The sequence below is a fragment of the Paramisgurnus dabryanus genome, chromosome 11 (genome assembly GCF_030506205.2).
Source record: "Paramisgurnus dabryanus chromosome 11, PD_genome_1.1, whole genome shotgun sequence".
Classification (NCBI taxonomy): Eukaryota; Metazoa; Chordata; class Actinopteri; order Cypriniformes; family Cobitidae; genus Paramisgurnus; species Paramisgurnus dabryanus.
Window position 1 is genome coordinate 14,303,836 of NC_133347.1, and position 275,254 is coordinate 14,579,089.

General features: G+C 37.6%; 21 protein-coding genes and 4 non-coding genes across 39 annotated transcripts in view; 17 read left to right on the forward strand and 8 right to left on the reverse strand.

Annotated features, from left to right (window-relative positions):
• Positions 1-6,123, forward strand: part of foxp3b (forkhead box P3b) — a 14,294-nt gene extending 8,171 nt beyond the window's left edge. For both annotated transcript variants that reach the window (XM_065247921.1, XM_065247920.2), the window contains 4 exons: positions 2,881-3,019; positions 3,761-3,837; positions 4,145-4,246; positions 4,536-6,123. In XM_065247921.1, coding sequence (XP_065103993.1) covers positions 2,881-3,019; positions 3,761-3,837; positions 4,145-4,246; positions 4,536-4,706 — 489 coding nt within the window. In that variant the 3' untranslated portion in view covers positions 4,707-6,123. The remainder of the gene's footprint in view (positions 1-2,880; positions 3,020-3,760; positions 3,838-4,144; positions 4,247-4,535) is intronic.
• A 15,030-nt stretch (positions 6,124-21,153) lies between these two features.
• sema3gb (sema domain, immunoglobulin domain (Ig), short basic domain, secreted, (semaphorin) 3Gb) lies at positions 21,154-62,364 on the forward strand. 2 transcript variants are annotated; one of them, XM_065246954.2, is made up of 18 exons: positions 21,154-21,533; positions 40,363-40,491; positions 51,686-51,846; positions 52,381-52,443; positions 52,544-52,663; positions 52,841-52,934; positions 53,846-53,965; positions 54,048-54,193; positions 54,328-54,442; positions 54,520-54,589; positions 54,920-55,064; positions 55,157-55,379; positions 55,501-55,589; positions 55,687-55,728; positions 56,752-56,909; positions 57,439-57,506; positions 57,603-57,730; positions 58,308-62,364. In XM_065246954.2, the coding sequence occupies exons 2-18, from the start codon at positions 40,389-40,391 to the stop codon at positions 58,722-58,724; spliced, it is 2,262 nt and encodes a 753-aa protein (XP_065103026.1). In that variant the 5' UTR covers positions 21,154-21,533; positions 40,363-40,388; the 3' UTR covers positions 58,725-62,364. The 2 variants fall into 2 exon arrangements, with proteins under 2 accessions (XP_065103026.1, XP_073672324.1); XM_073816223.1 differs by having other exon boundaries at positions 57,606-57,730.
• A 152-nt stretch (positions 62,365-62,516) lies between these two features.
• On the reverse strand, positions 62,517-68,427 carry wasb (WASP actin nucleation promoting factor b). The gene is made up of 12 exons (XM_065246958.2): positions 68,156-68,427; positions 67,427-67,567; positions 66,853-66,939; positions 66,548-66,644; positions 66,433-66,459; positions 66,026-66,061; positions 65,682-65,871; positions 65,504-65,546; positions 64,259-64,412; positions 63,640-63,998; positions 63,402-63,513; positions 62,517-63,319 (listed from the first exon to the last, which is right to left on the reverse strand). The coding sequence occupies exons 1-12, from the start codon at positions 68,255-68,257 to the stop codon at positions 63,264-63,266; spliced, it is 1,404 nt and encodes a 467-aa protein (XP_065103030.1). The 5' UTR covers positions 68,258-68,427; the 3' UTR covers positions 62,517-63,263.
• A 1,225-nt stretch (positions 68,428-69,652) lies between these two features.
• slc38a5b (solute carrier family 38 member 5b) lies at positions 69,653-87,266 on the reverse strand. 2 transcript variants are annotated; one of them, XM_065246959.2, is made up of 16 exons: positions 87,080-87,266; positions 80,041-80,185; positions 79,510-79,579; positions 79,312-79,427; positions 77,541-77,614; positions 77,301-77,393; positions 76,237-76,318; positions 75,819-75,901; positions 74,928-74,986; positions 73,805-73,921; positions 73,460-73,539; positions 73,237-73,337; positions 72,791-72,915; positions 72,538-72,682; positions 71,698-71,801; positions 69,653-71,590 (listed from the first exon to the last, which is right to left on the reverse strand). In XM_065246959.2, exons 2-16 carry the CDS (start codon positions 80,097-80,099, stop codon positions 71,486-71,488), a joined length of 1,413 nt encoding a protein of 470 aa, XP_065103031.1. In that variant the 5' UTR covers positions 80,100-80,185; positions 87,080-87,266; the 3' UTR covers positions 69,653-71,485. The 2 variants fall into 2 exon arrangements, with proteins under 2 accessions (XP_065103031.1, XP_065103032.1); XM_065246960.1 differs by lacking the exon at positions 87,080-87,266 and adding an exon at positions 84,197-84,353.
• Positions 87,267-88,359: 1,093 nt separating this feature from the next.
• ccdc22 (CCC complex scaffolding subunit CCDC22) lies at positions 88,360-103,770 on the forward strand. The gene is made up of 16 exons (XM_065246963.2): positions 88,360-88,726; positions 89,055-89,232; positions 89,404-89,536; positions 90,677-90,783; positions 95,599-95,683; positions 95,894-96,063; positions 97,166-97,378; positions 97,704-97,895; positions 98,056-98,175; positions 98,458-98,574; positions 100,286-100,387; positions 100,546-100,653; positions 100,807-100,902; positions 101,621-101,680; positions 102,664-102,738; positions 102,880-103,770. The coding sequence occupies exons 1-16, from the start codon at positions 88,677-88,679 to the stop codon at positions 102,991-102,993; spliced, it is 1,920 nt and encodes a 639-aa protein (XP_065103035.1). The 5' UTR covers positions 88,360-88,676; the 3' UTR covers positions 102,994-103,770.
• Positions 103,771-105,477: 1,707 nt separating this feature from the next.
• Positions 105,478-115,969, forward strand: nt5dc2 (5'-nucleotidase domain containing 2). Its single transcript, XM_065246964.1, has 14 exons — positions 105,478-105,938; positions 106,247-106,431; positions 106,746-106,820; positions 106,908-106,963; positions 107,052-107,145; positions 108,033-108,161; positions 109,137-109,197; positions 109,711-109,813; positions 110,058-110,159; positions 110,340-110,421; positions 112,624-112,710; positions 112,953-113,093; positions 114,683-114,747; positions 114,826-115,969. Exons 1-14 carry the CDS (start codon positions 105,596-105,598, stop codon positions 115,085-115,087), a joined length of 1,785 nt encoding a protein of 594 aa, XP_065103036.1. The 5' UTR covers positions 105,478-105,595; the 3' UTR covers positions 115,088-115,969.
• A 145-nt stretch (positions 115,970-116,114) lies between these two features.
• On the forward strand, positions 116,115-116,186 carry trnah-gug (transfer RNA histidin (anticodon GUG)). The gene has a single exon. It is a non-coding gene; the product is annotated as a tRNA-His (tRNA).
• Positions 116,187-116,570: 384 nt separating this feature from the next.
• On the forward strand, positions 116,571-124,515 carry tbc1d25 (TBC1 domain family, member 25). Of its 2 annotated transcripts, XM_065246967.2 has the most exons (8): positions 116,571-116,941; positions 117,406-117,457; positions 118,042-118,151; positions 118,347-118,501; positions 120,385-120,509; positions 120,700-120,888; positions 121,186-121,461; positions 121,541-124,515. In XM_065246967.2, the coding sequence occupies exons 2-8, from the start codon at positions 117,437-117,439 to the stop codon at positions 123,209-123,211; spliced, it is 2,547 nt and encodes an 848-aa protein (XP_065103039.1). In that variant the 5' UTR covers positions 116,571-116,941; positions 117,406-117,436; the 3' UTR covers positions 123,212-124,515. The 2 variants fall into 2 exon arrangements, with proteins under 2 accessions (XP_065103039.1, XP_065103038.1); XM_065246966.2 differs by lacking the exon at positions 117,406-117,457.
• Positions 124,516-125,620: 1,105 nt separating this feature from the next.
• On the reverse strand, positions 125,621-125,693 carry trnar-acg (transfer RNA arginine (anticodon ACG)). Its single transcript has one exon. It is a non-coding gene; the product is annotated as a tRNA-Arg (tRNA).
• A 334-nt stretch (positions 125,694-126,027) lies between these two features.
• Positions 126,028-126,100, forward strand: trnaf-gaa (transfer RNA phenylalanine (anticodon GAA)). The gene has a single exon. It is a non-coding gene; the product is annotated as a tRNA-Phe (tRNA).
• Positions 126,101-126,613: 513 nt separating this feature from the next.
• On the reverse strand, positions 126,614-131,008 carry LOC135729364 (properdin-like). Its single transcript, XM_065246969.2, has 11 exons — positions 130,952-131,008; positions 130,645-130,729; positions 130,161-130,299; positions 129,521-129,687; positions 129,278-129,448; positions 128,225-128,419; positions 127,944-128,117; positions 127,668-127,859; positions 127,379-127,490; positions 126,969-127,077; positions 126,614-126,882 (listed from the first exon to the last, which is right to left on the reverse strand). Exons 2-10 carry the CDS (start codon positions 130,697-130,699, stop codon positions 126,975-126,977), a joined length of 1,308 nt encoding a protein of 435 aa, XP_065103041.1. The 5' UTR covers positions 130,700-130,729; positions 130,952-131,008; the 3' UTR covers positions 126,614-126,882; positions 126,969-126,974.
• Positions 131,009-132,372: 1,364 nt separating this feature from the next.
• On the forward strand, positions 132,373-145,650 carry ppardb (peroxisome proliferator-activated receptor delta b). Its single transcript, XM_065246968.2, has 8 exons — positions 132,373-133,072; positions 138,956-139,396; positions 140,842-140,993; positions 141,270-141,408; positions 141,597-141,796; positions 141,952-142,155; positions 143,511-143,754; positions 143,958-145,650. Exons 2-8 carry the CDS (start codon positions 139,015-139,017, stop codon positions 144,203-144,205), a joined length of 1,569 nt encoding a protein of 522 aa, XP_065103040.1. The 5' UTR covers positions 132,373-133,072; positions 138,956-139,014; the 3' UTR covers positions 144,206-145,650.
• A 660-nt stretch (positions 145,651-146,310) lies between these two features.
• mkrn4 (makorin, ring finger protein, 4) lies at positions 146,311-149,774 on the forward strand. Of its 2 annotated transcripts, none has more exons than XM_065246971.1 (8): positions 146,311-146,466; positions 147,334-147,465; positions 147,552-147,832; positions 147,906-148,000; positions 148,129-148,370; positions 148,446-148,556; positions 148,641-148,758; positions 148,904-149,774. In XM_065246971.1, the coding sequence occupies exons 1-8, from the start codon at positions 146,411-146,413 to the stop codon at positions 149,021-149,023; spliced, it is 1,155 nt and encodes a 384-aa protein (XP_065103043.1). In that variant the 5' UTR covers positions 146,311-146,410; the 3' UTR covers positions 149,024-149,774. The 2 variants fall into 2 exon arrangements, with proteins under 2 accessions (XP_065103043.1, XP_065103042.1); XM_065246970.1 differs by lacking the exon at positions 146,311-146,466 and adding an exon at positions 146,663-146,809.
• A 273-nt stretch (positions 149,775-150,047) lies between these two features.
• fance (FA complementation group E) lies at positions 150,048-151,831 on the forward strand. Its single transcript, XM_073816225.1, has 4 exons — positions 150,048-150,465; positions 150,545-151,100; positions 151,466-151,642; positions 151,740-151,831. Exons 1-3 carry the CDS (start codon positions 150,272-150,274, stop codon positions 151,523-151,525), a joined length of 810 nt encoding a protein of 269 aa, XP_073672326.1. The 5' UTR covers positions 150,048-150,271; the 3' UTR covers positions 151,526-151,642; positions 151,740-151,831.
• Positions 151,832-154,510: 2,679 nt separating this feature from the next.
• On the forward strand, positions 154,511-156,322 carry rpl10a (ribosomal protein L10a). Of its 2 annotated transcripts, XM_065246976.1 has the most exons (5): positions 154,511-154,664; positions 155,032-155,112; positions 155,523-155,671; positions 155,853-156,025; positions 156,104-156,322. In XM_065246976.1, the coding sequence occupies exons 3-5, from the start codon at positions 155,614-155,616 to the stop codon at positions 156,272-156,274; spliced, it is 402 nt and encodes a 133-aa protein (XP_065103048.1). In that variant the 5' UTR covers positions 154,511-154,664; positions 155,032-155,112; positions 155,523-155,613; the 3' UTR covers positions 156,275-156,322. The 2 variants fall into 2 exon arrangements, with proteins under 2 accessions (XP_065103048.1, XP_065103049.1); XM_065246977.2 differs by lacking the exons at positions 154,511-154,664; positions 155,032-155,112 and adding an exon at positions 155,162-155,436.
• A 678-nt stretch (positions 156,323-157,000) lies between these two features.
• LOC135729369 (uncharacterized) lies at positions 157,001-163,608 on the forward strand. 4 transcript variants are annotated; one of them, XM_065246978.2, is made up of 12 exons: positions 157,001-157,805; positions 158,258-158,324; positions 158,551-158,578; positions 158,738-158,878; positions 158,995-159,126; positions 159,313-159,457; positions 159,547-159,596; positions 159,669-159,746; positions 159,833-159,951; positions 162,678-162,809; positions 163,246-163,338; positions 163,468-163,608. In XM_065246978.2, exons 1-12 carry the CDS (start codon positions 157,730-157,732, stop codon positions 163,601-163,603), a joined length of 1,197 nt encoding a protein of 398 aa, XP_065103050.1. In that variant the 5' UTR covers positions 157,001-157,729; the 3' UTR covers positions 163,604-163,608. The 4 variants fall into 4 exon arrangements, with proteins under 4 accessions (XP_065103050.1, XP_065103052.1, XP_065103051.1 ...); XM_065246980.2 differs by having other exon boundaries at positions 159,696-159,746; XM_065246979.2 differs by having other exon boundaries at positions 159,547-159,581.
• Positions 163,609-163,633: 25 nt separating this feature from the next.
• On the reverse strand, positions 163,634-173,234 carry inavaa (innate immunity activator a). Of its 3 annotated transcripts, none has more exons than XM_065246972.2 (10): positions 173,061-173,234; positions 169,129-169,235; positions 168,646-168,779; positions 168,066-168,188; positions 167,602-167,833; positions 167,447-167,500; positions 166,438-166,663; positions 166,093-166,248; positions 164,662-165,358; positions 163,634-164,566 (listed from the first exon to the last, which is right to left on the reverse strand). In XM_065246972.2, the coding sequence occupies exons 1-10, from the start codon at positions 173,213-173,215 to the stop codon at positions 164,474-164,476; spliced, it is 1,977 nt and encodes a 658-aa protein (XP_065103044.1). In that variant the 5' UTR covers positions 173,216-173,234; the 3' UTR covers positions 163,634-164,473. The 3 variants fall into 3 exon arrangements, with proteins under 3 accessions (XP_065103044.1, XP_065103045.1, XP_065103046.1); XM_065246973.2 differs by having other exon boundaries at positions 166,093-166,245; positions 173,061-173,230; XM_065246974.2 differs by having other exon boundaries at positions 168,646-168,769; positions 173,061-173,089.
• A 922-nt stretch (positions 173,235-174,156) lies between these two features.
• On the reverse strand, positions 174,157-177,903 carry LOC135730026 (protein FAM107B). Of its 2 annotated transcripts, none has more exons than XM_065247923.2 (5): positions 177,747-177,903; positions 176,550-176,577; positions 176,224-176,368; positions 175,883-176,027; positions 174,157-174,432 (listed from the first exon to the last, which is right to left on the reverse strand). In XM_065247923.2, the coding sequence occupies exons 1-5, from the start codon at positions 177,792-177,794 to the stop codon at positions 174,334-174,336; spliced, it is 465 nt and encodes a 154-aa protein (XP_065103995.1). In that variant the 5' UTR covers positions 177,795-177,903; the 3' UTR covers positions 174,157-174,333. The 2 variants fall into 2 exon arrangements, with proteins under 2 accessions (XP_065103995.1, XP_065103997.1); XM_065247925.1 differs by lacking the exon at positions 177,747-177,903 and adding an exon at positions 176,868-176,915.
• Positions 177,904-178,157: 254 nt separating this feature from the next.
• LOC135730542 (small Cajal body-specific RNA 2) lies at positions 178,158-178,546 on the forward strand. Its single transcript, XR_010526014.1, has one exon.
• Positions 178,278-179,869, reverse strand: cfap276 (cilia and flagella associated protein 276). The gene is made up of 5 exons (XM_065247922.2): positions 179,715-179,869; positions 179,435-179,551; positions 179,190-179,305; positions 178,959-179,059; positions 178,278-178,850 (listed from the first exon to the last, which is right to left on the reverse strand). The coding sequence occupies exons 1-5, from the start codon at positions 179,790-179,792 to the stop codon at positions 178,780-178,782; spliced, it is 483 nt and encodes a 160-aa protein (XP_065103994.1). The 5' UTR covers positions 179,793-179,869; the 3' UTR covers positions 178,278-178,779.
• A 465-nt stretch (positions 179,870-180,334) lies between these two features.
• On the forward strand, positions 180,335-193,203 carry elapor1 (endosome-lysosome associated apoptosis and autophagy regulator 1). Its single transcript, XM_065246982.1, has 22 exons — positions 180,335-180,468; positions 183,127-183,247; positions 183,343-183,523; positions 184,289-184,436; positions 184,654-184,734; positions 184,956-185,061; positions 185,157-185,306; positions 185,756-185,844; positions 186,066-186,243; positions 188,674-188,802; positions 189,229-189,319; positions 189,474-189,579; positions 189,844-189,981; positions 190,176-190,439; positions 190,632-190,805; positions 190,893-191,043; positions 191,142-191,235; positions 191,361-191,462; positions 191,724-191,850; positions 191,950-192,128; positions 192,212-192,377; positions 192,539-193,203. Exons 1-22 carry the CDS (start codon positions 180,394-180,396, stop codon positions 192,605-192,607), a joined length of 2,919 nt encoding a protein of 972 aa, XP_065103054.1. The 5' UTR covers positions 180,335-180,393; the 3' UTR covers positions 192,608-193,203.
• Positions 193,204-214,437: 21,234 nt separating this feature from the next.
• On the forward strand, positions 214,438-223,070 carry bbof1a (basal body orientation factor 1a). Its single transcript, XM_065246985.2, has 11 exons — positions 214,438-214,648; positions 218,661-218,726; positions 218,882-219,025; positions 219,116-219,196; positions 219,393-219,463; positions 219,579-219,723; positions 219,803-220,143; positions 220,230-220,370; positions 220,587-220,691; positions 221,101-221,169; positions 222,560-223,070. The coding sequence occupies exons 1-11, from the start codon at positions 214,448-214,450 to the stop codon at positions 222,648-222,650; spliced, it is 1,455 nt and encodes a 484-aa protein (XP_065103057.1). The 5' UTR covers positions 214,438-214,447; the 3' UTR covers positions 222,651-223,070.
• Positions 223,071-223,194: 124 nt separating this feature from the next.
• mapk14a (mitogen-activated protein kinase 14a) lies at positions 223,195-240,259 on the forward strand. Of its 2 annotated transcripts, none has more exons than XM_065246988.2 (12): positions 223,195-223,620; positions 226,089-226,218; positions 229,321-229,379; positions 230,960-231,071; positions 231,316-231,345; positions 231,655-231,702; positions 231,806-231,920; positions 234,836-234,907; positions 236,091-236,170; positions 237,818-237,896; positions 238,396-238,569; positions 239,308-240,259. In XM_065246988.2, exons 1-12 carry the CDS (start codon positions 223,502-223,504, stop codon positions 239,373-239,375), a joined length of 1,086 nt encoding a protein of 361 aa, XP_065103060.1. In that variant the 5' UTR covers positions 223,195-223,501; the 3' UTR covers positions 239,376-240,259. The 2 variants fall into 2 exon arrangements, with proteins under 2 accessions (XP_065103060.1, XP_065103059.1); XM_065246987.2 differs by lacking the exon at positions 236,091-236,170 and adding an exon at positions 236,967-237,046.
• A 405-nt stretch (positions 240,260-240,664) lies between these two features.
• On the forward strand, positions 240,665-252,372 carry srpk1a (SRSF protein kinase 1a). Of its 2 annotated transcripts, none has more exons than XM_065246984.1 (16): positions 240,665-240,762; positions 241,463-241,517; positions 242,440-242,567; positions 242,794-242,902; positions 243,038-243,125; positions 243,232-243,319; positions 243,578-243,684; positions 243,967-244,132; positions 245,008-245,033; positions 245,295-245,505; positions 245,843-246,139; positions 247,930-248,030; positions 248,370-248,477; positions 248,608-248,677; positions 250,181-250,273; positions 251,285-252,372. In XM_065246984.1, the coding sequence occupies exons 1-16, from the start codon at positions 240,750-240,752 to the stop codon at positions 251,467-251,469; spliced, it is 1,845 nt and encodes a 614-aa protein (XP_065103056.1). In that variant the 5' UTR covers positions 240,665-240,749; the 3' UTR covers positions 251,470-252,372. The 2 variants fall into 2 exon arrangements, with proteins under 2 accessions (XP_065103056.1, XP_065103055.1); XM_065246983.1 differs by lacking the exon at positions 250,181-250,273 and adding an exon at positions 250,808-250,900.
• Positions 252,373-253,095: 723 nt separating this feature from the next.
• On the reverse strand, positions 253,096-255,279 carry lhfpl5b (LHFPL tetraspan subfamily member 5b). The gene is made up of 2 exons (XM_065246989.1): positions 254,862-255,279; positions 253,096-253,369 (listed from the first exon to the last, which is right to left on the reverse strand). The coding sequence occupies exons 1-2, from the start codon at positions 255,277-255,279 to the stop codon at positions 253,119-253,121; spliced, it is 669 nt and encodes a 222-aa protein (XP_065103061.1). The 3' UTR covers positions 253,096-253,118.
• Positions 255,280-275,254: the final 19,975 nt, after the last annotated feature.

Consider the following 275,254-nt stretch of genomic DNA (forward strand, 5'->3'; position numbering starts at 1 on the left):
TATGGGCTACAATATTATACCCTAAGGACCAATTGTGTCCCTTAAAGAACAATTTTGTACCAGTTAATTTTTAGGGGTACAAAACCGTTAACTGTACCTCTAAAGGTACACAATTGATCCTTAAGGAACAGTAATATACCTCAAAAGGTACAACATTGTATTATGTTTATATACCTGTAAAGGTACAAAACGGTACCTTGGGGTACCACCTCAGGGATAAAAAAGGTAAAATTTTGTACCTATTTTCTGAAAGTTATTTGTTTTGCTGATGTACAGTACTGTGCAAAGTCTTAGGCCACCACTACCAGACTTGTTGTTTTAGATGTTTTAATGTCTATCTATATTTATTTTTCAATCTATTTTATTAAGATACAAACAGAAAACACAGGAACTATGTAAAAAAATTCAGGACTACATGTCTTCTATATTTAGTTTGATCTCTTGGCACTAAACACATCTTGGGCCCTATTTTAACGATCTGAAACGCAAGTGCGAAGCGCAAAGTGCAAGTGAGTTTGTGGGCGGATCTTGGGCGCTGTTGCTATTTTCCCGGCGGAAGAAATAACTCTTGCGCCAGGCGCAAATCAATAAGGGGTTGGTCTGAAGTAGGTTCATTATTCATAGGTGTGGTTTGGGCGTAACGTCAAATAAACCAATCAGAATGCTATCCAACATTCCCTTTAAACGCAAGGGCGCAAGTTCCATGGCGGGTTGCTATTATTATGACAGATTTACCAGGCGCACGCCAGGAGTGGTTTACAGCCGCGTTCTTGTAAGAGCAGTCAAAGACAGAGAAGTTGTTTTGTATGGGGATAGGAGAAACCCGCCCAAATCAGCATCGGTTAAACAGGCGTGAGAGGAAATAGCCACAATTGTCTCATCAGCTGGCATCCCCATCGTTGCACCAAGCGCTACAATGATGTCAGGAGACGGTGGAATCCCAAGCTTGCCAGCATAAATCGGGCACGCCGTGTAACGGGAGGTGGATCCGCCTCAGGACCTGACGCCAGCAGAGGACATCGCTGCGTCCACCCTCACCGCTGAAAGGGTTTGGGGGCTTTGAAATCGGACCCAAGAAACGCAAGCAAGGTCCAACCCCAAAGTACACTTACAAATCAAGATCATATACATTAAGGTTTCTTATGAAAATATTTTAATCGTTATTTGCATGAGAATTTTTTTACGCAGCCACACAATAAATAAAAACTATCACCACAATGCTCACCACAATGATTTCCCTTATCTCATGTGTTAATAATTTTTATTGTAACAATTTATGATTTGCAAAAATAACTGTTGCATCTGTGTAGATTAGATAAGCAAAGTGTGTGCGCGTTGTGCACGCTATACATTATGGTCAAGCATGCGCCCTTTAAATAGCATAATGAACCACGCGCAACGCGCCATTGACTTTAGACTAGTTTTTTTTGGGTCAGTGGCGCAATTGTTTTTTGAAACTGCAAAATAGCATCAGGGATGGTTTGCGCCGCAACACGCTTCCTTTTTTGCGCTGAACCGCCCAGGGAGCGCAAGTTCATTCCCTAGTTTGCCGACGTGCATTTGTATAGGGAAAAACCCGCTGTGCGCCGGTGCAAAATACGAATGATACATGTGTCACTGACAAAGTCAATTGCCCTGGGTGCAAGATAGGGCCCCTTGAGCGTTTTTGAGCAGAATAAAGTAAAATGACTAATTTCTTTAAAATTAGACATTTGGATTTAATTTAATTTAATTTATGCTTAAGAGATCCTGCAGTTTCCTGATATTGCTCAAGTGGAAGGGGAGTTTACCCTAAAAACTTGACACATCAGTTTACATTTTTATACAGTTTTTAATACTACAAACACATTTAATGTATTTTTTGGATGTATTTTAGTAAAGAGACTGAGAAACAAATATATACGATCATTATAACATTGCAAAAACAACAAATCTAATTCTGGCATGGTGGCCTAAGACTTTTGCACAGTAGGGGAGAGCAGGGCATAAGCTAACGCGTTTTGGTTTTGGCTCAATCATTCCAAAAATTTTTGAAATTGATGAATTATATTTTTACACAAGCAACACACACATCTTTGCTACACTTGAACATTTGAAGTTTGTTTCTAGTACTTACCATTCTTGGACAAATACACCAAACGTGACAGAAGTGCAAACGTTACAACTTACCCCGTAGGTGGGGTTAATTGTAACACTTGCTAAAAATTAAGTTTGCAGGCAAATATTTCAACACTATTTTGTCCTTATACTTGAAGTGGATATTGTTTATATATCTGTCTATAATAGAAAGGTATCTTCACTGTATTCATTTTCTAACAAAAGTTAAATTATAAATGGATACAAATGTCTAAATATGTGAGAAAAAGCAGCACAATTATGACAAAACATTTTTTTATATGTGACCCAGTCTGTAATAACTATACTACAGTTTGAAAATCAAATTCTGAGATAATGAGCATCAAAGTCTGATTTAAGTCATTCATTTCATTATGATTTCAATCTTTGACGTGACCTTATTCAATCAATATTAAAGATATGAACAAAAATACATTTGACACACCATTTTTGATAAGACAGGCACGTTTATTTTGTGGGTAGCCAGCAATCATTCGTGTGTAGCCTATTTAAAACAACGGCAAGAATTACGCTAACGTTAGCGGTTGTCATATCTAAAGTACTGAGGGGTTAGTTGTAACACAGCGTTACAATTAACCCCTCTGGGTCAAAATATTTTCAAGCCCACCAAAAAAGTTTCTAAGAGCTGCAGACATATTTCAAAACGATGCTATGTTTTAGTCAACAAGCCACTGATATGAATATGACATAGCATTGGAATGCACAATGCATAAATGTAAATGTTAAATGTGTGTTCTCGATCAGGTTGTAACTCCAGGCTGGTGGAGGCCACTGGCACTCAACATTCCCCCAATGGGTGAGGCAGATGGCAGGACAGAAAGAGCTAATGAAGCACCAGTAGCACAGGACTACTGGCACATACCCCCACCACACCTGCTGCCAGGTAAAACCAGCTAAAAGTCCAGTATACACAAAGTCCAGTATACACAACCCAACACAGTTTACAATGTGAAGGCCACTTTCATTTTCTGCTTATTTCCTTTCTTTTGTTGTTGTTGTTGACCAGACAGTAGAGAGTGGTCTACCACTATCGCTACAGATGAAGATGTGAGATTATATATTTCCTGCTATCAGATTTGCTATACCTGTAGACCGCAACGTCTGTGTAAATCTGCTCCAAAAGTAGTTCACATGATCTCTGTTGACCAGACAGTAAAATTTGGTGGTCTACCACTATCGCTACAGTTAAAGTCGTGATAATATATATATATTTCCTGTTGTTACATTTGCTATACCTGTAGACCACAAAGATTGTCTAGATCGGGTCCAAAAGTAGTTCACATCATCTCAGCTGGTGCTTTTGCTAAAAAAAAAAAACATTGATTCTGCATGCCTGTAAACCACAAACATTGCCTAGATCTGGACCAAAAGTAGTTCACATTGTCTCAGCTGGTGCGCTTGCTCATAAATCCTCTATTCTGCATATGCAGGTATTGCATAAGTAGTTTATCGAAAATGACTGACTCATATGTGTTGCCTAACTCGGCAATGCATTTCACACTCGCAGCAAAATACATATAGTGGCATACATAATCTGCAATGCACAAATGAGTGTTTGTGGTCAATTTCCAAGAATTATTGTGTAATGTTGTGCGACTAAACCATATACTTTTCTGCTTTGCAGAGTTCGTCAGCAGTGTTGAATACTACAAATATGCCAATATACGACCTCCATATACGTACGCTTTTCTAATCAGATGGGTAAGTACGTTTTCAATTTAAGTAAATATAATTTTAAATAGAGAGAGAGTTTTAGAATTTATGTGATTTTTAGCCACACCACATTATTCAAAAAATGCAATATACAATATATGGTTTATGCTTATTAAAAATATAAATTGTAAAATGTAAATGAAAACCAATCCAATTTTTTACTATTTATCATTAATTCCTAAACTTTATGTTCATCTGAACCGTGAATGTGGCTTTTTAAATTATGAATGTTACTTTCAAATATATTGAAATGTTAATATATCCCTCCTTCACTATTTATGATTGATTCCTACAGTCAATACTGGAAGCCCCAGATAAACAGAGGACGCTTAATGAGATATACAACTGGTTCACACGAATGTTCTTTTACTTTCGTTATAACGCTCCTACATGGAAGGTACTACACATGCAAATTGGTTTTTCAACCCACTAACCATCAGTTATACATCACAAATAAGTCTTTTTATAATTGGGGTATCATTACACTGCAATATTGAGCAGATTTTGATATAAAAGTTTTTACAAAAAAGTTTGACAAAACAGAAAACTTTGGGACATTTTATTGATCTCCACTTGGTGGCAGTGTTGATATAACCAGGTCATGCTGAATTCAGAAAATGTCAGAATTTCTTTGAATCCTGCATGTGAATAAAAATGATGCTTTCTGTTTTATTATAATTTATTAGAATGCTGTACGGCACAATCTCAGTCTTCATAAATGCTTTGTGCGGGTGGACGGGCGGACAGGGGCAGTTTGGACAGTGGATGAGGAAGAGTTTCAGAAGAGAAAAGGGCAGAAGATTAACACATCATCCTATGTTATTCCTTTATCTGTAAATCAACAAAGCACAAAATGAGATTCAATGTAATTGATTTAAGCATGTACAGTACAGTAATGTAAAATATAAAATATATATTTTTTCCCAATAATTCATTTTGGAGCATATATTGGATTAAGAACTGCAGAAAAATTATTTTGATCCCTGGTCTTTTAAAATGAGGGTTTCCTTGATGAATTTAAGCATCACTAAAACATTTTTAACAGTGGATGCAGTTGAATTTCTTTTATTCATATTTATTGATTGTTTCAAATGTAGACCTACTTGGACAAAATTAAAAGTTTCCTGAATGAAGTTTACTTTAAAATGGCAGACACCCTTCTTTCATTTTCAATCCCATGATGCCACAGATTTATAAGTGACAACACAGATTCTCAGTGACACCAACAGTGTTGGGGAAGTTACCGTTAAAAGTAATGCATTACAATATTAAGTTACTCACGAAAAAAGTAACTAATTGTGTTACTTAGTAATGCTTATATTACTTTTTAGTTACTTTTGCGTTACTTTGTCTTGGCTGAGGCTTGATTTTTTAAAGGCCTTGCAGGTGTTTTTTATGACTGAAAAGTTCTGCATTCATAAATTGCATATTTCTTCACAAAAATGTCGAGCTCTGGGCTGCCATCTCAGTTTCGGACTCAAACTGTTTCCACACAGGCGTGTTCGCATAGAGTGCATAATGTAACTATATTTAGTTTAATTCAGTATATTTTTTAAATCAAATTAATTAAACAAAAAATTAACTTTTTTAAAAAAGTAACTCAAATATAATGTGTACATTTAAAAAGTAATGCGTTACTTTACTTGTTACTTCAGAAAGGTAATATTATTACGTAATGCATGTTACTTGTACATGTTACTAGTTATATTAGGACATTTAAGTAGTTTTTACAAGCAAAAAACAATAAAGGTGTGCATCTTGAGATAAAACAACAGGACTGATATGTTAGGATATGTCAGTGCAAAGTGTTTTTAAATTGAGGCAGCTCAAACATGCATTTTAGTCTAGGACTAGGATGTCGGGGAAACCGCCCCCCTATCTTGTTAAAGGTGAAGTTAAGTTTGCTTTACAATGAATTATATGTTTATATATCAAATCATTTCTGTCTAACAATCCTAATATATTTATTTTATTCAGTGTCTTGCTTATGGCTAAACATTGCATTCTAGCTATTTATGTAGACTGATTTTATTACTATTATTTTTTAAGTGATTATAAATTACTTGAATGAATGCTAAAAATAAAGTACTATTTAATAGCAATGAGTACCTATTTAAACCAGAAGAGGGCATCTGTGTGTGTTATTGTTCATGGGTATATTTTTGGGTGTGGTAATTCAGTAACAGTGCGGGCGAGGACAAAAAGCATCACCGAAGCTATAAGAGAGAAACAAAGACACTTGATCACATAGGCATTCAACTTACTTGAACACATTGCACTGTTTATTGAATCCTACTTGCTCCACTTATTTCATCATCTTTTTGCTGATTTTCTTTTTTGCTTCTTGTTCCCAAGATGTGGACTCCTATTTTGTTCAGCTTTTTTACTCCATCACCCTGTAATGTGCTGCAGTTGAGAGGTGGAGAGTAAATAAATCTTGTCTTGCTCCCCATGTGCTTTTCAGTTTTGTCCTCCAGTTTGATGGGAACACATCCATCCCTCATGAAGTCTGTGCTTTTGTGTCCTCTGCTGTCCCAGGCTTTTGTTCAGCTTCACATATCAATGTCACTATACTCTTACCCACAATAGCAGTGATTGTGGCACTGCATCATAGAGAAAAACAAATATTTTCTCTTTACACCAATGAGGAAATCTTTTATACATTTTGCTTAAAAATTTGAAACATTTTAGTTAAGTCAGGGCTGCAAAATTATTCATGAACAACTTAAATTTCGTTTTGTTCCTTAAAGCTATCATATTGAATTTTTATTTAAGAATATAGTGCACAAGCTGTTCTTTACTTTATAGGTGCTTTTTGTTATTGTCATTGAGGGTGAAAGCTTCATTCACTTTCATTTCATCTTCCTTAATCTATCCTCTGTTGCATCATGACCAATACATGTTATAAAATTTACATTTTTAATAAACTAATTGTTTTAAGTTGTGATGCTCAGGTACCCTAATATGTATTTAGTTTAGCATATGTATTGTGCAAGAGTTATTGTGCTCAAATTTCCCAGCTGTTTAACACCTGCTAATCATTTTATTGGTTTAACATGGTCCCGACAAAGCATTTCAAATACTCTTTCTTTCTGTTTTCATGGCCTTGAGTCCTGCAGATATATGGTAAGCAGTTGACAGCCTCGGGGTACAGAGATAGCTGGACCCTAATTACACTTGGAGGATTTCCTCCAGACAACACATCTCATTATATCGACCTCTGGACAGCCTCAGAGATTCTGACAGCTGCCTCTCTATGTGTCAGGTGCTTATTATCTATCTGCTCTTCCTCCCCTGTTGACTTTCTGAGCCAAACAGGTGTCTTAGCCCCTGTATCCAGTGTGTTGTGACTGCTGTGTTTTCATTACCTGAACCTGTCATGCAGCAGAAATAAAAGATGGTATGTCCTGTGTTTTACTGCTGTGGAAATCATTGCACGGACAGCGTAGTTTCTTACATTTTCTAAAGAAGACCCTTTAGGTGCAATCATATCTCTTGCACTCAAAAGAAGTTTGCATTGAGTGTTATAGATGAGTGTGTTTTTGCAAGGAATTTGTTTGAACATAAGGAATATTGATTGCTTAATAATTTAGGTTTTGAGTTTTAAAAGCAGATCCCCCAAAAAAATGACACACAAACACATAAATTAAGTTTGTTATTTATTGCACCATGATTGGCTAAATAATAATAATGTTTTGTGGTTGAACATGCCTGTATGGAATGTGTTGCACAAATTATAGCATTATGATCGGATAAATAACAATTTGTTGTGGTTGACAATGGCATGTATGGAATGTGCTACACAAATCCCACCTCATCATCAAGACCAAAGGTGAATATTTCACTCCTCATTTATCGTTGCTCTTTGATAAAAAAGACAGACGAAACAGAGAACTAAGCCTTTAGATTTTTATTAATCTCTGCCTTGTCTCTCGCTGACAATTTCCTATCTTGGAGACATGCAAATGCTCAAAAGAGAGCCAGCGGGCTGGTATGTTTGACAGGCTGGAACAGAGATAAGAAATAGCATAAATGACACCCCTTCAATGTTACCACATCACAGAAATGAGCAGTAAATCAACCTGTACCTGCACCTCATGCAAGTAGCTGCACTATAAAATATAATTACTTGGGTTTGCTAGATCTTTTTGGAAATTAAAAGTATTTCCAGTAATTCATTTTTCAGTTATTTAATCATATTAATTCATGATTTTATACGTCTGTGTTCACAAGTGTTACTGTAACAATGTGCCAATGTTTCATCCATCACATGTCCATATTCTCATCAACTTGGTGGCAATGTTTGCAACCCTCTGCTTTTTTCAGTCACATAAGAAGTCCTTTCTTCTTGAATGGGGAAAGACAGATATCTCAGCATCACTGCAATCAAAATTAAACAACATATTTCTGATCACTTTGGTCCCTTAACCTCAAATTGCACTAAAAATTTCAAAAAAATTGGCTATTGCGCATCGATGGCAGTTTTTACCGATTGATGATTGGTTATTTTAACAGGAAGGTGGCTTTGCATAGCCAGAGCGGCCATATTGAGCATTGCACAGTCCCTTATTCATAGTTATAGGAATGCTCGATCTTGTTATATCCAATATCTTTGCAGGATTATGAGGACAAAAGGCAGAGCTTGACCCTTGGCCTGTCTGTCTCAAGTTCAACACACATAAATGTAAATGCACAAACATTCAGCTTTCCATTTTTTTTTAAACATTGAGTAGCTGTTATTCATACTTTTTACTTTATATTAGTACTTTTACTCTAGTACTTGTACTTTTATTTGTTTTTATTTAAAACTTCTTTCAACTTTATAGAGCTACAAAGTACTTTCCTACTGAACTAGTAAGTCAATCAGATTTTAATTATTATTTAAATAATAATAATATTTTTATTATTATTAAGAGACAACAAAACACAGTTTGAGTAATTCACATAACATTTTTCTTCTAAAGTGACATCACATTTTAATTATAACAATTTTGGAAGATGTGCAAACTTGAATGTGATTTCAGCTGTTTTTCTAACATAAGGAAAACAAATCTGAAAATTCTGTAAAAGGCTACAAAAAAGTTAAATCAAATGTGGCTTTTTTGGAAGTTTTATGCTTAGCAAGATATGAATACTGATTATGTGCTTAAGTTTTTGACATGGTGCCTATAACCAAGTTCACTGTCAAAATGGTCAAAATATGTACCCCAGCTGTCACTGGGGCTGTTCAAAAGGTACAGCTTTGCACACTCAAAAAAAAATATTTTTGCACTTCGTTTAATTTTCTAAGCGAATCTGCGAGACGTTAGTTATATTGTTGACGTTTGAAACTGTTTTCAAACAGACGGAGCGTAGCTAACTCCTCCCCCTCCCCCTCCCTTCCGTGCTTTCATGAACGCGCCCACCCCCACCCCCAAATCCTTTTTGTCGTTTATTGGCTGGAATACTTTGTTTTGTTTTGTGCTGCTAGGTGTGGCCATTTGTTGATATTGCCGTTTGTGAAGCCTGGGCTGTCTACAGAGATCGCGTTTTTTTACAGTTTGATCAGCGGACAGACAGCAAGCAGATAGTGAGGAGATGTTTCCGGTATGTAACAAAAAATGTTTTATGGTCTAAAACGCTTCAATTCGCTTAGAGCGCCTTTAAATGTAATACAACACAATTTGTAAATGTTTGTCTCAACTTAATTTTATCATGTTCAATCCACTTAAATTAAAAAACGTAATAATTTTATGTTGGGACCACATGAATGATTTTTGTTGATATTACTAACTGGGCCATGGATCTGTATTTCCCAGCATGCTTTGCATGCAACTCCCTTTGGAGAGTCATTTTTAAAAGTAAGTGTTATTTTATGCATTTTTAGGTAAAGAGAAAGACTTTATAGCGTTAAATGTTCGTTTATCTTATTGATTTAGAAGAGTTTGTGTTATTTTTTTAAATTGTTTGGTTACCAGTGTGCAGAAGAGTGGCGCTTGTGGTTAAGTTGTGGATGTGACATACTTCTGTCAGTGAGCACTTACTGTGTTAATGACTGTCTGGAGAGTCTCTTCTCAGATGCTCATCCAATCTATCATATGTTATTATTATTATTAGCAGCAGCATGCTAACATGTGCTTATGCAAATGAGTATGATATAGAAACTCACAGATGGTTTAACAAAAATTTTTTAATAATGTTTCTAAAATTATTTCAGTGATAGAACAACTTTTAACTGGACAAATTGTACTGTTGCTGCAACCTGAGGAGTCTCCTAGCTGCTACAAGCACACTCTGAAAGTGGTGGTGGAGGTTAGGAAACACAGCTCCGCCTCTCCCCCTGCCTGCAGAAGAGTGTCTGATACCAGGCCCTGTTGCGCTTTTCAACCACATGGGGGAGCTGTAAGTAATTTTTACATGGAAACTACATAGTGTTGCTTTAACTTGTTTTCTCCTTGTTGAACATGCATGAGTTGGTTAAAAAGGTTTTAATTTATTAACACTCAAAGCTATTCTTTGAATTAATTTAATTAAATCATTGAAAGGATTACCACGTGATTAAATGGTTTCCTTTAGCATTAAGCGCCTTTGTTAGGTTAACTTAAATTGCATATTGAATGCATATTAAGTAATGTAGTTGGTCCAAAACGTTGCAACACAGTTGGGCTGACACTATTAAATTAAGCTGTGCCCAACCATACACTCTAAAAAATATTGGGTTGTTTCTAACCCCGGACTGGGTAACTAGAACACATTTCTGGGTTAAAGTGACACAAATAATGAGTTGTTTTAACCCAACTGCTGGGTTGTTTCAACATGGTTGAATAACAATAACCCAGCAGTTGGGTTAAAACAACCCTTTATTTGGGTCATTTTAACCCAGAAATGTGTTCTGTCCTATAGTTATCCAGCCCTGGGTTAAACATTTTTTAGGGTGTAGTAAATAGGTTGAATCAACCTTAAAAAATTAAGTTGACCCAACATAAGTTAATCATGTGAAAATCCTTTCCATGATTTTTTTTATGTTCATTCAATGAACCATTTTTTTTTGAGTGCACCTAAAGAGGTTATACTAGTATGTCAGAGTAACATATTGGTACAAAATGTATACAAATCTGTACCTAATCGTACATATTAGGACCTTTTAATAAGGAACTGTATGTTTCTGGCAGGTTATAATTTCTTTGTACTTTTACACGCTTCACATGACCGTAATGTGACTAATAATTTTTTTTTGTGATCTCTTTATTATGGCTTTTAAAACAATGGCATTCTTCCCAAAACAAAACAACCAAAATGCAAGCAAAAACCAGACTAAAACATTCACTATTTATGTATAAGCTAGTTCAGTTCAAATTTTAAAATCCAAATCTTTAATTTCTTTTCTGTTTTTGTCTTCCACAGTAGACCTCATTTGTTCTTGTTTAAAGACGTGGAGAGTCGTTGATTTGTGGTCTGTGGAGTGTCTACACAATTAAAAAGCTTAATTACACGAGTACACCGTTATCTAAATTGCTGGTACTTTCATGACCTTGAAAGGAGAAAATTATATATTTAGCAAAGAGACATTTTTAATGGGCTCTGTTAGACCTCGTTAAATTCTCATCAGGAAATGTCCTGGTCACCAAATCATGTTTGTTCAATTTCAAGCTGCGCTATTCTTTCCAAACACACACAGGAATATAAATAAAATACACCAAGCCCCTCTTACATGTTCTCAAATATCTTTTTGTTCTTTGTAGCGTCCCTGTTGCAAAGCAGAAATCTGCGCACCGGGTCTGCAATATCTCTCACCTTGATGTGTAGACGTGTTGCCTTTGAGAGAATGAAACAGTGTCTTTCTGCAGGAGAGGATGAAAGGGCACTGGCCTCCATCTTTGCGGCGCAGAGAGACGATCTCACCGCAGGGCACCACGGCTTTCTGATGCCTTCTGACAGCTCAGGACTTTCCACAACTTTTAAGTCATGACACAACAGTCAAATAGCTTTAGGGGAGAAATGAACCGTAATGGGATTGAGAAAAGCAGGGGAGAATCTTATCTATCTTCTTTTTTCTTTTTAGCTTAACAAGAGCGCTGATCTGCTTTGTGGATAGAGACGTCTGGAGATGTGAGAAGATTGTGAGCCACGTATGGCGGGGACAGATTCACACTTTGAAATCGGTATGAAATAATCTTGTATGTTTGATTAAGATTTTATAATACCTGAATCAGACAGATCAAACAGATCCACTGATATTAATTGAATGCATACACACGTGCATGCAAATACAGAGACGGCAGACTGATGAGAAGATTGAACCTTGTTGGATAGACGGTGTGAACAACACAGGCACATACATGTCACGCTTAATTCTGGTCCAGGGATTTCCAATGGGGTTGACTCTGGAAGGCTGGTCCTCCTGTTGATGGGATTTTAAACGGGACAGTTTTGTAAAGCAGAGATCATGATACCAACAGCATTCTTATAAACGATCTTACATGCATGAGGACACGCATTCATTTGCAGCCACACACACACAACATATATGGACGTACAGCAAGGCGCGAAGAGAATGAGAGGGTGGAAAGCAGAGATTAGGATGAAGAGAGAGAGAAGATGAATAGCTGGATAATTAGCCTCATCTCCCAGGATCTGACAGAAATATGTGCTTCAGATGGATGAAGCCTATAGAAAAATAGACCCTGGTCCACCTCCTGCCCTTCTATTCACCCATCCCCCAATCCTCTAACATCCTACCATTCAAATGGGACGAGCCAGCAAGAGAGAAAGAGAAAGAGAGAGAGAGAAAGGGAGTTAGAGCATCCCTATTGGGTTGGTTATCAAAAGACCCTCGTTCCCCGAAATCCTCTGTGAGAAGTCAGCTAGTAGAGTTTGAAAGAGAGAGACACAATGTCTCAATGTGGATGACAAAGAAAGCCACAAAATCTTCAGGGAAAATGACTGGGGAGTCCCGAGGGAGCTTAATCCTATACTGTCAATCTAACACATATATTTTATTAATTTGAATTATTTTGTCTTTTCTTTTTTTAAGCTATAATACATGCAGGGTTCTCACGGGTCCTTGAAATCCTTGAAAGTTTGTGAATCTGGGGAAAATAATTCAAGGCCCTTGGACGTTTTTGAAAATATACATACATAGATACAGGGCATTAAAAGTGCTTGAATCTGTTTTGTGCAAGTTTTCTGGAAATCGATATTATTTCTTGTGTATTGTTGGATAATATCATAAAAATTCAAGACTTTTTAAGCACACATGCTAAACTGTTCGCTTGAAATGCTTATATCTTCTCTATGCGAATGTTGATCCATACCAAAATGCTTTTTTGCATAGTTGTGTTTGACACATGAAAACGTCTCGGGTTACGTATGTAACTGTTGTTCCCTGAGAAGGGAACGAGAAGCTGCGTCTCCCTTGCCATACTTACTGCGTCCCTGTAACGCCGTCTTTGGCAATATTTCAGATAGTGATATACTTCCTGGCTCCTGCGTCACCCTGTCTTTGTCATTATGCCTCACCATTGTGATATACACATTTAGGCGCACTTACTCCTGGAGGCGTCCCCAAAGTGTCACTGCAGTGACGCAGCGTGAGTTCCCTTGAAAGGGAACTGTAACAATGTATCTTAAAAGGTAAAACGATGTAACCTTGCTCTCACTTGAAATGTGTCCCCACATTTAGGCCCAATCCCATTTTTTCGTCTTACCCCTTTCTCTTACCCCTACCCCTTAGTTTTGCACGTTCACATGAGAGTAAGGGCTATAGTGAATGTCCAAAACTAAGGGGTAGGGGTAAGGAGTAAGACAGAGAAATGGGATTGGGCCTCAGTCCTTGAATTTTAGGGTATTGGACCTGGAAAGTCATTGAAAGGTCCTTGAATTTAAAGTTAACTAAGGTGTGGGAACCCTGTACATGAAATATACAAAATCACACTTAATCTCATCCGTACACTTTGTATCTCTAATACACTGTAAAAAAGTAATAAGTTGGATCAATTTAAAGGGACTCTTCTGTAGTTACATCATGTACTAAGACCGACGGAAAATTAAAAGTTGCGATTTTCTAGGCCGATATGGCTAGGAACTATACTCTCAAACTGGCGTAATAATCAAGGACTTTGCTGCTGTAACATGGCTGCAGCAGGCGTAGTGATATTACACACTAACCGAAAATAGTCCCCTTGGTTACTTTCAATAATTACAGAAGAGTCAAGTTTTGAATAGGAAAAATATAGAAACTCTTTGGTTATTTTTAGCACGACGCTAATGGTCTAATCAGATTCAATGGATTGTGCTAAGCTAAAAGTACTAGCACCAAACCCGGAGATCAACTGATTGGATTCCAAAACGGAATCAAATGTTTAACTCAAGGGAATTGGAAAATTTTTATATTTTCAAAAAAAGTGGAGTGTCCCTTTAAAAAAAGCACTTAAATTGGTAACATCTAAAAATGTTACTTTTTCAACTTAAAACGTTAAGTTGAAAAAGCTTACTATTTTTTTGGTGTTACCAACTGAAGTATTTTTTTAAGTTGATCCAACTTTTTACAGTGTAGGACAAGGGAAATAAATTATTAAATTATTAAATACATTATTTATTTTAATTTAAATTTTCAATGAATTCAGATAATAAAAAGTAAAATAAACTGAGGTCTTCAAAGCTGAAATTTATTAAGTACATAGTTCTCCTCAAATTGATGTCAGTATCATGATCCTGAATCTGGTGATTTCCATGTAAGGATGCTTGTAGAGATAAAATGTAAAAAACTTTGCTGGTCTTTCTGTCTGCTTTCCTTTTCCTTTCTTCCTTCCTTCCTTTATCAACACAGAATTCAGGTGTACATTTATTAAATCATTTGACACCATACTCAGACTTCCACTGTTCAACAGTGTACTCTGTGTCTGCCGCAACCCTGCTCTAAAAATGAGATTAGATATGAGGTAATAGTCATGAGTTTGGTTTTATTAGAAACAGAAAGTCCTATCTCTGTTACCTCAGGTCAAATATTTTTTAAATCATGTATTTACCTTTAAAGCTGTTTCAGAAAAAGTGGTTTTCACCAAGGACGGTAACTAAGTACAGGTGTTTGATTTGTTTTTATTTAAACTGTTGATTCATATGGCAGCTGCCTGAACACAGAGCTTCATTATTGAATTTCCCTTGTTTTCTGTCTCAAGAATCATAATCTTTATGCTTTTACTCTCAATAATTGCTTGGCACAGCTTTCTCTGATAAAATCTGCAGCTCTTATTGGTCGCAAAAAGAATGGAAAAAGGTTTCTTCTGGAAAAAAACTTACAGTTTCAGGTGGGTCTTGTTGACTCTCTGACCTTTTTTCTGTTCTGTTTTCCTGTTCTCTGAAATTAGGAAATTATTTGTTTCCGTTAAGGATAAATGACCTATAAAAATGTGAGTCACATAACTGCTTTGATACAGAGTGTACAATACTGAAGCTTTACTTTAAAGTTACATAGTCTTGTCTATGTATGTCATTTTTTTTAAAGGGGACATATCATGAAAATGTGACTTTTTCCATGTTTAAGTGCTTTAATTGGGTCCCCAGTGCATATATTAACTTTATTTTGGTAAACCATTCTCTGCAAGCCTGTGGAAAAAATAGGTAATTTAAAATTTGGCTCCCCTTGTGATGTCAGAATGGGATAAAACAACCACGACACTGCCATTTAGTGCAGAGATCAGCTCATTTGCATTTAAAAGGAAACACTGCAAAACAGTACATTTTTGCTCACACCTACAAAGTGGCGATGTAAACATGTTATAATAAATGATCTATGGGGTATATTAAGCTACAACTTCACATACGTACTCTGGGGACACCAAATATTTATTTTACATTGTAGAATAATGTAAATGTTGTGAAATGCCCCCTATAATCTGACATACATTGCATTTAAACGACCAGTGTGTAGGTTTTTAGCGGCATCTAGCAGTGAGACAACGCAGTGACAAAATTCACTCTATAGAACAGTTTGTCTGTTTAGGGCTACTTCTATGTAAGGGGACCCTAGTTGTACCAAGATAAAAACGGCTCATTCTAAGATAATAAAAACAATACAGTTCAATATGTTAGGTCTTTAAAAACAACAGATAATGTAGTTATGTATATTATATTGCATTTCTGTCAAAAGATCCTCCTAAACGTTACACAATGCACCTATACATTTTTTCTATGCCCTGATAATCAAACCCAACCCCTTGTTGCTATCCAATGTCTACCAGTAGAGCTACAGAAACACAATGATTCTGTTTGAGAGAAAACAATACATTGTGGAGCTCCCACATTTTCAATGGGACTGTATGTGTGGTTATGCTTTGGGTATTTCCAAAAAGCTTTTGCGAAATACCAAAAAATCCAACTTAGGTTTTACAACAATAAGTGCTAATCCGTAAAATATTTGTACGTTTCAGTATCCATCTGTTACAGTACACAAGGATAAGGATGACAGGAGGAAAAGACTTGTGTAAACATTGGATCCTGCCGTCCTCTTCCTTACAGCTTTTAGAAGCTGATAGATTTCCATGGTATAGTTGCCAAAGAAAAAGAAGTGATGTTGGAGAAACCATTGGAGACGATCCCAGACCTACAGATCAGAGTTTGGAAGTCTTATGACCAAACTGGGAACCAAATTAAACAAAGCCGTCTACATTGCAGGCATTATAAATTTACAGATTTATCTGGATAAAACCATTTCCTAACACTTGACTGGTCTCTTAAAATTCCTAAAGAGACCAAGGGCCTTTTAAATGTACACAGGATAGTTTGGGATGCAAAAAGTGATAAAAAATTTGGTGTGCATGTTGCACCCTTGATGCCATTTCCTTTTATGAGAAAGCTTATACAGTAGGTGTTCGACATACCAGATTGGGTGGTAAAGGATATCCTACAGACAGTACCATGGGTGAGGAAACTATTTGGTAAACCCACTGACTGCTGAGAATCTGTGTCACTAAAGCAAAAAAAGTGCCAAATAGAGTTCTGCCCATTTATCTGTAATGAGACCCGAGACCTCATCGCTTAAACATTTAGTCCGTTTAGTCCAAAACAAGCTGTTTGGACATGACAGATGTCCAGCTGGTTCTTGTGTACAGTCTTTAAAATTAAAGTCCTACATGATGCATTTTTTTGCGTGCACTGTTCCATATCTACACTCAAAAAAATTGTTTGTTCAATCAACATAATTGAATTAAGGAAAACTTTTCCACGAAATTAGATTAGGCTTGTACAACAAGAATATAATAAGTTAATTTAAACAAATAATCTTTTGTTGCACCAACTTAATAAATATATTTATATTGGTCATAATAATATCTTGTTCAATAAACTAAATTCAGTTAAGGAAAACTTTTCCACGCAATTATTTCTGGTCAGTTCAACAAAAACAAAACAAGTTCATTCAAGCAAAAAAGTCTAGTTAAACCAATTGTCAGTTTCTATATAGTACTAATTAGCATAAGCACACGTTAGCATGCTAATGACACATTGGATGAACATGTGAAAAGAGACTGATCTCCAAACAGTCATTAACACAGTTAGTGCTTTTTAAAATAAGTACGTATGTCACATCCACAACTTAACCATAAGCGCCACTCTTCTGTACGATGGTAACCAAACAATTTGTAAAAATATAACACAAAATCTTCTAAATCAATAAGATAAACCAACATTAAACACTATAAAGTGTTTCTCTTTACCTAAAAATGCATATAATAACACTTAATTAAAAAAATTACTCTCCAAAGGCAGTTGCATGCAAAGCATGCTGGGAAATACAGATTCACGGCCCAGTAAGTAATAGCAACAAAAATCATTAATGTGGTCCCAATATAAAATTATTGAGTTCATGTAATTTTTTTAAATTTAAGCAGATTGAACATTATAAAAATAGGTTGAGACAAAAAAAATAAAAAATTGTGTTGTATTAACTTGTTTCATTTAAGTAAATTAGACAAGGTGCAAAAAAATTTTTTTTGAGTGTAACCTTTAATATAGTTTGGATCTTTTGATCCAGTTTGGATCTTTTGATCCAGTTTGGATCTTTTGATCTAGTTTGTTATTAGTTTTAACATTTGGGTTATTTCTGGAACTGCAGGAATTTTCCTTATTGAAAGTTGCTGCACGTTCACAATGTTGTTTTCCTGTCAAAAAGTCTACAGAAACGCTAGGGGGTTTGTGTCATTGCCGACATGACCTACCAGTTCATTTCCACCGAGCTGTCTGCATTCTCCGAACCCCTTCACCCAGATAGCTGCATACCTCAGCCGTCCCGAATTATTTTCTCCTTATGAAAGCAAACAAGACCAATCGATTCATCCTCTCAGCAGGTAGAGGAGCCCTGCGGAAGGCCTGTCAGTAAAATCGTGAGCATCTGCAGGCATGAGAGATTGAATAGGCTGTTTGAGGAGTGCAGGGCAGGCTTATGACAGACTCAAGGAGGTAAAAGGTCTTGGGCTCCATCGGAGGGTGACCTCCACACAAAGGACCAAACCGAGACATGGGTTTTGTTTTGAAAGTACACAGGGTACACACACACTTACAGACATTAGACGTTGTATTAACAAGGACCGCTTTAGATAGATGCAAGGATTTCCATACCAACCGAAAAAATTGCTATACTCATACAGTAACCCTCATTTAAATGTTTATTAACATTTGTAGCTCAGTTGGTAGAGCATTGAATTACAAGTGTAAAAGGTCATGGGTTTGATCCAAAGGAACACACACACAGATACTGTAAAATGTAGACTTCATATGCAATGTACGCTGCTTTAAATCAAAGCAAATGCATAAATGCAAACACAAACCTATTAAAGGTGAATGTGTGAGTAGCCTAAACAGACAAATTATACTACAGAGTGCGTTTCGTCCCTACGTTGTCTCAAATGATAACATATTTGACATATCATGTGGCAGCTAACGTAGCTTGCGTTTCGAAATTGAGGTTGGTTGCAATTCGCCATTTCACCACTAGATGCCGCTAAAAACTCCACATTACACCTTTAATAGAAAAAAACCCAATCTGAACAATTTAAGAGCCTCACTTTAAAAACAAAGACACCCTGAAATACTTGTACGAGGTTTTAACATGTTTTACTATATTTGTGAGCACATTTTCAATCATTAGCCCATGAAGCATTGCCAAATCTGTATACGCACACAGTAGATGAATTCAAGCGTGCCCTGTTGTGAATGCTTTCTTTAATCCTTTTCCTAGTCATCCTGCTCCTTTCGTTGTGGGCCACTGAGGCTGCACTCCCAGGAATCCCAAGAATTCCCAGACTGCTTTTTACCCTGTTCCCGTATGGAAACACCGGGCACAATGACAGCATCGCCCTGAGAGCCTTTCTTCTTCGGTGACACCCTTTTTTGCTTTCTCTAGTACTCAACTGTGATTTGCCAAAAACCTGTTGGTTATTGTTATAGTGACATAGAGAGAGTAAAGCAGAATCCCTAAAATGGGACAGTGAAGACAAACAGAGACGGTTTTGTTTTCTCTTACGTCCTCAGTGTCCTCGGATAATCTATTGTACAGGTGCTTTCTGTTCATTCATAGATTAATCAAGAGACCTCCACCAGCAAAATCCACCTGATTGGTTCACTTATATTTCTGATTGTATAACGGACAAATCACACAGCGCAGCTACACGGTGAGGTGCACAGCTGCTATGTTTATGGTGTTTAGGTTTTCAGAACATTCTCTGTTCAGCCCATAAGGCAACCGTAAAGCTACATTAAACACAGATGTGTAATTATCTTCACACTGAGAGCTGGATTATAGATTTATATTCAGAACATAGAAACGCAAATTATATAGCTTTATTCTTGGGTCCCATTTTCTAAATTGTAAGGTTAGAAAAGTGCACATCTTAAATTCAGAGGATTAACCATTCCATAATTTTTGACTTAATCGACTTTTTCCATGTTCATATAAATCAATTTTAATATTTTCAGAATGAAATGTGTCTTTACTGACTATAATTTCAAAAAATTTTAATTCAATTTGAATCTTTTGAAAATGAAATTTAAATCTTTTATTGAAGGATTAATCCATTTTCTTAAAAAAAAAAAATCCAGATAATTTACTCACCACCATGTCATTCAAAATGTTGATGTCTCTCTTTGTTCAGTCAAGAAGAAATTATGTTTCTGAGGAAAACATTCTAGGATCATTAATGGACCCCAACACTTAATAGAGTGTAATGCAGTTTAAAATTGCAGTTTCAAAGGACTTTAAATGATCCCAACCGTCTTATCTAGCAAAACAATTGTCATTTTTGGCAAGAAAAATTTAAAATATGCACTTTTAAACCACAAATTCTTGTCTTCCTCCGGTCCTTTGACGTGCCAAGCCGACCTCACATAATTGAAAGGTCACATGTTACATATATGAAACGCACATTTGCCGACCATTTTAAACAATAAACTGACACAATTAGTATCATTCGACATCCAACAACATCAAACGGTCCTCCACACTTGTAAACACTGGGGTGTAGTTTCGCATACGTCCTGCATGACCTCTTGATGTGATGACGTATTATGTGAGGTCACGCTGGGGCGTCACAGGACCGGAGGAAAACATGAAGTTGTGGTTTAAAAGTTGTGGTTTTTATTTTTGTTGCCTAAAATGAGAATCGTTTCGCTAGATAAGACCCTTAATGCCACGTTTGAGATCGTTTAGAGTCCTTTGAAACTGCAATTTTAAACTGCATTAAAACTGTTAAGTGTTGGGGTCCATTAAAATGAGAAGAATGGAATGTTTTTTCTCAAAAAACATAATTTCTTTATTTTTAAAGAAAATCCTTTAACAAATCTAAATATTTTCAGAAAAAAATATGAATCTTTTCAGAATCAAAACTGAATCTTGTCAGAATAAAATGTAAATCTTTTTTTAAAATGTGAATCTTTTCATAATCTTTACCCATTCATTTTAAACATATCTGCAGTAGAAAATGAGATTATTTTCAGTAAAGATTGTTAAAGCATTTGACAGAGCTTCACTTTGATGCTCCGTTTCACATCAGAGAGAATTAAATATGAGGTCTTGATCACCCCTACTAGAAGGTTTATTATAAACCATGCAACCTGACACCAAGAGTATTAACTTAATAAGACTCAGTATTGGAAACTCCATGTATTGTCTTATAGCCTAACGAATGATTCCCTCTTTGTAAGATTAACTAAGAGGTCTGATTTATTAGCTGGATGACAATCACTCATTCAGTGCCTCAGTCAGGCAGTGGGTAGGGTTTTTTTCTCTCTCTGTACTGGCTGGCAGGGAGCTGGTTAACACTGACACGGCTGACTGGTTTTAATAGGGAGGTAGCGGAGAGAGGGCGAGGTACAGCACAACACATGCGACACCTGCAAGCACTTGACTGGACTACTAAAGAGACTGTGGACTACTAACGGATTAAGATAATATTCCCAAATGATGACGATGCGTAACGAAATGTGAAAGTTGTTTATTTTAAGTTATTTACAAAGGCTATCCGGTTCATGGACATTGTACTTCAACTACGACGTCTGGAAACTTTAGCAACTCGGAGAAAAACAAAAAGCGATACAAGCTTACAGACAAATGGACACTGACGCGTTTACTTGCGTTTTGCTACTGTTTTGTTAAAATCGGACAGCTGTGTGCCACGGAATGTAACATCTGCCCACCTTAAGTTACCTGGACTCAAGTAAGTACTTCGTTTATGAAAGTCACGATTTATAAGCTGAATATGTTTATATGTTTGAGCGAAATTAAGCAAATCAGTAGCCTATACATTGCTGTGTTGGCCTGATTGATACGCTTTATGAGTTATTTTGCGTTAACATTCATCTAAATGTTGTCACCTTAAACCAGTCAGTAACCACATAGATAGCATTTCGGACATCATTACGCCCCTATAGTAGTCTAAAACTGCAGCTGACGCGCTTTTGATGCCACTGTGGCAGACTCAATAATAATCCAGGGTCCGGTGTCTTGAGAGATGCCACGAGTTTCCCACATCAGCCCATCTCGTCCACTTAACAAACACACACCAAAGTCGCTCAGGAATTGTCAGTTTCCCGTTAAAACAAACCTAGCAGGCAACTTTCAAGAGCACGTGCACTTTGACCAAATATATATAGGCTATACTGTAGCATGTATTGTTCATTCACAGTCCTGACTGAAATGGTTATATTTTATGGATCTTAATATAAAAACATAAAAGCTTTTTCTAATTCCTAATAAGTTCAGATAAAGTTATACACTCTTAAAAGTAAATGTGTTAGAAGGTTTATTTCATTGATGCCACAGTTTTGGTTCCCCAAACAATCTTAAAAGGTGCTTTACAATGCCATAAGGCTAACCTAACATTTTTTTGCTAACCAGTTCTATAAAGAACCTTTAACATCCGAAGAATGTTATGTTGCATAAAATAGTTTTGTAGTGATAAAAGTTTTTTAGATTATGAAAGAAATCGTTCAGTAAAGACGGAATGGTTCTTTGAGGAACCAAAAAAATGGTTCTTCTATGGCATTGCTGTGAAAAACCTTTTAAGCATTTTAAGAGCGAAGAACTTTATGGAAACATACATGTAGTTCATTTTGGCTATTCATAAATTTCTAAGCCAAAATTTTGCGTAAAGAAAGAGATCTCTCATTTTTTTGGTACTCAAGTTAGTTGGTACGTAGTTTAAAGGAATAGTTCACTTTAAAATGAAAAATCTGTCATCATTTACTCATCCTCATGTTGTTCTTAACATGTATGAATTTCTTTTTTCTGATGACCACAAAAGAAGATATTTTGAGAAATGATGGTAAACACAAAGCAGTAAGTGACTAGACTTCCATAGTAGGAAAAAAATATTTTGGAAGTATTGTGATAAATGACTAAGAAAATATTTTGATAAATGATGGTAAGCACACAGTTGACGGTACCCATTCAATTCCATCATATTTTTTTATTCCTACTATGGAAGTGGTCACGTACTGCTGTGTGTTTACCATCTTTTCTCAAAATATCTTCTTTCCTGTTCATCAGAAAATAGAAATTCATACAGGTTTACAACAACATGAGGATGAGTAAATGATGACAGATTTTTCATTTTAAAGTGAACTATTCCTTTAAACTACGTACCAACTAACTTGAGTACCAAAAAAAATGAGAGATCTCTTTCTTTACGCAAAATTTTGGCTTAGAAATTTATGAATAGCCAAAATGAACTACATGTATGTTTCCATAAAGTTCTTCGCTCTTAAAATGCTTAAAAGGTTTTTCACAGCAATGCCATAGAAGAACCATTTTTTTGGTTCCTCAAAGAACCATTCTGTCTTTACTGAACGATTTCTTTCATAATCTAAAAAACTTTTATCACTACAAAACTATTTTATGCAACATAACATTCTTCGGATGTTAAAGGTTCTTTATAGAACTGGTTAGCCAAAAAATGTTAGGTTAGCCGTATGGCATTGTAAAGCACCTTTTAAGATTGTTTGGGGAAGCAAAACTGTGGCATCAATGAAATAAACCTTCTAACACATTTACTTTTAAGAGTGTATAACTTTATCTGAACTTATTAGGAATTAGAAAAAGCTTTTATGTTTTTATATTAAGATCCATAAAATATAACCATTTCAGTCAGTGTTAACTTGTTTATTTATTAATCTGTGTGATTTTTCATGTGCATGTAAACCTATTTTTGGTCTGTATCTAAAAAAAACATTTTTTTATTTCTGATAGTAAACCTTCCCTCTCTCCGATAAGTGGTAGACACTATATAATGCTCTCAAAATCCTGACCGCAACATGAAAAGGCTCTTAGTGGTTTGAATTTTGAAATTCATGTCCTATGAACCTGGTAAAAAATGTATTTCACTACATGTTTCTTGCTTTAGAAACATGAGGGTGGTGTTTGATGTCAGGTTTTAAAAAGATGTCCAATGGACTTGATTGGTAAATCAATTCATGTGCCTGTGTGTGTAAATAAGGTTCAGATTCCTTTGATGCATCTCATCAAATATAAAATATAAACTTTCGTGTTCATTACCTGAGAAACCTCGCGTTGGTGTTTTTCTGGTTTCTTTTAATTGCTTGCTTTAACTATAGGGTTCAAGTCATGTTATATTTGCACAACCTATTGAAGTTATTCATTAAAACCAACCTGATGCTTGAAAGCCTTGACCGTAGAATTCTGGAATCCTTGTGGATTGTTTCTCATCAATTATTGAACAGTTATTGAGGCAGAAGAGGAAAGAAAGTCTGAAATCGATTGAGAGGCATCTTGCCCTCAGGGGTTCACTGGATCTGCCTTTATTTTGGTATTGTTGACCGGGCTTGGTAAAAAATTATTCTTGCCGATCATAGATGCACACTGAATTATACAAGCTTTGCTGTCCATACTAAAATCAATATATAAAAGGGGCTTTTTATTCTGTTGACTATTTAGCTGTACGACATTTATTGATAGATTGTGATTTCAGCCTGATCTTACAGGCATTTATACTCATTTTTATGAGTTGGCTAATTTGTATGTATTGGTTAGAAGTGAATCATACAAAAAAATAAAACCTAACCCGCTCCTAACTCCGTCACCACAGCGAAAACAAATCGTACAAAAAAGTATGGTTGTACGAATTACTACAAATTAGCCAACTCGTAAAATATGAATGAATTGCGATGAGATTGTTTGTAATTAAGTTTTGCTTAAAAATAGTTCACCCAAAAATAAAAAAATCTGTCATCTGTGTAAATGTCTTTGTTCTGATGTACACAAAGGAAGATATGTTGAGGAATGTTTGTAACCAAACCAATCAGAGGCCCCATTGACTTCAATAGTATTCTTTTTTTTTACTATAGGAGTCAATAGGGCCTTTGATCAGTTTGGTTACAAACATTCATCAAAATATCGTCCTTTGTGTTCATCAGAACAAAGACGTTGCACTATGCAGATTTGTAGCAACATGAGAGTGAGTAAATGATGACAAAATTGTCATTTTGGGATAAACTATACTGTACATTCTGTTTCTAAATGGCCGGGATTACTTAGATTTAAAGTGCAAGTATTTGATGAACGTACAATACGTGTCGAGAGCATTCGGTGCATCTCATCTAATTTTTGACAGGGGTGGCGTTTAGAGGGTTTTGGATGATCAGAGCACATTTGTGTTTCCTAGAGAAATTTGTCCACACACAAAAACTGCATTGACATTATAGAAAACATAATATAAAACAAATAGCATCTGTAACAAATTAGGCTTGGCCACTTTTAACCGACTGGTCCCAAGTTTTAAGCAACTGTTATTGAATGTAGTCATTTCCCCAATTTAACAACACTGGTGTCCTAGTTTTATAATTCAAAACAAACTTCTTTTTGTAAAGAAATGTTGTTGTGTATTATTTAGAAAATATCACTAGGTTTAATTGTATGGACATACATGCATTTAAAGTGGGATTTCAAATAAAAAGATTTATTATCCACCATCTTTATCCTTATTAGATTTTTTACTCATTATTCGGATAAAGCTGATGAGAAAGACTAAAATAAGACATTGGAATCAGTCACTTTGTTCTGGTTATCAAACACTATGAGGTCATGTTTGGGAAGAGAATATGAGAGAACTGTAGGCTCATGTTTTATGATTAATGTACTTGGAAAGCTAAGAAGGAGAATCATGTTTCTATAAACAGCTCCTTAAAGACACATAAATACTTGCCAGGATACTTTTCCAAAGTTATTTCTAAGAGTCCAGATAATTATAATTAATACCTGTACAAACATGTTGACATAATGTTCTGAGATTAATGGGTCACATTTGTCAGGTGAACAGAAATTGTACTACTTTTTGTTTATTGGCTATAATTTGCGAATAATTATTTGGACATGCCTATCTGTTTTTAGACTCCTGCCTTTCTTTTTGATTTCAATTGCTCTTTTGTATTGTTAAAGTTTATGTACACAGAATCAGTTATTTTAACCCTTTTCGTATTGTTGATGAAATAACATACAGTATGGCTATTTTCATTTATTTTTATTTATCATAAAAATTAAAGCTTTTATCTCTGCAAATTCAGGACAAATTTTGAGCTTTTCTTACTGTTATTGAACTGCTTTGTTCACCACATAAATTATAACGAATTACCCCCCCCCCCCAAAAAAAAAAAAAAAACATAGAGAGGGATGCACTCGTGTACACTTCTCACCCTCCACAAATACAACAAGCCTCTTGAGACGGTTGTCATGACAGCGTCAGTGGTGCTGGGGGGTCAAAGTGGGGTCAAACCGGACTCTAGGGGTTGATGGAGGGGGATAATTTAGTGATGCTGTGTTTAAGATGGGAGTCTTTCACCTTATGAACAAGTGCATTCAGTGCAGAGTTTAGTGTGGAATGGATCTCTGTTGCCTTAAGGAAGTTATTCAATCAAACATGAGTTTCATCTGTTGATTTATAATTATTATTATTTTTTGTTTGCCCTTAAGTAAAGATTTTTTTAAATTCAAACTTTCATTATATATACCCGAATAATATGTAGACATGTAAGGATAATCCTGTGGGCATTTACATTCTATTATTAGTATCATACAAGCGATCATATATACTAAGACAAAAACACCTGACGTGACTTAATAACGCTGACCTCCGTTACCCCTCTCTGTCCCAGTCGTGGTGCCACAGGCACAGGGAAAGGCACAATACGTGGGCATGAATAACGGCAAACAGGAGTCTCTAATCCTTGCAGCTGTCAGCTCAGAGAGCATTAAGCCTCCATTCTGAAGATTCCTGGGTCTTGGCCAGCCAAAGTCCAACAGTGGTTCCTCTGATGACCTGTTGACCTGTTGTCTGAATGGAGAAGTAGAAAAAATAAAGTCATCATATTATAAGGCACAAATGGACAAAAAATGCAGGGCATGATCTGTGATGTCACCGTAGTTTTTGTGATGCTTGTGGTTTTGTTTGTGAAGACGAAGGGTATAATGAAGAATAAAAATATATATGATGTCAAGTGTCAAGACATGAAAAAAGTATACACAAAAAATGCAGGGTTGTTTCAAACCCTGGCTGGGTAAAATACGAAAAAACTATGCTAAATACAATCCAAATCTATGGGTTAAACAAGCGATTGACAATGTTAACAATGGAAGCATGTAAATCTAGTGATTTTAACCCTATCCATCTCATTTCTAAAACTGCTGGTTATATTACTGTATCTGCGTTGTCCTGAACAAATCAAAATGCCAACGAAACCAACCGCTAATGGATTGGATCTCTCTATTCTTTTGATGCAGTGCATAACAACATTGCACCCCATCATGAAGTCGCCTGATGCTGGAAAACAGCTGCCGACTATGAATAGCTGGGGCCATGCCGATGGGGTAATTGTAGAGGAATTCAGTGTTTATCATGTAAATAAAAGAAGACGGGCCATCGGAACAGGTGTCGGTATGCATGGTGAGGGCCGTGTGCTGTTTGGCCCTCCTTTGCGTAAAGACCCTTTAATGCTCCTGCTCTCGATTTGTATCATTACAACATGCAGGAACCACTATGAGGGATTCTGGTTTTGCCAGAGGGGAGGGAAGCCTTGTGGTGGGGATTAAAAAGAGAGACGGATATGAATGTGTGTGCGTATGTGTCCATGCATAGCGTGCATTAATATTGCATGATGCAAGCTTTTGTTATTTGTAAATTAGTGGCTCATTCTTTCCTGTGGAGAAAGATAAACCCGTAATACGTGCCGGGCTGCTGTTTATCCTCATGTAAGGAAATGGTTGTCGGTGTAGCCTGGCGACCACACAACATCGTCGCAGTGGACGCGTGAAGGTCAGATGTCGTCGTGGTAGCGGCCGGCGGTCACTTCAAAGAACTCCAGATAAGATGTTGGGAGCTTAGTGGCCTTTGAAGACAGGAGCTGAATCCGGTTCTTAAGGGTGGTGAAGCTTAGCCAATGACTCCAAAGCACTCTGCTCCTCCTGCTTTAAATGTTGAATCCAAGACCTGTGCGTAGGAAACGGCCAAGAGTAGAATTGGAGAAGGGCCATAATTCCCTCAACAGTGGCGTGCACTTAGCTCCCTGACACTAGAGAGCATACGTGCGTTTATGAAAACCTTCCCTCACATAAGCCCACAATGTGAACTTACTTTGGACCTGGCCTTGAGTAAGACAATCTGTTATACTTCAGTATTGGCCATCAGCCATGTTTGCAGGGTAACACCAAAAGCATACAGCAAAAACTATGAATGATGGAAAGCAAAAGCGCAGCTAAGGTTGAATCAAAACCTTCTGTTGAGATTTGATTCTGCTTGTGTAGCCACAATATTCCCACTTGCCATTGCATACATTTCTAATGTAACCTACAGATTGCAGGGCACACACAGAGGTCTTGAAGAAGCAATATAATGTTATTCAGCCAGATATGTATGATATTACTGTAAAAGTAATATATATCACTGTGGAAAAACACTTATATTTATTGTTTGTAAATTATCACATATGCACGGCCCGTGGTGACCAGTTTTTCATCACTCTACAATTATGTGGAAAACCAGACTAATACACATCATCATAAGAGTACAGAATTATTTTCAGTTTTAATGTATTTCCTTTGTTTTCCAGGGACTTTGAAATCATGGAAAAATTAAACGCAAGCGATAAATCATATGGAGGCGAGACATTAGCAGTGATGTAATAATACCACAGACTACAAAATGTGCAATGTGTATGTGCAAAACATTTAAAATGAGAAAAAAAGCTTTAGGTTCAATTATAACTGAGGATGAAAAAATTTTCAAGCTTTTGCAGATCAGCTGTACTCAGACATTTTAGACTGGTAAACCCCAAAAAGGAAACGTATAAAATAAATTAAATTAAATGCTTAAAACATACGTAAAAGGTACCTTAAGAAGCTGGTTGATAATGCTAAGAGTGGCTTTTTTTGAAATAATAATATATCCTGTAACCCAGTGGTTCTCAAACTGTGGGCCTTGTGATTGTGATTTTATAAAATGCATTAATTTATCATAAATTCTGTGTAATTATGTAAGTTTTATGTTATATATTTACTTTGGGGGGCCAAGAGAGGATGCACCGTACACAAGGGGGGGGGCACACGGCAAAAAAAGTGAGAACCACTGTTACATACAGTAGGGATGTAACGATTCAATCACGGTGCCCATTAAAAATGCCTGTCTGAAATCGATTCTGAATCGCAAGGCTGCGATTCTTGGTGTCAAGCACAGCTTCTGCTTGTACTACGGCATTTGGTCAGTAGGAAGTCCTTATCAGTCTAAAATCATTGAGTCGGAGTCATCTATAACGTGCATTTAAAAAAGCAACACTCGTTAAAAAAAATCATTCAAAATATTTTTTAATATCATGAAAATACCTGAAACAATTTGAAGAACAGCGTATAAATATTCCTGTAGATATTTCCTGGAATAGCATTTGTAATGCTACTACTTCTGTGGCACAAAGGGAGTAGCTGCATGAGAGCGCCCCCTGGCGTTCGGATGTGCCAGGATTTCACCGTAATTCATTCAGATTCATTAATTGAGAACGCGCGCATTTGCACGGTTAATTGTTACACCCCTCCAGAAAAACACGATTATGCGATCGCATGATTCAATGCATAATCAGCCAAAGTCTGCATATCAAAGTCAGCATTTTTTCGAATACACTGCAATTTCACCGCATAAATTGCAGATTTCTATGCGCAAAATATGTGGGGCTTGCAAGACTTTATAATCCCCGCATTTTTGTTGCAAAAATTCACATATATCTTAGTTAAAAAATGTTGCATTTACTTCACACAAGTGCAGCCATGTCCCTTGTTGCTATGGGAACGTTATGAAGTGTCGTAATTATGCAACGTAAACATCATTGAAAAGCTGCAAACCCCAACCGCAGTTTTGCAAGTTCACGGCGCTTTTGCAAGTTCCCGGCGCTTTTGCAAGTTCACACAATTTCATTGCATAAAATTGCATAAATATCCTGCATATTCCATTGCGTTTTTAAACTTAAGCTTCGCGTCCCGAAATTTTAATCTATCACTACAAACTATATATAGTTGGAATGGTTTTTGCAAGTTCTCGACGTTTTTGCAAGTTCACACAATTTCATTGAATAAAATTGCATAAATATCTTGCATATTCCATTGCGTATTTAAACTTAAGCATCGTGTCCCAAAATTTTTATTTATCATTACAAACTATATATTGTTGGAATGGGTTTTGCAAGTTCCCGACGTTTTTGCAAGTTCCCGACGTTTTTGCAAGTTCCCAACATTTTTGCAATTTCATTGCATAAAATTGCATAAATATCCTGCATATTCCATTGCGTTTTAAACTGTTAAGCGTCGTGTCCCCAAATTTTTATCTATCACTACAAACTATATATCGTTGGAAAGGTCTAAGCCTCTAGAATAGACATTTTCAACAGTGTTTTATAAAATAAATTATGTAGGGAGAGTAATTGATTCATTTATGAAGAGAGTGGTCCTCAAAACATTTATATCCTGCTAAATGTCACTGTCCCACCAGCAGGACGCCTACGTTTACTTCAGTGTTTTGCTTGTGAATTCTTATTTAATCATGACAAACTATACAAACTATATTGTTTGAAAGCTCCAAGAGTATAGATTTAACTCAATAGGGTGGGGAGACGCCTAAGGGGTTAAGAAAAAATTGCCACAAGATCAAGGATTTTTTCCCACAACAATCATAAAAAAACTCTGCATTTTCTGGAAGGGCTGAACATATAATGGATAGTGTTTCAATTGTAGATGTAACCCTGAATTATTAAAAAATACTGTATTAATTTATCTGATAAATATACCTCTGAAATAAGAATGGATGATATCTTTGAGAATTACCAAAGAAAAAGGTAAAACCTTACAGTTTCTAGTAAATGATTAGTGTGTTTCTTCAGTGGTGGTTGTTGAAACACGACCCTCTTGACCTCTTTTGCGCACTTGTTAGCCCCTGGGGGCTCTTTTCTAACTCAGTGGCAGCTCTATTGCTGAGCTAATGCTTCACGCTAATGAGCGTTAACATTGACAGCAGGCCACATTAGCCCCACCCAACTCGGAGAGCATTCAGAGAGGTGATAGGGTTGACTGCTTTACCTTTTCTTCTCCACCTCAGCGCTTTAATTGCTGAGGCTAAAGCTCATGTTACGGCTCTCTTCTACTTTTCTTTTTTACTTAGATTTTCTTCTAACTGAAAGTTGGTCACAAAATCTTCAGGAGCCTTGGGGCGATGCAAGTTAGCAGAGAAAATATGTATCTGGTTCTCACCCTCTTCCTGGAAAATTTAGAGATTTGGAGAGGATTTTCAGTTCCTTGCTTAGCTTTGGCATGGTGTCAAATCTGTGAATAAGTCTTTGAAGATACATGTATGTAGAATTGTTCATCTGCAGACGTTTTAAGATCTTTTATGTTGTCTTGTTTTACTTATCACCACTTATCTTATACATAATATATTAGTGGTCTCATTAGATCATTACAGATCAATGGATGAATTGATGGATAGATTCTTGGTAGCATTTTAAGTTAAACTAAAATAAAACAACTACGGCATATCGAAAACAAAATGATTAAAAGAGGGTCAGGCTTCGTGTTTGGATTACATTCTTTTATGATTTTGTCATTGGCCTATATTTTTAATGAATAGAGTAAAGTTTTGAGCCAAAGTTGAGTACGCACAACCACCTTAGCACCAGCCATGATTATGTGATTATTGTTTGCAGATGTACACTGTCAGAAAGTAACAGCTTTAAGCTGGAGTGAGATGGCAAAATGCAGAATGTCAACAGTATGGCAACAAGCTCCTACTGTACCCATCTGATTTAACTCTATAATACACAAATGTGCATCTGGGGATCGGGTGGCCTAGAAAAACCTATATCTGTCAAACTGCCCAGAAACGAGAAACAAAACAATCAAACTCCTGCAGATTTGCAACTTCTTTGTCAAGCTGCTCACCAGAAAAAAAGCAAATCCAAAAACAAAATGACAAGATGTTTTATGGATGTGCTGACGTCGTGTGTTGACATGGAAATCAAGACTCAAAGCAAATTAAGTCACATCGAATAAAAGTTCTTCTTAGTATACATATAGTATAACTCTTAATTTTTGAAGATCTCGTGTTTTAGGTTTTTTTGACATTCAGGGTTTAGCTATCATTAGTCATACTCTCATTTAATATTGTGTCTCTAGTTAAAGGTTCCTGGGCACTGCAGTTTAAACGGATAGTTTGAGTCTAAATAAAATTTTGGCCTGGTTTCAGTTAATTGTGACTGCGTTTCTGTTGTGAATATTAGGCTTTTGTTCCTCATCATATTTATTCAGTCTTCAGTCTTAGAAATTGTTTTCTTTGTTTTATCAGCCCAGTGACTTGCGTCTGGCGTATTGTTTTCAAGCGCCGCATTTTTCAAAAATGCCATTGCCGATGTCGAATTGCCGATATACTTAGCACACTCTCCGTGAAGCCTAATGTGCAAACAGACGTAGGTTCCGTTTGATGTCGCCTAATGCAATGTTGCCACAGATGTGAAAACAACAAAATACAGACCGTGGATATGAAGTCCTAACCCCCCATTGTTTACAATACAACACTGAGCTCGCTGCGCGCCACAGGTAACTTCTGCTTTCTTACGAGTTTACTGGTATATTGATACTGATGTGTGAATGATATCTTACTGTTAAAAAAACAAAACGTCAGTGCATGTGTGAACAGCACATTTTTGTATTTACTGGTAAATTCATGGTAATTTACCGATGTCACTTTTCACTCAGCCATCCAATCACAGCCAAACAGCTCACGGACAATGACTGTTATACAAAACAGAAGTATCATACAACCAAAATTCTTAGCTGCAGAAACCCTGGCAAGTTTTTTGTCCACCTGCCATTTTCAGCCGTGTTTAAACGCTTTGGTGTACACGCCTGCTTAGGGTAGGGACATGCCAAACAAACGGCAACAAAGTAGCGCAGACTGCAAGGTCGGCTGACGTTGCCTGCCTACAGACTGCGTCTGGATCCAAAGTTGCCCTGACACACCAAACGGATGGCGGCCACATAGCACGTCTGGTCTGCACTTGCATGATCCAAGATAACCTTTCCTACTAGTAGGTGGCAGTGGTTGCATTTATTACTCTAAACAGGAAAACTGAAGAGCTTGTGACTGCAGTGATACAAAACACAAACAAAGCGGCACTCGCTTACCAATTTTAAATCTCGCTCACCACAGATGGATTTGTAATATAGTCTTAAGAGCCATGTGTTTGAAAAATTCACATTTTGGAATAAGAGCTGAAAAAATGAGATGAGCATTCTGTGCGTGCCCTCTTTGCTTCCATAGTCACTTTCTTTTTTCTTCTGGCTGGCTATGCCGAACTGGCAATCGGAATAATCCGATTCATGCACCATCGTCGATTCGACCATGTAAATTGGCTAATAAAAGGTAACCGTGACTGACTTTAGTGTACAGTGTTGAACACACCGAAAAACTCACAAAGTCACACGATGCTCAAAACCTGCCCGACGCTGACTGTTAGCTGGTGTGTACGTAGATTTATTATTAAAAACCAGTAAACCAATAGAGCCATGTAATATTTTCATAATAAAGATGATTAGTTTTCTGTACCTACTTTTTTTGTTCATAATGCTGAAGATCACCAAAAAAAGGATTACTTTAAAGAGGAGACTGGACAGACATGTGAAGGCAAGTCGTCTGTCAGTAAGAGATTAATGTGGAGGACCAACCCCAGTCTTAGAAATGAGAAATGGCCTGTCTACTTTAAAGGAATGCGTGGCACAGGGTTATCAGCTCTAGACGAACCTTGAGAGCTCAGAAATGACCTGCTAACCAGTTATGATGTTTCTCAAAGTTTGTTTACTAACTGGATGAAACTAGGCAAGACACTCATGGAAATGCACTTTTGTGCTCTTCATATAGACCCTGGGGGCTTTCATGTTACAGGAGGTTTAAAACGCCTGGTTCAAAGAGTATTTGCATTCTTTTCAATAATGGGGGACACAGAGGGTGATGGTCATGTGATCAGTCATGGCTTTCTTTATTCCTTGGGGTTCCACTTGCGAAAAGGGAACCTTGCGAAAAGTCCTCCATTGTTGAAGGCCTAATGAATACTGTTTAATTTTTAATAATCCAGTGGTTGGAGTAAAGGTACTTTTCTTCTTCTTAAAATTGGACTAAACTTCTAATTGACCTTGACGTATAGCCAACAAGATGGGATTTCGTGAATCACACTTTCTTACTTGTCAATTAGAGCTACTTTAAAGGGTCCACCGAGTGAAAATGCAGACATCAGTTCAGCAGGAGGGAGCCACTGCTGTTGAATCATTGAGGGAAAGTCTCCCAGAATCCTTTGTGTTAAGTCGCCCCATGACCTACTGTTTCCACACACCCAGGCGTCTTAATGGTAAATGCGCTGCGCTATTGGTTTTCTGTATTCATGCCTGCTGCATGGAAACTAATTTCCATTCGAAGAGGAGCTCAGCTGGAGAGAATAAAAACAGAAAGTGTAAGAAGTGCATGAATGGAGAGATAGAGAGTCTTTGCCAACTAGTTGTTTTATTTTTATTTAGTCTTTACTGTTATAGTAAAGAAATAAACAGACTCAAAGTTATTATAAAAGAGTGACTTTATTGGGGTTGAGCATCCATAATGCCTTGCAGCTGACAGTTTACACCGTGTACATCAGTGTTTGTTTGTCGTTCTTAACACCAAACTTGAATTATTCTTTGTGACTCAAATCATACTAGATGTTGACTAATATTAACTCATTCCCCGCCAGCCTTCTTTTTAAGTTGTCTGCAAGCATTTTTTTTGTGATTTTCAGTTTTGCAAAATGCCTTCCAAGAAAATATTCTTAAAAAATAAGCAAAAATATATAAACATACAAATATATCACATGAAAAAACAGATCATCTGCTTTCAAACAAACAATAAACAAACAAACAAAATGAAAAAAAAAACGTTTCATTCAATCTATATTTTTTCTCTTCTTATAAACTCTTAAATATGGGTATTTTTCTTCAAAAGGTTTCTTTCTTTTGTTAGAAATCAGATTCAGAACAATTATCAAAACATACATGGAGAGTAAAATCTAAAATTAAATGATTTTTTGCTTCAGTTTTTTTATAAATTGGGTAAGTGCGATCCATCTAGTGGATAATCACTGTATTACAGATTACCATAAAAAGTCACCAGGGACACGTTTTTTTTTTCATGCAAATGTTTTCAAACTAAGATCACTTATGCATACAAAGTCATAATTTTTGTTAAATAGGTTCAATCGCACATTTTATATTATGGCACCAAGATGCTAAAAAAATTCAGGGTTATTTTTAACTCTGCGTTTGGTCAAAAAGGGTTGGGTTGTTATTAAACCTATATCCTGCATTGTTTCAACTCAAAATGCTGAGTTGTTTTAACCCATTGTTGGGTCAAATATTTAAATTTTCTGGGTTAATTTAACCCACACTGTAAAAAATAAATTGTTGGCTCAATGAATTATTTTTTAGTAACTAGTTCCACAGAAATTTTACGTTCACTCAATTTCTGTCTCCAAAGTGTTACCTGGATTGATGTTTTTTAGTTGGCCCAAATTTGACTCAAATATAAAAAAGTATGTTGGCTCAATTAGCTTTATAGTTCATTCAACTAAAATGTTTTAATCAGTTGAATCTTTAAAAAATTACAGCAAAGACTCTGTCAATTAAAATTTAAGTATACACTCAATGTTTTATGTGTTACTTCAATTAATATTTATTATTTGGGATTTTTTTAATAACATTTTAAAATTATTTATCAAATAATTTATGCTGGTGTTGTAAACAAAATAATTAACTTCAGTCACATAAAAACAAAAGCTTTTTATTCACTTATCATACAGACTGAACATACAGAATTAAGTCTTCTTTAAATAGAGGGCATAAAACAGTCCAAAAAGCCTCCAAAGTCAGTCAGAACATCTCCAGGGCCATTTAGGAGACTTTCCTCAGCCAGTCCAAGCGGAGACTGTCTCGCTATATGTATCCTTCTGGTCTGCCCCTCACATAATCTCCGCTCTGGTTTGATAAACAGAGGAATATAAACACACACACATACATAAATAACATGTTTAATATAATACATTTTGACGGTGAAAGACTTTATTCCCTAAATAACGTTAATGTTAGGCCAAATTTCCCTCAGACATCACACATAATTAAACACTATTGGGCGGTTTTCTCGGACAGGGCTTTTCACTGACTAAAATAACTTACTGACATCTCTAAACATATGAGTGCTATTGTTTTGTCTCAAAATGCACGCCAGTATTATATTATATAAGGTTTGTTTGTAAAAATGTCCCAATTATAATAAAGACCGAGTTCTAAACTTTGTCCGGTAAACCAACCCTATATCCAGGCTTTTTATCTTAACTAAAATAGCTCCACTTTACTTCGGTCACGTAACATAACACACTTCTAATGTATCTTTACAAAAATATAATTACAAAAACGTCGAGTATTTGCGTCTTTGCCAATTAATATATTCTAAAATTAACATTTAATTACAAACACTTACCTGACGTGAACTTGAGGAAACGGCTGACTTGTATCCTCCCTTGTGTGAATCAGTGAGTGATTCCAGCTGTTGCGTGCGGATTGATCTCAGATGAAATGACCTGTGATCCAGATCCTTCCGAGTTAAAACATTTTAAATTCAAAATACACAGACGCACGCGCATACATACATACATACATGCACACGCGCGAGCACGCGCGCGCGCACACACGCACGCACACGGGTACACACACGGGTATATTTAGAAGTTTTAAGATTGTTATGATATTGGGACTATTTCTCCACTCGCACCTTCAGCTCTGAAGTTCAAAATCGCAGGCAGTACGCAGCCCAGTTATAACAAATGTGAAAGATATGAAATATCATTCAACAGCGATATCATTTAAGTGCAATCCTAAAATATGATTTAAAACATACTGGTAAACCTTTTATTATTAAGTATAAGAAATTAAAATGAATTAAATCGCATGTTTAAACGCCACAGAGATATAGAGCCAGCAGTCGGTTTCTGATGGGCTTGCCGAGGCGAGGCTGCGCTGGGCGGGGTGTGAGCGGTTAAGTGTCTGTGATTTTCTGGAGCTCATCTGGAGCTCTTCTCCGTCCGAAAGTGTCCGAGCACATTTTTAAATAGACGCTATCTATATTAACCGACTGCATATTTAAACTTAAAGCACATACATTCACGCCTGAACAACTCTTAAAATTACATTTTGTTACCAAATAACAGTAATATTGTAAGCATTTTGTTGTCAGGAAACATAGCTGTCATAAGTCCACATATTGACCAGATTTGTCTTAATTAGTTCAGTCAACATAGCCATTCTGAATGTTGACTGAATTTGGAAATAACCATTCACTTAATGTTTTAAACACAGATTTATCTAGACTTAAAATAATATGTCTACTCAACTAAGCCCAAACAAGAAAATTGGTTTAACTTATATATTTTTGCCCTTCCAACATTTCATTAATTGGATTTTTTACAGTGCAACAGCTGCAGTTTTGTCCCTTTTTTGACCCAATACAGGGTTAAAAATAACCCAGCATTTTAAGAAGAGTGAGTATATTTATAATATCAAATAAGTTTATGTAACATTGGCTTTTTTATCACTGATTTTGCTGCCATTTTATTAAAATAACACGCCTTACTACCTCCTCACCTGTTTTTTGTCAATCTCACCCTTTTGCTATATTTCATCCTCCCTGCTGTTGATCTCATCCTTTCATGCTCATTTTTAATGTCTAACCCATCATCTTTGACCTCTATTTATTCTCCGTCTCATTGTGTGTCCTGTCCATTTATAAGAACCTCATCATTCTGCTGCTCTGCGTGCAGGTGTGGCTGACTCATGCACACACATATACACAAACACACAGTGATAATGACACCCCTGTAGTCACTTGAGGGATATAATTAGAGAGCAGAGATGTGCATGCTCTCAACGATAGGTACAGGGCTCACCCATGACTGCACCCTTACATTTACAGTGAATCTCAAAATAAAACACAGACATGAGATTTAGAAATACAGTAGTTGTGTGTTTTTTTTTTTTTTTTTGCACTGTACTGGCATAATTTTACTGTATGTAATGTTAGCCTCGTGCGAACTCCATATATTTTAAAATGTTGCTAGTTCTGTTGCATAAACAATATTGTTTAGTGTATGTTTTAATTATAATTTTATGTATAGATAAGTCAATATTTGGGGACACTCACCCAAGCACTGTCAGAAAAAAGGTTCAAAATGGTACCTTTTCTGTAACTGATGTGGTACCTTCAAATGTTCATTTTTGTACCTTTATGGGTATACAACACATTGAAATGTAGCTTTTGGGTGCAATATTATCCCCTAAGAAAATAGTGAACATTTTTAAGGACAAATTTTGTGCCATTTAAATGTTAGGGGTATAAAACAGTAAAATATTTAAAAACTGTGGTGTTTTCCTTTAAATATGTTCTTACCTCAACTTAGACAAATTAATACATACCCATCATTTTTCAATGCATGCACTTCATCTTTGTACAACACGTCATGAATGTGTTAGCATTCAGCCTAGCCCCATTCATTCAGGGATGAATTTAGAAGCCACCAAACACTTCCATGTTTTCCTTATTTAAAGACTGTATTCGACCTCGGCGGCAGTAATATTGAGGGAAGTTTGAGCGAGAGTGATGATGTTGCTGTGCGCCAATGTTGAAGTGTTGCAAACTTAGTTCTCTTCTGCCATACAATAAAGTTCTCATTTTTTATCCACTTAAAAATATTTTGTGCCACCATACTTACTTGTGTAATTACTCATGTAACAGTCTTTAAATAGGGAAAAAATAGAAGTGTTTGGTGGCTTCTAAATTCATCTCTGTTTGGATCCTAAGGAATGAATGGGACTAGGCTAAATGCTAACACATTCATGATGCACTGTTACAAAGATTAAGTGCACTCATTGATAAAAGATAGGTATGTACATGTATTAATTTGTTTAAGTTGAGGTACAGTAAGAACATAGTAAAATACTGAAAAACTGTGGTGTTTTCCTTTAACTATACATTTAAAGGTACACAAACATTATATTATGTTTTGTATACTGTTACTAAAGATACCAAACGAAACCTTAGGGTACCACCCCATTGACAAAAAAGGTACAGTTTTAAACTTTTTTTTTTTTGACGTGTGGGTTGAAACAACCTAGCTTTTTTCTAGTAACGTGTTAGCAATTAAAATTTTTCAACCACGCAACCTTTTTAAAATTTACATTTGATGTACAACCGAGTGTAATGTTGTTGCAGAGCAAAACATTAAAAATTTATTTAAAGCAATATTTACTACAGGCCTTAATTTACTCCATAAATCAAAAAACACTCTTCTAAACCCCATTATAAGTTCCAGAGGGACCCCGCGGCCAATTAACCTTCCAAGATGTTTAATAAATTGGCATCACGACTGAACAGCTATATTAAGTTAAAGTTATGCTGCCTTGTCATTGGCGTTCTATACATATAAAGCAGCATTGTTCTAGGATTAGTGTCCTTGTCAAACACCCGAACATTTTGATTATTAAACTTGCATTCATTTGTATGCATTGTTGTTACGGTTATCCCTCATTAAGTATGTAAATCTGTGAGCGCAGCGCGCACAGAAACGTGCCCACCATATTTAACACCTCAAAACAGGACGTTTTACTACAAATATAGAGGTACAAAGTCACTATCAGACCCCTGTCGGCTGAGGCTAAGAGTTTATGATTTAAAGTACGACAGTGTGACATGGATTTGCCGTAGCTGTGAGGATTTGGCAGGCCTATTTAAGAAACCATTGCTCTCTGACTACATACTTCTCTAATCTCCTTTGGGCGCATTTCTCTACCGCTGAAAGACTTACTGCCCTCTCCCACACAATCTAACACTCTATTTTGGTATAAAAAGGCAAATAGTCCAAATATTTATCTTTTTTTAAAATACAAATGGAATGGGGGAGATAACACAAGGGAAAAGCTTAAGGGAACAAAACTGGACCAAAATAATCAGAGTTGCTATGTTTAAATACCTCCACGCTTGCTTGTTTATAGCCCTCACTGTGGATGGCCCTAAATGCTTTTTTTGTTGAAAGAAACTTACAACACTGTGGAAACATTTCAGTAGTCAAATATTAAAAAGCAAACAGGCCACCTTTATTGCTTTGTTTCTTTACTCTGGAGCCTCTCTCTGCTGAAAGTTAGGACCTTTGTGATTGTCAGTGACGTGTGAACAGACCCTAATTTAGGTCAAGGCTTTTCAGGGTGGGTGCTCCTTTGCTAACAAGACAAGTCTGTATTATAGGACTGAAACATCCTTTTATGGGCTGTATGCTGATTTATGAACACGCATTAAATATTAAAATAATTTAAAAACAGTGAATAAAGTTCTTGTGGTTTTATGATGTGTTATCACAGCTTCATCTCTGTTTCTTTCCCGCTTACAGATCTCAGTGGGTTGACTGCTGTCATTATGATAACCGTGATGCAAACCCTGCTTCTCATCATGAGTTTGTGTGTATGGGGTTGTCATGGCAACACCCGCACTACACCCCGTGTGCACCTGTCATATAAAGGTGAGAAATTAAGCGTTTGTTTGTTTGTTGTTCATCTAACTGTATAAAAAAACATCACGTGTGTGAGTCTGGGATATTTAAAGGGGTCCTCGATTATGATTTTACTTTGTGTGTAATGTTGCTGTTTGAGTATAAACAACATCTGCAAAGTCAAACGCTCAAATTTCAGTACAAAGGGAGATAAACTACAAAATAATGTCTGTATGGACTACATTGAGCTTCTTCCTGGGTAAGTGAAATCACGAACCCCAAAATTGACACAAACATTGCCCACGGTAACATGCAACAAAGGGGGTGTGGCCATCTTGGGCTGCTTTTATGTTAGTGCAAGGATGTAAACTAAGGACAACGCTGTTTGGCTCTGTTAGCCAGTTAGCTAAATGATCAAAACAGCAAACTACAGATTTTGGTGTTTGCTGGCATTTGTGTGATAAGTGTAAATTTATTTGATTTCAGCTTTTGTGTAGTGTTTACTCACTTGCTCCTATAGCTACAGGTCATGCCAAACATGGTTATGTGTTTTGTTTGGCCACTATAGTGATGCCTTGGTTTGTTTTCGGAATGTCTTAAAATTGTCTTAAAAGGGACATATCATGAAAATCTGTGCTAAAATTGGGTTCCCAGTGCTTGTATCAACCTATAATATGTGAAAAAGATTAACCCAGTAACTTAGTTTTGGTAAACTATTCTCTGCAACCATTTGAAAAATAAGTCATTGAAATTTGGCTCCCCTTGTGATGTCAGAAGGGGATAATACCGCACCTTAATCTGCTCTATCCAACCACTGCACTCCTATTTAGTGTGCAGATCAGCTTATTTGCATTTTAAAGGATCACACCTACAAATTGGCAATTTTAACATGCTATAATAAATTATCTGTATGGTATTTTGAGCTAAATATTCACATACGTACTCTGGGGATTTATTTGACATCTTTAAAAAGTGTTGTGAAATGTCCCCTTTAAAAGATTATAAGCATTGAAAAGTTGAATTGCATCATTAAATTCATTTGTGGAATTGTTATTTTTTTGTATTTGCACTTCATTTCAAAGAAACTTTTAGAGACATTTCTTTGTGAGTTTCTAAGCCCTTTCTGTCCTCTTCAGTGGCATTTTAATGCATATGTTTTTACTGTTTCCCGTGTCACACATTTTCTCCCTCTCTCTCTCATTTTCTCTCTTCCTTTCTTTCTGTGTATATTTTGAATCTGGCACCAGCATGCCTCATCTCCCAATTAATGCCCCAGAGAGGGGACGACCCATCATCGCCTCTGCAGGGGGATGTGTCACGGCGGGGCACAAAGAGATGCAAGCCGAGTGAGGCAGATGTTTGAAGTTTAAAAGTCAAATCTCTCACACAAAAGCATTTGCATTTTTTTCCCATTAAACACACAAACGTCGGTCAAATACCGGGCTAGAAATGATACAGCGGAGTCTGATGAAAAGATATTGTTTTATATGATAAAAGACACTTGGCACAGTCACTTGCAGACACATTCATAAAACTGTTTTGCCCACCCGTCTGACAGAAGCAAAGTAGCGCGACATGAGTTTGCTCTCAGTTCTTAGAAACTGTCACACACAAAGCCCAGCAGGTGTCTCTGCAGTAGAGTTTCATTACTGTGTGTAATCTTTTCAAAAGTATATGCGCGCACACACACACACACACACACACACACCCATATATACGTACTGTCTTCTCCACTCTGTATTTTACTGTAGTACACAACCTGATGGCATTCCAAACTCACACTGATGTCAAGATGTTGGAGTTTCTTAAAGTTTGGCCAAGAACAGAGATGGATGTTTACTCAGATTTCTTGGTCAGTCACACAATCAGCCTATGAAGTGATTCACAACCCTGTATCACCAAAAATGTCTCTTGCTTTGAAACATAATTCATACGTGTCAGCATGTCAGGTTGGCCGTGACAATGACTTAGACAAGAGGTGAAACAGGGAGAGTCAAGGGGAACGGCCTTTGTATATGGAGTATAACACGCCTCATCATATAACTATTATCACTAATATTATAGAAGTTAATCATTTTGATTTCTACATTATTTGTATTACTACAAAGAAAAATATGTAAAAAAAAATGGGCAGTACATATTTAAAATGTCCTAATTTGTACGATTTAGGTACAGATATGTATACATTTGGTACCTCTGAGTTGCTAATATGAACTCTTTAGGTGCCAATGGGTACTTTTTGAAAGACTATACCACCCAGGGAATTTTTTTTTTTGATAATTTTTTCTAGCAGTGTATGGTTTTTATATTAAGTACAGTTTTGGCTACTTTAAATATTGTAGCTTTGAAGAAACACAGGTTGGTAACCAGCGGCGGCGCGTGACTGCTCTTTCGAGGGGCGCAATTCAAAATATGTTTTTGGAGTTTTGTGTGTGGTCGTGTTTTCAAAATGTGTGTTTGTTGCGTCATGTGAACCATGTGCATAACGTGTTTTGTCAAAATAAGTGCCTGCTGCACACGCGTCAAAACTGTTTATGATAAAAGAGACGCTCACCTTCACAAAATACACGCAAGACACTTTAATGGGAAACCATTAAACGCGTCTGCAGCAGGCACTTATTTTGACAAGACACGTGATGCACATAGATTAACTCGACGCGCACAACACACATTTTTTTAAATTACGAACCACACATATGACGGGCTACATACATGTTGTGACAAACTTCGCATTGTGCGCCCTCGAAAAAAGAAGTCATTGGCTGCCACTGTTGGTAACACTTTACAATAAGATTGGATTTGTTAAAGGTGCTGTGTGTTAATTTTAGCAGCATCTAGTGGTGAGATAGTGATATTGCAACCCCCTCAATTCTAAAACGCATATGGTAGCCGCCACAGGACAAACGTATCTTTGTTTGAGACGACGTAGGGACGAAACGCGAAACATGACGGCAACTTCATATAAACGGACCTGCGGTGTATGGAGATAAAAACTGCTAATTTTAAGGTAATAAAAACAATACAATTTATTATGTTTGGTCTTAAGACACCATTGATAATATAGTTATGTTATATTGCATTTCTGTAAAGAGATCTTCAAAGTTACACAATGCACCTTTAACGCATTAGCTAATATGAACTAATAATGAACAATACTTCTACAACATTTATTGATCTATACTAATACATACTAAGTCATTTTAAGATCAGAAGTTGAAACTGTTCACCTTAGTTAATGTACTATACTCTGAAATAACATGAACAATTTTCAGATTACTAAATGCTTAAAAACTATATTGCTCACTGTTAGCATTAGTAAACGCATAAGCTTACATGAACTAACAAATTCAGCCTATTGTAAGTGTTACTGACAGGTTTATATTTGTCTGTAAAATATATAAGGTGTGTGTTTCAGCATGTCTGTGCACTCAAGTGTTTGCAATGGTGATTATGACCCTGGGTTGTGTGGGGTTATTATGTGCGTAGGTGACAGTGAGATAGATCCCTTTTCTGAGAAACTGGATCGGCCTGTGGCTCTTGAGCTTTATTATTAGCCTGTGTGGTTGCTGTGTTTACTTCAGCCAAAGCACAGGGAAGCCCCCAAAGTATGACGGGGATCATTGCCATCAACCTGCTCCAAAATGCCACATAGACAATGTTTGGGGCTTCAGCCAGCATCATACCTGAAGCTACTGGCTTTTTAAAGACTGGTAGGATCTGAAATATAGGCCTAGTTTGCGATAAGGTTCAAGATCCAGTTTTGGTCTTGGAGATCCAGCTCCTGTTCTAGGGATCTAAACCAAAACAATAGGATCCACAAAGGTTTTGCTTTTGACATTTATGTCTTCCATATCATTCTTATGGCTTTTTTAAGTCCACGATTAATGATGTAAATTAAGGAAAAGAGCAACCTTCCATCTTGTGCTTTCTGTCTGGAACCAGGCCACTTTCCCAGAATGCCTTTTAGTTCAGAACTGACAGCAATGGTCATTTGTAAATGTGGGAAACGTCTAAGGAAAGGGCAAAGGGATACATTAATTATATAAATCACAAAACCAGTGGGACCAGAAATAGAAAGTATGAGGTGAATTCTCATGTAAAGTGCATCTTTATGCCTGAGATCTGCAGGATTGAGATTTTTCGGGCGATAGTTTAAAAATCACCCGATAGTAATGGCCGATATCCTGTCAATCAAAAGAGCACAAGAAACTGCAATGATTTGAGCTCTGTGTATAGACCGTTTCATCGGTCGCACGTGCGGTGATGCAATTACGCGCCTGTTCCAAACTTTATTTCCGGTTTCTGTTTGTTTAATGATCTGACTAATTGCTGAAATTGAATTCTTAAACAAATACCTCGTCGAAAATAACAAATGTTTTGGTTTCCTAGGTAATCTATGTGTTGTTTATTTTGCTTGTTATATATATATTACTTTAAAAGGACTTTGTTGTTGTTTATTCTTGCGGAGTTTCCCAGAAGTTATGTGTTGACCACAAAAGCCGCTTGTTTATGTTGTTACTGCTGAAACTGTCTATAGAAAATGTAAAGAAACATTATTGGTTTAATGTTCAATATGGTTATTATATGATACATTTTCTGAATGTTATTCAATCTTCAGAATTTAGTTCATTCAAGTTAATATAACCACCAAACTATCGACACTGGTATTGGCATATATCAGCCAGAATAATTGGCTATTGGTATCGATGGAAAAATGTGTCGGTGCATCTATACTCAATATTGAATACATCCTGGACTCTTGGGTGGTTGTTTATAAAATATTTTGGCTATATTGATAGATCAGTACAGTACTCTCGGCTACAAATACATGTCTTTATTTATTTTTTGGCAAATGCTTTCACCCAAAGTGACTTGCAGTGCATATTGTCAGTATGTGTGTTCCCTTGGGATCAAATACTTGATCTGTGCATCGCTACACAAAGCTTTACCAAATGAACAACAGGGGCACATTTGAAGTTTTGTGCGGTATTCTGCTGATTTACAGGCGGAGAAAATATTAAATAGTCAGCATATTCCATCTGGACTGGAACTGGGACATTTATACAGTTGGCTGACACTTTAATCTTGACTTAAGATCTGTTTTATTAGGATGCGCATTCCCTGGTAAACAAAGCCATGACCTTTGCTTTGCTGAAACGTAATGCTCTATAAAAAATTATTCCTGGTGCTCATTTAGTAATTATTACAAAATGTTAAAAAAATTCATACTGTATATAGCTGTTTTTTCTTACAGTACAAACACTCACACAAGATGGTCATATAGTCAGATACATTTATAATGAGGTCATGTAGAGTTTTTTGCTTTTCGTCTATAATCAACATTTCCTTCCCAGGAGAAACTTTTAAAGGAATTCCTCACCAGTGAGACACTTCAGTCTGACGTTATTTTCTGTGAAAAACGTTCTTGGTTTTTCTTTAACACTGGCCTGATCTTAGCCTTAAGATCTCGATTTAACAACATTATTAAAAATCACATAAGTGAGAATTCTCATGGCACTCTCTGTCCCCTGTCCCGGTCTACTGGCGTTCAGCCTGCTTTTTCTTTGGCTCACAGCCACAAATTAAAGCAATGTTTAACTACAATTAAACTAGTGTTTGAACACTGTCAGAAGGTGCACTGAGGAGTACATCACACTAGAAGTTCATATAGTAAATTATATAGTAAAAGGTTCTTTAAAGAACCATTTCTTTCATATATTTTTATGAAGAACCTTTTTTCACCTGTACTGGAGGTCTTAAGTCCTCCTCTCTATCTATTAAGAGGTCCTTGGCCTGAAACAGGTTGAAGACCTCTGGTGTAGTGTAATGGTTATGAAATCAAATAGATGGGCAAATAAATTGTCACTGGTTCAGGTTAACTGTAATACACTCACCTAAAGGATTATTAGAAACATCATACTAATACTGTGTTTGACCCCCTTTCGCCTTCAGAACTGCCTTAATTCTACATGGCATTGATTCAACACGTTACTGAAAGCATTCTTTAGAAATGTTGGCCCATATTGATAGGATAGCATCTTGCAGTTGATGGAGATTTGTGGGATGCACCTCCAGGACACAAAGCTCCCATTCCACCACATCCCAAAGATGCTCTATTGGGTTGAGATCTGGTGACTGCGGGGGCCATTTTAGTACAGTGAACTTATTGTCATGTTCAAGAAACCAATTTGAAATTGAATGATTCGAGCTTTGTAACATGGTGCATTATCCTGCTGGAAGTAGCCATCAGAGGATGGGTACATGGTTGTCATAAAGGGATGGACATGGTCAGAAACAATGCTCAGGTAGGCTGTGGCATTTAAACGATGCCCAATTGGCACTAAGGGGCCTAAAGTGTGCCAAGAAAACATCCCCCACACCATAACACCACCACCACCAGCCTGCACAGGTGTAAAAAGGCATGATGGATCCATGTTCCCATTCTGTTTACGCCAAATTCTGACTCTACCATCTGAATGTCTCAACAGAAATCGAGACTCATCAGACCAGGCAACATTTTTCCAGTCTTCAACGGTTCAATTTTGGTGAGCTTGTGCAAATTGTAGCCTCTTTTTCCTATTTGTAGTGGATTTGAAGTGGGTACCCGGTGGGGTCTTCTGCTGTTGTAGCCCATCCACCTCAAGGCTGTGCGTGTTGTGGGTTCACAAATGCTTTGCTGCATACCTCGGTTGTAACGAGTGGTTATTTCAGCCAAAGTTGCTCTTCTATCAGCTTGAATCAGTCGGCCCATTCTCCTCTGACCTCTAGCATCAACAAGGCATTTTCGCCCACAGGACTGCCACATACTGGACATTTTTTCCTTTTCACACCATCTTTGTACATCTTTGTAAACCCTAGAAATGGTTGTGCGTGAAAATCCCAGTAACTGGTCGGATTGTGAAATACTCAGACCGGCCCGTCTGGCACCAACAACATGCCACGCTCAAAATTGCTTATCACCTTTCTTTTCCATTCTGACATTTAGGAGATTGTCTTGACCAGGACCACACCCCTAAATGCATTGAAGCAACTGCCATGTGATTGGTTGATTAAATAATTGCATTAATGAGAAATTGAACAGGTGTTCTTAATCATCCTTTAGGTGAGTGTATATCTGATAAAGATATGTATACAGAACTTGCACAGTCAGAAGTTCACAACTTTTAAAGTGCTCAAATAATACTTTTTTTCTGAATTATACTGAAGAATAATAAAGTCCATTTCATAACAAAATACTTTCAAAAGCACAAAGAAAATTGTAATGAATGAAAATGACAAGTAAATATGTAAATGAAACGTGAAACTTGTGCATTTGTCATGACCTAACTATTTAGATTTCTGATCTCTTTTGCCAAACGGGTCATGAATTCATGGAGGCAGAGCAGCCGTGTGTTTAGGAAAGAAGCTGTCAGGATGAACTCACAGCAGGAGTTTAGACGAGGCTCAAACTATAAACCTCCAAAAGAAATATACAGACGTGGATAGTTCGCTGTATTTTTCATACAGTCTGTCTATTTTTCAGAGCAGACTGAACTAAAGTGCTGACAAAGCTACTAACTTGCCAGACTTTTCCAGACTTGTTTTAATGAGGCGTCCGTATTCACACAGGCAGTTTACCTGCCTCCAGCATTTCAATGCTTTGTAGATGCATTAATATTGCATTAAATCAGAGAGGTTGACTGTCATTTTTGGACTTGCCGTCTGAGTTTGGCTTTAAGATACCCAAAGTTTTGGGATGTGTCTGTGTGTGTTAAGGGATAAATCTAGATTTCCACAACGTGTTAATTGAGAGGTCTGGCATCTCATTCCTCCCTACAGAATTGCGCAAGATTATTTACAGGGTCTGTTAATCGGGGGCAAGTGTTTCCAACTCATTGTTTAACATGTTCTTTGGTTATCACCAGCTTGTCTCTGTTTATAAAACCAGAGATTATTATTATAACCACAAAATCTCCTCTGAGACCTGCTTAAGACTCACATGCACCTATAAGTTGTCATGACCTTCCACATTTATGTGTTTTGTGGCTGACTGTGGGTTTGGAGAGCAAACCGAAATAATTGAAAAAATATTCAAAATCCCATATTTTCTCATTAAACGCACTGCGAAAACAACCGTGGAAGGGTCTGTTTGGCTTTGGTTTTCTCAGAAGTGAATGATTTCATTTTGCTTTCACTATAATATAGCCCGAGTTATTCAAATCCCAATGCAGAACATTGGCACCGTCACAGTAGCTGGGTTTGGCAAACTAGAAATGTTTAGAGTTGGATGGTAGTGAGTGGAAATTTTTACTGCTTTTGTCGTCCATTAACGATGATGTTCTTGCATCTGACTCGTGGCACCACTGGCAAACTTTTACACTAAGACTCACTACTGTAACGGCCAGTTGGCAAACATCCGTACTTTATACCAACTTCTCAAACACACACCTACAGATACTTAAAAGACCATTTTATTTGTAACAGCTTTCCTGCGAGTGGCCGTGTTTTAAGGGCGGACTTTTAAGAACTTTTCTTCTTCGTAAATGACATCAGTTCCTCTCTCTCTGTATACCGCTTAAGTGACATTGTTCATACAGAGCTAAAGGTCAAGGTCTTAACTGACGCTTACAGGCCGTCAGGTGCTGCTTTCCTGAAAAAAGAGAGCTGGCGTCTCTTGCCAAAAGATAGTGGATTTTGTGGATGAAGCCTGTTGGACGGGGATGAGAGAGTTTGCTGAGAATAGATCTGTGGCCCCAGTGCACAGAAAGCGGTCTGGAATCCCAGTCTGCCCCTGTGGGTCGGGCCAGGAAGATTTTGTACATGACTGGAGGATCACCCACACAGCTGCCAGAATCACACATACACACACATACCCCAGGGTACTTCGCCACCTAGTTAGAACCCTAAGGTGAACACCTAACACACACTTGTGGACGTACACAGATATACGCATTAAGAATGTGTGGTATTTCTCCGGTCCTATATATGTGTCCATATGAGATCACATTTCGATCAGTCTATTTGCATATACATTTTGCATATGCATTTATGTACACTTTTATCCAGAGGGCCATACTTTCTTTGTGTGTTCCCTGGGGATCGAACCCATGACCAATGCATATCTATTGTAAGTTGAGTTACAGGAACACATAATCGAAATTATATTTAACCAAAATAGATAATGTATTTTATTTACATTCAAAACTATATTACATTCAAAAATAGTTTCTACAATATCAAAGCCCTCTTGACATATTTCAGACTGTCTAACTTTGACCTTCCTCTGACCGGCACCATGCTATTTCTGTTCATCTAACGCATAATGCCGGACATGCAGTGCAGCGTTCTGGTCAATAATACCTCTGAGATCAAAGTGGCGTTTGTGGTATGACGCTAACATGGAGTAATTTATAGATTTGGTCTGTGTCAGTTGTGCCGTTCCACTCCACTAAAATCACTTGTGCACTCCCAGAGGGCAACAATGTCAGCACGTCCTCATAGCCTTTATTTATGTTTAAAGTCAACTAGGTTTTTGTCATTTACCTGGCACACCTTTCAGAGAAATCACCTTATTATTGTATGATGTATGCAATAAAGCATTTGTCACTTAAACTATGTGGACATGGACGGAAATGGACTGGATATTTGGAGTAGAATGCATTCTTTTGATTGGTGATGTGTCTTTGGGGAAATTAGTGGCTGTATGTGGCAGAGACAGAGAATAGACCGTTAGTACACTGGAGCACGGTGTGCTTAGACAGCTGAAGCCATCTCTCATCTCTGCACCTGCTCTGTTCTCCCTAGTGTACTCCATCTGAGAGAGAGAGAGAGAGAGAGAGATAAACCACCACCGCCTGCTGTGTGAAAAATATGACAGATCCAGACAAAACTGATCTTAAATCTGTAACATTTCTATAAACATTTCTGTATATTTGTGGGTGATTTGTGTGCATGTGTTATATTCACACATTCATTTACACATGCAAATGTCCTCAAGTTTGGACTCTTAAGTTGCATCTTTTTAATATCTCATTTATTTCTCCTAGACATCAAAATATTAAATGGAGAACAAATGAAAAGTTATGCTTAAAGGGACACTCCACTTTTTTAAAAATAGGTTAATTTTCCAGCTCTCCTAGAGTTAAACATTTGATTTTTACCATTTTTGAATCCATTCAGCTGATCTCCGGGTCTGGCAGTACCACTTTTAGCATAGCTTAGCACAATCCATTGAATCTGATTAGACCATTAGCATCACGCTCAAAAATGACCAAAGAGTTTTGATATTACGCAGCGCCTGTAAATAGTCCCCTTGGTATCTTTCAATAGCAGGAGGCTATTTTCCGGCGCTGCGTAATATTACGTGTGCTGCAGCTATGGTACGGCAGCAAAGTCATTGATTATTACGCCAGAATGAGAGTATAGTTCCTAGCAAAATCGGCCTAAAAAAATCACAACTTTTAATTTTCCGTCAGTCTTAGTACACGATGTAACTACAGAAGAGTCAAGTTTTAATAGGAAAAATATCAAAACTCTTTGGTTATTTTTAAGTACAATGCTAATGGTCCAATCGGATTCAATGGATTATGCTAAGCTATGCTTAAAGTGGTAGCGCCAGACCGGCTGAATGGATTCCAAAATGGTAAAAATCAAATGATTAACTCTAGGAGAGCTGGAAAATGAGCCTATTTAAAAAAAAGTGGAGTGTCCCTTTTAAGTCTTCTGTGTGTCAGATGTTTTCCTCACAAATGTCTCGGAAGACATCTCAACAATGTCAAAAACTCAATGAAAAGTCAATATTATTGAAGATTTCAATATGAACTCAATACAATCTACATTTATTTCACATTTTTAAACTCAATGCATTTGAACAATTGTAAAATTTGTTTCTATTTGTATTTCTCCTAAGCACTTTTAGGAGAAACTTTTGAGACATAGTTAATATTTAAATTTAACAACTAAGAACTCCAACAAATTTCCTGCGCAAAAATGTTTTTTTTTCTGGGAAACCGGGATTGGTTACAGAAACAGCATGTCAAAGTCATATGAATAAATTCCACCAGCCTTGGTCATGTGGCATTACCTACAGATCATCCTGTGTGTAATGTCAGTGCTATAAATGTGCATGTGCAGTGGTTATATGGATGAAGGACTAAAACTTCCATCAGAATTTAACCGCTGCTCTTTTTGAAATGCATTTGTTGATGACCTGACCTGATGTTGTCTCTTTGTTTGTGTGTCTCAGAGTTACTAGAGACGAAAACCATACGGCCGTTCAGTTTTTCCTTCAACACCAGCGACTACCGAATCCTTCACATGGACCAAGACCAAGGCCGACTCTACCTGGGCAGCCGTGAATATGTGGTCTCACTGGACATGCAAAATGTTAACAAAGAACCCCTTATTGTAAGACAATAAACCATTTCTAAAAATATCTGTGAAATCATCATTCTACATGATGTAAAGGACATTCTGTGAAAATATAATATCCTTTTTTTTATATTGACTGAGGAAGGTCATGTCCTAAAAATATTGTCATTCGATGTGTGTTTTGCATTTAACAGACAAAGTCCTTGATTATTACGCCAGAATGAGAATATAGCTCCTAGCCTTATCGGCCTTGAAAATTGCTACTTTTAATTTTCCGTTGATCTTAGTACACGATGTAACTACAGAAGAGTCAAGTTTTAAATAGGAAAAACATCAAAACTCTTTGGTTATTTTTGAGCACAATGCTAATGGTCTAATCAGATTCTATGGATTATGCGAAGCCATGCTAAAAGTGGACTATGCACACCCAGAAATCGGCTGAATGGATTCCAAAATGCTAAAAATCAAATGTTTAACTCTGGGGAGCTGGAAAATAAGCCTATTTTCAAAAAAAGTGGAGTGTCCCTTTAACAATTACAGGGTATTTCACAAAAGTGTGTGTGTTTACAGATTCACTGGCCAGCGACAACACAGAGAAAGGGGGAGTGCAAATTAACTGGCAAAGGTGGACAGGTACACACTTACACTCTTCACATTATTGACACAGAAACTTCTTACCAAATCAATGAAAAGAAAACATTTGTGTCTTTTTTTCTTTCACTTGTGCTCTCAGGGTGAGTGTGCTAACTTTGTGCGTCTGATCGAGCCTTGGAACAGGACTCATCTGTACACGTGTGGCACAGGAGCTTATAAACCCATCTGTACCTTCGTCAACCGAGGTTGGAGAGCTGAGGTACACACACATACGCACACACATATATTGGCACCTTGGCTGATATACTGGTACTGGTACTGGTACAGCCCCAGTGACAGCTGGGGCACATATTTTGATTTTTTTTTTTCTAACAATGTATGATGTTTAGAGTACACTTAATGAATCACACTTAATACATTGTGGGTGTGTGTGTAGGAGTATCTCTTCCGGCTTGTTCCTGGATATGTTGACTCTGGAAAGGGAAAGTCTCCGTATGATCCCCGCCAGGAAAACGCAGCAGCTCTTATCAGTAAGATTACCATTACTGTACCTCCAGCTCTTTCTATTTTAATTTGTTTTTTGTTTTTTTTTAATTGTTGACCTTATTTCTTAAGTGAAACACAAAGGAAGTATTTTGCAAGATGTGTACTGTTTTGTTCTTAGGGTCACATAGTAACTTTATGGTTTCATTCTGTCTATAAAATCCAGACAAATGTGTCATCATCTGTTTTTGAGAATAGGCGCATCAAAGTTTGATTTTGCTTTTATTTCAATCTTTGACATGTCCTCAGTCAATATTAACTCATTCCTCTCCAGCCATTTTTTGAAAAGCAATTTTTTGTTATTTTACAAGTTTTACAAAATGCCTTCCAGGAAAATTTTCTTCTAAAAATATATAAACATACAAACATATCAAATGAAAGAACAGACCCTCTGCTTTCAAACAAAGAAACAATAAACAAAACAGGAAAAAAGTTTCATCCTATCTATATTTTTTCTCTGCTTATAAACTCTTAAATATGTGTATTTTTCTTTTAAAAAATAAAAAAATCTTTGCAAAAGCTGAAATAATTGCATTTTTGTGAAGGAATTTTGTTAGAGATCAGATTCAGAACGATTATCAAAGCATACACAGAATTTAAAATTAGTAAATCTTTTTTTTTTTTCTTCAGTTTTTTATAAATTGGCTTAGTGCGCCTCTTAGTGGATAATCGCGGTATTACAGATTAAGATAAAACCTCATCAATAACTTTTTTATGCAAATGTTTTCTCTTAATTGACAAGATAACTTGTCAGTGGCAGGGAAAGAGTTAATGATATCAAGGTTATATTTCTATAAATTTATATAGGATGATTTTATGTAGAAATCACAAAAAATGACTTTGTCTTGGTTTTCACAGGCAGGGTCACCTTACATTACTCTTATTCTGTCCTTTTCAGATGGAAATCTGTATGCTGGGGTACACGTGGATTTCATGGGTACAGATCCAGCCATCTTCAGAACTTTAGGGGACCGACCCGCTGTCAGAACAGAGCAGTATGACTCCCGGTGGCTTAACGGTATGTGTCCGGATAAGTCAAGTGGGATTTAAACTTGGAACAAAAATAATCTCTACTTTTAATCCTTTTATCTCTTTATCAGAGCCTGTGTTTATAAAAATCCAGAAGATTCCAGACAGTGCGGAGAAGAACGATGACAAGCTTTACTTTTTCTTTCGGGAAAAGAGCTTGGATGCATCGGGAGGCAGTGCACCGAGCGTTCTCGCTAGAGTGGGCAGAGTCTGTCTGGTGAGAAAATCCAGATATGTTCGTCCAGCTAGACTTCTTTAAAAATCTACTTTTGTTTCATTATGCAAATCAGTTATGATAATTAGATTTGTTTAAAGCCTATTGTTTCATCTATATGTGCGCTTTCCCTTCAGAATGATGACGGAGGTCAAAGGTCATTGGTGAATAAGTGGACAACGTTCCTCAAAGCACGACTCGTCTGTTCTGTCATTGGTGCCGATGGGGTTGAGACTTATTTTGATGAACTGAGTAAGAGATTTCTTCTTTCGTTGTGACATATATCTGCCTAATTCTGTCTCATTGACTGATGTGTGTTTGTTTCGCAGGAGATGTTTTTATACAGAGGACACACGATGAGCGTAACCCCATCGTGTATGCTGTGTTCTCCACAGCTGGGTGAGTAAATCTCCAGTCTGTACTAAGCCTCGTGTTATTTTAAAAACCATATGATTGTTTTTTGCGGTGGAACACAATAGGCAATAAGGCAAAGTATTTAATGCAATGTCCAGACTGCTTGGAGCTTGAAAGTCTGGATCAGTCGTTTCTTTTGTTTTATGGAAATAGTCAGCAGGGCTTTCTTAAATGTCTCAGTTTCACAGAAGGAAAAAAATCATACTGTTGCAGAGGAATGGTGACAGACGTTTTATATTTAGGCGGATGTTTCATATAATTCAGATTTCAGTGTTGATGTATGGATTATATTTCTCTCTCTCTTTCTTTCTCCAGCTCCGTTTTTAAAGGCTCGGCTGTGTGTGTGTACTCTATGGCTGACATCAGAAATGTCTTCAATGGGCCTTTCTCTCACAAACATGGTCACAACTACCAGTGGACTCCTTACACTGGTAAAATCCCCTACCCTCGACCAGGGACTGTAAGTTTCCTTTATAAATATCAGATATTTTTTTATCTCGTTGATATCACTTAAGTCATAGCTTGTTTTTCTACCATTGATTTTTTTCTCAGTGTCCCGGAGGAACCTTCACGCCTGATCTCCACACCACTAAAGCTTTCTCAGATGAAGCTGTAAATTTTGTCCGTGCCCATCCTCTGATGTATCAACCCATATACCCGATACACAAACGCCCCCTGGTGGTCAGGACCGGTGTTGACTATCGCTTTACCACAATTGCTGTGGACTTGGTGGATGCTGTGGACGGAAGATATGAGGTGCTTTTCCTGGGCACAGGTTAGAAATCTTTTACCCCGTCAGATTTTTAAATGCTATATTTAGGTTTATTATGCACTTTATTGGGCACTAATTATGAAACATTACAGAAATAATCCGATTTATTTCTGGTACTCTTTAGATCGGGGAACAGTACAGAAGGTGATAGTCTTACCAAAAGACATTAGCACAACAGAGGAGCTTGTTTTAGAAGAGGTCGAAGTTTTTAAGGTAGGTTTATTTTTTGTTTGCCTTTTTTCTGTTAAAAGGTTTGTGTAGATCTGACCCTAAACAGATCATAACCATGTTTCTTTCTCAAATGTTTTAGACGCCAGCAGCTGTCAAAACTCTGAAGATTTCTACTAAAAGGGTAAATTACCTAGGTGTATTAAAATATTATGTTTTTATTCTGTCAGAAACTGATTTTTTTTAACAAAGCAGACTGTCAAAAATATGTAAATATAAATATATATATATATATATATATATATATATATATATATATATATATATATATATATATATATATAATGTGTGTGTGTGTGTACTTTTAAAGGGCACCTATTATGTAAAATCCACTTTTCCAAGGTGTTTGGATGTAAATGTTTGTTGGCAATACAAAAAATCCATCCACTTCTCTTTTAACCTCAATTAAACCAAAGCAGTCTCATTAGGCATGCTGTTTTTATTTTCTTGTTAATGTGACATCATACTGACAAAGCCCAGCCCACAGCTACTGACTGACAGTTTTGCATTTCCTAGTTTCCACCCTCTGCTAATTGTACTGAGGTATTTTGAGCTGAAAATTCAGACACATGAGACCTATATGGCATCTTGTAAAAAGTGGCATAATATGTGCCCTTTAAGGTGCTTGTTCAGATTAGGTTGTGGCAGTCAAGTTAAAGGGATAGTTCACCCCAAAATAAAACAAATATGTAATTTGTTCTTAAAATGTATGAATTTCTTTTTTCTGATGAACACAAAAGAAGATATTTTGATAAATGATATTAAGCACACAGCTGATTGTAACCATTTACTTTCATAGTAGGAAAAACAAATTTTATGGAATTCAATGGGTACCATCAACCATCATTGATCAAAATATTTTCTTCATCATTTATCACAATACTTTTATAATACACAGTATTTGTCTTCTTAGTATGGAAGTCAGCTGTGTGCTTACTGTCATTTATCAAACTATCTTCTTTTGTGTTCATCAAAATAAAAAACCTCATATAGGTTTAGAACAACATGTTGGTGAGTAAATAATGACAATCTTTATTTTTGGGTGAACTATAACTGTAATGCTTTGTAATGTTAATATAAATACTGTTGATCACTGAAGAACTAAATGTGTTGTCTGTGTTATGTCTTTCTTCCTTGTGATTTACAGCAACAGTTGTACGTTTCATCAGAAAGGGGTCTTACCCAGGTGTCCCTGCACAGGTGTGCTGTTTATGGTAAGGCCTGTTCAGACTGCTGTCTGGCCAGAGATCCATATTGTGCCTGGGATGGAGAAACCTGCTCTGCTTTCACCCCAGCTACAAAGAGGTCAGAGTACATTCATTAACCCAGATCTGTGACCCTAACTGATCTGCTGCTTAATGACTAAATGTAAATGCATTGTTAACTACAATATAAATGATGACACTTTAATGTAACAGAACCACACTGTCTAAAAAATGGTCAAATAGTGCCCACTGGGGCAGTACCCTAATACACAGATATGTCTTCATTTTGTACCAGTATGTACCTTTGAAGTACTTAAAGGTAGATATTGGTACAAAAAACTCAATATAAATATGAGGTATTATTAATGAACTCTTTGGGTACAGAGATGTACTTTTTGAAAGGGTACCACCCCAGTGACGGCTAGGGACCATTTTTTGACCATTATTTCTGACATTAGACTATGTGATCTAGATAGTGTCTGCTTTTGTAGAAATTGGCATTCACTGTTTGACTCTTTTGTTCTGAATAAAATGGATAAATGAGATAGAAAAGAATATTTCACAGTGAAACCATATAATTGGCCAAAATTGGCTCTTATTTATTAAAATCTCTGTAATTGAATGTTTAGGAGAAGCAGGAGGCAAGATATCAAACATGGAGATCCATTACGACAGTGCCGGGGCTTTAACGCTAAAGGTTTGTAAACAAGCTTGTATTTAATAATGAAAAAAAAAACAGACTCTGTGAGAGATTTTCAGATGTTTGACCACAGCTCTTTCATCCCAATCTCAGTAGAGAAGCGTTTGAGGGAGACTGTGCAGTTTGGAGTCGAAGGCAGCAGCACATTTTTGGAGTGCCAGCCGAGGTCTCCTCAGGCCACAGTCAAATGGCTTTACCAGAAAGACGGCAAGCGGAAAGCAGTAAGGCGCCAGTTCTTGCGTTACCATCCCCAATAAAGCTGAAGCTATTTCACTTCTGTTTCTTCCACAAATGCATTGCTTAAATGCCTCTGAACTTGACAGCTAGTTAGTTTTTGAAAAATGATTTGGTTTGCTAACATAAAAATCTGGAGTCACATGAGGGTCACTTCAAAAAGTACATATTTTTACTTAAGAAAGTGCAAATACAGTACCTCAAAGGTACATATTAGGACCTTTTTAAATGGTACCATGTCACAAAACTGTTTCTTATTAGAATAAACAAATATTTGAATAAAGAACACAAAAATTATAATAATAAAGCCCTAAACTTAACATCACTGATACAAAAGCTGATCATACAAAATGTATAAATCAGATTTTACAAATTCATATGCCACCTTGTATAAATTGCCATGAGATTGTTTTAGAAGAAGCGGTATCTGTCACAGCATTTTATAAAATCACTTGAATGAATTACCAAACAAAATATTTTTTTTTAAGTCTATTTGGCATGAAGCTTCTGTGAATACCAGTAACATATTGTACATTCACATCATGTATTTCTTTTCCCCCTCAGCTTAATCGAGATAAAGAAATTTTGAAGACAGGTCACGGCATCCTGATGAAATCTCTCACCCAATCGGATGCCGGTCTCTACCAGTGCCTGGCAACCGAGAACAACTTCAAACACACCGTGGCCCGCATCTCTCTTCGGATCCTGGACCGAGAGATCGTCGATGCGCTAACTGAGACCGACATCCTCGTAGAACCAGATCGCCATCGCCATAATTCCCATCATCACCCTCCACCCCCACCCCCGCCTCTCCAGACCCTCCCACCCCCTCTCCAGTCCCACTCACAACCAGAGGTGCGTCTCATCAACCAGTACTGCCAGTCCTACAGGCAACAGATACAAAGCCAAGCTCACAAACCCAAGAGGAACAACCGCCGGCACACCGGTGAACAGGAAGAGGAGGAACCACAGGATCAGTGAGTGGAAAAGCATCTGGACACCACCAGTTCATCCTTTGACTTTGTCCCATTCACTGTGTGAACAATGTGTCTCATCACTCCATTTATTTGTTTGACTTTGTTCGTTCATTAGACTCTAAACAACGTTTTGAGGTACAGTACCTCTCCCAACCAGTTCCTGTCTGGATGTGACATGCATATCCACTCATTTGTACTATGTGGAGGTTTGAACAACACAGTGGTTAAAACAACTGCCAATAAATTCCTAAAATATCCAGCTAAACCAGCAAAACTACTGCCATATTATGTAAAATATAAGCTATTCCCACTTAAAGGCGGAGTGAACAATGTTTCAAAAACACTTTGGAAAAGTGAGTCAGGCCGACTACCAAAACACACTTGTAGCCAATCAGCAGTAAGGGGCGTGTCTACTAATCAACATCCTTGTTGGGGTTGCGCATGTGTGGGGTGGGTCTATCAAACAAAGGTCTAGATTCTATTGGGGTAGGTGTGTGTATGTTTAGGTGATTTCAAATATCAACATTGGCATTCAAACATTGTGCACTCCGCCTTTAAGGTTGCATAGATGACTTTAGTGTAAATACTGTTAGACATTAAATAATAATAATAATGTTGACATAGAAAAAAGTATTTAAGATAACACAGTATGGCTTATCTAAACCCCCAGACTATAAAATACAGCAGTGGAAATGCAGCAGAGGATCTTTTGAAAGCAGCGTTTGACCTGAGGATGCTAGGAATAACTTATATAATATAGACTGTTAGTATGTTTTATGACCATTGAAGTTGGTCAACTCTTCTTGAAATTTAAGATTTTGATATTGTTTGTAGAAGATCAAGTCTTGATCCATGACAGAAATGACAAACCTACAACTAAAATGAGCAACTTCCAAAAGGAGTGTGACATTTTAGTATCATTTGAAGTGTGTGTTGGTGCATTGGTTTCAAAACTTAAATTATAATTGGAAATTATCATTTAACTGTTGGTCAGTAGATTAAAAGGGAAAACAAATATTATTATCGTTTTTAACAACCAAGACTAATTTCACTAACTGCAATGTGATTTGATAATTGCCGGAAAAGGTAAAAGTTTTCTAAGAACATGACTGTGGACCAAAATAAAAGTCATGATGTCAAGTATTTGTAAAACAAAAAAAGTTTTAAATATTTCATAGGTATTATTGATTAAAAATTTTCTCTTCTGATAGTCAGACATGCTATTTTATAAGCTTTAGTGTGGAAAAGTCTTGAGTATAATTTGGGATACTTTGCCATTTTTTTTGCGATTTTGTTTATTCTCAAACCACTATAAGCAAGCTGATCTTTTCTTCTGTATACTGCTGTATATATAGGCATAAAACCAAGCGTTTCAGTCTGATCTCCACTGGCTTTGACTGTGGACTATTACGATAGTCGGACCACTAAGCACATTCTCACTAAGCATTGCTATAAACCATAATCGGCTTTGCTGTATTTTGTATTCCATGATTTGTTAATGGTAAAATGTGGTCATATTTTTGCTTGTGTATACACGGTATCTGTGCTTTTTGTTGTGTGGCAATGACACATGTAAATAGAAAATGGGTGTTCAGAGAGTCACTAGTCAGGATTAACTCCTATTCCTCATCTCTCCTGTGACCCCCCCCCCTTCTATTTCTCTTTCACCCACACCATACAACATATTTATTGCAAGAGTGTAAATATTCATGTAAGTTGTGCTCTTTGGTGATGGGACAGGGCATGTTTCGGTGGAAAATGTCTTTGTGTGTATTGTTAATTTTCTGGACCAGGGCACACAGAGAGATGCTGAGAGAAAAGAGGTAGATGTTTTTGGAACAGTGATTAGAGCAGATATAAGAGTTTGGATAACTGTGGCAAATGTTGTTTAACGCAATGTTGATAAAAGGATTATTTATACAAATTACATAATATTGATAATGGTTTAAATGAAAAACAAAGAAAAGTTTTAACTTTTAAAAATGTTTTACTAATTTTGGGACACTGTTCACATCTGCAGAGTATTTCAAAGCCAGAAATGTCTACCTTTTTCTAGCACTTTCCACACTCTAAAAGAATAATGTGTTAATTTTTTACACAGTTTGTGTCATGTCATGTAAAGCAACACTATGTAGTTTCCATGTAAAAATGACTTACAGCTCCCCCATGTGGTTGAAAAGCGCAACAGTGTCTGGTATCAGACTCTCTTCTGCAGGCAGGGGGAGGGGCGATGCTGTGTTTCCTACCCTCCACCGCCACTTTCAGAGTGTGCTTGTAGCAGCTAGGAGGCTGCTCAGGTTGCAGCAACAGTACAATTTGTCCAGTTAAAAGTTGTTCTATCACTGAAATAATTTTAGAGATATTATTTAAAGGTAAAAAAACTACATAGTGTTGCTTTAACACATTTATGTGTTATTCTGTGTTAAAGTAAATGAATGGGACAACACAAGTTGTGTAAAAAAGTAACACAAAATGTGTTGTTCCAATAATAACACAGAGATGTGTTAGTTAGGGACAACACATTTAATGTGTTGTCCCTAAACTAACACAGAATGTGTTGTTTTTAACACATCAGGGGCCTATACCATGAAGCTGGTTTAGTTGGTTAGCCAGCTTTGTTTAGGATTAGTTTGTGCAAATCCTGGGTTTTGGGTACCATGAAAATAGCTTTTACCAACAAGGCCTGCACATTGGCTTGGTTTTGTCAATCTGAAACTAATCCTGTAACCCTGAGTTTGTTTAACCATTTTCATGGTACGGGCCCCTGTTTTTAGAGTGCATAAAATATCACTAGCACTGAATAGATAGGACAGAGGCAAAGAAAATGATCTTCTGAAAACATAAGGGGCTTAGATGAAAAAGCCTCTAAACGCCACCTCTGTCAAAAATGAGATCATGATATTAACCAGTGGTGGCTCGTGACTGCGCAAATTTAAAATATGTGTTCGGAGTGTCATGTGTTGCTCTTGTTTCCAAAATATGTGTTTGTTGCGTCATGTGAACCATGTGCATCACGTGTTTTGTCAAAAAAGTGCCTTCTGCACACGCGTCAAAACCGTTTATGGTAAAAGAGACGTTCACAAAATACACGCAAGACACTCCCTTAACAGTAAACTTTGATTACACATGAGATTATGCGAGTATCTTGCAAACGTGAGCGTCTTGTTTATCATAAACCCTTTAGACGCCTCTGCAGCAGGCACTTATTTTGACAAGACACGTGATGCACATAGGATCACTCAACACGCAGAACACATATTTTGAAATACCACACACATGATGGGCTACATACATGTTGTGATGAACTTTGCATCATGCGCCCTTGAAAAAAGAAGTCACTTATATTAACCGAATGCTCTCAGCATGTATTATACGTTCATCAAATACTTTCGCTTCAAATGGGCTTCATTCCACCCTCGGGACATTCAGAAATGTTTGTTTATGTCAGAATCCATTAAAAATGCTCACTTACAGTACAAGAAAGATGTCAGCGAGGGTTTTGCATCTGAGCTCTTTATATACTTTGTCCACTGATTTCAACATCATGTATTTAAGAGCCTGTTTCTCTTTAGTATGCTAGAGGGATATTTATGACGACTATCTATATAAATAGTTCAATAAAACATTTGGTGATTTTTACCCTAGACATGCGGTGTGAACATTTTTAAATAAGTCAAAACCACATTTTTCCTATTCATGTAGATGTTATTGTGCAGAATGATACCCAGATAAAATTCAACACCACATAAACTTTATCGTCCTGTTGTGTTTTAATGGTGTTGGTTATCGAGCTAAACAGATTTGTCCTAACTACGTTTGCTTCCTGAATATTTCCTCTTTGTATTCACAGACATTTGTGTAGTTTTACGTTAATGTGATTATTTGTGATAAATATTATTTTATTATGGTATTCGAGTATGGTTGGGAGTTCTAATAGGTGTTTTTTAAAGCAATAAAAAATAAACTGCTGTTTTTGTTTTTAACCAGTTTTTTCTTGTTTCTTTCAACTTTACCACCTACACATTCATTGATAACAAAAGCCATGAGCATATTTTTTATATTTATAGGCACATTTGCTATATATATGTGGTTTATTGGATTACAATTTGATAATAAAATTACATAATCTGATGTTAAAACATCACATACCTACTGCTGTAAGGGATAGTTCACCCAAAAATGAAAATTTGGTCATTGTTTACTTACCATTATGTTGACACTGTATAAATGTCTTTGTTTTTTGTTGAAAACAGAGGAAGATATTTATGTAATCAAGCAGAAAACAGAAGCACCATTAACTTCCATATAGTAGGAAAAATACTACTATGGAAGTCAACGGTGCTCAAAATCAGTTTGGTTACAAACATTTCCCAAAATATCTTCCGTTTTGTTCAGCAGAACAAAAAAATGAATAAAGGTTTGTAACAAAATGAGGTTGAGTAAATTAATTTTTTGGGTGAACTGTCCCTTTAATGATTTCAGTTGAAGCATCAGGCTGCGGTTTTAATGACATGAGTTTGTGAACAGAGAGCAAAAAGAAACATTATTCGTCCCACTCCTCATCTTCTTCATCATCACCACCATCATCATCCTCATCTTCTAAAGAAAAAAATGAAACATGTTGGTATGGAAGCAGTCCAAGGTATTACCAAGATATAATAAAAAACGTTAGATGAATTACCTGAGGAATGGATAACTTTACTCCTTTTCTGCATGACCAACATCAGAGCTCCTACAATGCCCTCGGAGGACTCAGCTTGAGGTGAAGGACAAGAATCTGTATTTTCGGGCACCTGAGACAAACACCAGATATCAGCTTGGTTGGAAACAGCTAATGGTGTACTAAAGTCCCACACATGACTAATCTTTGACATTTACATTTATGCATTTAGCAGATGCTTTTATCCAAAGTGACATACATTCTTTAACATTCGTCCACGGCGAATTTCCTCCATTAAGGTTCCTCTTCCTCCGCCTCCAGATGGAGGAGCTGGAGCTGAGCTGGTAGGGCTGCTGGGGAAGCTGGGGGCTGAAGAAGGTGGAGGTGGAGGAGGTGGGGGAGGAGGGGGAGGTGGTGGACCTCCACCCATAGGTTTCTGACTTTGGTTGGGGGGTGGTGGGGGTGGAGGTCCAGGGCGACCTCCAGGTGGAGCAGGTGGGGGTGGGCAGCGATTTGGGGCTCCTGGACTGCGTACAGGTGGCGCTGGACGTTGAGGTGGGCCTCCACGGGGTGGAGGAGGTGCAGGTCCGGACCGAGGGCCTCCCAAAGCCATTGCATCTGTGAAGGAAACAGAGTCTCATTATGGTGAAATTCTCCCATTTAATGTCTAATAATTGCATACAGTGGTAAATGAAATCCAGGTTACTCTTATAATCGAACTATGAGATAAAGATCATTGATTCACTTTAATTTCACTCTTCGACATGGTCTTAATCAGTCAATATTAACGTCATAAAGGTAATGACTTTAGCTGGGTTTTAATCACATATTTGGAAATGAAAGGCCTAGTTCTAGGGTTTGATTTGTGATTAGCTCACCATTTCTCCTCATTTCCTCTTTTACTGCATCCAGTCCTCCAGATTGCTCAATGAATTCATAAATGATCTTAGATGTTTCTTTATCTGTCAGCTGTGCGTCACTGATTCCAGCAGAATTAAATAGCTTCTTAAGATCAGGGTCAAGATTGTTGGTCTGGAATGGTGAGAGTGAATTGATACTTTATTAGTTAATTAGTTTCTCTTGAGTAAAGCAAATGCTTTGACTATATTGTTTGTTGTCATTTTTACATAAATCAGAATAAGCATCAAATAGTTTGGGTGACTGAATTTGAAAAACTTGCTTTAAAGGGATAGTTTACCCAAAACTCATTTACTCATCCTCATGTTGTTCTAAACCTGTATGAATGTCTTTTTTCTGATGAACACAAAATAAGATATTTTGAGAAATGCTGGTAAGCACACAGTTCATTGTAACCATTGGCACCCATAGTCATAAAAATGAAAACGATGGAATTCAATACTGTCAACTGTGTGCTTATTATAATTTTTCAAAATATCTTCATTTGTGTTCAGAAAAAAGAAATTCATACAGGTTTAGAACAACATGAGGATAAGAAAATGACAGATTTTTCATTTCTGGGTGAACTATCCCTATTACTAGACTGTATATCTGTATATACCGTTTTGGAATCCATTCACCTGATGTCCGGGTCTGGCGGTATCACTTTTAGCATAGCTTAGCATAATCTATTGACATAGACCATTAGCATCATGCTCAAAAACTGGCAAAAAGTTTTGATATTTTTACTATTTTAAACTTGACTCTTCTCTAGTTACATTGTGTACTAAGACCGACGGTATTAGTTGCAATTTTCTAGACAGATATGGCTACACTCTCATTCTGCCGTAATAATCAAGGACTTTGCTGCCGTAACATGGCTGCAGCAGTAACAATGATATTATGAAGTGCCTGAAAGTAGTCCCCTTGGTAACTTTCAGTAGCAGGGGACCATTTTCAGGCACTGTGTAATATCATTGCGCCTCCGAGTCAAGTTTTAAATAAGAAAAATATCAAAACTCTATGGTTATTTTTGAGCGCGATGCTAATGGTCTAATCAGATTCAATGGATTATGCTAAGCTATGCTAAAAGTGGTACCGCCAGACCCGGAGATCAGCTGAATGGATTTCAAAACGGTAAAAATCAAATGTTTAACTCTAGGGGAGCTGTTAAATGAGCTTTTTTTTTTGTGGAGTGTCCCTTTAAAGGGAAAGAAAAAACTTACATCAAAACCAGAGTTTGGATCCCACCCAACATGAGTGATGTGTCTAATGAGAGAGGAGGGCACAGTCAACATCAACGTCAGACAAATAAGATAAAAATACAAGTTTCTAGAACCACCCAGGTAACAGTAGACTCTGAGACGAGTCCGCAACGGAGTCTGCTGCTGTATGGGATCTTACTTGAATCCACTTGGAGCACCGATATCTGCTTTTGTAAGCCTAGGGCCTTTCTTCTTTCCCTTTTTGTCCTTCTTGCCTATGGAGAATGAGGCTGCTGAGGGTGTGACCGGGGGCGATCGGTACCTTGAAGCCACTATGTCTGGGTTCTGGATGTCCACCGTTGGTATTATGCTTGGCTGTGAAACTGGACCTGATACATATATAACAAATAAAAATTACTCATCAAACCACTCTTTACTGCACATAGCATGTTCATGGATATGGCAGCACTTGAATTTTTTATATATGTTAGAACTGTTGTATATGTCATATAATATTGTTACATAATGGTGTATATGACTTACCATTTGTTGGAGAAACTTGATTCGGTATCTGTCTTTCTGTTAATCAAAACATTATGTGGTTATTTGGTAACCGTACAGTTGCTTAACATAAAAGATTCAATTTAAAGGGATAGTTCACCCAAAATTGAAAATTTTGTCATCATTTACTCACTCTCATGTTGTTGAAAACCTGTAAGTAAGATGATCAGATGTAACCAAACTGATAAGAGACCACATTTGATTACATTGTATTCTTTATCCTACTATAGAAGTTACAAACATTCCTCAAAATATCTTCCTTTGTGTTCATCAGAACAAAGTAAGTTATACAGGTTTTTAACAAATGATGACAGAATGATTTTTGGGTGAACTATCCCTTTAATATAGGTACATATATTGCAAATGTACTCCAAAATGCACGCACATACCTTCAACGGGAGCATGTTGTCTTTTATCTACAATAAACAATTCACAAAGACACATTGATAAAATACTCATAAAAGAATTTACAATGTACATTATATGTAAATGACAGTAAGTGACCTTGGCGGTTGGTTCCCCGATTAACCTTTTCTTGAACAATGCCTCTGAACAATTCAGCTTCTGTTTCACTGGCGAAGTTCAGACCTACTTGGCAGTCCTGTGACACAAGTGCATCTTAACTCTAGATTCAAATACATCCTTCAGATACAAAATAACATTCAAGTTAACCTTCTGTGAATATAAAATCCCCACAGCACACATCACTTCTTAAAAATAAAGGTCACATGTCTATGTCAAGCAATGAGAAATGAGATAAACTATATCTGACTATAAAGATTGAGACTCATGAGGAAGTCTGTACCCACATCTGCAGTAAAGCTGTGGAAGTACTGCGTCGGGCAGGAATATGTGAAGGGACTGTACATCTCCTGCTCCCAAATCATTTTACCGACCTGAAACACCCAAAGACACACAAACACAGTTGAGTTGCTTTGACCTACTGCTTGAAGCAGAAGTGTATCTATATTTAACTTCAGCTTGTTTGGTCATCTCTGGTCAAGTTAACAAAGTAAGTAGACAAAAAAGTGAAATCATTATTTTTGGTCAGCTTTCCCAGAATAGAAACACAAGTTGTCACTGGCATATTCAAAGTACAATGTCAGAAAAAAAAATGGTCCCAAGCTTTCAATAAGGCAGTAAGTACCCTTTAGGTCCTAATATGTATCATTTAGGTACAGATATTTATTTATTTGGTACCAATATGTAGCTCTGAGGTACTAATGTGAACTCTTTAGGTACAGAGGTGTACTTTTTGGGTACATCCACAGTGAAAGCTGTGACAGCTTTTTTCTGACAGTGTAACATGTGACAAACAATAAAACTGACACTAATGTTCATAAATAGATGTTAATACTGCAGCAGAGAGTAAAAATGTCCAACCTTGATGTCAAAAAGCCGGAAGAAATATGAACGTTTCGCATTGTCCTTAATAAAACACACGACTCCTGTATGTTGGAGGCTCCATTGGTTTGGACTGTGAGGAAGAGCCATACACAGCTGAATAACTGCTGTGGCCATGCTCTGCACACACACAAACACAACATACACAAACACAATGCATTGACACTTATATACGTACATTACAACAAAAAAAAAATTGGTACAGGTAAAAAGTCAATGCTCAGGCAGATGTATCAGCATCCTCTGCAGCAACAGGAAGTTGTGCTCAAACAATATTTCCTGTCACTTTCCAGTCAAACTTAAATCTCATATATACCAATCTCAGTGAAAATAGAGTCATGCCATTCTTCTGAAGATCTTTTTTCAAGATATATATATTTTTTTAACTAGTGGCACTAGTGGTTTTCCTCACCAAAAGGGTGGAACTGATAACAAAACTGAATCCGACTGTTAAAATCGGTTAAGATGTTAGGTCTCAGTGGTGTCACAAGTATTGTGGCCAACCTGTTCATTCTGTAAACAGAAAGTGAAATGACGTCTTAAGCTGCTTTAGATGTCAAACATATGCATTTACTTTGACCTTTAACTGACATCGTCGGCGTTCACCTCTTAGGCCTGTGCATCACCACATCCCACCTTGGAGAGCTTGTATGCACAGACAAACCTTCTCAGTCATTTAAGTTTTAAACACAACGGGTTTTCACCTACCATGCATCTTCTTCCCAGAAGCTCTACCAGACGGTCATTCTCCTGGTTGCTGAGGAGAGAACTGGGCACGTTATCTTGTCCTTTCATTTTTCCTTTGCTCATCTCTCTTTTAAACGGACCCTCGGATCCAGGGACTCCACACCGGGGCCCCGGGTCTGTTCAAAGCGTCCACAGAAGCAGTCTGAAGCCTTTCTTTCTTGAACAGACCTATGGTTGAAGGAACCGTCACTTCCGTGTTTTGTGATCTGATGTGAACGCAGCTCAGTAAAGAAGAACAGGAAGAGCAAAACCACTGAGCAGATCTTTTCTATGTGCTTTGAAGAGGCACGTGTTTCTTAGCTCATATGAAGGAGGGGCAACATAGGTTGACATTTCTAAATGAAGTCAACAAAGTGAAAAGTGTACATTTAGTTGATATATTAAGTTTATTTTACTAATAACCCTTAAGTTAAATAATAATACTCTTGTAACTCTTGTAATTACATAGTTATAATAAAGAAACATTTTGATTGGGTCATATTATTTTTGTATGTAAATGAAACCGGTTAATTCAGAGGTTACCATATAAAAATGTTTTAAGTTACCAAATATTTTTTTTACAGTAAGGCATACAGTATGCAAAAAGTCTTAGGCCACCACCATCAGACTTGTTGTTTTAGAAGTTGTAATGTCCATCCATATTTATTTTTCAATCAATTTAACTAAGATACAAACTTAAAATGCAGGAAATATGTACAAAAAATAATAAATTAAATTTTCAGCCTACATGTGTTCTTTAGGCATTGTCTGTGTTTAGTGTATGCTGGGCAAACAAAATAAAAGTGCAATTTTGGCTAATGTATGTGTGTGTACTGTATGTAATTATTATGTATATTTAAACACACACACACACACACACACACACACACACACACACACACACACACACACACACACACACATATTTACATTTCAGAATTATATATATATATATATATATTACATTATTATATTACATATATTACAATACATTTTTATTGTTAATATAAAATATATAAAAATATTAATAAATAAATATACACATGTTAATGTTTCTTAAATACATACATGAATGTGTGTGTATTTATAAATACATAACACACAGCACACATTTGGATATTATGCTAAAAAACTTTTATTTTGTATGTGATTAATCATTATTAATCTTTGCGCAGCACTTATTCAATAAATAAATAAATAAGTTGTTTCACGTTTGATTATTTATAGCATTGTGACACATTATGAAATTTTACCAGATCGTGTATTATAAATTATGCTTATGCAGTAATTACCCAACTATTTCTACCTTATATAATTCTTAAAAAATACATTACTGTTAATTCAGTAGAGTTAAATTATATTTTTGACTTTGATAAAAACATTACTTTAGGTGTTATCACGGCACACATTTAACATGTTAGCTGTTTAAAGGATTTAAAAAAAAGAGGAATAAAGAGAAAATGAACAGTAAGACGTCTGTTTGTTATAATGTCAGCTTCCTACAGTGTCTTTCTGACAGTTTCAAAAGGCTTTTATTGACAATACCAACACAGTGTTTCATGTGGAATAGCCTAAGCAAATTAAAATAAATAAATAAGTCCCCCATCTGTGAACTATCATAATTTAATTATGTTCACAAAAAGTTCACACAAAAAACCTTCAATTGGGTTTTCACAGACAGGGTCCCATAAATATGCATGTATTGTGCATAATATCTTATGGGTACACAAACAAATAAATACATACTGGGCATTTTTAATACTGACTGTACATCTTTATTGAAAACTGCAGGTATAACAAAGTCAAAGGTCAAGTAAACCAAAAGACAAATGTAAAAGCAGTAAAAAATGAGTTTATTCAACTGCTGTCTTTGGAGTTTTTGTCCCACACTGGGACGGTAAATCTTTGACCGCTTGAAATTTGGCACCTGTGTGTGTTTTTTACTACCAAACACAGAATAATTAAAATACTGTGTGTTTATTTTCATAAAACAGAATAAATATATATTGCAGGATTCTGGGAGAGGAGGGGAATTGCCATTCTGTATTGTTTTTAGCAATGGCCTGAGCTGCACACAGTGAGTAGATGTGCCTCGAAATGACTTTCAACAGACATTGCATTGTTTAACGGTCTACAACAGACCAAGAGGAAAAAACTGTCATTTTATGACATGCACAGTCATTGTTTTTCAAAGTTAAAAAAAAAGTCGATTTATGCATGGGACAAAACTTAAAATATATAATAGTAGAAAAAATAAAAAAACAAATATTTTCCTAAAATTCTCTCTTTCTCTATTAGATCTTAAGATATTTTTACGTTTCCGGGGACGTTTTACCTGTCATCAATTGATCAGAAAAAGTACAACTATTATTTAAGCCAATCATTTGTTGCTTACAGGAAACTGTGATGGAAAAAATCACATTAATGAATGAATTCACAGGTTAGGGTTTGTCAATCACAGCATTATAATGAAGCACCTCTTCGAATGGAGTTTATAGATATCCATCTGTTCCTCCATAGATGGCATTCCACCCCACTGCACCATAAAAATACAGCAACTCCACGTACCTCACATCTAACAAATAAATGTAACAAAATCTTAGGTATAAAGCTGATTGTCGGTTTTATCGATCAACAATTCGTTCAAGTGGCGATGTTGATATCACACAATAGTTTAGGATCAAGTTTTCCCATCAATTTCATAATTAAAATTGCAATATTTATTGCAAGATCCTTACAGATTCATATCAGGTTCTGCAGCATTTATCAAAGCAGCTCTGAGATGGTGTAGATTTTTCCTTACTGTATTATATTGTATTGTAGTGGACCAGAATTGTTTCAGGAAAACTGTAGCAGTTTTTTTCCCTCAGTATTGCACTCTGGGACCATGGCCTGTGTTTGATGGGGCAACAGAACAGATGATGTTTTGGAAGAGGCGTAGTGAGGAACTAGAATTTCCCCCATCAAAAAATAAGATAAACCTCTCTGTTCATTATTTTTGGATTCTGCTGTATGTTAAAGCCAGTTGTTCTGCATAATGCTAAAGCTTTTGGGGGGCTTCCACCGACATTGCAGTTATCGATAAGAAGCGCATTAGGAGAATCGACCGTGTGCGGGATCACAACCTCAAAATGATATGACACGTCCCCCGGAAATCCTCCGCCTAATCTTTCCTAACTCAGTGGGACAAAACATCTGAGGTGAGATGGGTCCAGCCTATCAGTGATGGCCTTCTCTCATGTTTAGGAGCGAAGGGGAGGTGGTGTTCTTCTAAGCAGGCTGTTTGGACCCTTACAGTTTTGTAGTTGAAGTTTAGTGGCCTCCTCCACTTCTGTTCTCCCCGTAGATCCAGTCCAGCGCGATGAACGTCAAGCTCATGCTCATGAAGATGAAGCCCAGGGCGGTGAAGCAAGCAGCCTGAAGCGGAAGACAACAACGTGTGTTTAATGTCTACATCTGACTCAGAGTTCAGTGAGGCAACTATTTGATTCAAAGTGTGGATTCAGAATGAGTCTGCGACTTACTTGAATCTTTGGCCTCGAGTTCATTGGCTCTTGCTCAGGGGAAATGATACGGATGTAAAACAGCCCTGGGAGGATGAAGATCAAGCTCGGAGCAGAGGTTGCACCTGTAAAATAGACAGATGAAGCTGTCATTCTTAAAGGAACAGTATGTAAGAAATGTATATCAATTAATCATAAAAATGGCCCTGATATGTCACTAGACATTAAGAAATAATTTTCATTTCAAATACTTATATCACTGACAACAGTGGTCTGGCCAGGATATTGTAATTTAAAAAGTGGAGTTGCAGCCCTCAACTGATGTTTATGTTGTCATTTTGTGTATTGGCCACCGGCTGTGTGATTGCAGTACCAGTTTTAGCCACATGTTTTGTGATTTCAATACCAGTTTTGGCCACAATCCTACATACTGTTTCTTTAATACTGATATGGCCGCTGTGGACATTGAATTAAACAAATAATTCACCCAAAAATGAAAGTTACCCAATAATTTACCCTGGGTCATACTAGGTGTATGTGACTTCCTTTCTTTCATAAAAACAAACAAACTGTGCAGCAGTTAGTTTTGATACATGTCAAAACCGGGACCTCATTGCTTTCACATGCGTCAAAAAGAAATCTAACCACAAAAGAACCCAAAAGTGAACCATATTCAGCCCACCTCCGGGTGTGGTCTAAAAAAAGTCAGGATATTTAATATAACCCCATATGTGTTTGGCTGAAAAAAGTAAGTCATATACACACAGAATGACATGAGGATGAGTAAATTATGGGGTAATTTAAATTTTGTGTGTGAACCATTCCTTTCACTGTACGTTATATTATATGTTATATCCTCACCAATGATCCCAAATATGTCACGAATGTTGGGCACGAAAATGACAAGCAGGTTGACAACGAAGAGCAGACATATGGCAATGAGGATGTGACGCACCCAGTTAAAGGGTTTATCAGGGAACAGAAGCTGAAGAAGAGCTCTACGAATCTGAAAGGGGAACAAGACCAAAATATCAACCAAAATTTTACCTCTTTGTGGTATTATCGTAACAAATAAACAAGCAAGCAGGCCAAATAAAAGTGTTTGTCTCATTACCGGGAAGAGAACAACTGGAACGGTTAAAGTGACGGCCACCAGCACAGCCACACGCACACATAGAATGAGAGTGTCCAAAGGATCCACCTTACTGTAGGTGTGCAGAAGTTCTGCCTCTGTGTTCACTAGTTTTTAAACAGAGAAATCAACATTTATTTGCTATTTACTATTATTTTACTTATGCAAACACCATGGCAGGATGTGGCATGTATGAGATTTAGCTAATAACCAGACTGCATCTATAAGGAATATATATAGGTGTGTGAGAGATATAGCTCATTGAGTCATATTATTATCAACAAATCAAAAAGTGTAAATCAATTCATAAAATAACATTCCCATGTCTTTCATTTAAGGAAATGGCTGGCTTTGCGGTAAGGGTATCAACTGAAATGGTACATTGATTTGTTGCGCTAGACTTTTAACTTAAAATCCAGAGTGCTTACAATAAAAGGTGAGGTAGCCAAAGATGGCAGTGAGCAGATACATGACAAACATCCCCAGGATGGACACGTTGGCAATGTCCTGCATGCGTCTCTTTGTGGGGCTAGAAGTGTCAAAACAACAACCGGAAAGGAGATTTACTTTTTGACTCATATTTCCCTTTTCCAGCAAAGAAACAGAGACACTTCCTCTGAAATGTTGTGTACCGATGTGTACTGAACGTACTTGCGCAGTTCGGTGTAGATCGGCAGCACCTCAGGGTGGCATACAAAGGCAAAAGCCAGAATTGGAACCGTGTAGGCCGTCTGCAAGGTAAACAGAACAACTGAAATTATACAAGGCACCTGTTGATCTCACATAGTGAGGTAACCAGTCAGAGGTTTTCACACTTGTATCATAATGAAACTACGTGATGCTTGGCAGCATTATTTTTAGCTGAACACAAAGAGTTTACTACTGTAAGGAGCTATAAAGGAAATAGCTCTTAGATCTGGGTTGCAAGTCTTAAGAGGTTAGAATTACAATTAAAAATTGACTTTCTAAATAGACTTAAAAAGGTTACTTTCTTACTTGCTGGTTAATAGTGAAGTATTTGGCTTCACATTGGCCATCAATAGTTATGTTGTTCACGGTTTGGTTACCGAAACTGTCAAATGGACAAGGGATGTTAAACTTCTTATAGATGACCTGTGAAACAGAGAAGTAAAAAATGTGAAAAAACTGTTTTTATCCTATTCCTACCCCCAAACCAAACATTACACAGGATTTAGGCCGTAACTGTATCATATCTAGTTAGAACCGGTGTTTTTTGTACCAATCCTACTCACAAACCTAACCCTAAACCCAACATGTCATGAGATTTTGCCATAGCTGTATTCCCTCTAGCCAGAACCGTGATTTATGTTAATAAAACAAACGACAAACAGGTTGGAAAACTAAGATAACAAAAAAAGATAGAGACACACCTTTCTGTAAATCTAATTGGTCAAAAGATGTCTATCAGAGTGCTTATTATTATATATTATTATGAAATCCATTATCACAAAATTATGTGACAATAGGTACGTAATTTCATGATAATGGTTTCGTGATAGTGTTTTCCGTGACACTGACACGTTTTTCTGCCTTATCTGTGAACATGTCACGTATTTCTGTTTACGTGTCACTGTCACGTATTTGTTACTCAACTGTTTTGTCTTACTTTCTTACCATTGTCGCTTCGGTTTAGGGTTAGATTTACATAAAATGACCCAAACCAACTTTAACCCTAATGCCAGGCAACAATGGTTTAAAAATCATAAAAAATTAATAATGGAAAAAAGGTATAAACCAATACTTAAAGTGACTTACTAATGCAAATCTAAACCGAAGCGTCAATGGTTTGAAAATAGGACAAAACAGTTGAGTAACAAATGTGACAAATAAACAGAAATATGTGACGTTCACGCAAAAAGGTGTAAAACGTATTATTGTCACGGAAAATACTCACAAAGTTACGTGAATGTAGGTACATAATTTCATGATACAGGGTTACATTATATTATATATAATTTATATAATATATTACTTATTATTTTTTATTGTAATCCACATTTTTATAACTTAAATAACTAATATAAAATGTATAGGACAAGCATACAGGCCACTGAATTAAGTCAACATCTTATTGGCCGACACCTCTCACATCACTTACTGAGCTCAGGAAGAAGACCATACAGGTCAGAGAGAAGCCACTAGTGTAGCCCAGGTACCCTGCAATAAACAACATCCATTACTCCAACATTAACACTGACACTGTCAATGATTACATTTGTTTAAAGTTACAAATGAGTGCACTGAAAACAGATCATTTAACACATTAACATGAGAGTTTGAATAAATATTAAACCACAGCACAATGCTAGAAATTAATATGGTCTAAATACTTGAAGACTATACAGATCTTCAAAATTAATCTTTAATCCCTGTTTAAAATGACTGTGAATAGAAAAATATTTGAAGAGTTCAAATGAAAAAAATCCTAAGTGTGTTTTTTTTTTTTTTGTAAATGAGCATTTTTAATCAGGTCTTTGTGGGTTCAGTAATTTCTCTTTAATGGCAAAAAAAAGGGAATTACTAGTCTGTAACTGAAATGACTTATTTTTTTAAAAAAATGTCAGTTTAGTCATTTCATTGGTATTTAAGAAATGTGACTGCAAAACTTTCCATTGCAAATAATGACGGTCAGAATGTAAAAATGAAGAAACTGAACCACACGTTAGGGGGCGCTGTAACCCATGTGATTTCCACATCACATTCATTCAAAGTATTCAAAAGGGACCCATATTTGAATGTGATTGACGGTCATTTCATATGCTGTCGTGACATCACTGGCATTAGTGGGTTCTGCCCAAAAAACAACGATATTTCTGAATGGCCTGAGTATGTTCATCAAAAACAATCCGCTTAATCCCATAATACATGCCGTTTTGCGGCTTGTGCATCTGAGCTCCTCATTTGTACCTCTACTGGAAAAAGGACAAGCCAATAGTAAACATGAGAAGAGAGTATGTAAGCACTGCAAACAAAGAACAGAATGGCTTACCAAGTTGTTTCATCAAGGCCAGAGGCAAAATGATACAAATGGACACAATGATGATCAGATAGTTGCCGTTCAGGAACCACTCACTTGTATAAACAGAAAAATGAATAGGGGTAAAAAAAAAGACAATTCATCCTGATCCATTACAAGTGTCGAACTGAATAGTTTTATTATGTACTGTATATAACAGATTTAGGATTTGGAATGCACTGGGATCTGGAGCATATCCAGATTAAATAAAAGGATAAGGTTTGTAAAAGAAGGATTAAATAAACAATGATACTGCAATACTGTCAGACTATTGCAGTGCCGCTTACATTGGTTTTGCAACAACAGTTAACTTGAATGACCTATCTAACTCTTGGGTACATTTAATTAGATTCATTAGAAGATTACGGGAAAGCAGATGATTTATGCTTACCCACTGCTGTGGTGAAGACCAAGGAAAGCCTGAATAACCAGAGGTAACTCATACTTCACAATGAAGAGGTAGCTAGACATAGCTGAAAGGAAAAGAGAGGCAGATGCATCAGTTTTGACATATCTTTAAGTTAAATTACAAAAGTATTGACTAACAGTTGACTTATTTGTCTTAAAATAGACGTATATATGGCTCAAGTATTATTATAAAAGATTTAAAAAAAAAGAGATTTGTTGGTTGCAGAACTCAAGTTGGGCAATAACATGGCATCTTCAAAAAGTATACACTCTTAAAGGTAAAGGTGCTTTACGATGTCATAGACAAACCATTTTTGGCCGAATGGAACCTTTAACATCCGAAGAACCTTTCTGTTTGGGTTCTTTGTAGAGAAAAAAGGATATTCATAGATATGGTATGATATGAAAAGAGTATGGTTCATCTAAGAACCTTTGACTAAATGGTTCTTTAAGGAACCAAAATGTTTTTATGGCATCACTGTGGAGAACCTTTTACCACCTTTATTTGTAAGAATATAGTGCCCTAAGGGTTTAAAGGACTTATAATCCATCCTTAGCCATGGTAGTAATAAATAGACAAGTATCTACAGTATGTGTCCTGTAGCCTTATGTGAACTATAAAACCATGTACTCCGTGGCAGTCTAATTTTAGGCTGGCCAGGACATTGCAAATATATTGCTATACCTCAGGCAGGACAATAAAACTTTTGTTACATGGTCTGAAAGAGAATGTTATGTAACATGACCCTGCTAATATTTCATGACCCTTAAGTGCCCATACTGAACAATCCTTGTGAAACTTAAAGATTGCTGAAAGCTGGCATTGCTTTGGCATCATAAAACTAGTAACTTAAGCACTTCTTGCATTATTGGGCCACTATGATAAATCCCTTAATTTTTATCCTAATTTTGTTATTTGCTTTGTATATAAGCATCTGCTAACAACTACATGTAAAGAATTGGAAAATGATCATGTATAATTATTGTAGCAGGGCCTGTTTATGTATTCAAATAGGATAAATAGGAACACAGAGCTGTCCAACTCACCACCAATGTTGTGCATGGTTATGACAACAGCTGCCAAAATTTTCCCTGGGTGTCCAAATGCTCGTTTACCAAGTTGTTCATAGGCACGAATGCCTGTACAGAAAACACATGTTACATGAATAATTCCTACTTAAATTATTAACAAAAAAACTAAATGACATAATATTTTGCCTATACACAACGATAAAAATTTATTTAAAAATCTTAATAACAGAGAGATTTTAAATCACATGAACATACCTACAACTCCTGCACTCTTGAGCAGAAGATGGATAGAGTATGATGACATGACAGCTATGCAAGTCAGCAAGATCCTATGGTGAGTAAGCAGAAAAAGTGTAATGTACTGAAAATATACAAGACAATGTCAATCATATCTTTGACTGATATATGCCATATTTCTTTGAAAATGAGATAAGGCATGCTGTCAATTACTTTAGAAAAAACATGTAATTTAAAGGGGACATATCATGAAAATCTGACTTTTTCATTTTTTAGTGCTATAGTTGGGTCCCTAGTGCTTCTATCAACATAGAAAATGTTAAAAAGAACAATCCCGTAACTAAAAAATAGGTCATTGAAATTTGGCTCCCCTTGTGAATTCAGAACATCATTATTAAACAGAAACGGTGATGTGTTGAACACCCTGTTGTGATGACGCAAGAGTTGCAACTACAGTAGCTGAGAGGCCATTCTTTGTTTTTTTTTTTAAATGTTTCTGGAGCCTGATGAAATAGTTATAAACCCTCGATGTTACAGTCACTGACCTTGCCATCCAGAATGAAAGACAACATTCCAACTTGAACCCATTGAGCGAGCTGTCTCTTTAGTACCGCGTGGTTTATATACATCTTGCTGCTGATTGGGCCAACATTTCTGACACACCAACCAAACAAGAAAAAACGCATCTAAAACCTGTTGCACACCGTTTCCAGGAAACATGTCGTTCAACTCGGAAACCGTAGCAAAACGTTACGCACCGGTGTGAGCTTGAACGTGCCCCAGCTCATTTGCATTTAAAAGGACACACCCAAAACGGCACATTTCGCTCACATCAACAAAGTGGCAATTTTAACTCTTTCACCGCCAGCGTTTTAAAAAAAAGTTGCCAGCCAGCGTTTTTTCATGATTTTCACCAAAGTTTAATGCCTTCCAGAAAATGTTCTTCTTTAAATATATAAACATACAAATGAACATACATATACGAAATGAAAGAACAGACCCTCTGCTTTCAAAAAAAAAAAACCGTTTCATCCTACCTTCAGTGGTTCTTTTGTAATCAGCTTTTGAATATGGGTAGGTTTCTGCAAAAACACCACATTTTGAGCAAAAAGCAGAGATAATTCCATTTTTGTGACGGATTTTTTATAGAGATCCCATTCAGAGCGATCTTTAAAACAGACACGGACATGCAGCTGCTTGCCATAGGGCAATACTTCCAGGTTTAAAAAGTTGCGGAAGGGCGCCACATGGTGGATAATAGCGGTATTGCGGAAAGACTGAAAATCTCGTCATTGGCGGGGAAGCGTTTTCTCTTAATTGACGAGATATCTCGTCAAAGGCGGTGAAAGAGTTAACATGCTGTAATAAATTATATATATGGTATTTTGAGCTAAAACTTCACATATGTACTCTGGCAACGTCAAAGATTTATTTTACAGTTTTTAAAAGTCTTGTGAAATGTCCCCTTTAAAATACTGTAAGTGTAAAATGGAGATTCAAGAGATATAATCTGATTTATCATCACATTCCCCAGTTCTCCTAAACCACAAACACCTGCAGCATTCCAAGGCTATGGAAAAATGTATGCAGTAAAGAAAATATGCCTTGCTTTATGTGTCATAAAACACCTGCAAAATCACATATTTATGGCGAACTACTTGGATTAAAACAGGTACTTCTCAACAGTTTCTATACAAGCAAAATTATTAACTTATCTATATTATTAACTGTGACATGGTAGCACAACAAATACACAGGGAGGATTTAAGAGAAATTTTGAGTCACTCACAGGAAAAGGATGATACCAGTGTTGGACATGGCATAGGACAATCCCAGAATCCCACTTCCCATGATGGCATTGCTGAGGTTAAAGACAGACATCCCAAATGAGGTCTTCCCCTCAAACTACCAAAAAAACAGAGACAAAATAGAAATCAGACAGAGAGCAAAAGAAGCCTCTCGAAAACAGCTTTATTTCTGCACTTACATCTGTAAACTGAGGGGGTTTTCCTCCATCACTCTTGTGTGGTAGAAACTCTTCTCGTTCAGCTGACTCTCTTTGTGTATCAGAAAACAGATCAAAATATTACTTGTTTTTTGCTTATCATTTACAATAGTTAAGAAATGATCAAACCATATCCTGCTCACTCTGTCTATAAAAAAAGTAAATATATGAATTTTCAATAACTTTCATTCACCCTCTCAGTTCTGACATTCACTGACTTTTGCCATCCTGAGAACATAGATAGCAGCATGTAATGGATTATATCAGAGCCACATTAAAAAATCTGAATTATTAGGGGTTGACAATTTGGTAATTTACTGTCCCTGTCAATGTTTACTATGGTTATGGCCCTAAGAACTTAAAGAAAGAAAGAGATTTTTTTGCTTGAGAGATTTTGGTTTGCATCTCCAGCTCAGTGAAAAATGAACAGGTAGTGTTAGCTTATTCTGATTGATAATGATAAAAACTTCATTAAGGTAACCATATAAAAAGAAACAATTGAATAAAACATACCCCTCATCAAGTTGTTGAAAGTCTTGGTGGTGACCATTTGTTAGTTTCTGGAGTTCCATTATGCTTTTATTTTTTTTTTCTTGTTGGATGTGAAAAAAAGGTTGTCTTGTTAAGAGCGGAGTGGAGAGTTGACTTTTATGTAGATCTGCAAGAATAAAAAAACAACATTCTTAATATGTCATTGTGTCAGTGTCATTTTCATCTGCATGATTTAGTCAATTTCAAATAACTACTTTTCAGAGAATTTAACTATCATCAATTAATAATTCACTAGCTATGTTGACTTATGCTGGGAAAACCCATGTAATGTTTTTTTTTCTGTTTTCTACATAATATTAACAACATTCTGTGAAAAATAGCAATTTTGAAGACAAAATAAAAAATAACATTTATAATAAAACTTTAATGCTCTAAATCTCACAATTAAATTATAAAACTTTAGCCTGGGTTTCACAGACAGGGTCTCATATAAGCACATTTTCACTAATCATTTACAAGTTATTCAGTGGGAAACCGTGAGAATTTAGCCAATTGTTCAGGAAACATGAGGTCCATGTGTCCATTTCCCACTACCTCTACTCTGATTGGCTCTTAGGGGTCATGTTTCAAGAGGTTAAAGAGCACAAGGGTCTCAGGCGATCTGTAGTTTTGGGTTTATTTCTTCATTTTAGATTTATACCTCATTTGCCTTTTTAACTATAGGCTACGCAGATGAATTCAAACAGAAACTGAATTTACAATATAATGTTTGAGACAGCATGGTTATATATATATATGGGTGTTGCATTATTTGCATTTCAAACACATGTCCAAGTCAAATAAATGTTTTGTACAGTATGCCATTCTCAATGTTGGCAAATTGGAACCTTGACTCATGTTTGACCAACAGAGTGACCGAAACGAAACTGTCTGGGGGGAAGATACCATTCAGCATTATTCTTTAGTAAAAGAGGTGGGCGTGTAGGGGTGGTAATTTGGGTATATTGGTTACAGTCTGCACAGTATTGATTAAAGACAGTGGCGTGCACAGACCTCCACATGGGCGGAAGGACAATTTGTTCCTTTGTAACTAACAGTGGTACGATGCTCTAATGCATAACATATCAGTCAATAAAAATCCCTAAATGTTTATATTACTAAATATTATTTACTTTAATGTTTTCTAAACAAAATACTGAGAATGAGGAAGGTAATTATGTGGATATTATGTTCAATATTGTTGATATTTAATACTTAGTTTTTATAGATAAAACATGTTTACTACGGTTTGCCACAAAATAACAGCTTTTTTCTACATTTACCATAGCTTAACCATGTTATTTATTAGTAAAAATGGCAATACAGTGATAACCAATGTCAATAAACATTTTGTTACACCTTTACTATAATAAAACCAGATGATTTTCATAAAGGAAAATATAGCCTACCACAAAACTTAAATGTGACAATAAATAAAAAACTAATACTAATGGGACTGGTAGTATTTAAACAAGCACATATGCTAAACCATATTGTTAAAATGACTTGAATCTTCCAAAAACAAATCAAATTTTATGCTAAAAAGCGAGTTAAACTTTTATTATAATTAATTAAGCTTAACTCGCTGCCACATTTATTTCATTTTTAATATACATTTACATGTTACTTATTACCCATCATGCAGCTCATGATGTACACATAATATAGAATTATAATATTTAAACATATAAATTATCATTTACTTTTACGATTATTTTCACTATGACCTGAGCGACAGTCTACAGTTGAGACCAAAGGGGCAGGGGCTTAAGCCCGCACGGCACCCCACACCCACCTGATAAAAACAAATATCAGATCAGGGTGAATGTAGGACCCTGCGAAACACTGAAAAGAAACCACAAGGGCGCGTATGAAATTCAGTCACATTTAGTGGTAACTTTGAATACGTGGCTCAGGCTTGAAGGAGGTTTGGAGAGCATCCAGAGTTCCCTGGCAGCTTTAGTTCCCAGGCTGCTGTTCGAGCACAACCTTGTACATTGGTGTGACCCAAAAGCCTGATAAGATTTGTTGTAATAACACATTGCCAGCACATGGTTATTCACATATTGGTCTTTCCTCACATGCAGCATAGAAATCTTGCAGTAAAAGTAGCTTTATAAAACTGAAAGTTCAAATCCCACGTGAATATGTGAGACTTCAAATAGTTTCTGGATATCCTAAGTGTGTGTGAAACTGCAGTGTATTTTTAAACAAAGTGACATTTAAACCCACACAGAAATCTGATCTATTAAAATGTATAAAACACACACACACACTTTTATGCATGGCAATAAATCCTGCTATTTCAGTATGGGACGGATGTCTAATGGGACAAAAATAAATTGCAAATCTTGGCTCTACATTATTTTGCAAAGCAATTAGCATGCGCATTTGAAAAGACATAAAAACAACACACCCCCTACTACTGGAACTCATTAGCCTAACCTGATGTATGGGTTATCGACACACAGTTTTGGAAAGTTAGTGTCCAGTTGCCAACCTAAGATGTTGACCTCGTACAGTGGTGTGGTAAAATTCCACAATGCATGGTAAAATCCATGTATGTCACCCATCAGGATGAAATGCAATTCTCTGACAGTCATCTGCGGCAGTAAACAATAGCATAATCCCATGCATATGACCACATTTAAACAAATAATAAAGCATGGAGTCAAGTTTTAGAAAGCGATTGTGGAGTATCATCAGGGTCATAACTAGGGATCGACCATTGAATATGGATTTTTCAGTGCCGATGCCGATTTTTGTTTCATCAGCCTTAGCCGATGACCGATACAGGCTTGAGCCGATATTTGGAGCCGATACTGCTTTTGCTCACTCAATTTACATAATAAAAATGACACAATGATGATGCCAAATGTTACAAGTCTCAATTTTAAAAAAGTAACATGTATAGAACTTAAAAAAAACTATATTTAACAAATGGTAAAAACAGGTGAGGGTGCTATGGAACTTTCTTTTGATATTGTCATGGAAAGGTTGGTTGTTTTTAGTCACATGATCTGCAATCACTTGCGGCTTCCAGCACTCAGTCTGTAAATAATCCCGGAAAAAAATCGGCAAACACGGCAGCCACATATCGGCCAATGCCGATACACATAAAACCCGCAAATATCGGGCGATATATCGGTATATCACTACTACCACTATTTTGTTAACTACTAAAAGTAAGCGTTTTGTATAATTATTATTATTTGTTTCGTGCAATAAATATGTTTGGTCAGGAGAGCAACTTTTGTAACTTTTTCGTACTTAAAATGTTTAATAAAAGTCTTTACAAATATGGCAGCCAGTATTTTACAAGTTGGTATAAAGTGAATCGTACAAACCCACACAATTATCATAAAAAACAATGAAACGTCTGCCCTTACGTCACGGGACGAATGCAAATCATTAATACGAATTAGCCACCAAGTAAAATACGTATGAATTGCGTCAAATATAGACACTTCCACACATTCAAAGGCATTAACAACTAAAAAAAATACAGTAGTATTAGGAAAAATAACAAATTGTGCAATAAACATGCAGTTATAAAAATAGCAGGCTACACATATATTGTTCAGTTTAAAAGACTGATGATAAACGTATGTAGCTTAACCTTATGAGATCGTACACAGATATAAAATAACACCAATTACACGTTAAACCAATAAGTATAACATGAGCTCCAGAAGCAATATGTCCTGTCACAATGCTGGCAACATGATTTATTGGAGTCATGTGTACACACCTAAAGGGAGGCATATGTTACACTCTACAAACTGTAGGCAAATGAAAACTTCATATATATCAGTGACATGAAAGACTCTAAATTCATTTTTACTTGCAAATGCCTGTGGAATAAGAACAGAACAAATTTGAGTTGAACGAAAGAGCTACTAACTGAACAGCAGAAAACCTTTCCAGCTTTAAATGGAAAAATAAGCTATAAATCGCACACCATGTCAGCTGCGTAATGTCACCCTCACTCATTTGCCAAGAAAAAAAGCAGTTTGTCTACAGTGAAAAGGAGAAAGAAAATATAACTTTGCCATTACAGGACCACCTCCTCAATAGGTGCCTTACGAAGTGTGAAAAACTAGTGTGACCGGATTGTCTATTACCTGGGGCAGCTTACCTTAGCATAGCACTAGATGACTGTGTTGTAATCCCACGTTCTGTGATTTTTAAATGCTACGTGGACAACCATTCAATCTGACTCTTAGGCAGTCAATGACTTATTTGTTTAACCTTTTTAGCACTCAGTTAAAACATTCAGGGTGGGTAGACAGGCCGAGAGAGAGAGAGAGAGAGAGAGAGAGAGAGAGAGAGAGAGAGAGAGAGAGAGAGAGAGAGAGAGAGAGAGAGAGAGAGAGAGAGAGAGAGAGAGAGAGAGAGAGAGAGAGAGAGAGAGAGAGAGAGAGAGAGAGATGGGGGAGGGTGGCTAAGAGAGAAGGGTGAGGACGGTATATGAGAACCATAACTATTTAACCCTTTCCTTTCCAAGGATTTAAACATATAAACAAAACAGGAATTTTGTGTATTTTGGTTTATTTATGTCTATTAGGTTTACAGCTATTTACCTAATAGTGTAAGTTGACAAAGTCAATTCTTAGCAAACATTTGTATGTACATTTAAATGTTTTCATATTGTTATTGCTTGTGATGAAAACAAAGGCTACTGAGAAACAAAAAGCCAGACCCCCAAAACAATGGGAAATACTTCATCAAAGGCAAGAAAACAGTGAAAACATACCTTTAAATTGTAATTGTAAAACCAAACTTTACAACAAGTTTGAAAACATTAAAAAGACAGAGAGTTTGTTGAAAAGATTTAGCAGGTTAACCAATTGCGTCATGGTCTGTTTAGTGGAAATAGTATGGACAACAAATCCTCATCTGCCACCATCTATACTTTCCAAGTCCTCTATGGTCCTCAACCACACGGAGTTAAAGCTAAACAACTCTCTCAACTCTCCCCCCATTGCACTCGCATTCTTGTCTTTGCCTTTCGTCCATTTTCTCTAGTCCCTCCTTCTTTCTCCACAGACTCTACCTTTCTCTACACGTCAACATTTCATACTATTGCCACCAATTTTACAGCCTTGACTAGAGGTGTTTTAAAACACACAAGTGCTCTTTTTATGGCAAACACATCACTGCAGCATACTTGCCTTAACTTTACTTTCCAGAGTATTTCCCAAGAGACAATATGATCCCCTAAACTCAGGGGCCGCACACATCTGTGCGCCAAAACCAAGACCAATGGAACGCATAGTGTTTCTAATATAAAATCGTCTTCTAGTCCCCTATATTGAAACAACAGGAGCCACAGTTAAAAGCCAGATCTGGTCATTGTTATAGATCACAAGGTGCATTGTTGCACTCACTGATCTCCCTCCAGACTCATTTCCCGTGGTTGTTGCCGTGTACATTGAATTTGATCAGGACATCCGTTTAAACTAAAAGAGGAAACCACTTGAGCTTAATCAATTGTGTGAGTCACAGCTTCTCTGTGTACATTGTGCTTTTAGCAGCCCCGTCCGAAAATCCGTTTGACATTCCTATTAGTTTTTTCACCTGATAATGATTTCCTCTAATTTTCCTATCTGATAACAGTGGTATGTCAACACATTTTGGAGGATAATTCAAAGCGTAATGTGTTTTTGCAAAGTTCTTAGCAACAAAATGCCTGGGCTTTAGACATTACGATACAAGAAATGTTTATTTAAAGTCACTGAGGTCCTTTAAAAACCTATAACTGGTAATATGACATTGCCATGAGGCCGTTAATCCAGTCTACACAAACCCAAAAAACAGCCTAGGGAGGCACTATGTTACTTTTTATGGGTAAATTTAACTTCCAAACAAGCAGTGGTTAAAAATAATGGGTCTTTAGTTTTAGCATTAAACTGCAGTTAGGTTTCTACTAATATGTTTTTAAACTAATATCTGACCAGATAAAATACTACACTGTATATACTACACCGTCTCTTTAAATCAACTTTGTTACAGAATTTCAGACATTCTATGCTTTCAAATGTTTGCAAATGTTTTCGTAAACTAAACACAACCAACAGTCAAACAAACTGAGGTTACTGAGTTCAATAAGATTTGGTGTCTCTTTTCCAAATGCTTTAAATATCCACAACACTTCCAACTATCTGCACTTAGAAAGTCGAGCAATAAAACTGGAAAATTATATATTTAAAAACAGACTGATGCATTGAGGTGTACTCTTACACATTGCTTGAAAACAAATATGGTTTCTTCTCGAGTATATCCGAGGCTGGGATCTATTCAGCTCTGTGAAGTTATAATTCGGTGTGTAATAGCAGTTTATTTCTGTGAAATGGCTAGATTGTTTTAAAAGAAGGTAAACACACTGTTTGGTTTATGTTGACAGTTTCCTTTAAACCCACAAGGCATATCAAGATAGTTTCCTTACATTTTCATGTAAGCTTATCTTCAGCAAAACATTTCACGCTTAGAAAAATCTTCTCCAAACTATAGTGATATAATTTTGTGTGTGCTTACACTGATCGCAATCAACAAAAAAACAGCTAACTCAAGAAAAGCATATATTTTTCCCAATAATTCATAGCTAGTTTGTGCACGTTCAAATCATAGACTAGTGGCCTTTTACGTTGTATATCTGGGACGAGTTAATTCTAGTCCTGTGATGTGACATGATACCACATAACGTCATCTACAGTTGGTTTAAAAATGATTTACTTCGCACCTCACACATACAATCATTCAAAGAGCTTTAACCATGTGATAGAGAAAAACCATAAATGTCACTGACCCAAACAAATCCTTTCAAAGTGACAAAAATGATCTTAACCAAAATTAGCAAGTTGTATGAAAGTGGATTGTTTGTTATGAAAAGTACATTATAAAGGTTATGACTCTGTTAACAAAATCTCCTAAGCTATAAAGCCTTTACTGTCAAAAGCAGCAGTGTGGTTTTACACCCCATGTGCTCAAACAATACACAGATCTCAGGAAAAAAACTCACTTTTTTAAAAGATAAATGCTGTTTTCTCAAAGGCAGCGCTGGTGAAGCATGCTCCAAAGGGTTTTCTTAGTTGCAGTGTTTCTTTTATCCCAGTTGTTATGAGGTTTAAGTGGACTCCAAGACAGATAAAGAGAGAATACAGTGTGGTCTTACTGAAGGGTGTTGGACAGAAGCAAGGGTGGGAAGCACATGGGAGGAAAAAAATCCTTGAAGGGGTGGGGGGAGGTTCTTCAGTGCAGTCTCAAATTTCAGTATCTGTCCCTCTCTCTCGTTTATGCAGGGAACAGCTCCCTTTTACTCAATGGTTTTTCCTGTTCTTCTCTTATTCACACTTTTGGTATGTGATACAAGCAGATTCATATTCAGAGAGAATAAAGCCAAATACACATCAGCTTAAAAAGTTAGCCGTTAAAAAGTAAAAAAGTTGCTCATCTGTGTTTTTGAATGTATAGTACCAAAACTTTATAACCCATTTTATAAATTGCTGATCAGTGTGACAACAGTCTTGCTTTAGTGTCATTTTGGTCAAAAAAACAAACAAAAAAAAACAAACGTGTGGCACGTTTTTTTCCTTTAACTTTCCTAATAATTTCCTGATAAAGGGTTTTAGTTAAAGCAACATTTTGTATATTTAAACACAAGTATAGGTCAGGAGCTTTGGACACAAACACCTATAACATCATATTATAGTACAAAAACAGCACAAAATAAATATATGAGGGTTACGAGCAATGCATTAAAATAAAAAATATATCCGATAGGATTGACAAACATTGGTCAACTGATCATGAAATATTTGTTTAAATTTAAATAGAAAAAAACATCGCGATAAATCGTGCGATCAAATCCTTACGTAGAAATCCAACTTAAAATAATTTATTTATATATCACTACTTAAATTATCACTATTAAAATGTTTTTTTTTAATTATCTATGCATTAGATAAGACATGGGTTGATTGTACACAAGGCAGGCACGTTAAAAATTATAATATAGTGTAATATTCGACAAAAAATATTACTATCATTTGTCTCTTTGGATATGAGTGTCTGCTGAATGAGCATTTCAAAATTTGTTGAAAATTAATTTTTGTCCTTTTTCCTTAACCTAACTAAAATATTTGAAAGATTTCAATTCACCAATTTCGCTCCTGGGCCGTGCACGTGATTACTCGCGTCACACACAGTCACGAGAAACGAGCGCCCAGTGCATGTCGGGAACTGTAGTTATTAACCATTCGTTCACTACAGGTTTGTCGGCTTCCTAAAACTTCATGTCCCATTGTACACTCCGTCGGGCACTCCTTGGTTATGACTTCCGCTCAAGCAAAAGGAGATTTTGAAGAGACTAGCAGAAAAATGCTGTTATTTTGACACGTTAATTCTTTTGTAGAATGTGGTAGTCGTTTGCAGCTGGTTTGAGGAAGCGTTTTGAAATGTTACTATGGCAACTGAAAGGTCCTCCGCTTTAGCAGCCCTGCTCAGGCGATGTGGGAGGCGATGCTGAGGGTTAGCTGAAACCTTATGATATTAATTTGCCACGGTTGGGGTTTATATTGTTACAGCAGACAGTTAAGTGTCCAATAACGTTTTCAGTGATGGAAGAAGTTGATAGGATTTTAATTCACTCTCTACGACAAGCTGGCACGTAAGTATTCAAGATCTAACAGGTCTTAGCAGTTCATCTGTTTAGGAGTGCTTTGCATCTTGAAAGTTTAATATATTTAGCTCGACATAGTTTTTCATGATATGTGCTAATAATCAGATTTGAATCAAGAGAGTGTCATTTATTTGCATTGTATACATATAGTTTGACAAAGTTGCACTTTGCAGTGGTACCCAATGGAACATTTCACCACTTCTGTATTTCCTCATGCATACTGTATGCAACAGTTTATGTCTTTTGAAGTCATCTCTGTATTTTCTTACCCAATATGTCCACATGATGTTGTATATCTATTTATTTTGCCTTACAGAGACATTGATGAGGATGTCCATAGTGTGAAGCAGTTCACCAGTGAGATGATTGTGGAGGCAGTGGTTAGATGCCTGCGTGTGATCGACCCTGTCATAGGCAATGGCTTATCTCACTTGCTGCCCCCAGGAATGTCCGCTCGCTTTAGACTGGGCATGAGTCTGGCACAAGCTTGTCAGGTGAGAGTCACAGTGCTGTGTGCTTGAGTTAACTTGACATCTCACTACCGGCCAAACTGAGTCAGATGATATTGCAGAAGTTAAACATTTCAGTCTTGTAGCTGTTATAGTGACTTTAGTGTATGCAGTGTGTTGGTGAGAATTGTAATTTTGGATTATTTGTATGTTTAGGATGTGGGCTTTAAAGGAGAGATCGGCTACCAGACTTTTCTGTACAGTAATGAACCAGAGATCCGCTCTCTGTTCATGTTTTTGGTGGAGAAGCTGCCCAGAGAAAGCGCAGAAGCTTCGGACCAACCTGCAGGTACTTTTGACTATTTGCGTTATGTTTGATACTGTGTTAAAGCTAGTTTATCATGTGAATTAGGACAGTAAAAAAAAAATTAGCATTATGTATCAGATGGTTTGGGAGTGTGCCGACTGAGACTGATAGGTATTTAACACATGTTAATACAATCTTCAGCCCACATGTATATAAAAATAATAAATATAGATCACCTGCCCTTAGGTAACACACACCTGCATTACAGGAATTAAAAAAGTGTATTTGTACACCTTCATTTATAATCTTGCCTTCAAAGCCTTATTAAGTTTAGTGGTTTGCCGTAGTTTCCTGGTGTTTATTTAGATGTGACATACTCATGTGTTCCATTCTGAAGGACTCTCTCCTATGCCAAAATACTTTGGAAAGGTTTACCCCCCAGAGTCCAGAATGAGAGATTCGAAGGGATGAAGTGCATCAAACAGCTGTTCCTTTTTGCACTTCTGCGTCATTTTGGCAAGCTAATTACAGAGGAACCGTTGCCCCACAAATATTTTTTTGCAAAGAATGATGGGAACGAAGTGTCTATCACTTGTACTCTTTAAAATCTCTCATTTGAAGTGGCCAGTTTTGAGCACTTAAGTTTGAAACAACCCTTAAATATGGTGGCCATGATTGTTTTCACTTCAATGTGCCCTTCGGAGCGCAATTTATGACACCTTTAAAGTCTCCAAAATCTGCCAGACTAGAATACAATAGTTATAATAATTTATGCCATTGTCAGTGTATTAGTGAAATGCTGTTGTTGGTTCTCCATGCTGGGACCAAAGAGTAATTTGAAATAGTTTGTCTGCAATGTAAGCAATTGCAATGCTGACTGTGACCAGCTTACCTAATAAAACAACAGGGTTTTCAGTTTTCATTGCTCCATAAACACTCTTGTCTGTATAAAATGATCTTGATTGTTCTGGAAAGCATCCAAAGTCAGCTGTCCTTAATAGTTTGTTGGATCAGGTGTTGTGCTGTATTTGGAAACAGTGGTTTTAATTTTAAGTTTGGCTGGACTTCCTTGGCACACACTGTAGATGTGTTTTACTTTATTCAGAATTGTTTGTGATCGCAAATGTCGGATCTTAAATTGATAAGATTTATTGATTGATCATGACTCCTCTCCTCTCATAGGAAAATCTGCAATGTTGCAGAGAGCGATTGCTGCTCAAATTAAAGCTCAGTTGTCAGTGCCTTGGCTCCCTCCATCCTGTAGACTCCCCATTCATCGTAAAACACAGGTACTACTACATGTCCATTTTTAGAGCCGATTCACACCGGCTGCATGGCGTGAGCGTCTCAGCTGCATGGCGTGTCTGTTTTTATGTAGGCTCCCATGTTAGCAGTTTTGACCGGGCACACCGCCGCGCCGGAAACGCGTGCATCCTAGGAATAGGACCGACGCCTATTTTTCACGCTACACACAAGCGTCTTGGAAGCGTCAGGTCAGTTTATCAATAGGAAATATACATAGGCTAGCAGCAGCAGCGCTGTGTCAGAAACGCTTCTGGTAAGCAAGGGCATAGAAAACGCCACGCAGCTGACATGCGGAAGACACGCAACAGACACGCCACGCAGCCGGTGTGAATCGGCCCTTATAATCAGGGCTTAGAAACACGTAGGTTTGGAATAGATTTAGTCTGGTAACTCTACAAATATTATATTTGATGTGGTTTGGTCACATAGTTAAATAAATTCCAGGTTAAATACAAGTTAACCTCTATCGTCAACATCTGTGGCATGCTGTCAGCTACCACAGAATGTCATTTTGACTTCCTGTCTGTAAAGTCAAGGCAGAAAGTAAGTTTTGTATATCCAAAAATACTTCAATGTTATATGTATATAATTTAAAATTGTTATAATCATATATAATCACTTAGTACTGTACATTAAGTTCATCCATCAGTTACAGGAATCCTTTCAGGAAACAATGAGTAATCCAAAATGTTAATGTCTTTCTTTGTTCAATAGAGAAGAAATTAAGTATTTTGAGAAAAACATTCCAAGATTTTTCCCAATTTAATATACTTTATTGGATCCCAACAGTTCAAAGTTTCATTGCAGTTTTAAACTGCAATTTCAACGCGGCTTCAAAGACCTCTAAATAACCCCAACCGAGGCATAAGGGTCTTATCTAGTGAAACGATCATCATTTTCTGCAATAAAAATAATGTACTTTTAAACCACAACTTTTAATCTTGCTCTAGCCGTGTGACATCCCAGTGTGACCTTACGTATTACATAATCACGTTGAAAGTTCACGCATGAAGTATGCAAAACTACCACTCCAGTGCTTACAAGTGTGGAGAAAGAGGATCCGACATTGTTGTGATACTTATTAATGTCTTTGTTATAAAGACGTAAGGTCTTTATAACAATTATACTTAAGGTCACGCTGGTGCGTCACACGGCTAGTGCAAGATGAGAAGTTGTGGTTTAAAAGTACATATTTTTTATTTTTCTTACCAAAAGTTTCACTAGATAAGACCCTTATGCCTTGGTTGGGATCATTTAGAGCTCTTTGAAACGGCATTTTTAAATTGCATTTAAACAGTAAACTGTTGGGGTAATCTTGGAATGTTTTTCTCAAAAAACTTAATTTCTTCTCAATTGAACAAAGAAAGACATAAACATGTTGGATTTCATAGGGGTGAGTAAATTATCAGGATTTTTTTTATGAAAGGGGAGTTGAAACTGCAATTTTAGTCTATTAAATTGAGAAAAATCCTGGAATGTTTTCTGAATTTTTTCTATACTAAACATAAATACACCGCATTCCAAATTATAATGCACTTGCCTTTTTTTCCCCCAATACAGTACAAATCTTATTTTACCCTTAACAGTTATATGACAGTGTGGATGTTATTTTATTTAAATGAAATAATTATTATGCAGAATGCACTTTAACCAAATTCATACTGATATAATGGATTAAAATAATCCAAACAGATATCTGTCAAATGTGCTGCATGGACAGATCCTTTAAAAAAACACAATATAAAATAAATAATGTATTTACACAAGTTACATAATAATATATGAGCATATCTTTGACATGACTTTAACTCTCTCATTCATTAAACTTGTAAGTATACAAGTATAGGTTTTGTCTTTATTTTACTTGAAGACGCTAGTATATTAGATCCCTAAGTTGATGTTTTGAATTATTGTGCTGTCCACCTCACAGATCTTTCATATAATGATGCTTCACACAAGCTCTTAATTAATCGGACTAAGGTCAGAGGATGATGGTGGTCACACCTTGATTTTTCTACTCATTTCATGCCCATATTTATTAAAATAGTCAGTGATGCTTTTTGCAGTATGGGATGATGTAATATCCTCCATGAAAGTAAATTTATTTCAGAAGACAAGATTCGTTTTGAATCCCATTGTGAAATAAACATCTTTTAGGAACTTTACATATCTTCTAGATGTCCTTTTTACCCCCTAAAGGGACCTACCATGTTACTTCCCAATATTCCAGTCCAAATCACCTCCTATTCGCCAACAATCCAGAATGACAATTATCTCTACTATGCAGTGTATTATGGCATGTCAACAAATAAAACTGTTTGAAAATAGTCTTTTTGTATTCTGAGCTCAAAGCAATTGTTTCAATTTTGCAAGTTTTGTTTGGGAGAGGGTAGATATACCGCTGTATGCACTGAAGGATCTCGTATTGGGGGGTTATTGGGATTCCAGAGATTCATGTTTGCCACTTAACTGTTGCTTTTTATTGCCGCCTTTTCCTAATATTTTCCTAAAAAATATATGTTAAAAAGCCTTTATGTAGTCAAATCTTTCTGTACTGTAAATCACTCATGAATCTTATAATAGTTCAATGATTTCTGTTTAGATCCACCAAATATAAATTGTTGTTGAAAATACATTGCTTTTTTAAGATAATGCACACTTTTTTTGTCTTTAAAAATATCTTTTTTCATACCCATATTGTATGAGAACTACAACTTGCGTAATAATTTGGAACAGCATATTTTGCATGTTTTTCAAAGTATTAAAGTATCTTTTGACATTTTTATTTCATTTAAATATAATAACATCCATACTGTCATATAACTGTTGAGGGTAAAATAAAATTTGCAAACTTACTGACTGTATTGGAAAAATAAACAAAAATGGCACTTGCATAATAATTTGGAATGCAGTGTACTTCTGTACGCGCATTTGTGACCTATGCGTACAATGTACGCAAGGTTTCAGAAATCTGGCGGTGCGCATACAGGTCGCACACACTTTTCTGATGACAAAATTGGACTATAGTATACTTCTGCCTAGACAACAGGTCAACACAAATCCAATTGTGTGAAAAAAGAATCAATAGGTGTTGTTAAATGCAAAAATGAATGTGAATGTGGCATTCCATAATAAGTGCTTCCTTTAAACACAGTTAGTATTTGTGTTTACATGTTTAAAAAAAATTCTGTGGTAATCTATGGCATCACAAAGATGTTATTAATAGTATAAGACACCAAAGAATCTGAAACATTCCTTTAACTTCTTACACCCTGAAGCTATTTTGGGGATTTTCGCCTGGATTTGGCCTACCCAATTTCAAAAGCATCCCATACCCACATGCAGAGGTTTACATACAAAAGTTTGGTATCATTTTACAGGTTACCCTTTGAAATTACATAAAACACTGTTAAAAGTGTTCAACATGGTTGTATGTGATATCAGTCCTCTAATAAACACAAAAATAAATAGGCGCTTTTTGATGTTTTTTTCTAAAGTTTTTATTTGAAAGTATATAACTCTGGTCCTGGGTATCTCAGGTCCCTGCAGACAGTTTTGTTTGATTCCAGCAATTGTCAGCTTACAGAGGAAAAAGGAATTTTTTCTCTATCATAATGTATGCAAAAGTTATTTTACTCCCACTGAAGGAAGGAATAATACGCTTTTTGTATACAATTTCTGCCTAAAAACATTTGAAGTGTCCCCATAACCACATACAGTGGAATAAATGCAATTTCTTTATATCATTTTAAAGAAAACCCTTTGAAGTTACATAAAAAGCTGCTGTTTGTGACAAATTTTGTTATTTATGTTGTTTTTCATATGATGAAACACCAAATTTTCTTTTTTATGTTGTAAACACTGTCTTTGATAGTGTATAACTCTGGTTCTGGGTACTCTAGCAGACTGCAGACAGTTCTGGTTGTTACCAGCAGCAGACAGTAAACACCCAAAAAAAGAATGAACTCTTTAGCATGTCGCATTCAAAAGTTATTCTCATTTTACTAAAGGGTGTGAAAATACATTTTTCATATAAATATTAATTTTTTGTTTTGCACATATAATAAATAGCAAGGGATTATATATGCACACAACCAAAGAAAATGCTGTGAATGGACTCATTGTTTAGAGTAGGACCTAAGATAAAAGATGGTGTATCATTTGTGGCTATATGTGCTATCTGAGGCAGTCCACACTCAAGTTTCACATATGTTTACAAAAGACCATTTTTTACCTTATTATTCATTCAGCGATTGTTGGATATGTGTTGATATTAGAACAAAAATAACGCTGCAGCCTTATTCCTGAGAGTGAGAGCTTTCATTTGATATAAGACTTGCCAACTTTTGTCATTTTTGAAAAATATGAAATATGTAAATATTAAATGATATAATAAAATATTGGGGGGGTGATAGTGTAAATTAAGTGTAAATAACTTTCTTACAGTAAAAGATGTGTCAAAGTGATGCATATCTGCAGAAAGTAGAGACTCTAAGCTTTCAAACAGTATCTCATATGTGTTACTGGGGTCCATGACGGAGCATCAAAGATTAAAAGAATATTTTATATTAAGTCAAAATACGAAATTCTGGACCTGGGACAGGGTCCTCAGGGTTGAAGAGGTTAATGCTAATCTATGCTTTATGCGTTACAATAATACTTTTCACATTTTGCTGGTAACATGAGAAATATTTAAATGATCATTTATGTCAATCAATTCATAAGCAGTTGCAAAGGTTATTGAATTATTCGGCCAAGCTACCTAACCAACTGGCAAATGTGTGTGAATTTGATTTCAGAGTTCCGGGCCGTCTCACCATTTTCACGCCCACCGGTTGAGTCTCCCATACTCAGTTAAAGTCTCTTCCAGGAAACAGCCAAAAGGTATGTTCATTTACATTAACCGAAAACAAGAAAGCTCCTTTAGGTACAGTGTGATTTGCCTGATACATTGTAGGTTTTGAGGTAGTTCCCACCTGCCCCTGAAGTGTGACTGGCTCACTGAGGAATTTTACGGAAACCTATTTTAGCTCAGATGATTCAGTCGGCAAACATGGGCATGTGTCTTTGATGTTTCTTCATGAATTCTCTCAGAGGTGCAAGAGTACTGGAAGAAATATTTGCTGCCTGTGACCTCCCAGCCTTCCCAGCATGCCTCAGTGCCAGCTTCCATCCTGGAGAACCACATCTCGGAACTTAGTGCCGCACAGGAGTGGGAGAGTGAATGGAACAGCCAAGGCCTCCTGTCGAGACTGACTCCTGAGGTGATTTTATTTACCATCTCACACTTGATTAACATGAAACCAACTGAATCCTGGTCCTCACCTAATGCAAGTGATTGGTCTAAATCTTTAAGGGATAGTTCAACCAAAAATGAAAATTCTGTCATCATTTACTCTCCGTTATGTTGTTCGAAACCTTTTTTGATTTCTTTTGGAAGTCAGTGGATGTCGTCAACTGCATTCACATAGAAGTATGTCACAATATGGAAGAAATGACAAACATTTCCCTCAAATGATCCTAAACCTTTAATAGTTAATTTGTGAATTGAGCCTTGTAATTTCTCATGCAACTGATGGTCTTATTTGGGATCCCAGTTTGCATCTCCACTATTAGCTGTGGGTTCTCTGAGCTGGTAATAAGAATAACACTGGAATGTAAATATTTTTGCTGCCGTCCTGCTTTCTTGATGGCGTCTTTGTGGTAAAGGCATGCTTCAACATGAGGTCGAACACAGAGATGTCTTTCACATTAGTGCGATTTTCGGCATGTATGTGTCTTGTGACTGTGCTGCTGACCTCTCACATCTCGGTTCCACATTCTCACCTCACCTGCCCTCCAGCTCAACACTGGCCTATTGTCTGACCTCAAGACATTTTCCAAGGGTCCAGCACCTATTTGTAAATCACAAGGCGGACTGTATCCGTGTTTGTTTTTCTATTCCTATTTACGGTTTCATGTTTTCAGAACAGAAATAACTACACTATAAAATACACAGTTTATTCAGCTAAATAAATAATAACTGATAATGGACCATCAGTAATGATGAAAGATTAAGACACCAAGCATCACCAAGTGGCTGTTCAGACGCAATTATTCTTCTTATACCACAGTTCCCATCATCTCAAAGCTCTTTCAGATTTCTGTCCCTTAAACTACTACTTATGTGTAGAACAGCTTTGTTTCACCACGAAGAGAGAGACCATGTGCGTCTGAGATGACCTGCATGTGCCCTGTCAGTCATAAGTGTTAGTCAGATGATTACATTTTAAAATACGGACAATCACTCAATTCAGCTTTCACCAAACTGTCTATAGGTTTTATAAGAGGTTTCATTCATTCACTCGTGTTGTCTTCCATCTACAGGATTACCGAGCCAGGAAGAAAGCCCGACTGCAGAAGCGCATTGAGGAGCAACTGAGAGCGGCAGCTCAGCCTCGACATGACACGCAAGGAACAACACGCTCGACCTCTGACCTCACTGAGCTGCTGCAGTCATTTGCTGGTGCCTCCACTGGGGGAGATGTGCTCACCAAGGGCACGCGCTTCACCCATACAGAGAAGTTCACATTTACACAGGTGGCTGTCTGCATTTCTTTATTATATATCGTTTTTAAACTGTGTTTTCTGTACGTATACCACTGATGTAATTTAAACAGATAAAATGTTGATTAATACATACATGTATATATGTATATATAAATGTATGTGTATATATATATGTGTATGTATATGTGTGTATATGTATGTATGTATATATATATGTATGTATTAATCAACATTTTATCTGTTTAAATTACATTCCCATATACCTACCTATACATCTGCATTGTCATATGGCTGTTTTGGCTCTTGAACTGCAAAATAAAATGATTAAGTATGAAATGGTTTTCATTATTTTTAGGAACCTGAAAAAGCAGCCCAGCAGATGGCGGCAGCAGCAAGTGTACTTCCCAGCTCTCACCAATCAGAGGAGGACCTGAAGGCCCTACAGGAAGCAGAAGTTACTGCTTTACAGCAACAGATGCAGCAACTGTCAGTCCAAATGGAAGAAGTGGGCGGAGACATTAAACAACTCACTGTGTCCATCCAGCAGGTATTGACCAATCAGATCACTGTAACGTTGCAAAACGTTTCAACTCTCCGCTTCCTCATTGAGTCAGGGACTAAATGCATCAGTTCCTTATATTCATTTTTAAATCTTTGTCATATTTATCTTTATTTTTAAATCTTTATGTTCCATTTTTTGACATTAGGTGTCAGATGAGCTGAATCAAAGGGAGGTGAGTAATGAAGAGAAGGAGAACTTGGTCAAGGTGAAGAGACAGACTGTTGACCTCCTACCTGATGCTGAAAACAACATGCTCAAATTACAGGTACACAAGTCATGCACACCTGTCTCACTCACTCCGTCCCTCCCCACTGCACCTGTTAATCCCACACAAACCTTGAAAAGAAAACATGTACTGTAGTCTTGTCATAAGGCAAGGGATTTTGTAAGATATTTTAAGCGATTATGTTAGAAAATATTGGGATAGGTCAAAGAAAACTAAATGCAAAGATCTGAAAATAAAGCAGAATGTAAGCAGCCTTTGCAAACCTGTGATTGTGTCTAATAACATGTTTATGTTTTTGTACATTGTGTGTTTATATTGTAGAGTCTGGTTGAGGCCAGCTCTAAGCGCGTGGTTCATTTGGCTTCTCAATGGGAGAAACACAGAGTTCCTTTGATAGATGAGCACCGCAGACTGAAGGAGCTGTGCAGCAACAGAGAGGTACAGTGTGTGTTACACTCATGCCTTATATAGCCCTGTAGCAACCACTAATGGCAGTCTCATGACGATCACTTTAGTATTTACATCTTTATTAGTAAATACTAAAATACTAGGGGTCTCGAATGATTAATTGTGATTATATTACTGTTGAATTACAGTTGAATTACATTGAATTACTGTTGAATGCTTGAATCTGATTGGCTGATGAACGCTCGAGGTGTGCAAACGCACGGTGAATGTAGTTCCAGATAGCTCTCTTGTCCCCATTATAGTTCCATATCACTTCACATCGTTAACTGTAATAACGGACTAACAAAAACCACATGACAGACGATTTTATGAGGCAATAACAGCACTGTTTAGAGACGCACAGAGGTAGCCTCATTCACACAATCTCTCTCTCGCTCGCTCGCCCTCTCTCTTTCTTTTTCTTTCTTTCTTTCTCTCTCTGTGTCTCTGTCGCTCTCTTTCCAATAACGTCATTAATAACAGCATTGGAATGCTATCAACGGCTCAAGCCTCCATTGCCAGCCTTAAAATGACGTTTTGGAACAAGCAGATGAGACGCGGAAGAAATAGTCCTACTCACAATAGCGATTCAAGTACAAAAATCGGACGAATCCCTTTAAATATATCATGTGATCGATGTTTTGAGGTATGGTAACCGTAGTATAAGCGGAATAATTGACCACCTCCTCGGGTATGCATTATTTTTCGAATAATTCAACGGCACAGGGTCAATTATTCCTTACTTAATTGCATACAAAATAAGTTTGTGTTTGCATAAATTATGTGTGTGTGTGTATGTATGCACATGTGTGTATAAATGTGTTATAGAAATTTAATTTGAATATACTTTTGTTTTATTTATGTATAAAAGTTTGTATGTGATTGATCACGATTAATTGTCTGCCAGCCATAGTAAATACATCTTACTAACATAAAATATGAGTAATATAGGTTGTCAATACTTATTAATCTTTGTTAATGTTAGTTTACTTTTGATATCAACTTTTGGTATCAAATATGTAGTAGTAAATGCTGAAATTAACATTAAATAAGATAAAAAACCTGGAGAAATATTGTTCATTGTTGCTTCATGCTGGTTAATACAGGTTAACTAATATTAACAAATACAACCTTACTGTCAAGTGTTACCACCAGTTCAAAAATATAAAAACTTTTAAAGGGTGTCTTTTGATTTTTTTGCATTACTTTGTCCTGAGATCCACTTCTGTTAGTCATGGTTGATTGCACAACAGTAGTCATATTTTTCTATGACATTTATTCATATTCTCTTTGACTTTTAGAATTAAATGGGCGTTTTTTAATTGAAATATATTTTATTTATTCATATTTTTATATTTATTTATATAGAAGATGTGCTTTAGTGGCTCCTTTAAATAATTATCTGTGCCTATGTTTATTTAGTACATCAAGCTTTTTTATTTCAGAAAATTTATGTAAATGAAAAGTTTCTATTATATCACCCCTTAAAAAAATAACTACAAAAGCACAACTGCAATATAACATGACTGTGTGAGCATGTTCATAACGTCTCCCTATTTATGTAAACTCCATAAAAGTTTGAGTCCATTAGAAAGCTGTCAGCGAAAACTAAAACTAAAAGCACAACTGCATTTATAATATAATAAAAAATATGTGCATGTTCATAAAATAATCATACTCTCTTACGTAAACTTTTTTTTAGTCTGAGTCGTCTAGGAAGCTGACAGAGATTAAAGATCTTCATGAAAAAATCAGACAGTCTGCCGAAGAAGCCAAAAAGAAGGAGAGTCTCTACAAGCAGCTGGTATTTATCTTTTATTTGTCACCTCTTTGTCATGCAAGAACACTTTTAATCACTTATATGTACAGTATGTGTTGACAACCTTCTGATTGTGTCATTTATTGTTTGTCGTTTTAAAAGTAAGTGTGTTTGTGTGTTCCCCTCCCAATGTTTTCCCACAGCTGACTGAGTATGAAACACTGTCTAAAGATGTGTCTCGCTCAGCATACACCATGAGGATCTTGGAGATCGTAGGCAACATAAAGAAACAAAAGGAAGAAATCACTAAGGTCTTTGTTTGAGTTCATCCTTTATCTAGTTCTCAATAAATGTACTTCATCTAGGTTCATGACCTGTGTCCACAGACGTTAGCTTTGCGTTTGAAGTTTGCAAGTCCTCGGAAGGCTTTTGACCTTTGACCCCATTAATCTGACCCCCTGCAGATTTTGTCAGACACTAAGGAGTTGCAGAAAGAGATCAATGGCCTGACTGGAAAACTGGACCGAACATTTGCTGTCACAGATGAGCTTGTGTTTAAGGTCTGTGAAAATGCTTTCTTGAGCATTTCTCTAATCAAATACAATTTGATTACAATTGATGTAAGATTGAAAGAGCTTCTTTTGTGCTTCAATGAAAGTACTAAAATGTGACCTCAGTGTCACAACTGCCTTTATTTAGCATCTTAGATATATAGCCCTTAGTGCTATAACTCCAAATAATTACTTTAAAGTCCCTGTGAACAGGATGTTGACTTTGTGTCCGTGTTGTGATGCATTTCCGAGTGAAACGGGATATCACACAGAGGAAAATAGCAGGTGTGGCTTGTGTTTTCCTCTGTGAATTGATTGGATATAGAAAATTAGGTGTTTCATATAGAAATGGAACTTGCAGCAGACTGACAGTTCGAGGGGGCGTGGTTAACTGATGATCCGCCCACGCCTTCTAGATGATGTCATCAGAGAAGAATCGACACAAGAGGATGGAAATAAATTTTTTTAGATTTTGATTAAAGTTTATGAAAGCACATGAATAAAAAATAACCCACAAGGACAAATTGTTTATAACAAACACTGCAATATTCCATTAAAAAATAAGAATTGTCAGTTTTGATTTCATAGGGACTTTTAATATTTTTAGCTTACTTAATAAAATTCCTTTAAACAAATGTGATTTCATTCCCAACTTTAAAATTGATCTTTGTTTTAGACTACAGAAGTGAACATTTTCAATGTTATAAATAATTCTTTTGAATTGTAGGATGCCAAAAAAGATGAATCGGTCCGCAAATCCTACAAATACTTGGCTGCCTTACACGAGGTACGTGTGTGCATTTCAAACAAATGTGTATAAAGAGATTTTGATGTTGCAACCTTTGATGGATATTAAAGGAATCAAGTGAGAGCAAGGTTACATCGTGTTACCTTTTAAGATACATTGTTACAGTTCCCTTTCAAGGGAACTTGCGCTGTGACACTTTGGGGACGCCTCTAGGGGTAAGTGCGTCTGAATGTGTATATCAAATTCAACCAATGGTGAGGCTTAACGAAAAAGACAGGGTGATGCAGGAGCCAAGAAGTATATCGCTATCTGAAATATTGCCAAAGATGGCATTACAGGGACGCAGGAAGTATGTCAAGGGAGACGCAGCGTCTAGTTCCCTTCTCAGGGAACAACAGTTACATACGTAACCCGAGACGTTTTCATGTGTCAAACACAACTATGCAAAAAAGCATTTTGGTTTGAATCAACATTCGCATACAGAAGATATAAGCATTTAAAGCAACAGTTTAGCACATGTTTTTTTGATATTATCCTACACTACATTTCCAGAAAACTTCTTGCATAAAATAGATTCAAGGTCTTTCAATGACCTGTATCTATGTATGTATATTTTCAAAAACATCCCAGGGCCTTGATTCCCCCCCCCAGATTCACAAACTTTTAAGGATTCCAAGGACCTGTGGGAACACTGATATTACAAATGATCAAATCAATATACATTAAGGTCTTGCGATGCAGGAATTCATGTTCTTGTCTAATGTACAAAGGACTGCAAATGGTGGACAGCTTGTGTTCCTGCTTAAACAATTCAGACAACAGTGCCACACAATAGTAGTGTCTTGTACTCCTTATGCTAAGGCAATTAGAAGCAATTCTGTCCATCTGTTCATCCTTTGAACTACGTAAATGAAATTTGAGTTAATGCCGTTGGTGACTTTAACAGGATTTCCACTGTTTTGTGTATATATAAGGAAAAAGTGCACTTGTATGAATATATCATTTAAACATAATTGTTTCAGAACTGCACTCAGCTGATTCAAACTATTGAGGACACGGGGACCATCATGAGAGAAATCAGAGATCTTGAGGAGCAGGTGAGAAATATACAAATTTTCACCTTCTTAAACTCATTTTCATCCATTTTGAATTACTATTTGTTTGTGAAAGATATGTTAACATTTTGTCATTGCCACTTTCAGCTATGTCATCAGTTTTTTCTCCTTTGCTTTTTATAGATAGAGACTGAGAATGGCAAAAGGACAGTTAGTAATCTAGAGAAGATCCTTGATGACTATAAGGCCATTCGTCAGGAAAATTCTGCCCTCGCTGCAAAGATCCGGGAAGGATGAGCTGTTGCTCGGTGTACGCTTTCTGGTACTGCAGAATAAAACCCGTGTGCTGAAATGAGTGCTGCTGTTAGAGACTCTGGTTTCACTTCTGCCTGCATTGCCCTCCATAAGTCCATCCAAAATAATCCTCATTACATCAGCAACTTTCAGCTCTCACTGGGGATTTGAACACATGACTGTTTTTTGCATCAAAATAATTCAAATTCTAAGAGACGTTCATTAAATCTAATTTTGATCATCGTGATGAATTTTTTTTTGTTTTGTTTTGTAAAACCAGAAGCTTGGACTGCGATCATTTGCAGTTATTCTTCTGGATAAAACATTGTCTTTGTTAAAACAGTGATTACATTTATAATGTATATGAAAGTGTCCGTTAACAATGACCTTTGATTGTTATTAATCACGAGTTCAATTCATTGAATTTAACATTTTCAGCAGATCGAGCTTGGAAAATAATGGGCTAAGTAACAAGTCTGAAACACTTTAAATAAAACGGTTTGCTTGTTTCATATTAAAACACAAATTTGACAACTACTTTGTTTGTTTGGCCCTGATATAAATGTAAAAAAACCTCACACAAAGTAATATTGTCATGATTGAATGGTTAGTCATTACCTCTGATTAGTAGCCTACTTAGTTTAGTTGACTAACACTGATTGTTCCAATCAAGCTCTTTTTCAATTTGAAATGTTTGATTTTAGAGATAATACTGAATTTGTTTTGTACTTCATGTATTGTATACATATCTGTTCAATCTCTAAACATGATGTTCTGATACCGTTTTGCCACTAGTTGTTATTGTTCTGGAGACATGCATTTTTGTTTTTAGGTTTTTTAATCGCACATTAATATGATTACATAGTTTTATAGGCCAGAGTCCGACCAGGCCCAATCTGTTGTAAACTTGTGATGGGTTTGTGGGTTCAGGCTTTTCCCGGGATATCCAACACCAAAGTATTTTCCAGCGCAACTGCCAGTCTGCCACACCCTGTGCCTCCGGACACCCAACACGTGCTTATAAGCAGTAAGCAAACCTAGTGTTTTCTGACCAAGAGGTCGCTGCACAGCCTTTTAATCAGTCGTAATTTATGGCTGTAACGTTACTGTTTAAAGACAAAGAGAGGGGACTTTGCCGTTATCGCTTTTTCACAACCTGTCAAGCTAATACGTGACTGCAATCGCTTAAGAAATGCACTCGCTGAGAAAAATGGCTGTGCATTCTGGTTGGGGCTCATAACTAGAAATCAATGTTGCGTATCTATTACGATAAGACTTAGATATGTAAAACAGGGTCGAGGGAGGACACGTAAGATAACTGTGTCCGTTTTTGCCACTGCATCAAACCTCGGTCAATTCATCATCACATCCGTATTGTTTTGATGCAGCACGTCTGTGCAGGCTCCTAAAATCGTACCCAAACAATGCGCAAAGCACAAAATGTTCACCGAGGCAAACAAGTCAGATTTTTTTTTCACAAAGTAGTCACATCTTGTACATACGTACGCAGGGCTCTCAACTCTCACACATTCACCGTGAGTCACACGCATTTCAGTCAGTTCACACGCTTCACACGTCACATCTTTTATTTCACACGCTGAAAAGAGACTGATAACTTTTCCTATTAATAGAGAAGTTATCTGCCGAGTTCATAACTGTGTCAAGTTTGTAAGGTAACTTTACCCAACGATGCAAGAACCGACATGCAAATGACATCAAAGTACAGCAAAAACAATTTAAGAAATCATACGGAGGACGAGTCTGATTTCAGATCGCTCTCGCGCTCCTCTGATGTCATTCACTTGGATGCCAGGCGCGTGCACTCGAGCAAGATCCGATGAATGCGGTAAATAATGCAGGATTTGCAATCCTACTGTATACAATACAGCTTTTATTTTAATTTTGATACATTCGTATATTTTTTAATAAATAGAGCATTTTTTTTTATTTTGATAAATGTGTCTGTCTTTTATCAAACTTACCAATTGTTATCATTTATATTTGTGCTGGTCAGTTATGAACAATAGGCCCCCTCCCCTAACAAATGTATCTCACTCCAAACTTTTGATAAAACTTGAGAGCCCTGCATACGCATGAGCACAATGTTCAACACATGCGAACAAAACAGATTTTTTTCTTGTGTGAACAATTTCCTTTTCAAAAGTGGTCACATCTTGTACATACATGCCTGTGCCTCAGGAACAAACCCTGCGTTAATCATATTCAGTCACGTAGCACATGTATGCAGTTGCCATGTCGACTGACCAATCATACAGCCCGAAATATTGCAAAATTTTTGTCTAGCCAACGTATTGGTTGGACTGGCATGTAAACACGTTCTCATTTTAAGCCAACCCCCTAAATAAGTGAAAAACAGCCGAGAGTTTTTATTGGCTCACACTTCATGTCATTCACGCGAGCTCTTAATTTGATTGGTTAAGACAGTTGCACGCACCCGCCTCGTGATGCCCTGCACAAAGCTGTATCAGTTCCCACAGGCACAGCAGACAGGGTTTTACTGAACACGCGGCGCATGCACGAATGAAAGGGGTAAACAACTTCAACAGAGACGTCTCCTTATAAAGAGGACTAGCGTAGTTTAGGCATGGCTTCCAAAAAATTAGCCAGTTTTGGCCATGCAGTTTGGCAAAGAAGCTCCAGGGTCGCGTTGTGTGCAGGGTTTAATATCCCCGCAGCTTCATGTGGAAGCTTCGGCCCGGGTGCTTCAACAACGAACGGACAGAAATGCTGCAAAGACGGACAAGGCTGTGGACCGACAAAAAATGTCGCACCCGCGGTTACGTCGCACAGACACCAAATCGTGGGGAAAACCAGGGGTGAAGACGCTCTGACCAAATCTGGCAGGGCTTTCTCATCCACGGCCCCGCAGATCAACAACAAAACGTACTTGTGGGCGAGATACAATGAGATGAAACGACTCGTCCACGGTATGTTTGTTTAAAATTTGTTTTCAAAATCAACGCATGGCACATATATGTGATGTTTTATACACACTGCACTCATGCCAAAAAGTTTTGATTCACTTTTACCCATCCCCGCCTCTGGCAATATTGTAAACAACTGTCCATTGTGTCCTGTGTACAATGCATGATTGGCTTTACTGTTGTTGTGTTTTTTTTTCAGGTGTGGCACTTCATGATTTTTGTGTGCCATTTTGCTGTTTTTATTTGTTATTTAGATCACCAAATTCGAGATTTTAAAAATAAAGCTAGCATTTTATTATTTTTCTCCACAGATTTGATTCCTCCTGGGGTGTGCAATCTGTTGAATCCTTCCACCATCTATGCCAACAATGAAGTGAATCTAGAAGAGGTGGACATCTATGGCTTTGACTATGATTATACCCTCGCACTTTATTCCAGCGCCCTGGATGAAATGATATACAACAAAGCAAGAGAGTTTCTTGTGCAGCACTACAAGGTCTGAGAAAAACATCCCATCCCCCACTTTTACAAAATTGTGTTTTTTACATATTTAATTTAACTACAAGAAACAGATCTACATTTAATTATCCTGATGTTATTATAAAATAAAAGATGCGTTGTTATTATAACATAAATACACAGTAACAAAAAACAAAGGAATTTACTCAGATTTAAGTCTGGTTTGAGTTTGTTTTCCTCAGTTGCTCTCCTGGTGGTAACCTGGCTGATGGGTTAAGCAGGTCGGGATATGAGGTTAAAGGTTGGCATGTTGGAGTGACGAAAGTTTGTTGTGTTTCTTTCTTTCACCAGTATCCTGAGGGAATCGGCAAGTACGACTACATTCCAAACTTTGCAACCCGTGGTCTTCATTACGACATCCAAAAGGTGCATTAAAATGGGTGTTTAATTGTTTTACACTTTTGTTTTATTGCAGCTGTAACATGAATTAACCGTTTTTATTGTACGCCACAGGGTCTTCTGATGAAAATCGACGCCTTCCATTATATCCAACTGGGCACCGTTTACAGGTCAATTAACCATAATTGTAATAATTCAGTTCAGTTTGTATAAAAAAGGTTTTAGGGTGATTAAAAAGGTTTATTTCTCCATGCACAGGGGTCTGAAACCCGTCCCTGATGAAGAGGTGATGCAGCTTTATGGGGGCTCAAGTCACGTCCCCCTCCACCAAGTCAGTGGATTCTATGGCAAGGTGATTATTTAAAGTCTATAACGTGTTCGGATTTTAGTTTCATCTGCCGTTTTTACAGATGTAAGGCTTGCATGCTTCCATGCTTGTTTCTCATTGCTAAGGGGTCAATAAGGGCAAAGTGGTACCACCCTGTCACCAGCCTATTAGATTGGATTTTATCCTCTCAGCTGTTATGAGTGAGACCGTCAGTATGCTGTATATGTCTGCTGTATCTAATAGTTATGGGACTGTCACACTATGAGCATACGAATATTTTTCGGGCGTTGCTGTGAATACGGGTGGAGGGTGCGCAGTTAAAGGTCACGCTGTGACGTACCAAAGTTTTACCAGTCACATGTCTTCACGTGGTACGAATTCGCAGGTCAGAGTTCACCAGAATTGAACTTTGGGACGTGGCAAAATATCGTTTCTAGCCTGATGCATTCGTATGCGCATGAATGGATGTCAATGGAACGCAAAGTGAAGTGTGACCGCCCTTTGTCCAGCATGTCAATCTCTGCTGAGTTTTTTGGGGTTCATGGAAAACCTATACCTTGCAGAGAACAGGAATATTGTGTTTTTCTGTAATAAATATATATTTTATTCTATATATTATAGAATTATTAGTACATTTCAAATAGGATATGATATAGAAAAAAAATTATAAGTCTGCTCTTACGTTGTAAAAACTGCATAAAATATGCTAAATGCCTATAATATAATTCATTCAATTTATTTGTGAATAATAAAACTTATGTGGCAAGTGATAAAGAACTAGTTAACATTTTAGTGTGAAAAAGTTTAAATTTGTACTAAACAAACCATTTGCAACATTTAATTAAAGTTGTTTACTAGATTCATCAAACTGCATCTAAAAAAATCTTAATTTGTATTATTTTTTGCATCAGGGTCCCATGATGAAGCAGTTCATGGATGTTTTCTCCATTCCTGAGATGACTCTCTTGGCATGTGCAAACGATTACTTCATCTCAAATGACATAGAGTACGACCCTGTCCATCTCTACAAAGATGTCTCGGTAAGTATAAAATAAGTCTTGCCTTTCTAAATCTTTATTTGCAAACCTCTTCATTAACTTTATTTTCTCTACAATCCAAAGATGGCTAGTGAATTCGCACAATAAAGCCAGTCTGTTTCTACAAACTGTGGGAATAGTTTACAAACTTCTTTTGTCATTTAAAACCGTGAGAGTTGTTTCTTGTCACACGTTTTGTAAAGTCTCCCGTCAAGCCGAGCCGGTTCATTATGCTGCCTGCGGTTAAGTGCTGCTGACTGATTTGTTTTTATTCAACATTGACCACGGTGGTCCTGAAATGTGTTGCGGGGCGACTTTTTGGCATGTTGCTTTAGCCAGTTTGCCAGGACAGAATGTTGGTCTTTTTTTTTAGTTCTGCTTTTTAGCCTCAACCTGTTTTTTTTCTGACTATCGCTGACTAACAAAATGGCTAAATGTTTATCCAACTTCGGCAAATGTCAACATAAATAAAATGAATTTTTGCCAAGTAGTTTCGCCTTTGAACAAGATGACGTGGCAAGTTTTTGGGGAGCTTTTTAGGGAAAAGGCTAGAACGCTGCACGTGTTTATCTTTCAAACGCAGCTTTGTGGCTTGATGTATGTCAGCACTGGTAGAACACACTGTACTCTACACGTAGAGGCGCATGGGTGTGCAAGCTGTCAGAGGAACCGGAAACCTGGCAGCAGATCAAAGTAAAGCTATTTTCTAGTGCAAAAAATGGAAATTTCTGGCTAACAAAAGAAAAGAATAACAGGGCTGACAGGAAAATAAGATGTAAAAAGAACAATAGGTCTGTTCTGTTTATGTATGAACGTCATGAATATGAATTGAAACACTGTTTCAAGCACTAGTTTAAAAAATGTCACGCTCCCTGATTATATGTTTGAATCAGGGCTGAATCAGCCTGTGTTGATGTTTTAACAAAATGGTTGAGAAACATAAGCACAAGAGATGACGCACAAAATCTTTCTTTGTAGGATGCAATAGGAATGGTGCATATCAAGGGTTACATGTACAAATGGATCATGCAAGATCTCGGTGAGTATGAACAAATATTTACTGTTTGCATTTCCCGAATATCAAATATTTCCTGTGCCTTGCACACGGTCCAAAAAGTCTTTTATTTGCCTGACACCAAGCCAAAAGCAAGACTGGTCTTGGTTATCTGTTCCTTAAGTAGCCGCTTATTGCTGTTAAAACAATAAAAACAAGAACATTTGTGTGGTCTGTGCCTAGTTGCTTTGTTTCCAGAAAAGGTTGTTGTGTAATCGTGAATAGGAGCGAGTCATTCTGTTGGGCTAGCCCAAACTAATCTTTGGTTTAAAATGGGTGTAAGCAGGGAACCTGCATATGTTTATCATAAGATAATCTACCGCAAGATAAATATTTTGTATGCAAGCAGGAAAACAAATCGTATCCAATTAATTATGGTGTGAATGATTTTAGTCCGTATGAAATAGACTGGCTTTTAAAGAAATCTTTGTTTTATTGCTTTTCTTTAATGCCTTCTGCCTCTTGTAACCCATTATCCTTTCTTATTCCTCTCCCCAGAGAAATACATTCTCAGAGGAGATGAGACGTACGCTGTATTACACCGACTGGCCAGCCAAGGAAAGAAACTTTTCCTCATTACCAACAGCCCCTTCAGCTTTGTGTGAGTTTTTAATATGGTTTTTAATATCTTTTTCAGCAGCCAAGTATATAGTATCTCAGTCTTGTTTTTGTGAATGTAAAAAAATATGCATTTGAATAATAATTTAGATTCACTTTAACCTCTTCACTTGAGAGACCATATTCACATTTTTATCAATCAATTTTGATTATAATTCATTTCATAAGAGTAGTTTTTATTAAATGTGCTTAAAAAATGATATGTATTTTGCTTTATATTCCTTTAGTGACAAAGGCATGAAGTATATGGTTGGAAAGGACTGGAGGGAATTCTTTGACGTTGTCATTGTTCAAGCTGATAAGCCACATTTTTTTAATGACTGTGTAAAGTAAGTCTGCTTTATTGAATAAAATATGTGTAATTTACCTCAAATTTTCAACTCTTACTACTTTCCTGCCTTTTATTTTCAAAGAAAAGAAAATTACCAATATTTCTTCCTAAATGCCTACAAACGTCTTTATTTTTCAATTAGCCTTTTAAAATATCTTTATATGTTTTTATTTTCAAGGCCATTTAGACGTTTGGACAGCAATGGAGACTTGCAGTGGGATAGGATCAAGAGTTTGGAAAAGGGACAGATCTATAAACAGGTAACACAAATACACCTTTCTTTCATTTTTATATAATCTTATTGAAAATGCTTTTCCAGGGTCCAACTCTCCAAAAAAACCAATGCATTTTAAATAAGTCTTAAAGGGATAGTTCACCTGAGAATGAAAATGTGGTCGTCATTTACTACCCTCATGTTGTTTGAGTGCCCGGTCTTTCTTTGTTCTGTGACTGACCTGTCGTTTAGGCAGTTTTAGGATGTTTACATTCAAATAATGTGTAACTGAAACAACAGCGATATCCACAATGAGAGTGTAGGGACAATGTCTTTTAAAATATATGACACAAGTCGGGTGGAGTTAAAATCGCTTAAACATAAATAAGGAGGAGTTAGTTGCGTATACACCAAACGCAAAGCATTGCTTTCCTCAATTTAAGGCCAATTCACGCTTATTCAACAACTGTTGAGTCAGTGTGAAACCCCTGTTGGCAATTGTTGGATCAAAGTAAATGAGACTTTAGAATGTTGGAGTTGGTTGTTGTTGGACCAGTGTGAATTGGCCTTTAGATAACTTGCACTGTTTTACTTTGTGTCTTGCGAATTATCAAATATATTCAACTGCGTGGAAGACGCGTTTGAGATGAATAGCGCATGTTGCACGGCAATCACATCTCACTTCGCATCATTTGCATCACCCTGTGCATTGTGTATATTCGCGTCTTTGCATGTAATCTAGTTGCGCAAATCGTTAAATTCGCAATTTGTTGAGTTTTGAGGAACCAGATGCTTTGCGTATGGTGTGAATGCAGCATACAGGGGCATACACACTATACGCGGGGCATCAAGTTCTTTGCTCTAGAATAGATTACTCTGAGGATTTAACTTCGTGTCATAATATAAATCTTTTCAATTTGCGCAAAGACGCATTTGAGGCAACGAATAGCGCACCAACCATGTTTGCGTCATTCGCATCGCTCTGTGTGAATTTGCGTCTATTCCCTTTGCATTTTTCTTTGTATATAATCTACTCGCGCAAATCGCTGAATTAGAGTTGAAAACAAATATGATCTGTAATATTCAACACAGACCTTACTTATACTGCATTTGTGAATGTCTATACTTATTTATACTGTTCTATTTAAGATGATTGTAAACATGCAGATATCTGGTTAGCTGGAAAGTTTAAGTTGCCCAGTTATAAGCAGACATCACGCTGACTCATCTCTGAATGTGGGTTAGGTCAGGAGATTAGTTGGGTCATTCGTTTAGAATTCCTCCAACATCTGACCTACATATTAAACCGTGACATATGAAATCATGATAGTTGAGATTGCGTGGTTAACTTTTTTTTTCTCAGAATAAGCCCCAGCTAAGCATTGGTGCTCTGTAAATTGTAGAATGAATTCACTTCATTTGGCCCGGTTTTAAATGGGGAAAAAAGCAACTTCTTTTTCTATGGAAAGTCAATTCAACACAGTTTAGTGGTGTCAGGCGTATACAAACAGACTCAGCTGGCCGGAAAAGAAGTCAATACAGAGAGACTTTATGAGAGCAGGATGAAGTTAAAGCAGCATTTGTTACCATTCTTAATTGGGGAAAGGCTAATGGGAAAGTTCCTGGCAGGAACCTAAGAACAGCAAGCTCGCACTGCTGTATAAAACATGAAGACCAGTAAAAGGTCTGTTGCCACGCAGCTTCCAGAAGTATAAATGAGTCATGGAAAAATAATTGCTGTGTCACGTAGCTGCTTTATTTTCACGTTTAGTTCCAGTCCATTTTTCGGTCAGTAGCTGTGAATATTTACGACAAAACACAGCTATGACCGCTGCACCTAAAGGTTTTGTGTATTACTACACAGCACCCTTACCAACGACCCTTAACAATGTAAACACGTGAAAACAGTTTATTGCTGTTCACAGTCAGACAGGGACTATTATTTTCAAGCAGAAGAAAGGCTTAGTGATTTTACTTCATGAAAGTTGCATTGATTATTATATATTTTTGGTTAAATATTTGTATTGTGTGGTAACTGTTTTATAAAAGCAATCAGGTACTCAAGGCTAGTGCTGTATTGTGACAGGACATGGGTGAAGGGCTTGCAGGAACTCTGCTCCATGCCATGCCTAACAACGCCCTTCAGCCGTGACTCATTACACGATACAGCACAGCCTCTCGTACCTTATTTCTTACTTGGTCAAAATGCTCAAATCTGACTAGAAGTCTTTATTTTTATTTTTTTTAGGGAAACCTTGTAGACTTTCTGAAGCTTACAGGATGGCGAGGATCCAAGGTTTTCTATTTTGGAGATCATCTCTACAGCGATCTGGCAGTGAGTCACAAACTATTGAATTTCACTGTGCTGGCTAGTATAGCAAGGCTTTCCCATCTTGCACATTTGTTGTGCATATGAAATTGTTTCGCAATGTCTTTTTGTCTGCTTCAGATGCTTAGTGATTGTGTCACAAATAGGACAAACTCTATAGCTTCCATAGTCAATATTTTCCAGTCCAATATTAACACTGATTGTAAAAAAGTTTCTAAACAAGATCCTGTTTTATCATGGTATTTTAGGACCTGATGCTACGACATGGGTGGAGAACTGGAGCCATTGTGCCTGAACTTGAGGTGGAGACCAAGGTGGTGAACACAGAGCAGTATGCTCAAAGTCTCACGTGGTTGCAGGCCCTCACTGGCCTGTTGGAGCGCATGCAGGTATGTTGCAATTACCTTAAAACGTAAAGATGAATGTTGAATAAGACAATTTCTTAAATTGTTCCTCCTTTGTAGGTTGCTTTGGATAAATAGTAAATGTAAATATTATTAATAACTACAAGAAAACAACCCTTGTATGTAGTATGTAAGCATACTTTGCAATAAAGTTCATTAGATTAATCTAGATAATGGGGTTTCTAAAGCAAGTGTTGACATTTAAAGGAAGTAGTTTACACTTTTTTTTGTGTGGCCTAAAATAAACTCTCAAGCGCGTTGCATGTGCTATCTTATGATAGGACTGACCTGGTTTGTCTGGCAGGGGTCCAGTCGCTTTGTATTGACTGGTCTGTGTTTGCAGTTTTTTGTATGCACAGTTAGATCATCTATGTCAAACAAGCTTTGTGTCTCTGTTAACATAACCCAGAATGCATGCAAATTATATTCAGTCAAGGTTTAAGAGAAAATTGTCAAAGATTTCAGCTTGTTTGCATATATTTCTTCAATTTTAAATTAAAGAGACACTTTTGTGGGGACACCATGATTATTGCCACACTTTAATCCCACATTAATATTTAAACTAAAATAAAAGTCTATGCTCTCCTTTTTTGGTCTTAAAGAATTAGTCAATTTTCTTTTAAAAAGTTCAGATAATTTACTCACCACCATGTTATTCAAAATGTTGATGTCTTTCTTTGTTCAGTTGAGAAGAAATTATGTCTTTTGAGGAAAACATTCCAGGATTTCTCTCATTTTAATGGACTTTAATGAACCCCAACAGTTAACTGTTTTAATGCAGTTTAAAATTGCAGTTTTAAAGGACTCTAAATAATCCCAAACAAGGCATAAGGGTCTTATCTAGCGAAACGATTGTCATTTTTGACAAGAAAAATAAAAAATATGCACTTTTAAACCACAACTTCTGGTCTATCTCCGGTCCTGTGACGTGACAGTGCGACCTCACGTAATTCCGTATTGAGGTAGAAAGGTCACGTGTTACATATATAAAACGCACATTTGCGGACCAATTTAAACAATAAAATGACACAAAGACATTAATTAGTATCATTTGACATACAACAACATCGGAACGGTCCTCTTTCTCCACACTTGTAAACACGTGGGCGTTGTTTCGCATACGTCATCTGTGATGTGATGACGTATTGCGTGAGGTCGCGCTGTTCATCACAGGACCGGAGATAGACAAGACGTTGTTGTTTAAAAGTGCATATTTTTATTTTTCTTGTCAAAAATGACAATTGTTTCGCTAGATAAGACCCTTATGTATCGTTTGGGATTATTTAGAGTCCTTTAAAACTCCGCTGAAAAAAAACTGTGAAGTGTTGGGGTCCATTAAAGTCCATTAAAATGAGAAAAATCCTGGAATTTTTTTTCCTCAAAAAACATAATTTCTCCTCGACTGAACAACAAAAGACATCAACATATTGGATGACATGGTGGTATGTAAATTATCTGGATTTTTTTTTAAGAAAATTGACTAATCCTTTAACTTTAAAAGGACCAGACCAATGTTATTTCAGATTGGGCCTTTAAACAAATGCATATTTAATTTTTATCACTTTGTTTTCCAGATGTATCGAGATCCTGAGTCCAAGAAGATTCTGCAGGAATGGCTGAAAGAGAGAGAAGAACTAAGGTGAGTAAACTGAGAAAAAATTCACAAACTCACTTGGATGAAAAGTGCAGCAATATAACACGTTTCGCTATTTTACAGGGCTGTCACCAAGAATCTCTTCAACCCTCACTTCGGCAGTATTTTCCGGACCTGCCACAACCCCACCTACTTTTCTCGCCGCCTGTGCCGTTTCTCTGACCTGTACATGGCCTCCATCAGCTGCCTGCTGAATTATGATCTTTCATACACGTTTTACCCTCGCCGTACGCCTTTGCAGCACGAAGCCCCTCTCTGGATGGACCAACTCTGCACCGGCTGCATGAAGACACCCTTCCTGGAGGAGATGGCCCATATTCGCTAAAAACTGTCAAGGGTGTTGGTGTGCAAATATATAAACTGATTTTCTTAAGTGGGGGGATGGATTCGAGTCTCAGTGGTATTTGAGACGTGGCAGTTTGTGCTGGTGCTCAACATGGATTGAAGCCACCTGCTGGAAGTTATGTTACGATGCATCTCAATCTTCTTAAGCTTTGCACAAAGACTGAAGAACTTGCTGATGATGACTCTCTCAATATGCTCTGACCTCTAACAGTTTTACAATTAATGCTATTGAAAGTTGTCTTGCAAAATAGTTCAATGTTAAGTGGTTTACTTTTTTATATAGATTCAACCTGTATTTCATCAGATTTGTTGTTACGGCAGAATAATGTTTGAATTCTGATGGATCACACGGATGGATGTATGAGACTACATATACTTGTGGTACCCAGACTTTTATTCTGGTGGGCCAAAGTATTGAGCCGCTGTCCAAAAATGCACAATATGAGTTACAAGTAGGTCTCGATTAGATGAATAGGTCTAATAGCTTCGGTGTTGTAATATGTTACTAACTTTTGTGAACACTACAGTGATCATGTAACCTACATTCGGAACTAAAACATGCACAGGTAATACAGCATTAACCACTGCAGCATTTTTATGACTAAAATGTTTTTTTAATGACAACTGTATTAAATAAATGGAAGCTCCTGGAGGGCCAAACCAAATGCTTTTGTTTATGATTTGCAGATCTTACTGTTCCTTGACTAAGCTTCTGTAAAATCAGAGCATTGTTTAATTACATTTGTCTGTGAATGGCTGTGCTGCTAAATTAATTTTTCCAGCAACAAGAACTGTGTTGTCATCTTTTTTTACCTACTTGTAGAATTTATAAAATCAAATAAAAAGGTTTTGTAAAACAAAATGTGTTGTATTACTATGCTAATTAAGAAAAACATGCAATTGACATAAAATTAAAGCAATGTGTATGTAAGTACAGTAATATAAATATGTCTGGATATCAGTATCATGTCTAAATTCAGTGCTCGTGCGCAGCTGCCCAATAGCTCGCCGTGATCGTATAGTGGTTAGTACTCTGCGTTGTGGCCGCAGCAACCCCGGTTCGAATCCGGGTCACGGCAGATGGTAGAGGCAAATATTTTGTTTATACAATGCTAAAAAAATTATGATAGTACGTTTTTCTGTTGTGATTTGTAGTTTTTTTTTTGTGTGTGCACGTTTGTTTTAAAACGTATAAAAGGCCAGATGCTAGTTGATTACATTGGTGTATAATTCGTCTCAAATTTGGTTTAAAGGGGTAAAACAATTAATTTTCTCAATAAAAAACGACCGCATCTCTCTATTCCTTTAATTTTATTGAGTGTCTTGAGTATTAATTTTTTGTCTTGAGTGTTGATCGCCCATTCCCTTGAGAACGAATGATGTAATGCTTTTGCTACAACATTTCCTGTTGTGTAAAACGTCATTCTGTCCTACGCCGACAGGTTTCGCTGTGGAAACATTTAAATAATGGCATGCCTGTTGTTCTAGTTGAACGAAGCACGGATCCTTTTTGTATTTTTTATGTTAAACATACGAGATATTATAATAATACAGCTAAAACATATTTGAACCACAAAACTCCATAGCTTGACTGCAACGGGGCTTTTATTTTGAAATGTGTCGGCAGGTTGTTTTTGAGTGTCTTATTGACGGTATCTTCACAGAGACTACTGAAGCAGTGAGGAAAGAGAAGAGAATTGCTACCACCGTCTGTAGTTATTTATTTCCCTATATTTTCTGAATGACGACAACGCATCTCTGACAAGGACCCTCGAAGGGACTACCCACCATGTCGACTGAGGAGGAGAGGGGGGTAGTTCGCGTCAAAGTCAAGGTGAGAAATTGTGGGGAACGAGCGGCAGGTTGACGATGGAGAGAAACCCCATCACACACAGAGAACAACACAACAGAATGAAAATAAATTAATACATTATTCAAGTATTTTGGTTGCCCATCTGCTACTGTTTAATCTTTTCAGAGCTCCTTCGGTGAGCTTTTATCAGCTCTCTTATTCATTTTCATCGTTTGCCTCGCTTACATGGCATCTTTGTTGTTTACATCGTGACTGCATCATATGTACTTCAGCAAACTGGCCCGTGTTGTTTTTAAATAGTATGAAACGAACATTTGTATAGATATTTATACAGAAAGCATTCCAATTAGGTGTTTTTGTTTGTTTTCTGTTTAAATCACGTACGTGTAATATATAGCATAAAATAGTTTGACATACACTGGTATTGATCAGTCAGTCGTTTTACGACAATACAGTGTTTGTGTTTTTAATTTTATTTTTTTCAGCATCTAAAGAAGAACGAGATGTAAAACAAACATGTGTGATGCTGAGCTTATCGTGAGTCATGTTTGCAGGTGTCACATGATCAGTTTGCTATTAAATTGTTTAAATTGTTTCCACCCACTTCCCAGTCATACACTGTGTATATAAGACTAATCAAACAATAGAAAGAGAAGGCATTTGTTGTGTGATCTATTAGAAATGTAGGTCTGAGACGCTATAAATGATTAAATAGCACTTAACTAAAGTGTTGGTCCATTGGGTCTCACTTGTCTATAAAGGCTTTTTGGGTAAGAACTATGGTCAGCGAATTAAATCACAGTGAATTTGGGATTAATCAAACAGCTAGACCAAGTCAACCCAAAACGTTAATAATAATAAATTAATAGGTTGAAATTTTACAAAAGAGATTAGTTGGGTTTTGGTACATGTTGTTGAAGTGCATCGTCTATATAGACTTCCTACAGAAGTAATAAAGTTTAAGGATAGTGGCACCATCAATAGAGACTGAACACAGGCTCCTGAATAAAAAATGTGTCATCTGAGCAGCAATGCAAAGGACTATACAATACAACACCCAAATAGTTAATATTCCGCTTCAGATCCTCTTTCCTTTCTCACATTTAATTTTTTGTTCACAGAAGTGTGAAGGGGTTTTGCCGGTGGAGTTCCGCTCCTTTGCTGTGGATCCTCAAATAACATCGCTGGAGGTGTTGCAGCATATACTGATACGAGCCTTTGAGCTGAATGGGTAAGCCTGAATTTTCAAAATTATACTACAGCTGAATTGATATAGTTAGAAATACAAAGCTCATGGGTTTGATTCCAGGGAGGGAACAAATTCACTGCCAAATTTGTAAATGTCGTTATGTAATATTTAATTTTTAGATCAATCAATTGCAGCGAACGTAGATCTGGTCCATAGATTTTCTTCTGGTCTTTGTAGGAAACGCAACTTTGGGATTAGCTACCTGTCCCATGACCGGGGAGGTGTGGAAGTGTATGTGTCTCTGCTGTCTGACTGGGATTTAGATGCTGCATTCGTCAGTGCGGCAAAGCCTTTCCTCCAGCTTAAGATGGACATCAAACCATCAGAGGACAGTGAGTAACTGCTTGTACCTTCTAGTGAGAGGGTATTAAATGTCTGTCAATCTCAGATCCTGAAATTCTGCCACAGCACTCATACAAGCCAAATGTATTTGTTTATATAGTGCTTCTATCTATCTATCTATCTATCTATCTATCTATCTATCTATCTATCTATCTATCTATCTATCTATCTATCTATCTATCTATCTATCTATCTATCTATCTATCTATCTATCTATCTATCTAAGCAGCTTTATAAGAAAGAAAAAACTGAAAACGGTAAAGTTACTTCATATATAATATATGTTTATTGTCCTCATAAATAGATCATAATCTAATAAGGTCAAAAGAAAACTCTTTATACTTTTCTTTTGACTATTGATCATTTAGTCAATTAATATGATAAATAGGAGGCATCGTATTAAATTGAACATGCCTATCGATCTTAAATGTACTGTAAAAAAAAGTTCTACTTAAAAAAATAAGATATCTGGTTCCCTTAATTTTGAATTAATTCACTTAAAAATATTAACTAATTTTTTTAAGTTCAACATTTTGTTTAGGCAACCAGGTAACTTACTTTAAGTTAAACCAACAAATCTTTTTTTACATTATGGAAATGGCTCCTAAAAGAAAAGATATATAAGAGCAGGAGTTTGACATTACATTAAGAATTTGAAATACAATGACAGCAGCATAAAAACATAGAGAAATTGTAGCTACATCATTAATTGCACCACACACCTACAAAGTTAAAACAGTGACCTCTTTAAATGAAATCCACTTTTTTTGAGTTAAACATTTGATTTTTGTCGTTTTTGGAATCCATTCAGCCGATCTCCAGGTCTGGCGCTACCACTTTTAGCATAGCTTAGCACAATCCATTGAATCTGATTAGACCATTAGCATCACGCTGAAAAACAACCAAAGAGTTTGGATATTTTTTTTTTTTCTATTTAAAACTTGACTCTTCTGTAGATACATCGTGTACTAAGACCGACGGAAAATTAAAAGTTGCAATTTTCTAGGCAGATATGGCTAGGAACTATACTCTCATTCTGGCGTAATAATCAAGGACTTTGCTGCCGTAACATGGCTGCAGGGGGCGCAATGATATTACGCAGCAGCTGAAAATAGTCCCTTAGTAATTTTCAATAGCCGGGGACTATTTTCGGGCACTGCGTAATATTATTGCGCCTCCAAAGTCTTTGATTATTATGCCAGAATGAGAGTATAGTTCATATCATTTTCTGCCTAGATATTAAAATGCCTTTTAATTTTCCGTCGGTCTTAGTACACGATGTAACTATAGAAGAGTCAAGTTTTAAATAGACAAAATATCAAAACTCTTTGGTTATTTTTGAGCTTGATTCTAAATGGTCTAATCAGATTCAATGGATTATGCTAAGCTATGCTAAAAGTAGTACTGCCAGACCCGGAGATCAGCTGAATGGATTCCAAAACGGTAAAAATCAAATGTTTAACTCATGGGGAGCTAGAAAATTAGCATATTTTTTTAAAAAGTGGAGTTTACCTTTAAGATTAAAAATTATTCAGTTTTTGGTAATTAAAGTGGAATGTGAAATGCTTTTCAACTACAGAAAACAAAGATGACAAAAAGATGAAAAAAGAATAACAAAATTATAGGCTAGTTATAGCACAGACTGCAGTCCATTACAGTCTATTTTATTCAGACTGCTCTGTTCTGAAGTGCTATTTTGTGATCATTTATTTCTGGTCTCTTTAGGCCAATTCACACTGATCCAACAGATGAGTCTGTTGGGTCAGTGTGAAACCCCTTTTGGAAGTTGTTGGATCAAAGTAAATGATACTTTAGAATGTGGGTGTCTGTTGGAGTTGGTAGTTGTCTGACCAGTGTGAATTGGCCTTTTAAGGTCCAGTATTGGAGGACTGGGACATTATCAGCCCTAAGGATGTGATTGGCTCAGACCAGCTGCAGGGAGAGAAGAGGTCCCTAGCATCTACTGCGCTTCCCTTCACCCAGTCACTTCTGTCACAGGTGACACAATATGTTCTTGTCAGCCAGCTGTTTACTAGCCAGTTCACAATCTACTGGCTTGTGTAGTAATTTAGTCACATTGAAGGGCAGTAGATATTTAAGGCTACCATTAAAGCTGTTCCTGATGTTTTGTTAGAAATCTGTACAAACACTGTATCTATTCCTTAATCTTTTTGCTTTTCGCATTCAGGTGGGCCGCACCCTGTCGCGGGTACAGCAGGCTTTGAGTTGGTCCTATGGGGAAGAGGTAAAACCGTTCAAGCCTCCCTTAAGTGATACTGAATTCCATAACTACTTGAACAGCCAAGGTCAACTGACCCGACCGGAAGAACTTAGGCTTCGTATATACCACGGAGGGGTCGAGCCATCTTTACGCAAGGTATCTAATCTAACATACTGTTTTTATATTGAGAATGAGCGAGTAAGGGTTAAAGTGTATATATAATTGTCATTCTGGTGATGATTAAACTATGATGGTCCATACTATACCTTTCCAGCGACATTGCTTGGTTTTGCTTTTTCTTTATATTTATCTGCACTATTTTGGGTTGAGATTTATGTATTGTATAATATGTAAACTAAGAAAAACTTGGTTCTCTTTAATATGCCTAAAATAATGTTCATCCTCATAAAATTTTTAACTAACTTCATTGTTTTTATTCCTGTATCATGGCAGGTTGTATGGCGCTATCTTCTTAACGTGTACCCAGATGGTCTGACAGGACAGGAGAGAATGGACTACATGAAGAGGAAGACAAGAGAGTACGACCAGCTAAAGAGCGAGTGGAGTTCACGAGTTAGCCAAGAAGATCTGGAGTTCATCCGGGGAAACGTTCTCAAAGATGTTCTTAGAACGGACCGAGCACATCCATACTACGCAGGTTCAGAAGACAGCCCTCATCTCACCGCCTTGACTGATCTCCTCACCACCTTCGCTATTACGCACCCACAGGTAAGCACTGGTGGATACTACAATCCAATTGATCCTACACTGCATCCTGTGAAATATAAACTATCCTGATATTTTACAGGTGTCTTATTGCCAAGGTATGAGTGATATCGCCTCGCCAATCCTCGCCGTCATGGACAACGAGGCTCACGCTTTCATTTGTTTTTGTGGCATTATGAAACGCCTTGAGGGCAATTTCCGCCCTGATGGTCAGCTTATGTCCATTAAGTTCCAGCATCTCAAACTGCTTCTTCAGTATTCAGATCCGGAGTTTTATGCCTACCTAGTCTCTAAAGGTGCAGATGATCTGTTTTTCTGCTACCGCTGGCTGCTTCTAGAACTGAAGCGTGAGTTTGCTTTCGATGATGCTTTGCGAATGCTGGAGGTCACTTGGAGCTCTTTGCCACCTGACCCACCAGAGACAGAGGTGGAGCTTCTGGGGCCATCAGTCGAGGCGGATCAGTCCACCAGTCCACGGGAATTCCATCAGAACATGGAAATGGAGGAGATGGAAGAGGATCAGACGGAAAGGCAGAGACGACGCCACATGCTAAGACCATTTAGAGAGGAGGCGGATGGGGGCCGTAAACCTGTTGTAAAGGAGGAGAAGGGATCGCAAAGGGAAGGTGAGGAAGAAAATGGTACGGTCAAGAAGAATGATGTCACTCCAGCTCCACCATTTGAAAAACAGGCCAGTTTTGGAGAGTTTAAATACTATAGCGGTCGCAGCGGGGACAGTTTTGAAATGAATGAGAATGATTGCTCTGATCCAACATTATCTCCAGTGCAGTTTAAGTCAGTACACTCCACACTGCCGTTCTCCATCCGGCAGTCCACAGAGGAAAGCGAGGAGGATGTTGGAGAACAAGAACCTCTTATCAGTGGTACTTGCACACCTTCATCTCCAGGCCAGAGGGACTCTCCCAATGGCCAGGCAGCTTCCCCAGCATCCGGTCTGCCAAACTGTAGAAGTAGCTCCTCCAATCAATCACTGGAAGCGTCTTATTCTCCATCCAGCTGGAGAACGGCCTCTCCCGATGCCATGTCGAAATGCACATCCTCTTCATCTAGTGAAGACAAAGCAGTGTCTCCCGATAAAGCACCTGGAGGATTTGCGTCCTTACAAGCTGAGGCTCAATCTCCATCAGTGATCCCAGGGAAATCATCACTGGCATCTCCATCGCAGGGTTACAGCCGTTCGCTTCTTTCTTCCCCAGTTTTATCCTTCGGCAAGCCCAAACCGTTCTCCAGCAATCTCCCTTCCCCTTGCAAACCCAGTGGATCTGGCACCAGCTCTCCGAACACAACAAAATCAGAGGGGGGCGGAGCCAAACCTTGCTCACTTCCCCCTCCGCAAGAGTTTGGGAAAGGGAATCCCTTTATGCTGTTCCTTTGTCTGTCCATTCTGCTGGAGCACCGTGACCACATTGTTAAAAACAGCCTGGATTATAATGAGCTGGCCATGCACTTTGACCGCTTGGTCCGTCGCCACAACCTCGGGCGTGTTCTGCAGCGAGCTAAAGCCCTTTTTGCAGATTATCTGCAGAGTGAGGTGTGGGACTCTGAGGAAGGAGATGAAGTCAGTTTGGACTCCCCAGCGACAGCTGCGGCATCCCCCCAAACGCCCACCACCAGACCCCCTTTTCTCAATGTACAGCCCTCTCAGGGTTCCTGCTCAAATTCAACATATAATCTGGCTAATACCATTCCCTCCCCAACTGTTCCCATTGCTTGTTCTCCATCAGCTTCCTGATTCCTTGCAGTATTTCTTCTTTAGCAACCAGCCCCAAAAAACAAATAGACACAGAGTCATTACAGAAACAAGTTTGACAGTACTTCACACAATATGTTTGTGCTCTACACATGCTTTATGATGAGACTTGTTTTATGGTTAAAACCAAAGCTCGGTGACTTTTTCATTTCCCTCACGTCAAGCCCTCATCCTTGTACTGTACTTTTTTATTGCACTTTATTGTTTGTCCTTTGAAAGGACAGGCTTCTTTGAGTTTCATTTCACTTTGTATATACTGTAACACTTTTGAAATGATAACTTTAGAAACGCACATTATGAACATGTAAAACCCCTTTGTATTAGCCTCAATTATTAAAATTTGTTAAACTTCTTGCCAGCATCACATGTGGTTTTGGTATATTAATAACTGTCCATTGTGCTTTTAAAACCTTAAGCCTTGACTTTTGTTTGTACAGAACATTTGAACAGGATATCTGGGATTCAGTACGGGATGAAGGTGCTGACACGTTATTTAGTGTCTTGTGAATGTGAAACTTGAATAGAACAGATAACATTCAATCTTATATTCATCAAATTAATAATTGAATTTCTGATAAAGCTGAAGTCTATAGTGTAGAGCAGCGTTTACATGTAAGCTGTAGAATAAGTTGCCGTGGATCCTAAAGATATTGTTATTAGTGGGTGTTCTTTACCAAATATTTTCCCACAGTCAGAAATGTTGGCATTAATGCACAAGTGCTTTGTCGCTGTTGAAATGAATGGCTGTTTGTTTGCTTTCACTTATTCTTGCCTTTGTGGGAAAAGTGCCTCATTTCAGTATTTTTTCCTTTTCTTATACTATCGGTCTACATTATTTCTCTCGCTCTTTTCTATGTGTGTATATTTATCATTTCATTACGTTATTGTGTCTTTCTAAAGCTTGTCTGTTCATTTGTTGCCATCACTACTGATAAAGGATCACTACTGATATAAAGCACCTTTAGTAGGATGCTGTTCAACGAACAACCTGTACTTTCATTCTTTACGTCTTAATACCAAGTGTTCTTTTTCCTTTATCTACTAAGTGCTAAAACGATAAACCTGCACATGGACATAAAAAAGGATTACCCTGAAAAGTGAAACAGTTACTGATCCTGATCATCAAGAGTTACGTTCAAAACATGTATGTACAGTATGATGTGTTATTCTGATTTGGCTTGATTGTGTATGATAGTATTCTTTATTCATATCCTTAAAGAGATATGTTGGATTGAATGCTTGCAATACTCCTGTTTGTATAATAATAAATTCACTGAATATTGATATTGAATGTGTCATTACTGAGGGTTGTGGCTAGAAGGGATACAGCTTTGGCCGAAATCTCGCGATGTTTTTATCCCAAACCTAACCTTAACCCTGGAGAACCCACTGATCAAAGTTGGCCAATGTTAATTGCTGCTAAGAGAATGGTTCTTGGGTTCTCCAGGGTTAAACACAAACATTTTCGGGATGTAGGCTGTATCTGTATCATTTCTAGCAAGAACCGCTGTTTTTATCCTAACCCACCTTAACTCAACATCTCACAAGTTTTGGTCCGAGATGGGCAATTTTCTGTCAACCGAAACTGCTGAAATCAGATTCAGTACACAGCCGTCATCACCCATTTATTCCAGGCAATCTCCTTCAGTGTCTGTTTGAGAAGAGAACTTTGGCAGAGAAACTTAATGAAGGTAACGTAAAAGAGTTGGGACCAGATCAGCCTAACCGTTTGCCATACTTATTATGGTAGGCTAAAACTGTGTTACAAATGGTAATTAATCCGCCTAAAAGCATGTTACAACGCTTTTACTATGATAAAACTCATGGTAATTTAAATAATTGCGGTAAATATGAAAAATATTTGTATATTATAATATTGTGTATAAAATGTTTTTTGTTAAACATCCCAGTTCCCCATGCACTCTGTTACTTGTGGTTAATTGTTCTGAGAATGTATGTACGTTTATTTGTTTGTCCTGAATTCGTAACATTTTAAATGATACTCAAATGCATAATACTACATTATAATGTGTACAAGAGCGTCACCATCAGGTTGATTTACGCAAGGACACTAAACGCCTGTCAAAAGTATTCTTTATGGGGCGGTTTCCCGCACAGGAATTAGTCTGAGAGCTGTCCAAACTGAAAACAACTTGCACGGACATATGTAAAAATACATCGGTGACAGCTATGTGCTGAGTTATCTACATCTTAAGTTCCCCAATACAATAAAACACCACCCGTTAAGCTTTAAGAGGATTCGGCTGACAAAAAAGTTTGAAAACGTATACATATTTAATAAAATACTAAAATGTTAAAACTTACTAAAATATAATTAATTCACAAACCATACTATTAAATTGTTTCGCATTAGTGTAAAAGAAAAATATACGAGCCAGCCAGGAGTCGAACCTAGAATCTTCTGATCCGTAGTCAGACGCGTTATCCATTGCGCCACTGGCCCGATGAAAACACGTAGTACCCACGTGACTCTATATAACGAATCCAACTCCACTTCGCGTATATATAATTTGATATAACAGAATTATACAGGGTTTGAAATGACGGGAGAGTCGTGATAACAGAATTTTTGGGAAAAAAGACGAAGAAAGCTAAAAAAAAAAAAAAAAAAAGAAGAGACACAACGAAAGCGTCATTTGATTAAAGTTATACACTATTAAATCCTCAGCCTAAGAAAGCTACAATCCTTCGTTTTTGTTAGTTAAACACCACATAATATAAACAAAACGTCCTTTTGTACATCCAGCAGATGCCGCTGCCTGCTCAGAATCTCACCAGCCGAAATAGCTCAGTTGGGAGAGCGTTAGACTGAAGATCTAAAGGTCCCTGGTTCGATCCCGGGTTTCGGCATTTTGTAATCAAATAAAGATTGTCAGCAGTATCGTAGACATTGCGCTATTTTAACCGATAAACTATTTTTAAGGTTTTAGCATAGGCAGACTTTGTTGGGGGCACTGATATTGTGATATTGTATGAGAAATATAAATAAAATAAAATTATTATTAATAATCTTTAGTTGGTAGACTAAGTAAAAAAAGGTTTTTAAAAAAGTAATTAAATATTTTTGTTAATTTTAAACTATGCTTAATAAACTAAGGCAGTCCCTTAATCTTTCTGTTCCCCCTTAATTACAACTCTGCTTATGGGTGTTAGTAGTGGTTTATTTTTCAGCATCATAACCATGTGCAGACCTTCCATGACAGAACTTACAAACCCATTGCAATTCCTGCAATAGATCATACTGCATGCAAGTGTTTTTTATCTAACTCGGTAGAGCATTGATTGTGGGTTCAATCCCACTTAACACACATTCTGGTATGTACAGCTTGAATGCCCATATAAATCCCTTTGGTTAAAAGCATCCAAATGTGTAAATGTATTATTTTATTGCAGAGATTACAAAAGTGATTTACAAAAAGTTCATAATCAGCAAAGTAATCAATTCACAGCATACAACAAGGCTAATAAGGCATAGTATTTCAGCATGTATATTTTGAATGCACTGTAAGTTGCTCTGGATAAAAGCAACTGCTACATGCATAAATGTAGCGTAATGTAATATTTCATAAGACAACAGCAAGCTGTTGAGATAATTTCCACTGTTGAATCATCCTCATTATCTTTAGTCAGTCCTGGAAACAGTAAGAATATTTGTTACGCTCTTTGAATTTCTATAATTAATATACATAAGATTAGGGTATACAATTAAATGTAATACCTTATCCTAGCAATCAGGGAGATTTTTACATTCCCTTGTCTCTTTTTCATCTTTTACATCTTCACAAAGGAACAGTGGAGTCCCTGAGAAAATGTTGATGTTTCGGACACTTTGGGAGATAAAAAACAAACATTGAATGGTGAAACATTACAAAATAAATGGGGCTACATTACAATATACTTTTAAAAAATGCAGCATGAAGTTAATAGAACTTGGTTTTGCAAGTCAATTCAACCAAGCCAATTCATTTGTGATAAGTTGACATACCTTGAAAAACTTTTAACTTGTTGAAAGTTGAAACTAAGTTGAAACTGTTAAACCTATATATTTTTACAGTGTATTTTTCTAGTAATGGAATAGCAATTTTAAAGTAAACATTTCAAACATATGAATGCTTAAAATTCACCTACCTGTATCCAGAGATGTCAGGAACACACACTTTTTCTCTTATTTGAGTCGAGTTTGGCCCACAGTTTGGTTTGCAAAAACTCCATCTACTCCATTCTGACAGCACGCCTTTCACTAAACACAAACAAGATTGTTTTGAAACATTATTTAGCAACATAGGCCCCTGTGGCTCCAAGTCATCTCATTTGTTTAGCATACAAAATGTATCATCTTTTAATTTGTAAAATTAATTCTATACAATAAAAGAGAGTTCTGTCAATGCCACGTCTTTAGATTAATCTTTGCACTCACTTGGACAGCCTTTAATATCATAGCAATCCCCGTGGTCCACAATCTCTCCATCACAGGGATTTCCATTAAACGCTGTGCCTTCACAGTTTCTTATTCTCCGCCGGGTTCCCTCTCTGTTTTTGCAGGTAATTTTTCTATTGGAAGGTGGTTTACATGGACCCCACGGTCCCCATTCAGTCCATACCCCATTTCCTAAAAGAACAAAATAAAAAAGAACATGACAAGATGTAACATACAGTATCATACATGTTTTGTTAAGTTTAAAAAAAATCTTACTTGGACAGGGGGTGGAAGTAGTACAGACACTATTTTTTTGGGCAGAACCATGGCATTGTGTGCCACCATATTTGGGTTCAGGAGAATCGCACAGCCGTCTTTGTGTCTGTCGGCCGATCCCACATGTCACAGAGCAGGGTGTTGGCTCTGACCAAGAGCCCCAATTTCCATCAACTATAGAGGAATTTTGTTTTTTGTTATAAATAAAATTCAAAGTGTTATTTAAGAATACATCAAATGTCATTTTCTTTAAATATTTAATGGAAAAAATAGTGTATTACTTTGGCAGAAAGGTAATCCAGTGCAAGATTGACTGTCTGTGTCAGAGTCCTCACAGGCTCTGCCACGTGGAACTGTGGATGGAGGAGGGTTGGTGCATGTCCTCTTACGAAATTGTTTTGGGGGCTCACGTCCTTCATTAGCACAAGTTCCCTGACATGGACCCCAGCTTCCCCAGTTGGACCACCCGCCATGAACTAGGTATAAAAAAAACATGTTCTTAATTTTCATTCTACTAATCATTTAGTTTAAATATATGTCTCGTCAAATGGTTTGTAGGTGTACACTCTTAAAAGGACACTCCACTTTTTTTGAAAATATGCTAGTTTTCCAGCTCCCCTAGAGTTAAATATTAGATTTTTACCATTTTTTCCATTCAGCTGATCTCCGTGTCTGGCGGTACCACTTTTAGCATAGCTTAGCATAATCCATTGAATCTGATTAGACCATTAGCATCACGCTAAAAAATAACCAAAGAGTTTCTATATTTTTCCTATTTAAAACTTGACTCTTCTGTAGTTACATTTTGTACTAAGATCGATGTAAAAATAAGATTTTCGATTTTCTAGGCAGATATGGCTAGGAACTATTCTCTCATTCTGGCGTAATAATCAAGGATTTTGCTGCTGTAACATGGCTGCAGCAGGCGGAGTGATATTATGCACTGCACAAAAATAATCCCCTTGGTTACTTTCAGTAGCTGGTGACTATTTTCAAGTTCTGCATAATATCGTTGCGCCTGCTGCAGCCATGTTACAGCCAATGGATTTCAAAACAGTAAAAATCAAATGTTTAACTCTAGGGGAGCTGGAAAATGAGCATATTTTCCAAAAAGAGAAGTGTCCCTTTAAAAAAAATGGATAATAAAATGTTTTTTGTCAGGCTTTGTGGTTCCTTAAAGAGCCTTTTATTTGCATAAAAGATTCTGTGTAGAGGAAAACCGTTCTTCTTCTTTAGACTATGAAAATGTTAAAACGTGTGCCATTGTGAATATGGCACAAAACCCTTTTTTTTTTTTTGCTGTGTTTAGAACAAAAGAAGGAAACGTATCTTACTTGGACAGACAATTTCAATGCTGCAATCAGCAGTTTCTTCTGCAGGACCGTTACAGGAAGCACCACATTGGGGAGGTGGGTTGGTGCAGGTTCTTTGCCTTTTTTTAATTCCATTTTCACATGTAACTGAACATGGCTGCCAATCCCCCCACTCGGACCAACCACCTTCCACTGAACACCAGAAAAATATCAAATATTAGTTTGTTGCGATTGTTTTCATCTTAATTTTGGTATCTTTTTTACCTGGGCAACAGTTTTGTTCTGTACACGACTCAGTTTGAAACGTTCCCAGGTCCTCAGGGTCTAAGCAAACCCCAATTCCGTAACACTTCCGCTGCCTTTGCCTAACTCCCTCTTTACAACTGACTGTACACTTGCTCCAGGGAGACCATTCAGTCCATGCTGCCGGCCTGAAAGTAAGCAGACAAGGACTTATTTTGGATAAATACATCATTTAATTTCTAGGATGCTTGTGTCTGTCCCATTTAAGTGATTCAGTAGATTAATGATCATCTTCTACACTCAAAAGAAATTGGTGCAAAATAGCACCAAAAGCAGGTATGAAGAACCATAAGGGGTGATATAAAACCACGTATGGTTCTACAGAGCACAATATGGTGCTACATATGTGCAATATGACACCTAAAATGGTTCCCCTATATGATTATGAGCCAGTGAACCGCTTTTAGTGCTATTTTGCACAGTTTGTTTTTAGAGTCTATCGGGTGCTTTAAAATAAACAAATGCTTTATCGGCTTAAACACTATACATAAGTTATCTGTAAAATGTTTCATAAAAGTGATGTCACTTTTAAAGTTTCTTATTTTAATATTCTGGTGAACTGTAAAATATAAAGAAGTTTACTGAACAGTGTTAAACTTACCCGCAGGACTTACAAACTCCATCTGATTCTGTATAGCCATAGCTGGGGTTCATGCAACAATCATCTACATCAGCCTCACCCAAAAGATCACTACAAATCCCAGTGGACGGGGAAAATTCAGAAAAACACTGAGCATTCTCTGAAATTTAAGAAAAAGGTATATGTCACTAATATGTTAAAGAATTACATTGTATATTGAAATAACAGACACAGAGATATTTCTGTAAAATAAAGATGTACATCAAATTACTATTTACTGACATTGAGCTTGGAAAAGGCACTTTATAAATAAAACTTATTTTTATTAATATTATTATTTACTCCTATTAACATTAAACAAAGATTTTGCAGAGAGAATGTTTGTTTAATTGTCATCTAATTATAATAGTCATTAATCACAAATGGCATTAAAAAAACTTACCTTGCCACAAATTATTCGTTTTAGAGATATATGGTATATAACTTATGAATAAATATCACTAACCTGCTTGTCGGATGTAAATCCCCAGAAGCATCATGACACAACAGATTAGATTCATGGTTAAATCAATCAGATGGAAATTCTGGATCTAAAATAAAAATAAAAAAATTTAAACAAACCTTAATATAAAATACAGAAAAACATGTTAAATACAGTGCAGAGATTTGATTGTCAGAAAAAAGTAAGCACAGAAATAGCTAAAAATCTGTCCAAGTTTGGATCACACAAATTATTGTATGGTTCAAGTACAGTGTTTAGTTTTAGTTCAGTCTTGTTTTCAGTCTGCTAGTGTTTGCTGTAAACCACTTACCTTGCACAGCTGCCCTTCGTTTCTTGTTGGACTTCATATTGGGTGGTCTGTTACACCCTCCCCACATGGTCACTTTCAGTAATCAGAGAGAGAAATGTGTAAAAACAGGAATTGTGCATTGTGAAACTGATAAGCCAGCTTCCTTTATCATAGCACAATTTTTGTGGGTTACAAAAGGGTAAAATATTTTCAGTTTCACCCCTTCATCACTATAGTGATAGTAAATCAAAATATAAGAAGTATATTTGAAAAAAAAAAACATAACTTACACATAATAATGCTTGTGTTAGAAGACTGTTATCTGCAACTGTCAACTGGATTAAAATGTGATGTGATTTAGTTCTTTTCAGAGGATAGTGTAGAGGGGTTCAGCTAAACGTTTTTGCATTTCTCTTTAATCCCAATATAACAGTCCTGTTTTTATCACTTTTTATAAGTTTACAGGAAGGTCAGTGCTAAACTTCGAGAATAATCAAGATTGGACCGATAACAAAAATTGATAAAATAATACATCCAAAAGCTTAGAGGTTCCTGTTTATATTGTGCAAGTAATTTTCATTGTGCAATCACACACACACACACACACAAAAGTGTATTCTGCTCTAAAAATCTAAAAATACTCTGTATGGGATCTGTTTCTGAAATACTGAAGAACTGGAATTGCACAACCCCCTGACACTGCACATAATTCTAAACAAACAATATAAGGCATACAGTATTTATTTATTTCATTTGCAATTTAGTTTTCTTATGCAATGTTTTAAACTTAAATGTTAAACTTATGCAAGAACAAAGAGCTAACATGCAAGACTGGGTTAAAAAATAGACTTGTTGTATGTCTGTTATACAAAACTTTCATTAGTTTTTCAAAATGAATCACTGTTCTGTTTCACTGTGTGGAAAAAAATAAGTTTTAATCTTTGAAAGGCATAGTTACACTAATTTATTTTTGTAAAGTCCTCCTCTTTGACTTTCTGGTCTAATAGCCCCATCTGTAGGATCAGTTGGAACTCGTATCTATTTGACTCGATTACGTTCCTGTACAAGTATTATTTCAAAGTAGTTTTCGCATTATTGATTTTAAAGTTTCTAAACAATTTTAAACTTCGCGGGAAATAACATCTATGATTTAGATAAATTATTTAATATTCTTGCCTCTGTGAATTACGTAACATTCACGCCATGCTTTACGTGTGCTGCAACCACACAAACGCCTTTAAAACCTAGAAAGGAAAAGGAGTGTTCGACTTCCAAACCAATCGGTATATGAAATCAAAGTACCGCGAGAGCGATTCTAAAGCCGTCCATTTAAATCGCTCTCGCGTTACTTTGATGTCATAGTCCAAGTCCAACCAGCCTTCCCAGCGCAGAAATCACACTGAACTCTAAACGGAGCAGCCATTGGATAGATGCATGTCATGTGATCAGATCACACGTCAAACCGTCTGGGAATTTTGTTGAGCTCTTCTTGACGAATCTCACTAATGTGTTGAATTTCTACGCAGATTAATTTACTCACACGGGTCTTGCTCGTTTTATTTTTCTTGAGGTTGCCGCGGTCAAACGAATTCGATAAATTAACTTTTCTATCCAGTCGATGAATTTGAGCCGAGGCGCGACCCCTACAGGCAAGATTTGAATACACGCGTTGGTTTTCTAGTTTGTTTATTTCTGTCATCCCTGACAACCGAGTAATCAAAGTGAATGGAGTTACTAGACCAGATTGAGCAAAAGTTGATCTTGGAATAACAGCGCGTTGGTCATCGCCTGCTTTCTCTTCAATCTGGACTTTTAGAACAAAGTGGATATAACAGACATTTCAGAGGGAGGGACCTGTATTTCCAATTTGAGACATATAAAACAGTAACTGTTTTGTCAAGGAGAAATTTTACAACGTGGACAGAAAACGAAAAAAACATGTTAGCATTATGCTAGCTGGTGCTAACCTCAGACTAGCATTTGTGGAATGAGAGACATGGGGACATAGTGATGACAAATTTAATAGAAAGCGACAGACTATGAACTCATCTAAGTTTGAAATCAACGTAGCTCCATCCGCGAAGATTTTATTTATATCTGATCGACAGCTTGGAAACTTCGAAACAAGCCCGTAAACCCAAGGTAAACTAAAACAGCTAGTTAGCCAAAAATCTGCAATTTTGCTTTAATAATGTCCCATGTTTGCTTAAGTCATGCCGTAGATGTCCGTAGCATAGTAAATGTATGCTGTAGTCTGTTCAGTAGGTACTGTTACCATTTTAAGCTAATGTTTTTGTTAGCTATATTTGGTAGGGTCTGTCAGGCATATAACGTTATGTGCCCCTCAGTCTAACTTAGTTTTTGATTATTTGTCATTATTTCAACATCAAGGCCTGTCACCATTTGTGTTGTCTGTCGATTTCATAGTACTGATATTTTAAAAGTTTTGTTATACATTTACAAACTTTGCTTATTTAACTAACTATTTTGTAGCTAACTATTAACATACTGTAAGATCTGAGATTAGAAAATGTATTGGTCAGCATATTGTTTATTTAACTTATTGCTTAAACATTGCTGACTAGCCAACCAGAGGCAATACATTCAGCTGTCATCATGGCAGGATTACTGTTTTCTGCATCAAACAGACCTTAACCTGTTAATCCAGACAGCCGTTTTCAGGCCAAATCATGAAATTTACATGCCCACACTAAAACAGCTGTAGTTCCAAAACCCTTGTGACCTACAGACACAATTTTGATACCTCTAAAAAGAAGACACTTGTGTCTTTACTTCTCAGTTATCAGAATTCAGATATGTAAAAAAAGCTAAATGTTATAGACACTGAAGTGTGGTGAAAATGTTTTATTAAAATTAAACGTGTTTTTATTTAATTAATAATGTCATATTAAATGTGCCATACCAACCCAAATACAACATAGACTTAAGACCACATGTCTGACTAATCTATGTTTTAAATTTGAAGATGATATGATAAAAAATAAGGTTACTGTAAGCTTTGATCTTCACCATGGCACATTTCAAAAAATGGCCACTGGGCTGCTCCAAATCATCACCTGCTATAATGATGTAGAATAAAGTAGAAAAAGCTCTATAAATTAATTATTTACATGTGGTTATTACCTAGAGTATGTATCTACAAAACTTTATTTATTACATAAAAACATTGTATACACATTTGACAAAAATGTGTTATAATTTAAATATTGAAATAAACTAGTAACCGTAAACTACACAGAACATAGTAATTATGAAGCTTTTAAAATATAAATAAAACTATTTACATTGTGGACACCTCATGTTTTACAAACTAAAGCACTCACCAGTTGTTGTGAAGTGATAAAAGAGGCATTGATATTAATGGCGGTGACGTATCTCTATCGCGAGTAAATTGCGTAACCATTCATTCACTGATGGGCGATAGAAAAGCACACAGACAGCGATCTGTTACTAATAATAAGCTTTTGTCCTCACAATATACATTCAGAGTACTTGCATAATGTTAGGTAACGTACATCAACAATGTCTGCAAATAGCGAATGTGCATCAGAATGACAAGCAGTCTAAGTTACTGCAGATAACAGGTGCACGAAAAAACACACAAAAACATCAATAAAACACTAAACTTATTAGCTGTATGTGAAATATTAATCATAATGTGTGTGTGTGGACTCATTTTAAATATAATACTCTGACTGACCTGATCTCGTATGCCTTTTCCATAGTAGAATCGCGCTGCGTATGCAGTTGTTGAATAACAATATGGATTTAGGATTATTTTATGCAAAATCCCATGGAAACAACAAAGAAATATCAATATTTCTCATATGTAATACGTTTGTGGACTAAAACTGCAAATGGATGTTATATTGTGAATGCTAAGCAATGAGATCTCAGCAGTGTGAACTCGTCTAAAGTTATGAGGGAGGCGCAGTTTCATAATAAGAGCGTGAAGTCATTTTATGAATGAACAAATTTAAATATGACCTTGTTGCATAAAATGTATTATTAGTTTTGCTAGAGCATTTATTTCATGGAACAGCACTTAGAAATGAAATCTAAACCCCTCAACCTTTCTAATGATATATGGCATGACAAGTTTAATAACCTTCTTCATCAGTATAATGTATTGTAAACTTAATAGTTTGTAAACAAAAACGCGTCTGTACCACGCACGGGCCCGTCCGCTTTAACAGGTTAATATAATAAACACAGGCATAAAAATACAGTGGAATATTTTACTATTTGCTCTTGTATACTTTAGTGGTAAATTTTAGTATACTATAGCTTTTGTATATATTGTAGTAATTGTAGTATACATATCGGTTCAAAAATACTATCTAGGAATTTTACTAAAGTACATACTACAGTATGTGTCATGTGGGAGTGTCTGTGTTAAAAGATTGAGAAAAAGGATTTGAATAACAGAAAGAGTTATAGATATTTGCTTGGTTAAAAGTTCATAACATCGCTAAGAAAATTTTTTTATTTGAATGGCCCCATGTATTACATTTGACCTTGCACACAAAAATCATTAACACCGTTTATCTTCCCATACGTTTACTGAGCTCTACATTTTAACCTTGAACAACAGTTGTCTTGCACAAGTTTAGCTTTTCAATCATTTATTTAAAGTCGCCTATGTTTTCTTTTGGTCTTTAACTATTAAAAAGCCAACGAAGCAACTAAGAGGTCTATACACTGGTATGTGTGTCTGTCATGACTTACGCACATTGACTCATTTAGTTCCTCTGTGCGGGTTGCCTCTTGCATGCAACCTCTGTACAATGTAGATAACCTGAGAACCAGCACGACTGGTTGCTGACAAGTCTCAACAGTAGCTCAAAGCATTTGTTATCGGTTCACATACAGCCTATACATATAGGGTAGCCTTAGTCTTTTCCCTCAGTGTGCAACTGACATTTCTCATTGAATTGCATTGTTTGTTTTGTGGGCAAGGCGTATCCTAATCCTCTCGTCAGAATCCAAGGATTACAAACTCTGGTAGTGGTCTTCATCCTCCATAAGACCAAAGACTCACATCTGTTATCGATGGCTCCCACATTGAGACATCAAGGACGTGACCTCGTTCAGCAATTAAGTACCTCTTGTGTCTCATCTTGCTTAATTGGTGGTGACAGTTTTGGATAGTACACAGATTACCCATGTATTGTGATAGCTTTTTCTGCTGATTTAGTTTAACTTTAATACATTGAATAAACAGCTGACCAGAAACATACACTTTTCACCAATTGAAACACAATCTATTTGCTTTTGTGAGGATAGGTTATGGTTAAATTGTTTGCCATGCAAATAGGAAATTAAAAATACGCTCTCTTGTTTTTGTGTATTGCAACAACTTAGCATATATTTTAAGCCAATGTTAAAGAAAAACACCACTGTTTTTCAATATTTTATGAGAACTGTATTGTGGCGCTTTTCCATTGCATAGTACCCCACGGTTTGGTTTAGTTTGGGTCGGGTCAGCTTACTTTTGGGGGCTTTTCCATTGGGTGCAGTACGTAGTACCCGATACTTTTTTTCGTACCCCCTCGGTTGGGGTTCCAAGCGACCCGAGCTGATACCAAACGTGACGCGAAAACACTGTAGGTCACTGATTGGTCTGAGAGAAGCGTCATCGCTATAATGTAAATATTAGCTTTAGCTTACTGCTAGCTTGCGCTGTCTCGAGCAAACATGTTGTTATCTGTGTTCTGCTATAAGTTTCCAAACACCCTTTTAGCGATGAAAAACATCCACAGGTTGAGAAGCCGGGACACCATAACAGTTTTTTCCAGACTTGCAGTTTGTGGCGGCACATTCGTGACATGCACGTCCGCATTATATGCTTAAATGCAACTTGAATGAGGCTCAGCGGAGCGCCGTCGACTGACACCACGGGTCGGGGGTTTGAACAGAAACTGTCATGTATGACAGAGGTAGTTATAAATGTGATGTGCAAACATCTATTTGTGGTGGCCAATTTTAATTTTGTGGCAGACTGAGAAATAAATAAATGAATGAATGGGAATGTACAACAACGCTCTCACTTGATGTCACAGCAGTAGGCAGCGTAAATATAACGACACGCCTATAATCCCACCCACTACGAAGTGATACTAAACTTAATGGAAAAGCTAACCACACCAAAGTGAGGTGAGCTGACCCGACCCAAACTAAACTAAACCGTGGGGTACTATGCAATGGAAAAGCGCCATTGTATGGCGGAAGAGCACCTAGTTTGCAGCACTTTGACCTTGGGCGCAGTAATATTGACGGAAGTTTGAGCGAGAGGGGGAGTAGTCAGGAGTGATGATGTTACTGCTGCAAACCAAGTGCTCTTCCGTCATACAATATAGTTCTCATTTTAATCCCCTTAAAAAATTGCAACGTTTTATTTTGTGCTTACTTGTGTAACTACTCATGTAACAATCTTTTTATAAAATAAAGAAAAAAAGTGGAAATGTTTGGTGGCTTCTAAATTAATCCCTGTTTGGATCCTAAGGAATGAATGGGGCTAGGCTAAATGCTAACACATTTACAACGCGCTGTACAAAGATTTAGTGCACGCATTGAAAAAAGATAGGTATGTATTGATTTGTCTAAGTTGAGGTAAGAACATTGTAAAATATTGAAAAACAGTGGTATTTTCCTTTAAAGGGATAGTTCAGCAAAAATTCAAGCCCCCATTATTTACTCACCCTCAAGCAATCCTCAAAGTAAATGATTATCTTTATTCAGACCAACAATATTAGAGTTATATTAGAAAATGTCCTGGCTGTTCCAAGCTTTATAATGGTAGTAAATGGTGCTTCGGATTTGAAGCCGAAGAAGTTCATTCATCCTTCACAGAAGTAATCCACATGGCTCCAGGGGGTTAATATAGCTCTTCTGAGGCCAATTGATGCAAGTTTATAATGTTTTTACTTAGTCATTACAGACAATGTCCCCTGTTTGACTATAGCTGGGCGTTATATTGAGTTTAGTTGTGTATCATAATTTTTCCCAGCGGGATACAGGATGAAGCAATAGCATCACCCTTATTCTTTGGAACAGGAATTTTCCCCAGAAATGTGCAGTGAGGTCAGACGTTACTTTCCAACCAGCTTGCATGTTGTGTGTGTTTCCTAACCCTAACACAGAAAACCCCCTTATTTGATTTTTATTTTCATCATACCCTATTTTAATAGTATGAGTTTGACATCTCACATGAGGCTTTGACTTGCATTGTAACATAGTTCCCACTTTAATCAAAAAACATGAGCTATTTATTGTATACCGCCATTCATCCCAAAATTGCAGAGATATTTTGCTCAATAAAACCCAGCCTCAGATTTTAATACATATGACCTGCAGATAATGTACATTTCCACTTGTGGGGCGTTAAAACATAATATTGTTTCTTAAGGTTTCAGTTACACCCTTCTTAGTATTCTTTTTATTTTATATTGTTTAAAAAACTTATTTTGGTCATATGATCAGGAACAATGATGTTTGATTGGAGTTTTGTAAGAATTAGTTAAACTCTGGTCTTGTGTGTATTCCTGCACAGAAGCTTTCTTTTCAGGTTTATCTTATCATTTAAAGTAAACAACCTAGCAGAGTCTCATAATGGCTTTATCACCTTACAGACTGTGTAGACTAAATATACCACAAGCCAGCAGTTACTGACAGCGTGGTTTGCGTCTCAGCGACTCGAAAAGATATAGGTCATGTATGTAATGGAAAGTGGGGAATGAATGAACAGAACTGAGAAAGAGCAATGAATGCGCAAGCTAACATGAAAGTTGGTTTACCACTTTATTGAGAGATTGTCTATGTCATGGAATGTTATTTGTTAATAAATGAATCATTTTTGAATAAGTATAGATTTTTTTTATATTGGGTTAAACACAGTATCATCTAGATTATGAAGATGGTCATATTGTGATTCACTAATGACACACAATTGTGTATTTGATGTACTATGAGAATAAGTGACTCTTTCGTGTCTTGTGTTCTCAGAAGAGTGAAAATGTCACGTGATGGATAGTCATGAGATTTAGCGGCCAGACAGGAGAACCATGGAACAGGTTGAGCAACCTACCTCAGAAATAAAATGTGACAGCCCTGTGGAACTAGCAGAGGCCCGGGGGAACGTGGAATTGATGGGAATTATGGAAGTCCAGCCGTCTCCGCAGCCAGACTTGAACTCTGCCCAGATTCTTGAAGACACAACATGGATTGCTGCCCAGGAGGGCGAGTCTGTGTCTTCAGACTGTGTGATGTCAGACCTCCAGGAGCCGGGCTCAGCGTCGGGTGAGGAGGTGGAGGGCAGCGAGGCTTGTGACACCACGGGAATAGGGATTTCACCCAGCAGGATGAATCTTAAGAACGGAAGTGGGACGGAACATGAGAGTCCTCAGACGAATTGCAAAGTGTCTGAAACCGCTCAAACCTTTCAAGGTAAAAGTTGCTTTAGTTTTCAAGTCCAGTACTAGTTTGACTATGACTTGCATTAAGTGCCATTATTCAGTTTTTCCCACAGACTTTGTACGCAACATGCTATCCCAGTAGTTTTACTTCTCATATTCACTGGAAGAAAAAATGATGAGAATGTTGAAGATCTTGATGAAGAAGTTTATTGTGGTAGCAGTGACAAATCACATGAAGTACTTTTGGTTTAGTGAAGTCAGATTGAACATCTCAAACCTTTAATACTGTTTTAGTTTACCACTCCTAATATAAATGAAGTTAAATGTGCTACTTAAAGAAAGGATCTCTCGACAGAAATGCAGTATAATATTCATAACTATATTATCAGTGGTGTATAAATACCTTACGTAATGAACTGTATTGTTTTTATTAGCTTGGAATGAGCCGTTTTTATCCACATACACTGCGGGTCGCTGCCATGTTTCTACAGTAGCCCAAAACAGACACACTGTTCTACAGAGCACGTTTTGTCACTACGTTGTCTCGGGCCATGTTTACATTAATGTGTTTACGTTTTAAAATGCTGTACTTTTGCCACATTTACACCTGTCATTTACACTACTCCATCGTTTTCACCGTTTACTCCATTGTTTTCACACCATTTTTTGATTGTTGTGGGCAAAAATCCTTGATCTTGCGGCACGTTTTCTTAAAAAAATGTGATGGAATATGCAGGATATTTATGCAATTTTATGCTATGAAACTGCAGGAACTTGCAAAAACTACGGGAACTTGAAAAAAAACTGTTTGCAGCTTTTCATTATGTTCACATCACATAAGCCCCGCATATTTTATTTTGCGCACGGAAATCTGCAATTTACGCTGCGAGAGTGCGGCGTAATTGAAAAAATGCGGCCCCCGTGTATGCGACTTTGGCTGATTATGCTTTGAATCATGAGATCGCATAATGATGTTTTTCTGGAGGGACTGATTTTTCAAAATCGTCATTCTCTGAACAATTAACTATTATAAACATAACAGCGTGAAATGGCTGAAGAGGAACTTGCTACATTAACGCAATAAGCATTAATGTAGGCTAAAGCTATGCATCGCCTCTTATGTTTGATGGAAGTTTGCATTTGCTGAATATTATTTTTGCTTCAAGTACGCTACTGTTTAGTACTGTTTACTTAAATACTTTCGTTTTAAATCATAAAGCCCTTTCTGTTTGGTTAATATAAATATATCATTTTTATCAATATGTATGTGTGCTCTCTGGGTTTGAACCCATGAACTTTTGTGCTGCTATACCACTGAGCTCTACAGGGGTGGAACATACATTTTACAGTAAACCTCAACTTGGTCATTAGATCCACTGTAGTTCTGTTTTCCATTGCTATATAGGCTGTTAGTCGCAATGAATGCACCCATTTATATACTTAATTTGCAGTAGTCTTCATCTGTATCTTTTACAGATCCATTACAGGTCCCCACGCTCTCACTGTCCGACCAGTTACGGCTAGGCCAGGACGCCACCAGTAATTTAGGTCTAAATGTTGAATGCCGCATATGTGGAGATAAAGCCTCAGGATTTCACTATGGAGTTCATGCTTGTGAAGGCTGCAAGGTAATTTTGCATGACTGCAAACAGATGAACAACAAGTGACTTGTTCTAGCCACCAGAAACACTTTATGCCTGTTGTGCATATTCAAGTTTGCTGGAATGTCTTTAAAGAGAGGACATTATTAAAAAGATGAAGGCTTTAATTCAGTGACTAAGGCTTATCACTTACATGTTTATTATCCATCTCCTAAGTTACTTCCTAATGTTTAAACTCATCTTTCTGTGATCCAAGAGCATGTCATTATTGTCATTCAGTAAGGAAGTGTCATCTTTTTTAAGGGATTTTTCAGACGCACCATTCGTATGAAGCTAGAGTACGAGCGGTGTGAACGTGCCTGCAAAGTCCAGAAAAAGAACCGGAACAAATGCCAGTACTGTCGCTTTCAGAAGTGCCTGGCATTGGGCATGTCTCACGACGGTGAGTATCCCACATGCATGCAATGATTAAAAAGCATTTTAAGTTCAGTATTGTACCGCTTACATTGATCCCAATTAAAAGTAATATTAGATATATAATGCAAACTACAGATTAATAGTCACAGTATCTATAAACTGCTTGCTTTTTGGATGTATGCTGGGTATTACAAATTTATTTTTTTCTCTCAGCGATCAGGTATGGACGCATGCCTGAAGCAGAGAAAAAGAAGCTGGTGGCCGGTCTGCTCGCAGGGGAGAAACAGCAGAGCTCTGGAGGGGCTGACCTCAAAACCTTGGCCAAGCATGTTAACACAGCCTACCTGAAGAACCTCAACATGACCAAGAAGAAAGCACGGAGCATCCTCACGGGCAAGACTAGCTGCACAGCGGTATGAACATTGCTTGTATTGAAATGCTTCAGCCTATTTTTGGTTTGTCGTGGCTTTACATTGTAAACTCATTTTAGATATTTCTTTCTGTACACATTTTTTTTATCTGCTTCGGTTTCAGTCTTGAGTCAATCGTGTTCCCTTTATATTTTCAGCCTTTCGTAATCCATGATATGGACTCGCTGTGGCAGGCAGAAAATGGGCTGGTCTGGAATCAGCTTAATGGAGCCCCACCAAATAAAGAGATTGGGGTCCATGTTTTCTATCGCTGCCAGTGCACGACAGTGGAAACTGTACGGGAGCTCACAGAGTTTGCCAAAAACATCCCTGGCTTTGTGGATCTCTACCTTAATGATCAGGTCAGAACAATCCCAGGTTATTGTAACTTCTCCCAAATTATCTGATCTTATCTAGTCTTAAACAACCAATAAATATTTGATGTTATAAAATATGTGACCATGGACCACAAAACCAGTCAAAGGTCGCATGGGTATATTTGTGAAACAATACATGTATGAGTCAAAAATATAGATTTTTTATGCCAAAAATTATTATGATATTAAGTAAAGATCAGGTTCCATGAAAATATGTTGTAAATTTCATACAGTAAATAAATAAACATTATTAGTAATATGTGTTGCTAAGGACTTTATTTGGACTACTTTAAAGGCAATTTTCTCTTTTTTTTTTCAGGTTTCAAATTTTCAAATAGTTGTATCTCGTCCAAATATTGTCCATTCCTAGCTTATTTATTCAGCTTTCAGACACTTATAACTGGTTTTGTGATCCAGGGTCACATATATGATATTTATTATTTATCTGTAACGATACGGACTTAAAAGAAAACAGCAATTTTTTTTATATTTTACTATGTTCTAACCTAAACTTAGAGTTACCAGTTCGTATTTGGTAACCTTACTATAGGGGGAAAATAAACGGCGCGGGTCGATAAACGTCACGTGACTTAAAAGCGAAGTGTGTATTACAACTTACCAGGTTGCCTAATGTCCTCACTGACACTCTTCCAAGCGAGGTCCTTTTTATTTCTGTCTCCTGTATAGAAATAAGAATGAGGCGGAAACTTGTCTTCCACGACGCGCCAAACGCCTCTTCCGCGCCGCGGGACCTCCAGACGTGCGTCAAGGCGTCTTCACATTGACTTAACATTGAAATCACTCGCACTTCACGCCATTTACCGCGGTTGGTGTAACGCAGCATTAGGATCCAAACAGGGATGGATTTGATTTCGGGCGCAGTAATATTAACAGAAGTTTGAGCCAGAGGGGGAGTAGTCAGGAGTGATGATGTTACTGCTCACCGAGGTCAAAGTGCTGCAAACTAAGTCCTCTTCCACCATACAATATAGTTCTCATTTTTTATCTGCTTAAAAAAAATCACCATGCTTTATTTTGTGCCACCATACTTACTCGTCTAACTACTCTTGTAACAGTCTTTAAATATGGAAAAAAATTAGGGAAAAAATTGAGGTGTTTGGTTGCTTCTAAATTCATCCCTGTTTGGAACCTAAGGAATGAATGGGGCTAGGCTAAATGCTAACACATTCACGACGCACGGTACAAAGATTAAGTGCACGCATTGAAAAAAGATAGGTGTGTATTAATTAGTCTAAGCTGAGGTAAGAACATAGTAAAATATTGAAAAACTGTGGTGTTTTCCTTTAACTACGTAATTAATCTTTCACTATGCCTTTTAGGTAACGCTATTGAAATACGGAGTCCATGAGGCCATATTTTCAATGCTCCCATCTCTTATGAATAAGGACGGGCTGCTGGTAGCCAATGGGAAGGGCTTTGTTACAAGAGAGTTTTTGCGTAGTCTGCGCAAACCTTTCAGTGAGATCATGGAGCCCAAATTTGAGTTTGCAGTCAAATTTAATGCTCTGGAGCTCGATGACAGTGACCTGGCTCTATTTGTGGCGGCCATCATACTGTGTGGAGGTAAGGGGAATATAAACTTGTGTATATTCTTTGCTGTCCACACAAGAATCTGAATCTGTCAGTAAAATAAATAAAACATTAAAGGGATTAGAATCTTTTACTAAATATTTGTTTTGGCATAAATAACATTTTTATAGTGGATACATGATAGCTATATGTAAATTGCAAGTCCTGAAAAAGACCATTGTCTGTCTTTGTTCTAGATCGTCCAGGGTTAATGAACGTGAAGCAGGTGGAGCAGATCCAGGATGGCATCTTGCAAGCTCTCGACCAGCATCTTCAGGTGCACCACCCTGATTCTGCTCATCTCTTTCCCAAATTGCTCCAGAAGATGGCTGACCTCAGACAGCTGGTCACAGAGAATGCCCAGCTGGTTCAGATGATCAAAAAGACTGAATCTGAAACCTCCCTTCACCCACTTTTACAAGAAATTTACAAGGACATGTACTGAACTCAAGGACTGGAGATTGGACTCCCAAATTCCCTCCTGTGTGGAGAGAGTGCACACGATTAATGGTACTTCTGGTGCCATGGGATTTTTAGAAATGCATTTTGTAAAGAACTTTTACAAATTTTGAGTTGGAATACTGAATTTCTCTAATTGTGAGGAGTGATTTTTAAGAAAATAAACTCAAGTATGTTCTTATATACAGGACATTTAACAGATATTATCTTTGATACTACTTCATTGGCTTGATGAGGGCTAACACCTTTAGAAGTTGTCTTGTCCATCATGATTTTGGTTTGCAAGTATATGTGATATGTTGTTTTTTTGACGACAGAGAGCGTGGTCTCAAATACAAGCTTTTGTCATGCCATTTACCGTGTGTGTTTTGTGTTTGTAGGGCTTTCATTCTTGTGATTATTTTTCCTCTTGATTTTATTTTTTGATTAAGCACTTTTACATAAGTAAAAGGTATAGTCCACATAAAACTGTACAGCAGTCAGTTATTTTGGAATTATGTTACATTATTTTATTGTTTTCAGTGTCGGCTGCTACAAATATATTTGAATTGAAACTGAAAACAAATTTTTCAATTTTTATTAATTCACATAGTTATCATATAGACTAACTCTTCCTTTGACCTGAGCCTACGCCACAACAGTGGAAACGCCATCTTTTATTTTGTGTTTTGGAAGGAGATATTAATAATTTCTTCTGATGTGTTCTGATTCGTATGTGCTGATCTTTTCACTGGTACCATGACTGTGTACCTGTATTACATCATACTATCTGGTACCAGTGTGTAGGTCATACTTACCAAACTGAGACCTCAATTACATTTCATTGTCCCCTTGAAATGCAAATGTATTAAGTTAGGTCTTCCATTAATATGTTATAGTTTTTCTGCTGAATAGTTTTAAGGGCAAGAAAAATGGCATGTTGAACATGTTGATTGAATATGTTCTGTGAATATTGTCTGAATGATTGAAAACCTGCAAGCTATGGTTTTGTTCAAACATTAAGGTCAAACTGAAAATACAGTATACATATACATTTAAATTCATACTCTAAATGAGTGGCCTTAATAGAAAAGTGGTGCATCAATTACTTAGGGTCATGTCATAAATATGTACATTGAACTTTTTTTTAAGTATGTACTTAAATTTACTGTAATTATTTTTTTTTTTTCGAATCAGAGTGATTTTTGGTTTACAGGTCTTGTCATAAAACAATCGTGAATTATTTAAAACATTCAAGTCATATTAAATTTTGACTGAATTAAGTTTATTTGTATTAAAATGTGGAACAACACATCTACCATTTCACATGTAGAAATAAATCTATAAGTCAGATGTTTAAGAATTTATTTGTGTCAATTTCTGTATAACTCACACATAATACTGTACAGATGATGACTATGACTATGTCACCCTGAACATGTTTCTAATAACTGCATTTCTTCTAAGATCCAAGTTAGAAATGTCTTGTTTTATTCAAGTTTATATCTACAGTGTTTTTCACAAGTTTACAGTAAAAGCTTATTAGCATAAAGAAAACAGCAATATAAATTGACTACATGGTATTATTGTCGTTTTCTCATAAGATGTATTAGCAATGCAATGCATTAGCGATATTAACTATGGAAATAATTGTCTGTAGGTTTGCATATGAATTCATATTTTTTGTTGGGAGGGTTATCTGCAGCTCATATGCAAATGAAATAAGCGTTTTACATTAATTTTAAACAATAGTATTAGTCAAATACTCTAGTAGGCTACTCTATTTGTTTAAAAAAAATTAATGATTCACCAAATGCCAGTTAAAAATATCAGAACAATTTTAGTAAGCATAAATTTGGTGTCGATGAATATTAATTTTATGAGTAACAAAACGTCTGGTTTTATCCAGGACGGTGCCATATTGCACCATCTGAATTTTGATTTTAAAATATTATCCAAAAGTGAAATATTGCCAGTCAAAACATACGGCGCTGCGCAGACGGATTGGCTTGTGACATCAAAGTACCGCGAGAGCGGTTCGAAAGTACAACTCTCGCGGTGCTTTGATCGGTCTGCGCAGCCCCGCATGAAGTCGAACACACCTATTACATTTTGGGATGTCCACAAGGCCAAATGGGAAGGCCCCGCCCAACAATTATAAAAGTGTGCGGGTCATTAGTCATTCATCAGGCAAAGAGGGGCAAGCAGCACGATGGAGAGGGACGCGCAATCTTCCAAAGTCTCAGGAGACAACAGTGCAGTTTGCAGGTATGTGCAGCTGTTGACATTTTTTGTGCAGATGAGTGATCTAAAATGTTGCTCCAAGCAAGCATTTTCTTTCGCAAATAATGTAAAGAAATTAATATATGCAATATATTCAAACAAGTCTTACGAAGTCGCTATTTATTCTATGGGAAATACTCGAGCGCTCTGGTTGGTCAGCGCGCGCCCTGTGTGACGTGGGTCTCCACTTCACGAGCTTCAACTCTTCTATCAGTTTACTTACCCCGCATTAAACACAGTTTTTAAAGCGCATTTAAATGGATCGGTACACCATACCGTTCAGACGGCAGAGAAAAGGCAATTTTAATGGGCAAAGAGAGATCTGCAGGTATCTTCGTGCTTTTGGATGTCGAAAAGCGTTTGTTTTGTTACTTCGATCATCTGTTTGAAAGAGTGACTTTTCCTGCTTTAACGTTTCTCGGAGCAGATGTTTACATCCGGTTACTGTAACGAGTAGTTTTGTTTTACTTTCAGCGTGTATCGTTTTTTTACAGCTAAAACTAACTGATTGGCTTTAAATATACATTCGGATCGCGAGTTTGCAGACAAAAAGTGCGAGATTTAACTGTAAAAGGTTGGAAGTTGCACGGTTTCCGTATGTTGCTGTAGTCAATAACAACGCGAAAGGGTCGCTGTTGCTCTTGGTTTTTTACTAACGTTAGAGGTTTGAAAGACGTAACTTCAAAAATTGGTTGAATTCCTTGTACTTTTCCTGCAGTTACCCATCAATGTTTGTTTTCCATACAAAAATCAAAACCCATGTTTGTTTTTTTAGTTATGTTTTTGGGGGCATTGATTGCCATTGCTAACCATGGTTTAACTATAATCTATAACTATGTAACTGTTTTTCAGGCAATTCATCAACGGATTTTGCCGTTATGGTCAAAGCTGTTACTATCTGCATGAGTATCCTGCACTACCATCGTTTCAGGTTCAATGCCGGTACTTTCAAAAAGGTGGATGTTGGTTTGGTGATCGTTGCAGGTAAGGATCCAGCTGGCTGTTTAAGTTATGGAGTAAAGGGTGATCAAAATCGTGTCTTAAATGCACTTGTCTGTTTCAAACCGCAGGTACCTCCATGGTCCCCCAACAGATGCAGGGCCTTCAGGGAGCAGCAGACGAGGTTCGGCACCCGCGGTGTTCCCTTCTGCTCTGGCTGGTCGGGCTTTTGCTGACCGCCGGGGATCCGAACCCTCTCTTCTACCAGCTCAGGGGGCATATAGTATGAATCGTAGAGGGTCCGAGCCCCTGGTTACCAGCATGAGCATGTTACAGCAGAATTTTGAACGACTAACCACAGGCATTGCAGAGGAGGAAGAGATTGTGGAAGAGACGCCTTCCCAGCAGCAGGGTATTAATTTTGCCTCTTTTTTTCGTTATCTCCAAGTCTGTTACATTGTTTACCAGTTCTTTTCTTTCCACAGAAGCGTTACGCCGGCTGCAAAGTAGGGCTACAGACGCCAATCCATCACACAGCTACAGCTCAGCAAGATCTGTGCCTAATGCAACACCTGCTGAGGTTCGTAAAGTAACTGTGTATCTGAAGCTAAAACACAAGTCTGTGTCCATAAAGTTGCAGATGTTTCAGTAGCTACTTGACATCGCTGAGACTTGAACTGGTTTTAATGCAATGTTACTCGATTACAGGTGAGCGGTTTGCCGGAGAGACCAGATCAAGGTGGTGCTGCCGTCTCCGCAGGGCAGCAACATTCTGAGACTACTGACCAAAGCAAAGATGTGCCCTGTGGAATCTGCATGGACAAGATTTCGGAGAAAACATCCGCTCAGGAGCGGCGCTACGGCATCCTTCCCAACTGTAATCATGCCTTCTGTATCAGCTGCATTGTTACCTGGCGAAAGACTAAAGACTTCCAGGAGGATGTCATCAAGTGAGTTTTCCAAATATAGGTTATTTTCGTTTTGTCAACCATGTAATGTGAAGTCAATTATTTATTTTTTTACAGGGGCTGTCCACAGTGCAGAGTGAAATCCTCCTTTTACATTCCCAGCAAGCACTGGGTCTGTGGTGGGGAGGAAAAGGCGTCACTGATCGCCTCTTTCAAAGAAAGGAGCAGGTCAGAATGCTTTTATTTGGGTTAAGTCATGTATAGTTATATTTTTGTGTTTTTCTTGTAAAATAATGCTTACTCTTTCTTTAGTAAGTTAAAGTGCACTTTCTTCATGCGTCATGGGTGCTGCCCCTTCAAAACTGATTGTATATACAGTCATGACGTGCCCACATCTCATACGTTCCGTCGCAGGCGCTCTACACCAAGGGTAACTTTTTGCTATGCATTGTCTTCAAAATCCCATATTTGTAAGCTGTTGTGCATTAATGTTGCATTTCACATTATCTAGCCATTTTAGGCATTGTATGACTAAATGATTTTCATTAATTTTTTTTTTTTTTTTTTTTTTTTAGAACACTGCTGAGATGTTGGAGGATTTAGACATTGATGGCATCCAACTCTGGAGCTACATTTTCGCCTTGACTCTGTTGGATGAAGATGACGATGACCTCCTGGATTTTTTTGACGATTAAGGACCATCTTGAACCATATGTATATTTTTGCTCATAAACCTTGAGTGAGCTTTGCTTCTTCTGCACTGAAATGTACGTCTCTTAGGGTTGGCTTACTTTAGCATCCCGTTTCTTGTTTGGCTAATTGTTTAGCCTTGTAAATTTACAGTGTGATTGACTTTGTGTGTTTGTGTGTACCATAGTGAAAGTCTTTTGACTTAGTTTGTGTAGGGAGTGGGGAAAAAAGATTACATGCTCTGATCTCTGTAGCTTAAGGTTTAGGTAAGGGAGAGGTCTAGGGCAAAAAAAAGTGTTAAGATCTTAAAATTGAATGCATGGTTATTTGTTTAGGCTTTTTTTCCACTTGTTGATCATTTAATACTTCTATGCTGCTCCCTGATTGTTGCACCCTCTTGTCTGATACCTTTATATGAAATTGGCTTTTAATATTTTTGTATACTTTCTAGTTTATAGTATTGTGCCAGTATTCTGCCAAACACTAAATGTGCAACCTGTCAGCAGGCTTATGATAAACTGTTCCCTTTAGCAGTGTTAACAGGTTTAAAACTTGATTCTACTAGGACTTGACGTCACATTTTATGACTTTTAGTATGTTTGTATTCACTCAAAGAAAAGTGAAAATAAAAAATGTTCCACTGTTTGCCTCACTTGATCCTCCATGTTCTTTTATTGTGTAGTGTGTTGTACGTCTCTGTCCCTAAAGGCAGAATTTAATAGAAATGTATATTTATGAATAAAATCATCTGCTTTATTCAATGTTCAGTTCTAAATTTTTATTAGTTTGTAAATTTCTAAAGGGAAAATATTGTCTAAATTACTTGTGATTTCTGTATTTATTACAATGTTGATGCATACTGTAGTGTTTTGCGTTTATTAACTATAGTGATGACTTTATTTTAATTGAAACCAGAAAAACAGTATTTTAAGTGAGATTATGTGAATACTTTTGAGAACTAATTTCAAACCCCGAACCTGTAGGTGTCAGTAATGTGCAAATGTTAGTTCAACGCCTCGTTATCTTCGCTACACGAAGAATTGATTGAAACTTTTAGGCACTTTTTGTCTCATTACTTCAGATTACACTTAAGTACTTTACATAGTTTTCTCATTTAATGGTTATTTTATATTTTCAATGTGTGAAAATTATTTAATGCGTGATATTTCAGATATCTGAGAACTCTGTAATTTTGACATGACTGAACGCCGAGGCATCAGTTGTGTTTTGGTCTGTAAAAAGCTTTAATTGTAATGGATCCGAAATCTCTGTTGCACCGTCTTGATGGACGCTCGCGGTTGCTGGTTCACGCGCTGCATTCAGGGCCAAACAATGCGCAGACAGTTTATAATAAACAGCGCAAATCTGATCCAGATTTCTCTCTCGCACCTTTTTTAGAGACGTTATGCCAGCAGGAAGCTCGTGTGCATGAGGATGCTCTCGTTTCGTAAGTTAAACAATACAGGTTCGTTATATTTTTTGGATATCAGTAACGCTCAACAAGTAATCGCTCTGTTGTTTGACAGGAAACCGTTGGTGTGTCTGTTTTCTGAAGTCTTCAAGCGTAATCTCCTCTGCTTTCTGCATCTCATTCACACTAAATTACCAAAACAGAGTATCCTCCATCTTCTGCAATGTCTAAGCCAGGATCACAGTGAAAATCAGTGGTCATATGTCTTAATCAAACAGCTTTATAGAGATATTGAGGGCACTAGGAAAGAATCCCTTCTCACCCCAACATGCACAGAGAAGCTAAAGGATCTCTGTGAGAGATTTAGAGATGATAATATGAAGGGTAGATGGGCATCTTGCTTGCAGGGGATTGAAAAAGAGCAGGCTGATGATCAAGCAGTTCTGTCTCAGAAAAAACGAAAAAGTGACAACATTGATCTTGATGAGGAAGATGTTCATCAAAGTAAAAGGGTAAGGATTGATTTCTGTACAGCCAAAGAAGAAGAGAAGTTGACTGAGGAACAGGAGGAATCTCAAATGAGTACATCACACTGTGTGGACCATGGTGCTGCACCCAAACCGCAGACTTGTCTGTTAGGGTCCACAAAAGTCCTGTCAGACCACATAAAGGTAAGGTGAATGTTATGCATTTGGCAGACACTTTTATCCAAATATAAATGTATATTTTTTTTAATCAATATTTGTTTTTCCTGGAATCAAATCCATAACATTTAACTTGCTAATGCAAAGCTCTACCAAATGAGCTACATGAATACCCAGTTAAACCTCTTATTGCTAAAATGTTTAGCTAATAATTTAATTAAATGGATAAAAATGCCGTACAGATTTTTCCACAGATGGACTGTTACAATTGATCTCTTTGTGTGTAAAATTTCATACCATTTGTTGTTGTTCAATAAAAAAACTGGTAGAGTTGTGTGATTGTGTCCAAATTTATTGAAGAGATTTCTAATGCATTGACATTCACTTGATAGGCCGCTGTTCCTGTGATTAAAGAATTGCTAGATACAGAGTCAGGGGTAAGAGATGTTTGATTTTATTATAATGTAAATGTAACTCTTATTCTGAGCATCTTATTCATATTTTATTTGCAGTGGGATAAGAGCTCTGTGTCTGCTTTGAAAGTATTGCACGAATGTGACCCAGATGAGGTTTGTTTACATCAGCACACCCTGTAAAAACTGTTAAATTCACTTTTAAAATTCCATAAACATTTACATCAGTATTCATCTTTTATATTGTATACAGGTGGAAGTACTGTGTTCAATGTTGAATTTGTCTGAAGCACCTGAACAGAGTTTACCCCAGTTTTGTAGCTGTCTGCTTGAACTGTACCCAGACCTCAGTCACAGCACTGCTTCTGCTGTCATAACAAACCTCCTACTTAAGAAGGTCAGTATGTTTACGTTTGTCACAGGTTTCATAAACTATGAAACTTTTTCTTTTTTAAAGTGACATTTGATTTTGGGTGTAGTGCATCAGGCATTGAATATTAAATGTGTGTTAACTACAATAAAATACCACTTATTTACTTGTGTTTCTTAGATTGTGTCTCTTGAGGAACCAGCCTCACGCTGTTTGGTCACAGGTGTGATGTCACTTTGCACTCGATACCCCAGACCAACCTGTCAAGCCCTTATAGAGCCAGTCCTACGAAAGGAACAGACAGGTATTAGCCCTTTTCAATTTTAAAGGGAAAGTTCAACCAAAAATTACATTTCAGTCATTTACTCACCCTTATGTTGTTTTTAGCCTGTATGCATTTCTTTATTCTGTAGAACACAAAATATTTTTTTTAATATAAATCATGGTAAGCACAATGTTTGCCGTACCCATTAAAGGCGGGGTGCATGATTTTTGAAAAACATTTTGGAAAAGGGAGTGTCTCATATGACCTTATTATTTTTACACGTTGTGACTATACAAACCACAACACATAAATAGGAAAATTTTTGCGTTATTTTGTCACTTATTGGGAGCAGTTTGCAAGCTGGAGCCATTCACTTTCAGTCTTTGTGCTAAGCTAAGCTAGCGGGGGCTGCGTCAGACCGAGTTACAGCATGCACAGAGATGAGAAAGGTATGTATGGACTTATCTAACTCTGGGGGATACGGTGAATAAGCTAAATTCCCCAAAATGTGGGCGTGTTCCTGTTAACAGTCTAAAGAAATGCATACAGGTTTAAAACAACATTTTATTTTTGAGTGAATTTTTTAAAGTTATTTTTATATCATGTATTTTAATCATATTTACATTATTTTTATATAGCATACCTAATATCAGTGTTTTTTTATTGAACACTATTTTTTTCTAGGAAGTTGCCAGGCGGAGTTACTCTGTAAACTGGTAGAAGATTGCCTTGAGCCCCATCATAGACTTCATGTATTCCGGTTAGTCAGAATGTCACAAATTTAGCTTTTATAAGTAATACACCACAGTTGGGTAATTATGGTTGACACACAGTACTGATGAAAAAATGTACCTCCAAATTTTAGGACAATACTTGAAGTGTCACCATGGGATGAGGGTGTATTGTTAGTCATCCATGCATTGCTGGATTCAAAGGTATCTTACAGATCTATATATAAATGTATACATATATAAATAAAAAGTTAAAATGAATGCTAAACATTTATTATACCTACTGTGTTTAAAGCTTGAGCTAAATGAGGAGTATTTCTCTCTCTTCACTGACCAACTCTGCAGCCAGTCTCCACATTTCAGCAAATCAATGAAATTTGCCAAGATTATGCTGAGTGTTTTGACCAAATATCAGTCATATGTGAGTTTGTTCAGTTAAAAAATTCAGTATTTTATAGAAACTGTACAATAATATTTGATCTTTTCTTTCAATGAATTATTTTTACAGTGTTGTATACACAGTTGTAACTGAAAACCTGTGGAAAAACTATTGATACTCTTGTTTTTTTGTCAGGTCAATGCTGCATGCCACCGCACACTTTCCAGTTGTCTGCCTTTAAATGAGACTTTTCTCAAGAAGTCCCTGCTGGCTGCATTAAAACGGATTTCCCTTTGAAGGATATTGTGACCATTTTTTTGTTCAACTGTGCATTAATAAATGGTTCTAAGTTAATAAGATTGTATATTTTGTAAATAGATTTAACAATTCTTTATTCTGAATTTTTCTTATATAGTATTAATATATAATAAATAAATAAAAAATATTAAATAACATTTCAAGTACACTGTCTCAATTGTGTTTTTAAAATGCCTTGCACTAAACTTCTTTTAATGCCAACATGATGTGTAAACCATCTACCAAATGTAAATGTAATGTCTGAAAATAAATTCTTAAGGATTTGTTTTAAAGTTATTTGAAATGTTTATTAATGGTTATTATTTGTATTATTATGTCTATTTTTTATTACTTCACAAACAATCAAGGCATATGTTTAGCCTTAGGCTGAGCATATTAGCAAGTGTAAATTACAAAAATCCAAAATAAAAGCACAAACTCAACATTTAAAAAATATAGTAAATTAAAAATGACATAACAAAAACAATTTTTTTAGTAATTTACTTTAATCACTCTTAAATGTCCTGAAAACCAAAAAATATGGCGGAAGCGGAAGTCCCTCACTCTCTCTCAGTGACAGGCGCTTATATTCAGCGCAACTTCCCTTCGCTCCTCCTTTTCGAGCTCGGTGTGTGAGGAGAAAGATCGTGGCAAAATGAGGCACGTGAGAAACCTTTAGAAAACGTTATAACTAATGTCAAAACCTCTTTTACATGTGTATTATACCATATGCTAGTAACTATTTGTCAGTTATCGTATATCGTTAGTATCCGTCATCGTTCTGTGAGTTTCACTAGCAGCGCTGACGAATTGTAGCCGGTCACCTAGAATGCAATCCACCGTAATCTAAAGTCTCCAAAGCTTCATCTACCATTTTAAATGTTGTGTTTGTTGAAACTCATAAGTAACATCAGTAATACCGAAATATTAAGGCCTGGAAAACATAGTTTTGGGCATATTAGCGATGCGTTTTCCGTTTGGTCTGCTAACACTGTCACCGCTAAATAACTGCAATACTATTACACTGAGACGGTCACATATAACTGTTTTATTTTCTTTTACAGCAAGGTTTCAAGGGACACATTGTACGAGGCGGTTCGGGAGGTCCAGGCTGGCTCCCTTGCCAAGAAGAGAAAGTAAGGCTCTAGTTTAAGTTACATTGCAGGCGGCAATAGTGTTTGACTTTTTGTTTAAACGTTTAGCCTGTCTTCTGTTATATTTTAGTATTGACTACTAAACTATAAACTATAGTGCACTAATTGCTAATCATATATTATATATTTTAGTATTTATTTAATACAAGTTATAATAGTAAATGGTTAAGTAGTTATGCAACAGCTTTATATGGTAAGGGTACGATGCTTGTAGATTTCAGGGAATTTAAAGGTCAAAAGCTGTGCACCTTTTTGTAGTCTGATACTTTAAATTCAGGGTGAGCTTTAAAATAAGTGTCCATCCAACTAGGGGAACTTTCTATATTTATATTTTCTCATTGCTTTCAAGGTTTGTTGAATCGGTGGAACTGCAGATCAGCTTGAAGAACTACGATCCCCAGAAGGACAAGCGTTTCTCGGGCACTGTCAGGTTCGGCCTTTTACTGTATCACCCAGCCTTCTCTCTGTCTGTCCCTTGGTTTGCCCAAATTAAAACACTTGTTTAGTTCTAAATTGTTTTGCTCATTTTATTATTGGATGAATGGGCGGCTCAAGGGCAGATTGTGGGGAACAGCCCCGGGTAGTCTGTCTGAATCAACTCTTCTATGGGTTGGTGAAGCAGGCGGACCCCTACCCTGGGTCTTAAAACATGAGGGGAGGCTCAAGGTGATGGCATTTATGCTGTCATACCTAAGCCGACCATTTTATTGTAATCCTGTGATCTCAACACCTGATGCCAGCTGAGGTGGTATGGGTAAGGTTTTTCTGTCTGCCTCACGTGGGGTCAGAAGGGGTCTGTTTTGCCTATATTGTCACTCACTGTTATCCGTCTACCCTCAGGCTGAAGACCACCCCACGCCCAAAGTTCTCAGTGTGTATCCTTGGTGACCAGCAGCATTGTGATGAAGCCAAGGCTGCAGAACTCCCACACATGGACATCGAGGCTCTCAAAAAACTCAACAAGAACAAGAAACTGGTCAAGAAGCTGGGTGAGTTTTCTTTGCAGAGCCTTGATTCTAGTAATTGGTAATAAAGTACACATTTAAACAAAGTAGATTTCAATCTTTAGTGAGAGGTTTTTGTCTGTTATGTGGTCTGTTTATGCTCAGTGCTATATGATGTAGATAGATTTAACATTGATACACTGTCCTGTTGTTTGTTCTCTTTCAGCAAAGAAGTATGATGCTTTCCTTGCCTCAGAGTCCCTGATCAAGCAGATTCCTCGTATCCTGGGTCCTGGCCTTAACAAGGCAGGAAAATTTCCCTCTCTGCTCACCCACAATGAGAACTTGGCCACTAAGGTTGATGAGGTGAAATCCACCATCAAATTCCAGATGAAGAAGGTACGTGTGCATAAGTATTCCTTACTACATGATAATCAGATTGATTACATATTTGTAATGCTGCAAAATCTTTCTTAGGTTCTGTGTCTGGCTGTTGCTGTTGGTCACGTCAAGATGACTGAGGAAGAGCTGGTCTACAACATCCACCTCTCTGTGAACTTCCTGGTGTCTCTGCTGAAGAAGAACTGGCAGAATGTCAGGGCTCTCTACATCAAGAGCACCATGGGAAAGCCACAGCGCCTCTATTAGAGACACTGTCAATCTCTTTTCTACAATAAATGTGGAGTTGATTCCAAATTGTTTGTCATCTTTATTTCCTCAAGTTTGTCGTGCATAAACATGCTGATGTTTCAAAGTGTTATAGTGTGAGACTCCAAGGCTTTCACAACCAGAATGTAGGCTACTGTGTATTGAGATAATTAACCAAAAATTAAAGTGGTCAACTTTTGTTCACCCTCATGTCATTTAAAACCTGTTAATGACTTCTGTTTAACATAATTTTGAGGCATGTCTCAGGTTTTTATACAGTGGAAGTCAATAGGTTTGTGTTGGTTAGCAGTGTTTTCACACAAATTTTGGGTGTGTTTTCCCTTAATGCATGTATATAAAGATTTGAGTATGTGACGTTGCATAAATCTGTCAGCCACAAAATCTTGAAAAATAATCTAATTATAACTAGTAAAAACTCAGTTGCACTAAACAGCTGATTTTTCAATGTTTTACGATGTTCTTCAATTTGGATGAATTAATACATATGTTTTTTCAATGCGTGCACTTTTAATCTTTGTACAACGCTTCTTTAATGTGTTTGCATTTAGCCTAGCCCTATGCATTCCGATGGCTCCAAACAAAATATTTATTTTGTGCTACCATACTTACGTAACAGTCTTTAAATAAAGAAAACATGGAAGTGTTTGGTGGCATTTAAATTCATTCCTGTTTGGAGCCATAGGAACGAATGGGGCCAGGCTAATTGCTAACACACAAGGTGCTGTACAAAGATTAAAAGTGCACACATTGAAAAAAGATGGGTATGTATGTATTGGTCTAAGTTGAGGTAAGAACATAGTAAAATATTGAAAAACTGTGGTGTTTCTTTTAAGCTATTTTTTAAGACAATATGTGTATAATCCAGAATACACGTGTTAAGATAAACTGTAACAGTGTATACCCCAAAACAAATATGCAATCTTAATTTGATCATTACATGCTTCTTCAATACTGTCATACTAATTTAGCATGTGGCAATAGGGAACTGTTACATGACAAAAGTGACCTCATTGGACCGCCAGATTACTTGTCTATCCCCTAATGAGATTATATAGCACTATTAGCAGTGGAAAGCGGTGAACTAGAAATCCCTGTAAATATCATGGTAAGCAAACATTTGTATTTGTTTTCCAAATTTTGATTTATGTGTTTGAGTCTTTAATGCAGACTCAGTTTGTTGCCTTGATTTTGTTTTTAAAGGTGAGTTTAAACTGGGGCAATGTCTACTCAGTGAATAAGCGTTGTGGTTGGATTCTGTCAGTTAATATTTAGAATATAAAATGTTGTCTTATATTTTTATTTGATAACTGTTTTACAGATTTATGTGACTATTTCAGCCCATTTTAAAAACAATTTTGATTATTTTGTGAAGAAAAAATATTTTTACAGAGATTTGCAGGGTTTATTTTATCTTTTGAACTGTATTTTGTTTAAATGTATGGTCAGGCTTGTGTGAATCAACACACACACAACAACAGAACAGAAAACTGTGATAGTGACTCAGATGAAGGTACAAGTTCAACTTCACATCATTTGCACAAAAATTTAGATGTTTTTTAATGCTGGGCAAAGATTAATCACAATAAATAGCATAGAAAATAAAAGTTTTTATTTTTTGCTTTTATATTTTTTTATTTATTTTTTGCATATGTGTGTACTGTGTGTAATTATGTATATTTAACCACACACACATACATGTTTTCATTTCATATTTATTTATTAACTTTGTTAATTTATAGAATATATAAATAAATATATATACACACGTTAATGTTTCTTAAATACATACATCAATGTATGTGTATTTATATATACCTCATAATTACACACAGCACACACTCATATATTATGCCAAAAATCACATTTATTTTGTGTGCGATTAATCACGATTAATCTTTGCCCTGCACTTATACTTTTAAATGATTGTACACATTGTTGGCTAATGTTTTATTTTTAATGCAGGGTGTAGACAATATAACCAAATGGCTTTGGAGAAATTGTCTATTATGGAGAGACTGGGCCCAAACAGGTGAAATATTAACCCTTCTCTTAATCCTTACCTAAATACGCCCATTCTTTTTTATTACTGTCATTTTTATTTTCATCATTGACAGTCTTGTGTAAAGGAACTTCCTGCAACTATTATTTATTTGTCAAATAAATCATTTTTTTTATTAGGACAAGTATGCAGATCCATACATTGGATTCATGTTACATATATCCTGGTCCATACATATCTGTTATTTCTTTTATAGGGTTGACATGACGGAGGAAGAATTAGAGGTGAGCTCTGTTTTGATTCTTAAAAAATAAATAATAATAATTTACAATAAATTGATTATAAAGAGCTTGTGCTGTTTGTCTTTGGCTAAGTACATAGTCAAAATTAAATTATACAAAAACTATTCTTAAAGACACATCTTGTTCTGGTTGAGGTCACAGGCAGCTTTCTCTGAGCTGTCTATGGCCTTTCGCTGTGATCAGTACACCCTGTGCCAACGACTGGAAGCAGAGGAACATGCACGAAACAAGGCAGAAAGCAACATTAAACTTGAAGTGGAAAGAGGCATGGAAATGCTTCAGGTAAAATCAAATTGAGAAATGATATATTAAAGTAAATTAGAACAACATTTTGCATTTGCTTAACAGTAACCTTTAGTTGGTAATAAAAAGCTTTTACCATTTTTGTCTTTCACAAGACTCTCAGGGGAATGTGTGTAGACACCAAGCGGGTGAGTCTTCTTCAACAGATTGAGCTTTGTTTCAGCATTATTGGAAACACAATTGGACGAATTTCTAACACAGCGGAGGTTTTGGGCGCTGTGCATCAGGTATAGGAACATACCAGGTTATTTACTCTGGTTAGCAAAGCTTGTAAACATTATATAATAGGCTTTGATGTTGATGTAATTGATCCATTTAATTACTGTACTGTATGTGGACTAATTAAAATTGAATCCTATTTTTAGAAAGTGGCTTTGCCATAAATGTTAAATCTGAAGTATTTCTGTGTTTAGGAGGTTAAATCGAGCCGTGCGGTTGAACTGATGGTGGCTCATGTGCAGAACATGAAACGTCGTCACGAGAGGAACAGCGCTGAGCTGGAGGAGATGAAAAAACAGATGGAAAGCAGCAGAGAGCGACAGGCCTGTGAACAGAGGGGTACATGAAAACACTCACTTCACTTTCATGATACAGGTATGAAGTTATTTTGTATCCACTTGCATTGAGTCTAATCTGTTTTACTGCAGAGGAAACTGAAGCAATGGAAAAGGACTCACATAAGGTACTCATCAAATACGTGAGTAGCTTTTTCCTGTATAATACAAATTTTATACAATCGTCAGATTATTTGTAATTTATTGGTTATCAGATTGCCTGTCTTCGGTCTCACTCGCAGTATCAATTACGACGCAGAATCAGTGTATCTATCATCTCAAAGCAAAGCCAGGTCAGTGCATCACAAGTCCTCAAGAGTCATACACCAACAAACAAAACACATCAGTATAAATTTAACATTTAATTTATTTTTTAAAGAGACACAAATCTTTGGAATCGCAAGCCTCAATTTTAATGACCAATGAGGAAGGTGAAGAAAAAGAATCAATCACAAACAAACAAGACCAAGCAAATGCAAGTCTTCTAGAGGACAGAAGGTATGTTTATATTGTTAAAGAAACTTGAAATCAAATTGACTTTCTTATACTCACACCTGGGTCATATTTATTAATTCATATTATTTGGACTATTCAAAGATTTCTCCATTCTGAAGTTTTAGCTCAAAATACCCCACAAATCATGTATTATAGCATATCCAAAATGCCCCTATTTGGGCGGGAACAAAAAGTGCTGTTTTCATGCAAATGAGCTACAGCTTTTGTTTAAAAATAGATCTAAGGGGCTGTCCACATGGAGACGCGTATCACTGTATACGTATAAATATGTTATCGTATTGGCGTTTCATCCACACGGATCCGGCGTTTTTGGAGACTGAATCCGCTATTTTTTTAAACCGGGTCCTAAAGTGGATAAATCTGAAACCGACACCCTTGCGGTTTCGTCTGTACAGCCTATCCGTATATTTTGTGAAGCGAAAACGTCATCACATCACGTGTCGGAAGCGTTACACATAAAAGCAACAACAATAACGGCGGACTACGTGATTTTGTTCGTGCCACAGAAGCTACTAAAGCCTACTAGCTTTATTACAGCAAAATCTATTGCTTCTATGCAATTGTTGTGACCAACAAGCGATAATGGACAACACCATAGGTTGGTTATGCGCATGCTCAAAGTCTTCTTCTTCTTCTTCTTCTCAAGTTTAATGGCAGTTGGCAAACCAAACTTAAATGGTGCATTCCCGCCACCTACTGGATTGGAGTGTGGATAACGTTATGGTAGTAGTGACCTAAATCCTGTTAATTAAAAAAGTATCTTTTAAGAAATTAATTATTCCTTCATATACTTTAACCTGCTTTGGGCAATCACCTAATAATGCTTGCATAGACACAACGTTCATTTCCAACTCGCTTAAAGCTTGAAATAACTTACATCTTTCTCTTGCATAAGCCTCACATTTTAATAATACATGTTCAACTGTTTCCTTTTTTTCCGAGCCACATTTTCCACAATACCCAGTCTGGTGTTTCCCAATTCTGAACATACTTTGATTTAATAAACAATGGCCAATGCGCATTCTTGAAATTAAAACATCCTTCTTCCTGTTTCCAATGCTTCTTCTTTCCAAACCTACTGTTCTTTGAATGTTGTATAAATGTCTACCCTTATTTCCACTGTCCCACTCCTTCTGCCATTTATTCCTAATCTCCTTACTAATTATACTTTTTATCTCGGTCTTACTTAATGCAATTTTAATATCAACTTCTGAAAATTGTATGGCCTGTTTAGCTAAACTATCCACCTCTTCATTTCCCGTCACCCCCATATGAGCTGGTATCCAAAGGAAAGAAATACTGATTCCCAATTGTCTGATTCTGAAAAGACTTTGTAGTATTTCATAAATTAAATCCTGTCTAGCTATAGAAATACCACTTGCTATACTTTCAATTGCAGATAAAGAGTCTGTGCATATAACAGATCTGATTGGTTGAACTTCTTCAACCCACTGTAATGCTAATATAATTGCTATTAATTCTGCTGTAAATACTGAGATGAAATCTGATGTTCTTTTCAAAATGTTGACTTTAAATAGAGGTATACATACTGCTGCAGATGTTGTACCAGAATCTGGATCTTTTGATCCATCAGTATATATCTGGATGGCACTATAATATACATGATCTATGTAATCTTGTACTGTTATGCTATCCAGGATTTTCTCCTCATTATGTTTGTCTTTGTGTAACTGCATATCAATAGAGGGCATGGGAAAAAACAAAGGGGGAATTGCTGGCAGCACCACACTAGAAGCAATATTAAAAACACTAATCCCTATATCTCTAGCCTCCTCATTGATATACCATCCAAAACTAGTTAGTTTTTTCTGGCTATATTCCCAACATTCCCTTAAAACATTTTTAACTGGATGGTTCTCCAACTGACCTTTTATGTTTGCCCAATATCTCATTCTCAATTTTATCCTTCTCATTCCTAGTGGCATAACCCCCATCTCAACATTAAGTGCTGACACTGGTGATGATCTAATTGCTCCACAACATATCCTTAACGCTTGATTCTGAATTGCCTCAATCTTATCCAGTTGAGTTTTTGAGGCAGAACTATAGACCATGCTACCATAATCTATAGCTGCTCCAATAAGTGCCACAGAAATACTTTTGTGCTCAAAGTCTTCTTCTCCGTGTATAGTGTATATCTGTGGCAGAATTACAGCGCCCCATACTGGTCCGGCATATATACTACACCGCTTTCAGTCGGTTTCAGTGGTTTCGTGTTTACGGATAATTTTTTTAGAGCAAGGAAATAAAATGATCGGATAGGGAATGCACCGGCTTCGTGTGGACATAGCCTAAATCTTGTGAATACAGTCTGAAACAATAGTATATTTAGCCACATTAGTGCTTCGTGTTAACAGACATATTAAAAAAAGCTTTTGGATAAATTTAAGGAAGTGGCAGTGGGTGGGGCTTTGTTAGTGTGACATCACATTAACAAGAGAATCAAAACAGCATGTCTAATGAGACTATTTCTGGTTTAATGGGGATAACAAAATCATTGTTCACACACTGCCAACACACATTTATGTCCAAACACCTTGCAAAAGTGAATTTTGCACAATATGGGCCCTTTAAAAATTGACAGGCAGGTGTGTTCAAGCTGAGATTAATCTAAATAGGACAGTACAGTGGATTGAACCTTTCAATATACAGTGGTCAAAGGAACAGCGTATCTTGTGTGTCTTTAGGCAAGGGCTATATCCAAAGGAAAGTCCCTCGCAAACTGCCGACGCTGATACTCCAGAGATGTCATCATCTGCTTCAGCTCAAACTCCTCCAACACAAAGGAATGAGATGGACACGGCTCACTTCAAAAATAGGTCACATCAAACACATATTACTTAATAATCCAAGATAAATTTATGTTCATTGTGTCATATAGACTTGCAAACATAAGGTGTCCAGGAGTCTGTACTTTAATTTTAGTGTTAATACTACATTGGTGCAAATTTTAACACAAATTATATTTTACAAGAGTAACATTATATTAAAGAATAACTTTTTTCATTCAAGTACATAAGTACATTAATAATTAAAATATTTATATGCCCCTTTTATTCCTGACAGCAAGTGTTTGTGTTGTATTCTGCATGATTTTGTTCTACAATCAAACTAAAATGTATTAAATACTGATCCTTTGGTAAAATACCAAAAGCAGCATTTTTTTATTGCAAAAATACAGCAATTGTGAATAAGCAATAAAACAAATACAGGGGGCAGTAGCAGCATTTCACCACTGATGTCACTTTCCTAAAGGCAGAGGAGGAAGTCGGTCTTGGAGTGTAGCTCTGATTGGCTGAAGAGATCTGTGCACTACCTTAGAAACTGTGATAGATGTGTTATGAGCTTGTAAGTTATACACAGATATTCACAAACTGCTTTCTGAAATTCTTTCAATTCACTCTTTCTTATTCATTTGGTCAACCATTTACTTAGTAACGCCCGATAATGTTTGTATTGTTTTTTCTCTCCCCACAGACAGCGCCCCCTGCTGCAGTGGCTGTATCGTTGTCGCTGGATAATCGTTGTCGTCTATTTAACTGTCCTTTGCTCATTAATCTTAATACTAGCAATTTTTGTTGGGTTTCTGCAAACGCCTGTCTTATGGATGTAAATGAAAAAAGAGAAAATGTATTTTATAAAATACAAATGAGTTTTATTGATGGATTTTGAAAAACTGATGAATTCTGTGAAAGCTTTTGGTTACTGTTTGTTAAATGGTTTAGGATTATTTGTTGCAGTGATCTGTATTTTAAAATGTAAAATGCATGAAAATACGTCAATGTGAATCTGTGGTACTGTTTATTGAAGTGTATTATAAATAATATAAAATATAATTTATATGTAGTTAGTATACAAACATAAAAAAATCAGCATTTGGTAATAGGACTCACAGACATTGTGAATTATTTTTTTTAAATGCACATTACAGTAGAATAGCAACATTTAAAAAAAAACTTATTAAAATAAAGCATATGTTAGAAAAATGGGAATATGAATTGAAAAATACAATAAGGAAACATAAATAATGCAAAATAAATATTAATAATGCGTTAATATATAATAAATCATAAGGACACATCTACAAAACATTTGAATTGCGCAAAATCGTGTACCAGACACAAATAGATAGTAAATGGTGTAATGTTCATAGAATTTCAAAGAAGACATTTCTCATTGTCGATAGAAAAAAGTGGACCACACTTTTAATACTAATCATTCAAATTAGAATTATATTAATACATTCATCATAAATATCTGGCATGATTCCTTACAAGGAAGCCATAGACTTAAGTGTTAGTTATCAATGTAAGTTTAAGGATTTGTGGCCTACCATATTATACAGTGGACACACCTCGAATATTGGGTCAAAACGTCTTTGTGACAATTAACATAATTTTCACTATACAGTTGTATTAGTTGAGTCCATTGGCTCAATAAATACAAATAAATGAGTGAGACAGTTTGTCCTTTTTTTTACAAGTTACACCTGACTTACAATCTCCGAGTCTTCTTCCTCATACCACTGCATTGGGGTTCCATCTGCAGCCCTTTGCAGAATCACTTTCTGAGAAACCTGCAAATATACAATAACATTTATAATTTTACTATAAAACAATTTTAATAACACAAATTTTACGCTTTATTTATGGACTTGCTTGCAGTCCTCACCTGTTTGTGAGGGGGAATCCGGTGGTAGGGGGGTGGCTCTGGGCGCTTCATTCGGGTTGATCCCTGTCGTTCGAGTGAGCAAGCCCTGGGCACAGCTAAATTGTTTTTCTGGTGCCAGGATTTAAGTTCCCCTGACACCACATCTCGAGGAAGCACCCGGGCGGGATGGTTAGGGTATTCTTTTAGCGACATCGTGCGGGCCACCTTCGTGTATGGTGGGGGAGGTTTGAGCATTCGTTTGGGTGACGTAACCTCCACCTGAGGTTTACTAATAAGCATGGTAGCAGATTTTGACATGTTTGGTCCAACCCTGAGCCTTCCCATGTCCACTTCAAGTGCCGTCACGTTGTTATTCTTCACCCGATTGGAGCTGGGAATAGGATGAGGTGGGTTGTTGTTGTTATTTTTAAGTGGGCTACGGGTGCTGAGCTGGCCACATGCTTTATTTGCAGTCGTGCGATGGTAGCCGTATGGAGGTGGACATGGTTTGGGTGGATCTGTGGTTGTTTCCCTGCTGGACGAGCTGCTGTATGAAGAGATGGAAAGTTCAGAGCTACTGTCCTCTGAACTGCACTGATACAAGCGCTGGACCGAGTAGGCCAGGGCAAAATCTGTCACTCGCCGACGTGGTAATTTGGTCCGGCCCCGCCATAGATCTGAGCTGGTCTTGGTCAGTTCTGGTTTAGTTCTGGGGAGTCTGTTTGGGAAATCATTTATTTAAACATTACAAAGCAATGTCCTGAGAAACTCTACAATGAGTTTTTAATTCATTTTTAATCGGTTTATTAACTCACACTTGTTGTTTTTAAGACTCTATAATGATATCAGTGTAATGGTGCTTTCACACCAGATGCGGAAGAGGTGGCAAGCGCGAGTGATTTACATGTTGAGTCAATGCAAAGACGCGAATAGGCATCTTGCGGCGCGGATGGCGCGAATTGAGCATTGCCATGTCAGCGTTGAAAAATCTGAAATTTGGCGGATTTTTATGAAGCGTTAACCAATCAGGAGCTTGCTCTAGCAGTCACGTGATTACAGGAAGCAAGCGGAGGCAGAAAAACAAAAAATAACAATGGAGTACAATCATCATCGCTAAGTTACATGAGACATCTTTGTACTAATTTAGATTTAAAAGCATCTTGTTTGAAAGAAAGTGAGTGAGGAGGTCGAACAATCTGGTAAGTTTACTCAATTTGAGCCCCTCCCATGATACGAATATACACCTGAATTTCTCGAATAACTAGAATTTCACGTGCAACTTTCACACGTGAATGAAGCGAGTAAACTTAAAATGTTCAAGCGTCCAACTAAGAGCGAATAGCGCGTTTTTGCCGCCTTTTCCGCCTATGGTGTGAACGCACAGTAATACATATGTCATTACAGACTAACAGTTTTTTAATGTACAAATGCTTGTTGATGTATGGGGAATACCTGAAGGACTGTGAGAACTGTCGGCGCAGTGGCAGCTCTGGGGTGGAGGGGGCGCTGTTTGGCTGATTGTTTCGCATCGGCAAACTTTTAAACACAAACTGTGGTGCTGGGGGGAGATCTGCCAGTCTGGTGTCGGTTGAAAATGTTGGACTGCTGCTGATACAAGAAACCATTTGTGAGAAATCAATATGAAGCATGATCACTCCTCTATTGACATTTTTGGTAATAACCAATGATTTGAAATATCTGCCAAAAAAGTCTTCTTAAAACAGCCATTGCTGTTACAACTGGCAGAAATACATCATCTATCATAGTTTATTTCAAAAGTAGATTATCCTGTAATACCTTGAGCGACTGCTGCAGGCAGAGATTGATGGTTTTGGTTTCTGGTAAGGCTGGTCTAAGCTGGATTCCTTCCATGGAGAGTTTTGGATTGGTGAGGGATCATAATCCAGACTGGAGCTGGAGCTCGATGGCTTGGGGCCGTTTTTGGGTGAGAGAATCAGACGCTGGAAACCGCTGTCTGTGGACGAACCCAGACCGACTGGAGAAAAGAGAGTTGAGTCTGAATCTGTTGATAAAAAACAGTTTATTTGCATTAGTGAAGTCTCAAAGACATATCATGAAAATCTGACTTTTCCATGTTTAAGAGCTATAATTGGGTCCCCAGTGCTTCTATCAATGTAGGAAATGTGAAAAAGAACAAACCAGTAACGTAGTTTTGGTAAACCATTCTCTGCAAGCATGTGAAAAAATAGGTAATTGACATCTGGGTCCCCTGGTGATGTCAGAATGGGGTAAAACCTCCCCTTAATCTGCTCTATCCAACCACGGCCCTGCCATTTAACCCAGAGATCAGCTCATTTGCATTTTAAAGGACACACCCAGAAAGAGCACTTTTTTGCTCACACCTCCAAAGTGGCAATTTTAACAAATTATAATAAATTATCTATATGGTATTTTAAGCTTAAACTTCAGATACGTACTCTGAGGACACCAAAGATTTATTTGACAAGTCTTGTGAAATGTCTCCTTTAAAAAGTAGAGATAAAATACTGTAAAAATTGTGAAAATCTGGAAAATAAAGTTTAGATATTTTGAAAAATAAAAAAACGATGTTTCTTTTTTATTTTGTAAAATTGCAGACTATGTTAGCTCATGTGCATGCTAATATTTAAGTAAAAGAGGGATTCTAAACCTAAGACACTCATAAATTACCTGTGTTATTGTATTTTAATCGTTATATAACATAAATGTTGTTTTAATTAATATAAAACAAAAAAAGCAGCTTTCTCACTGAAGGTTTTATACCTTTGTAAACACTAACAAGCAGAGATGTTGTTTTTTAACTTACCATCATCCAAAACAACAGCATCCGACAGTGAGCTGTCATCAGAAATACCAAGATCTGAAATGAAATTACAAGATTATTTTCAAACAAGGTTATGCGTAACCCTTCTAATAAAATATAGATTAAATAAGAAACAGGGCCCAAACTGAGTGTCTGACCTCTCTGCCTGGACGAATGACAGGTCTGTGGAGAGACGCAGCCGTGGTTAATGCGATGTTTCAGCACAGCATCCTGTAGCTCTTTCAGTTTCCTCTCTTCACGTTTACACTGCTGCAGTCGGCTTTTCCTCACTGGTTTGCTGATGTGCTCCTCCAGGGAAAGCTTACATGCCGCCTCGTAAATTTGCCGTTGCAGTGCAACGTCAGACTCCAGCGCATGCAGCTCAGACTCCTACAGACAAGCATTTTAAGAGGCAGCCACATAATTACGAGCTAAAAATTATAAAATATGGATTCAGTTAAAACTAGTTGTTTAATCCTATAAATACGTGGAAAGTTCTCCGTAATTTATTCCCAGTGCTGTGAATAATAACACTTGATACTGTGTAAATCTAGCCAGGTACGGTCAAGTAACAGCAGCAAGGCTATTAAAATAGTCTCTATGCAGAAAGTGCGGCCCGTACCTCGCCGTCTTGAGAAATAAAACCCTCATCCAGTTTAAAACGGGCTCCGATTCGTCTCCGGACCTGCGGAGGCTTCTCGTCGGGCAGGAGAGGGTAATCCGAGGGCAGTTTTCCAGTTAATTCCTGTTAAAACAAAGATCGCTTTTACGACAAAGAAAATCAACTCTGTTTGTTCGTCAATACTAAACAAAACAAAATCTTTGCTGGGAGCAGATGCTCGTCTTGACATTGTTGAAGCGTCCACAAAAGGGTTTCTATGGTGTAATGATCAGGCCCTTAAATCTTTTCCCTGCTCGGCCAACAGTGAATGACAGACATGTGGGCTAACATGCAAAGAAGCATCTGTTCTTGGCCCTTCGCTTTAATGTCTCTATTGAAGGAAGCGAATTTGATTTACGCCTACAGACCAGCTGACAGAACAACATCCTATTATGAATCATTATGCGTGAAATACAATTTGTCTAATTTCATTTGCATGGAATATCACCTGTTTTTAGGTTATTAAACTATGAAAAACTTTATACTTCATGTCTTTGACTATTACTGAAGTTGTTTTTCAAAGTGTGATGATGTCACTCACAGCCTCTCTAATGCAAAGTTTCTTTAGCTCCAGGACACACATCTCCAGACGGTCTTCGAGGGCCTTCTGCTTCAGCCTCATGGCACGTGTGTGAGCGCTCATGTCTTTCACCGGTGATGTGGGGCTGTCTGGCCCTGGACAACAGGGAAGATTTAGTTACACTAGGGCAAACACATATCGGGCACAATTTTTAGAGCTGTGGCCTGCTATGGCACATTGAGCAGTGGTTCTCAAATGGGCAACCCGAGTTTGAGTCTTGATGGTAAAGAGACCTCCAAAAGCTTTAAATAAGCTTAGTAGGTTGAAATCAATTTAACTAGAACAGGTTTTAATGTCAGTGCAACCTGGTTTACTTAAATGTATGTCATTTTTTTCTTGCCTTCACCACCATATTCACAGTGTTGGAGACTGATAGCATGTTCACAACTTTTAAATAGCTTAGATTTATCATAAACAGTACAAATAAAATCAAAAACCACTCACCAGAGTTTAACATGATTCCACTATCAGAGTCACTGATCTCCTCTTTACAATCCATGACTGTTTTATATTTATATAGTAAATGTCCTGGTCCAGTCTCCAGATGTGACCTGTAGATAAAGAAATGAAAGAGATTGGATTTGATTTCAAGCGCTCTCCATTTAATCCAACTCCCCACAGTCCAGCAACCACTAAGCAAATTTGCTTTCCAAATAGTGGTTTGTGGTCGCACAATTATGTAAAAACCAACCTCCGGAGGTGAACCCTGCACAGGGAGCTCAGCGTCTCCGCATCTGATGCTTAAGACAAAGCAACTGGTCTATTTTCCCCTGTCCACCCCTATTTCAATATGCACACACGCTTACTCCCCCAAAAGTCTGAATGGCTCAAAACACAATAGCAGTTGACCGCACACATGCAGGGGTCTTATCCTCCTCCACGGCACCATGGCGACCTGGATCACTATGACCGAGCAAGCGTGTGTGAATTGTGATGGAGTGTGTTTAGGGGGAACACTAGATGCCCTCGAAGTCAACAGATGGCAAAAGGGACTCTCCCCTCCTAAAGGCTGCACCTGTTTCTCTCCAAACCCCCCCTCGCTTTAGTCTCCAGATTTTGAAGTATAACAATGTCTTCGTGCAACATCGGCCCTAGGCGGGAGATGCTGATAACTCAGATAACCATGTCAGGGGTTCTCCTATTACGACGAATAAAAGTGCAAGCAATGTTCTTTTGACTTTGAACAGATAACATTTTGGCATCTCAGATTGTCTCAGAAATTTGGACGTCTTACATTTCAGGGCCCTTAAAAAGAAAACCACACAAAGAGAAGAGACATGTGGCTATAGCAATTATTGTGTTATTGTAAATGAATCCATCTATGCATCTGGGAGAGTTATAGATTGACAAAACTTTTTACCTGATAATGTTAATTGTTAGAACAGGCAGGAAACTTACATTTTCCTCCATTAACATTACAATGAATTATATACGATTATTATATAAGATTTAAAGTAATATTTAGCTCTTTTTATTGCAACACTACTCTGAGGTAACTTTTTCCCAGAAGAGATGATCAGCGACCCTGGTATATAAAATGAGCAAAGGTGTCACACAGACCAAGATCTAGGACAGACAAGTGTATTTATATAAATGCTATTTTAGGAGAAATCTGGATGCCCACCCACATCATTAGGGAAAACATCTTTGCTAATGGGTCTTATCATTACTCTTCCTGAGCAGTGAGGAAGTCTGTTGATATGAGAAAATCTGACAGGATGTGACTGTGGAGCTACTAAAGGCTCATCATCATTTAATCCTGTAATGCTTGTGGATAGATGCAAGATGGCACAATAGAAACTCCAGTGACTGAAAATATACCAGTAAAGCTCTGTGTCAACAAGCCAGAGCGGGCAGTTTGCTGAGAGGACACTATCTGCATTGGCCAGTAAGAGAGAGCGGCTGATGAAACCGCTGCGGGAATTAGGTCACTGTAACAAACTACGCTATAAAAAAATCCTGTTAAAGCTACCGGTAAAAAAACTGGCAGCTGTGGTTGCCAGAAATTCACTTTAAAAATTACAATGATCACATGCAGGCATTTTGGAGCCTGTATATTCTGCAGTGCACATTAAGCAAATTGTTAAGATGCAAAACCCTCTAAGTACATCTGACATGTTTTCTTATATGTTTAGGTTCAGTTTCACTTTAATGACAATGAGTCAGTAATTCAAATGCCTTATTTTCACAATATCACTTCATTAGTCATTTCATTGGTTTTTAACATTTAAAAAAGTTTTTTGCTGCAAAACCCTCTAAGTGTCTCTGACATGTTTTCTTATATGTTTAGGTTCAGATTCACTTTAATGACAATGAGTCAGTAATTCAAATCCCTTATTTTTACAAATGTCACTTCATTAGTCATGTCATTGGTTTTTAACATTTAAAAAAGTTTTTTGCTGCAAAACCCTCTAAGTGTCTCTGACATGTTTTCTTATATGTTTAGGTTCAGTTTCACTTTAATGACAATGAGTCAGTAATTCAAATGCCTTATTTTCACAAATGTCACTTCATTAGTCATTTCATTGGTTTTTAACATTTAAAAAAGTTTTTTGCTGCAAAACCCTCTAAGTGTCTCTGACATGTTTTCTTATATGTTTAGGTTCAGTTTCACTTTAATGGCAAAGAGTCAGTATTTCATATCCCTTATTTTCACAAATGTCACTTCATTAGTCATGTCATTGGTTTTTAACATTTAAAAAAATCCTGCAAAACCCTCTAAGTGCATGCAAGCTTTTTGTCAAAAACCTCTAGTTCTTTAGAGAAGATATAGTAAACAGTTGCAAAATCACTGAGGATGCAACTATGTCAAAAAAAAAATTCTATTCTATTCTATTCTAAGTCTATAGTGTAGAATTTGTCTATTTTTCTTGCTTTATTTAGCAAAAGGCAACTCATCCTATTCTGAGGTGGTCTAACTGCAGTGAGCTCCACCCTGCAAACACATTAGACCAGCAGACTTGATTACAAAAGCTCATTAAACTCGATGAGCCGACAGGACGCAGTTTTCTCGACAGTGATCTTAGCAAAAGGATAACACTACAGATCCACCCATCCTCTCAGCGCAGTCAAGCGTGAAGATGAGCCATCAGTTTTCTGTAGTCTGCAATTCCCATGTGCTGTCTACTGCATCTCGAAATTCCCCGACACCCTTTCCTGTGAGTCTGTGGGGCTGTGATCTATTGGAATGCCAAACCAGCCAAATTTCAGTCCTGCTGTGGCCAGGTTTGGAATTCCCAGAGAGGGCTGGAGCTTGGAAAGTCTGACAGGAGACTTGAATGGGAACCAGAATGTATACAGAGCCTGTTATTATAGAGATGCTGAATCGTGTGGACGCAGATGTTATGTGAGCAACAGAATTTACTGTGTGACTTATTTCCGCAGCTGGTGCAAAGCCAAAAACCAGTTGAATGCTAATGAAGCCATCCAAAACACGGTAGAGAGAGGGATGGGGAAAGAGAGATAGAGACTTCAAAGGAGAGCAAAATCCAAATGAATGACTTTGATCATGCCAATCAATGAAGATGAAAAGATTAAACAAAACACATGACAAGCTCTGTGAAGTGAAAACACATTAAGCTAATACCTTTAGAAAGTAAAAGTTTTCTGTCCCACCTTCCTTTATGAACAGACATCGATAAGCAGTCAATCTGTGTCACAACTTATTAATTCAAAAACAGACCACCCTTATCTGCATTTGTTGACAAAGTGAGGGCTGTATACATAAGCTAATTTAGTCTTAATTAATTTACATTTCTCTTTATGTGTTTGTGACACGTTTAATCCAAAATAATTTATAATGAACATCTAACTGGACGTCTGACTTTTAGATCAACTGATCTGGATCAACATTTAACTAAATATGCACACGCAAGTCGCAAAAACAAAGATGGTTTAGGGATTTTAGAGCATTTAGAGGAAATAAAAATCCTTTAACAGTGTTTGTTTACATAGGAGACAACCTCAAAATAAATTATATCAGCAAAGTCAACTCAGACTTGCTTTCTAAACAATCTGTTGTACTATGCATGATTGATTGAATAAAGGTTAGATGATCTCGTAAGTAATGGTAAAACTGAATTGGTCCATACATCCAGGAGCCTATTATACAATGACCAGTCTTTTAATGTTTACTTTAAACATCTACTGTTTACTATAGGACAAACAATAAATCACGTAAATGCTTACAAACTTAAATGTAGCCTTCTAGAAAATGAACTAAGCATGTGACAGAATTATTACGTACAATAAATGTGTTTACTACTATAATACAGATGCAATTCAGTGCTGCTCTACTTCAACCTGATTTAAATGCAAGTGTAGTATGCCTCTGGGAGAAAAAATTAAATAAAAATTATGCATAGTCATCATCGTACCTTTCTTTGCAGTATCCAGCCCAGTGCACCTCTCTCTCTTCACTCCATAATATCGCATATAGGCGTGAGCCGGCAGAATCCACAGTGATGATGGGCTGCGGCGTATTGCCTGTACTCAAACTGGGCGAAAGCCGCTGGACTGTACCATCGCGCATCTATATGGGGGGATTCTCACACGCCTAAAACATTTTTCCAGTTGGTATTGTTGACGCCACAGGACAAAAATTACAGTGGGCTATTTTCTTGTCTAATGAAGTAAAAAGCAACAAATGTTATTACGCTTAAAAACAAATTAGGAGATAAAAAACAGGACCGCACCACCGCATCTGTCCCCTTTCCTCAATGTTTGCTAGGATGCTTTGGAAGCGCGTGTGATCTTTTGAAGGCAGCGCACGCTTCTTTAGCAGTGGGCGTGTCTGAACGTGAATAGAGCCAGCGGGAGAAGAGAAAGACAATAAAAGAGTTAAACAAGAGACGGGTGCCCGAGACAGCTGGCAAATAGTGCTGTGGACTTTATGAATAGCCTCTAAAATGGCACACAGCCACAACTTTGTTTTTCTGCATAGCAACATGCTTGAAAGTGTACAGCGGGCAAATTTGTTGAAACATAGGACGTTACTGTCATGAGGTTATGAAGATGTGATGTATATATGGCGACAGCACAACATGGCTCGAGTGGCTTCTTTCAAACGGTCCTTTGTTGCTTCCTATTTGCATCCTGTTGTTACCTCCCTGATAAAATGGGCCACGGCAGATGGTCGGCTTTCTTTCCCCTCGACTTTAAACATCAGATAATTAAACATGTCTTAATTTCCATGTTAAAGGAAAAGTCCACTGAGATTTCTGTCCGCATGCGCAGAAGCGGCACTTGTAAAGTAGGGAGACACAAAGATGTGGGAATTTCTGAAATGAGGAAAAATTGCTGCCGCCATCATAAGGGTGTGAATAATATTCAGTTTATATTTTTAGCCTATACTGTTCCAAAAGCTTAAAAAAAAACACTATGTGTGAACAAATGTGAACTCATTACTCTTCCTTATAACTCAATTTAATAAATTAATCAACACAATGTAACATGTACAATACATATTTAATTTCATTGAAAATTTACAGATCATCTTAACAAGTTTCAAATATGGGGGTTAATTACAAACAACATTCAGCCTCTGTATGCCACTCTTATATTACACCAAAACATTTTTTTTTATTAAATTACAACAATACACATATTGTAAAAATGAAAAGGCGCGTCTTCTCCACTCAAGCTTCTGTTTTAATCTGCAATCTGTATACGCCGCAGATTTTCTTTCACTCGTACAAATTCTGGAACATTCTTCTTATCTTCTAGACGCCTCTTTTCCTCCATTTCATACTGCAGAGACATTTTAAACAGCAATGAACCTTCTAAAACACTTATTACCCAGTCTATGAAAACCAATCAGTCATTTGTGAGTTATCATTTTCAAAGTAAAATAATCCTACATAAATGTAAAGAACATTCGTTGAAACACCTTGATATAATATTGACAGTCAAAATAAGGTCATGTAAAAGATTTGATGCTGATCTCAGAATTAAATTATGAGGTATACCCCTAGTTTCACAGACACGCTTAAGATAGTCCTAGACTAAAACACGCGTTTAAACGTTCTCAGCTGAAAATAACTTGCAACCCATTTTTTAAACCCTAGTTAGTGTGTAATGTTGATATAATAGCACAAATAATACCTGTAAAATGATAAAGCTCAAAGTTCACTGCCAGGCGGTATATTTTCTTAAAGCCTACAGCGAACAGCCGGTTTGGACTACAGTCCTCTTTTTCCTACTTTTAAAGAGTAACTAAACCCTAAACCAACTTTTTTTAGTTAATGATCTGTAAGAATGATGCTTTATTAGTGCTGTTCATTGATTTTAGTAAGTTTTTTGACATTTGGATATAAAGTGTTTCAATACTACAATATATGGTGTAAAAACGTCTGATTGCTGCCCTCTTCAGGTTGAACAGTGGCTACTGCAGTTGAATTTTCCCATTGGATGTTGGGTCCAAAAAAATGACTCGTGACGTAAGCAGATTCAAGCTCACCACGGCCTTGTTACGATCTCACCACACACTTGAGCTTAGTTCGTCCCCTCTATCTTCGTTGGGATCTGCCCACTTTTCTTGCATTTTTCAAATATTGCCAGTGGGTGGAGTCAGGCTCTGAACAAGGGTTTAGTTACTCTTTAATGACGTCAGTAGAACAGTTTTTTTTTTACTAAACTCCGCCCACAGGAATATGTCCACAACTAAGATAACGACAAGCTAATGCAGAGTTCAGACTGCATGATTTTCAAACTAGTCGGGTCACAGGTGTGACCTTTAAAATATGCCAGTGCCATTGTTTTGTTTCAAGATACACACCAGTAACATGTGTGTCAAAGGCATGTTTATAAAAAAAGCTTAAATGTCTTAATTTAACTAAGGCCTTGTCGGTGTAGTGAATGCTGATGATGTTGCGCTAACATCTGTTGCAGCCATCACAGCCTATGATTCACTACGCATCATTATCATACAGTCTACATGCTTGTCATACCCAAATTTAAACGTTAAATGATGCAGAGTGTGATAAGGGAATGATTTTAAAGGACGGTAAAAATCCTGCAGTGTATCCCAGGCTTTAGCCTGTTAATGTTACAGACAGGGTCACAATGTGTCAAACTTTGACACGGTAATAAATACAATACTCTGCATGCACTGATAAACAAAACTGTGGCAAAGAAGCTAAATTTACCACCAGGAGAAACTCTCCTGACTTTCATTTTGGTAAAAAAAGTGGGTCAGAACCTCCTGCAGTTTTTGTTGCCTCTTCCGGAGCTCCTGTTCGAGGTCTGAAGGAGGTCGAAGTGCGAGTTCCTCCTCTCTGTGTAAGTCAAGCCTCCTCTGCTCTAACACACGCTTCAGCTCTGGTTTCTCCTCCAACAGCAGACCTCTGAGAAATAGCCACATGTTCAAATCACAAATCTTTAAATGTACCTTAACCTATTTTTTAGGTTTTACTTTAATATTTATTAATTATTCATGTTTAATAGGATTTAAATAAGGATACGTTTACTTTGTGTTTTTCCTTATTTGCTGCAAAAAAGCAACTAAAATACATTTTCATCAGGAAAGGATTATTCACTCACTTTTTATGGCCAAGCAAAAGCTCCTTATGGAGTTTCTGGCGACTGGGACTCTCATTGAACGAACCATTCAGTTTTCTGAGCTGAAAGACTTCTTCCTCAACACCTGTGCCCTCCTGGGCCACTGAAAGATGACACACATAATTCTCTATAAGGAGAAAGACAGAAATCAACTTTTGGACTCAACTATACAAATCATAGGGTATTAATGCTCTTTAATGACGCTTTAATGAGATGCAAGTGAATATATATACAGCAATACCTGTGTGATGTTTATTACAGATTAAATATAAAATGCAACACATATCCAACACAGACAGTGACTGTACCTTTTCTGTGATGTCTAAATCCCGGCTGCTGGAAAATTAAAATAAAGATCAGTACAATTCAAACAAACATTTTTAGATGTTGTATAAATGTATATATAGAAACAAATTACAACTTCAATAACTAGTGTTGTCCTGAGGAAACAGAAGAATCAAAATAGCTTAGTAGGCTTTATGTCCTAATACAGGTTAATGAACCAAAAGACTATTAAAAGTGCAAGACAGGAACTTTATTTTCAAATATTCAAATTACTAACTAAACTCAGTAAAATTAGTAAATGTGTCTCATGTAGAGTGAACATGAAGACAGATGAATTAAACCTTTAACGTTTGTGAATTAGCTCTACACTGCATTTGGAAGCAGTATGCTGCTTGAGAGTGCCTCCACGTATATAAGGGTAATCGCTAATCTTCCCAAGAACCAGGAAGTCTCCATTTCTGAATGAGACATTAAGCTGCTGGGCATCCTGCCCACCATCCTCAGTCCACAGCAGGGTGTAGAACCAAGACAGGAATAAACAAGCTTGCTCTGTTCTCACAGTGACACACTCAGGAGCCCTCGGTGTGTCCGCCTCGGTGTGTCCGCCACGCCAACCACACCCTACCCAAACCTCTTAATGCATGACTCTGCAGGTGATGTTGACCATACTGTTTAATATTAATTTGCCAGACCCAGATGAAAAAAGAAAAACCTCATTACATAACAGCCAGTCGGAATTTGTGGCATTTAAAAGGAGACTAAATCGCATCTTTCTTCAGCAGGTTAACTACATTATTTCTTAGTTTATAGATTTATAAACTGTCTGACTTGTTAAAGCCTTGATATTGTTACTTCATTTTAAGCTCCAAGGCAGAAGTCTCAAAACATTATAAGGTTGTGCTTGGAGCTTCATAAAACTGCTAAAAGTTGGGATACACATCACCATGGGATGTTTATCTGTATAAAAAGGTTTAATTCCACTTTTAAAATTAACAATGCAAAATAGCTGGACATCATAAATATTTTGACTATATCTATACAACACATTTTAATTAACAATTGAGGAACTCAAGTCTTTGTAGGAACCAAAATGCAATAATATACCCAACATAAAACGAGACTAGCTTTCTCTAACAAACCCTAGCAGCCAGTAAAGGTTCAAAATAATCCTTTGTTGATCAAATAAACTTAATTAAGAAACACCCATTCTTAACACTTACCTCGATACATACAGTTGATTGCTTATTGGTTGGGTTAAGATCCAGCATTATGCAGTCTAGAGAGTGTGATCTTCAGTGATTGCGTTTACTCTGTTTATGTTCAGTAATGCTGCTAGTAGACATATCCGTTCAAGCTCATTACGACATTCAAGATTAACCTGCACCTAGGAGCACGCGGAATGTCAGATTAACTAATTACCGCAGACATCACATGAGTGCTCTTCTATGAACTTTTAATCATTTCATTAAGCAAAATGATAATATAACACTTAAACGCACGACCATCAGCACTTTTATCTTAAAAATAAAGAAGAAGAAAAATGTTAGCTTTATGAGCATACAGCAGTAAGAACTTATATTGGAAGATTAAAGTGCCTTACCGTTAGCGACCGCACGAGGGCACTGTGATTTTTGCGACTGTGTAAATGTTTCCCAGCATTCCACACTTCTATATAATGACGTCAAACAGGAAGTAAGTTCATTTGTGTGTGAGTCGTGTGTGTGAGGTGAGTGTTCGACTGCGTTTGTATGTTTTGTGTTTATGTTTAAAAAAAATCTACACCGTGATCTTATTTGATCTGATCCTTGTTGCCCTGCTCGGATTCAGAGATGATAGTAACCGACTCGCGAGCTCCTGTAGCGATGATCGTGAGGCATTTTCACATAACTCGGGGCAACTGCAGTTCAAGCTGTGGTGAGAAGTGATGAATCTGATCAGATATACAAGAGCAGACTGGTTATTGGGTTTTTACCCAGTGATTTCTGTTTGTTCAGTGAGTATATAAGCGATCCTGATCTCACCATAACTTTCAAAAGTGAATCCCCGTAGTAATGTGTTGAGCATCACAGAGCTGCACGCCACGGAGGCTTATTTTGTAAACCTTATAACTGTTAGTAAACACAGACTGCGTTGTACATTTTTAAACTTTGTGTTTTCTCCTATCATCCCAAAGAGAGACCACACCAGAATATTTTTTCCCTTTTTATTACTGTTTATTTGTTTTATTGTTTTATTTAGGAGGGTTTCAAACTTTTACGTGGAGTAAAAGCCGCCATCATGCTTCCTTGAGTAACCTCGGTTTGTAGAGGCCGAGTGGTGGGACTCTGTAATTAAAAATAAACTTTAAGATACCACACTAATGTACATATATTCATTTTAATACTGTGATTTGACATTTTATTTTTTGTTTAATAAAGTAAAATCACACCCACCTATTGTCCCTTTAATACTGTGTATGGAGGCTTTCTGTGAGTCGACCCACACTTTAATTCCTTTGTATTCGGCCTCACGTACTGGAACTTCTGAATTCTTGCTGTTTTATACGATATGGGTGGGTAATGAAATAAAGTTGAAACAATGTTTATACAATTTGTCTTATTTTATCATTTAAAAGTAGCGTACTTTAAATTTTGATAGGATTTATTCATATTGTCAGTGCTTACCCATTGTCCTCTGAAACGGTTTCTTTCTGTGTCACAGTATGGCTCTTGTTCTTAAATAATCCAATGTGATGATTATATATCGATTTTAGATGGATGTCCAGACTGTCTCGTGGTGCCTAGTAACACGTCAATTAATAAAATCACTAAATCCGATAAAATGGGATTAGGATAAGATTTTATAAAGGGTATTGTGTTTTATGTAATAACCAGTTATGTAAAATCGTCCGATGTATAAAGCAACTCACTGTATTATCCCGATTAAAGATATTTCGACGGGAACTAGACATTGTTTCCGTGTTGTAGAGTCTCCTCCACGGTTCATTATTTTGAGCAAGATGTGTTGGTTCCTCATAAAACAATTTCTGCACATAAAGTAAAAAAAAACACATCTAAATAAAATAAACCATTAAAGGATGTTTAAACATCATTGTATATTGTGGACAAAATAATTCTGTAACATTTACTGGTTTAAAGAAAAGAGGCTATTCAATTTTTACATTTAACATCACATTTAAACCAGCCTACCTGAATTTCCTTACTCCCTGTGAAAGTATTGTCGTTCTCATATCGCGGGAACGGGAAAGGATCTCGTTCTCGTGGCATATTCCGGTAATATGTCCAGTTTATTGCTGGAATGTTCAGATCTGTGGTTTAGGATCTTTTCGACCAACAATTGTTGTTTCTCCCATCGTTGCCTAGAAACCAACTTTGAGAGTCAGTTCTGTCGCACCACACAGCGCGAGGCGTTAAAAATTGATACGCAAGCTTTATAGATCTCATTTGGGTGTACACTTTTACAGTTAAGATAGTTACTAAAGTGAAATCTAAGAAATATGCGTGTTATTAGTAACAACTTCACGTTTTCATGTGAACAAACCTCATTATCTTATTTCTTTAATGTTACTCACTTTGTCTCAGTAGTCTTTTAAATAAAATCTGTATGTTGGTTTTTACAAACGTCAAAAAAGTAAGTTGTAATACTTTTCAATCCCAATTTTTAGATGAAATGACACGTCTTGCAGTTAGCTTTAACTGAACGCTATCCAAAAGAAACTGACCAATGGGAGAGCGGAGCGCGTACGCGCGTGCTCTCTGCAAACAGTGTCTGAATAAAAAGCGCTGCAAAATTACCAGAACTGTTTCTGTTTTGTTGAACACGCAAAAACAACTACTTTGAAAACAGACTATTCTTTCAATTTCAAGAATGCATTCTATAGTTGTCAGTTTCTGGCTCTTCTTACTTCTAACGGAGGCAACTGAATTGCCCAGCTGTAAAGAGGTAGGATAGCAGCTTTTCCAACGTTTTTTACATAATACAGATATGTATTATTTCTTATTTTATGTATTTTATCCTGTTAATAGCTCTGTCAGGCTGAGAGTATATTCATTTACTTGCATTTTTTTTTTTTTTACAATTGTGGCGGGTGGAGACACATCATTTTAATATAGGCTACCTAACCTGTTGACAGGCTGCACTAGCACACTTTCACAGAATAAAATTTTTTTAGCTAATCCGGTTGGCTTGTTATATTGTTGAATACTGATTATTATAAACCCAAAACATTATAATACCAATATCATGACTGGCAGGTTACAACATTGACCAGTATTTTTTAATGTGTGCTTAAAGAATGCTTTGTGGATGTGTGTTAAACAAAATCCAGCTTAGACTGTTACTTTAAACAACATCTTTGGGAACACCAATACAATGTTATACAGAATGGTCATGTCTTTTTATATTCTTTTGCAATTAAATTTCAATTTATTTGATTTCATGATGGTACTTCTATGTAAAATTAATTATCCCATTGTCAGAGGTATAAATTTAATAAAGGACCATAAATGGAAATAAATCATATATTTTAAAAACTGAAATGCAGAGCTAGTTTGAATGGTTTCAATACACTTGTACTTTTCTTTATTGTGCACATGTGCAAAACAAATTCTCATTGATTCTCCTTTACACCTCCTCCCTGTGTTCATGTTGCCGGGTGCATTAAGAAGTAGTCTGATCAACTAGCATTCGGTTAGGACTAAACAGTATTACCTATTGGATTCAAACTCAACCAGTCTACCTTTAAATGTATGACTAATGAGCTGAAAGAAGTTAGATGACTATTTTATAAGACTAGTCTAAGCAGTTTATGCCACCAAACTGCCCACTGTTCCCCTCAAGGCATAGTCATGTTTGAATAAGTGTGAGTGTGTTCATAGAACTGGGCTGCCCAAGAACCTTATCAAAACCAGATAAGCTTGTCTGCTGTCTTTTATAGCTGTGTGAAAAGGGAATCTGCTCTTGACAAGCTGCTGTATTGGTCTCCCTATATGGGTACCAATTTTGATGCTGCAGTTTAATAGTTTACCAAAATATATTATAAATGTTCTTGGTAAAATTGAATTGTACAACAAAATATTTACACACTATATAAAAACAGGGACTAATTATCTGGCTTGTTCTAAACCTGTCCAGGTGCAAGTATTCACACATGACAGATGCATCCTTATGCGGTGTTAAACAACATTACTTGTAAATGATTGACAGTTATGCCAAACATACGGTCTGACTAAAAGAAGGTGAAGAGACCTTGCCGCTGACCCTGACATCACTGAACATGTTTTCTGTGGGTGTAAGAGATACATCAGATAATCTGACCCCTAGGAGACACCATGGAAACAAATGTCATTCTGCTCTGTTGCCTTTTTTCTTTACATGTATATGGATGTGGGGATTATGTTGTGGACAGCTTGTTGAGGACATTGGAAATCTGAACACAGACACACAGACTCTCTCTCTCTCTAACTAATTTAGCTGCACTAACACAAATCACTTAGTGTGCCTGCATGGTCACTTGTTCTATCGTTGTGAGGTTTTGTTAACTATTAATCTTATTTCTACCCTGGCAAGTCATTCAGGTTAATTTAGGTTCCTTGCTAACTGCCCTGTTTTTTTTGCAGTACCATAATGGAGTCTCTTGTCAACAATACAAACCATTTAAAGTTACAATATATATTTTTTAAGCAGCACCCTTATATAATCTTATAAATAAATTGTTAAAGATTATTTCAGAAGGCAAACTAAATAAATAAGGATGTTTGGAGGAGTTACCCTTTATTTACCAAAGATTTTATTTTATCAGCCTCTCCCCTTTCCCGTAATGCTGCGTAAATAATACCTACAGAAAGCTGTTTGCTTAGACAAGGATAAGAAGACATCGTTGAGGTGCTTGATCACATGGGTGGGTCAGGCTATATGTAAATATTGATCTGACACGATTAAAAGGTGGCTGGTTTGATAAAGAGAGGTTTGCTTACTAGATACATTATAAGCCTTAAATGACATCAATGCTTTTACTTCTAGCTGTGAGTGATGTTCTATAAATCAGGTTAACATGAACTAAATATATTACCAGTGAGTGATCACTAAAACTAAAGTGTTACATCTCTGAAGTGTATTAGTAGCCTATTTCCAACTGCCAGAGTGTCAGTTTTACCTTCAACCAAACTCTGAGGTCCATCTTTTAAAGGAGCATTTCACCCATAGAAACATTAATCTTTATTGAAAGTCTGTCATATTTGTAGTCGAAATGTAACATACATTTAGAATTTGGTGCCTATTTGAACGAGAAAAGGGGTGTTTGTAGTCTCACCCCCACAACAAAGATATTGGACTTCCTTCTTTCAATGATGCAAAATGATGATTTTTACATCATTGAAAGAAGGAAGTGCAACACTGAAATCTGTATTTCTCTTTTCTCAGCAGCAACTGAGGAAATGATGCTTGACCATTCAAAAACATGACTGGGGTTCTAACTATACAAAGCTTAATTCAAATGGGTGAAGTGTCCCTTTAACCGAGTTTAAAAACTGACCTCATATTGTTGTGTATGTCCTAAGGTATATTAGTGTAATTGTTGCTGTGTGTTTTATTATTTTGCAGTCAGACTATCATTTTGAATACACAGACTGTGATGTTTTGGGCTCTCGATGGAGAGTGGCAATACCCAACAAGCCAGACACCTGTACTGGTCTACCTGATCCAGTCAAAGGCACTCAGTGCAGTAAGTTTTATCAGACTTAATCTTTTTCTGTTTTATTATGGGTTCAAATGAAGATCAGAAAGATTGTTAGTTAACTTCAAACTGCTTCTTGTCAGCATTCACCTGTAATGAAGGAGAATTTCTGGACATGAGGACTCAGGAGTGTCAGAAATGTGTCGCCGGGACCTACTCTCTCGGGACGGGCATTGCCTTTGATGAATGGGACAGTTTGCCTGCTGGCTTCATCAGCCATGGCATCAATATGAATTATGGAGATGTTTACACAAATTGCTCCAAGTAAGTGACTATATATATATATATATATATATATATATATATAAGTAATAATACAATAATCATTAAACTGTAAAAAAACTTTGCTGCCTTAAAATTTTTTGTTAAATGTTAAATCAACTCAGATTTACAAGTCTTGTCAACAGAGGTGAGTTGTCACAACTTATAAAATAATTTAATAAGTTATAACAACTCACATGTAGTTATAAAAACTCATCTCTAGTCAAGATAAATAATAGTAAGTTGAAATGACTTGTAAATCCGAGTTGATTCAACAAAAAATTTTAAGGCAGCAACGTTTTTTTACAGTGTATCTCCTTTATGACGGAGATGGCATTTTGTGGCTTTTGCATCTGAGCTCCTCAACTTCATATACACTCTAAAAATGGTTGGGTTATTTTTGACCCATAATGGTTAAATATTGTACAGAACACGTGCTTGGTTAAAAATGTAGCCAATTCTGGGTTATTTTAACCCAACTGTTCTGTTATTTTAACCCAACTGTTGGGTTATTATACCCCTTGGTTGCATAACAACAAGCCAACATTGGGTCCTTTTTAACCCAGCACGGTGTCATTTTTAACCCAGCACGTGTTCTGTTCAATATTTACCCATTATGGGTCAAAAATAACCCAGCCATTTTTAAAGTGTATGAAAGTACTTCATGAGTCAGGACCTTAAATGATGCAGAATTACATTAAACTGACATTGTTGAAAATTGGTTTATCGGGAATGCATTGCATATATCTCTTGCTTTTTTCAATGAAGTTCAACATGGATCCCAAAAGGCGAATACATTGCCTCAAACACCGATGAGTGTTCTTCAACTCTCTCCTATTCTGTGAACCTAAAGAAGCCAGGATCAGTGGCTTTCCAGTACCTCTATCCAGACAACAGCATCTTTTTTGAGTTCTATGTAAGTACTGGTAAATGTAAGGTTTATGTAACCACTTTTTTGTTCATGCACTAAATACATTACAGGAAGACTTGCAGAAAATTATACCTATACCTGTCTGAACTGCATTTAGCAAACATCATATAAGTCATGTGTTTGTGTATTTACATGCACAGAAATTATTATATATCTTGACACATGCACACATGATCAGTGTGTGTTTTGTGTGTGTTAACAGGTTCAGAATGACCAGTGCCAGTCTACAGATTCTGAAGACCGCTGGATGAAGATATCAGAAAGTGACTGGGATTATCATTTTGTACGTATGTCTGTATGCGATGGTTGGACCTACAATACTGGGCTTACAATTTAGAAAAGCTTGACATTTACCTCATTTTGAGGACACTACAGTTGTCCTTGTAATAAAAATACGTAATATATTAAAATGAAAATGGATAAAGAACGAAATGAAAGGTGTGTGTGTTATAAACATTACACATTACATTAAAGCATCAAGACCTTTTTGTGCTTTCCATCCAGGTGCAACTGAATAGTGGAAACAATGTCTTGTACTGGAGAACCACAGGTTTCTCTCTGGCTGGACGTACTGCCAAACCGGTTCTGCTGAAGAACATTGCCATCTCAGGTTTTCATCTATTTCAAATATTTGTGCACCTCCCTAAATTAACGGTGGATATATTCTGCTATCTTTTGAAATAAAAATGTAAATTTTCTGCACAGGGGTATCTTTTACATCTGAATGTTTTCACTGTAAGCCTGGCACCTACAGTGATAAACCAGGAGCCGCTCGTTGCATCCCATGCCCTGCCAATTCTTACTCTAATAAAGGAGCCATAGAATGCCAGCCATGTGAAGAAGATACGTTTTCAGGTGTGGCAGATTTTATAGTTTCTTTTAAAGCAAAGAAGCAAGATGTATATATATATACAATATTTTGTTATTAGACTAACACACTTATAATCATTTATACATAAAAAGAATATATATTTTACTAAACATTTCAGCTATATTACACTGCAAAGGAAATATGTAAATGACTTGCACACCCCAGTGCTTATACACTATAGGATTTGCCTTTCTGTAGAGGCGTGTTTTATCACTTTATCTTAATGTGTGCTCTTTCCTAACGCCTCTGGCTTTTTCCTCTCTCTCTCTCTCTCTCTCTCTCTCTCTCTCCTCTCTCTCTCCTCTCTCTCTCTCTCTCTCTCTCTCTCTCTCTCTCTCCTCTCTCTCTCTCTCTCTCTCTCTCTCTCTCTCTCTCTCTCTCTCTCTCTCTCTCTCTCTCTCTGTCCTGCTTGTTTATGCATGTGTTACTTCAGGGATTGGATCTGGAACTTGTATACAGCGGCCACCCTGCAAGCAAACTGATTACTTCTATACTCACACACCTTGTGACTCAAGTGGTCAGGTACCATGGGAAACACAGACAGACTTTTGTTTCAATCAGTAAATACAAAAATATTAAGCCTAATTTATATATTTTTTAAATATTTATAAATCTTGACAAAAATGGTCCAGTTGCGTAGTGAAGTGTGCATGATCTACCGTCACATTATTACGGTAACATTCAGATGAAACGATTGGTTGTCCATTTATTTTCTAAATGATCTGTTTCTGTTGTGTTTCCAGACAAAGTTGATGTTTAAGTGGATCGAGCCTAAGATCTGCGGTGAAAATGCAGAGGAGGCGATGCAGCTCCCAGCCTCAGGAGAGATGGTGGCCTGCTCGCCCTGCAATCCTGGTTTCTTCTCCAGCAACAATTACACTTGTGAACCCTGCCCAGATGGTTTTTATTCAAATGGGACAGGTAACACATGCACATCCCACGGGACAGACAACAACACACTAAAAGCAATAAATAATTTGGTTTAATTACTAAATGTATTATAGTATATTATTCAAAAGCATCCATAAAGCAGCAAAAAAAGTGTTGACCCCCTTTCTTATTATTTTGCATGCTTGTCACACTTTAATGTTTCAGGTCATGAAACAAATTTAAATATTAATCAAAGATAACACAAGTAAACACAACATTTTAAGGTTTTTATTATGAAAGGAAAACAAACCCACATCGCCCTGTGTGAAAAAGTGCTTGCCTGCCAAGGATAAAACATAACTTAATTGTGGTTTATCACACGTAAGTTCAGTTTCTCTTGCCACACCTAGGTCTGAATACTACCACACGTTCACAATCAAGAAATCACTTAAATATGATCGGACTGATCAAAATATCCTCAAAAGCTAAGAAATTCAGGAACAAATAAGAAAGGAAGTTATTGAGCTCTATCAGTCTGGAAAAGGTTATAAAGTAATTTCTAAAGCTTTGGGACTCCAGCGAACCACAGTGAGAGCCATTATCCACAAATGGCAAAAACATGGAACAGTGGTGAATCTTCCCAGGAGTGGGCGACCGACCAAAATTACCCCAAGAGCGCAATGACGACTCATCCAAGAGGTTGAAAACTGCTGCTGAGCAAACAAAAAATAACATAAATGCTTGTCTCAGTTTTGCCAGAAAACATCCCCAAAACTTTTATGAAAATGGACTGACAATGATGGTGTGATGGTCAGGAACACTTGCTGTGATAAATGGAAATCTGCTGTCTACCAAAAAATCCTGAAGGACAATGTCTGGCCATCAGTTCGAGACCTCAAGCTGATGCGAACTTGTGTTCTGTTTCTGATCCAAAACACACCAGCAAGTCCACCCCTGAATGGCTGAAGAAAAACAAAATGAAGACTTTGGAGTGGCCTAGTTAAAGCTTACGTAACACGCTGTACCTATAGTACCTATAGAGTAGTATGACATCCTTTATATCTCCTAAGAGTTTTTAGTTTAATCAGATTTATAAAAGAAAGATTAGCTTTAATGAATCTTTCCGATAACGTACGAAAAAATGAAGAAGGAGGAGTTACTACCGCGGGAGGAGCGAGTACGAGTCATGCAACACTATACAAACTGTTTTAACTTATGATTCACTACATGTTCGTGTCATTTATATAATATGCACGTGACTATTTCCAGCATTACTTACCGCGTGCAACTCGTCATGACCCGGTTGGGAAAATCCACCGCATCAAACACACACGCAAAACTCTGCTGCTACCCCGGATAATAAACTATATCCATTGTTTTCATAAGGCTGGCTTTCTTCTCCTTACATCCAAAAACACACTTGCCATTGTTGAGTTTTGAAATTAAACAAAGCTGAGTGGCGTGATAAGAAGTTTGCAAGCTCTAGCGTCTCCCGCTGATTGACAGGTGGGCCGGGTTTTTCGGGGGAAGTGCCCATATAAAGAAGTGATATGTATAGAACACCCCTGATACGTCAGTTGGACCTGTAATCGAAAAAAACTTTCCGAAACTTGTACGAACCCTGACGAAGCGCATTTGGCACAGAAATACTCTGTAACATGTCCAACTGCTTTTTTGACACTTTGCCTACGTTTAGCATGAGGAAACAGTTCTATAACTGTGTTAATAAGTCAGAATGCTTGAAATACCATTAAACCCCCCTTTTAAAGTCCTGACTTCAATGCTGTGGCATGACCTTAAAAAGGTGGTTCATGCTCAAAAACCCTCCAATGTGGCTGAATTACAACAATTCTGCAAAGATGAGTGGGCCAAACCTCCTCCACAGCGCTGTAACAAACTCATTGCAAGTTATTGCAAACGCTTGATTGTAGTTGTTTCTGCTAAGGGTGGCCCAACCAGTTATTAGGTTTAGGGGGCAAGCACTGTTTCAAACAGGGCCATGTGTGTTTGGATTTTGTTTTCCCTTCATAATAAGAACCTTTATTCAAAAACAGGATGTTGTGTTTACTTGTGTTGTATTTGATTCATGAGTTCGCATTAACATGTAATTGATAGGGAATGAGATAAAGCATATTTGACGTGCTGTTCGAGGAGAGGGCTTCCCGAACTCCCTCTCTTTAACTGTGATAAATTAATCTAGATGAGAGTGAGGTGATGGGGTGGAGGAGGGATGCTGCAAAAATCTGTTACGGGACAGGTGAGGGACTGCCATTTACCTCTTTGCACTGATTGGTTGGATCACATGACCATGCTCCTCCCGAACTTTGTTAAATAAACTTTATTTAATATTTAAATTTGGTTTATGATCTGAAACATTAAAGTGTGACACACAGGCAAAACAAATCAGGAAAGGGGCCAACACTTTCACACCACTGTATGCTCATTGACACATTTGTTAACCTGTCTGTTATGTATGTTCAGAATGTTATGAGTGTCCTGCTGGAACAGAACCTGTTGTTGGTTTTGAGTATAAATGGTGGAACCAGATGCCCAGCAACATGAGAAGTTCTGTATTCAGCATAGAATACAGCACCACCGAGAGGACTACAGGTAAAAATTATTTTGGTGACATCTGCCACAGTGACCACCACATGACCCATGGCTGCCTTTAAGGTCTTAAAAAGTTTTTTAACAGGACACACTGGGTAGTGGAACAGTTCGGAAAATAAACAATGCACGCCTTTTAACAAGGCAAAATCTTAACTGTAGGCTTTGAAAAGCGAATTCTTGAGCTTTATCATTTTGAAGGTATTACTTTTGCTCTAAAAGCAATGTTGCACACCGACTAAAGTTTAAAAAATGGGATCAGGAAAAACGTGATTAAAATCCGTCTGACAGCTCAACTTATAAATCATTATTATAAGCTTACTGTTATGCAGCTTTAATTTTAAGAATTTTCAGGGGTCCTCTGGAGTCACTCTTTCTCAAATGTCTTTATAAATGTGTTTTTAAGTTATGGGTGTTTTGTTTAAACAGGCTGGGAGGTAGCAGGTGACTACATTTATACCACACCAAGTGATCGAGACTCCGACTACATGTTATTGACTCTCCAAGTACCTGGATACAGGTGAGCAGATAAACTCATAGCATACACTGCCCCCAATGGCTGTAAACCGCTACTGCACTTCTATAAGATCTCAAAACGTCAGTAATAAATACAAACTATAATACAAAAAATTAAATTTATACCTAATATGTGTTTTTTTTCTTTAATCTTACAGCTTGCCTCATTCTTTGAGTAAAGACAGCGAGAGAGCTGAACTTTCCAAAATAACATTTGTGTTTGAAACCAACTGTACAGCTGATTGCAAACTGTATTTCATGGCTGTAAGTATAATAATCCATATTTCATATAGTACATAAAAAATAAAAGCCTAAACAAACTTGGTTGAAGTCAGGATAGCTGAAGTTATTAATTTTTCTGAGACCTTAAGGGACCGTTTCACAGATAGAGTTTTGTCCCAGACTAAAATGCATGTTTAAACTGCAAACACCTACTGACATATCTTAACATATATCATTGTCTCCAGTATTTTTATTTGTAAAATATGTTTGTAAAGGCTACTTCAATGTCCTAATATAACTTCTCAGGGGCAAAATGAATGGAACAATATGGTTGTGGAGAGGTGGAATGGCACTAAAGGGAAGCAGTCATACTCTTATCTTATTAAGAGTAACCACACTATCAGCTTCACCTGGGGTTTTCAGCGCACCGGGATGTTCAGCATGGTGAGACCAGGATCAGACTATGTCATCTACAAATACATAAACATGCCTCTCATCTATTATTGTCAGTGTTGTATTGTAACTTGTCAACGGCATTATTTGATGAATTATATTCTATAATAATATATTTTTGCTCTGTTTTTTTCCTGTTAACTAGTAAGGATTTATGTAAAGTCTTTAATCTATCTGTGTTACAGGAAAATAAATACAGCAGTGACATTGCTAAGATCTACTCTGTTTACATCACCAATGTGATTGGGGGTGTGGCCTCTGAATGTCAACAGTGTGCTTTGGCAGCTTTTGACACCGACTCCCCCTGCGTGTCCTGTCCCCCAGGACACTACATACAAAATGGCACTGGGGTGTGCAAAAGCTGCCCGACTAATACTATCATTAACCCTGAGCAGCCAATTGGAAAGCAAGCCTGCATCCTTTGTGGTCCTAATACTTACAGTAATGAAGTAAGCAATATGTTTTTTATTTATATCAAGAATCATTGTGTGTATTCATATATAGTATATATAAAAGGTGGTTAAACATTTTGTTAAAATACTTTATAAAAATAAGACCTTGGTAGGTAGATGCACTCACTATTTCATACAGAAACAATTTCATAGAGCCACTTCACATGCATTTATCCTCTGTGTTTTCAGGGCCGTACAGCGTGCGTGAGTGATTGTACTTTAGCTTTGAATCATAAAGGAGAAATCCTGCGTTATGATTTCTCTCCACTGGCACGTGTTACAGACTTTCAAAGCAGTCCGAGATTCACCAGGAAAGGGCTGCAATACGTCCACCATTTCAGTGTGGTGCTGTGTGGAGCACAGGTAAGAGAATGAAGACTAAGTTTGCAAAAACATTCACAGATTGTAAACATGAAAGCTCTTCTCATTTTGTATGTGTGTTGTATCTAGGACAGGGGTCTTGCGTCCTGTGTTGACAATGTGACTGAAAGCAGGAGAGAGGTGAAGGGTTACATCTGTCAGTCCATCATTGTGCCTTCTGAAGTCAGAGGTCAAAGTGTTGTGTCCTCTCAACCTTTTAGTATTGGAGACACTTTAATAGGTAAACGCTACTGCTGCTTTGAAATCTGTACAAAACACTATTATAAAATAATCATTATATAGTCCTTTAATAGTAAATGCAATGCTTTAAATATTCAGGAGTGACTACTGACTCCGAACTGGATGATGTTTCGTCTTTGGACAGCAGCTTCCCCGCTGAATCTGAGTTACCGGATGTCATATTTTACTACAGGTGAGAATACCTGCGTCCAGATAACTATGCTGATGGCTCAATTCATCCCAGTGCTTTGTCACAGATGATGTCACCTCTCAGTATCTCATTGGTTTGATATTTCAAGTTATGTTCTGTGTCAACAGATCTAGAGAAACAACGCAAGCTTGTAAAAGTGGAAGATCGACCTCTATTAGGCTCCGATGTGATCCGACTGTAACATTAAAAGAACATATTTCCTTTCCAAGGTACATTGTAGGAACACTTATCCCCTTTTATCATAAGCAAAATATCAAGGCAGTGTCAAGATTGTTGTGAGCTAGACTTTGAAATTCACATGTATGGTTAATATTGTATAGTATTAGACAGAGCTGACATCTAGTGGTGAGAGAGAGAAACTGCACAGTAATGCACAGTAATGTCCTCTTCCAAATTAAAAAAGAAAGACCAGAGGATGCAAGAATATGTTTAATATATTTTTTCATTATCGTTTTTCTATGTGTGTGTAGTAATTGCTCAGAGGGCACCTGTGATGGCTGCTCTTTTCATTTCCTTTGGCGTTCCCAGCATGCCTGTCCTCTCTGCTCTGAGAGGAACTTTAAGGAGATTGAGAGCGCCTGTATCCAAGGAATTCAGGTATACATGACCACACTACTGAATAAACCTACATATGAATGAATCTCCATCGAAATGCAGAACAAGTCAATAGTAACAGCTAAAATGTGTGGTTCTCAGAGGACCACCTATGTGTGGCAGCAACCCCTGAGATGTACAGGTGGGGTGGACCTGCCTCCACAGAAGGTCAGTGCCTGTGTGACCCTGGATTTCTGGCTGAAGTTAGGTGTCTCTGTTGGAACCGTGGCTGCAGCATTACTCATTGCCATCAGCTGCTACTTCTGGAAAAGGACACGCAAGTGAGACACTGTAGCTTTCATATAGCTTAACATGGCACTAGTAAATTGCGAGATTAACAGCAGTACTTGTTTCCTCTCGGTAGACTGCAGTATAAATACTCAAAGCTAATGATGACTACTGGAGATAAGGAGTGTGAACTCCCAGCTGCAGATAGCTGTGCCATCATGGAGGGAGAAGATGCAGAGGATGATCTCATCTACCTCTCCAAAAAATCTTTCTTCACAAAGATCAAGTCATTTTCCAGAGAGGTGAGGCCATAAGAAGTGCCAACACACAGTGGACACTATCTAATCATTTATAGTCCTGCGATTAGACAAATACTAACAACAACAATCATTTTTAATATGTATTATGATATTATTTTTAATAACAGTAGGCTACACTTATTACAAATGTTTGTTCTTTACAGAGAACATCAGATGGCTTTGATTCTGTTCCTCTGAAATCCTCTACAACACATGAGATGTATATGGACTAGAACCAGCAGGAAATTTGATAACTCGCTGTAAGGCACTATAACACCATTACTGTTTCCCAAAGAGACTGAGAAAATCTTGACTAATCTTTCAACAATACGTCGATAGTCCTGTACTTGTTTCTTCAGGGTCTCCCATGGATTCATCAAAATCAAACACAGACTGATGGCATATTATGATGATTTTAAATTTTTTTTAAATACAGACATTTCTTACACACCAGTCCTAAATCTTTCTTTGGCATTTTTAATGTTTAAATGTATTATTCACACTAAAGGTCATTGTTTATGCTTAGCAATTGCTAATGTTAAGCAATGATGATATGAAAATCCAAATGTCATTTATGTGTCCTGTAATTTTTTTTAATCTTATTTGGTCAATGTATTGTTAAGTACTCAGTGTATATGAAATCTAAGTGTTTTTTAATGTGTTCCCTTTAAGTTTTTGCTTTTAATGAAATATTCAACATTTCACATGTTGTCTTTTATGTTGTGTGGTCCTTTTCTCGAAATGTATATATGGCTCTTTATCGTTTTATATGTTTATTGGTTTGAAAACCTTGTTTTGTTATCTTACAGAATATAAACTTCTCTAAAAACTTGTGTTTATTATGTTGGCTTGAGAAAGCCAACATACTGTTGTTGCACTTAAACTTATTATTATTATTATGTTGGCTTGAGAAAGCCAACATACTGTTGTTGCACTTAAACTTATTATTATTATTATTATTATGTTGGCTTGAAAAAGCCAACATATTGTTATTGCTATTAAACTTATTATGTTGGCTTGAAAAAGCCAACATACTGTTATTGCTTTTAAACTTATTATGTTGGCTTGAAAAAGCCAACATATTGTTATTGCTTTTAAACTTATATCTTATTATTATTATTCTTCTTAGCACCCCAAAATTTCTGACACTAACTCGTCCTAGGGCTTTCAAGCTACATGCACCAAATTTTCCACGGACCTTCAGACTGGTCTGACTTAGTGTGCTATATCTTTTCTAACTGATGGGACCTTCCGAATTCCTAAACGGGGCGCTCAAACACCCCAAATTTCCCATTTACTTAACATGGAGACAAACTTTGACGGGCCATAGCTGCGAGTGAGAAACTTGTAGAAACTTGTGGCTTACCACATTTAAGGAGGCTGACAGGCTCTGTAAGAACATACATCACATTAAGGTGTAAGCTGTACCCCTGGGGTGTAAGAGGCCCCCAAAATTTCCCATTGACTTATAATGGGGCAGGAAACATGCCCATATAAGGGAGTAAAAGCGTCCCAGATGGAATATCTTCACTTTAGAGTGTCGTAGAGACATGGGGGTGGGCTCATTTTACTCAGTCATCCAATAGGTCTCTTAGGATCGCCCCAGAGCTATTAAGCCACGCCCCTAGCAACAATTTTGGGTACCCTAGCAACATCTCCCATAGACTACCATTATAAAAAGCCCAGATGGATATCTTTACACCAGAGTGTCATAGAGACATAGGGGTGGGCTCATTTTACTCAGGCATCCAATCAGTCTCTTAGGATTCCTACTGAGGTATTAAACCACGCCCCTAGCAACCAATTTGAGCACCCTAGCAACATAATAAACAAAGCCTTATATCTCTGGATCTGAACATCTTAGAGACATGGGGGTTAGGTCTTTGGGTCATGTTAGCTTCATGCTAGCTCCATGCTAAGTCATACTAGCTTCATGCTAGTTTCATGCTAGCTTTATGCTAATTTCATAATAAATCTTGCTAACTTCATGCTAAATCATGCTAACTTCATGTTAAATCTTGTTAGCTGCACGCTAAATAGTGCTAGCTTAATGCTAATCATGCTAGCATCATGCTAATCATGCTAGCTTCACGTTAAATCATGCTAGCTTCATGCTAATCATGCTATTCTCATGCTAACTTCATGTTAATCATGCAAGCCTCGTGCTAGCTTCATGCTAGCTTCATGCTAATCTTGCTAGTTTCATGCTAGCTTCATGCTAATCATGCTAGCATCATGCTAGCTTCATGCTAATCATGCTAGCATGATGCTAGCTTCATGCTAATCATGCTAGAATCATGCTAGTTTCATGCTAATCATGCTAGCTTTATGCTAGCTTCATGCTAATCATGCTAGCTTCATGCTAGCTACATGCTAATCATGCTAACATCATGCTAGCTTCATGCTAATCATGCTAGCTTCATGCTAATCATGCTAGCATCATGCTAGCATCATGCTAGCTTCATGCTAATCATGCTAGCATCATGCTAGTTTCATGCTAATAATGCTAGCAACATGCTAGCTTCATGCTAGCTACATGCTAATCATGCTAGCATCATGCTAGCTTCATGCTAATCATGCTAGCTTCATGCTAATCATGCTAGCATCATGCTAGCTTCATGCTAATCATGCTAGCATCATGCTAGCATCATGCTAGCTTCATGCTAATCATGCTAGCTTCATGCTAGCTTCATGCTAGCTACATGCTAATAATGCTAGCATCATGCTAGCTACATGCTAATCATGCTAGCTTCATGCTAATCATGCTAGCATCATGCTAGCTTCATGCTAATCATGCTAACATCATGCTAGCTTCATGCTAGCTACATACTAATCATGCTAACATCATGCTAGCTACATGCTAATCATGCTAACATCATGCTAGCTTCATGCTAATCATGCTAGCATCATGCTAACTTCATGCTAATCATGCTAGCATCATGCTAGCTACATGCTAGCATCATGCTAGCTACATGCTAATCATGCTAGCTTCATGCTAATCATGCTAGCATCATGCTAGCTTCATGCTAATCATGCTAACATCATGCTAGCTTCATGCTAGCTACATACTAATCATGCTAACATCATGCTAGCTACATGCTAATCATGCTAGCTTCATGCTAGCTTCATGCTAATCATGATAGCTTCATGCTAGCATCATGGTAGCTTCATGCTTATCATGCTAGCATCATGCTAGCTTCATGCTAATCATGCTAGCATCATGCTAACTTCATGCTAATCATGCTAGCATCATGCTAGCTTCATGCTAATCATGCTAGCATCATGCTAGCTTCAGGCTAATCATGTTAGCTTCATGCTAGCTTCATGCTAATCATGCTAGCTTCATGCTAGCTACATGCTAACATCATGCTAGCTTCATGCTAATCATGCTAGCTTCATGCTAATCATGCTAGCATCATGCTAGCATCATGCTAGCTTCATGCTAATCATGCTAGCATCATGCTAGTTTCATGCTAATCATGCTAGCATCATGCTAGCTTCATGCTAGCTTCATGCTAGCTACATGCTAATCATGCTAGCATCATGTTAGCTTCATGCTAATCATGCTAGCTTCATGCTAATCATGCTAGCATCATGCTAGCTTCATGCTAGCTTCATGCTAGCTACATGCTAATCATGCTAGCATCATGCTAGCTACATGCTAATCATGCTAGCTTCATGCTAATCATGCTAGCATCATGCTAGCTTCATGCTAATCATGCTAACATCATGCTAGCTTCATGCTAGCTACATACTAATCATGCTAACATCATGCTAGCTACATGCTAATCATGCTAACATCATGCTAGCTTCATGCTAATCATGCTAGCATCATGCTAACTTCATGCTAATCATGCTAGCATCATGCTAGCTACATGCTAATCATGCTAGCTTCATGCTAATCATGCTAGCATCATGCTAGCTTCATGCTAATCATGCTAACATCATGCTAGCTTCACGCTAGCTACATACTAATCATGCTAACATCATGCTAGCTACATGCTAATCATGCTAGCTTCATGCTAGCTTCATGCTAATCATGATAGCTTCATGCTAGCATCATGGTAGCTTCATGCTTATCATGCTAGCATCATGCTAGCTTCATGCTAATCATGCTAGCATCATGCTAACTTCATGCTAATCATGCTAGCATCATGCTAGCTTCATGCTAATCATGCTAGCATCATGCTAGCTTCAGGCTAATCATGTTAGCTTCATGCTAGCTTCATGCTAATCATGTTAGCTTCATACTTAAACATACTAACTGCCAGATAGCCTACTAAACTAAACTTCTGTCAATCCGTTTTAAACGTTCAGGCTACGCTTTTTCAAGCCAACATAAAGTTTGTCCTCAAACTTTAATATCTAGTTATTATTATTCTTTCTTCTCCTCCCAAAATTTCTGACACTAACTCGTCCTAGAGCTTTCAAGCTACATGCACCAAATTTTCCACAGACCTTCAGACTGGTCTGACTTAGTGTGCTATATCTTTTCTAACTGATGGGACCTTCCGAATTCCTAAACGGGGGGCTCGAACACCCCAAAATTTCCATTGACTTAACATTGAGACAAACTTTGACGGGTCATAGCTGTGAGTGAGAAACTTGTAGAAACTTGTGGCTTACCACATTTAAGGTGGCTGACAGGCTCTGTAAGAACATACATCACAATGGGGTGTAAGCTATACCCCTGGGGTGTAAGAGGCCCCCAAAATTTCCCATTGACTTATAATGGGGCAGGAAACATGCCCATATAAGGGAATAAAAGCGTCCCAGATGGAATATCTTTACTTTAGAGTGTCGTAGAGACATGGGGGTGGGCTCATTTTACTCAGTCATCCAATCAGTCTCTTAGGATCGCCCCAAAGCTATTTAGCCACGCCCCTAGCAACAATTTTGGGTACCCTAGCAACATCTCCCATAGACTACCATTATAAAAAGCCCAGATGGATATCTTTGCACCAGAGTGTCATAGAGACATAGGGGTGGGCTCATTTTACTCAGGCATCCAATCAGTCTTAATAGGATTCTTATTGAGGTGTTAAGCCACGCCCCTAGCAACCAAATATGAGCACCCTAGCAACATAATAAACAAAGCCTTATATCTTTGGATCTGAACATCATAGAGACATGGGGGTTGGGTCTTTGGGTCATATTAGCTTCATGCTAGCTCCATGCTAAGTCATACTAGCTTCATGCTAGTTTCATGCTAGCTTTATGCTAATTTCATAATATAGCTTGCTAACTTCATGCTAAATCATGCTAGCTTCATGTTAAATCTTGTTAGCTTCACGCTAAATAGTGCTAGCTTCATGCTAATCATGCTAGCATCATGCTAATCATGCTAGCTTCACGTTAAATCATGCTAGCTTTATGCTAATCATGCTAACCTCATGTTTTCTTCATGCTAATCATGCTAGCCTCATGCTAGTTTCATGCTAATCATACTAGCATCATGCTAGCTTCATGCTAATCATGCTAACATCATGGTAGCTTCATGCTAATCATGCAAGAATCATGCTAGCTTCATGCTAATCATGCTAGCATCATGCTAGCTTCATGCTAATCATGCTAGCATCATGCTAACTTCATGCTAATCATGCTAGCATCATGCTAGCTTAATGCTAATCATGCTAGCATCATGCTAGCTTCATGCTAATCATGCTAGCATCATGCTAGCTTCATGCTAATCATGCTAGCATTATGCTAGCTTCATGCTAATCATGCTAGCTTCATGCTAATCATGCTAGCTTCATGCTAGCTTCATGCTAATCATGCTAGCTTCATGCTAGCTTCATGCTAATCATGGTAGCTTCATGCTAGCTTCATGCTAATCAATGCTAGCATCATGCTAGCTTCATGCTAATTTCATGCTAATCAATGCTAACATCATGCTAGCTTCATGCTAATCATGCTAACATCATGCTAGCTTTATGCTAATCATGCTAGCATCATGCTAGCTTCATGCTAATCATGCTAACATCATGGTAGCTTCATGCTAATCATGCTAACTTCATGCTAGCTTCATGTTAATCATGCTAGCATCATGCTAGCTTCATGCTAATCATGCTAACATCATGCTAGCTTCATGCTAATCATGCTAGCTTCATGCTAGCTTCATGCTAATCATGCTAGCTTCATGCTAATCAATGCTAGCATCATGCTAGCTTCATGCTAATCAATGCTAGCATCATGCTAGCTTCATGCTAATCAATGCTAACATCATGCTAGCTTCATGCTAATCATGCTAGGATCATGCTAGCTTCATGCTAATCATGCTAGCATCATGCTAGCTTCATGCTACGCTTTTTCAAGCCAACATAAAGTTTGTCTTCAAACTTTAATATCTAGTTATTATGTTGGCTTGAGAAAGCCAACATACTGTTGTTGCACTTAAACTTATTATTATTATTATTATTATTATTATTATTCTTTTTCTTCTGAGACTAAAATTTCTAACTCTAACTCGTCCTAGAGCTTTCAAGCTACAGCCATCAAACTTTGGACAGACTTTCGGTCTGATCTGACGAGGTGTGCTATATCTTTTCTAACTGATGGGACCTTCCGAATTCCTAAACGGGGCGCTGAAACACCCCAAAATTTCCATTGACTTAACATTGAGACAAACTTTGACGGGTCATAGCTGCGAGTGAGAAACTTGTAGAAACTTGTGGCTTACCATATTTAAGGAGGCTGACAGGCTGTGTAAGAACATACCTCACAATGGGGTGTAAGCTGTACCCCTGGGGTGTAAGAGGCCCCCAAAATTTCCCATTGACTTATAATGGGGCAGGAAACATGCCCATAAAAGGGAATAAAAGCGTCCCAGATGGAATATCTTCACTTTAGAGTGTCTTAGAGACATGGGGGTGGGCTCATTTTACTCAAGCATCCAATCAGTCTCTTAGGATCACCCCAGAGCTATTAATCCACGCCCCTAGCAACAATTTTGGGTACCCTAGCAACATCTCCCATAGACTACCATTATAAAAAGCCCAGATGGATATATTTGCACCAGAGTGTCATAGAGACATAGGGGTGGGCTCATTTTACTCAGGCATCCAATCAGTCTCTTAGGATTCTTATTGAGGTATTAAGCCACGCCCCTAGCAACAGAATATGAAGACCCTAGCAACATAATAAACAAAGCCTTATATCTCTGGATCTGAACATCGTAGAGACACAGGGGTTGGACCGTTTTACTTGTGGCTTGAAGTGTAATCATTATGGGATGCCAATTTTCTCCCTAGCAACCAAACTTAGTACCCTAGCAACGGAATAAACAAAGCCTTATATCTCTGCTTCAGAACATCATAGAGACACGGGGGTTGGACCGTTTTACTTGTGGCTTGAAGTGTGATCATTATGGGATGCCAATTTTCTCCCTAGCAACCAAACTTAGTACCCTAGCAACGGAATAAACAAAGCCTCATATCTCTGCATCAGAAAATTGTAGAGACACTGGGGTTGGACCGTTTTACTTGTGGCTTGAAGTGTGATCATTATGGGATGCCAATTTTCTCCCTAGCAACCAAACTTAGTACCCTAGTAACGGAATAAACAAAGCCTTATATCTCCGCATCAGAACATTGTAGAGACACGGGGGTTGGACCGTTTTACTTGTGGCTTGAAGGGTGATCATTATGGGATGCCAATTTTCTCCCTAGCAACCAAACTTAGTACCCTAGCAACGCAATACATGTTAGCTTCATGCTAGCTTCCTGCTAATCATGCTAGCTTCATGCTAGCTTCATGCTAATCATGCTAGCTTCATGCTAATCATGCTAACTTCATGCTAGCTTCATGCTAATCATGCTAACTTCATGCTAGCTTCATGCTAATCATGCTAACATCATGCTAGCTTCATGCTAATCATGCTAGCATCATGCTAGCTTCATGCTAATCATGCTAGCATCATGCTAATCATGCTAGCTTCATGCTAGCTTCATGCTAATCATGCTAGCATCATGCTAGCTTCATGCTAATCATGTTAGCATCATGCTAGCTTCATGCTAATCATGCTAGCATCATGCTAGCTTCATGCTAATCATGCTAGCATCATGCTAGCTTCATGCTAATCATGCTAACATCATGTTAGCTTCATGCTAATCATGTTAGCATCATGCTAGCTTCATGCTAATCATGCTAGCTTCATGCTAATCATGCTAGCATCATGCTAGCTTCATGCTAATCATGCTAACATCATGCTAGCTTCATGCTAATCATGCTAGCATCATGCTAGCTTCATGCTAATCATGCTAACTTCATGCTAATCATGCTAGCTTCATGCTAATCATGCTAACTTCATGCTAATCATGCTAGCATCATGCTAGCTTCATGCTAATCATGCTAGCATCATGCTAGCTTCATGCTTATCATGCTAACATCATGCTAGCTTCATGCTAATCATGCTAACTTCATGCTAATCATGCTAGCTTCATGCTAATCATGCTAACTTCATGCTAATCATGCTAGCATCATGCTAGCTTCATGCTAATCATGCTAGCATCATGCTAGCTTCATGCTAATCATGCTAACATCATGCTAGCTTCATGGTAAATCATGCTACCTTCATACTTAAACATACTAACAGCCAGATAGCCTACTAAACTAAACTTATGTCAAACCATTTTAAACGTTCAGGCTACGCTTTCTCAAGCCAACATAAAGTTTGTCTTCAAACTTTACTATCTAGTTATTATTATTATTATTCTTTTTCTGAGACCAAAATTACGAACACTAACTCGTCCTAGAGCTTTCAAGCTACATGCACCAAATTTTCCACGGACCTTCAGACTGGTCTGACGGAGTGTGCTATATCTTTTCTAACTGATGGGACCTTCCGAATTCCTAAACGGGGGGCTCGAACACCCCAAAATTTCCATTGACTTAACATTGAGACAAACTTTGACGGGTCATAGCTGTGAGTGAGAAACTTGTAGAAACTTGTGGCTTACCACATTTAAGGAGGCTGACAGGCTCTGTAAGAACATACATCACAATGGGGTGTAAGCTATACCCCTGGGGTGTAAGAGGCCCCCAAAATTTCCCATTGACTTATAATGGGGCAGGAAACATGCCCATATAAGGGAATGAAAGCGTCCCAGATGGAATATCTTTACTTTAGAGTGTCGTAGAGACATGGGGGTGGGCTCATCTTACTCAGTCATCCAATAAGTCTCTTAGGATCGCCCCAGAGCTATTAAGCCACGCCCCTAGCAACAATTTTGGGTACCCTAGCAACATCTCCCATAGACTACCATTATAAATAGCCCAGATGGATATCTTTACACCAGAGTGTCATAGAGACATAGGGGTGGGCTCATTTTACTCAGGCATCCAATCAGTCTCTTAGGATTCCTACTGAGGTATTAAACCACGCCCCTAGCAACCAATTTGAGCACCCTAGCAACATAATAAACAAAGCCTTATATCTCTGGATCTGAACATCATAGAGACATGGGGGTTGGGTCTTTGGGTCATGTTAGCTTCATGCTAGCTCCATGCTAAGTCATACTAGCTTCATGCTAGTTTCATGCTAGCTTTATGCTAATTTCATAATAAATCTTGCTAACTTCATGCTAAATCATGCTAACTTCATGTTAAATCTTGTTAGCTGCACGCTAAATAGTGCTAGCTTAATGCTAATCATGCTAGCATCATGCTAATCATGCTAGCTTCACGTTAAATCATGCTAGCTTCATGCTAATCATGCTATTCTCATGCGAACTTCATGTTAATCATGCAAGCCTTGTGCTAGCTTCATGCTAGCTTCATGCTAATCTTGCTAGTTTCATGCTAGCTTCATGCTAATCATGCTAACATCATGCTAGCTTCATGCTAATCATGCTAGAATCATGCTAGTTTCATGCTAATCATGCTAGCATCATGCTAGCTTCATGCTAATCATGCTAGCATCATGCTAGCTACATGCTAATCATGCTAGCATCATGCTAGCTTCATGCTAATCATGCTAGCATCATGCTAGCTTCATGCTAATCATGCTAGCATCATGCTAGCTTCATGCTAATCATGCTAGCATCATGCTAGCTTCATGCTAATCATGCTAGCATCATGCTAGCTTCATGCTAATCATGCTAGCATCATGCTAGCTTCATGCTAATCATGCTAGCATCATGCTAGCTTCATGCTAATCATGCTAGCATCATGCTAGCTTCATGCTAATCATGCTAGCATCATGCTAGCTACATGCTAATCATGCTAGCATCATGCTAGCTTCATGCTAATCATGCTAGCATCATGCTAGCTTCATGCTAATCATGCTAGCATCATGCTAGCTTCATGCTAATCATGCTAGCATCATGCTAGCTTCATGCTAGCATCATGCTAGCTTCATGCTAATCATGCTAGCATCATGCTAGCTTCATGCTAGCTTCATGCTAGCTACATGCTAATCATGCTAGCATCATGCTAGCTACATGCTAATCATGCTAGCTTCATGCTAATCATGCTAGCATCATGCTAGCTTCATGCTAATCATGCTAGCATCATGCTAGCTTCATGCTAATCATGCTAGCATCATGCTAGCTTCATGCTAGCATCATGCTAGCTTCATGCTAATCATGCTAGCATCATGCTAGCTACATGCTAATCATGCTAGCATCATGCTAGCTTCATGCTAGCTTCATGCTAATCATGCTAGCTTCATGCTAGCATCATGGTAGCTTCATGCTAATCATGCTAGCATCATGCTAGCTTCATGCTAATCATGCTAGCATCATGCTAACTTCATGCTAATCATGCTAGCATCATGCTAGCTTCATGCTAATCATGTTAGCTTCATGCTAGCTTCATGCTAATCATGTTAGCTTCATACTTAAACATACTTACTGCCAGATAGCCTACTAAACTAAACTTCTGTCAATCCGTTTTAAACGTTCAGGCTACGCTTTTTCAAGCCAACATAAAGTTTGTCTTCAAACTTTAATATCTAGTTAGTGGTGCTTGCATTTATGCAAAGCATCACTATTACTATCTTGCATACTTATTAGTGGTGCTTGCATTTATGCAAAGCATCACTATTACTATCTTGCATACTTATTAGTGGTGCTTGCATTTATGCAAAGCATCACTATTACTATCTTGCATACTTATTATTATTATTATTATTATTATTCTTCTTTTTCTGGACACTTTTTCGGCGCGTAACTCGTCCCGCACGCTTTGTCGTAGACCCATAAATTAGGGCTCAAATCGACCGGCTTATTGAGGAGAGGTGTGCTATGACTTTTATAAGCGATCGGGTGCAGGATTTCCGAAAGGGGGGCGAAAAACCACCCAAAAAATCCCATTGACTTAACATTGCGCCCAACTTTGACGAGTCATAGCTCTGCTCGAGGATTTTGTAGAAACATGTGGGTTACAACATTTGAAGAGGGTGGTAGGCTCTGTAAGAACATGGATCACAATGGGGTGTAAGTTGTACCCCTGGGGTGTAAGAGGTGCCCAAAAGTGCCCCAATGAAAAGTCAATGGGGCAAAATCCCATAGACTTACCATTGCAAAAATTTTGACGGGTCATAGGTCCGAGCCAGGATTTCATAGAAACATGTGGGTTACTAAATTTGAAGAGGGTGCTAGACTCTCTCAGGACGTCCCCCACAATGGGGTGTAAGGTTACCATAGCAACCATTTTGGGCACCCTAGCAACCTATACCATTGACTGCCATTATAAAATGCCCGGATGGATATCTTTGCACCACAGTGTCATAGAGACATGGGGGTGGGCTCATTTTACTCAGGCATCCAATCAGTCTCTCAGGATCCTTACAGACTTACTAAGCCACGCCCCTAGCAACCACTTTTGAGCACCCTAGCAACATAAAATACAAACAGTTATATCTCGGCATCAGAACATCGTAGAGACACGGGGGTTGGACCGTTTTACTTGTGACTAGGGGTGTAACAATTGGGCACATCATTGGCCACTCCCAAGCCACGCCCCTAGCAACCAAATTTGAGCACCCTAGCAACCGAATAAACAAAGCCTTATATCTCCGCATCAGAACATCGTAGAGACACGGGGTTTGGACCGTTTTACTTGTGACTCGGAGTGTAATCACTGGGCACATCATTGGCCACTCCCAAGCCACGCCCCTAGCAACCAAATACAGTACCCTAGCAACAGAGTAAACAAAGCCTTATATCTCCGCATCAGAACATCGTAGAGACACGGGGGTTGGACCGTTTTACTTGTGACTCGGAGTGTAATCACTGGGCACATAATTGGCCACTCCCAAGCCACGCCCCTAGCAACCAAATACAGTACCCTAGCAACAGAGTAAACAAAGCCTTATATCTCCGCATCAGAACATCGTAGAGACACGGGGGTTGGACCGTTTTACTTGTGACTCGGAGTGTAATCACTGGGCACATCATTGGCCACTCCCAAGCCACGCCCCTAGCAACCAAATACAGTACCCTAGCAACAGAGTAAACAAAGCCTTATATCTCTGCTTCAGAACATCGTAGAGACACGGGGGTTGGACCATTTTACTTTTGGCTTGGAGTATAATCATAAATTGTCCCCTGAAATTTGCCACGGCAAGCACCACTCACATTTTCTTCAGGAAATGTACCTATCTAGTTATTATTATTATTCTTCTTTTTCTGGACACTTTTTTGGCGCGTAACTCGTCCCGCACGCTTTGTCGTAGACCCATAAATTAGGGCTCAAATCGACCGGCTTATTGAGGAGAAGACTGCTATGACTTTTATAAGCGATCGGGTGCAGGATTTCCGAAAGGGGGGCGAAAAACCACCCAAAAAATCCCATTGACTTAACATTGCGCCCAACTTTGACGAGTCATAGCTCCGCTCGAGGATTTTGTAGAAACATGTGGGTTATAACATTTGAAGAGGGTGGTAGGCTCTTTAAGAACATGGATCACAATGGGGTGTAAGTTGTACCCCTGGGGTGTAAGAGGTGCCCAAAAGTGCCCCAATGAAAAGTCAATGGGGCAAAATCCCATAGACTTACCATTGCAAAAATTTTGACGGGTCATAGGTCCGAGCCAGGATTTCATAGAAACATGTGGGTTACTAAATTTGAAGAGGGTGCAAGACTCTGTCAGGACGTCCCCCACAATGGGGTGTAAGGTTACCATAGCAACCATTTTGGGCACCCTAGCAACCTATACCATAGACTGCCATTATAAAATGCCTGGATGGATATCTTTGCACCACAGTGTCATAGAGACATGGGGGTGGGCTCATTTTACTCAGGCATCCAATCAGTCTCTCAGGATCCTTACAGACTTACTAAGCCACGCCCCTAGCAACCACTTTTGAGCACCCTAGCAACATAAAATACAAACAGTTATATCTCGGCATCAGAACATCGTAGAGACACGGGGGTTGGACCGTTTTACTTGTGACTAGGGGTGTAACAATTGGGCACATCATTGGCCACTCCCAAGCCACGCCCCTAGCAACCAAATTTGAGCACCCTAGCAACCGAATAAACAAAGCCTTATATCTCCGCATCAGAACATCGTAGAGACACGGGGTTTGGACCGTTTTACTTGTGACTCGGAGTGTAATCACTGGGCACATCATTGGCCACTCCCAAGCCACGCCCCTAGCAACCAAATACAGTACCCTAGCAACAGAGTAAACAAAGCCTTATATCTCCGCATCAGAACATCGTAGAGACACGGGGGTTGGACCGTTTTACTTGTGACTCGGAGTGTAATCACTGGGCACATAATTGGCCACTCCCAAGCCACGCCCCTAGCAACCAAATACAGTACCCTAGCAACAGAGTAAACAAAGCCTTATATCTCCACATCAGAACATCGTAGAGACATGGGGGTTGGACCGTTTGACTCATGACTCGGAGGGTAATCACTAGTGGATGCCATTTTTTTCCCTAGCAACCAAATACAGTACCCTAGCAACAGAGTAAACAAAGCCTTATATCTCCGCATCAGAACATCGTAGAGACACGGGGGTTGGACCGTTTGACTCATGACTGAGAGTGTAATCACTAGTGGATGCCATTTTTTTCCTTAGCAACCAAATACAGTACCCTAGCAACAGAGTAAACAAAGCCTTATATCTCCGCATCAGAACATCGTAGAAACACGGGGGTTGGACCGTTTGACTCATGACTCGGAGGGTAATCACTAGTGGATGCCATTTTTTCCCTAGCAACCAAATACAGTACCCTAGCAACAGAGTAAACAAACCCTTATATCTCCGCATCAGAACATCGTAGAGACACGGGGTTTGGACCGTTTGACTCGTGACTCGGAGTGTAATCACTAGTGGATGCCAATTTTCTCCCTAGCAACCAAATACAGTACCCTAGCAACAGAGTAAACAAAGCCTTTTATCTCCACATCAGAACATCGCAGAGACACGGGGGTTGGACCGCTTGACTCGTATCTCGGAGTGTAATCACTAGTGGATGCCAATTTTTTCCCTAGCAACCAAATACAGTACCCTAGCAACAGAGTAAACAAAGCCTTATATCTCCGCATCAGAACATCGTAGAGACACGGGGGTTTGACCGTTTGACTCGTGACTCGGAGTGTAATTTCTAGTGGATGCCAATTTTCTCCCTAGCAACCAAATACAGTACCCTAGCAACCGAATAAACAAAGCCTTATATCTTCGCATCAGAATATCGTAGAGACATGTGGGTTGAATTGTTTTACTTTTGGCTTGGAGTATAATCATATATTGTCCCCCGAAATTTGCCACGGCAAGCACCACTCACATTTTCTTCAGGAAATGTACCTATCTAGTTATTATTATTATTCTTCTTTTTCTGGACACTTTTTTGGCGCGTAACTCGTCCCGCACGCTTTGTCGTAGACCCATAAATTAGGGCTCAAATCGACCGGCTTATTGAGGAGAAGACTGCTATGACTTTTATAAGCGATCGGGTGCAGGATTTCCGAAAGGGGGGCGAAAAACCACCCAAAAAATCCCATTGACTTAACATTGCGCCCAACTTTGACGAGTCATAGCTCCGCTCGAGGATTTTGTAGAAACATGTGGGTTATAACATTTGAAGAGGGTGGTAGGCTCTTTAAGAACATGGATCACAATGGGGTGTAAGTTGTACCCCTGGGGTGTAAGAGGTGCCCAAAAGTGCCCCAATGAAAAGTCAATGGGGCAAAATCCCATAGACTTACCATTGCAAAAATTTTGACGGGTCATAGGTCCGAGCCAGGATTTCATAGAAACATGTGGGTTACTAAATTTGAAGAGGGTGCAAGACTCTGTCAGGACGTCCCCCACAATGGGGTGTAAGGTTACCATAGCAACCATTTTGGGCACCCTAGCAACCTATACCATAGACTGCCATTATAAAATGCCTGGATGGATATCTTTGCACCACAGTGTCATAGAGACATGGGGGTGGGCTCATTTTACTCAGGCATCCAATCAGTCTCTCAGGATCCTTACAGACTTACTAAGCCACGCCCCTAGCAACCACTTTTGAGCACCCTAGCAACATAAAATACAAACAGTTATATCTCGGCATCAGAACATCGTAGAGACACGGGGGTTGGACCGTTTTACTTGTGACTAGGGGTGTAACAATTGGGCACATCATTGGCCACTCCCAAGCCACGCCCCTAGCAACCAAATTTGAGCACCCTAGCAACCGAATAAACAAAGCCTTATATCTCCGCATCAGAACATCGTAGAGACACGGGGTTTGGACCGTTTTACTTGTGACTCGGAGTGTAATCACTGGGCACATCATTGGCCACTCCCAAGCCACGCCCCTAGCAACCAAATACAGTACCCTAGCAACAGAGTAAACAAAGCCTTATATCTCCGCATCAGAACATCGTAGAGACACGGGGGTTGGACCGTTTTACTTGTGACTCGGAGTGTAATCACTGGGCACATAATTGGCCACTCCCAAGCCACGCCCCTAGCAACCAAATACAGTACCCTAGCAACAGAGTAAACAAAGCCTTATATCTCCACATCAGAACATCGTAGAGACATGGGGGTTGGACCGTTTGACTCATGACTCGGAGGGTAATCACTAGTGGATGCCATTTTTTTCCCTAGCAACCAAATACAGTACCCTAGCAACAGAGTAAACAAAGCCTTATATCTCCGCATCAGAACATCGTAGAGACACGGGGGTTGGACCGTTTGACTCATGACTGAGAGTGTAATCACTAGTGGATGCCATTTTTTTCCTTAGCAACCAAATACAGTACCCTAGCAACAGAGTAAACAAAGCCTTATATCTCCGCATCAGAACATCGTAGAAACACGGGGGTTGGACCGTTTGACTCATGACTCGGAGGGTAATCACTAGTGGATGCCATTTTTTCCCTAGCAACCAAATACAGTACCCTAGCAACAGAGTAAACAAACCCTTATATCTCCGCATCAGAACATCGTAGAGACACGGGGTTTGGACCGTTTGACTCGTGACTCGGAGTGTAATCACTAGTGGATGCCAATTTTCTCCCTAGCAACCAAATACAGTACCCTAGCAACAGAGTAAACAAAGCCTTTTATCTCCACATCAGAACATCGCAGAGACACGGGGGTTGGACCGCTTGACTCGTATCTCGGAGTGTAATCACTAGTGGATGCCAATTTTTTCCCTAGCAACCAAATACAGTACCCTAGCAACAGAGTAAACAAAGCCTTATATCTCCGCATCAGAACATCGTAGAGACACGGGGGTTTGACCGTTTGACTCGTGACTCGGAGTGTAATTTCTAGTGGATGCCAATTTTCTCCCTAGCAACCAAATACAGTACCCTAGCAACCGAATAAACAAAGCCTTATATCTTCGCATCAGAATATCGTAGAGACATGTGGGTTGAATTGTTTTACTTTTGGCTTGGAGTATAATCATATATTGTCCCCCGAAATTTGCCACGGCAAGCACCACTCACATTTTCTTCAGGAAATGTACCTATCTAGTTATTATTATTATTCTTTTTCTTCTGAGACTAAAATTTCTAACTCTAACTCGTCCTAGAGCTTTCAAGCTACAGCCATCAAACTTTGGACAGACTTTCGGTCTGATCTGACGAGGTGTGCTATATCTTTTCTAACTGATGGGACCTTCCGAATTCCTAAACGGGGCGCTGAAACACCCCAAAATTTCCATTGACTTAACATTGAGACAAACTTTGACGGGTCAAAGCTGCGAGTGAGAAACTTGTAGAAACTTGTGGCTTACCACATTTAAGGAGGCTGACAGGCTGTGTAAGAACATACCTCACAATGGGGTGTAAGCTGTACCCCTGGGGTGTAAGAGGCCCCCAAAATTTCCCATTGACTTATAATGGGGCAGGAAACATGCCCATAAAAGGGAATAAAAGCGTCCCAGATGGAATATCTTCACTTTAGAGTGTCTTAGAGACATGGGGGTGGGCTCATTTTACTCAAGCATCCAATCAGTCTCTTAGGATCACCCCAGAGCTATTAAGCCACGCCCCTAGCAACAATTTTGGGTACCCTAGCAACATCTCCCATAGACTACCATTATAAAAAGCCCAGATGGATATCTTTGCACCAGTGTGTCATAGAGACATAGGGGTGGGCTCATTTTACTCAGGCATCCAATCAGTCTCTTAGGATTCTTATTGAGGTATTAAGCCACGCCCCTAGCAACAAAATATGAAGACCCTAGCAACATAATAAACAAAGCCTTATATCTCTGGATCTGAACATCGTAGAGACACAGGGGTTGGACCGTTTTACTTGTGGCTTGAAGTGTAATCATTATGGGCTGCCAATTTTCTCCCTAGCAACCAAACTTAGTACCCTAGCAACGGAATAAACAAAGCCTTATATCTCCGCTTCAGAACATCATAGAGACACGGGGGTTGGACCGTTTTACTTGTGGCTTGAAGTGTGATCATTATGGGATGCCAATTTTCTCCCTAGCAACCAAACTTAGTACCCTAGCAACGGAATAAACAAAGCCTTATATCTCCGCATCAGAACATTGTAGAGACACGGGGGTTGGACCGTTTTACTTGTGGCTTGAAGGGTGATCATTATGGGATGCCAATTTTCTCCCTAACAACCAAACTTAGTACCCTAGCAACGTAATAAATGTTAGCTTCATGCTAGCTTCCTGCTAATCATGCTAACTTCATGCTAGCTTCATGCTAATCATGCTAACTTCATGCTAGCTTCATGCTAATCATGCTAGCATCATGCTAGCTTCATGCTAATCATGCTAGCATCATGCTAGCTTCATGCTAATCATGCTAGCTTCATGCTAATCATGCTAGCATCATGCTTGCTTCATGCTAATCATGCTAACATCATGCTTGCTTCATGCTAATCATGTTAGCATCATGCTAGCTTCATGCTAATCATGCTAGCATCATGCTAGCTTCATGCTAATCATGCTAACATCATGCTAGCTTCATGCTAATCATGGTAACATCATGCTAGCTTCATGCTAATCATGCTAGTATCATGCTAGCTTCATGCTAATCATGCTAGCATCATGCTAGCTTCATGCTAATCATGCTAACATCATGCTAGCTTCATGCTAATCATGCTAGCATCATGCTAGCTTCATGCTAATCATGCTAGCATCATGCTAGCTTCATGCTAATCATGCTAGCATCATGCTAGCTTCATGCTAATCATGCTAGCATCATGCTAGCTTCATGCTAATCATGCTAGCATCAAGCTAGCTTCATGGTAATCATGCTAGCATCATGCTAGCTTCATGCTAATCATGCTAACATCATGCTAGCTTCATGCTAATCATGCTAGTATCATGCTAGCTTCATGCTAATCATGCTAGCATCATGCTAGCTTCATGCTAATCATGCTAACATCATGCTAGCTTCATGCTAATCATGCTAGCATCATGCTAGCTTCATGCTAATCATGCTAGCATCATGCTAGCTTCATGCTAATCATGCTAGCATCATGCTAGCTTCATGCTAATCATGCTAGCATCAATCTAGCTTCATGCTAATCATGCTACCATCATGTTAGCTTCATGCTAGCATCATGCTAGCTTCATGCTAATCATGCTAGCTTCATGCTTATCATGCTAGCATCAAGCTAGCTTCATGCTAATCATGCTAGCATCATGCTAGCTTCATGCTAATCATGCTACCATCATGCTAGCTTCATGCTAGCATCATGCTAGCTTCATGCTTATCATGCTAGCATCAAGCTAGCTTCATGCTAATCATGATAGCATCATGCTAGCTTCATGCTAATCATGCTACCTTCATACTTAAACATACTAACAGCCAGATAGCCTACTAAATTAAACTTATGTCAAACCGTTTTAAACGTTCAGGCTACGCTTTCTCAAGCCAACATAAAGTTTGTCTTCAAACTTTACTATCTAGTTATTATTATTATTCTTTTTCTTCTGAGACTAAAATTTCTAACTCTAACTCGTCCTAGAGCTTTCAAGCTACAGCCATCAAACTTTGGACATACCTTCGGTCTGATCTGACTCGAGTTGCTATATCTTTTCTAACTGATGGGACCTTCCGAATTCCTAAACGGGGCGCTGAAACACCCCAAAATTTCCATTGACTTAACATTGAGACAAACTTTGACAGGTCATAGCTGCGAGTGAGAAACTTGTAGAAACTTGTGGCTTACCACATTTAAGGAGGCTGACAGGCTGTGTAAGAACATACCTCACAATGGGGTGTAAGCTGTACCCCTGGGGTGTAAGGGGCCCCCAAAATTTCCCATTGACTTATAATGGGGCAGGAAACATGCCCATAAAAGGGAATAAAAGCGTCCCAGATGGAATATCTTCACTTTAGAGTGTCTTAGAGACATGGGGGTGGGCTAATTTTACTCAAGCATCCAATCAGTCTCTTAGGATCACCCCAGAGCTATTAAGCCACGCCCCTAGCAACAATTTTGGGTACCCTAGCAACATCTCCCATAGACTACCATTATAAAAAGCCCAGATGGATATCTTTGCACCAGAGTGACATAGAGACATAGGGGTGGGCTCATTTTACTCAGGCATCCAATCAGTCTCTTGGGATTCTTATTGAGGTATTAAGCCACGCCCCTAGCAACAAAATATGAAGACCCTAGCAACATAATAAACAAAGCCTTATATCTCTGGATCTGAACATCGTAGAGACACAGAGGTTGGACCGTTTTACTTGTGGCTTGAAGTGTAATCATTATGGGATACCAATTTTCTCCCTAGCAACCAAACTTAGTACCCTAGCAACGGAATAAACAAAGCCTTATATCTCCGCTTTAGAACATCATAGAGACACCGGGGTTGGACCGTTTTACTTCTGGCTTGAAGTGTGATCATTATGGGATGCCAATTTTCTCCCTAGCAACCAAACGTAGTACCCTAGCAACGGAATAAACAAAGCCTTATATCTCCGCATCAGAACATTGTAGAGACACGGGGGTTGGACCGTTTTACTTGTGGCTTGAAGTGTGATCATTATGGGATGCCAATTTTCTCCCTAGCAACCAAACTTAGTACCCTAGCAACGGAATAAACAAAGCCTTATATCTCCGCATCAGAACATTGTAGAGCCAGGGGTGTTGGACCGTTTTACTTGTGGCTTGAAGGGTGATCATTATGGGATGCCAATTTTCTCCCTAGCAACCAAACTTAGTACCCTAGCAACACAATAAATGTTAGCTTCATGCTAGCTTCCTGCTAATCATGCTAGCTTCATGCTAGCTTCATGCTAATCATGCTAGCATCATGCTAGCTTCATGCTAATCATGCTAGCTTCATGCTAGCTTCATGTTAATCATGCTAGCATCAAGCTAACTTCATGCTAATCATGCTAACATCATGCTAGCTTCATGCTAATCATGCTAACATCATGCTAGCTTCATGTTAATCATGCTAACTTCATGCTAGCTTCATGCTAGCTTCATGCTAATTATGCTAGCATCATGCTAGCTTCATGCTAATCATACTAGCTTCATGCTAATCATGCTAACATCATGCTAGCTTCATGCTAGCTTCATGCTAGCTTCATGCTAATCATGCTAGCATCATGCTAATCATGCTAACATCATGCTAGCTTCAGGCTAATCATGCTACCATCATGTTAGCTTCATGCTAATCATGCTAACTTCATGCTAGCTTCATGCTAATCATGCTAGCATCATGCTAGCTTCATGCTAATCATGCTAACTTCATGCTAGCTTCATGTTAGCTTCATGCTAATCATGCTAGCATCATGCTAGCTTCATGCTAATCATACTAGCTTCATGCTAATCATGCTAACATCATGCTAGCTTCATGCTAATCATGCTAGCTTCATGCTAATCATGGTAGCTTCATGCTAATCATGTTAGCATCATGCTAATCATGCTAACATCATGCTAATCATGCTAGCATCATGCTAGCTTCATGCTAGTCATGCTAGCATCATGCTAATCATGCTAGCATCATGCTAGCTTCATGCTAATCATGCTAGCATCATGCTAGCTTTATGCTAATCATGCTATCATCATGCTAGCTTTATGCTAATCATGCTATCATCATGCTAGCCTCATGTTAAATTATGCTAGCTTCATGCTAGCTTCATGCTAAATCATGTTCGCTTCATGTTAAATCATGCTAGCTTTATTTTAAATCATGATAGCTTCATGCTAAGTTGTCAAACTCTACTCTCAGACTAGGCTTTCTCAAGCCAACATAAAGTTTGTTCCGACGAACTTTTCTATCTAGTTGTTTATTAAACCCTGATATTAAATAAATGCACTACTTAATAGACAAGCAATGTCAGAAAGACGGATATCTCATACATTATAAAGTAACATCACAACTATTGGCTCGACATGGACACATACTATGGTTTCCATAGTAACTGTAAACAAAATGTCATTGAAACTATGAGCCCGTGCAGGTCCAATATCATCTAAGTAAAAAAAGATGCCGAAGAGAAAGGGAAACAAGGGGAAAGGGTGAGGATGAACAATATTTGTCTGCATCCAATATATCTCAATATCTGACGATTAAGTCATATTTATAGCATGCATTCACAAATGTTTTTACGTATTGACAGAAAAGGTAAGAAAGAAGGCAAGCATGAGTCTAAGGTCGACAAGGAGTCCGAGATGGAAAACTTGAAAAGAAACGCTGAGTTATGGGAGGCGAAGTTTAATATCACGGAAATATCGCTTGTGGAGTATCGCGAGGCTGCTCGCACGCTCGCCAGAGCCAACGAGGAGCTCACGACTCAGCAATACAGAACAGAAAAAGACACGGAGGATATTATTGCTTTTCTGAAGAAAACAGATCAAGAAAAAAGAGGAATGGTGTGTGTGCAATTGTTAAGTGATTTCTGCTTACTTTTCATTGTCATATGAGGGTGATATTAGAATGTAAGGTAGCGTGCACACTAAGCTTTTACGCCGGCGGCCGGCATATGTTTTAAATAGTTTCTAATGGAAACGCAGGGTTTTTCAAAATTACCATGAATTTACTAGAATGAATTTCCCAGTAAATACAAAAATGTGCTGTTCACACACGCAACGAAGTTAATTTTTTTCCCAGCAAGATATCATTCACACATCAGTATCAAAATACCGGTAAACTCTGTAAGAAAGCGGAAGTTATCTCTGGCGTGGGGTGAGCACAGTGTTATATTTGTAAACAATGGTGGGTTATGACTTCATATCCATGGTCGGTATTTTGTTATTTTCACATTTGTGGCAAACGCTGACAGTCGTCAAGTTGTTCGTGGCCAAACAACATTGCATTAGGCGACGTCAAACGGAACGTTCATCTTAAACAACAGTACTGTTTGCAAATTAGGCTTCACAGAGGGTGTGCTAAGGACATTGGCAATTCTGCAAATAGATGGTAGGTGAAGAGATGTGGACGTTTACTTAAAGGCGGAGTGCACAGTGTTTGAAAGCCAATGTTGATATTTGAAATCACCTAACCAAACACGCACCTACCCCAATAGAATCTGGACCTTCTTTTGATAGACCCGCCCCACACATACGCAACCCAGGCAAAGATGTTGGTTAGAAGACACGCCCCTTACTGCTCATTGGCTAGAAGAATGTTTTGGTAGTCTACCCGATTCCCTTTTCCAAAGCGTTTTAAGAAATTGTGCACCCTGTCTTTAAGGTGTTTGACGTCGTCTGTTTTAAACGTCGGTAATCTTTATTTTTTGTTCAAACATAAAGCTTACATAAATTACTGGTAATCTTACAACCCTTTCTTACTGGTAAATTGACAGTTAAGTTAGCGCTATATGCTAGTTGATGTTATATGCTAGTGTCAGAGGTGTAAAAAGTACTCAAAAATTTTACTCAAGTGAAAGTACAAGTACTGAGTGTAAATTTTACTCAATTAAAAGTAAAAGTATCTGGCGAGAATCATACTTGAGTAAAAGTAAAAAAGTACCACATTAAAATTGTACTTAAGTACAGTGGCGTGTTTACCCACCACGCAAACCACGCAATTGCGTGGGGCCTCGCGGGCTTGGGGGGCCCCCTACTGGCCACAAGGTGTGGGAAAGTATGTCACGTTTATTCAGACCCGAATCTAGGGTACGGATAAAGCACGCGTGAGCGAGAGATGTGGGAGTATGCATGTAGAATAATATTTGCGCTCATCCTCGCGAGGGCACATATAGGCTACTTCATGAGCAAAACTCTACGGGAAAGCGCACCTCTGCTCAGCGCGCACAAATGCAGCCACAAAGTGCTGGAATGAGCGCTCGCTCGACTATCTCTGTGCTCTCGTAACTGCACAACATTCACTCGATGGTCAAGTTTACTTTAAAGACTTTGGGCTTCACACCTGTGATTGGTGGTTCGGTTCCACACTCGTACAGGTATAAACATGATAAAGACACCACGCAGGGGTTTTAATCACGTCGAAAATAGACGACAAATCATATTCTGGTTCTCATCATTGTCATTAAAATCTCATCTTTAGTGTATTTCTAGTCTATATGCTTGTTGTATCTCACAGTAAGTTTGTTTTTGCAATATGAACATAAGAGTTTTATGTGATTCTGTGATTCCCATCCATAAATTCAAGCAATAACCAACTTACAATGTTGTTTGCTGGTGTTAATTTGTTCAGTTTGTTAGATCAGTATGAATCTTAATCTAATGCTTCCTCTTTTTCCTCATTTAGTTTTTTTTAGTAAGATTTCAGACACTGAAGTTGCAGTTTTAAATACATTATTTTAAATACATCCTATAATACATTTGCAAGCAAAATATATATCTGAGAGGGGCGTGAAACATTTTTTTAAACCAAAAATTTTTGTCATACCAAACTAACAATTTAGTGTTATTTTAAGCAGTGTAAAACAAAATAAACCAGGTTTATATATCTCACTTAATTCTATATACTGAATATTATTGTTGTGCAATTCAAATGAAAAACCTTGAGCAATGCTGGGGCATGGGGGCCCCGGTTCTTGGACTTTGCAAAGGGCCACCAAAATGGTAAACACGCCACTGCTTAAGTATTAAAAAAGTAAAAGTATTTGGAAGAGATTCTTGTTTAGGCTTTTAATCTCTAAAAACATGTGAATGAAACACATACAAGGTTTTATCCTGCTTTACAACTGTTTGTATTTAATTGTATTTATTTATACCACAGGTTTGTTGAATGCTTGATTCTGATTGGCTGAGAAATGTTCCATGGGTGTTGATTATTTTTTAATAACCGCACACCTAACCTTTAAAATGTCTTAAAAATAGGCACCAGAGCAATGTTTGTGGTAACCATGGTATAAGCGGAATAAATGGCTCCGGTCGTTTGATTTATTCGCAAATAATGCACACCCGCGGTGTAACGCATTACCACGTAGGGTGTGCATTATTTTCTTATTATTCAACAGCCCGTCGTCAATTATTCCTTACTTATCAAACTACAGTATAAGACTACCTTTTCAGTATGCAACATGCTACTCAAAGTTGTAAAACCTCAAATTTACTTAAGCAGAAGCTAATTTCAAAATTCAAGCTCTATCAAGCCTCTCACAGGCAGCTGATGCAGGAAGAGGTGTATTAGACCTTGTTCACACTGTCAGTCCAAATCCGATTTTGGGGTATATCCGATAGGAATCCAATCACATTTAGAACGTGTGAACGGCCAAAAACCACATGAAATCCTTTTTTCTAATACTTTTCAGGCTACATCCAGTGGTAGTTTTTCAAATCGCATTTTCGGAAATCCATTTCAGTCTGACCGCCCTGATCGCATTTGTGTAGCTTTTTGGTTGTATTATGCTGTTGTGTCACGTAAACACGTCAGAAGTCGAGGCAGATTGCCGTGCCAGCGCGACGTCATTGCCATAGAAATAGTGCAGATAATCCGGAAAATGGCAGAACGTTACAGGACGCACAGATCAGATCTGAACAGTTGTGATACACAATATGGACAGTGAATCTGTCAAATTGGATATGCACCAAAATCAGATTTGGACTGACAGTGTGAACAAGGTCTTAGTCTTGATAGACAGGCTGCAAATAGCAGGGAACATGTCACACAGGAACACACTTCATGTGTTGATGGTTTCAAAGAAGCAAAAAATCTTCATCATCAGATGAACTGTTGGCCAATTCCTTAGAATTGTCCAAAGGATCCAGAATGAAATACATTTAAGTTAAACTGGCCATCAGCCCAATTCAATTGTTTTGGTAAGAGCAAGGGAAAATAGAATGAGGGGATCTCTAAAAAATAAGTACTTTTTGATTTTTAAATAAAATTGTAAGGAGTAAAAAGTACTTTTTTTCCTTAAAAAATTTAATTAAGTAAAAGTAAAAGTAGTGATTTTAAATTGTACTCAAGTAAAGTAAAAATCCCCAAAAATAATACTTAAGTACAGTAATCAAGTAAAATTACTCAAGTACTTTACACCTCTGGCTAGTGTTTAGGCTGAAGTTCTACTATTGACTTTACAGTTAACCCCAAACTTACCACTACTGTCCATTAACAATCTCTAAACAATTGATTATTCCTCAAATTCATTATATTCGTCTGATAAAGGCTCAAACATAAGGTCGGTTTGCACACACTGACAAACAGCCAATTACAGCAGAGCTCAACATTATTATTCATGAACCTTTCAAATAAGGTAAGAATAGACCAATTCATTATAAGGGCAAATCCTAAGGTTCTAGTGGACATGTAAAACCGGCTCGGGATAGTTTTTGCACTCAATAAAGCCACATACCTTCTACGTAAATATCAGAGAACAATTTAACATATAATTTTAGTGCATTCTTTGGCACCTTTAATACCCATTCATTTTGCATATTCATAAAATATATGTATACATGTCTGTGTCCTAAGATTGCTGCATTAGAAGAGCAACTGAAAAACGATAAAGAAAAAGCCTCAATTGAAAAAGATGCCTTGGTAAGCAATTTTTACAGTAAATTACTGCTTTGTTGAATTCTGACACCATAAACCCTTTAACGGTAAATCTGTATGTTAAATGATCTGGCGAATGTATCTGCATTGCTGTTATCATAAGTTTCACTTCATGAGTTTACATTAACTGGCTGTTGCAGATCGCTGAATGTATGCAGAAGATTGATAGCGTAGAAGAGAAGTTTAGGCAGAGGTCAAGTGACTTCCAGAGGATTCCCGAAGAGATCAAAACCATCAAGCATTTCAACAAAATAAAGGCCCATCTGGAAGAAGAACTGATCAATGTACTGCACCATTTATTAAATACAAATCACATATGCGAAGCAGGATGAATCAAATATGAAAAATGAACTTCTGTGTTTTTGTTCTTGCAGATGAGAGAAAAACTGCGCATTGATAACCGTGAACACAGCAATAGTCAGATGAGATCTCAGTACAAGTACCATACTGCAAGGGTGAGAAAACCCAGCCATGACCTATATCCCTCAATAGGAAGATACTGTAGCAAATTGCAATTTTAATTAAATTTTAATTTTGTATTTTTAATGTTATTTTGACTCTAAACATTAATCAACAGTATCTACAGTGTATCTTTTTTAATATAAGCATATGTGCCATTAAAATGAATCAGTCAGCTATTTGCTTTTTTAGATTCACCTTGATAAGGAGGCAGAGCAAAAAATCGCTCAGCTGGCAGAGCTATCACATCATGAAGCCACAGTGTAACTCCTTTAATAAATTCTTTAGTCATTCATTACATTCCAGTTGCGCATATGATTTTGTTTGTTAGTGTATCTTGTATGCATGATTCAAATCAGCTTCAGTGGCTCCCAACAGGCAGCTGGATGCAGCGTCACATATTGTGAGCACGGAAAACATGCGATTGAAAGAAGCACTGAGTTATCACGTAAAAGAGGCTGAGGAACTGAAGAGGACAAATGTAGCTTTAACAGAGAAGAACTCCTCCCTTGCTCTACAGAAGGTGCACATAGCACAGACAGTATCTGTTTTTTAACACCAGTCCAATAATTTATACTGACTGTCCAACTTATTGTTTGCAGGAGACGAATGAACTAATGAGAAAGGAATGTGAATCTCAGGTGAGAGCCCAATACGGTAAGATCTCTGAGCTGAAGGCTAAACTGGACACACTTGAGCAAGCTCAGAGCATCATGGCAGGAGAGAAGGGAAAAGTGGAACACCGTGCTGTGGTCAGCATCCAAGCAGACAGCCGAAATCTTAAGAGGCTGGAAATGCTTTTAGCTGCTCGTGAGAAGGAGCTGGTGCAAGTGAAACGTCTAGCACAGAGCGTTATTGAACAGCGCAAAGAACTCGAGCTCTTCTTTCATGAAGCTCTCGACCACGTAAGGCAGGAAATAAGAACGCAACAACAGCATTACAGGTTAGCTGTAGTTATGCAAACTAGCCAGATTGAATTTAGATTATAATGGGACATGAGGTAATCTTAACTAAATCCTGTGTGTGCAGACAGGAGGCTCTGAAGGCCTATCGCTGGAGAATGAATGAGGCTCGATGTGGAAGGTTGGAGTATCCTCGCATACGGACCTTCACTAATGTCCCACACAGCACCAATGATGTTCACACTGACCTAGAAGAGGCGGAGAAATGGTGTGCATGATTTTAGTACCAAGCACTTTTTAAATGTATCTCTTATCTAGATCATTGTGATAACAAAAAGACATTTTAATGCCTGCTTTTGTACACTTTTTATAGTACACTTAAATATAAATGATTTAAAGCTAATAAACATAGAGTAAAAGCTAAAATGTCTACTTTTATGGGTTAGGATTTGGCCTTTAGAACTGACAACACTGTCATTTTTAGGAGTAATTTGAAAAGTTCTGGTGTGGACATTTCGGATCTGACCTGGGAGCAGAAAGAGAAACTGCTCAAGCTGCTGTTTGCTAAATTAAACGGACAAAAAATAAGGTATGAAATTACATTCATCTTTCTTTAGAAGTCAATACTTAAGAACCATAGTATAATACGCACTTTAAGTTGCTTTGTATAAAAGTGTCTGCCAAATGTGCAAATGTAATACAGTTCTCTGGATTTATTTACGTTGCACATATTCAGAATCAGGTTGCCAAATACTCAACGAATATTTTTACATAATATGACACTTACATTTATGCATTTGGCAGGCAGTTTGATGAAACAGCAGATTTGGGCTATACACATTGTATCAGTATGTGTTTCCCCTGGGATTTAAACTTATGACCTTTGTGCTGCTGGCTATGTAGCAACAGATAAAACAGTGCTACATGGCAATACTCATGTGTTTTCTACAGTTTGTTACTGTTAATTTTTATTGTTGTTGTTTTTTTGCTGCTGACAGAAAGCCAGCTCAGCTCCCAGCTCTACCAACTTCCTTATCTGAGAGGGTCCAGGTTAACAGTGATGCAGGGTAAGGCCGCACCCAATGAGAAATAAATATCTTTAAAAAAAATACTTTTTCTGTTTCATCTTTTGCATATAGATAATTCTGGTTGGAATATTATGAGCTTTCAATAACTGTGACCCTGTCTGTGAACTTCAGGCTAAAGTCTCATATTCTGAGGTTGATTTCCCTCATTGATTTCAATCTTGGACATGGCCTTACTCAGTCAATATTAACCCTTATAAGTCCCTTGGGGTCATTTTGACCCCAAATACACTTTTCTTTAGTTAAAAAACCCTCCCTTCATCTCAGTGGAATATGATTTTGTGACTTTTCTAGATTCTCGATATTCATATGAAAAACCTGGGCTTGATTCGGTTGTTCTGAAGATGTGTAAAAAAATGTTACCCAAAAAGGCCCTTGGGTGTCAAAATGCCCCCAATTGAAAATGAATGGGAAATGCAAAAAATTCATTTCTAATTGTATAAAAAATGCATCCAGAATAAATTTCAACACAGAAAAGAAGGCCTGGTACTAGAACCCAAATGCAGTATAGAAAAAACGTGCTCAACCACACACACACACACACACACACACACACACACACACGCACGCACGCGCGCACACACACACACACACACACACACAGTCAAATTTCTGTGGCATTTTGTAAAAACAGACATTTCAAAATGCATCAAAAACTACAAAAAATCCACTATTTGAAATAATACATTTATTTTTAATGTCCTTTCTAATGTTTATATATACATAAATTCACAAAATGTATCACTAAAGTAGTGATGTGAGCAGTTGGCCACATTCAGTGAAATGAATAGGTCTCTATGGGCCTCTGCTGGTCAAAATTATTTATTTCCTAAACTGTAATTCTTTTATGTTTTTTTTCTCTAACCAGCAGATGGCCAAATTCAACACATAACATCTAGATCAATAACTAAAACAATTTAAATAAAATTTACATCATAATTTATGTGAATTTTTCATAAGAAATTAATATTTTACCTGCAAGCTAATGGTGTAGTTGAGGAATTTAGTAGTAAACAGGTACAAAAGTACTTCACATCTCCCAAAACATAGCATTAATGTATAGATGAGAAGTAAAAAAAATATATATTATTTGTATCATTAAAACTTTCTATATTTTTTGTAATTACTCTTTCAATATCTAGGGTCATTTTGACCCCCACAGAACTCTAATGCAAACAGGAAAATCGGAGCTTACATATATATCAAGGTTATATTTTCACAGAATGTTCTTTACATTATGTAGAAGGATTTATGGAGAAAACAGTAAATCACAAAAAGTGACTTTAGCTGGGTTTTTTACAAGCAGGGTCACGTTTATACTGCTTTTCTATGTTTTTTAATGCTATTAGTAATTTGATGTGTTTTTTTTCAGGTTTACTAAGGATAAGCAAAGCCTGACCTTTATAACCCAGATGCCAACGGCAAATGGGACTTCTGACCCCTGTGTCCTACCAGCCATTTAAAGCACCTCACTGTTTAACTTCATACAGTATTCTACTCAGATATCACACCTGAAAATATGTTTTGCTACAAATGGACAAATGATTATGTATCCGGTTTCATCCTTCCTGTAAAGAAAAGATAACTGAAGGACTGCAGCGAGTAGGATTCAGGGTTTTTAATGGATAAATGCATAAAGATAAAATCTAAATAAAACATAAAAGCGCTATTGTTTCCAAAAAAGCCTGTCAGAGAAAGCTTGTGAAAATAAATATTTCTTACCTTTTTATATTCTGTATAACTATTTTCCAATACAAAGAACCTTTTGTGTACAGAAATTAAGTACATTTGAGCAAATTTTGTGTAGTGAGAGTGTAGTGAATCTGTATTTACAGATATCTTGAATCTTCTGTTATGTACGAAAAATAAAGAAAAAAGAAAACAATGCATTTCTGTCTTTTTATTTTGTTGTTCATCATCGTACCACACTTTGTGCTGTGTATTTAAAAGATATACGTACATGTGATCTTACGTACAGGGGGCGCTCTCGTAAGCTCCGTTTCCTTTCCTGTGACTTTCATTTGTATTAGCAAGCAGGGAGAGACGCACACGGGATAGCGCGTGAAATCACCGCGACCCGGAACCGAGCAACTTTCCAACACTCACATTCCAAGCATATCTGGATCCACTGGCATGAATTAATCTCAACGAGTCGATTCGTTTCGAGCATACGCGTGCATGCTCGACCCGATAAGGTTGTTTACTACTTTAAATCTCGTTGATTTTTGCACGACAGCTCAACTGCCTTGAATCACTGGCGAAGCGAGGAAAAGCAGAAGTGTGTGAACTCGCCCCGGGGGCTCGTTCTGCAGGCATGTCGCAGAAAGAAAGACCCACTTTCTACCGACAGGACGTCAACAAAACCATATGGGAGGTCCCCGTGCGCTATCAGAACTTGTCTCCGGTCGGCTCTGGTGCATATGGATCCGTTTGGTAAATATATTTCTGTTGTTGTCGATGGCGGAACGTATGTCCCATTTATTCTCACGGGCCCACGGTGTTGCACCGCGTTAGCAAACTTGCTAATAAGACTAAAGTCTGCTACACAAGAAGGGTCAAGAGTCGCCGAGTTATATTTGGTTAATCGTGTTTGTTTTTTGTAATTTATCTTTTTTTTAATGCGTGCGTTTGTGGTGAAAAACATGCAAAGTCAAGCATGTTGCATTTCCCATCTCGCGCGCATGTATGCCACTTGTTTGGAGGTAATGGACCTTTACCGCACACTGTATAGTGCAATGTTTTTAAATGTGATTCTGTACACCGAGTTAAACGTCTTAAGGTGGTTTAAAATATAAAATTACATTTGTTTATGCACTGTTTTGAGTTATACAGGATAGTGTGGTCTTAATGGGGACATCTGGTGGGCTCTGTCCTGAATGAGGTCACCCCATGCAGCATGGCTGCATTTCATATCCAAGTGAGCTGCCTACCTAGGGCGGCGGTTGCACTGTAGAGCGATAATAACTATCGTAGTCGCTGTATTCCTTCGCTGTTCACGTTTCTGTTTCTACGAGTTAGCTCTGCTTGTAAAATCACCATCGTTGTCGATGATTCAAAGCACTTAATTACTTGTTTGACGGTTGTAAGACCCAAATGATGGAGTTCAACATTGAGCTCATCTTATTTGTGATGCCTCTGATTGCTCATCATTATTATTAATGGTGAGTAGGGTTGTCACGATTATAAATGTGCAAAACAATAAATAATTAAAAATAGGAAAATTAATTGTCATACACATTGCCATATTTTCTGTGCTTTTCTTATCAAATGCCACACATTATTAAACCTCCTTTCTAAATTAACATTGCAACATAAGATTAAATTACTCCGTGCATTGTTTGAATATTAACGTACATATAAGTAATTTTTCAAAAATGTGACAATTCTGTAAATAGCAGAAATAATCGCTATAAAGTTACCATAACAGAAAGTAAAGTAAAGTAAAGTTCTAGGCCCGTATTCATAAATTTAATCTTAGTGCAAAGAGTTGCAACTAGTGACAGAATTCCAAGAAAATTCTTAGAAATCCGGGCGTTTCCCTTTAAAATGAAAGAAAAGATCATAGTAAAAAAAAGAAGCAATTTAAAAGGCATCTTAACCCTTAAAAATTGTTAGGAGTATTGACGAGGACTTTTGAGATACTTAAGAGTTTTTGTAGCAGAAGGGAAAGTGGACAAAACGCGAAGAGGGAGACAAAAGGTATTGCACACAATGCATTACAGTGAGTTAATAAGACACAATACATTAGATCGTGGCGTGCAGGGATCATGTTTGTGACAGATCTTATTAGAGACATGCTTTTCTGATGAGATGCGCATGACAATCACATCCTATATATTGCCCCGCCCCTGCGTGCGTGTGTGTTTTACACAGAAAAAAGTATACCTGTAACACACTTAATAAGTGCAGAGTAAAAATGTTAAGGACAGCTGGCCTTGTTTTTCCAAAAGTGCGCAATGTTTGTGGTTGCCTGAAATAGTCATGCTTGGGTCAAATTTCTGTGACCCTGTGATTATTTAATACTTGTGACAGCACTAGTGATGAGGAAGTTTGTTGGTGGTTTGTGCTGAGATTTCCTCACACTCGCCTGGGACTTCTTTAATTGAACTAAAAAAAATATTTTGTGTGTTCTAGAAACATGCTGATTATGTATTTGAGGAAGTCAGTAATAGTTTTCAACAAATAAACACTTCTGTTTTTTTTGTTGTTGTTAAAATCATAACAAAACCCATGCATTGCATCACTCTTTAATGTTTGCAAATCATTTCAGAAGGGTCTGTGTGATATTAAACAGCCAGGTGTTTTAAGGCCATGCTCATTTTCTAAATGGCTCCTTTTACTGAGGGTAGACAGGTTGTTTATGCACCAAAGTGACTGTTAAAAGTTTTGATGCTAGGCAACCATGCTATCTAGATTATGTTTCACTGGAGCCTTATTGTGTCCGTGTAATTGAATATTTGATGAACAGATTGCATGGAGTTTGAAGTGCCATGCTCATCTCTCAGTCTCTGCAGTATATTTAGCAGCTACATTATATCTGAAAGTAGATTTTAAAACATTAGGCCTATAAGTTAAACTTTAGAAAAATATGCTTGGTACTTCGTGTCCTAGCCTGTTTATGATGTGATTGCAGTACGTATGTTTCCCCCTTTAGTTCCCTTTGCAAATCTCTGTGGTTTTCTCCATAAAGGAAGTGAGAACCTACTGTAGCTGATGTTTTTCTTTTTAGGGACAGAAGCATTCATTTCAAGTTAGTGCCCTTGATTTGCATGCTGACTTTAACATCTAACAATCTTTAAATTCTGTCCTGCTGCAGCATGTTTGAGTTCCAGTTATGCAACAAATCTGCGTCTTATGCAAAGCGTGACTGCATGTTTGAATCATATTTTCCTGTGTTGCAGCTCAGCGTATGATGAAAAAACTGGGTTGAAGGTGGCTGTTAAGAAGCTGTCACGGCCATTTCAGTCCATTATCCACGCCAAACGCACCTACCGGGAATTACGGTTACTCAAGCACATGAAACATGAGAATGTGAGTTTAAATCCTTGATATTGTCAAATCCATAAGACTTAAATGGATTGTTCTGCTAAACACAAGGGAAGATAGTTTTAGAAATGTTGATAATCAAGCAATTTAGGAACACAATTAATTTCCATACTATGGAAGTCAATGGTGCCCCAAAACTGCTACAAACATTGCTCAAAATATCTTTTTTTGTGTTCAGCTGAACAAAATAATTTATACAGGTTTGAACCAACATGAGGTTGAGTAAGTGATGAAAGAATATACATTTTACTGGTGAACTATCCCTTTAAAGATTATGTTTAAGTCATTGAAATGATTAAAGGATTTGTTCACTCCAAAAATATAATTTTCTCATTATTACTCACCCTCACTATATGACATAGTTTCTTTAGTAAAACAGAAAATGTTCTCAGTGACATTTTTTCATTATAGGTGCCAGATAAGCACCACATGTCTATGTATATAAAGCCATACAGTATATATTTTTTAAAGATAATGTTATTCACTGTTTTCCCTTTCCACTATTATTACTGCACTGCATGTGGATTTAGATAAATTAATTTGGTAAATGGGTAAGTTACAAATATGTAAGAAATAATTCATGACGTGGCGTGGAATATTAGAAAATAATTCACACCCAAGCTGGTAATTTCACTGCGGGTGTTCATTATTTTCAAATGATTAAAAGGACCAGACTCAAATTAGGGATGCACCGATAGGATTTTTTTGGGGCCGATACCAATACCGATTTAAACAGACAAATTCTGGCCGATGCCGATACCGATATTAAACACTTGTATACAATACTATACAGTTGGTCTATTAGCTAGTTTATTTCTGCATCAAAAAATTTTTACTGAACATGGATTGGATCTAATTAACATTCAACTGACCAACATAATAAGAGAGGCACAAATTAAGCTAAAACAAATATAAAAAGACAGCATGACAACCTTCAAAGGTGGTTTTTGCTATTCAGCATTTATTTTATTAACAACATTAACTCATTTTTTTTTACATATAATGGAATTTTTTATGCAGTTAATTAATAAACAATCGGTATCGGCCTTTCTCGTGCTATTGCCGATATGGCGATGGTTTCAAATTCACCAAAAATCGGCCGATAAATATCGGCGGCCGATACATCGGTGCATCACTAACTCAAATATTTTGCTTATAACATGCTTACCCCATACATTGCTCTGGTGGTTATTTTTAAGGCATTTAAAGGATTAGTCAATTTTCTTAAAAAAAATCCAGATATTTACTCACCACTATGTCATCCAAAATGTTGATGTCTTTCTTTGTTCAGTCAAGAAGAAATTTAGTTTTTTGAGGAAAACATTCCAGGATTTTTTTCATTTTAATGGACTTTAATGGACCCCAACACTTAACAGTTTTAATGCAGTTTAAAATTGCAGTTTCAAAGGACTCTAAACGATCTCAAACGAGGCATAAGGGTCTTATCTAGCGAAACGATTGTCATTTTTTGCAAGAAAAATAAAAAATATTCACTTTTAAACCACAACTTCTCGTCTTCCTCCGGTCCTGTGATGCACCAGTGCGACCTCACACAATAAGTCATCACGTCAAGGGGTGACGGATGAGGTTTAAAATGGCCCGCAAATGTGTGTTTCATGTATGTAACACGTGACCTTTCAACATCATTACGCAATTACGTGAGGTCGCGCTGGCTCGTCACACAGAGGATGAAGAGAAGTTGTTTAAAAGTGCATATTTTCTATTTTTCTTGCCAAAAATAACAATCGTTTTAGACCTCGTTTGAGATAGTTAAGAGTCCTTTGAAACTGCAATTTTAAACTGCATTAAAACTGTTAAGTGTTGGGGGTCCATTAAAGTCAATTAAAAAAATCCTGAAATGTTTTCCTCAAAAAACAAAATTTTTTGCCATGAAAGACATCAACATTTTGGATGACATGGTGGTGAGTAAATTATCTGGATTTTTTTAAGAAAATTGACTAATTCTTTAAAAGATTAGGTTTTTGTTATCGTAAAGAAATGCATAGCCGTGGAACATTTCTCAACCAATCAGAATAAAGCATTCAACAGCCCCGTTGTATTATATTTAGTAAACTAACATAAAAACTTATATTTTTCTTATAATATTCATGTTTGATTTTGCAAGTTCATAGTTGCCATCTGAATATGACCCCTGGGCATGATGGGCTGATTTTACAGTTTGGTTAAATTTAGCAATCTAATAAATATAGTCTTTAAAGGAGACATTTCACTTTTTTAGACTTTTTTTAAGATATCAAATACATTTTTGGTGTTCCAGGTATGTGAAGTTCTAGCTCAAAATATCATATAGATAATTTATTATAGCATGTAAACATTGCCATTTGTGAGTTTGAGCAAAAATGTGCCATTTTTGGGTGTGTCATTTTAAATGCAAATGAGCTGATCTCTACACTAAATGGCAATGCCGTGGTTGGATAGTGCAGATTAAGGGGCGGCATTATCCCCTTCTGAAATCACACTGGGAGCCACATTTCAATGACCTATTTTTTCACATGCTTGCAGAGAATGGTTTATCAATACTAAATTACTGGGTTGATCTTTATCACATTTTCTAGGTTGATAGAAGCACTGGGCACCCAATTATAGCACTGACTAAAAAAGTCAGATTTTCATGATATGTCCCCTTTAATAGACCGCACTAGTGTCCTGTCTGTGCTGGATATTGTCATAAAAGCATAATTCACAACGGTCTGTACTGCACAATTTTTCAACAAAGTTGTAAAATGTCAGTAAGTAATGGCATATTTACAGTAAAATATCAGTTTATAGCTGACTTTGGGTAATCTGGAAATGGTCTCATAATATAAATCCTTGTCTTTGTGTCTTTTGCTCCTAGACTGAAATATAATTTCCCTCGATGTAGCCTTGAAAACGATTTAGCCATAATTCTGTCATATAGGTTTAAAACTAGGTCATTCTTTTATTAGTTTCTTAATAACATTTAGATTTTTCCATCTGACAGGGAATAGATGTTGTAATTCCAGATTTGCCTTGTCAGGTTATGGAATGAAATCTTACTGCAAGACGGCACATGCTGTACTAAACAATCATCATTTGTGCTTCTAGGTAATCGGCCTTCTGGATGTTTTTACACCTGCGACCAGCCTCGAAGAGTTTAATGATGTGTAAGTTTATTCTGTTACATTACTAAGCAAAATATCCAGAAGTATGACAAGCTGGCTTTGATTTCATTATGTGTAACAAATACATTCATAGCAAGAAATTATTTTATTTCAGAAGCATAAGAAAAGAAAGTTAATAGTCAACTGTCTAATCGGGAACTACTTTTTAAGTGTAATGGGGGCGATTATTTACATTTCATCCTGGCATGCCGGTTTGATCTTTTCAGGAAGGCTTGGCTTCCAGTGCTGGCAACATTGCAGTATATTGACTCTTTAACCCCAATAACTAATACATTAAGCAAAATAACGCGTTATTAATCCCACATTCTTTGTTACATGATCATAAGCGTGTTTTCAGATGGGCTCTAACGGTTTTATGGAGATTGGGGTTTCTCACAGAGACAAAGCTATTTGTGCTTGTTGGCTCCAGCCTAGCAGCCAGGAGTTAGTGGGGAATGCTGCCGAGGAGCCAGGTTGTAAAACCAGATGCTGCATTCACTTAAAATCAATGTTACTGCTAAAAATAGTCCTGACTCACAGTGATGGAAGAAGGGCATCCATACTCTCTCACCCACCCGCCTTCCAAAACTAGCAAACCCGTTTGTGCAGGAACAGGGTGCTTAACTCTGCCAGGAAAACAAGCACGCCATGTCTTCCTGTAAATATAGACATTTCCAGTGCTAGGTGACATCTCTGTCAGGGTTTGTGTGTGCGTGTGTGTGTTCTGCTGTGTTTGTGTGATTGCACTGCATCGGTAAGTTGTTTTATTTGTGTGTGTGTGTGTGAAAGTTGTCGTCATTTTCTTAATATCTGTAATGCTGTTTTTAGGCCATAAATCTGTGTGGGGGTGGAATATATTTGTTTATTATTCCTAATGCTGAGTGTGTCTGTTGGGTGGAGAATGTTTTGGGGATTAAGCGGGGCTTATTTTAAGCCCTGCTGTGTGTCCAACCACAGTCTCTGTTTGACCTGTAGCCCCGCCTCATTGTCAAAACTTGTAGAAAGATCTTTGTGATACCATGAGGTTTTTGTATACACAGTGTAGTGTAATACAATTTGGGAGGCCAATACAGTTTTACATCGGATATATATCACTAGTATAATATCAATCTTTAACGGATATTATTTTAATTCTTCATTTTTGTTTCATTGGCTGTCAGAGATATCTTGTGTTTTATGCAAACACTCTTATTCACTACAATATGACATACATAAAGCTTATCGGGGTTTAAATCCAGCTCGCATAATTTTTCAATCCCACCCCCTCTCTTCTCCTTACAGTTTTATGGATTCGCTTCTACTTGCATTGTTAATAAATTGATAAAATTAGGAACATAAAAAATGCATGCAGCTGCTTCTGTATGTTTTCTTAAACTGATCCGACACACTTGGCTGTTGGCACTAGCCAACATATCTCTATGACCGAACGTCGTGCTTTAGCTTGAATCACTGTTGTTAAAATAAAAAAGATTTGCCAGAACAGGACATAATGTTCCCTTCATTTTAGGTCTAGCTGTCACTTTAGAGATGATTGGGTACAACAGTTGTTGATGCTTACATTTCTCTTCTGTTCTGGTTGGCAGGTACCTGGTGACTCATCTCATGGGCGCTGACCTAAATAATATTGTAAAGTGTCAAAAGCTGACCGACGATCATGTACAGTTCCTTATTTATCAGATCCTGCGAGGACTTAAGGTGACATTACATATTGTATTTGTAACAAACTAAAAAATAAATGTCAGATTTTACTCTAATATCATCACACAGAAATTGCAGCTTTCAACATGTTTATTGTTATGGATGTTTATCATCATGCCTTAGTTTTTGTTCCTGTAAAATTAAAGTTTCTGTGAAGTGATTATTTTTATTATGATATTATTTTAATTTTGCTGCGTGTTAGTGTAAACCACAAATCTGAATGTTGGTTTCTTTTTATCAGTACATCCATTCGGCAGACATCATTCACAGAGTAAGTATTTCCTCTGGCACAGTACAAGTGGCCTGCAGGCTTTTTTGGCAGTTTTCGTGACAACCTTGCTGCATGCCCAAGCTCTCTTTTGTCTTATGATTATAAAGTAATTAAATATTTTTAATTTTATATAGAATTGATTTGTCTCAAAGGGATTCAAAATTCACACAAAAAGTGATATTCGGTTACCATTTACTCACACTATTTGTAGTTGTTTGCTGAATAATATAAAATAGTATGAAATATATAATGTAAATAAAATATGGTATGAAATAAGCAGTTAATTAATATTCACTTATTGTTTTCCAGGACTTAAAACCCAGTAATCTGGCAGTAAATGAAGACTGTGAACTTAAGGTGAGTCGTTGGTAACAAATTTGTTCAATTGTCACTTACTTCAGACTCACTGTGTTCTGTAAATTCAAAAGTTTCTCTCCTCCTTCCTCTTTCACTTTCTTAGATCCTTGACTTTGGTCTGGCTCGACACACAGATGATGAGATGACGGGGTATGTGGCCACAAGGTGGTATCGTGCACCAGAGATCATGCTTAACTGGATGCACTACAACATGACAGGTAATGCAACTCCACCCATATGTCATACAATAAAGGTCAACCAGTTTATTGTTTGCTGATACAAAATGCAGGAATTTTAAAGAGTGTAATATAATGTTGCTGTAAGTAATCATGCTGATTCACAAGAAAACAGCTGACACCACCTTTAAATACAACAATAATATTTATTAACCTGTATTTAAAGGATCTGAAAACCCTTTAATAGAATAAAAGCATTATTAGACCAATATAATTCTAGCACTTTTGAAAAACATCTATAGACCATTTCAAAAGATGTAAACAACACTGGTCTAGAAACACTTCCTGTTTCATTTTGTGACTGTTTTTTATTCATTTCACATATATAATTATCTTTAGGATGTTTGTTTAACTTTTTGGTTCAGTTCTATATGCTCTGTTGGACGTATTTCATCCCAATGTTTATCTAGTGTTAAAAAAATTAAACAGGAAGTGCTTCTGGACCAGTGTTGTTTACGTTTTTACCTAAAGTTTTGAGATGATGGGATTATATCACAAGTTCTGCATGCAATTTTCTCATTAGCTGGGTTTCCATCCAAACAAAAAGCGAATCTTTTCAAAATGCGCAAAACATTAGGTGTGTTTCCATCAAGTTGTTAGAGCGAATGATGGTGGTATTGGCACTTAGTAACCAACAGTAAATAAATCAAGGCACGCTTAGAAAATGGAGACAGGACTGCATTTAGTTACGATTGAAGTTATAAATTCACTAGCAGTGCCGCTTGGAATTGCTAAACTGGATGCTATGCACAGAAGAAGAAATGCTGAATTTTTGAATTGCAGACAGTAGCAGCAAGGGCATTACGACAATGTCAAGTAGAGGTCTTCACGGGTCCACTTAGATCCGAAAACCCGAGGTCCGACCCGAGTCCCGATCGGGGTTCGGGTCTAAAAGTTTCACATGTGCCTCGGACACGGGTCGGGTACAATAATAGCAGCATCGGGTCTCTTGTAATTTAAAAATGAATGTGTTTTTTCTGAACGGACCCGAGAAGACCCGAACTCTCTCGCCTGTGTGCGTCAATGTCCTTTTCAAACCTCTCATCTGTTTGCCAAGAGCGCTTGCGACATTGTGTGGTTGTCGGAAGGTTCATTTTCGTTGAGACAAACATGTCAGTCAATTATAAATGTACATTTTAGCGGTTACGTTGGTGTCGTCGTCAGATAACAAAATAAAACGAATGGAGCAGCTCGCCAAATTGGTTGCAAGGCCACCGGAGTTTCTTTCTTTCTGTCTGACTGCTGCGCATGGGTCTGCAGAATGCACACACGTCAGTGCCGTTTACATTCGGTTCCAGTCGTGTTAAAAAAAAAATTTCACTTGTTCGGGTCGGACTCGGGTCTTATTTTCTCGGGTTTGTCTCGGGTCGGGTCTTTCTTTAAAATTTTTTTATTTATGCACGTCGGGTTCGGGTATGAAGTGATTCGGGTCATTTTGGGTCGGGTACATTTCTTTGGACCCGAGAAGACCTCTAATGTCAAGCCCCATATATAGGAAAAACAATGTTAGCTGATACAACTAGATGATCAGTCACTTGGGTTTAATGTTTGCTACATCAGAATTTTATTCGGCAAATGCATTTTCATCTCCCATCATTCGCATTTAATCTCTTTCACACAAGTCAAAAACCACCTCAAACAAGGGTAAACACTTTTTTGCAAATTAAAGGGACAATCCACTTTTTTTTTTAAATATGCTCATTTTCCAGCTCCCCTAGAGTTAAACATTTGATTTTTACCACTTTGGAATCCATTCAGCTGATCTTCGGGTCTGACGGTACCACTTTTAGCATAGCTTAGCATAATCCATTGAATCGGATTAGACCATTAGCATCGCACTCAAAAATAACCAAAGAGTTTCAATATTTTTTTATTTAAAACTTGACTCTTCTGTAGTTACATAGTGTACATCATAACATAGCTGCAGCAGGCACAATGATATTACACAGCGCTTGAAAATAGCCCCCTGCTTTTGAAAGTAACCATGGGGACTATTTTCGGACCGTGCGTAATATCACTACGCCTGCTGCAGCCATGTTACAGTTAAAGGGACACTTCACCCATTTGCATTAAGCTTTGTATAGTTAGAACCCCAGTCATGTTTTTGATTGGTCGAGCATCATTTCCTCAGTTGCCGCTGAGACAGGAGAAATACAGATTTGAGTTTTGCACTTCCTTCTTTCAATGATGTAAAAATCATCATTTTGCATCATTGAAAGCAGGAAGTCTAATATCTTTGTTGAGGGAGTGAGACTACAAACACCCCTTTTCTCTGTCAAATAGACACCAAATTCGAAATGTATGTTAAATTTTGACTACAAATATGACGCACTTTCAATAAAGATTAATGTTTCTATGGGTGAAATGCTCCTTTAAGTCCTTGATTATTACGCCAGAATGAGAGTATAGTTCCTAGCCATATTGGCCTAGAAAATTGCAACTTTTAATTTTCTGTCGGTCTTAGTACACAATGTAACTACAGAAGAGTAAAGTTTTAAATAGGAAAAATTTCGAAACTCTTTGGTTATTTTTTAGTGTAGTGCTAATGGTCAAATCCGATTCAATGGATTATGCTAAACTATGCTAAAAGTGGTAGTGCCAGACCCGGAGATCAGCTGAATGGATTCCAAAACAGTAAAAATCAAATGTTCAACTCTAGGAGAGCTGGAAAATGAGCATATTTTTGAAAAAAGTGGAGTGTCCCTTTAAGGGATTTTTATTTGAAATTTGATATATCAGTTACTCGTTTCCTATGCGATACATCAAAATGTGCATAAAATCAGGGGGATGGAAACCCAGCTATTGAAAACACTGTTGGATCAGGAAAAAGCTGTCTGGGTAAGGGGATTGAACTTGCTCTTTCTGTGCTGATGTTGGTACCTCGCTTTGTTTTTCAGTGGACATTTGGTCAGTGGGCTGCATTATGGCTGAGCTGTTGACAGGCAGGACTCTGTTCCCTGGCACAGATCGTATCCTTTTCCTCTTGTTTCCTTCTTGCTGACATACAGTATGCATACTGCAGATTGCATCACGGTTCGGAGGCAGAGAAGTATATCAGTATTATTACATGATTTCCTGGCTCATGAAAACCGGGAAAATCAAAGTGTTGGTTTTCAGATTTAGGCTTTGATGATTAATAAAATGGATATTTTAGGGTTATCTACATTTGTTTGTAGTTCAGTTTAGCTGTTATTATATTGCCTAAATATTGCTTGTATATTTGTGTAGAGTAAACCTTAACATCTTATTTAATCTTTATCTGTTGTATTGGAAACATTAGTCCACAAAATATAGTTTACATTTATTAATTCCAAAGATTCACCGCAGCAATATCTGCTGAAATATTTTCCAAAAAGCTGTATCCAGTAATTAACAACTAGTAATGTATGAAAACTCATTTGACAGAAATGGTGGAACCCTTGATTTAGTGCTTTTAATAAGTTTTTTTTGCCTTATGGTGATTTAAATGTTTTCATCTTCTTGCAGTATGTTCTACTATGGCACAAACTGACACATCTGTATACCTTTCCTCTTTTACACTCAACTTTTGTCTTCTTTGCTTACGTAAGCTCCACCTTCAGACCATGCCCCATGATGCAACAGTGTTTCCAAGGATGTGTGATCTATCAGTATGAGAACATAATAAGCTGTCCTGCAGGAGATGACATGCCTATCTTTGCCTTCGGCACTCTTTTCTATCCCTTATTTCCATCCCAGTGACGATGTTTTTTCATATTTCAGCACTTGCAGCGTGCTTTCTTTCTAGCTTTGCAAATATGACGCTCTGCCTGCTCTTAATGCATAGGGCCTTCAGCCATGGAACAGAAACACTTGCCAAATATTTTACACCTCTGTGCTGCTACCTCAGACTTGCTTTTGCTGTGCTGGTTGAGAATAGTTCATCTCTGCCACTTTTTATTAGCTTGCATGTCTTTTACACAAATGTGACCAAAGCTTCTCTGCTTCCCTGTTCTTAAACACACTTGAAACGGGAATATTTTGTCTTTTACAGGCATCCTCTTTTTCCACAGTGAGCTTTTATTAGTGTTGCCTTAAAAGACAATCTTCAAAATGAGATGCCGTTTATAAAGCTCAAGACTCCAGATCTCTCCTGTTAAGCCACAATAGTTTTCCTATATGTCTTTTTACTAGACATCGATCAGTTGAAGCTCATTATGCTCCTAGTTGGAACTCCTGGACCTGAGCTTTTAATGAAAATATCATCCGAGTCTGTGAGTTATTTGGAGGTTCTTTTATATCGCATGGCTAGAGAAGCTTGTGTGTGTGCTGATTTTTGAGAAACGGAAACTTGATGTCCGCGTTTGGAATGTCTGACTGAATCTAAACAACTAAAATTAACAAGCCTGATTTTATCTTTCCTGTTTGTAGCTGTGCAGTATCTCTTCTTAATCTATGTTACCTATTATACACTTCCTATCCAAAGCATGACATATTCTCCTGTGTGAATGCAGTTTGCATGCCAAACTGCATCTTTCTCTTTCTTTCTTTTTTCTTTTTCTTCCTTTCCTAGAGCAGTGGAGAACCGCAATGTAATGTCCGTAAAATATTTAAAGGGGACATTTCACAAGACTTTTTTAAGATGTCAAATCTTTGGTTTCCCCAGAGTACGTATATGAAGTTTTAGCTCAAAATACCATATAGATAATTTATTATAGCATTTTAAAATTGCCACACAAAAATGTGCTTTGGGTGTGTCCTTTTAAATGCAAATGAGCCGATCTCTGCACTAAATGGCAGTGCTGTGGTTGGATATTGCACATTAAAGGGGTGTTATTATCCCCTTCTCACAAGGGGAGCCAAATTTCGACCTATTTTTTCAAATGCTTGCAGAGAATGGTTTACCAAAACTAAGTTATTGGGTTGATCTTTTTCACATTTTCTAAGTCTATAGAAGCACTGGGGACCCAATTATTGCACTTAAACATGCAAAAGTCATTTTTTATGATATGTCCCCTTTAATAGATATGCATTATGCTTAATTTAAACTCCTTGACCTGGACTTCAAAGATATAAACCAGCTTCAACAGATAATGCGACTGACTGGAACGCCACCTTCCTCTCTTATTAGCAGGATGCCTAGCCATGAGGTGAGCTCGCTGTGGCCCAGCTCCCATGTGCAGAATACCCATCATGCCCTTCACTTCTCATTATCTTGATTCTTTTATATTTTCTGTACAGTAAATACATGCACATATAGAATTAATGCGTTTAACAGTTGCAGTATCGATAGTAGGATCTTCTCCACTCTTTCTGGGGGTGACTGCTTGGTACTCTGTCATGCATTTATTCAATGATTTGTGTGAGCTAAAATCCCTGTCGTCGCCACTACAGACACCTATGCTTTCTAAAGCTGTTTGCTTGTTGCATTATTCATTTGGCACCGCATACTAACACCGTGGGTTTTATGATTCACAAGGTTAGCAATGTATGTGAAAAACAAGCTGTTGATGTTGTCAATTTGCAAACTGCTAACATGCATGATTTTTGATCTTGGCGTGTAGAAAACAAATACAGCTTAAAGGGATAGTTCATAATTTTCTCACGCTCAAGTTGTTCGAAACCTGTATGAGTTTCTTTATTCTGTCGAACACATGAAAAGGTATTTTGATAAATATGGGTACAGTCAACTGTGTGCTTACCGTTTGACTTCTATAGTAGGGAAAACAAATTTGTGTGCGCACCATTATTAATCAAAATAAATTTTCTTGTGTTCAACTGATTAAAGAAACTCGTACAGTTTAGAAAAAGTTAAGCGTGAGTAAAGGATGGCAGAATTTTAATTTTTGGCTCAACTATCCCTATAACTTTTAAAATTTGATTGGCTGATTTGCTCACAATTCATTTGTTTCAATCCACAGGCTCGTACTTACATCAGTTCCCTTCCTCACATGCCCAAAAGGAATTTCGCTGATGTCTTTATTGGGGCTAATCCACAAGGTAAAGAGGCGTGTGGGCTTGTGTGTATATATTGGGAAATTAATATAAAAAAGTATTATATAATTTAAAAAAATAAATAAATAAATATTGTAAATAAGGTACTTGTATTTATTTAATATATTTGGAAATTTATACAGATCTGTGTTTTTGTTCAATATTTACTATTTATCAACACAAAGAACTCCGATGCAAAACCCTCTAAGTCCGTATGACATGTTTTGTTGTAACTTAGCTTTTTAACCAAACTCTTAATGGATTCTTCCTACAAACCGAACTATCTGAATGGCCTATGACCAGGAATAAGTGCATTTGAAGTAAAAGTATTTGATGAATTTATAATACATACTGAAAGCATTCGGTCAATATCATCTTATTTTTGACGTATAGGTGACGTTTAGCGGCATTTGGATCTGAGCTCTTTATATGCAGTCTTTAGTGTGTGCATTTTCTGATAAGTGCTAATGATTCCTAGTTACATTTGTTATTTCTACCTTTATAGCTGTGGACCTTCTGGAAAAGATGCTAGTTTTGGACACGGATAAGCGCATCACAGCCGCTGGGTCTCTGGCACACCCATACTTTGCCCAGTACCATGACCCGGATGACGAGCCTGAGGCTGATCCATTTGACCAGAGCTTTGAGAGCCGCGAGCTTGATATTGAAGAGTGGAAACGTGAGTCGAATAAAGAAGACAATAACGCTCTGTTTAAGTGTAAAATAGCACTTTTTGTGCAATTTTGTGTAGTATGCCATTTTGTGTAATATGCAAAATTGACTGTTCTGTTAATCTCCTTTTGGTTCTCAGGATATCAATACAGGGATATTTTATGTGCCCTATTTCATAAAATTAAAACATTAAGGGGTGGTTTCCCGGACAGGGATTAGTTTAAGCCAGGACTAGGCCTTAGTTTAATTATGAAATAGAACTAGTTTTTAACAAACATGCTTTACTAAAAACATTACTTGTGTACATTTTGAGGCAAAATGAAGGGCACTGATATATTTTAAGATATGTCAGTACAAGTTGTTTTCAGTTTGGACAGCTCTTACATTTATTTTAGTCCAGGACTAGTCTAATCCCTGTCCGAGAAACCACCCCTTAAAACAATAATTGAAGAGTTTGGTTCCAAAACAAGATAACTCGGATTTTAATCAAAAAGTTTAATTGTGCTACTTAGCTGTGTTTTTTTTACTTATGAAGGCTTAGATCAAAACAAACCAACTGCAGTTTGATTGATATTAATTGGAATGCACAATAAAAAAAACATGATTTTTGAAATATTTCTAATTTTGGAACTGAACTTTTAAATAATTCTGCATTACTAATGTTTTTGTTTAAACTGTAAAGTTGCACAGTTTCTTATACAGTTTTGATGTACGCTTCATCTTAATTTGTTGGTTTGACGCACAGGTTTGACTTATGAGGAGTTGATAAGTTTTGAACCGCCAATCCTTGATGGAGATGAAATGGAATCTTGACCTTCTCTGCTGGATGGCAATCAAACCACCTTTACTACTTTTACAGTAATGCTGTAATTTGCAGTATTTTTATCAGCCAGTCAGTATGACTTTCGTCCTTTCATTTATTTTGCCCTTTCACTTTTAATTTTAGTTTTAAATGTTGTCTGCCGAATTTGCAAGGCCCAAATAGAAGAAACACATGTGTAATGATGAATCATATTACAACGTAAATCTTTTCAAAATTTGTAAGTGTGGTAGAATTAGTGTACATCACAAGATTATCAATTTTTTGTTACTTGGGTCAGTTTTACGATGTTCATGTATAACATTCATGCAAGTCCTGATGTAAATGTAATATTTCCCTGAACTTACGTTTATTTAGTTGTGCTGTTATGATTTTCCTTTAGTAAACCATGTATCATGTTTGCAATATATTAAGAGGATTTGTTATCTAATAAGCATTATTACAACATACAGTTTGCCCCTCATGACTCAATTTGATAAAAGTTGGACTGGTATGAAAATTTTGTTTTTGGGTATTGGTGATATATTCATGTTATTTGTAAATACAAGTTTCAGTCTCATGCAGGTGTTTTTCTGAACTTTTTCACATCTTTGTGTATGTTTGTTAATGGTTAAAGAGTGTGTGTGTGTGTGTGTGTGTGTGTGTGAAGTGAGGTTGCTACTGCTGTATGGAATCTTCAAGTTGATTCTGACCTAAGTAGCAATTTTTAAAATGTTATTAATTGAAACCAGAGTAAGATATTTATATACTGTTAAGGAGGTGATATTTATGAATTTAAAAGGCTGCATATGTCTTTAGCACCCATATCAGACTAAGAAAACATGAAATTAAACACACCATTGTTTACTGAAAATAAAGGCCGGAATTTTTCAGAAACTTAAGCTGTTTTGTTTTGTTGTATGGTCATAATTCAATTTTGATTATATGTGCACACTGTGTCGGTTTTTTTTTTTTTTTAAAGATTATGACTTAAATAAATTTTTATTTTGACCACAAGAATTATTTTTCTAAGGACCTTTTTAAAAAGTTAACCGTAATAATTATAATATTCTTGCAATTCACTACTGAATGACTCATTGTTAGTATCTTGGTAAATTTTAATACTGTCTCATGATTCGCCCTCATATGTAGTCGCTTTGGATAATAGCGTCTGCTGAAGTAATACATTTAAATAGTTTGACCCGAGCTGAAGGATCTCGTTTGGCAGGTAAACACGTGCATGAATTAGTTACACTGAACACATTACATCATTCGTTTTGAAACCATGACATCTTTTGACATCTTAAAACACGTCGTGAACGCGCAGACGTAAAGACTGAAACGCGCGCATGCGCTCTGTCACCCAAGCCGCCAACTAAGGGGCCAACATGGAGAGAAAAGGTAATCTCTTCCTCCACTTTCTATTAATAATATTTGCATTTTGAAACTGCACCGACTACACATGAGATAAGATGACTAGTTTACATTCAGACTCGAGTTAGCAGTGTCGTATCAGAGCAGACAACGACGCGTTTTGCCTTGTCTTAGGACGCACGAGCTGGTGTCTTTAGCTTTAGCATCTAGCTAAGACTGCAGCTCAAATGAGCCAATATTGTTTTCCTGACGCCTTCACTGTTTTAGTTTGATGTCACCGTTGCTTAAACGATTTAACTTTTCTATGTGTATTTGACGTTAAGTGCATGTGTCAGCGCGTGCACACGTACTACGTAGATGAGAGTTGATATCTGCTTTTCATATTTCTCAGTCGTGGAAACTTCAGGAATTTCTGATTCAGCCTCATACTTGCATCCCAATGTTCTTGCTGTTATTAAAACTAATGAAGGCATTACATGTTATTAAACATTTTTGTTTACACTCATTTAAATATTTTACTTTACGATATCTGTAAACACATTGTGTTTATTGTTTATGTGCGTTACATAATAACCGGTCTGAGTGTTTCCTGTTGTACTGTCAAGCTATATTTGTTTGTCATTGAGTACACGGAGCTTATTTTTTTATTATGGTTGATGTATTTATAATTAATAAATAATGTTTAAATTTACTGTCCTCTATGCGTTTGCATCTCTTGTCACTCCAGTACTGGCACTTCAGGCGAGGAAGAAAAGGGCCAAAGCCAAGAAGTCGACCAAAAAGTAAGCTGTGCTTAATTCTCTTTTCCCATCAATGCTTTTTTTAGTTACATTATATTTTTATTTTGAGGAAGTAAGACTTAACCTTAGAGTAGCACTGGCTGTCTGCTTCTGTGTATTGCGTAGAGAAACCATTGATGATTCTATTCTGGAATGTACAATAAAAGGTTTTACAACTATAAAATGGTTACAGTACTGTCCAATTGTTATTTATAATGCTTAAATCCTTAAAATTTGTCCAAGTCAGGGTATATCTGGCTGATTTGACGATAACAGATACTCCTAGGGTGCAGAATGAGTCATCAAGCACATTATTCAGTACTAGATGCTCAAGCATGGCTGGTGTTTAACTGATAGTCGGTTAACATTTAAGCAGATTTTATGCATCTATGGCATGCTTAAGCTATTAAGTTCCACTCACCTTCTTTCACTAATCCCTGTGATGATATAAGAGAGGTGCTTTATTTTCACAAACGTTAAACCAAGCATGGGCAGATGCAATCTTGTTGTGCATGTTACCATGGGACCAAGTGCTTAAAAATACAATCTCAATTATCTCATTGTTTATTGAACCTGCGTGTGCAATAGAAAACAAAACACTTACTGTTCTGCCGGTGCCTCTGGGATTGAATTGACTAGCATTTTGGCTTTTCTATTTACTCGTTTAGCTTTTAATTGAAAGGTGTTTTTATGCAAGGCAGTATTGAACTGGTTTGACAAATCTTGTTGTTACATTACATTTGTTGTCATCTAAGAATTTTCCATTAGATCCTTTATACAGTAAGATTTCAAATGACTGCAAAAAATAAAAAACAACGAGGCTTTTGAAGCATAAATGATAAGAATTCCTATAGGCAAACTGGTACATAAGAATGCATTAATACGTGGCTGTTGACCTAAATAAAAATGTACCATCATTCCTCAGGCCAGCACATCCTCCACGTGGGGCATCTCAACAGCAGCCCCCAACAGAGACCCCGATACAAGAGCCCGATGAGGAAATCCTTGGCTCTGATGATGAGGAGCAAGAAGATCCTAATGACTACTGTAAAGGTGAGAGACACATAGCTAAATAAATCTCTTTTGACAGCTCAGGTGAAATGTGACTGATATTTTCTAAAATGACAGAAAGGAGAGCAGCATTCCTCTTTTTGTTTTACTTGCTATATGCTGATTTCTGTTATCTTTATCAATGTTAAGATAAAGTGATCTAATTCTTGATACATTTGTGATTTGCAGATTTGTATTTCTAAAAAAAGATGTCTTTTTATTTATTCAGGAGGCTATCACCACGTCAAAATAGGGGACCTATACAATGGTAAATACCATGTGATCCGCAAACTAGGATGGGGACATTTCTCCACTGTGTGGCTGGCCTGGGACATCCAGTAAGACCTTTGTCAAATTAAAAAGCATTACTTTTTAAAAAACAGTGTTTCTCTGTAAGTTCCTTCCATGCACTTCTTTATTATTGCCCTGTTTTTGTATGAATCAATTATTTTGTCTTGTGATTTTGTCTGTAGAGACAAGCGGTTCGTAGCTATGAAGGTGGTAAAGAGTGCGGAGCATTACACTGAAACAGCTCTGGATGAAATAAAGCTGCTCAGATCTGTGAGTGTTCAGATACTACATGCCACATGAGCAGTAGCCAGAAAGATCTTTAGAAAACGCATTTTGATTCATTACTAAACTGCTTGCATGTGTTTGGGGGTTTCAGGTCAGAAATACAGACCCTGATGATCCAAACAGAGAGATGGTTGTGCAGCTGCTAGATGATTTCAAGATCTCAGGGGTCAATGGGACTCGTATCCTTTTGTGTGTCTGCATGGAAAAGAGAAAATGGGTCAAAAACAAGTGCCCTGTGCAATTTTTGTGTACTTGAGTGCTGATTTTGTCGTTTGTTTTTTACGCTGGGTCTTTTAAGTCATCGTAATTACACTGATCAGGGATTATGACATGATCATCAGATAAAGAAGCGATTAAGGAACAGAGCTACTGTGACTTCAGTTTGAACTCTATTTATTGCTAGCTGTAAACCGCTAGACCTTGACTCAACTTTTCAGATGTTTGCATGGTGTTCGAGGTGTTGGGTCACCACTTGCTTAAATGGATTATTAAGTCTAACTATCAGGGCTTACCTCTACCCTGTGTCAAGAGCATCATTCGACAGGTAACGCTGCACACTACTTCACAAACAGCTTAGTGTTCGCGTACTAAGTGTTTCCAGGGCAGCAGATAATTGGAGAGACTGGATTACAGATAAATTATAGTTGTTGTGATGTACATTGTCAATGTAATTAAAGATTCAGACTAAATTATTATAATGTGACTGTGTTGCAGGACAAGTAACCTGATCTCTTTTATGGTTAAAATGATTATAAGTCTGAAGTTGAGTGTTATGGATGTTTTATGTTTTTTGAAATAAGTATCTTTATATTTTTGAAACCCGCAGGTTCTTCAAGGTCTGGATTACCTGCACACCAAATGTAAAATTATCCACACAGACATTAAGCCGGAGAACATTCTCATGAGTGTCGAGGAGCTGTATGTCCGACGGCTGGCTGCAGAGGCGGCTGAGTGGCAGAAAGCAGGCGCTCCCCCTCCCTCTGGGTCTGCAGGTACAGTTGCCGGGGCTCATAATCACGTACATTTAAAATGTTTTATTCAGTAAAACTAGATTATTAAAGAGCACCTATTGTTCGATTCATGTTTTTACATTTTCTTTGGTGTGTAAGTGTGTATTAGTACATGTTACCGATATGCAAAAGGTACATTCCCCAAAGTAAACAATGACGCGAGTTATCGTCTCCAACGTAAATATTTTTTCTTGGACTACAACAAACACACGGATTGTAGGCAACAGTTTACTTCCTGGGATTGGTAATGTAGACAAAATGGACATTATCATAAATCCTCCCGCTTCGGACTCACAGCCTGTAAGTTAACTCCTGTTAGCAACTGAATCTTTCAAACATGGTAAGGAGCATTACATTTTCTGCTGACATCAGAGGTATTCAGGCAAATCACAACGTACAGATTAACTGGCCAATCAGGGACACAGAGCTTTTCAAATCCGTGCATTTCAGGAAGAGAGTGAAATCTGGATCTACAAAAATGTACGGAATGTGGAAAATAATGTGTTGTTTTAACCGTAAACCACGCAAATACATTGTATTATACCAAATACACAAAATAGCGTTGTTTTTACAAAATGAAATGGGTGCTCTTTAATATAGTTTGAGTTATCAACAATTGACTAACATTTAAGGTTTTAATCAAGAATCTCTACAAATATATTAATGCTTCCTGTCAGTTTTCAGTGATTTTATCAGCTTTTTCCTAACTTTTTACTCATTTACAGCTTATTTAACTATACTTTGCACAACTTGTTGGTTCACTTTCTCTTTCCCTCCAGCATTATTCTCAAAATTATGTATTTGCTTTGCAGGCTGTCATTGTGTTCTAATGTATTATGTTGATCTTTATCTTTCAGTGAGCACTGCCCCAGCACCTAAACAGGTCTGTTACCCTTTACCTCAGTTATTTTATGGTAATTTAATTAGAGCAGTTTTAATGTAGAAGTTGAGTCAAAACCATAAGCATTTTTATTAAAGGGTATATAAAATAAAAGGTGTCTTTCTAGACATTTTTTGTCATGTCATTAAAAATATAAAATTATTATAAAAAATTATATAAGCCACTTAAATTAAATAACTTAGATTGTTTTTGTAAGCACTATTAGTATTTAGCTTTTTGGTGACACAAGTTGCTTTGCTGTAGTTGCCAAAAATGTCGAGAAACAAGAAAAAGAAGCTAAAAAAGAAGCAGAAGCGTCAGGCGGAGCTACTGGAGAAATGCATTATGGAGTTGGAAGAGATGGAGATTGGACCTGAAGGTGAAGAAGATGATGACCCAGAATCCCCTAAATCCCCCTCCTGCGTCCCACTCAGAGATGCATCACTGCATGATATCGCCACTGAAGACACAATCAGTTAGTTACTATTTGCTTAAAGTTTTCTTGGTTACACATTTTGTATTAGTTACCATTAGTAAATGCATTCACTAACATGAACAAACAATGAACTATATAGTTTTTCAATACGTATTCATTCTTGTAAATTGTTAGTTAATATCAATACAGTTATTTATGTTAGTTCATGGTGCATTAATTAATGTTAACAGATACAAAGCTTGATTTTATAAATATTATTAGTAAATGCAGAATTTAAAATAAATTTACTACGATTAATAAATGCTGTAGAAGTATTGTTTCAACACATTTCCATTGTGTTATCCTCCTCCTCCCATCTCTGATCTTCTGGTAACAGTGGACATCAGAGAGAGACTAGCATCAGATGATTCAGTGGAGCTCAACTGTAATGGTTGCACCTGGAAGCAAGACACTCCGCTGCACACGAAATGCCCTACAGATGAACAGGACGCTGCTCAGCGCATGTATGAGTACTGTAATGGGGCAGAGTCACCAGAACTGGACCAGGCCGGATACAGTAACGGCAACTCGGGCCAAGAGCAGTTGGAGGAGGGAGAGCTGCACCCTGAGGAGCAAGAACAACAGACGTCTCGAACCAGAGCCAGGGAACAGAACAAGGAGAAGTTCAAGAACGGTCAGTAATGCGTGTGACTTTTTCTTCTTAAAGTAGCTCCCATGCTAAGGGAGTTAATAGTTAATATACAGTACTGAGCAAAAGCCTTAGGCTACCATACAACAATTAGATTTGTTGTTTTTGCAATTGTATTAGGGATGCTTAACGATTAATCGCGACTAATTTATAGCAGAATAAAAGTTTTTGTTTACATCATATATGTGTGTGTGTGAACTGTGTATAATAACTTTGTAGAAATAAATGCATACACATGCATATATATATATATATATATATATATATATTTAAGAAATGTTTACATGTGTATATACATTTGTATATTTATGTATAATTTATATTATATATAAATACTTAATATATACATATTTTTTCTTCTTAAAATTATACATGCATGTGTGCATATTTATATAAACATATTTATTATACACAGTTTACACACATATATGATGTTAACAAAAACTTTGATTCTGCTATAGATTAATCGCGATTAATCGTTTAGCATCCCTAATCGTTAGCAGAATAAAAGTTTTTGTTTACATCATATATGGGTGTGAACTGTGTATAATAAATTTGTATAAATAAATGTACACACATTCATGTATATGTTTTAGAAATGTTTACATGTGTATATACATTTGTATATTTATGTATAATTTATATGATATATAAATATAAATACTTAATATATACATTTTTTTTCTTAAAATTATACATGAATGTGTTCATATTTATATATATACATATTTATTATACACAGTTTACACACATAACTTTTATTCTGCTAACGATTTATCGCGATTAATTGTTTAGCATCCCTAATTGTGATCATATATAATTGTTTCTCGGTCTCTTTAATAGAATACATCCAGAAAATACAGGAAATGTCTATATAGTATTAAAAACTGTATAAAAATTTAAACTGATCATTGATCAATATATCAAGTTTCTCGGGTAAACTCCCCTTCCACTTGAGCAATAGCAGGAAACTGCACGATCTCATAAATCTAAATAAAATTAAATCTAGTTTTTTAATCTAGTAATTAATCTTTTTACTTCATTCTGCAAAAAAACTCTCAAGATGTGTTATAATTGTTTTTTTTTTTACATATTTCCTGTATTTTCTGTTTGTATCTTAATAAAATAAATTGAAAAATAAATATGGATGGACATTAAAACTTCTAAAAAACAAGTCTGATATTGGTGGCCGAAGACTTTTGCACAGTACTGTGTATATGTATATGTTCATAAAAATAGTTCACCCAAAATGCACATTTTGATGTCATTTTCTCATCATCATGTTGTTTTTAATCTGTATGAGTTTCTTTTTTTTCTGATGAACCCAAAAAAAGATATTTTGATAAATGATGGTTAGCACACAGCTGATTGTAACCATTGCCTTCTATAGTAGGAAAAACTAATGATTATAGAATTCAGTGGGTACTGTCAACTGTGTACCGTCAACTGACATTTATCAAATTTATCACAATACTTCCATAATATTTATTTTTCTACTATGGAAGTCAATGGTTATAGCAGCTATGTGCTAACCATCATTTATCACAATATCTTCTTTAGTGTTCATAAAAAATAACAAAAAACTTAACAACATTTTCATTTTTGGGTCTATCCCTTTAATGTTAATATATTGTTACATTTTGTAGTCATTTTTGAGGTTATTAGAAATAAATATGATTTAAAATGATTTAACCCCATGAAGAGCCTACAACCAAGATGGTTAGTTTTACAATGCATTATGCAATGTCTTATTGGTTCTCCTTCTTTTTTTACAGGCAAGTTGCCAGCTGGAAGTCTGTTGGTCAATCCACTAGATCCACTCAATGCTGACAAAATGAAGGTTAAGATTGCTGACCTTGGCAACGCTTGCTGGGTGGTAAGAATCTTCACCTTTAATATGTCAATTTCCGTCAGAACTGGCTAGGTTTTAAACCCTGTTAGATTATATTTAAGGCCATATGCCAAAAACCCTAAGTTAATAAAATAAATGTTATATGGGTACATCAGCCAAAAGAACAGACCAAAAATATGTTCACAGGTATGCGTTTTTATTTTTATTGTTTTTGCTTGTTCAGTGCCTAATGAAATAAGACAATTTAAAGAAATTAAGGATAAAATAATGTTGAGAATGATTTTTCTATCGAATGTGGTAATTTTATGGTGTGTGTATATAATATATAGAAAGGTATGTAATAATGATTTCTTTGTCCTTCAGCACAAGCACTTTACAGAAGACATTCAGACACGACAGTACCGCTCTCTGGAGGTGCTGCTGGGTTCAGGGTACAGCACACCTGCTGATATATGGAGCACAGCCTGCATGGTGAGAAACAGCATACACAATCACTTTTAATCATTTTTTATATCTACCTGCACACATCCTTATTTGTGCAAAAAAGTTCCCCCAAATTAGGTAAACTGAACCAGGAAACAATCGATTTCTCATTTTTCAGGCATTTGAGTTGGCCACTGGTGATTACTTGTTTGAGCCCCACTCTGGTGAAGATTACTCCAGAGATGAAGGTAACGCTTTATTTTTTGGTATATGTTGCATATATTGTGTGTTACAGAAGAAACATAAGAGTAAAATGGCAAAAAAAAAATTACAAAATTGTGTAAAATAAGAAACCAAGCAAATAATGGTATAAATTTAAAGAAACCGTTCACTCATTTATGAAACCTTGAACAATTTACTTTGCAATTTGATATATTTTATTCTAGGCACCGTGCAACTCAGTTAAGGGGACGTGTATGCATTTTTGTGTTTTTTTTTTAGTGGGTTGCAGATTATTTTAAGTGCAATATTTTAATGTTTGTAGTCCTGTGGTTGTTTCCCTGCTAACAATCAGAGCCATTAAAACGACACCGAGACATACAGTGTCTCTTCTTCACACCCCTTCATCTGATTTCCCAGTCTACCTCTCTTCCTGACCTCTTCTTGCTCTCCTTGTCCATGTTTTTTATTTTTCTTCTCTACTTATATCTCTCTCTCTCCCGCTCTCTTTCTGTGTGTGTGTCTCTAATTGATTTCAGTTTTTTATCCTTTGTCCTTTATTCATAGTCTGTCAATTATCCCAAAATGAACACCAGATAAAGCATTAACAAGTATGCTTGTGCGTGTGCGCGTGAATGTTGCCAGAAATTGTGCACAGCCTGCCCTGAAATGTAATCTCCCAGTAGTCAAGTTTAGTTAGCCGGAGTGCACGTGAAGTCAAACTGGAAAGACAGACAGAAACCAGTAGTGACGTTTTATACTTTAAACAGTCCTGCTGGGAACATAATACGTTCATGAACTTGTGGGACAACACGTTGCACTGGAATCCGCTGATGTCATGATGGTAAACAATACGCACAATTACACTTTGTTCCTCTTTCATTTTATATTGTCTCTAAGAGGAAGGTGGTTATTGAATTTTTATTATAGAGAAACCTGAAGAATGTAGGCTTTTGTGTGCCTAACATTTTTTTGCCACTCATTATTTAACATGTCCCCTTGCTCATTCTATTCTGTATATATTCAGACCGGGAAACGCCCAGTGATTGGTCTCTCCACCACAGCAGATCAAATATTATTTCAGTTGGGTAGAGAAAAGTGTTCTTATTTAGTGATTGCTATTGGCTTAACACTGGTAAAACAGGCTGTTGTTAAGCTGTTGAACTTCTACGTTTCCGTGGTTGATGCACTCTGTTACAACTAAAAAACTGCAGAGTTTGCAAGTTTGAATTGACTGTGATAAGACGACATCCTGCAAAAACAAAATATATTTTGTATTGCATGCAGAGGCATACAGCGTAACTAGTGTAGCAAGCAAATGACCAATCAGAATCTTTTACTGTATAATGCTGTTTAGTAAACGTATCTTTATTATATATTCGGTAGTGAATTATACTTAACTACCTTTGGATCAGTCGTCATTTATTTTCTTCATTTTATACCTTTCATTTGAAAAACCCTGTCCATATTCCTCCTGCTTTTCTCTGTTCCATGATCATGTTCCCTATGACCTCTCTCTCTCCCCCATTCAGACCACCTTGCTTTGATTATTGAACTTTTGGGGCAGATTCCCCATCACTTTGCTCTGAGCGGGAAATTCTCACAGGAATATTTCAGCGGGAGAGGTACGCCTGTCAATCAGGTAGAGCCCCGCCCTGAGGGAGGAGTTTTAAAGAGATTGGAGATCACAGAAGCTTCAGCGACAGCACACCCATTGGTTTATTTAAAATTTCAATTGTCAAAAGATGAACCTATTATACCATACAGAATAGGATCAAACTCTTGAAATTGTTTCAAGATGGCTGACTCCAGCTTTGATCATATGACCACCTGATTGGCTCTCAACACAATAGACAAATAAAGTGTGTTCAGCATCAAAGCTGCAAGTGTTTCATGACTCTGTTGAATGCTTAAAGCACCAAAAACTCTGGTTTATACAAAGTTGAATCGGTCTCAGATCTTTTAAGTGCTGTCTATATGATTGCGATCTTTGTGCTGTCAGGATGTGGCCACTGCGGCTCCTTTCCTCGTTCCTCTCTTCTCTCAGGATGGTTGAATGAGTGTATTAACTCTGATCAATTTGTCCTTTGTTTTGTCATCCCCTCCATCACCCCCTCCCTGACTGACACCCGTCTGTGTGTGGCTGTGTGTGATGATAGACCACATTGCTTTGATCATTGAACTGTTGGGTGCAGTCCCACGCAAACTCGTATTGACCGGAAAATATTCCAAGGAGTTTTTCACCAAAAAAGGTAACGTTGCATTTGTAAATATTTCCTGATGTTGTATACGGTATCAGAACCAGTAAGTGGAAAAGATGTTTTAATATTAATTCGCTTAAAACATTTTGTGAGTAACTAACATGCATGTCTAAATCAAATTGTGTGTGTGTATATGTGTTTATAAAATATATATAATTTTTTTTTTATCTATGCAGTATAAGTTTCTTACCTCCACATGTTTAATTAAATGGTTGAATACCTTTCAGCATTGTTTATAGAAACCAAACTCCACATTATGGGTAACACCGCTAGTATTAATGCATTACCGGGCTGTCGCACAATGTAAAAATAATGATAAACTGTGCAATAAATGATGCGTGAGTTTACTGCATGCTAATCATGTGCTTTCCATAGGTGACCTGAAGCACATTACTAAATTAAAGCCATGGGGTTTGCTGGCCGTACTGATGGATAAATATGAGTGGCCTCAGGAAGAGGCCGAGACCTTTGCTGATTTTCTACTTCCAATGCTAGAGCTCCTGCCAGAGAAAAGGGCCACAGCTGCCGAATGCTTGCGTCACCCTTGGCTCTCCCTCTAGTGGCTCATTGACATCACTGCACATACGTTCAGGCTCTCTCTCCCTAAACTCAATAGACTGCAACAGATCACTTTCCAATTTTTACGGCGTATCAGAGTATTTTTTTTGTTATTCTGAGTGTTTCTTATGCTTGGCTCACCAGAAGAATTTGTCCGTTTTGTTCTTGATGTCTCTTTCTCAGAGTTGAGAGACGTCATGCTCTCTTTGATCTTTATAGTGTTCTTATTTTGGCAAAAGATGAAACAGACTCATTTAGATAATGGGTTTTTTTGAGACTTATTTGTTATGTGCAATGCTAACCTGAGATAAAGTCCACTCCTGAGTGTCGACTGCTCGGACTCCAGTGCAGTGCACAAGAAATCGTTACTTGTAGTTTCCTCATTTGGGAAGCAATGATGGGTTATGGAAAGGGAACTGGTTGGTTACCTTATGACTGTAGTGTATAAATTAAGATTTAGTTTTGTGTCGAGAATCACTACACTGTGTTTTCTCTTTCTTTCTCTAAAATATTCAAGTGTCTTTTGTATGTGTGTGTATGTGTTTTAAGTAGGTTTTGATCTTGTCTGTCAAAGATTAGATTTAAAAAAAAGTCTTCTCACTTATGGGTCAGTACATAAATATGTACAAAACGCTTACACTCAGTGAGTAACTGTCGAGGGCCACCAAAACTGAGATTTTTGGAGAAAAAAATTATTGTGTGTTTGTGTGTATGTGTGCGCGCATGTGCATGTGAGTGTGTGTGTTTGTGTGTGTGTGTCTGTATATATGTGTACCAAAGAGTTTGCCTTGATCTGTATATTACAGCCATGTACAGTTTTTAAAAGAAATCCTACTATTGCATCTAAGCTAAAATTATTTAGCTGGATAGAAGTGTTTTAATAAAGCATTTGGAAGATGGGTGAACCTGCTTGTAATGTCTATTTCTCAGTTGAATGCTATTTTTGTTATAATGCCCAGAAAACTTTTGGATGGGTAAAAAAATTAAATAGGTCCCAATTTACTCTTTATAACTTTTATTATTGGTGAGGAATTAAATAAAGTGCAAGGAAATCATGACAGGAATATGCCAATGTCTGGTAAAACACTAATATTTTTTTATAAAAAACAAACATTAAAACATGTATTCAAATGTAGGCTGAAACTTCATGTTCACACTGCTGTGGTCCCATTCTTAACCCGTTTAATACCACCGGTCACAATTGTGACCGTGTCTTTTTCTTATTTCTGAAAGCTCTAAAAGTGTTGATGTTGCTCTGGGCAAGAAATTAAACTTTTAAATGAAAAAATAAATTGTCTTGATTAAAATGTATCAATGTCATGTGACCAGATCAGTTTACTTCCTTAAAATTTCCTAAAAATTTGGGATTAAACGGGTTAATTTTTATTCAGGTTTGTGTTGGGCGGATTATGGCTTTTTCTGTAGAGAAAAAGAAATGACATCTTTACTAAAAAATATCATTTTTTGTATTTCTATTGGCAACTGTAACCTAATTAGTCTATTCGGTCTTTACTGCTTTCACAGCTGTGTTTGTATCTTTACAGTCTTCTAATTATATCACGTGTGACATTATTACTTGCTTAAGTTAGGAGTCATGAATAATTCATTCTCAATGTAAAAACCAATACCTGACTGTGGCTGTGCTCTTTATTCACCCACTGTCGTTTCCAACTTCCACCTCAAAGTCCTCTGGCAGCAGATTGTCCTGTCGGTTGCCCAAAGTAAAAGCAAGTAGTGCCAGTACCCCTGCATCAAGGATGCAGATGATACCCAAAATGTAAGCCCAACGTATGGTGCAGTTCCCAATTGTGTACTTGGTTGTCCTCTCACCACACATTCGCTTCACCTCTGGAGCATCCCACCCATCCGGATAAATCATACAGCCCATCGCCATCAATGCCGCTAGAACAAGTACACAAAACCAAGTTAAAATCCTCCAACTTTTGCCACTTAGCCTATGAAAATGAACCATGGCTTAATTAAATTAAATATTAGGGTGTCACTTTTAAGCTGATCTGGTTGTGTTTCGGTCACTTTTTAAGCTGGAAGACCAGTTGACCCACCAGCTTGACAAGCTTTGCCGGGCTGGGAGAACCATAAACCATCTACTGCCACCTTAAACCAGCTACCAGCTTATGCTGGTCTTAGCTGGATTTTTCAATAAGGTATATCCTACTGAAAAATCCAGCATAAGCTGGTGTTTTGGGAACTTTGTAAGAGCTGGAAAAGGCTGGAAGACCAACTGACCCACCAGGTTTGCCAGGCGGGGAGGACCAGGTTGGATCATCTTAAACCAGCTTATACAAGCTACCAGCTTATGCTGGTCTTAGCTGGATTTTTCAGTAGGGTATGGTTAAACCATAATATTTATAGTAGGGCTGGGAAAAGATTAATCGCGATTAATCGCATACAAAATAAAAGTGAATTTTGGCATAATATATGAGTGTGTGCTGTGTGGAATTATTATGTATATATAAATATAAAATAAATATATAAATACACACACACACACACACACTCATGTATGTATTTAAGAAACATTTACATGTGTATATATATTTATTTACATTTTTATGTATTCTATATAATATATAAATTAAAAAATTGATAAATTAAAAAAATCTGACATGAATATATGTATGTGTGTGTGGTTAAATATACACAATAATTACACACTGTGCACACACATATATTATGCAAAAAAAAAACTTTTATTTTGTATGCGATTAATCTTTTCCCAGCCCTAATTTATAGTAAAACAATGGTGGTTACTATGGTTTTACTATAAATATCTTAGTTAAATAATAGTTCCTGTAGTGGGTGAATGGTAAGTTTGTGGTTACTATTTTAAGTTACTAAAAATAGAAAACCTGTGGTTTCTGTAGTTAGACAAAGATACATTTGTGGTAACTATGGTTTTATACCACAGTTAAACTATGGTTCATGTAGTGGGAGAATGGTAAGGTGGTTAGGCTACTTGGTTTGACAAAAAAAAAAACATAGCTATGGTTTCTGTAGTTAAGACATCCCTGGTTACTATTTAACCACAAATAACTTACTGTTATAACATAATTGTTAATTTTCGTTATATTAGAGTAACGATAACTATAAGATTAAAGAAATTTTAATCTTTATGGCATATAAACTGAGTGAGATTTTGACTTCCCTCTTTCTGATTGGTTTATTTATTAGGACGCCTGTTACCTGATTGGCTCCTATCTCTAAAGCCCACCCACACACCTAATCCTAAATGTAACCATAATCTGAGTTAGATTTTGACACTAAGGTTTAGCATTACAAACTCGATAAACAGCAACTTAGTCAGAAACAAAATGAGCAAAATTAAAGTCACATTTAACACTGTAAATATTTAAGGTAACAGAACTTTGCCCACCTGAAGCTGTTTGCATCCACGCGCATATTTTGTACACACTTCCAGCGTTGCAGAAGAAGAAAAGACCCAAACATACGATGGTTCCCACGATAAGCAGCATCGAGCAGCCTACGAAGAACATAGCAGTCCTGAAAGCCCCAGATGGGATTGAACCAAAGTCGAAAACGCTTCCCTTGCAGACCAATTCAGAGGTGATAGGGTTCCCAATACAGTAGTGAAAGAGTCCAAAGTATCCAGACTGTGGGGTGTTTACACTGTCACCAATCCAGTAAGGCTGAATGTAGACCACTACAGTAATAATGGCGAAACATATGGTGAAAACGCCCCACAGGACACCGATGGCTCTAGCATTTCTCACATAGTTGGTGTGATAGATTTTGGCAGCCTCTTGGGCTGGCAGCATTTTCTCGTTCGCCATTATTAGATTGATTTATATTCGTGTTATAATCCAGAACCACGGACAGCTCCAGTCACTTGCAGCACGAGCACGTGGAACGAAGCTTTATTTACTCGAGATCTGTGATGTTTTTTGAGTTCATAGACAAGTGAGGTCATCACCAGCAAGACAGTGTCAGACACAATATCTCTGCCAGCAAAGGTGTCAGGTTTTTAATTATTCATGGTAATTTAAGCAAAGGAATAAGGTGACGATAACCTGTTCTCTTAGATACTGTAATCAGATATATTTGTTACAACAAAACAAAGTCTACAAAAACAGGCATGGATTTAAAGATTAGTAAAAGAGCATTCTATGCACATCTTGTTTATCTTTTATATTCATTTCAATTTGCAAATGTCATATGTGGCCTTTGGAATGTGTATTTTACAAATGATATCACTGTACATAAATAAATACAATAAATGATGTGTGGCAATGGGTGTAATTGGTTAGGACTGTTTTTCTTCACATTGTATGTTTTAATAATTCAAAGTAATATTTTTTCTACATGCTACTGGTTTGAATCCACAGACAGTTGTTTCATTGTTTGGGTAAAATATTGATAAACCCTATCTCTGGTATATGCTGGGTAGTTATAACTCATGCTGAGGTCAAATGTAAAGTAACATTTTTTAGATTCACTTAACACAACAGTTGGGTTTGTCCATATACAGCGGGGAAAATAAGTATTTTACACAACAGCATTTTTATCAGTAAGGGTATTTCTAAGTGCACTATTGAGTTGACACAAGATTTCCATCAAGCCAAATATTGAATTCATACAAAGAAATCAGAACATTTAAGTATACAAGTTGAGTCATAATAAATAAAGGGAAATGACACACGGAATAAGTACTGAACACACTTTATTTAATACTTTGTAGAAAAGCCTTTGTTGGTGATTACAGCTTCTAGACGCCTCTTATATGGAGAGACCAGTCGTCTGCATTGCTCAGGAGTGATTCTGGCCCATTCTTCCACACAAATGATTTTTAAATCTTGAAGGTTCCTTGGGCCTCTTTTTTGAACTTTGATCTTCAGTTCTCTCCATAGATTCTCTTCAACAATTGATTTTCTTTCTTTGAAACCATTATTTGAAACAAACCATACATTTTTAGAGTGTAAAAAGAGACACCATCTCATATGAGCATATATTATGAATTCCCCGCAAGCTGGGGACAATTTTTTTGTTCAATACTCAAAGCAACAAGATTCACCAGAGAACGAAAAAGAGATGGTATAAGAAAGAGATCATTGCTAATGGTGTTATAGTTATACGTTTTTATGTCTCACATATGTATTGCTCTGAAGGGAATTTGTAAGACACAGTGAATGAAAAAGTTTGCACTTTGATGCTTGCATTGCTTGCGGGCATGATTTGAAGCCTTTGCTTGGGGGTCATAAATTACATAAATATCCAAGAGGCTGTAAGCTTGATCTATAAACAGAGCCCTTGTGTATTACACGATGCTACAATAATAATACAACATCTGTTCAATGGCAATGCATGTAAAAGTGCTCAAAAACATCTTTGGATATATTGGATACATTCACATATACAGAATGCCTTCTTGTGCAATAAAAAAGGTTTTAAACCTTTAAAACATAATGCCCATGTCACATTTACCAGCTTTTATTTTTTGGAGGACTGTGGAGAACATGAACTTGTGAACAGGTTGCTGTTCACATAAATTCAAGCCAATTAAAAAATTTACCAAGTTATCTATTAATCTAAAATTCACTGTTTATGGACTTAGTTTGTATGATAAAGAAGACTGGCCCGGCTAATAAATGTCATTTTTCCCACCAGAATGTGTGGTTGTACAGAAAACTGTGGACAGATTTTTGATCAATGTGCTATTTGTGGACAGTGTGACCAACAAGCCTCAAATGTCTCCTGGCTGTACTGTAAGACATCAGGGAAAAAATATTCTGCTGGATCACTACAAAGAGATGCCACAATTGAGGTGAATTCTGACAGATGAATTGCAATACATGTATTGTATTACACAAATGTTTTTCATTATAGTTATTGATTTTAAATTTACATTTTTAGACAGTCCAAATTCTAAATAAATTACAAAAATTTATATTTAATTCACCATTATGACACAGTTGACAGTGTTTTTTTTTTCTTTCAGTTTTTTCAGTTGACATTATGTAATGTATACACAATAACAGTCTCATATTCTCTGGCTGAAACATGTTTTAAATAATAAGATATTGTTTAGATATTTTGTTATGTTGCACATGTTTAACATTTAAAACCTGTTGGGAAGAGACAGGGAACAGTTAAAGGATCTCTTTGCTAAGTGACTGGGTGCAACAAGGTGCATAACTCAAAATTAACCGAATGTTTGGTATGCAGTGAGGATCCCCGCCACCAGATGGCTGCCTCCCATTACAACAACTCCATTAAAACCAAGCAGTAAACGGATCACATGAGTTATCCCAGAAGGTATCATAAAAACAACATCAGAGAAATCAGTGAAGACATGTAATAACAGCTGGGATGGACGATAAAAATCCATTAGTACACTTTCATTGTCAGGTATTGATGTTTTTAAACGTTTTAATCTTTTAACATTACCTGCACTATTATACGGAGCACGCTCCTAAGAATTTCACTCACCACAGCACTTCTGCTGTTTCTGGTGATGTGACAATAGTGATTTGAATGAATAGATTTTGCTTTACAGGGTTGAATTAAAACTTTTAGCGTTTCACATTTTACCAATTAAACAACTTTCTCATGTCTTGCCTACACCTGCTATCAGAAATGTGATTATTCCCACTTCTGAAGTTACCAACTTGTGTTCACGTGCTTTAATTGTTGTTGACAAGAAAGTAGGACGGCAGGTGGTTCACTCTTGTGTGTGTCTTGGGAGAATTTTATTTAAACACAATATGTACTACTTGGACAACGAGGCAATAATCAAGCTGTTGCACATAAAAACCAAAAAGACTACCTGCCACAGCAGAAACCCTTCTACCATACGCCATTAAGTTTGTGGCCAGCCCATTTGGGTTACTTGGGTATCAAAAGTATTTCCAAACTTCCTAGTGGTAAAAGCACAACCAAGGGCGTTTATGTGCAATTTTTAAGAAACTCATATTTACCATCATACCATTCGGTGACGTGCATAATTCCTCCTGGGTCGAGGCTACACATAACGTAGGTTACGCAGGTAACCATGGATCTGTGAGACCGAGGGATGACCGTCACTACGGTCTAAAAAGGGAATGATCACCTTCGTTCTGCCTATCACCGAGACCATATGTCAACAAAGTCATGTCCATGACCTCCGGAAGCAGAACGACCCGCGTCTATAATTAGCAGAGAATGCTCCCGGTTCAGTCTCCTACCTTGAGTGCCTCAGAATGGTCCGAGCGACAAGGATAGTGACGGTCATCCCTCGGTCTCACAGATCCATGGTTACCTGCGTAACCTACGATCTGTTTCGACCTCACTCTGACCGTCACTACGGTCTAAAAAGGGATGACACATACCAACAGAGTCGCGAGGAACCCAGGATCAATTAGAACCTCGCTCAGTCACAGACATGAGGGCAGCGTCGCCGACCGGAGCTGGTCGAGTCACATCAACCCGGTAAAATCTTGTAAAAGTGCATGGCGTAGACCACGAAGCCGCTGCACAGATGTCGCTTGCTGCCACACCCTTGAGGGCAGCCCAAGATGTAGCCACACTCCTAGTAGAATGAGCCCTTGTACCTGTTGGGACCGGTATCCCCTGAGCCTTATAAGCATGGGAAATAACCTCCACCAGCCAATGAGATAGCCTCTGTTTGGAAAGCGGCAGTCCCTGCCTTGCTGCCCCATAACAGACAAACAGTTGAGAGTGCATTCTTCTTAAAGCCTGTGTACGGATCAGATAGGCTTTCAAGGCCCTGACTGGACACAATGTGCTAAGCTTGTCATGCTCTGCCTGTGAGGCAGCGGAAGGCTGGAATTGGGCCAGCTCCAACACCTTGTTCATGGACTGCTGATCAAGCACTTTTGGCAGGAAAGCTGGATTCGGCCAGAGTGACACGACAGTGCCCCCTGCCTGCCACCTCAAACAGTCATCACTAACGGAGAGAGCACACAGCTCCCCGACTCGTTTGGTTGAACAGAGAGCCAAGAGAAATGCTGTCTTAAGAGACAAAGACCGTAGATCTGCGTCTGCAATAGGCTCATAAGGACCTTCAGTGAGAGATGTCAGAACTGTAGGCAGGTCCCAGCTTGGTGCCCGCAAGGTGCGACCTGGACGTAACCGGCGGGCTCCCCTTAAGAACCGGCTAATCAGAGGGTGCCTACCCAGGGATGTGTTATCTGCCCCCTGGTGAAAAGCTGAAATGGCCGAAGCATAGACCTTAATCGTACTGGCTGCCTTGCCCAGATCAAAATGGGACTGCAAGAAGCATAATACTTGTGGCACGGGACAAATCGTTGGCTCGATGCCCAAGCCAAAACACCACTCTGAAAAGATCCTCCATCTGAGTGCGTAGCCAGCTCTGGTAGATGGGGCCCTGGCATTATTAAGTGTCTCCTGTACAGCCTTATCTAGCTGTCCATCGATGGGCTCTGCAGGGGCCAAACCCATAGACGCAGGGCTACCGGGTTCGGATGCCAAATCCGCCCGTCTGCTTGCGTCAGGAGATCTGCTCTGCACGGTAACTGCCATGGCTGACCCTGCAGCATCCGGAGGAGTTCTGGGAACCATGGCCTCGCCGGCCACCGTGGCGCGACCAACAGGACTGAGTGTTGGCCCTCTCTGATCCGTCGGAGGACCTGAGCTATGAGAGGGAGTGGAGGAAAAGCGTATAACAAGCCTGTTGGACAGTCTTGCGACAGAGCATCCAGGCCCGAACTGCCCTCCTGCCCCATGAGGGAGTACCATTCTGGGCAGTGTGTTGTCTCCGCTGAAGCAAAGAGATCCATCTGGGCCGCACCGTAACGCATCCAGATCTGAACAACTACGTCGGTGTTCAACCTCCACTCTCCCGGGAGTGGCCCTGTCCTGGAGAGAATGTCGGCCGCTCTGTTCTCCACACCTGGGATGTGCACTGCCCTCAGTGAGGAAAATCGAGGCCATGCCCATATCAGCAACTCCTCTGCCACCTGGAGGCATCGCTGGGACCTCGTGCCTCCCTGGTGATTGACATGATACACTGCTGAAGTGCTGTCTGTCCTCACCAGAACATGTTGGCCTTGCAACTCTGGCCGGAATTTCTGAAGAGCAAGATGGATGGCCTTCAACTCGAGGACATTTATGTGCTCCTTCATCCACAGTGGCTGCCATGTGCCCCTCACTGCCCTTCCTTCCCAGACAGCCCCCCAGCCTGTCAGGGACGCGTCCGTTGAGATGACCTGTCTCCTGTGGGGAAGGCCCCCCAGTGGGACACCTTGTAAAATGAACTCCCGGTTGCTCCAAGGGCGTAGGGCTTTGATGAAGGTTTGAGATATACGCAGTTTCATCTGCCTGTCGTCTCTGGGGTGAAGATGGAAAGCATTGAACCAGCACTGCAGGGGGCGTGCCCTCAGCAGGCCCAGAGGAATCACTGCTGCTGCTGCGGCCACCAAGCCCAGTAGCTTTTGAACTCTGTGAGCTGTGACAAGGCTGCCCAAGTGGAACTGCTTCGTCATGTTGATCAAGCTGTCTGCTCTTTGTGAAGTGAGAGATGCAGTCATGCTTACCGAGTCCAGAAGGATGCCGAGGAACTCTGCCTGTTGGCGGGGTTGCAGGTTGCTCTTTTTGTGGTTGACCGTGAAGCCTAGCATTTGAATGTGGGCCAGAACTGTGCTCGTGTCTCGTACTACCTGCTCCTGAGAGGGGGCGCACATGAGCCAATCGTCCAGGTAGGGCAAGATCTTCAACCCTCGAACCTGGAGGGGGGACAGCGCAGCTGACACCACGCGAGTAAAGACCCTTGGGGCCAGAGAAAGACCAAAGGGAAGGACCTGAAACTGGAATACCCTGCCTTGAAAGGCAAAGCGCAGGAAGGGCCGGTGTTCTGGACAGATTGGGACGTGGAAGTAGGCGTCTTTCAGATCCAGGGACGTGAACCACTCCCCCTGCTGGATAGACTGCATCACCACCCTTGTGTGAACCATTTTGAAGGGTAGCACCTTGAGATATCGGTTCAAGGGCCTGAGGTCGAGAACAGGCCGATGACCGCCGTCTTTTTTTGGAACAATAAAGTATTTGGAGTAAAACCCAGTGAGCTGTGCGCTGGGCGGTACTTCTGAGATGGCCCCTTTCAAAAGTAACTCCTGGACCTCTTTGACGAGGACGGACATTAAAACAGGGTCTTTTACGGACGTTATCTTGATCCCTGAAAACGTTGGGGGTCGCCGCCGAAATTGTAATCGGTAGCCGCGAGCCACCGTAGCCACGACCCAAGGGTCTGGCACAATGCCTTCCCAGGAGGTCCGTGACAGCTGGGAAGGACAATCGACGGGCGACCCGGGACTCCTATGCAGGACCGCCACCGCGGCCTGCACCCCTGCCTGTGCCCCGCTGTGGACCTCGTCGTCCCTTAATTCTGGAATTTGAGGCTGTATGTCGGTCAGGTGCACGAAATCGCCAGTCCCGTGCCTCTGGGTTGTCACTTGCTGATGGAGGCCGGGTAGGCTGCCGCAGCCTATACCTACTGACAGGTGGGCGGCCGGCAGTTGAAGCAGACCTAGAGCAAACCCTCTGGACAGCTTCCCTAGATGCTGCAGTCCGTTCAATCCGATCAAGCACCTCCTGGAATCCAGGGTGAAAGACGTGTCCTGGTACCACAGGGAGGTTGAGTAGCTCCTGTCTGATGGCATCTGGCAGGGAGGTTTGTGCCAGCCAAACTTGTCTGCGACACAGCACTGCAGAGGCCATAGCATCCCCCACGTCACGTGTCAGCTGGGAGTGGGAAGAAAGAGCCGCGTCGACCAGGGCCCTGGAATCATGATCGTCTGGGCCCAGTGTCTTCCGTAGAGCCGCCAGGGTGATGGCTAGAGCGTTACCCATACGGGCCGCTCGAGCTGATGCGTTGAAGGAATTGGTGACCAGCCGGTCCGTCTTGGCACACTCCTTGCGAGGGCACCGTGGATCGGAGGATACACGGGAAAACCCCAGAGACGTCAATGCAGCCATAGGCGACTCAACTGGTGGCATGTTCCCCAGTCCAGTTTCAACCGGATAACTAGCATTTGCCAGCTGGCGACAACCTGCATTAAACTGGGGCCGTTTCGAATTTGTACCCCATGATGACCTCAGCATTGCAGTATAGTCATCTGCTACAGGTATAGAAGGCCGTGGTTCAGGTCGGGAGATGCCCTCCCAAACACCTCCAGCGGGAGCCGGGGCAGATGTAGGCCCCTGAAGGCCCAAAACCTTGGCAGCGCTCAGTACCCGTGACATCAGGGAACTGACAGGGGCCTCTCCTGTCTCCGTGGAGCCGTCAGCTGGCTCAGCAGAGCTAGAATGTAGCTCCCCTTCGAGGTCGTCGCCACCTGTGGTGTCGTCCACCACTGTGTGTGAAGCGCATAGGGATAACACATCTACATTGTCTTGATGTTCCTCCTCGCCGAAGCTCTCGGGCCTGACTGAGAGGGGATCCTCATGTAATAAGTCCTGTTGGTTACCTTCTAACTTGTCCAACCTCCGTGACAGAGCCTGGAGAGCCGCAAGGATCTCGAGTGACCCCGTGCTGCTGCTTTCTGCCACCGTAGCTGAGGCAGGGGGCTTAACAGATTTGGGTGGCTCAACCTGGGTAACTCCATGGGGGGAATCCCGCTGTCGATCACGCGAACGTGAACGCTTGCGCTTGTGTTTACGCCCATGCCTACTGGAGAGGGACGGCTGGTCAGGGGAGCGCCGCTTCCCGCTCCCTTCCTCACGCACATGCCCGCGCACCTGGCTGGCCCGGCGTCGTCGCTCGTCCCTGGAGAGATCACAGGCTGCACTACAGGGATTGTCCACGTCTTCCAGCACGTGGGCAGCTCCAAGGCATGTGGGGCACTCCCTGTGCCCATCCCTAGCACTCATGGAGGCGTTGCAGATCCTGCAGTAGTGGGAAGCCATTGCAGCAACACAGAAACCCAATATAATGCCTGGAGTCCTCCTCCAGCAATCCGCCAAGGTAATACGGTGGGCCGCACCAGCGCACGAATGCACTTAGCGGTCGCACACTAGCCCCACCAGCTGCAAACAGGGGTATAGGGTGTGTCAGAGGGGAGTATTGCAGGGAAAAGTGTGATTGTAGCCGCCACTCAAGGCGAAAAAAAGTACCTAAGAGCAGAAAAGCACAGCACACAGTATTATGATGGCCCGCACCGGCGCACGAATGCACTTAGCAGGCACACACTGACCCCTTACCAGCTGTGAACAGGGGTATAGGGTGTGGGGAAATACTGCCACAGCCTGCACCAACACGTAAACGCACCTAACAGACTGAAATAGTGAACACAATAATAACAGGGCTGTTTATAGTGTACTGGAAAAAACAGCCCCCAACTAAATAATTCAACAAAAAAAATAGCACTAGTAGCAAACACAATATACCAGCTGAAAACAGCAGTAAATACAAACACAGGTATAATGGCGGCCCACACCAGCGCGCGAACGCACTTAGTGGGCTCGCACAAAGCCCACGGCTGCGAACAGCAGTAGAGGCACACGGATAAACAACTTAAATTCCCCGGAAATCTAGTGCATATGAGTTTAAATGAAAGGTATATACCTAGAAATAAGAAGTTAATACGCAAACCACAACAATTCTCGGGGGCACAAGGCACCCGCACCGTTTAGGTAACGAATTAGTGGAATGCAACAAGGAAATAGTCAGGAATTTCTTACCTGAATACGTAGTCTCTTACTCACGGTCTCGTATGAGGCGATCAAGGTGAGAGACTGAACCGGGAGCATTCTCTGCTAATTATAGACGCGGGTCGTTCTGCTTCCGGAGGTCATGGACATGACTTTGTTGACATATGGTCTCGGTGATAGGCAGAACGAAGGTGATCATTCCCTTTTTAGACCGTAGTGACGGTCAGAGTGAGGTCGAAACAGATCCCTCAAACAGTGTGCATAATGCTCACTGGCCATAGAAAATCATTAAAAAAGGCGCCTGCCACTGCCATAATCGCTTTCTGTGTGATCGTCCCCTTACTCTTTTAACATAACTTTTGTGTGTACTATGGGACTATTGAACGGTTACTTTAATGCAGATCTGAATTTTGTCAATAAATTACAGTCTGGCTATCTGTTGGCTAAATCTGACATGGAGTAATGGATGGGATATATTACACAGATTCGGCCTCAATACTGTAAAGGAAGTTGATGAATATGATCCTTGGGCTTTGTTGGTTTGCATATGCAATATGATTAATCTTGTTTATTTCTTAGCCACTCCTCCACACTCTTCACATTGAGACTGTAGAATATTTCATTAGTGTTTGTGACTGCTGTCTAGTGAGGGAACATACAATACATACCCTGTCTGTGAAAACCTAGCTGAAGAGTTACAAAATATAATATTTTAAATCAAAATGACAACCTTGATATTTTTTATATTGACCGAGTAATGTCAGGTCAATGATTAAAGTCAGTGTAAAATCTTTGATGCTTTCCATAAGCAGACTGTGGGACACATATATGCGTCATCTGTTGAGGTGTTTTAATTCACTGTAAACGTTATAAAATAGACCCAATTTTGCAAGTGTTTTGTTGATTTATTTCTGCTTTCACTTTCTTGTTTATTATCTTATGTAAATGTAAATATAGCCTTAATTTAAAGCTAAAGATTTAATGTAGAGCCCATGCACCCCTTAATATCCGTTGAAATCAGTTAGCAAATTTATTGGTTTTAATTACATTTTTTCCCCAGAGGGAGTGAACATTAAATGTGTTATTTACTGAAATACTCTACATTTCAGGACTTATTTTTGTATTTTGTCTCCTGGTGTCCCGTTAAAAAGCTCAATGAGTAGAGAATATAGTGCTAGCAACACCAAGGTTGTGGGTTTTAATTTCCTCAAACCTCACATACAGATTGCTTAAATGCAGTGAAAGTTGTTTTTATAGAAGTCATATATGTGTATTTTTTAAGTAAAACATTGCTGGATAGTGCAGGTTTAAGGCTGGATAGTGCTGGTTTAATTCTACCTTCCCTTTCATCTACAGATTTTAGCTACAGCATTAATGATTCTTGTTTAAAGGCCAAAATCATGTTTTATGAAGTATCTTATGTCGGTGACTAATTCCAAAAACCTGAGGCCATGGCTTTTATTAAATTTAAGACCAGCTTTCATTTTTATTGCGACCGTTGTTTAGTTTCACGCTAACAGATTTATCAAAGTAAAGGAGAGTTTATATTGGTTTTTGATTGTGACTGTAATGATATTGTATGTCATATATGACACATGGTAATCCGGATGAGCTTTCAGCAGTAAAGATGAGATTGGCAATTGCTCAGTCCACATGAATCTGTCTACAATGCATCTATGCCAATTAAATTGTATTTCATCTGTGGCAGATCCTTGTTTTACTTGTTCATGTTGTGAACATCTGTTTAATGTGACCGTCAGTCTATCCAGATTTATCCAGGTCCATTTTAGCGGAGTCATTCTTTACACTTCTCTTACAGATCAGTTTGGGCACCACCAGTTTGTTCTGTCAACAGTGGAGTTGAGGATTTTGTGTTATTTATTTTCCAATATATCTTTCTTACTGACACTGTGAGAAGGCACAACAATATGACAAGAAAAACTGTGACTATTTTTGTGAAATCTAGGCTAAAGTTTGATTTTACTACACTGTTTCAATCTTTGATATGGCCTTACTCAGTCAATATTTAAGATATCAAGGTTAGATTTTCACAGAATGTTCTTTATATTATAAAGGATGATTTTATGTAGAAAACAGTAAATCACCCTTTGGCTGGGTTTTCAGAGGCTAAGTCACAAGTACAGTACACCGTCACATCTTTTTTTGCCCTGCTTGTTTTTTTCATGCTTGTATCACAAGCTTCAAAGGTGATTTCTTTTCATATTTTCAAAGGAATTTATTTCTCGCTCAGATCAATGGACTGTCGCCTCTCAAAATCACAGTTGACCTCTGACCCTTGTTGCAGTGGTTCGGTGTGTGATTGCAGCATTGTAACTTCAAAGCCAAGCCCAGCTCTGGTACCGAACAATTTTTTTCTCACCCCATTTCGTCGACTCTAAATCTTCACTAGACTAGAAATTTAAGAGATTTCTGCTCTCTAGGTTCTCATAGGCTCTCAACTGCTTTAGGGCCCAGATTTAACATAGGTTTCAAAAAGGGCCCAAACACAGTGCAAAAAAGACAGTGTCATAGTTGGATTGTTTGGTTTGTCACTTAATTTTCGATGGATTCATGCCCTCAGCTGCCAGTAATACAAAGCACAAAGCACACTGGGATCAGCACATGGTTTATTTATAGTGGTTGTTTTATTCAATGTTATCTGCTTTTATTCTTGGTTCATGGTCACTCGTTAGAGTTTGGTTAGATGCACAGCTTTGAGATCAGCAAGAAAAGATTTGGGAATTGGTTACTTTTCATTTTTGAAAGTTGACATGTTTATTTAGCTGTCTTAACAATGGCAGATTAAATGGATGATTGCATAAGCATTGATTTTTGTCCCTGCTGTTTGTGACCCCATCAGAACAAACCTTGTGCCCTAACAGCAGAAAACTATTGATATAAAGTTTGTTTGTTTGGAGGAATAAAATTAGAAATGAATACAGTGTGTAACCTATGATCAGTAAACAGTACAGTATGAGAAGAATTTCCGTGTATAGTCACAGAATTTTTTGCTCATTTATCCGTGTCATTGTCACACATCTCTGCATTTTCCGTGTCCATACCATGGACTTTCTTTTCCGTATCAGTTTTCCGTATTGGTTTACTCCTATTTTCTTACCATTGTCGCTTGGGTTTGGGGTTAGAATGACTTTCTGTTACTTGAAATGACATCCTAACCCAAACCCAATTCTTACCCTAACGTCAGGCGACAATTGTTTAAAAATCCGGAACCAATAGTTAAAGTGACATCCTAACCCAAACCCCAAATCTAACCCCAAACCCAAGTGACAATGATTTAAAAATAGGAAAAACAATGAAGTAACCAATACGTGAAACTGACACTAAAAAAAATGTCTGTGGTACGGACACGGAAAAAAGCGGAGATCCGTGACAATGACACGGATAAATGTGCAAAATATTCTTTGACTGTACCACAGAAATTTGAATGTTCAAAAATAAACTTTCACATTGATATAAATTGATGCGACACTCTCTGTCTCTCACTACCATTGTACATGTGCGCTGCATAGTAAATAGCAAACTGTTTGTCTCTTTATTAGTTTTTTAGACTCTCATCTTATGTGTATGAGCTCTTTTTATTGTTAATCGCTTTGTTTTGGTTGTGTACCATATTGGCTTAATGCTCCCCCAGTCTCCCTCAAAATGTAGAAAAACAGCCCATTCTGTTTATGGACAGCTGCAAGTTTGAAAAGAAAAACAATTTGGCATAATTGCCAATGGGTATCAAGTGTAGGGTTTTGTGCTGGTATGCTGTGCATTGCTGTCATTACAGTAAAACAGTTGTTATTATATATATATATATATATATATATATATATATATATATATATATATATATATATATATATATATATATATATATATATATATATATATATATATATATATATATATATATATATATATATATATATATATAATAACATTGGAAAAAAACACAATGGTTTACTACCTAATGTACAAATTTCTGGTTGCATTAAGCATAAAAAGCCACAATCCCTAAGGACTGCCAATAAAAATTGACATATCACTAATCTCACCATTCCCCAAAGTTACGGAAATAAGAAAATGTACAGTTTCCATAAAGTATGGGACTGGTTAACACCTATATAAAAGATTATAAAATGTTGAGGGGGTGTTAGTTCAAAATCATATACATATATCTGCTTTACTGCTTTGGCACAGTCAGACCTGACACATAAAATGAAATACCCATGTCATACCACTCACAATCATGTATTAGTTTATATTGGAGATTATCTGTATTTTTTTAACGTGTGTGTGTGTGTGTTTTGGTTCTTTAAATCTTTCAAATACATTTACATTTATGAATGTAGCCGACGCCTTTCCAATGTGACGTTATCAGTATGTGTGTTATCAGTATGCAGGAGCGTTAGAGAAAATTAATTTAGAAACTAGAATCTAGGCACAATACATCCTTACTTCAATACCTAACATATTGTAGTTGAGTGAGCATGGTGTAGCAATGGTAAAATAGTTTCAGTTTCCAGGGAACAGACATACTGATAAAATTCTTACCTCGAATGCACTGTAAGTAGCTTTGGATAAAAGTGTCTGCCAATTGGAAATGTTGAACTTTCTTGGTGTGTGATCTCATATCACAACTTTCAATTCTAAAATGCAACCTTGTGTTATTTTGCAAGGTTCTTTCAAAGTCTCTGATATCACTCTTATGCTGCCCAGAATGAATGAACTCACGTTTCTAAATTAATTAATGACTCATTTTGGGGTTTTCTGTATTAAAAAAAGATGTAAGATCACAAATGATGAATGATAGACTGAATACAAATCTAAAAACTACTACTACTGCATTATAAATAATGAATAGGTTAGGAATTTAGTAATTGCGTCCTTTTCTAGGGATCAAAATGCACGTTTTAAAATAATAAACCCCAAAACTTCGAACCATGTGTTTATCTTTTTACTCTAGTAAACTGCAGGGATTGTCAGTCATTAGCATTCCAGCTCGTAAATCCTAAAGTAGTATGATTAATCAAAATTTGACGAAGGAATGTTCATCAGTGTGATATTGCAATGTGCTGTTTTTGTAGGAATTGATAGCAAAGTCATTCATGCAGTTGTATTCTGTCTAACCCCTGAATGCCCAGCACTAAATGATGCTGCCTTTTCTTTCAAATAAATGTATGTAATAATACTAAGTATAGAGGTAATTTTAGATAATGGAGTAACTTAAATCCATATTGTGGTGCATTATGGCAAGCCGTTTTAACTTTTATTCGTTGTGTTCTTGATATCCACAATTCAATTTTCACTAGTTAAAATTTTAATTCTTGATATCAGATATTACATTTATACTAGTATCAGCAATTCAATTCTTGATATCAACAATTACATTTCCACCAGTAACGATGTTAATTCTTGATTTCAGCAAATCAATTATTGATATCAGCAATTCAATTCTTGATATCAACAATTAAGTTATTGATATCTGTAATTGTATTTTCACTAGTAAAATGTCACCAGTCATGTTGATATCAAGAATTGTTGATATCAAGTTGATATCAAGAAATTTTGATATCAAGAATTACATTTTCACTAGTAACATTGTTAATTGTTGATATCAAGAATTCAATTGTTACTAGTTAAAGTGTTAATTCTTGATATCAATAATTCGATTGTCAATAGTGATGAATGGGATTGTTACTAGTAAGAAAGCCATTTAAGATATCTGAAATTATATTGATATCAGAAATACAATTTCAGATAACAGAAATGAACATTGTTACTAGTGACAATCGATTTTTTGAAATAAAGAATTAACATTTTAACTAGTGAAAATGGAATTGTTGATATCAAGAACTCAACGAATAAAAGTAAAATGGCTTGCCATAGTGTCATAGTTGGCCTGTTGCAGTACTCCAGGAGATCAACTGCAAAAAGTTCCTACCTCCTTAAAATGCCATAAAATAAAGATGTAATGTACAAGTATACCACTCTGTACATCAATAATAATTATTTTAATAGATCTCCATAGTTACCAAGTGGTACAAGTTATTAGCCTGAAAATTTGACCTATGCTATGACTAATGTTTTTCTAGTTGACTCAAATCATTTAGAACCCTTAAAGGCGCTCTAAGCGAATAATGTGTGACGTCACTTCCTGTTGATGTTTGAACTGTTTTCAAACAGACAGAGCGTAGCTAACTCCTCCCCCTCCCCCTCCCTTCCGTGCTTTCATGAACGCGCCAAACCCCCACCCCCAAATCCTTCTTGTCGTTTATTGGCTGGAATACTTTGTTTTGTTTTGTGCTGGCTAGGTTTGGCCATTTGTTGATATTGCCGTTTGTGAAGCCTGGGCTGTCTACAGAGATCGCGTTTTTTTACAGTTTGATCAGCGGACAGGCAGCAAGCAGATAGTGAGGAGATGTTTCCGGTATGTAACAAAAAATGTTTTATGGTCTAAAACGCTTCAATTCGCTTAGAGCACCTTTAAGAGAGTTTGTTTGTTAGAGTTTTAAACAATGACGCAGTCAAAACATCTTTACCTTTTTTTTGTTATCCATAAGAGTGTTTTTTTGCATTATTTTAGCCCAAAGACACTTTTGACACAGTCCCTTACTCATTCTTCTCTTACAGCTGTCACACTGATGCTCATAATGTTAAAATTCTTTTGTAAATCACCAGAGGGCATCTTTGCTCTATCTGCATTATGAAAATATATGTTTGGTCGCTCAAGGTGTGAATTATGATGCACTGCAGTGCAACAGCCGAAGAAACATTTTTCAGAAATGACATTCTGCAGTAGCCTTACTGTATTTACCTCCATCATTACCCCTGGTGAGGGACCCATTTTCCATTGTATGGAGCTCAGATTAAGAGACATGTATAGCTCAGATATTGATGTCAGGATGAGTCGTTATTTAGTGGTCAATTCCCCAGAGAGCTTTTTATTGTTTGTTGCCGGTCAGTAGCGCAGTCAGTAGTGTCAAGAAGTGACTAATGTTTGTAAGAACATCGATCGAACAATAGAACGACCAAGAATCCCAGACGAGCCCTACCGTAATAGGAGCGCTGGAACTGTATCTTAATCTTTAGATCCATCCGTCATATTCAGCTAATGTCTTTTATATACCTGACCCTCTTCTTGGTCACCATTGATCACTGTTTCCAAACTCCAATGGGGGTAAGGAAAAGCCTTTAACCAAGACTGATGCACTTTATCTGAAACCTTTTCTTTTTACGGTTGCAGTGAAGATATACAGCTGGCAATGACGTATCTGACCTTTCGTAAAAAAGGCACAAGTCATCATTCAAAAGGAACCTTTTGTGTGGATGTAGGTTGATGCTTCCCTTGAGTTACCAATAGCTAATAAAGCAATATCACGCAAGCAAGTGTCATGTATCAATACACCTTTGATTTGGCCTCGGGTATACAGTTGTACTGATATTCAGCACAATAGCATGTGTCAATAAGAAGTTAAATGAGTAGTCCACTTTTAAGATGGGGCCCATTGACTTACCATAGTATTTTATTCCTACTATAAAAAGTAAATGGACCCCTTTTTTAAAGTGGACTACTCCTTTAATATCAACTCTATGGCCAACTATTTTGGGTATGTTAAGAAATAATTTTTTTTATTCCTAATGTTTACAAATACACTGTATTTTTGTGATGCGTATGTTATGTGTGTTTAAGGTTGGGCTAAATCTCACTTTGTGAAACTGTATTAAACACACATCTAAACATCACCTTCTGAAATGTATGATCTAAAAGTGATACTTTTTGTACCCGTTTATAATTCAGTAACATTGTATAATTCAAAAATATTGTATTTTAAATTGCTTTTTATTATTTTCATAAATCATTTTGTGGAAAGGAGTTGGCTCTGGGTTCACATCAAACCACATTAGCATCGGTTTGTATCCTTGAGTAACAGGATTAGCATCCGCTACTGTTTGTGGGATGATGACTTGATCAAAGCGACTCAGTTTGTTGTTACAGCGGCAGGTCTGTAGGGGAACTAGAACTTAAATGTGTTGCTATTTGTGTATTAGTGCCCTTAATTGTAATGCAGCTATAGAAACATGGAGGGTGTATAAATAACCGATTTAATTGTGTTCAGATCCATTGATATACATCCACATTTCGTTTTTGAGTGTTGAGAGGTTCGGTGTTTGTTTACATGAGGAAACATCTGACATTTCTCACAGTCTTGCTGTGTGGGAGTTCACATAAGGCTTTCCAGGAAACCGGCAATGTTTCAGCTTCTGGCTTTCCTTCGAATTTTCTGTCAATTCACTTAGCTGCCGTAGAGTAACAGCTAGAAATGAATGGGAAAAAACAAGTAATGACTTTGTGACTGTGACTATATTTGCTTGTGTTCTTTATAGACCCCACCAAGAATATTGGAAAAGCTTGCAACATTATTTAGCATCTTGAAATGTTTTGTCCTATTTTCAAACCATTGACGCTTCGGTTTAGGGTTAGATTTGGTGTTTGCGTTAGGATGTCACTTTAAGTATTGGTTTATACCTTTTTTTCAGTATTTATTTTTTATATTTTTTTATTTTTAAACCATTGTTGCCTAGCATTAGGTTTAGAGTTGGGTTTGGGTAAATTAATTTTTTTTATGTAAATCTAACCCTAAACTGAAGCGACAATGGTAAGAAAATAAAACAAAACAGTTGAGTAACAAAAACGTGACAGTGACACATAAACTGAAATACTGTTTACGCAAAAAGGCGGAAAAACGTGTCAGTGTCACGTAAAAGACTTACAAATTTACGTGACTATAGGTACGCAATTTCGTGATATTGGGTTTGTATTTTTGCATCAGTTGTGCATTTAATAAATCAATTAAAATGATTCACACAAAGTCTAATGTGTCATTATGACATTCCCTTGGAGTTTCTGGCTGTTTTCGATATTTCCTCAATAATCTCCTGTCTCTTGTCTTCCTACAATAACACAATTATAAGATAAATGATGCTACAATATGTCTTACGCATTAATTTCTTTATTATGTTCCCAACTGCAACACTTTTCTTTTGGAGCTAGCTGATAGTAATGAAGGTTTCTTGCGTATGGTTGGTCCCTGATTAGGAAACTCATGAATATGCATGTGCGCTGAGAGAAGATGTTGAAATTGGGTCATAATGGTGTGATATTTTGTGCTGGTGCTGAACGTACAAGAGAATCACAGCTTAATGACACCTTAAACTGTCTCAATGCCTTGAACTATCCTGACCAAAGAATATCCATCCAAACTTTGCTCAGTAGAATGGTTCGTAATTTTCCATTACTGTGTGAATCTTAATAGACACTGCTTTTGACATGTTTTGGATCACTCCTTAACATCTAACAATTTGTTTCTCATTAAGTCCTAGATTGGCTTGACTGTACTTTTACTGGATGTACTCGATTGTCTCTTTATACGGTATGTACCTGCTTCGCTTAGGTTTACATATTACATTGTGTTGAAAAAAGACCTTTCTGTGATCTTTAGAAAATTAAACAAACTGTCTTGTAGATCCTACGTGCAGCCGAACAAGTGTCTTACTTCGCTTTGTACCTTGAACAGAACAATGTGTTTTTTCTAGTACAAAGGTCAATCCTCTCGAAGCCCAAACATTCCTTTGACACATATATCTTTTTCATTTTCATTTCTTCGACACGTGTTTTTGGTTTAAAAGGTCAGAACACTTTCCTCTGAAAGTTGTCCTGTCGTGGGTGGATATTGCATACTGAAATGTGTGATAAACATGCTCATTTAATTGTGGCAATATTTCACCAGGTGGCTAATTTGTATAATCTCATATGTATGTTATAGTACGACGTGCTTATGCCCCAGTGACATTTGGGTTAGGAATGGCTTTTCCCATGGGATATCCACATGTTGCTGGAGATGTAAGTAAATTTAGTGTTTAAGTCAAATTGTTACATATTTCTGTGTTCTAGATCTAGAAGTTCTCATTCTGTTTACGCCAAATTCTGACTCTACCATCTGAATGTCTCAACAGAAATGGAGACTCATCAGACCAGGCAACATTTTTCCAGTCTTCAACTGTCCAATTTTGGTGAGCTTGTGCAAATTGTAGCCTCTTTTGCCTATTTGTAGTGAAGATGAGTGGTTCCCGGTGGAGTCTTCTGCTGTTGTAGCCCATCCGCCTCAAGGTTGTGCGTGTTGTGGCTGCACATATGCTTTGCTGCATACCTCGGTTTTAACAAGTGGTTATTTCAGTCAAAGTTGCTCTTCTATCAGCTTGAATCAGTCTGCCCATTCTCCTCTGACCTCTAGCATCAACAAGGCATTTTTGCCCACAGGACTGTAGATGTTTTTCCCTTTTCACACCATTCTTTGTCAAATCTAAAAATGGTTGTGCGTGAACATCCCAGTAACTAAGCAGATTGTGAAATACTCAGACCTGCCCTTATATCACCTTAATTTCCCATTCTGACATTCAGTTTGGAGTTCAGGAGATTGTCTTGACCATGACCACACCCCTCAATGCAGTGAAGCAACTGCCATGTGATTGGTTGATTAGATAATTGCATTAGTGAGAAATTAAACAGGTGTTCCTAATAATCCTTTAGGTGAGTGTATATAGACTTTCATTTTGAACAGGCTTAGGCTAGATTGGGATGTATAATGTAAACCTGCTACTTCATTTTTTTATTGTAATTGTGCATTTATAAAATAACTTATAAGGACTTTACTGGCATTGTATTGAAAGCATTTATAGACGGTAGAGAAGACAGTCACGCTGCTGTATTTTAAACACACATTCGCCAAAGCTGCCGGGATTTGTCACTTTGAGTGTATTTCTTCCGCACCAGTGAATATGAGCTGTTCGTCACTTTGGAGGTGAAGTTTACTGTTGAACAGATAACAGAAGCAGACAGTCCTCGAGTGTGCGACCAAATCACATGATTCCAACAGCCCGGAGTGAAGGCGTTTAAACTTTAAACCTCATGTGTGACAGGATTTGTAGTCAGTAATAAAACTTGTTCTCTCTTGAGCTGTTGCTGTTATATTTGACTGCTTTAGATATGCAGAGCACCAGACAGAGTGATGTGGACAATACAGTGAATAGTGTTACAAAGCTAACGTATATCTTATACTTCAAAAGATTTTATAGACC

Coding starts and splice junctions, on each gene's coding strand:
- lhfpl5b (XM_065246989.1), bottom strand. CDS start 255,279: ATGGCGAACGAGAAAATGCTGCCAGCCCAAGAGGCTGCCAAAATCTAT. Junction 253,370..254,861: donor GTGGATGCAAACAGCTTCAG/GTGGGCAAAGTT, acceptor TACTTGTTCTAG/CGGCATTGATGGCGATGGGC.
- mkrn4 (XM_065246970.1), top strand. CDS start 146,739: ATGGATCGGTACACCATACCGTTCAGACGGCAGAGAAAAGGCAATTTT. Junction 146,810..147,333: donor GGGCAAAGAGAGATCTGCAG/GTATCTTCGTGC, acceptor ACTGTTTTTCAG/GCAATTCATCAACGGATTTT. Junction 147,466..147,551: donor TGGTTTGGTGATCGTTGCAG/GTAAGGATCCAG, acceptor TTCAAACCGCAG/GTACCTCCATGGTCCCCCAA.
- ppardb (XM_065246968.2), top strand. CDS start 139,015: ATGGAACAGGTTGAGCAACCTACCTCAGAAATAAAATGTGACAGCCCT. Junction 139,397..140,841: donor AACCGCTCAAACCTTTCAAG/GTAAAAGTTGCT, acceptor TATCTTTTACAG/ATCCATTACAGGTCCCCACG. Junction 141,797..141,951: donor GCAAGACTAGCTGCACAGCG/GTATGAACATTG, acceptor TTATATTTTCAG/CCTTTCGTAATCCATGATAT.
- inavaa (XM_065246972.2), bottom strand. CDS start 173,215: ATGCGCGATGGTACAGTCCAGCGGCTTTCGCCCAGTTTGAGTACAGGC. Junction 167,501..167,601: donor TCATTCGTCCAGGCAGAGAG/GTCAGACACTCA, acceptor ATTTCATTTCAG/ATCTTGGTATTTCTGATGAC. Junction 165,359..166,092: donor CAGTTCTCACAGTCCTTCAG/GTATTCCCCATA, acceptor TTTCCCAAACAG/ACTCCCCAGAACTAAACCAG.
- wasb (XM_065246958.2), bottom strand. CDS start 68,257: ATGAGCAAAGGAAAAATGAAAGGACAAGATAACGTGCCCAGTTCTCTC. Junction 63,514..63,639: donor GTGGACGAATGTTAAAGAAT/GTATGTCACTTT, acceptor TGTTTGTCTCAG/GTGCCCGAAAATACAGATTC. Junction 63,320..63,401: donor TAAAGTTATCCATTCCTCAG/GTAATTCATCTA, acceptor TTTTTTCTTTAG/AAGATGAGGATGATGATGGT.
- mapk14a (XM_065246988.2), top strand. CDS start 223,502: ATGTCGCAGAAAGAAAGACCCACTTTCTACCGACAGGACGTCAACAAA. Junction 231,072..231,315: donor AGATCCTGCGAGGACTTAAG/GTGACATTACAT, acceptor TCTTTTTATCAG/TACATCCATTCGGCAGACAT. Junction 234,908..236,090: donor TCTGTTCCCTGGCACAGATC/GTATCCTTTTCC, acceptor TCTTTTTACTAG/ACATCGATCAGTTGAAGCTC.
- cfap276 (XM_065247922.2), bottom strand. CDS start 179,792: ATGCCACGAGAACGAGATCCTTTCCCGTTCCCGCGATATGAGAACGAC. Junction 179,306..179,434: donor TCTTTAATCGGGATAATACA/GTGAGTTGCTTT, acceptor ACGTGTTACTAG/GCACCACGAGACAGTCTGGA. Junction 179,060..179,189: donor ACCGTTTCAGAGGACAATGG/GTAAGCACTGAC, acceptor CGTATAAAACAG/CAAGAATTCAGAAGTTCCAG.
- LOC135729369 (XM_065246978.2), top strand. CDS start 157,730: ATGTATGGTCAGGCTTGTGTGAATCAACACACACACAACAACAGAACA. Junction 158,325..158,550: donor GAGAGACTGGGCCCAAACAG/GTGAAATATTAA, acceptor TTTCTTTTATAG/GGTTGACATGACGGAGGAAG. Junction 159,952..162,677: donor AGTCTTCTAGAGGACAGAAG/GTATGTTTATAT, acceptor GTGTGTCTTTAG/GCAAGGGCTATATCCAAAGG.
- ccdc22 (XM_065246963.2), top strand. CDS start 88,677: ATGGAAGAAGTTGATAGGATTTTAATTCACTCTCTACGACAAGCTGGC. Junction 89,537..90,676: donor AGCTTCGGACCAACCTGCAG/GTACTTTTGACT, acceptor CTCCTCTCATAG/GAAAATCTGCAATGTTGCAG. Junction 90,784..95,598: donor CCATTCATCGTAAAACACAG/GTACTACTACAT, acceptor ATTTGATTTCAG/AGTTCCGGGCCGTCTCACCA.
- fance (XM_073816225.1), top strand. CDS start 150,272: ATGGATCCGAAATCTCTGTTGCACCGTCTTGATGGACGCTCGCGGTTG. Junction 150,466..150,544: donor CATGAGGATGCTCTCGTTTC/GTAAGTTAAACA, acceptor GTTGTTTGACAG/GAAACCGTTGGTGTGTCTGT. Junction 151,101..151,465: donor TCCTGTCAGACCACATAAAG/GTAAGGTGAATG, acceptor TTCACTTGATAG/GCCGCTGTTCCTGTGATTAA.
- rpl10a (XM_065246976.1), top strand. CDS start 155,614: ATGGACATCGAGGCTCTCAAAAAACTCAACAAGAACAAGAAACTGGTC. Junction 155,672..155,852: donor GAAACTGGTCAAGAAGCTGG/GTGAGTTTTCTT, acceptor GTTCTCTTTCAG/CAAAGAAGTATGATGCTTTC. Junction 156,026..156,103: donor TCAAATTCCAGATGAAGAAG/GTACGTGTGCAT, acceptor AATCTTTCTTAG/GTTCTGTGTCTGGCTGTTGC.
- srpk1a (XM_065246984.1), top strand. Junction 242,903..243,037: donor TGGCTGGCCTGGGACATCCA/GTAAGACCTTTG, acceptor TTTTGTCTGTAG/AGACAAGCGGTTCGTAGCTA. Junction 250,274..251,284: donor GGAATATTTCAGCGGGAGAG/GTACGCCTGTCA, acceptor TGCTTTCCATAG/GTGACCTGAAGCACATTACT.
- tbc1d25 (XM_065246966.2), top strand. CDS start 116,897: ATGTCGACTGAGGAGGAGAGGGGGGTAGTTCGCGTCAAAGTCAAG. Junction 116,942..118,041: donor TAGTTCGCGTCAAAGTCAAG/GTGAGAAATTGT, acceptor TTTTGTTCACAG/AAGTGTGAAGGGGTTTTGCC. Junction 121,462..121,540: donor TCGCTATTACGCACCCACAG/GTAAGCACTGGT, acceptor GATATTTTACAG/GTGTCTTATTGCCAAGGTAT.
- LOC135729364 (XM_065246969.2), bottom strand. CDS start 130,699: ATGAATCTAATCTGTTGTGTCATGATGCTTCTGGGGATTTACATCCGA. Junction 130,300..130,644: donor GATTTACATCCGACAAGCAG/GTTAGTGATATT, acceptor CTTAAATTTCAG/AGAATGCTCAGTGTTTTTCT. Junction 127,078..127,378: donor CCTGACATCTCTGGATACAG/GTAGGTGAATTT, acceptor TATCTCCCAAAG/TGTCCGAAACATCAACATTT.
- bbof1a (XM_065246985.2), top strand. CDS start 214,448: ATGGAAAACTTGAAAAGAAACGCTGAGTTATGGGAGGCGAAGTTTAAT. Junction 220,144..220,229: donor ACGCAACAACAGCATTACAG/GTTAGCTGTAGT, acceptor CTGTGTGTGCAG/ACAGGAGGCTCTGAAGGCCT. Junction 221,170..222,559: donor CAGGTTAACAGTGATGCAGG/GTAAGGCCGCAC, acceptor GTTTTTTTTCAG/GTTTACTAAGGATAAGCAAA.
- LOC135730026 (XM_065247923.2), bottom strand. CDS start 177,794: ATGCTGGATCTTAACCCAACCAATAAGCAATCAACTGTATGTATCGAG. Junction 176,578..177,746: donor AATCAACTGTATGTATCGAG/GTAAGTGTTAAG, acceptor TTAATTTTCCAG/CAGCCGGGATTTAGACATCA. Junction 174,433..175,882: donor GGCAACAAAAACTGCAGGAG/GTTCTGACCCAC, acceptor ATGTCTCTGCAG/TATGAAATGGAGGAAAAGAG.
- nt5dc2 (XM_065246964.1), top strand. CDS start 105,596: ATGGCTTCCAAAAAATTAGCCAGTTTTGGCCATGCAGTTTGGCAAAGA. Junction 110,422..112,623: donor AGGGACAGATCTATAAACAG/GTAACACAAATA, acceptor TATTTTTTTTAG/GGAAACCTTGTAGACTTTCT. Junction 113,094..114,682: donor GCCTGTTGGAGCGCATGCAG/GTATGTTGCAAT, acceptor TTTGTTTTCCAG/ATGTATCGAGATCCTGAGTC.
- sema3gb (XM_065246954.2), top strand. CDS start 40,389: ATGATAACCGTGATGCAAACCCTGCTTCTCATCATGAGTTTGTGTGTA. Junction 52,444..52,543: donor TAACTGGCAAAGGTGGACAG/GTACACACTTAC, acceptor TTGTGCTCTCAG/GGTGAGTGTGCTAACTTTGT. Junction 54,590..54,919: donor GCTGTGTTCTCCACAGCTGG/GTGAGTAAATCT, acceptor TTCTTTCTCCAG/CTCCGTTTTTAAAGGCTCGG.
- elapor1 (XM_065246982.1), top strand. CDS start 180,394: ATGCATTCTATAGTTGTCAGTTTCTGGCTCTTCTTACTTCTAACGGAG. Junction 183,524..184,288: donor GTTTACACAAATTGCTCCAA/GTAAGTGACTAT, acceptor TTTTCAATGAAG/TTCAACATGGATCCCAAAAG. Junction 184,735..184,955: donor GTGACTGGGATTATCATTTT/GTACGTATGTCT, acceptor CTTTCCATCCAG/GTGCAACTGAATAGTGGAAA.
- slc38a5b (XM_065246959.2), bottom strand. CDS start 80,099: ATGGAACTCCAGAAACTAACAAATGGTCACCACCAAGACTTTCAACAA. Junction 73,922..74,927: donor TGGTCTTCTTCCTGAGCTCA/GTAAGTGATGTG, acceptor TCTGTTTCACAG/GTCATCTATAAGAAGTTTAA. Junction 71,802..72,537: donor TGACATATTTGGGATCATTG/GTGAGGATATAA, acceptor TCTATTTTACAG/GTGCAACCTCTGCTCCGAGC.